Source organism: Capricornis sumatraensis, chromosome 16 (assembly GCF_032405125.1).
Source record: "Capricornis sumatraensis isolate serow.1 chromosome 16, serow.2, whole genome shotgun sequence".
In the NCBI taxonomy this organism is placed as follows: domain Eukaryota; kingdom Metazoa; phylum Chordata; class Mammalia; order Artiodactyla; family Bovidae; genus Capricornis; species Capricornis sumatraensis.
In genome coordinates, this window is record NC_091084.1 from 52147855 (window position 1) to 52419377 (window position 271523).

The window sequence follows — 271523 nt, forward strand, 5'->3', positions numbered from 1 at the left end:
ATAAAAGAAATCCCACAGAGCTCCCTAGCAGCTTCCACCTGTGAGAACCCAAATGGGAAGGTGTTGGCTATGAACCAGGGAAAGTGCCCTCATGTGACCAGATGTGACACAGATCTGAGACTTAAGCCTCCTGAACTGTTGGAAGTAAATGTCTGTTGCTGATAAGTTATCTAATGTGTGGTATTTTGCTATAGCACCCTGAACAGATTCAGATGAAAAGCTCCCTGAAACTTTTCCAATGATTTCTATGACTCTACCATTAACACCCCAAACCATGAGACCAGTGGATCTGGTCTTGTGTTGTGTCCCTGCAGGCCTAGCTGTCCAGACAGTAAGTATCTTCTGTTCCAGCAACTGTCAGTGTTCAGGACCTTCTAGGGAGAGAGGCATCAGCATATGTAGGTGAGATGCTGTTTTTCACAATAATGGAGAACAGCAGAGTGACTTCTGATTTCTACTCTTGGAGTGCTTTGGGAGGCCAGTCTCACTGGAAGAGGACAAAAGAACTTGTCTTGGTTTGCTCTGTTTGCCTGACTAGCAATTTGAATTTTTTAGAATGCAACTCTTTTTCTTCTTTTTTTTTTTCTCGGCCATGCTCTATTGTATGTGGCATTTAGTTCCCCAGAGGGATTAAACCTGGGCGTTGGCTGACTTTATTTTTCTGGGCTCCCAAATCACTGCAGATGGTGATTGCAATTAAAAGACGCTTACTCCTTGGAAGAAAAGTTATGACCAACCTAGAGAGCATATTCAAAAGCAGAGACATTAATTTGTCAACAAAGGTCCATCTAGTCAAGGCTATGGTTTTTCCAGTGGTTATGTATGGATGTGAGAGTTGGATCATAAAGAAAGCTGAGCCCCGAAGAATTGATGCTTTTGAACTGTGGTGTTGGAGAAGACTCTTGAGAGTCCCTGCAAGGAGATCCAATCAGTCCATCCTAAAGGAGATCAGTCCTGGGTGTTCATTGGTAGGACTGATATTGAAGCTGAAACTCCAATACTTTGGACACCTAATGCGAAGAGCTGACTCATTGGAAAAGACTCTGATGCTGGGAAAGATTGAGGGCAGGAGGAGAAGGGGACGACAGAGGATGAGATGGTTGGATGGCATCACCGACTCAATGGACATGGGTTTGGGTGGACGCTGGGAGTTAGTGATGGACAGGGAGGCCTGCCGCACTGTGGTTCATGGAGTCGCAGAGTTGGACATAATTGTGTGACTGAACTGAACTGAACTGAACTTGGCATTAAAAGCACAAAACCCTAACTACTAGGCCACCAGAGAACTCTCTGGGATACCCCTGATTTCATCTCCCAGCCACTGCCCTTCTGTCCTTCCTTCATCCTGCTCAGGACACTCCTCTTTTCAGTTTCCCCTCATCCAGGCCTGTGATGAACATTTCATACTGGGGATGTGGCTCCAAATACTACCCTAGAAATCCCCAAATTTCCCAATGGCCTGAAACCTTCCTAAGTAACCCAAACCTCTCCATATAATGTGAAATAGTCTCCCCAACATTCATATGCTGGAACTCTAATGCCTGGTATCATGGTATTAGAAGGTGGGGCCTCTGGGAGATTATTAGTTCATAAACCCTCATGATTGGGATTGCTATTCTTATAAAAGAGACCCCACAGGGCTCCCCAGCAGCTTCCAAAACCTGTGAGGACCCAGTGGGGAGTTGCTGGCTATGAACCAGGAAAAGGCCCTCATGTGACCAGGCTAGCACTCAGGTCTCAAACTTTCAGCCTCCAGAACTGTTAAAAAGAAGTGCTTGTTGTTGATAATTTACCCAGTCTGTGGTATTTTGTTATAGTGTCCTGATAAGGCAGATAAAAGGTTTCCTGAAACTTTTCCTAATGATTGCTATGACTCTACCATTAACACCCCAAACTTTCCATTTCAGAAACTGTTTTCCATGCCCAGTGCCCAGGAGGAGGTTTGTGTGTCCCTTACCTCGACTTTCTCTGGGGCAGGAAAGCTGGTCTCTAATGACAACCACCAGGAGAGAAGGAGGGCGGGTTTCTCTTTTATACCATCAAATCCCACACCCCTTGTGCCTCTCCCACACAGCTGCTCAAAAATGTGACACTTCCCCATCTATATAGTAACCTCAGATACGCAGATGACACCACTCTTATGGTAGAAAGTGAAGAGGAACTAAAGAGCCTCTTGATGAAAGTGAAAGAGGAGAGTGAAAAAGCTGCCTTAAAACTCAACATTCAGAAAACTAAGATCATGGCATCCGATCCCATCACTTCATGGCAAATAGGTGGGGAAACAATGGAAACAGTGACAGACTTTATTTTCTTGGGCTCCAGAATCACTGCAGATAGAAACTGCAGCTATGAAATTCAAAAACTCTTGCTTCTTAGAGGAAAAGCTATGACCAACCTAGACAGCATATTAAAAAGCAGAGACATTACTTTACTGACAAAGGTCCGTGTAGTCAAAGCTATGGTTTTTCCAGTAGTCATGTATGGATGTGAGAGATGGACCATAAGGAAAGCTGAGTGCCGAAGAATTTATGCTTTTGAACTGTGGTACTGGAGAAGACTCTTGAGAGTCCCTTGAACTGCAAAGAGATCAAACCAGTCAATCCTAAAGGTAATCAATCCTGAATATTCATTGGAAGGACTGATGCTGAAGCTAAAGTTCCAATACTTTGGCTACCTGATTCAAACAACTAACTCATTGGAAAAGACCCTGATGCTGGGAAAGATTGAAGGTAGGAGGAGAAGGGGACAACAGAGGGTGAGATTGCATCACCGACTTGATGGACATGAGTTTGAGAAAGTTCTGGGAGTTGGTAATGGACAGAGAGCTGGCGTGCTGCAGTCCATGCGGTCACAAAGAGTTAGACACGACTGAGTGACTGAATTGAACTCCCCATCTATTTCTGGATGTCTCCTCTAGGCTCAGAACACTAACCTCTGCCCAGGGTACTTGGGCCAGAGCTCTTCTCATGAAAAAGGGAATCCCTGAATCCAGAGAGAAATCAAGGATCCAGGCTGGAACAACTGCTTCCCCACTGGGTTTGGTCCTGCATTCAAAATCCCTAGCCTCAGGGAGTATCTCCTTATTGATCTGTTCAAGTGAGCATGGAGACTCACCTGAGGAGCAAGAAGAGATTCCCAGAGTAGAGAGTCTAGTTCCCAACTCCAGCATTAATTGGCCATGTGATCTTGGAGGACTGTCTGCTTCACTACAGACCACTGCTCAATTACTAGATTTGACTCCATCTCTTGAAGCCTTTCTTGAAGCTAAGTCTCGCAATGGGAGAAGCAATTCCCCAAACCAGAGGATAGAGAGAGGACAAAATACTGATACCAGCAGATCTTGTCACAGAGAGTATCCCTTCATGCCTAGTTGTCCCAGACGGTATAGTATCTTCAGTTCCAGCAACTGTCAGTGCTCAGGACCCTCTAGGGGGAGAGGCATCAGGATATGTAGCTGAGATGCTGTTTTTCACAATAATGTAAAACAGCAGAGTGACTCCTGATTGCTAATCTTGGAGAGCTTAGGGAACCCGTCTCATTGGAAGGGGCTGAAAGCACTTGTCTTGATTTGCTGTGTTTGCTGACAAGCAGTCTGGTTTTTGGACTTTCTGTCTTCTTTTTCATTTATGTTCTGGTTTGTGGGATCTCAGTTCCCTAACCAGGGATTGAACCAGGGCCACCACCGTGAATGCCTAAATCATAACCCCTAGGCCAACAGGGAACTCCTTGGGATGCCCCTCTTTTCACCTCCCTCCCTCAACCTTGGACACAGTTTGTCTTCCTTTTTGGTCTTCAGAAAGGATTTCTGGAGGAAGCAGTATTCTAGGCGAAGGAAATTCTTTATTTGGCTGGCAACCTGAGTAGATGAGGGAACAAAGATTGGACTGAATTAATCAGCCAGACCAGGTGTAGGCCCTGGGATAAATCTAACCTTTTACACTTATCAGACACAGTAGGTAGCAGGCACATCTCTTTAATCCTGGTTTCTGGACTCCTAGGTCCTCTGGGCACTCTGGGGGAGGAACCCTGCCACCCCCAGAGGTTCATGCTGCCAGAAAGCTCTTTCCAGAGCTGCTGACTGATTCCTCACTGGTCCCTTCGCCCATTACCTCCCAGGGGACATCGAAAACACAAAGTTGGGTATTTATAGGCAAGCCAGGGAAATGAGGGGAAAGGTTAGTTTTTATAAACATGGGGTCACCTGAGTCTGAGAGGTCAGGGGACAGAGGGAGGGGCGGGACTGGCCCCTGAGGATGTCAGGGAGACAGCCCTGCATCTGGGCAAGGCTTACCGAAGGGAAGGGGTGTAAAAAGAAAGGAGAGGGGTGGAGAGCGCTCAGATGCTGGACTACACATCACCCAACAGTTGGCCATATGCAAATTGTATGCACATCAACGAGTGCACAAGTGGTGACCTCTCAGCGGGCGGAACCCTTTTGGTCCCCTCCACCTACTGGTCTGGAGGCCCGGCCATAGCGGTGAGGGCCCTCCCGAAGAAGAGACCACGTCTCAAAATTCCCCGTCTCTAGCTCTGGTCTTGCTAGAAGACAAAGAAGGTCCTCGAGAAAGACCGCGCAGTCACTGGGAAGGGGAGTTACAGCCCTCAGTCCCGCTCCCCCAACCCTGGTGTCTGTTGTGGAAGAGAGGTGTCGGGTTACCGCCACCGGTACTATACATAGCCGCGGACTTTGTTGATCTGCGGGACTCCGGGGACAGAGGACATCGTGGCGCCCGCATAGACTTCAGCCCCGACTGCCCAGAAACTTAAGTGCTTTTCTTCTCTGGGTCTTCGCCACCTCCAGGTGGGTCCTTGGCTCCCATCTCCTCTTTCCAAGCGGAGCCAAGTTACCCATCCGCCTATATCACCCCCGGGGCAAAAGTTGCTGAGCACTCAGGCAGGGCGGCCGGGAGGAGGGGAGCAAAGACTGAGGTGCAGGGGTGAAGGCGGCGGATGCTAAAACCCAAGCCCCGCCCACTCACTTAGACCCGCCCTTGGCCCCGCCCAGGCCCTGCCGGGCCAAATCTCTGTCCCCCAGCCCATCGAAGCCAAGCCTGGACCATCGCTGGTCCCACCCTCAGCCGGATCTCACTCTCCAAGTGTCTCTGAGGAATAATGTTGGTACCTCTGCTGATCGCCCTCAGCTGCCTCAGCCTCCACACCCTCGGCAGCGGTGTCCGCCCGTCTGTCCCCTGGCAGGTAACAGGGGGGAACTATCTGCTGCCACGTAAGGAACACTTTGGGGGGCACCCAGGGCCTGACTCCTCAAAGATCCCTCCCAGAGATGCTTCTCTAGGATGTCATCCTCTGAACCCTCTTCCTCTCAGGATCACTGCAGGGAGCCCCAAGTTCCCACTCCATCTCCCAGAACCCCACCTCCACCCACTGGTCCTCCTGTGACCCTCCTGCCTTCATACCCTCCTCCCTCGGGACAGCCTCCAGCTTTCTCCTCTCACTTCCGATCTCCCGGCCCAGCCTGCACGCTTTCCTTAGGGTTACCTGTGTACCACCCTCCTGCAGCCCCTCCCAGACCAGGGCTTGACCTCCTCCCCACTCCCACCCCAGGGTGGAGGATGCAGGCTTCTAGAGCAGGAGAGGACTGAGTCTCCGAGCTGACAGGGCCCTGGTGTGGTGTCTGCATGCCTGTGTGGGAGAGGGAAGGAGTCTGAGGCTGGGCATGGGGTCAGGTCATTGGAGATTGAGTGCACATTTATATGTCATCTGCACAGTGAGTCTCAGAGCCAGAAAGGTGCTTGGAGGTCATCCAGCCCCACGTCCCACCACGTGCAGGAACCTCTCTAATGATAGATGACTCCTCTTAGTTAGTACACAGTGAGGATCTATACGCAGTCCTGACAATAACCCTATGAGGTTGGAGGTATCCTCAGTGCATAGGGGGAGAACCTGAGCCCAGAAAAGTTGAGACTTGACCAAGATCCCACAAGCAGTAAGTGGTGAATTCAGGAATTAACCGTATTTGACTGACTCCAGCAGACTGCAGTCCATGGGGTCGCTGAGGGTCAGACACGACTGAGCGACTTCACTTTCACTTTTCACTTTCATGCATTGGAGAAGGAAATGGCAACCCACTTCAGTGTTCTTGCCTGGAGAATCCCAGGGACGAGAGAGCCTGGTGGGCTGCCGTCTATGGGGTCGCACAGAGTCGGACACAACTGAAGCGACTTAGCAGCAACAGCAGCAGTGCCTGTTATTTAAATTTTGGAGCTCTTGCCAAATTTCACACTATTTTGGGCATAGAAATGAGATTTGGGGACATTTGGGGGGTGGGAGTACTTTTTGGTCCCAGAGTGCAGCCAATCTTAGTTCCCTGACCAGGGACTGAACCTTTGCCTCTTGCATAGAGAGCTCAGAGTTTTAAGCACTAGACTGCCAGGGAAGTCCCAGACTGAGATTCTGTGCTTCTAAACTGATCTTCCACCAGGACCTCTCTCCAGTACCCTGAACTTATATGTTTTCCTGTGAGGCTCCTCTCTTCCTTTTCTCCATTATTGCAGAATATTTCCATCCAGAACCTGAGCCTGGCTCCAGACACATTTGATGATGCCTATGTGGGCTGCTCGGAGGAGATGGAGGAGAAAGCAGTGCTTCTGTTAGAGAAGGAGATGGCCAACCATCCCCTGCTGCGAGAGTCCTGGAAGACAGCCCAGAAGGCCTGGGAGCAAAAACGTCCAGGGCTCATTCTGCCTCCTGGCTTCAGAAGCCAGCACGGAATCGCCATCATGGTCTACACCAACTCATCCAACACTTTGTACCGGGAGCTGAACCAGGCTGTGAGGACTGGTGGTGGCTCCTGGGAGTCCTACAAGAACCACTTCCCTTTCAAGGCCCTGCATTTCTACCTGACCCGGGCCCTGCAGCTGCTGCGGGGTGGTGGGGGCTGCAGCAGGCAACCTGGGCAGGCGGTGTTCCGTGGCGTGGGCACCATTCACTTTGAACCCAAGAGTGTGGGGGACTCTATCCGCTTGGGCCAGTTTACCTCCGGTTCCCTGGATGAGACAGTGGCCCGCGGATTTGGTAATGCCACTTTCTTCTCTCTAAGGACTTGCTTTGGGGCCCCAATCCAGGCCCTGTCTGTCTTTCCTAAAGAGCATGAGGTGCTGATCCCCCCGCATGAAGTCTTCGTGGTGACGGGTTTCTCTAAGGATGGAAACAGAAGCCTGGTGACTCTCTCCAGCAGTGATCAGATGTGCAGCCACTTTAACTGCGCCTATCTGGGTGGTGAGCCATGCATGAGGGAAGCAGGACTGCCAGGAGGTCCCCAGTTGATTTCAGTCCCCAGGGCCTTCAAGAGACCCACGTGATTAATGAGGACGTTGAAGGCCAGAAGCTAGTTGGAGATATTTTTCTCTGTGACTCAGGTTCTGCCAGCTCAGAGATAGTCAGATAAGTGTTTTCTGCACATGTGATATTTTCAGATGATTCTCTAAATGTTCTCAAAATTTTCCTTCTGCTACACAGTCTAATAGACCAAAAGAACCTGGTTAAGGAGGGCAATAAGCAGAGGAAAGTGGCAGGAGCATGTCTTCAGATCTCAGGAGGCCATGGGCTTAGTGGGTTGATGGGACCCATACGTGCTATTCCCCAGAGCTGAGGCAGGACAGAGTGACTGAGCAAAGATGGGGCAGGGATGGAAAGGCAAACGGGGAAGATTTCTTGCAGAAGGAGGAGGAAGGGAAGTCAGACGTGTATTTGGGAAAAGGGAAAGGTGAATTGTGATGAGGAGTGGACTTGCCAGGGCCTGATGGGAAGGAAATTTGCAGTGTGAGGGTCTGTCTACCTGGAGACCTCACTGTGGTGTCTTTTGCAGAGAAGAAGAGGCCGAGCTGTGACTCTGTGCCAAGTGAGTCACCCTCGGGTCCCTCCCTTGGCTGTTTGACTCCCCACTGTCCCTGCTGACCATTCACTGTCTTTTCTTCTCTCTCCAGCAGGCGGGCAGGCAGACTCACTCTCCAAGGGGCCTTTTCTCTGCTCTCCTGGAAGACCCTGCTCTTGGCCTCTTGGGGGTTCCAGCTCTTAGGAGCTGGGCTCTGAACGTTCAATGCCTGCCACTTAGGAGTCCTGGGAACATGTGACCTCCAGATGAAGAATGGAGGCTTTGAAGAGCCTGGAGAAGCAACAAGATGGTTTCAGACCCAGACCTAGCAGCCATGTCTTCAACCAGGATGTCGGGGGATCTGAGGCCATGGTAGGGTGGAGGGAACCCTGCTCTGTGGTGGGGACTCCTCGGAACAAGCAAGGATACTGCTGTGATGGCCACTCCATTAAACAGTGCTGCAGTGTGATGACATCAAATTTCATGACTACTTTGTTTCATGAGACTGGACTATCTGCCCTGCTTTGGTCTTATGGGACTCAGGGACTAAAATGAATGACTTCTTGATCACTTTTAGACATGGTCCAGGTAAAGACCCTTGTCACATACGATAGCCTGCAACCCCAGATGCTTTAATAGACAGAGAGTTTCCTCACAACAGCTTGGAAGGCAGGAAGGGGGACAGATGGCTTCCTTGGCCGTTTGTCTGACGAGGAATGCAGAGCCAAGGAAGGAAGCAACTTGCTGAAGGTCAGAGAGGTTGTTTTCAAACCAGGACCCTTGCCCCCCAGTTTCAGTTCCATCAAAAGTTTGAAGGAGCTCAAAGTAGGATCCTAAGCCCAAGATATCGGGTCCCCAGAGCAAGCCATTTTTCTGTGTTCTGGCTCCCACCAGGGCTCATTTCAGCGTTGGTGATTTCAAAACATTATAAGACAGAGATTCTCACACTTTCTGGAGACATCTGAGCTCCAGAGCAGAGGCTTTATTGAGGCAAGAAAAGCAGCAGGGGCTCCCACAAAGTGACCCCCGCCCTCGGCTATCTAGGCTGCTCTGCTGCTGCTGCTGCTAAGTCGCTTCAGTCGTGTCCGACTCTGTGCAACCCCATAGACGGCAGCCCACTAGGCTCCTCTGTCTCTGGGATTCTCCAGGCAAGAATGCTGGAATGGGTTGCCATTTCCTTCTCCAATGCATGAAAGTGAAAAGCAAAAGTGAAGTCGCTCAGTCGTGCCCGACTCTTAGCGACCCCATGGACTGCAGCCCACCAGGCTCCTCCGTCCATGGGATTTTCCAGGCAAGAGTGCTGGAGTGGGGGGCCATCGCCTTCTCCGAGGCTGCTCTAGTCAGCAACAGAAGAAGGGACCCTCCCCAGCATCAGGTCCTCTCCTTGGCTCCCAGGTCTGTCTCCTGGGGCAGGTCCCCAGCCCACTCTGATTCTTGCTCCCTGTGCACTAATACGTGAGCTGGGGAGGAGGGGCCAGATTCCCCAGAGGCTGGAGCCTGAGCCCCTCCAGCATCTGGAAGCCCTGTTTCTGATGACTTCTGGGTCCCCACTGTCACTGGCACTGTCAGCTCTGGGGTCTCAGGGATGGGGGGCCCCAGGTTCTGGAAGCTGTTGCGCACTCGGGTGATGTAGCGACTGAGGATGCTGGCTCCTCCGGGCGGCCGCCGTGGCCCTGCCTCCACCACAGCCCGCTGCACACCTGCTACCTCACTCTGCAGTCGAGACACCGTCTTGGTCAGCTCTGTCAGTCTGTTGCCCAGGTCTGGGGGGTGGGAGTAGAGATGGGGGTGTCTCTCAGAAGGTGAGTCTGCCCTGGTCCATTTCTACCCTCAGCAGGGGAGGGCATGCTGGAGCATCCGGAAGCAGGAGAACTGGAGGAAGTGAGGGACTGGCCCTGGGTTGTGGGCCAGGTAAGCAGGCTGCGTCAGGGTGGATGCATCAGCAGAGCTCGGGTGGGGAGAGTTTAGAAGATAGCAAAATGAAGGTCTTATGGACCGGAGAGGGGTCAGGAGCCGTAGGGATGAGAATTGTCTATGGGTAGATATATGTATATCTGCCCCATTTACATCTGTCCTGCTCACACCCACCCTCAGGGCCGAGTGCAGACCCAACCCTCTCTCTCTCTCCAGCTTCTGGTACTCTAGCCTTCTGCCTTCCCACGATAGGCTCTTCCTCTCCTTTGAGCTCTCACTGCAATTTGTTTCTCTCCTGACTAGGGAGATGGTTTCTCTTCCTCACCAAACTGAAAGCTTCCCATGTCTCCCTGCTGGGAACAAGGGGGCATAGCAATGAACTCTGACTGAATGAATGATGAATAAAGTGAAAGAGTGAATGCATAAGGGAATGGTTGAGAGAATAAGTGAACACATAAATGAAGGTAGGAATGAAGGGATAAATGAAGGGAGTGGGATAAATGTCTGAATGGGGGGTGGGGCCAGGGGTTATTGAGTGCAAGGGCACACACTCTCTCTGCAAGTTGTGGCTTCCGAGGGTGGGTCAGAGGGGGCCACAGAGAGAACTGCAGGCTGGACAAGGGGTGTGAGGCTGGGTGTTCCAGATGAGCAAGGGACAGGAATGCAAAAGGCTTGGAAGTAAGCAACTAACCTTTCCGACGAGTCTCCTCAAACTCCCGCTGGGCAGTCTCTATGTAGCGTTGCACCAGGGCCTTGATGACCCGAAGCCGGTAGGATCCACGCTCTCCCTCCCTAGGCCCTGCCCCTGCCCCAGGATTGGCCTGGGATGGGAAGACAGGAGAGTAAGAGGGATTCCTCAGCCCCTAGCCTTTTTCCCCTCACTGCAACCTCCCCCAGGCAATGAAGGATGGAGGCACGGTCTGTGCAGAGTTGTGTGTCCCCGAAGGCCGCACATCCAGACCTTCATGTAGGTCTGGCAGGTGGTCTGGATGGAGGTCACACATTGTGGAATGGCTGAGTGCAAGGGAACCAGGGAGGGAGGTGGGTGAGGGTTAGGAGAGGAAGAGGAGGAAGAGGGGAGTGGGCAAGAAGAAATGCTGAGCAGGACAGAGTTGACCTCTCTCATGCCACCAACCCATCCTTGAGCTGAGTTAGGGCAGGTTAACCTTGTCCTTCCGATTCCTCAGAGGGGAGACTAGAGGATATGGGGATGCATCTGCATGGACTAGCTCATGCAAAGGAAATGGAAACCATCGTGCAAGTTAGAGTGATTGGTTCTAGGTCCAGTTTCAGACCTCAGGACAGAACCAGGAAGGCAAGTCAGGCCTTTGGGGCAGATAATAGAGAGAGGGAGCAGAGGTGAAGATGGCAAAGTGCTGGGCTTGGAAAACAGGCTGAAATCTCAGCTTGGTCACTTTGCCTCTGTGAGCCTTGAGCCAAGCTGCTCAGCTTCTTCAGGCTGAATGTCTCCAGACTGAATATGGAGATGGTGGGTTTCCCTGATGGTCCAGTGCAATGCAGGGGATGCTGGTACGATCCCTGGTCAGGAAAGAGCCTACATGCCGTTTCTTTCTGCTGCTCTAGACTGTCAGTACTTCAAGGGTCCACCATTCTGCATATCTTTATTTCCAGCATAGGTGTGCTTAAGTAAGTATTTATTAAACAAACTATTGACCAATCAGATAAGGGAAGGCCTACCTCATCAGGGGATCCAGGGGCCTCTGAGCCTCAGCGCTGGCCTATGGCTTCACAGAGCTGACCTTAGAGAGACCCTGCCTTAGAGAGACCCTCAGGTAACCTGTTTTAAGGGGAAAACATGAGACCCCCTGCAATAATGCTATCTGAATTACGAGGGGTCTCATGCCAAGCCAGACTGAGTTAGGGAGCAGAGAAGCAGAGGTAAGTTAGTCCCCTGGAGGCCTGCCCTCCTCTCTCAGGCCTCAGTCATCTTCGAATTTCCCAGTGTGTGGGGCATTCTTCCCTTAGCTTCTAAATGTTTTACTGTGGAAAACATTCAATAGTTTCTTGGTTCGGTTCAGGGTAAAAAGTTTTGCCTGGAGATTACGGGGTATTGGTGGCTTGAGAGGAGAGTGGCATGGACTTCATTTTAAACTGGATGATATAGGATTGGAGATTTAGGGAATGGCCAGAGCCAGGCAGAGGGAAAGGCCACAGGAGAGAGTAGGAACTGGGAGACTGTCTGCAAACATACCTGGGAAGACAGATGAGCCAGGGGTGTTCAGCCAAATGGATGGTACAGAGAGTGCAGCTAAAGCCTGTGGTGAGGAAGACTCACAACAAGCACATGAGATACTCACAAAGGTGGGGATTGGGGGATAGCCTGGCTTCTTGGTTTTGCAGCAGAAGTGGCAACAGCAAATGAAGCGGAAAACTCTCCTGAGACATTGAGATGTGGGAAGGGGTTAGTCAGGGGAAAGGATCCAGGGAGATGGGGCAGGAGTGAGGTGGGAGTGCTGAGTGCTGGGGGCTTGGGAGTGAGGGCTCTGAGGTCCTCACCTGAGCAGGTAGAAGATGGCCTTGGGGGAGGGCAGGATATTGAAGGGCACAGGCAATGTCAGGCCCTCTCGGAAGTAGGATAGGTAGAGTTTTGAGCGAGCAAACTTCCACTCCACGTCAGCAGCGTCCTGAGGGCCAGGAAGCAGGGGCTCAGGAAGAACCACTTTGGTGCCTAGCCCTCCTGCCCACTCAGTCTGCCCCGTTTCCCCCAGTCCTCTGGTCTCTTATCTCCTGTGTGCCCACCACTTTCTTCTCCCCACTCTTGTCTCCATCCTCACCTATCATCCACATCTCCTGTTTGCACCCCCCTTCCCACTTCCTCCCCATCATCTTGCCTCCTTCTGACATTCAATTCCTGCCAGCCTGTTCTCCAGCCCACAAACTCTAACTCATCCATCTCCTTCCCTCTCACTTCTCATGTTTCCACCTACTCTTCCACAACACACACTTTCTCCCAGCCCTAATGTGGAATGAGCGCTAGACTTGTGTCTGATAAAAACAATAACATCATCAAGACCCTCAATCTACAGACAAGGAAATTGAGGGCTTGAGAGGAAAACTTGTCCCCAGTTTCAAAACAAGGCAGTAGTGTTGACAGAGCAATCTCTTGACTCCTTGCATCCTGTTCCTTTCCTTCCCTTTCTCTCTTCTTCCCTCTGGCCCGAGCTGTCCTCAGTTCACGTACCTCAATCTTCTGGAATGAGTTGGTGATCATGGCAATGAGCATGTTGAGCAGCACAATCACCATGACGATGGTAAAGATGCCATAGAGGGCCCGGCCCATGAATTCTGGCACCAGGAACTGAGGCATGTCCACCACACTGTGCTCCTCCATGCCAAACATCGTCCAGAACAGAAACTGGAAGGTCTCATTGAAACTGGCACAGTGGGCCAAAAAGTAGGATGTCAGGGGTGGGAGATGAGCCTGGGGGCCACCCAGACTCACTCCTCCTCACCCTGGGGACCCAGCCAAAGGCGCTCTGCTTCCACGAAGCCTTTTGGACTGCTTGCTGTTTCTGAGCCAGAATTTACTGAGCACACAGCAGTGCCAGGAACAGGCGCTAAGGATGCAGCTATGAACAAGACAAGCACAGTCCCTGTCTTCAGGGACTTTATGTTCTGGATGGAGATGGGGGTAAGATGGACACTTAACTATACCTCTTCCATCCTCCACACTGCATTCAGTGTGTTCTTTCTCAATGCTGAGCTGATGTGCTGGAGTTCTGTTTGTCAAACTTTAAATGCTCCTAACTACTCTCAGTCCAGATGCCTATTATGCAACCTACCTGAGGTTTTTAGCAAAGATACTTTTACTTAGCTGTCACCCATCAAAGAGCAGGAGGGCTCAGCCTGTTCATGCTACTGTGGAGTGACTGATCCCACCAGGGTCCTTGAAGGAGGCTGGAAAGAGTAGTTCCTGTCCCTACCACTAAGATTCATGCTTTAAACCGTGTCAGCAGAGTTTTTCAACATCCAGAAGCCAGAACATGAACAAGGATTCTTGGAAAAAAGGATTGGTCTGAATAAAGCCTCCATTTACTTTGAGAAAGCTTTGACAAACATCCACAGATCCAACCTCAAGTCCTTCAGCATCATTAATAAAACCATCATGTAGTTGCACTCATGAATTCATGATTGAATGATTGCTTGGGAGGCCACTTGGAGCTCTCTGGCCTGGGAAAGGCAGGGTAAGGCAGGTTGGGTAAGGTTGGTTAAGGCAGGTTTCTTGGCAGGTTCTTCAGGAGCTCCATGACCTGGCCCCTCTACCCTCTCCTGCCTCCTCTCTCAAAATCCCCTCCATGTGCCAGCCATGGAGGAAGTCTTGCTAGTCTCCAAACATACCCCCTTGCTTTGGTACATGTGCCCCTTTTGCCCAGAATGCCCAGACTTCCGCCTGCCTGGCCTGCCTCTGCCCTGGCATACTTGCCCAGCCGCTCGGTCTCCTGGTAGGGCACGTAGATGTTGTTGAGGCCACAGAGGAAGGCGGTCAGGATGATCATGAGGATGAACATGAACCTGGCAGGAGGCGGGATGGGGAAGGCTCAGGGCAGGGCTCTACCCTGGGAGAAGGCAGGCTCTAGGAAAAGGGATGGGGGTGATGGCTCCTAGGCTCAGCCTCTACTTGACAAGCATTCAGTCTGGTTATTATTAAGAAGAGAGAAATTAGGGGGTGGGAAATGAGAAGGGATTGAAAGGGTGTTGAAGCAGAAACTCTCCCTCCAGAATAAAGGGTTCTGGGTTGAAACAGTCAAAGTTGAGGATGGTCCAGGCTCCAAGGGAGGGACTGAGATGCTGAGATATGGTACAGGGATGGGGGAGAATCAAGAGTCCTATTGGACAGGATTTCTCACCAGCAGAATTAAAGCCTTGTGTGTGAGTTGAGTTGGCTTGCTGCAGGGAGGGATGGAAGCTGAGCTGAGCTGAAGATGTTCACATATGTAACCAAGGTTTTTTCCCACCAAGGGCACCCACTCCCATCCTACCTCAGGCAGGGGATTTCCAGGGAAGCAGGCATTAACTATGGGCTCTGACTAGGGAGAAAGGCCAGGTAGGCTGTAAATGATTAGATGATAATTATCAAGAAGACCAGATAATTCCATGAGTTCCAAGAGCAGTTGTACAGGGGGAACCATCCAAAGGGACCTCTGAGTCCAGTGTCTCACCTCAAATATGGGAAAGTGGAGCCCCAGGTTGCCATGGAGACAGCAACAGAACTGGCATGCCAACCAAGGGCTTTTTCTGCATTTGGTGGTTCTTGATCTTTGGAGTCATAGGTCTCTTTGAGAATTAGATGAAAGTTATAGATCCTCTCTGGCTTCCCAGGCGGCTCTTGTGGTAAAGAGCCTGCTTGCCAATGCAGACTTAAGAGACACAGGTTCAATCCCTGGGTCGGGAAGATCTCTTGGAGAAGGACATGGCAACCCACTCCAGTATTCTTGCCTGGAGAACCCCATGGACAGAGGAGCCTGGTGGGCTACTGTCCACAGAGTGGCAAAGAGTTGGACAGCTGAAGCAACTTAGCATGCATGCAGCATGTATAGACCCTCTCTGCAGAGAAATGTATCTTGACATTTACATTCCCAAATTTTCCTATAGTTCCAGGGTTTCCAAGGTCTTTGGAGCCTGTACAAGGAACCCAGGTTAAGAACCCCTGTGCTAACTAGAGCTGGGGAACTTCAGAAGGAGGTCAGATGGGGTCCATCGGAGGGGAGGATGCTCGGAGCAGAGGCGGTACGCACCGGATCATGTCGTCAATCATCCTGCCCATGGAAATCTGCAGGGTGCCCAGCGACTCATGGGCCGGCAGGATGGAGGCCAGGCGGGTGAAGCTGAGCATGCTGGTGACAGCAAAGAGCACCTCAGCCAGGAACTGGGGGTCCTCCGTGCGCCACTCACTCCGCTCTGTGCCGGGGGGAATAGGGTGAGGCTGAGAGCCAAGGAAGAGAGGGGACCAGGGGAGTCAGGGCTGGGCTGAGGGGCACTCACCAGCCGAGGTGAAGTAGTGGCAGGCAGCCCCATCAGGGGCATCCTGGCAGTGCTTGTGTGCAAGCCCGGCCAGGAGGAGGCGCAGCGTGAAGGCCGCCAGGTACAGGGAGAGGATGACCATATCCAGGAAGTTCCACCAGTCCAGGAGGTAACTGCGCAGGCCCTCGATCCACACCTCCTTACACTCAAACCACAGGAAGCCTGAAGGAGGCGGCAGGGCGCCAGGACCGGGTGAGGCACCCCCTGCATCCAGGTCAGAGCTGGGTGTGTGGGTGTGGTTGGGGGGGAACATCTTCACCGGGAGAGGGGGAACTAAAATATCCCAGGCTTGAAAGTGACAAAATGTAGGCATTTAGTCTGCTTCAATGTCACAAAGATCTTACACGGAAATAAAAAGGACTCCTGGCTGATGCAGACTCGGTGGCTGTAGGGCCAGTTTCAGTGATCCAATCAGCTGATAAACTCAGAAAGTAACACCTGGAGAGGCTGGTTATTGGGAAGGGATGATCTAAATCTGGGTCTCCCTGCCCTCCACCAAATACACACTGGACAAATATTTAGAGAATATTGATTTAAAGCGGCTCCAAATTATCAACCTGCTCATGATCAGCCCAGGGCCCAAGGCCAGGCCTGGGGAGGGAGGGTCTTGGGAGCTGGACCCCATTAGCTAGGTGACCCTGCCACGTCGTGCCCTTCTCTGCTCCCTGGATACAAGCATGTGCTTTTTCACTCATGGTTGTATCCACAGCTAGAAAGCCCTTCCACACCCTTTAGAAGGTGGGCTCACCTTTGCGACCCAGGACAAATCTCACCTCCTCTCCGAAGCCTTCTCTAACCGGGGCAGTGAATTTCACAGCTCTCTTAAGACCTCTGTGATGCCGTCACCATGGAGCACTGCAAGATATCTCTTCCTGGGTCTGTCCCCCTCCCCTCCCTTAACTTGGAACCCCTCAAGGCAGGGACTGTGGTCGATTCACCTCCTTGTCCGCAGTGCCCAGAACAAGGCCCAGCAATCACTACTGGATAAACACCGATTAAGCTCCTATCATGTGCCAGTGGGATCCTGTGGTGAAGAAGACATACAGGCCTCCCCGGGCTCGTATTCTAGTGAGGGAGATGGGCAAGTAGCCAAGTTGTTACAGCCCAGAGTGGTCAGTGCTAAGGTGAAGGAGAGCAGGGGAACAGAGGCTGTCTTTGGAGTGTTCAGGAACTGATCCTCACCCTGATTTGGGAACCAGGGAAAGCTTCACTTCTCACGGAGAGTGATGTTTGAGCTGAGACTGGATGGAGGAGGGGAAGCTGGGGCAGCATGGAAGGGGTGGGGATTGTGGGCCTGGAGACAAGCAGGGCGTGGTGGGAACTGAGTCCATTTCCATGGCAACTGAGCACCTTGTGAAGGTGGGATGGCTGTCAGTGGTGTATGTTGAATGGGTGGATGGAACACTATTTATTTAAAATATCTTTATTTGGCTGTGCAGGGTCATACTTGCAGCATGCCAGATCTTCAATCTTTGTTGAGCATGTGGGATCTGTAACTGTGGCATGCAGAATCTTTTTTAAATATGGTGTGTGGGATCTAGTTCCCTAACCAGGGATTGAACCCGGGCCCCCTGCATTGAGAGTGTGGAGTCTTAACCACCAGATCACAGGAGAAGTTCCTGGATAGAATCCTAATTAATTTATCCATGTGTTCTCAGGGCTTTGCTCACAATAGACCAGCAGCAGGTGTCCACTACATGAAGAAATGAGGAATGTTGTTTCTTAAGACTTCTTCCCCTGCAGGCAGGAATGATACTGGTTTCACCTCCACCCAATACAGGTCAATAATGATTAGTAAACAGTTGGATGGGACACTTTTCCTCTTGGATCACTCTTATTTTCTTCTCCAGAGTTTCTTGGCCAAATTTCCTTTTGTGCCTCACTGACTGACTTGCTACAGGGTGGAGGAGCAGACTTAGTCTGCTGGTGGTTTGGGAGTTGCCAACTAAGCTAGAGGTAAGTCAAGAGAAGACAGATGAGGAAGGTGCCCAACCTAGCTGCTGAGCTGACTAACCAAATGCTCGGCAGAGCTCTGGGGATTCTTGTCAACTGCATTTGCTGAACTGTTTGAGAAAATGCAGTTTTGCTATAGAAGGAAAGAACACCAATAGAATGGATGAAACGTACGCCTTAAGCATATGTAAGTTAGTTATCCAGGTGACATGTTGGACAAATAAAGCAAGTAGAACACACGTGTTGGGCTTCCCAAGTGATGCAGTGGCCAAGAAACTGCCGGCCAATGTAGGAGATGGAAGAGACGCAGGTTCAATCCCTGGGCCAGGAATATCCCTTGGGGTAGGAAATGGCAACTCACTTCAGTATTCTTGCCTGGAAAATTGCATGGACAGAAGAGCCTGGTGGCCTATTGTCCATGGGGTCACAATGAGTGAGACATGACGGAGTGACTGAGTGCACACACACACACACACACACACACACACACACACACACACACACACAGCATATGTGTGTGAACACATGTAGAATATTCAGGGTTGACACTCAATATTAGTGACACACTGAATATACACGAGACAGTTGAGGCCCTTAGGATTCATCTGATCTTAAATTAGTTCCCCACTGGTAATACCTAGTGGCCTCACAAGTCCTCTGCAACAAAATTGCAAAGAAAAGTCATAGCTGCTCACCAGGATGATTAGTAAGCCACAGCTATACATATGTGCCCCTGTGTTTCTCCTGCTGATCAAGTGCTGGGCCCAGGCAGCTTCTGGCTACTGTATCCTCTGCTCAAACCTCACATCTGGTCCTTAAAACAGCACCGTCATAAGTACACCATTTATATGTACTTATGTAATAAACTGTATGATTCAAGCATCTTAATTTGGTCTATGAGTTGTTCTGCTCCATGACCTTTGGGATAGATTGCCTGGTGCTGTACTTGCTGGCTACCGTTAGACCAAGGTGATCTGCCACCTGACACCCCAGTGTCTTATTTGCAAGAGGATATGAATATCCAGAATGGGCAGCGACTAATGCCAGGGTAGGGGAAGAACGGGGTCCATACTCAGAGATCTATCACAGGGTGCGATCCCCTGATTAGAGGTGAACGGGAAACCCATGGTGAACTAGAGCCCGGAGAGGTCTGGTTACATATTCAGGGAGCATCCATAGGGGCCGCCCCGTATAGGGGTGCTCACTGTGAAGAAAAGTGAGGGGGTCCCCAGGAGGGAGTCTACCACAAATAAAAGGCCTCACCCATGTACCTGCAACCCAAACCATGTGTAGTGAAGTCTCCCAGACGCTCTGGCTGCGGCCTCGGAAGGTACTCAGCTGCGTCTCCATGACCAGGGACTCTCCCAGCAGGAAGATGAGGAACCACAGGTAGGAGGCCGAGTGCAGCAGGAACTTCAGCACCGGGATCTTCAGCAGGCGGCCAAGCTGCAGGGAAGGAAGGAGAGCAGGCTTCTCAGAGTCCTGCTCACACCTCTCCCCTCCCAGGAGAACTTCTGGAGTGCTCAGCCCCCACGTGTCTCCTTTCATTCACTCACTCATTCAGACGTTTATCAAGAATGTACTGTATATTAGGCTTTCCCCTTTCATATTGATGTTTTCCTTCACAACTGTAGGAGGTAGGTATCATTATTTCCATTTGTAAGCTAGGAACTGAGGATCACAGAAGTAACTTTCCCTGGGGTGGGGGTCCCCCAGGCTCTTCGATCACAGCCATGTTAAAAAGTAAGTTTATCATCTTTGGATCCCAAACGTCTTCCTCTTCTTCCCGTGTCCCCATCCTAGAAAACGTCCCGACCACCCAGACCAGGAAGCTTGAAGGCATCCCTGAATCCTTTTCCTTTCTCTCACACACTCTGACAGTCTCTTGGACTCCCACCCCTCCCCCAATCCATCCTTCATATCCCTAGGAGAGAGAGCTTTCTAAAACACAAAACTAATAGGATCTCTCACCTCATTACAATCCTCCAGCGGCTCCCAACATTGCATAAGGTTCTGTGGAACCTGGGCCCCTGCTTGCTTCCCGCCATTTGCTAACTGCTATTTGCACTTATGCTTTAGCTGCACAGAATTCCTTTCAGTCTCTCTAATGCTTTGCATTCTCCTTCCCTGGGATGTTGAATGGATGCCCTTTTCCTGCCTCCTGGAGCACTGCTTACCCTATTCCTCACCTGGTTTACAGGGTCTTGATTTTTTTTATATCCGCAGTGCCAGGCATGATGTCTGGCTCATAGTAAGGAACAGAAATATCTGAGTCCAAAAGGGCCCCCAAAGAATTTGAGGTTGGGGTGGGGGTCTCATTAGGAGAGACTGCATATAGGACTCAGGCTTTGGAGGCAGAGAGACCTCAGTTTCAATCCCAGCTCTGCTGTTTCCTGCGGACAAAAGAGAATTTCTGTTCCCTGTGTCTTCACTGTAAAATCCAGGTGCAATGCCTACCTTCTGGAACCACCTCAAACTACCTAAAAGGAACATTAAGGGCCCAGCTCAGGGCTTGGCATAAAACAAGTGCTCAATAAATTACAATTATCATTATTTCTATTCTTGTACCCGGGACTTGGGCGCCAGCCAGTAGCCAAGGCAGAGGAAGGGCATGGTGAGGAAGATGAGGAAGGCGATGAAGAGCTTCCAGATGGTGGTGCTCCCACGCCAGCCAGCCAGGTTCCCACACCAGATGGAGGACAGGACTTGCTGGCAGATGGGGTGTGCTACAAACTAAACAGAGGAGGGTGTGAGCGGAGGGAGTGGCCACGGCCAGCGAGGAAGAAGAGGAGTCAGTCAGGCGCCCTGACTTCCTTGTATAGAAAGTGAACCATGTTTCTTTTCTCCCCAGGGCAGCCAGCTAAGAAGAGAGGCAACCCACTTGCCAAGTGACCTTGGGCAGACTCCACCCCTCTTTGGGACTTAGTTTTCTAGTCTATGAAGGAGAAACTGAGCTCAAAGAATTTTCTGGACTCTCCAGATCCCACATTGTTGAATCTAAGCCAGGCAGTGGTGGGTGCAACTGGATATGGGTCCCAGAATCCTGAGGGTTCTTTGTCTTCTTAGGGATGTGGGGCCCCAGGCAGCAAGGAAAGGGAGGAGGAAGGGAGGAGCAGGGAAGGTAGAATTTGCTGACTTGGGCAGTCATTGGAAAGGAAGGTTTCCAGTTAAGCTCCTGCTGGGCTAGGATATCTGAGGGTGGGTGAGAGGGAGGAGTAATAGGCTGGGGGAGGCTAGAAAGGGCACATGTCTTTGGCGTAGGGGTGGGCATCTAATGAAATGGGGAATAATGGAATCACTTGATATTTCAGCCCTGAGAGATCTAGTCTAATCTTGCTGGATAGAGTGAGATATTGAAGTATAACCACAGAAAAAGCCCAGACCAAACCTACTCAGCAGGCCAACAAGTAAAACTCAGAAGTCTGGTCTGGTTGGGTCATGGGACTTCCAAGGATGGGCAGAGGTTAGGGACTTAGACTGACGGTAAGAAGGGAGGGTGGGGGACCCTTAGGATCAAGGGCCTGGAGAGAAGGGTGCTCAGAATCAAGATCTAAGAGGGGTCCTGGGACTTCCCCAGTGGTCCAGTGGCTAAGACTCTGTACTCCCAATGCAGGTGACCTGGGTTTGATCCCTGGATGGGGAATTAGATCCCACGTGCCACAACTAAATCTTGGCACAAAGAAATCTAAATATTAAAAAAAAAAAATAAAGAGATGGTCCTGAGGGCAGAGAAATGACTTGCTTAGGGTGGGAGAGGGGCCATCTAGAGGGGGCAGGGCAGGGCAGGGGAGGCGGGCAGGGCCCAGCTGACCCGCTTCTGGTTGTAGTTGACGGCCAGTCGCAGCCTCGCCAGGTTGGGGATGCCTTCCTCAAAGGCCTGGCCCAGACCCTCGGCCTCGGGCTCAGTCTCGCTGTCCTCGCCCAGGTCATTGAGCACCGCGGTGACCTCACTCTGGTTCCGGCACATGCCCAGCAGTTCAAAGCCGTAGTCCTGGCTCAGCGACTCCAGGGCAATGTACTCGGGCTGTAGGGAGAAAGTCCAGGTGGGCTGGCCATCCTGCGGGCCCAGCCCGGTTGGGTCAGCCCACCCTCCTGACACTGGGCCTGGGCCACCCTGTCCTGCCCTCAGCTGCCACTTCCCCACAGCTGATGTCACCCTAAACCATCTATTCCTTTCTTCTCTGCCACCCCACTTGTCCTCCTGGCTATAACGAGGCACCTGCTGTGTCAACATTGCTTCTCTGGTACCACATCTATCTCATTGCTGAGTCATTTCAACACAGACCCCCATCACCTCTGCTCACCCCTTGTCCTTTCCTTTCCCTCTGCCTATTTCAATTTTGCTCCTACTCTTCATGCCTTCTTGGGTTCATTACTTTTGCTACCTTATATAACACATACTGGCAGTTTTGGAAGCTGCAGAGTGGGCAGCTCTTGCCTCCACTTTCCCCTACCTAGCTTCAATCTTACTTGGGGCCCTAACACCAGAGAGAATCCAGGCTAGGATTCCAGGAGGCCCAGCACGGTCCCTCAGGTGGCAGCACCCTTGGTTAGGCGTGTCCCCTTTCCAAGTCTCTGTCCCTTGCCGGGAAGGTGGGGATGGTCATTCCTGTGTCTCCTTCTGCGGGCTGCTGTGTGGGTGGAGGGAAAGGCCCTGGGAGAGGGCTGCTCTTCCTGCTACCTGGAAGTGGGGGCCCTCATTCTCTGATCCTTTGACTCTAGAGAAGCAGCACGCTCCTCCCCCGGCTCACCTGGCACAGGTTACATCCAGCCCTAGGCCTCTGTTTTAATATCACTGTCTGTTTCCTCGCCTAATGGTAGTTGTCACCATGGGGATCAAGCTGGGCTGGCACCGAGAGGATGTCAGTGGATGAGTGATGGATGGAACTAGACTGTGAATTCAAGGCCCCTGATCAGTCCTGGCCTCCAGGCCTTCCCTTCAGGTGTTCTGTCTGCACAGAGCCCCTGCTCTCATCCCATGTCTTCTTTTGCTAGCTCAGAGTCTTTGCTTGTCCTGAACCCCTACATCAAATATCCTCCCTACTCCTCACTTGTGTTAAACCACCTGGTCGTGTAGCCAAGGTTAATCCCGCTTCCTCTAAGGAGTCTGCCCTGCACATGCTGTAGCCCCCTATTTTCTGGCCCTTGGAAGCCCTGTAGCACCATCCACAGAGTCCCCGAATGAAGCTGAGCCTCTGGGGAGTCTTGTCTGCCTCACTCTGCCCTCTTCCACCTTGCTGTGATCATGAGCTCAAGGCCCCAAAATAGGATGCTCTAGGTGGGACCACACAGTAGGCATTCAGAAAGGACAGGTTTCTACTGAATGTTATCTAAGTCTGTCCAGCTGTTTTTTTATCTGTGTTCTCCCTCCTCCATCAGACAGACCCAGGACACCCCTAGGGTGGGGTATGTGTTGCCCCCATGAGACTAGGAGCTCCTGGAGTGACAGCTGTCTGCCATTAGAATGAATCCCCTTCAGGGCAGTATTCTGGCACTCTCCATCAGAATGGAGGTTTCCTGAGAACATCTTTCTGTTTTTCCTCTCTTCCCAGAACACCCACCAGAGACCCGACCATGCCCCAGTGGAAGGACAGATACAGGGCACTGAGGGCAGGAGGACGGAGCAGAAACCAACCTTAAACTCAGGCTCCTTGCGGGCAAGGTGCCGGAGCTCGCGGCTGAGCTGGAAGGCAGCGAGCATGGCGTCCTCGCTGGCCAGTGAGAGATGGGCGCGGCTGGCGATGCCGCGGTAGGTGTTGATGCGAGACAGGGAGAACTTGAGCAGGTCGTAGCGGCGCGCGTTGCTGCACTCGAGGCAGGTGCAGGAGACGGGGTGTGGCCGTGCGATGGTGTGACCCTGGCCCATGAGCAGCTGGGCGACCTCATATAGGTCCTTCTGGCAGGCCAGGGTGAGGGGCGTGACCCCGGGGGCGAAGCGGGAGCCGTCAATCGACGAGTCAAAGAAAGCCAGTGAGGAAGACCTGGTGTCCACCTTGCGGCCCTTCTCGCGTTCCAGCCGGGCCAGCAGGTGACGCACCACTGCGGGTTGGTTTGTGTCCACAGCCACCAGCAGGGCCTCATGGATCTGGCGGAAGTCGAACTTGACGTTGGCCAGCAGCACATCAGTGATGGCCTCGTGGCCCAGGCGGATGGCCAGATTGAGGGCCTCCCTCCAGGAGCGGTCCTCGGCCTCCTCCACATTCCGGGGGGGCCCACCTGGCCCGCCGCCCAGGGCCTCAACCCCCACCTCCAGCAGCTGCTGCACCAGGCCTATATGTCCTTCCTGGATGGCACCCAGCAGTGGAGCGGGGAACTTCAGCTTTCTGTTCATGATCTCTGTCCAGTTAGGCTGAGGCTGGATGAAGGAGCAGACAGGGTGAGACCTCGAGCCCCCAACCTTCTTTACTGGGGGCCTCCCTCACCCTTCCATTTTCAAGCCCTTAACCCTCTGTACCTAGCCACCATTATAGTCTTCCTGGTGGCTCAGATGGTAAAGAGTCTGCCTGCCATGTGGGAGACCTGAGTTCAGTCCCTGGGTGGGGAATATCCCCTGGAGAAGGAAATGGAAACCCACTCCAATATTCCTGCCTGGAAAATCCCATGGACAGAGAAGCCTGGGGGACTACAGTCCATGGGGTCACAAAGAGTTGGACATGACTGAGCGACTTCACTTTCACTTTCATCCCAAACACAAGTTTTTGTTTTAAGGTACACTTAATGTTTGGGCTTTCCAGGTGGTGCTAGTGGTCAAGAACTTGTCTGCCAACACAGGAGTCAGAAGAGACGTGGGTTCCATCCCTGGGTCAGGAAGATCCTCTGGAAAAGGACATCACAACCCACTCCAGTATTCTTGCCTGGAGAATCCCACGGACATGGGAGCCTGGTGGGCTACAGTTCACAGGGTCACAAAGAGCTGGACATGACTGAAGCAACTTAGCATATAGTATTTAAGTACAGGTAGTTTTTTAAACCCTCAGAAGTATGCAACTCATTCAATTCTTAAATAACCCTATAAGGCAGGAGCTATCACTTCACCCTGTCCCCAATTTAACAGAAGAGGAAACCAAGACTTGCCAAGCCACTGAGACAGGGTGGTCACCCAGGCAGTTTGGTTGAGAAGCTGGTGTTCCTAACTATTCTTCCGTAGTACTTCTCAACTCAAATAAAAATTAGTAGTAGTAGGTAGCGTTTGGATTTCCGGTATCTCTACTTCAAAACCTCCCAAATGTGGTAGGTAGGTAAACACTTTCCCTCCTTTAAGAAGGAAAATAATGATGCTACCACTTTTATCTGTTTTACTCTGAAACTAAATTCGACATTAAATGATATATACTCTAGTATGTATAGTTTATATAATGGGATCATCTTGTATAATGACAATATGAAAGTCCTCCCCTGCCCAGTTATGTCTGCGTAGGGAATACACTTCATGTCCATATTTTCCAGGAACTAATCATTTTAGAAATACCCTTTCATACCGTAATAGCTTCTTGTATATTTTTGTTTAGCTGTTAGTCAACAATATCTCATTGACTGGTATGAAATGCTGATAATATTTAGAAAATTGGTCTTGGTTGAAAAATGCATTTTTTAAAGTTGAGTGGCTTAAAACCACACACATTTATTCTCTTACAGTTCACGCAGTCAGAACTAAATCATATCATGAGGCTAAAGTCAAGGTGCTAGCGGGGCAGGGTGGCTCTAGGGTAGAATCCTTTTCCAATGTAACTGCCTGGCAGCTACGTTCCAGAGTCACATCCCTTGCATTCCTTAGTTTATGGCCACTTCCTTCAGCTTTAAAAGCCAGTGGCATAGACTCTCAGTCTCCTGAAGATGTAAAGATTAAAAACATGTTCTTAGTCACTATTTTATTGTGTGGATTCAGGTTAGGAAAGAGTTCTTCACTCTTCATCCAAGTTATTCATCCAGTTCTGACGGGGGCCGCCTCCCTCAGCACAACTCCCACCTCACAGGAAGCCATACACAGTTGGGCCTCTGTGGGCAGCCTGGGAAGGAGCAGATTGAAGCAGGACAGGGCTGCCCTGGGAGTGGGACTCCCAGGTGGGCACACAGATCTCTCCAGGACCTGCTCCCATCTTGTTGATATCCTCTTCCAGCTGCTCCTCCCTGGCGAAGTCCCAGAGCTTCTGAAGGACAGGTCCAGACACGTCCACACAGGAGGGTCTTCGAACTGGGTTTTTCCCAAGCCCCTGAGCGCTGACCAGGCTTCGCGGCAGGATCCCACCAGGCTCTCCTCCACCAACTCGCCAGCTCTGCCCTCTCCTGTTCTGGGCAGCACTCCCTCCAACCCCCTGGTGCTGCCTTGCCCCTCTTTCCCACCAGGCCCAGCCCTTCCTCACCGCTCTTCTTTCTGTGCCCAGGTTTGGGCCTCCGACTGCTCTCCTCCCACCCGCAGGGTGGTGTCCCCCACCTGCCTGGCAGCTACGTTGTCCCCGCCACTCCTCTGAGTCAATCTATTGTCTTAATCACAGCCAGAAACGGGACAAGGATAGGGGAAGGCAGGGAGCAGAGGCCTCTTACCGTGAGGGGGTCCATGACTGCACCCACCTGTGCTGGCGGGGACAGCAGGAGAGAACACCGGCTCTTCTGTCTGCTCCCCTAGCTGTGCCCAGCTTTCTCTTTCCTACTCCTTCCAAACCCTGCCCTCCCTCTACCAGGCCCAGCTGCTCCCCTTCTGCCCTGTACCCTGGAGACCAGGGGAACTGGTGTTAGTGCCACACAACGAAACCTTCTGGGAAAGGAGAGAGGACACAGATGCTCAAAAGGTAGGAATATATTTTAGAAAACCACAGGTGGAAGGGACCTTAGTGACCTTCTGGTCCAACAGCCCGTGTGCTGATGTGGCCTGGGATCCGCCCAGGGTTCCACAGCCAGCCACTCCTTAGTGTTTAGTCTGTCTGATTCCCATAAAACTCAAGAGAAGGATGGGATTTTTTTTGTTGTTACTCAGGGTTAACTCTGGACCCAAGATAAATAATTTGCTTAAAGACACATAGCAACACTATTACCTGATTATCCTAGGGAGGAAAGTCCCAAAGGATACTGAGAGTACAGTTCATGGGGTGCTGAAGGTCATGCTCATACTCAAAAATCACTCTCACTTTTCCCAGGACACCACAGGATCTTATCTGTAGGGTAGTGCTCTTTTTTTTTCCACTGGGCCTCAATTTTCCTCTCAAGAAAATGGGCACGAGGATACACACCACTCACTGAGGGGAAGATGTTCTGGATTGTGTCCTGAAGCCCTTGAGAGCTCACCAATTCTATCCCAGAAGTCCCAAAGAAGAGACACATGGAGCTGTCCTTGGGAGACAGGGTGCCATGGCGACAGAAGCCTTGACAACCGGGAGTGAGGAGCAGGCTGGGCCCGGAGGTGCCCTCAGGCAGAGAGTCCTAAGGGAACGAGAGGCGGGGGGGACAGGGGGCGGCCTGGCCTCGTCAGCCCCTCCCAGCTGCCAAGAGAGCCCCTTGTCCGTTTCTGTCACAGAGGGCAGAGGGGGGCCAAGGCCGCAGGACTTCATGGCTCAGGCCTGAAGGACCTCCCCGCACGTGCTGGCATGTTCCTCTATTTCTCCTGCTAAGAACGGCAACTCGCAGATAGGACACTGGACCCAGGAAATGGGCGGCGAGCTCTCCGGGGAGGAAACCCACAGTACGTGTGGAGACGAAGATGGTGATGAGGCGGGAGAGGCTGGGGGAGGCGGGGAGGCCCCTCCACAAGTGGCAGCGTGCTGGGGAAGCATGTCAATGCTGAACGAGCCTGAGGGGGAGAGGAAAGAAGGCGGTAAGAACCCTGGGCCCACTCCTGGGCGGGAGGTCACCCCACGCAGCCTGAAGGGAACATCTGCTGGCAAAATGCAGCTGTTTTCACAAGAAAATTTTACTAGGGTTGAATATTTGACACCTGATGACATCCAGTCACAAACATTTTTTGAGTACGTCCTATGTGCCTGACACTGTGTGAGGTGCTGAGGGATGTAAGCCCAGGCTTGTCCTCATGGACTATGGCGTCTAGGTGTAAAGATAACTTGTGACCACAAATAACTGTCACAAAGCACAGGGTGAGAAGTGCTAAGCCCAGGAGAATCAGAGAACGCGGCAGGAGCTCAGTGGGAGAGAGTATCTGAGGTCAGAGAAGACCTGGCAAATAAGAACCACCTGAACGGAGACTTAAGGGGAAGCAGAATTTGGTCACGGAGGCAGAAGTTTTGAACGAATTTCTAGGTCCTCGCTGATAGCGTTGTAGTTTGCTTTGTTTCACGTTTCTCCAGAGGACAGAGCCGAGGTCCCTTCCTCAGCTTGGTGAACACAACGTGAGGAGGAGCTCAATACAGACTTGTACGGAACTGCAGATGACAGAGGCCAGAGGCCCAAGTTCACCTGGTTCCTGGCAGCTCTCCCAGATCTCCTATTCCTCCCTCAAGGGACGCCCAGTACCCCCTCAACCACCCCTGTGCCCGAGCAGCTCACCTGCACAAATGGGGCACCACCCACTCTCCTGGGCTCTGCTGCTTCGGGCCTGGGGCCGCAGGTGTTCTCTCTGGCCTGCCTTTAATGGCCTCCGCTGGTTTGGCCGAGAGTTTGAGTTGGATACAGGCCTGTGAGAAAGAATGGTTAAAGACCAGCTGTTAGCAAGAGGCCCTCAGGGCTGAAGGACCCTCAAACCAGGGTGAAAGGGTGCAGACGTGCTGCTGTGGAGCCAGAAGCCCTGGGCTGGGGTCCTGGTTTGCTCACTTGACGTATCAGACTTGAGGGAAGTCATTTAATCTTTGAATATCTGAGAACAGAGCTTCTATCACTGCCTTCTGGTTTATTATTTTTTTACAGACATAATACACATCTCATAAAATTCACCCTTTTAGAATATATTATTCAGCAGTTTTAGGATATTCACGAGGTCATGTAACCATTACAGCTTACTCCAGAATATTTTTATCACCCCCAAAAAGAAACCCTGAGCCCATTCGTAGTCACTCCCTACTCCTCTATTCCCACACACTCTGACATACTTTTTGTCCATTTAAAAAATGAGGTTATCTTTTGTTACTGAATTGTAAGGGTTCCTTACAACTTTTGAACTGTGGTGTTGGAGAAGACTCTTGAGAATCCCTTGGACTGCAAGGAGATCAAACCAGTCAATCCTAAAGGAAATCACTCCTGAATATTCACTGGGAGGGTTGATGCTGAAGCTGAAACTCCAATACTCTGGTCACCTGTTGTGAAGAATTGACTCACTGGAAAAGACCCTGATGCTGGGAAACATTGAAGGCAGGAGGAGAGGGGGATGACAGAGGATGAGATGGTTGGATGGCATCACCGACTCAATGGACATGAGGTTGAGCAAGCTCTGGGAGCTGGTGATGGACAGGGAAGCCTGGCGTGCTGCAGTCCATGGGGTCACAAAGAGTCAGACACAACTGAACCACTGAACTTAACTGAACTGAAGGCTTCCTTTATTTCTAGATACGAACCCCTTATTGAATACATGATATGCAAATTAACTGCCTTTTTCTGAGGGCTGTCTTTTAATTTTCTTGACGGTGTCCTTTGAAGCAGAAAACAAGTTAAATTTTAAAGAAGCCCATGAGAGATAGCGCACTTGTCTTCATTTCTGGTTCACTTCCAGGGCCACCTCCTTGCCCAGCTCCATGCCTGACACCATGCAGACAAGGACATCTTTTCTCTTGCTACCTTGCAAGTCCAGACCATGAGAGCAAGACCAGACACGAGGGTGCTCTCTAGCATAACTGAAACATGAGTGGGGGGTGGGCAGGTGCTGAAGGACAGGAGGTTTGGGGAGGTGATTTGGGGCTTTCAGGTTGACCTACTTACCTGCGGGCTACCACTTTCCTCCTCTTCGTCCTGCCCACGTCCTTCTCTGCGTTCTGCTCCTCTGATCTGGGCTCTGTGTTAGAAACACTCATTAAATCTATCTCATTAATAAAAGGCCCTTCACATACAAAATTCCTTATTTTGAGAATATTCTATTCCCCTTCCCTGGTCAATTCCTTCTTGCTCTTCAAGTCTTAGATGAAATGCTAATTTCTGTGAGGCAGGATTCTCTCATCTAAGTCTGGTCATCCTATTATGCTTTGCCTTTGAAGTACTTATCACAGTTTTAAGTTTTAGATTTCCTTGTGTGACATGGATGCGTATCTCTCCATCAGGGTAGAAGCACTGCTATTTTATTTATTGTGGTGTCCCTGGCGCCTAGCCCAGAGCCCTGCACATACAGATGTGCAACTAACATCTGTCAAATGAACAGTAACAAAAGCTACCAACAACGATCTGTCTAGTTATTCAGAACTTATGGAGCACTACATACAGCATTTACTATATATAATATTTTAAAATTTTTATTTATTTTTATTTTTGGGTGTGCTGGGTCTTTGTTGCCTCATGTGCTCCTTTCCTAATTGTGGTGAGTGAGGTCTATTTGTCATTGTGACGCGAGGGCTTCTCATAGCGATCACTCCTCTTGTTGCAGAGCACAACTCCAGGCATGCGGGCTCAGTAGTTGTGGTACATGGGCTTAGTTGCCTTGCTGCATGTGGAATCTTCCCTGACCAGGGATCAAACCGGTGCCCCCTGCGTTGGCAGGTGGATTCTTAACAACTGGACCACCAGGGAAGTCCAGCATTTACTATATTTTAAGTGTTTTCATAGCTCTAACACCCAGTCTGTAGGGTGCCCCCCAAAGATGAGCTCCTTCCCTGTTCTCCCGATTTTAAAATGATAACAAACATCCTTCCTCATGTGGTAGGCAGCTTCTGGAATGACTCCCACTGGTTCCTGCTTCCTGATATACATGTCTCCCCTTAAGTGTGGGAAGGACTTAGGAACTTGCTTCTAATGAATAGAATATGGTTAGACGCCACACTCCCAATGCAGGGAGTCTAGGTTTGATCCCTGGTTAGCGAACTAGATCCCACATGCTGCAGCTGAGAGTTCACGTGCTGCAACTTAAAGAGCCTGTTCCAGTTTGTTGGGGGATCAAAGATCCCACGTGCTGCAACTAAGACTGTGAAGCCAAAAAACAAAAAGCGTCTAGTGCAGATGTTTTTTTTTTTTAAAAAAAAGAATATGGCAAAAGTGATGGGATGGCACTTCTGTGATGAGGTTACCAGACACTGACTCCTTTCTTGCCCTGTGTCTCTTGCCCTCTGGGTGGCTCACCCTAAGGGAGTAAGCTGCCACAGTGTGAAATGCTCTGTGGACAGGCTCTCATGGCAGAACTGAGGGGAGCCTCAATCCAACAGCTCTCGAGGAGCTGAATCCTACCACAATTATGTGGAGGGGCGAGGGTGCAGATCCTTTCCAGCTGAGCCTTGAAACGACGGCAGCCTGTGACGGATCCAGAGCCTGAGACCCAGTTAAGCCACACCTGGATTCCTACCCACGAGAAATCGTGAGACAGTAAATACTGTTTCCAGCCACTAAACTTTGGGGTAATTTATTATACAGCTGATAACCAGTGTACCCTGTTTCTGCTGCTGGACTCACTCTCTACGATGGCCCACACTCTGTCTGTGGAGTGTGTTTCTCTCTAAATAAATCCACTTCTTACCTATCAAAAAAAAAAATGTACCCTATTTCTGCAATGAAATAATATACTCATGATTTCACTAATTCGTTCAGTTCTTTGAAATGACAAACCATTCCTTTAAAAAAACTTTTCCTAATGAAGCAACGAGTGGAATCAAGGGTTTACAGTGAGAATGCTACTTGTTTCTGCTCTCTGGCTGTTTAGAATAGTGAGAAGGACAAGAACTCTGGGGTCCAAATCCTGGCTCTGCCACTTATTAGCTGTGTAACTTAGAATATGTAGCCTCAGATTCTTTTGTAAAATGAGTTTGTGGTGAATATTAGCCAGTAAAAGTGCCTAGCAGTATCTGGTGCAAAACAGGAACTCCAAAATGTTTAATCCTTTCTCTCTCTGTGGTGAAACCACATTACTCCCCTACTTCGTGTCTCTAAGAAGCTCCATAAACTGCCACCTCGACTTAATTGTCCTCCCTTGCTCACTCACAGAACATTAAAACTGCAAGAGACCTAAATACTATTTGGTTTAATTCCTTCACTTTGAAGGGAAAAGATCTGAAGCCCAAAGAGATAAGGACTTTCGGTTCCTGGGCCAGAGCTCTTTCAATTATATACACTATTTGATTTTTCTTCTGGGAACAGGACACTGACCACCATCTTTTCTTCCATTTGAAGTCCTGTTTGTGAGCCATGCTTGTGTAGCAACGATGCATTCAGGGAGGAAGGGGGGTGCTGGAAGTAAGGAAGGAAGTAAGGAGCCGAAGGTAGGTCATGGGGCCTCACCTGCGCTGTGCTGATGAGTGGGACCTGGCTCTGCATGGTGGGTTTCAGGGTTTGCCACACGGGCTGGAGGTGCCCTGTGGGCAGCTGAAAGCACCATGCAGGCTGAACGCCCCAGAGTCCCCGGCTGCAGTTGGTTTAGGATATTCCTGAGCTCTGAGATTTCCCTGGTGGTCCTGTGGGGAAACAGGGAGCACTTGGTTTCATTCAGAACAGAAATTGCATTTTGCTCACCCAGGTCAGCAGCATCTAACCAAGAAAGCCAGGTATGGTATATATATATATGGGGTGAGGCCTAGAGTGTGCTGAGAGAACCCAGACAGGTCCTGTGTGTCTATGAGTGATCTGGTAGTCTCCTCCAGGAGAAAGAACTGAGAAGTGGTCAAGAGACCTCACTCTGGCAGTTACGTACGTTTGGGGATCCGGGAAGAATGTCCTCCGGATGGAAGGATTAGCCAGCCAGGGGCTGGGACCAGACTCCTGAGCATCAGAAGAGCCCTGAAGAGAAGAAAATGGAGAAATATGAAGTACATATATTCACCACCAGGGGGCACTGTCACATAATGCCAGGGACACTACCAAACTCAGGGCTTCAGTGAGGGAGTGTATTTGCTATAACTTGTACATGGCACTTTGGCTTGTCTCTATACACACTTTTCCAGCTCTAAGATGTGAGATTTGGTGATTTTGTGTAGTTAGATCCCCAGTATTAAGGATTTTGTTATGATCCTGAAAGACCCCAAGATAAAAGAACACAAACTATTGGGAAAACCAGGTCTATGGGACGTATATTATATGCAAATTTGTATACATGTATATACATACATGGGCTTCCCTGGTAGCTCAGCTGGTAAAGAATCTGCGTGCAATGCGGGAGACCTGGGTTCGATCCCTGGGTTGGAAAGATCCCCTGGAGGAGGACATGGTAACCCACTCTAGTATTCTTGCCTGGAGAATTGCCATGGACAGAGGAGCCTGGAGGGCTACAGTCCATAGGACTGCAAAGAGCACGACACGACTGAAGCAACTTAGCACACACACACGCATATACATAAATATACAACTCAGTGGACATGAGTTTGAGCAAACTCCAGGAGCTGATGAAGGACAGTGAGGCCTGGCATGCTATATATAGTTCATGGGGTTGCAAAGAGTCAGACACAACTTAGTGACTGAACAAAAACACATATTTTAAAAAATTTCTACATATATGAATAGAACACATATAAAATTGATTCACGTAGGTACAAAACTCAAATCACTCATCTCTATATACCCATGTGAGAGAAACAAATTATACATACATAGGTATTTCTTTAAATTTAAAAATAGTTCTATTTTGAACTATTTGGGGATATTTCAGTCATTTTTCTCTTTTAAATGTTTAAATTCCAATAGGATTTATTTTGTGAACAACTTTGCTCACTTGCAACTAAAAACCTACCAGTTTTAGCTACCACCTCTAGCTATCTATAAAAAGATGTATATATAGATATCCCATGTCTCTTTCTAGCATCAGACACTATAACTATCAACAGGTATCGTATAAACCTTTTGGCTTCTAAATTCAGAAATGTCTATAAGCAATAATCAAGTACTGGATAATTTCTACATAGATTTTATTCATGTGGTATGCTACAGATTCTTAATTTATCAAAATTCAATTTATCTGTGTCAATTCATCTGTGGCTTTTTCCTTTTTATCTTTTTTCAAATTTCCTTTTTTCCCTTAAATTAAAAAAAAATCCTTTAATTTTAAGCTCTCCTTCTTCTATCATAGATTATTTTATTTATTATTATTTTTGGCCTCACTGCATAGCATGTGGAATCTTAGTTCTCCAACCAGGGACTGAAATGGACCCTTGGCAGTGAAAGCTCCACATTCTAACCACTAGACTGCTGGGGAATTCCCTCACAAATTCTTTTAAAGGTAAAATGTCTTTCTTTCTTGTAGGGAATTATACATATATATGTCTTTCATGTAAAGTATGACTTTGGCCTCATTCTACAAGTTTGAGAAGTAGCATTTTTATTCACATTCACAATTTTCTAATATACCATTACAATCTCATCTTGGACTTAACATTAATTTTTAAATATTTAATTTTCCAGGTTTTTTTTCTTTTCTTTTTTATCTTGTCTCATAAATTTCAGAATGAATACTAATAGAAAGGGTTACTAGAAGGGTATGTAGAGATGGTTTTCTAATTTTAACTATATAAACGAGACTAAGTATCAGGAATTGAAGGCTTTCCAGGTGGCGCTAGTGGTAAAGCACCCACCCGGCCAATGCAGGAGACATAAAGAGACGTGGGTTCGATCCCTGGGTCAGGAAGATCCCCTGGAGGAGGGCATGGCAACCCTCTCCAGTATTCTTGCCTGAAGAATCCCATGGACAGAGGAGCCTGGCAGGCTACAGTCTACAGAGTTGCAGAGAGTTGGGACAGGACTGCACTGACTGAGCACGCATGCGTGTTATCAGAAACTAAGCTTCGAAGCACAGGCTAAGTGGAGTCTAGTGGCCTGGGTTCCAATCCAGTCCAGGACTTGTTTGGCAGTGACCTGGGACACCCATTACATTTCTCTGTGCTTCTGTTTCCTAACTGGAAAATCAATGATCATGAAAGACCTTACCTCACAGGGTAATAAGCCTTTATATAGTGCTTTCACAATAATATACCATTAGAATGACATATTAGAAAAAAGTCTGTGGCATTTGAGACATCTTAAATTATAAAACTGAGTGCCATCCATTTGTTTCCATGTATGAGCCCTCTCTTTTAGAAATATTTCCGGATCTCCTCTCCCTGTGGTATCAGAGAGGGCCTGCAATGTGTGTCATCTGCTCTTGCTGTTCAATGTCTGACATCAGTCCGAGTTGCTAACTGCCTCCTGCTTGATCCCACCATGGCCCTAAAGGTGCGGAGTAATTTAGATATCTGGCCAGAATGGAAAAGACTCTAGGAAGCATTTATTTAGCCTATCATTAAGGACACCAAATGTCCTAGTTCGCCCGGGACACCCTGCTTTATGTCTGTCGTCTTAAGTATAATTACTAATAGCATTCTTTTTGGCTCTTGAAGTATCTCAGATTGGATGATAAATTTTATGGTGACCCTACGTACCACTCCCCTCTGAAAGGTTATTATATAATCAATATTTATACTAGAAAGTCTGCTTTGCTCTAGGCACCGTCCTAGCTGCCAGGAATGCCTGGTGGAACAAGACAAACAGGTCCCAATCTCCCAGAGCTCCCACTTTATTGACTAGCCAGGCCACAGAGTTCCGGAACCCACAGGGACACCGCTGGCACCTGGCAGAGCACAGAGAACTGCTTCCATTGATCCTCCTGCATTTTCAGCCCTTCCCACAGGGGAAGAGTAAAGCTCAGGCTTTACCTTGCCTCAGCACTCTGGGCCTCTCCCAAGGCTGTGTGACAAAAGCCTCTCTCCCACTCTGTCCGCTCCAACTCCATCTTCTCTTCCCAAAGTGTGGTCTCTTGTTTGTTTTTTTTCCAGTAACCTCAACGGGAGCGATACCTGTGAGGTTCACTCCTGGGAATCAAAATTCTAAAAAATATACTGCGTGCACAGGAAGCACTGTGATGTAACGGCAGGAGACCTGGCTTCCTTCCGGTCCCTACTCTGCTCTGTGTGAATTAAAATACATACATTTCCCTATCTGAGATATAAAATGATGGGGTTGTGGCTTGATGATCTCTAAGTATTTTTTTTTTTAATCTCTACAATTCTCTGGCTCTAGCCTTGTGTGATTACATCTTCATATTTGTGAGTGAATTATGGTGGAGGGTATTGGCTTGGAAAGATAAATGGAGACATGAGTGGTAAGAAACCAGGAGGAGTCAGATCAGCCTTAGAAGAAATAGATAACTAGAAAACTTTTCTCAGTAGTCATGTATGGATGCGAGAATTGGACCATTAAGAAGGCTGAGTGCCAAAGAATTGATGCTTTTGAATTGCGGTGTTGGAGAAGACTCTTGAGAATCCCTTGGACTGCAAGGAGATCCAACCAGTCAATTCTAAAGGAAATCGACACTGAATATTCATTGGAGGACTGATGCTGAAGCTCCAATACTTTGGCCACCTGATGCTAAGAGCTGACTCACTGGAAAAGACCCTGATGTTGGGAAAGATTGAGGGCAGGAGGGAGAAGGAAATGACAGAGGATGAGATGGTTGGATGGCATCACCAACGGAATGGGACATGAGTGTGAGCAAGCTCTAGAAGATAGTGAAGGACAAGGAAGCCTGGTGTGTTGTGGTCCTTGGGGTCGCAAGGAGTCAGACATGACTCAGTGACTGAATAACAACAGAACAAATGGTCCAACAGCTTTGTGCACACTGTACCGAAGGCTCACTCGCTTGGCTCATGTGTGTCTGAGACTGAAGGAAAGGTGTTCATGCCTATTTGTGAGAAAGGGCCACAAGCCCCTTTATGTTAGCATTTGGTTTCTTAAATAATTATTTCTTATTTATTTGGCTGTGCTGAGTCTTCATTGCTATGAGCGTTTTTCTCTAGCTGCAGAGAGCAGGGGCTACTCTTGAGCTGCAGTGTGCGGGCTTCTCATTGCAGTGGCTTCTCTGGCTGTGGAGCATGGGCTCTAGGGTGTGTGGGCTTCAGTAGTCACGACATGCAGGCTCAGTAGGTGCACCTTCCAAGCTCTAGAGGCTCAGCAGTTGTTGTGCATGGGCTTAGTTGCCCTGTGGGCATGTGGAAATCTTCCCAGACCAGTGATCAGACCTGTGTCTTCTGCACTGGCAGGTGGATTCTTTACCAGTGAGCCACTGGGATGCCCTGGTTTTTTTTTTTTAATTAATTAATTTCTTTTCTTTTTGGTTGTGCTGGGTCTTCATTGCAGTGCACAGGCTTAGTTGCTCTGTAGCATGTAGGATCTTAGTTCTCCATGAGGGATCAAACCGGCATGCCCTGCACTGGAAGGCAGATTCTTAACCACTGGACCATCAGGGAAGATCGTATATTCATATTTGAATGTATATGTGTGTATGTATCCATCCCTCAATCAGCACCAGCTTCCTAACTAGAAACAGAAAAGGCTGGGACCTGCTAAGTCCCCCATGGTACATACCTGGCTCAGCCCCGAGCTCACAGGGACAGAGGGACCCTCCGCAGGGTCGTCTAAGGAGTCCAGAGAGGAACACACCCGCAGGAAGGCCAGGCCAAAGGGCTGATGACGTGTGAAGGGTTGGGAGCAGCTCAGGCGAAGTCGATCCCACGACTCACCAGAGGCTGGGGCCAGGAAATCAGCTTAAGGAGAAAACAAGAAGGAAATGAGGGAGAAATGAAATGCATGAATGGTTGGGTGAAAGGGAGAGAAGGTCAGTATTGTGGAGAGGAAAGAAAGGACTGGGACTACAGAGTGAAATCCACCCTAAGTGAGATTGGAGGCTTTTCCTCCCCCAGGCTCGGGTGCTCAGGGTCGGGCAGCACCACGCAGGCCAGTCAGGGCCCTCTCAGACCCAGCGCCTTGCCTTCCCACCGTCGCTCCTCTGTCCCGGTGCCACGCTGTTCCCAGCGCGACTACATCCTCGGTCCATACCTTTCCACAGACCTTATCGCTGTCTCGTTTTAACAGGGGGTATCTGGAGGGTTGGAGTCTGGGGTGACCACTTGCCCAGTGGATCAGCTGAGCTACATCCCCCCTTCCTGGACCATGAGACCCCAATCTCCCGCAAGGCACTACCTGCTCTACATACTTGCTCGCTGGCTCACAGACCAGTACTCCCAACCCTTCTCATCTTCCATTCCCAGATCTAAGAGTACCTCATCTCGTATCCCACCTTGTATCCCAGGTCACTTCTCCTTCACAGCGTTACAAATGCCTCCAATTCAGACACAGACGAATGAGTCCTTCCTAGACTGCAAGTCCCTGGAGGCTAGGAATCAGGCCATGCATTTCTGTGCAGTACGCAGTGAACACAGAGATGTGCAGTGACGAGGACTCGGGCAACACTGCACACAACAGGACCACAACCACCACACAGCCTTCCTGCACTTACAGGAGTATTTTTCCTACACTCACACATGTGTATTTGTTGTTGTCGTTTGGTCACTAAGTTGTATCCAACTCTTTGGTGACCCCATGGACTATATAGCCTGCCAGGCTCCTCTGTCCATGGGGCTTCCAAGGCTAGAAGAATACTAGAGTGGGTTGCCATTTCCTCCTCCAGGGGAATCTTCCCAACCCAGGGATCCAACCTGCATCTCCTGCTTGGCAGGCGGATTCTTTACCACTGAGCCACTGGGGAAGCCCTATACACATTTATACAAACACGCTAATCACAAATGTGGGTTCTATATCTGGCTTCACTGAATCACATGTTATGTGTAAATATAAATCAGAGTTCATAAGTATCTTTATCAGGTATCAGGTATGACAGAGATATCAGTCCCTCTATCAGGTATTGTCATCACAGAGAATACACACACAAGCACACCACGCAGTGGTTCACTCATTACCCTATTCCCCACAGATGTAAGTGAGCCCCTGCTTAAGCTCCCTCCCACAGTACACACCTTCCAGCTGATACAGCCCTCTAGAGTCCAGCATCTCTCTTTTTCATTACCACTGTCTCTCTCAGTCTCTCATTTCTGCTTTTGCCCTCCTCGCCATCTTTTTTTTTTTTAATATTTATTTATTTGGCTCACAGAATCTTTTAGTTACAGCATGGATCTAGTTCCCTGACTAGGGAATCGAACCTAGGCTTCCTGCATTGGGAGCACCAGACCACCAGGGAACTCCCTCTCCTTACCATCTTTAAACATGCGGACCCCTGAGCGGTTTTTCCCCTGCTTTGAATCAGCCAGGGACATCAGCATGGTTGCAGGGAGCAGGGTGACAAAAGGTCTGTCCAGGGACCAGGAGGAACGACCCACGTCAATTTGCAGGAAAGCACAACCACAGTTACCTGGGGACAGAAGGTTGCGACAAAGTGAAGGTGGGATGATGGGCTCCCCTGACTGCCCACAAGGGGATCGGTGGGCAGAGGACATTCCTCCATTCTAAAGCTCAGGGGAGGCCCAGAGAGGTCGAGCAACACAGAGAGCCAGTAACTGAAGTGGGACAGGACCTCAGCCCGCTAAATGAAGGCTCACCATGTTCCTCCCAGCCAGAAACTTTCCCCTGACCCAAGAGACTCACAGTTTCCCTGTGCTCTGGCTCTGGGGGGCAGTGCTAAACTCTGTCACTCTCTGAAATCCTTGCTAGGGAGACTGACGTCTCTCTGTCCTGACAGAGCTGAGACAGACGCTTTTTGTCAATTCTCTATTTCTAGAGAATTCTAAGACCAGCCTTCTCAACCCAAAACTCCTGTGGAGCCTTCTGGCATGAACCTGCACACTTCATCTCCAAGGATCCTCCTGACATGATATTTATTTTTAATTGTATTTTTAATTTTCCATTTTTAATTTTCTGACGGCACTGCACAGCACATGAGATTTTAGTTCCACTACCAGGGATAAAAACCCACGCCTCCTGCAGTGGAAGTGCGAGGCGCAGAGTCTTAACCACTGGACCGTCAGGGAAGTTCCCATATATATATATATATATACACACATTTTTTTAAATTTTAAATTAAATTTTACCTTTTTCCTGGCTGTGCTGTGCGGCTTGTAGGATCTTAGTTCCCCGACCAGGGATCAAAGCTCTTTGTGGTGGAAGTACAGCCTTCACCACTGGACCACCTCTATATACCACTAGTATTTAGAGGCATATACAAAGTTCTATCTGTTGGCACTTAGGTTTGTTAATGTCCTAAGGCTTCACCGAGACCGTTCAGATCAAAGCAAGCCAGGTATGCTGTGTAACTAAGGGAATGGCATCCATAGGGTTCAGCAATATCAAATGCCTGCCCCAGGGGCAAGGGCCACATATCCCCTTCACACCAGGCAGAGCTTGCTCCAGGAAGGCTGTTCAGCGAGACTGCATTCGAACACACTGCTGCAGCCCTGAGAGGGAATGGTACTCCTGTGCTCCCCACAGTGGTTCCCAGGCCTTGGAGAACTCACTCACCCACATCAATGTAGCCAATGGGCACTGCCCTCTCCAGCTGCAGCTCCACTTTCAGCTGCCCGCTCTTGTCCTGAGGACAGCTGAGCCACGGTCCCCTCTGATTGTCTGGGTTCAGCAAATTCTCCACTGGATATCTGGGATCCTAAGTCAGAGACAGGAGGAGAAAATAAGGAACCTCGTCAAGGGAAAAAAGGATGTCCATGAATGAGGGATCTCTATACTCTTAAACCTTTCCAGAATCCTAATGGAAGAGGCTTTAGACAGGAGTCCATCTCTCAAGTACCAAGGGATTTATTTATAGACATCGCTTATCTCTTCTTTGGTTTCCACTACCTCATTTAATTCTCCTCATAACTTTAGGTGATTACTATTATTGCTTCTTAGTTAAAAGATGAACAAATGGACGCTTAAGTTCAGAAACTTATCCAAGGCCACAAGACCAAATAACCAACCAAAGTTGGAACTCCTAGGTGTCTGAATTCAGAATTCTTAATCACCACATAATACTACAGTCTTTCCTAGGCATCCACAGGGGATTGGTTCCAGAACTCCCCTGTATATAAAAATCGGTGGATGCTCAAGTCTCTTATATAAAATGGATATGTATGTGTATCTTTCCGTGTACTTTACTCATCTCTAGATTACTTATAATACCTAATACAATGTAAATGCTATGTAAATAGTTATAAATACAATATAAACACTATGTAAATAGTTGCCAATATGTGGTAAATTCATGTTTTGCTTTCTGGAACTTTCTGGAATAATTTTTCCCCTGCATATTTTTGATCTGTGGTTGACTGAATCTGGGGATGTGGAACCCATCCATATGGAGGGATGACTGTTTCATTTCATTTATAAGGCGCTTTCACAGACATGTATCTTCAAAGTAACCCTATGAGATAAGAAACACAAAGATTTTTACTCTAAGTTTACAACTGATGGTTAGAGATAAAGTAATTTGTTCAAAGACAACAATATTAAAACTGAGATTAAAAATTTTCAGTTCTGACCCAAGTCAGGTGTTTTTTGGTGGAAAGGCCTTGAGAAAACTACTTTTTCTCCCTGGATCTAAATTTCTTCCTAAGTTAAGGAGGGGGAGACTAGACTCATGGTTTTCAATCTTATTTTTTTGTTTTAGCAATAAAACCCTTCCTTTTAACTGAAATTTTACACTAAAGGTTATTTATTTTTTCAATAATAAATATTTTCAAAAATATTTTGATACTAATTATCAATATTACTTATCATTATCACATAATTTTAAAAATTTTCAAAAATAAAAGTAAAGCTATGGTTAAAGCACTAGTTGAGGAGCCCGGAGACATACTTGTGGCTCTTCCCTTCAACTTCCAGAAGGGGGTTTCTAGGAGTACAGCTTGAAAATCACAGTATTAGAAGAGAGCTAATGTTTTCTAGCATTTCATAAGGCTGAGTCCATGAAGAAAACCATTTAGGCTGACCATGTAGGTAAGAAAGATAACGGTAATTTTTCTTTTATTTCACCTTGAAGTTGAGATAGTAGTTCTTAAAGATTCTCTAAGGGGCTTTCTGAAATGTGGGGACATTTTTGACTGTCATAGTGACTAGGAAGCATTGTTGTCACTAGGGTCTGGAGGCCATGAATACTAAACATCTTACAAGGCATAGGATATTGCTATAAAAACGAAGACTTCTCCTATGCAAAACACCAATGGCACCCCTTGAGAAAGACTGGAGTAACATAAAGGGAAGCGTGGGGAGGAGCGGGAAATGGATAGAGAGATGACAGCGGAGGACAGGGCCCAGCATCTAGCACTAACTGGGATAACTGCGATTTCCTGGAAGTGGATTCATAGGAGGGATGCTGAGATCCCCTTTGATGGCAGTGGTGTTATCCTTACAGGTCAGGGATGACCTTGAGTGCCCTAGCCTGATCTCAACAACAGTGTGACTAAATTGCCCTTCTGGGGACCCTGGTATAGGCTCTGGGCCTATAGCTTTGCCAGCTGCCTCCAGAGAAGGGTGGAATCCTGAGGTTGCTTCCTTCTTTACCTTTGAGGCCTGCTTTTATGTATCCTGCATTGCTCTGAGAGCAACCTGAAGGCAAGTGCTGCATTTCCTGCCTTTGACTCTGAACTCCTAAAGAAGGGACAATGGCTCTTCTGTTGAATTGGGAGTTTCCTGAAATGGAGCAAAGTCTCCTTTTTCTTTCACTGTTTTCAGTCACCAAGAAAAAACCATGCCTGCTAATTAACATACCTGAGAGGAAAATGACACCACGTGGCTAATCCTCACTGGAGCCATGGTGGGCCCAGCAGCTGTCCTAAGCACAAGGCAAAATGCTTTCTCCTGAGATTTCTTCTGTTACCGCTTTGGTGCCTATATTTTGGTCCCATCAGCTTCCAGAAGAGAAGGAATCGTCATGTTACTTCTGAAGAAGAGAACAAAAGGAAAATAAACAAGCCTTGAATGTTTTTCTGGTAACCGGAGTTATTTACATCAGTACATCAGTCACTATTTCTGATGACTATGATGGGGTTGGTGGGGTGGTGATCAGGGAGCAGATCTAGGGTCGATGATGAAATTCCAACAAAAGTGAAATAACTGGAATGCAATAGAGCAGCAAGTACAAAACATATATATATTATAAATAGAATTATTATACTATATATATTATATATATATAAACATGTAGATGTTGGATTTATATGAAGCTGAACCCTCAAGGCATGAACTATGCCTTAAATTATTCATCTTTACAACCCTAGATTCTACCTAGCACATAGTAAAGAGGTACAACAAACATTCAACTAAATAAGGGATACAAGATTGTTTTTTTTCCTTCCCATAAAACAAATCTTCTTAGATTAAGTTACTTCTCTACTAGAGATCTTCAAGGGCTTGCTGACATACGCAAATCCCTTGCTTTATGATAGGCCTAAATTAACTTTAATTCAGTTTGACCCCTCAAAGCATCTACAACATAGATCTGTGCATTTCCTGGTTTATCTCCTACTATTCCTTTCAGCAAGGGATGTTTTACCGTAATTACTTATTTATTTAATCTTAAAAGTTCGTGTGGGAACTTGTATTTTGTCTTTTGCTAAACTTTTTATGGAAAAATTTAAATATATGCAAACACACACACACACACATATATTAGTGTAATGAACCCTAGTGCATCACCTAACTTCAACAATTCCTTGGGCAGAGAGAGGTGTTTTAAAGTTGTCAGAATGTCTTTAGATGGGATCTCTCTTCAAATATTTACCTGCCCTTTCACTCACGTTTCTTCACTCATATGGTCCCTGAAATGAGTCCATGACCTCAATATACTCATGTCATAATGCTCTTGTGTCCTTCCCATCAACAAACCTTTTTCCCACCTCTGAGACTTTGTTCATGCCATTGTCTCTGCTTGGAACGCTCTTTACTTCTTTTGCTGACAAATCTAATGCATATTTGATGGCCAAATGTCACCTCCACTCTGCTCAGCCCTCAAAGTGATAGCTCCCTCCTCTCAATTCTATATCACAATGATGTGCATATGTCTTTTGTCCCTTGACCAATTGTAAGCTCTTGGAAGACAGGTTTCGTGTTTGATTTATTTCTGTATACTCATTAAGAGGGAGAAACACAGTTTCAGATTAACCAGTGTCCGCTGAATGAATGACCATAAATATTAGGCTCCAAATGGTCAGCCATCATGGAACGCTCAGAGTGAGGTAGCTGCTGTGACAGCAGTAACCAAAGTCTAATGAATACCGTTCTAAAGGTCACGGGTTACATTCAAGATACTACCAAGGCTTCAAAAACAGAAGAGGTCAGGGTGAGTCCTGAGTCACCTCCCAGGCCTTTAGATTAACTAAAGCTGATTATTCTCATTATAGGAACTCACTGAACATTCAACAATTTTTCTTACTCTCTGCTAGATACTGGAGACAGAAAAATAAATAAATAGATAGGGTCTCTGTTTTGGAGAAACTCCCAGTATACACCTGTGATTTGATGGAAAAACACCATCTCTCATAACTAATATACACATCTGACTGAACCAGTCCCAACACTACACTCCAGGCTTGGGGACCCTGAAGCTGTCCATCTTAGATATTTTATTTAGCTAAATATTTTGAGGAGGGGGGTGTCTAGCAGGTACCAGACATTGGACTAGGTTACACAGTAGTGAATAAGACATATACAGTATTTTTTATGAAGATCACTATCTATCAAATTGCTTGTTCTCACAGGATTAAGTGCTTTCTGACTTCACTGCCCTTGCATATGCTGTTGTTCTTGGTTTTTTGGCACCAGCTTATTTATCCTGTGTGTACGTGCATTGAGCAGTGAGCTCTTTGAGGATATGGATTTTTGTCATGCTCATCATCTCCCACACTTCAGAGAGATGCTGGAACACAGTAGGCATAAATAAATAGCCACTGAAAAGAATACTTCTTAGGTCAATATAATTCAATCAGAATTGCACAGAAGTTTCTGGCAAACACAACAAACTCATCAACCAATAATAGGCCACAAACTGCTACTGTTTTTAAATTTTAAATACTACAAATCGGCAAGAAAAGGGCAAGCAGTCCAATATAAAACTGGGGAGACAATATAAACATACAATTCACATTAAGATAAAATCCGAATGATCAATACCCCATATAAAAAAGTGCTCAGCCTCACCGATAATAAGGAAAGTGCAAATACCTGTTTCTCTAAGACTGGAAAAAATAGAAAAGCCTACAGTATGAAGGAGTGGCAATAATATGGGGAAATGGGCTCTCTCATAAACACTTCCAGCACATCTTAATTCTGACTAGCTATATTTCAAGAATAGCCACCTGTCCTGGTTTACTTAAACAGTGCAGCTCTAGCTCCTGTGCATAAAAAGATACATGTAATGTTTCTAACAGCAAAAAGCATAAAACTCTAAAGTCCACTAGTTAAGGAATGGATGAATGAAATGTTCTATATCATATGGAATACTATATAACAGTTAAAAGGAATAAATTAGACGTAAATATATGTAAACATGGATAGACTGCCTCCCCCCAAAATAGAGTGAAAGAATAAGTTATTAAAAAAAATAACTATACATAGAAAAATAGCATTTAGGTTCTTTACAAAAGGAAATGAAACAATACTTGTACTGCCCACTGAATACACACTATCTTTTTTTTTTTTTTTCAACTGACTGGGAGAATACACAGCTAATTATAGGACTTGCTGCTAGGGAGAATGAAAGGGTAATGAATCTGATAGTAAAGGACACAGATAAATTCCACTTCTGTTTCATATTGTCTTTCTTAAAAAATGAGTATGCAAATAGATTATGATGTCAATCGGTGTTTATAATATTCTTTGTACCCAGTTTCACATAATAAATATAATTCCCATTTTAAATAAATGTAGATGGTCCCAAATGAAGTTGACGGTCAATCTAATAATGTGAGCCCACAAGACATCCTAGCTCTATTTACGCTGTAGATTCAGCCGGGACCTCCGGGGGGCGGGGTGAAGTGTAAGCAGGGACCACAGACTTGAGAGGTGTAGTTGAGATGTACAATGTACAAAAAAAACAGGATACTGGAAATGAGAAGAAAACTGTAAGCTGGGGTGCAGCATAGTGAATAGGCTGTACAGGGCGGGCGTAAGGGTAGAAGCTGGGGACGCAGTGTGTGGGCACAGTAAAAAATTCGAAGATGTGCGAAGTGGATCCGGAGGCGTGAGAGCCTAAGAAGCAGTTTGGGGGCCGTGGAAGTCCCGCAAGACTCTTCAGCTCTCAGATTCCTGAGCCTAAGCCGCTACTTCTCGGAATGCGCTGTCCTGTCCACTTCCTTTATAGCCACCCTTCTTCCCTTTTGTCCTTTCTCCTCCCCATCGAAAACCCGAATGACCCTCACCCGGGATAACGGACCTCGAAGTGCCACCGCTGCCTTAGATCTTGGACCAAAAAAAAAACCCAAAAACGTTCTCCCGCCAATTTTGTCCTCTAACCTCCGCCTTCTGACCCGAAGCACCACTCTTCCGCCTCCCGAAGCCCGGGAACAGGTTCTGGGGCCTCAAGAAGCCGCTGTTCCCGGAAACTGACTCCCACCTAGGTAAGAAGACACGTGCTTAGACAGAAAAGTACTTTCGGGTAGTTTCTGTATATTTCACGCCTTGCAAATCCCCCGGAGAGAGCGGACTTTAAACTTCCGGGTCAGTTTCTAGGCATTCTGGGAGATGTAGTCCTTAGTAGTCTCCACGCTTCGCAAGAGTTGCCCATTGAGGGAGCGTCGCAAAGTAGACAGCCTTGGGGCTCTTCTCTTTGGTTCTACACAGGGAAAAATTGGTGACATATTTGTACTGAAAATAATACAAGGCTAATTTCTCGTTTGCCAAGATCCCTCCTCCGCCGCCGAAGCTTAGAAGTACACGGAATCCGCTCCTCCTTAACCTTTAATTGGGTAGCAGGCAGACGGTCTCTTAGTTGCCTTCGGGTCTCTGCCTGTCTTGGTGCCCCGCCCCCTCTGCCGAAGCTTGTACAGCCGATTTGCTAGAAGCAGTTGAGCGGCGGAAGCAGCTGGCTCGCGCGGGGCCTGCGGGGAGGGGGAGAGCTGTGAAGATGGCGGCAGTGGTGGAGGTGGAGGTTGGAGCCGGTGCTGCCGGAGAACGGGAGCTGGATGAGGTGAGAAGAGTTGAGAATTGAGGAGAAGAAAGACTCAACCTGAAACTGAAGGGAAGGGAGGGGAGGTATCGGGAGTAGGGGTCCTAGGAGAGACGAGATCCTTAGAGGGAAGGAGCCAACTGGGTAGTGGGTGCGCGGAGAGGGAAATCTGAGGTACCCAGTACTCGGGGACTCGGAGGCAGTCATGGGGTAGAAGACTTGCAGCAACCTCAAGGGTGGAGGTGGAGGACAGAGAGAGAAGCCAGAGGGATGGGGGTGTTAAGATTTAGGATTAGTTGAGGGTCTTGGGGAGGACTAAAGGGCTGCCAGGTGGTTTGAGTTAGAGGGGCGTAGACTTCTGTGAGGGAAAGCCGGGTTTTCACTGAGGGAAAGGAAAGGACTGTCTGGGTTTGGAGTCCGGGCGGGGGACGCGGACCACGGAAAAGTGTTTATTTACTAGTATTTCAGGTTTGAGTTATTTTTTATGTAAGAGCGCTTTAAGTTCTAGAACTTTGTACATAATGTGGGCTCGATAGAGTTTTGGTCAACGAATGATAGAACGAATGGGTGAATGAACTATCCTATAGCGAAATTTATCCATTCACTCACTTAAACGTTTAAGTATCACCTTTGAGCGAAGCTCAGGGGTAGGTGCTAGGGACCTTCCCATAGAAGAACCCAAGGTATGGTGGTGGGAGACGCACAAGAAGTCTTTTCATGGAGGTGTAACTGTGGCACTGAGAAGAGGGGACCAGTGCAGTTTGGGGTAGGGAAGGCTTCTCAGAGGAGTCGAGGCTTAACGAATCAGCGATTCTCTCACTTTCTCCTTTTCCCTTTTTCCTATTAGACTTATGAGTTTTTTGAGAGTGAGCTGTTGAGGGTGTATGTCTCTTTTACCTACGTAACAGGCATTTAACAACGGGTGTATTCAGTGACCAGTGGTCCTTGAAGGAAATCACTAGGAGGAAGGAGACATTGAGTTTGAAGGGAATGAAGGGACAGCGCTGAGAAGCAGAGAGAGAAGGTGAGAAAGGAAAGGGAAAAGATTCCGAGGCCAAAGGTACATTCATGGCTAGGGGTGCCTGTGGTCTTGCCCATGACAGCATATGGACAGCAGGGAGGAATAGAAGAAAGGGGTTTGATTGTTAGGGATGGAACCAGTGGGATGTCTGAGGGATCAGTTTCTTAGAGGCCTTGGCTGGGTGGGAGTGTGGGGTGGGGATTGGGGATGAGGCCCAGAGAAAGGGAGTAGAAGTGGACTTGAGAAGCAAAGCCTGTTGTTTGGTGGTGGGATGACTTGGAGGTTTTGGTTTACCTGGTTAAGAACATTAAGATGGGGAGAGGAGACTGAGAAACTGACAAGTGGTCAGAGCAGGGAGAGATTTTTAAAGAACCATTTTAGACCCGTATCTTTCAGTCACTAAAGACTACGCGTGTTTGGATACCACTTGATTGGTGAACTGGAGTAGTTGTGGAAATGACTTCCAAGCCCCTTTCAGCTTTAAGTTTTTGTGATTATGGTTGGCTGTAGTCCAGTGAGATATATTTGAAAGTGCCTTATAAAAGTAAATAATGTGTTTTGGTTATTATACATGCTTTGTTAATCATGGCCTCCTTTGAGCGGGGGGTGGGCAGGGGAGCTGATTTCAGTTACATGTACCAGGGTGCATTGAGATAAAGAGCAAACGTTTTGGCAAAGGAGAAAAGAAAGTTTTGAAATTAGATATTTTTGATTTTTGCTTATCTTCCTTACTGTTTTAAAAATCTAAGCGCTTCTAGTGTCATAATTATACTTCCAGAGTGTCATGCCTAGAAGTCAACTTTATATGAAGCACTAGCATTCGTCCCAGAAACTTCTGTTCCTTGTTTCATTTACTAAGAAATAATATAATCTGCTGTCTGGAAATTCTGTGTGGACTGGTTCTGTCCTTTTCCTTGTGTGTTTAAGAAAGTAACTCTGAGAAGCAGGAACAGTTTTCCCTTCAAGCTCAAATAAAGAGGGGGAGAGGCAGGGGTATGGTCTGGGTGACCTTAGTTTGTGAGTGAGTTTCTACTAATGCTTCCTCAGCTGTTTTTTTTTTTTTTTAGCATCCTTAACTAGTGAAACAGAAAGTGAAATCCATCCTTTAATTTGTAATTATGGGAGTCTTCCATGTATTATGCACTGGGAATTCAAAGATGAGTAAGACAGGATCTTTACCAATCTATAATGTAGAGAAAAGACAAGCAAATGGCCTGCTGCAATACTAGATACTTTTCATAATGGAAGGGTATAACAGATTCAGTGGGGTGCTAGAGACCAGCACTCAAATCTGCTGAGAGTCATTGAAGTCTTTATGATGGAGATGGGTTGGAGTTGAAAAATGAAAAGTTAGGTTTACAGAGAAGCATGTGGTATCAGAGTTGCTCTCCCTTAACAGTTTCTACTTGGTAGAGAGACTGCTGTGAAGCTCAGATTATAAAAAAGTAATGGATAATCTAGCTAAGATGCCACTTCTTTGGAAAGACTCCATGCTCTGATTTCTTTAGGATATCTGATCTGTTTTCCAGTATCAGATGTCCTTAGCATAAGTAGTCTGGAATAGCAGCCATCAGTTTATTCATATTCTTTTCCTTTCCTTTTTTCTTTTTCATTATTACTTTCTGTAGCAGTTAAGGTAGTTTAGGTTTCACTTACTGCTTCTCCTGAATAGAAAAGAGGGCTTAGGAAAAGAGCTAGTAGTAGAAAAGACCACTGTTTATTGAGCCCTTATCATAAATCAGCTCCTGTTTAAAGCCTGCATTATTTCATTTATTATTAACAGCAACCCTGTGAATTAGTTGGTGTTTATTGCATTTTGTAAATGAGGAGACTGAGGCAAGAGAGGCTAAGTGGCATTCCCAGGATTCCAACAGTTCATGATGGGGAAGTGCAGATTCCACCTGGGGTCTGCCTCTGCCGTGCAGAACTAAGTTTTACACCACCGTGCTATGCTGAGCACCTAGGTTCCATTCTCAAGCCAGGCTTATCTTACCAAAGTAAACTACCCCTTTCTTAATGTACAAAGGACCCATCACAAATATGTGAAGCAGCATTTCATTCCTGAGAGGTTCAGAGTGGGGGTTAACTAAAAGAATATTGGTTTTTCTATACAGATCCTTTAGTTTACCAATAACGTGATTCTGCTGAGCCCCTCCCTGGTCATGGGGAGTGACCAGCCCAGTGGTAGTTAGGGAGATGAGCTATGGGTCTAACCAGCTCAGGCTAGGTATTAAACAGGCTGTGATGACTGGCTAAGTTCTTTCACTTGCTAAACACCATAGGGTGCTTGAACGTGTTGGGGAGGATAAAGCATAGGTACCAGCTTGGAGGCCCGGAAGCTGACTTACTCTAGAGCCTGTGAGTTCCTTCGTGAAGGGGTAGCGGGCCAGCCATTAGAGGAATTGGAGGCACCATCTTGGCATGGAGACTTGGCTTGGGACCTAAGCTAAAAAAACACTTCTACATCCTATTGGGGCCAGCCTGCCTGCCTGGATAGTTCCTGTGAATTCTGGGTGTGTCTTCTCCCAGTAGTTGTTCATCTGCCAAAATGATGTGATATCGTGCAGATAAGTGAGTAGCTTCCAGCTCAAGTTCAAAGCAGCCTGCAGCTAACTTATTGTTGCCTTTAGTGCGTCATTTACCTCTTCTGGGCCCTGATTTATTCTTGTTAAAAGAAAAGATTGGATTAGATTGGTGGTTTAAAAACCTTAGTCATGAAACCCTTTATTAAAAAAAAAAAAAAATCTCACTTTGAAGACTCGTAGTCCTTGAAGGGACTCAGAACCCGTTGAGTGTCTCAAACCACACCTTAAAAGCCAGGGAGCTTTCTCTTACTGTCCACTGATTGGGTGACCCTGTTTTACGTTCCTTCAGCCTCCCTGTACCTCCTCTAGCCCACCTCTACCAAGCATTATTTTAACTGTCTGTGTCTTCCCCACTAGACTGTTGGCTGCCCAAGAGCAGAGTCCAGGTCCATCTTGCTCATGGTCACAGTCCCTTCACTCAGTGTGGGGCCTGGCATAAAACAGGCACCAAACAGTGTTCAACAATTATTAGTTTGGAATAGTGGTAATACACTCCTCTCCTTAGTCGTATGTGCTTTTCTTTAAATTGAATATTTACAGCATCCCTATGAGAGCTGAACTGTTGAACTAAATCGTGACTAAAGCTCTAACATCCTGTGTACCATGTTTCTGATTCCTACCAGGTCTTTGTTTGTGCTGTCCTGTCTGCCTGGAGTACCTTCCCTTTCTCCGTGTCTTTCCAAATCCTATGTGTATTTAAGGTCCAAGCCCAAGGCGCTCTTGTCGTGTAGAACTAGTCTGATCTACACTAATACCCTCTTTCCTTGTCTTTCATGATTTTTCTCTGTGTTCATTTATCAATTCATCAAACTTTTTGATTAATTGTTCTAGGTACTGTGCTATGCTTGATCATATCATGGATAATGTGTGATAACTGCCTTCAAGGAGGTCACAGACTAGCCTAGGTGGAGAGTGATAAATACAAATTTGTGTCACAGGTGCTGTGTCAGTGGAGTAGGTGCCATATGTACATCAAGGAGGAAGTGGCAATCTATATCATATCTTCTTTTCTCAGGTTGCTGCTAAGTCGCTTCAGTCGTGTCCAACTCTGTGCGACCTCATAGTCGGCAGCCCACCAGGCTCCCCTGTCCCTGGGATTCTCCAGGCCAAGAACACTGGAGTGGGCTGCCATTTCCTTCTCCAATGCATGAAGGTGAAAAGTGAAAGTGAAGTTGCTCAGTCATGTCCGACTCTTCACGACCCCATGGACTGTAGCCCACTAGGCTCCATCCATGGGATTTTTCAGGCAGGAGTACTGGAGTGGGGTGCCATCGTCTTCTCAGGCAGACTGTAGATATTCCCATCTGTTGCTTTTTCAAAGTAGTAATCTTGGACTGTTTGTTTTGTTTTTTGTTTTCCCTCCCATGGGTTTTTCCTTGTAGACATTTGATAAATGCTCCTTGTTTCCAAGGATTTTCTTCTCTAGGGAAAGTCAAGAGTTTGTTGAAGGATTGAAGCATATGTGACTGAAGTTTAATCTTGGCTATCTGACCATGTATCTTTGGATTTTTTTAAAAGACTTTTTAAAGACTAATCATTTTAAAATGAGTAGTAGCGTAATGTAGTGTGCAAAAAAAAAAAAAAAAAACCTAGTTATAAACGATAGACCTAGGTTTTAGACTAGGAATAGCAGGTACTGTTTTATCTCGGAGATAGCCAAATGATAATAGATGCTTAGAAGACTGTGTTTAGAAGGATTCTAAGGCCAGGGCTCAGCGGGAGTGCTGAAGGCAAAATGATACAGTACTTACTATGTGCCAGTTCCTGTGCCAAGTGTTTTCTATGCATTATCTAATTTCATACCACAGCTTTACAAGATAGATATTGTTATGGCTATATCCATTCTACACATGTGGAAACTGAGGCACAGAGGGATTTAAGTAACTTGGCTAATTTGGTCAGATGGTAAATGACAGAGGTAGGGTTCAAATCCAAGATGACTACAGCATCTGTGCTCTTAACCACTGTGGGCAGTATGAGTACTGTAACTTCCCATGCTGTCCTATGCTAGACATTTCTGCTGTGTAAGTGTGGGACTTCATTTACAGAGGTGATTTGACTGGGATCACATTCTTTGAGACCGAGTTCTCTTTGAAAGTGCTTTTTGTTGCTCAGTTGTGTCCGACTCTGCGATTCCATGGTCTGCAGCACTCCAGGCTTCCCCCGTTCTTCACCATCTCCTGGAGTTTGCTCAGACTCATCTCCATTGAGTTGGTGATGCCATCCAACCATCACCTCTTCTGTTGTCTGCTTCTCCTCCTGCCTTCTATCTTTCCCAGCATTAGAGTCTTTTCCAATGAGTCAGCTCTTGGCATCAGGTGGCTAAAATATTTGGAACTTCAGCATCAGTCCTTGCAATGTATATTCAGAGTTGATTTCCTTTAGGATTCACTGGTTTGATCTCCTTGCCATATAAGAGACTCAAGAGTCTTTTCCCCCACCACAGTTCGAAAGCATCAATTCTTTGGTGCCCAGCCTTCTTAATGGTCTGACTTTCACATCCATACCTGACTGCTGGAAAAACCATAGTTTTGACTATATGGACCTTTGTTGGCAAAGTGATGTCTCTGCTTTTTAGTATACTGTCTAGCTTTGTCATAGCTTTTCTTCCAAAGAGCAAGCATCCTTTGATTTCATGGCTGCAGTCACCATCTGCAGTGATTTTGAAGCCCAAGAAAATAAAGTCTGTTGCTGTTTTCCTATCCATCCTTATATCCTTGGTGCCTGGCATAGAGTATGACTCAATAGATGTTTGAAGATAAGAGCTCATGAGCGATTCCACACTTTGATTCTTCATCTTTGAAATGGTAGATTTGGACCACATGACTTCTAGAGGTCTCCTGCAGCTTTGAAAGTCTTGGATCCCTGTATTTTACTTTGCTTTGTGAGTCCTATAATTCCTGTTGGGTACTCGGTAAATGGTAGAGAATGACTGAATGAAGGTATAATTATTATTAATAATCTGTGCTAATAATCTTAGGATAAGAGTAGAAAAATGGTGATAGGAAAGTTTTAGACAAAAAGGCCTACATATAACCTCCAATACCATAACCTTTGACTTTCTGTGCAGTCAGTCTCATACTCCGGCAGACACCCTGTCGACACGCACAGTTTTTTCCATTTGATTTCCCATTACAAACTTCCCACCGCCCGCCCCCGCCACCCAGCTCACTCTTTCTTTTTGCAATTAACCTGTTGCTTAATAACTCATCTACTTCCAGAAGGAATTTGAAGTGTCCTCTGGTCAATAAAGAGCTTCCCAGGCAGCACAGTGGTAAAGAATCTGCCTGCTCATGAGGGAGATGTGGAAGACGCAAGAGATACGGATTTGATCCCTGGGTCTGGAAGATCCCCTGGAGCAGGAAATAGCAACCCACTCCAGTATTCTTGCCTGGAAAATTCCATGGACAGAGGAGCCTGGTGGGTCCATGGGTCACAAATAATCGGGCACAATGAGCACATACACAGGCTGGTCATTAAGGGAAGGTCGGAGAGAGAATAAGAGAAGATGAAGAGGAATGTTCTAATTTTTTGAATGCAGGAACTGTCTTTCTCATCTCTGTATTCCTCTGCCTTAGCCAGTGCTTGGCAATAGCAGACATTGATTATATTTGTTGAATAAATGAGAATGTTTATAGATGTGGATTCTACTCAGGTTTAAGGAAGTGTTGACTAAATTGCAAAGATTAACTGACACACTGTCTGTCCTGGCCTGGCAGTGATACAATAGCTCCTGACAGTACTATTTGCTTATAAACCGCTTTTCCAGTTTTCATGAATGCCGTCCTGCTCCTCACCAGTGAGTCATAGCACGGAATCTGAGGACCTGCTCTGTGCCTCCAGTGCCCTGTGTAGACATCGGTCAGCACTCGGCTGTGCTGTGTTGTTTGTCTCCTCCACTGAGCAGTGGACTTACTGAGGGGACAGACCATATCACCTCTGTGTTCCCAGCACCTGATCTTTCACAATAGTTACCATAGAGTAGATATTCAAATGCTTATTGCAGGATCTTAAATCTAATCCATTTACCCATGTCAAACACTCCCTGCAAGTGGTCACCTTGTCTGTGTTTAAACACAAAGAATCAACCTGCCAATGCAGGAGACCTGCCTGGAGAAGATCATCTGGAGGAAGAAATGGCTACCCACTTCAGTATTCTTGCCTAGGAAGTCCCATGGACAGAGGAGCCTGGTGGGCTATAGTCTGTGGGGTTACAAAAGAGTTGGACACAACTTAGTGCGACTAAATAACAGTGAAAGGGAGTTTATCATTCTTTGGTCAGCCTCTTCCTTCTTTGATTTCCTCCGCTGCAGTATTCTTCAGATTGGGCTGGAATTCTCATTTCTGTAGCTTCATCTTTTTAGTCCTCTCTTCCTAGATCCTACTTCTTTGCATCTTTGACCCATGATGGAGGCACATGCCCTGCCAGAGAATCCTCTGATGAATTTAGGTTCACTTCACTTGGAGTTAATTAGGTTCAGTTCACCTGGGGCTATTGGCCTAAAAGCTTACTCTGTGGAAGTCAAGCCAGGATAATCCACCCAGTGTCATTCCTCTTCTCTATTTTATTTCTTTGTGTTTTCCCTTCTTGAAGTCATTTATCTTTCTGTTCCTCAGAGGAAAATCTGTTGGTAAACATAAACTCATTAGTTCCCTCTAAAGTGCAGCTGTCCCGAGAGGATGCTGAGTTACGGCCATGGGGCTTTTGGCCCTGAGCAACTAGGGAGAACCAGTGGGGAAAGGGGAAGCTGAAGGCAGAGAGCATAGCCCTGCCATGGTCTGTTCCCTCTGCCCTCCTTCCCCATTCCCAGTAGGATGTTCTCAGTAACTGAGTGTGTCTGTTACTGAGGACGTCTCCAGTGGCATTCTACTCCCCATTTGCCCATAGGATTGAGCCCACTCTCTTGCTGAGGTGTCATTAAGCTTCCTGTCATGTAGCTCTCTTTCTAATGATAACAAACAATAGCTAACTTTTTTAGTGCATGCTGCCTGGCAGGCATTACACCAAGCATTTTACATGCATTAGCTGTTTTAATTCTCTTTTAATACTATTATTGTCATCACTTTCCAGATGAATAAAAACTGAGGCATTGCCAAGTCACTTATTCAGGGGTGGATAGCTTGTAAGTAGAACTGAGATTTGAACCCAGAGATGGGATGCCATGATCTCTATTTCTGGTATACTCTACAACATGAATTTACTGTTTTCAAAATTCACCATATATTTATTGAGCATTTAATTTTGCCAGATACTTTATTTTGTGTTGGGAATTCATAAATGATTATAGAGGGACTTCCTTGGCAGTCCAGTGGTAAAGACTCCACTCTTCCACTGCAGGGGGCACGGGTACGATCCTTGGTCAAGGAACTAAGATCCTGCATGCTGCACGTTGTGGCCAAAAAGAAAAAACAACCAAACAAAAAGAACCCTACAAATGTTTAAAGAGACTCTGTGATTCAAGAGTTCATGGTCTAGTAGGGAGAAGGACCCCCTAAATGATAATGACCAATGTAGTGTGATGAGTGAAGTCATGTACAGGTACCACAGGTACGTGGCAGAGTATGAAAGTGTATTTGGGAGAGTTAGGGAAGACTTCAGAGAGGATATGACATTGGTCTCATTCTTAAAGCAAGAATAATGTTTGTCATATGATCAAGAGACTAATTTATACCAAGGTAAAAGCACATATATGTGAAGGACTGGAGGCATATTATCTCTAAGCATACTATTAAACGTACCTTTCTCCACTAATAAAACTTTAGTGATACCTGCTTGCTTTATGCAATGCACTGTGTTAGGTACTTAAGTTGAGAAGAAATATACTAATTCATGTTTCATGCCTTCAAAGAGCTTTCATAGTTCAGTTAGAAAAGTAGCACATATAGTTCAATTGGCAAGGCTATAATTATAAAATAAGACGTTCTAAATACCTCATCAGTAGAAAGACTGCTGTTGGGAAAGTAAATCTCTTCTTATCAAAATGGTTAGGGAAGACTTCATGGAGAAGGAGATGCCTGAGCTGGACCTTAATGGATGATTTAAGTTTCACTAGAGAGAGCATTAAAACTTAATTTAATTTAATTTAATTAAAGCATTAAAGAGAGGCTTAAAGCTCAACATTCAGAAAATTAAGATCATGGCATCCAGTCCCATCACTTCATGGCAAATAGATGGGGAAACAGTGGAAACAGTGGCTGACTTTATTTTTCTGGGCTCCAAAATCACTGCCGATGGTGATTGCAGCCATGAAATTAAAAGACACTTACTCCTTGGAAGGAAAGTTATGACCAACCTAGATAGCATATTAAAAAGCAGAGACATTACTTTGCCAACAGAGGTCCGTCTGGTCAAGGCTATGGTTTTTCCAGTGTCATGTATTGATGTGAGAGTTGGACTGTAAAGAAGGTTGAGCACAGAAGAATTGGTGCTTTTGAACTGTGGTGTTGGAGAAGACTCTTGAGAGTCCCTTGGACTGCAAAGAGATCCAGCCTGTCCATCTTAAAGGAGATCAGTCCTGGGTGTTCATTGAAAGGACTGATGTTGAAGCTGAAACTCCAGTACTTTGGCCACCTGATGCAAAGAGCTGGCTCATTTGAAAAGACCCTGATGCTTGGAAAGATTGAGGGCAGGAGAAGAAGGGGACGACAGAGGATGAGATGGTTGGATGGCATCACCGACTTGATGGACATGAGTTTGAGTAAACTCCGGGAGTTGGTGATGGACAGGGAGGCCTGGCGTGCTGCGGTTCACTGGGTCACAAAGAGTTGGACACGACTGAGCAACTGAACTGAACTGAGAGAGAGCATTAGAAATAAAGGTCCCAAGTAAATATGAGAAAGTAAATGTGATTGGGGATCAGCAAGTAAGAGAGGACTAAGTACTAAATGGAGAAACATAGGTTGGAGCCAGTATGAGGTTGACTTCAAATGCCAGGTTGAGGAATTAAGACATATCCACTCATTCCTTCAGTCAGCATTTATTGAGTCCTTCAATACACCTGATACAGTGCAGGGGACACAAACATGAAGACATAACTCCTGCTTTCAGGGGGCTGATGGTCACATAGAGGAAGACAGACATGGAAACAAATGATTGCAGTGTAGTGCAAGTGTGTGTTACGTACTGTGGTGACAAAGGAGAGAGTGACTAGCTGCTTGAGGGAATCATTAAAGACTTAACAGAGGATGCTTGAGATGGTTCTTGAGGATTGAGTTCAGTACATAGTCTGTGAGAAAGGGAAGAGTGGTCCAGCAAAATGAAAAGATATGCAAAGGCTTAAAGGCGTTAGAATAGAATATTCTATTCTATTCCACGTAGAATATTCTGGGAACTATAAGAATTCCTGTATTAGTGGAATATAGATTAAATGTAGGGGGATAGCAGTGGGTGATAAAGTTGGCAAGGCCTTTTTAACAACATGCTGCTGCTGCTAAGTCGCTTCAGTCGTGTCCGACTCTATGTGACCCCATAGACGGCAGTCCATCAGGATCCCCCGTCCCTGGAATTCTCCAGGCAAGAACACTGGAGTGGGTTGCCATTTCCTTCTCCAGTGCATGAAAGTGAAAAGTGAAAGTGAAGTTGCTCAGTCGTGTCCGACTCTTTGCGACCCCATGGACTGCAGCCTACCAGGCTCCTCTGTTAACAACATGCTAAGAGGCTTGAACTTACAACACACTCAGATCTATGTCTCAGAATGATCAAATCTGGTAGAAGGCTGGAAGTTATTTTTGGAAGGATCAGCTTGGGGAAAGAAGAAATTAGTTGGGAGTATTACAGTCCAAGAGATTGTGGGGATCTGAGCAAAACCAAAAGCAGGGTGGAGAAAAGTGAGCAGCCATAAAAATATTAAATAGAGTGCACTTATTATTTTTTGCCTTTCCCATTCCATTCCTTAATTCATTCACTCACATTCACTCAAGTGTTTGTTAAATATATAATGTATATTATTTATTCATTCTGATTCAAATACTTGCAACTTCAGAATGTCAGGAATTTTTCTAGGTCGGGTCCTTGCTCTTGTGAAGTTTACTTTCTAATAGGGGAAACACAGATAATGAATAAGTAACTAGCAGGATAACTTCAAATGGTGTTAAGTACTCTGAGAAAAGGATGGAGAATGACTCAAGGAGAGATGCTACTTTCAATGGGGAGGTTTATGGAATGCCTCTGGGGAGGTGATATTTAAACTGAGACCTGAATGAAGAAGACTTAGCAGCTTGAAGATTTGGAAGCATACCGTGTCAAGTCGAGGGAGAACCAACTACGAATCGGTGGCAACGGGTTACGCATGTCTTGGGACCAAGGAAGATGACCAGTGGGGCTGAGTTACAGTGAGCAAGAGAAAAATAGTACCGTATGAAGTCGCGGAGTTTGGCAGAGTCAGATATGTAAGGCCTTGTAGATGCCGCTGAATGTGTTGAATTTTATTGAGAGTACAATGAAGACTTTGGATGGTTTTTAAAATAGTGAGGCGAGCTGATTTGCATTTTTCAAAAAGATCTTTTTGGCTGCTTTGAGGAGAATGGATTGTAGGGGAGCATTCGAGGAGGGCAGTTAAGAGGCTGTTGGCAGTAGTCTGAGTGAGAGATGATAGTTTTGGAGTTGAGGGCGAGGGGGAGTGTGAGTAGGGTGGCAGAGATGGCGAGATGAAATTAGAATGCTTTGAAGTAGAGCCTACAGGACTTGCTGGTGGATTGGATATGGGACGTAAGGGATGAAAATAATCAAGCTTGACTTGCAGGTTTTTTGAGTTTGTTTTGCTTTCACTTGAGTAGTTGGCAACACCATGGCTGATGTTGCTGTGTACTGACAGGACAGACTAGGAGAAATTTTTGTTGGGGTGAGGAGAAGGAAATACAGAAAACTTGTGTTTGTCTATGCTGAGTTTGAGATGGCTATGTAAACATCTAAGTGGTGGTGTTAATTAGGCAGTTGGAAATATGAATGTAGAGTGGGAGGAGAGTTCTGGACGTTGGTCTGAGACTCTGAAGATCTGCCTTTTTATCCTGTCTCTACCACACAGTTGTTACTGAGACAAGTCAGTGAGACACTTGAGTCACAGTGTTGTTGGCTTAAAGAAGTAATAAAGGTATTTGTTAGGCCAGCCTTGGGTGTATGGTGGGAGAATCCTGTTTATTCGTGTATCCATTCATCAAGCATGCACTGAGCGTTTATCACAGCACTGTCTTAGCTGTGAAGGATAATGAAGACCTAGGCTCTGCTCTCAGGCTGCTCGTAGTCCAGTGGAAGAGTTAGTGAAATAAGTAGTTGTAACAACTGCTGTAATACAGAGACTCACAGAGCTCTCTGTGAGCACAGAAAATGGCAAGAGATCAAGAGAGGCTCCCCAGAGAAGTGGCATTTCAGCTGGTGTGGAAAGAATGACCAGAGGTTAATCAGCCAAGAAAAGAAGGGAAAGACCCTCTGGGCAGAAGGAGCAATATGAGCAAGGTGCGAGTGAGAGGGAGGGAACAGCAGGCCGGGGCACTGAGTAAGGTTAGTGTCACCGCAGCATCTTGAGTAGAGGGTGGGCGTGGTGAGAAAGGGGGACTGGAAAGGGAGGTGGGTATGAGATCCCTGAGGAGTTTGGATTTTTATGTGTAGTGGGTGATTAACCGTGGAAGAACTTTAAGCACAGGTGAGTGGCGTGGATCAGATCTGCGTTCTAGAAAGATCACTTGGGGGACAGAAATGGAGAAGGGATTAGAGAGGCGAGGAAGACATACCTTAATCAAGGCAAGTAGTACTTCCAGATTTATCTAATTTCAAAGTGTGCTTTCTGGTGTATTATGTATAGTGCGGGGGAGCACATGTTAAATGCCAGAGGTGTGCAGGAGCAGAGGAGGGTGAAACTGGAAGGCAGTCTGGGGCAGGTCATGGCCTTGTGTGGTCATGTGAGCTCACTCTGAGTGCTTTCTGGGAGGGCACTATGTAGCCTACTGGGGAGTTCTTACTTTCTCTTACTGGCAGTACTAGGAAACCAGAAGATTTTGAACTTGAGTGCAGTGACTGGCAAGAAAGGCATGAGGTTGAAGGACCTGGATTATGTTTGTAGCTTGAATAATAGAAGGGAAGAGATGATAAGAGACATTTCCTGCCCTACTGATCTAGGCCTTCTGGTAGAACCAACCATGTTCTTCAGTTTTTCCTTTTTCCCAAAGCTTCCCTCAGTCCTATTTGTATGCTTACAAGTTTGGAAAGTATTCAGTATTTACTGTTTGCTGTTAATAATCATGAAGGATTTCATGCTAGTGCTTAAGAGGAGATGTCACTTTCTAACTTAAAACCCACAGAGGATGGAGCACCTGTGCCAGCTGTGCATCACTGATGTGATCCAGATACCAGGCTGTCTCTTTAGGCCAAGTTTGACCTCCTCAAGGAGAAGAAAGGGCATTTCAAGCAGAGCCGGCATCTCAGTTAGTGCTCTCATGTGCTTGCCATCTCTCACTGGCTAAGGGAATGGAGGGAGGGTGGCTGGTTTTCTAAGTAATGGAACGTTTTGATGACTACTTCTTAGCGTGGGCCACTGTAAGAATAGCTTATACTGAAGTTGCTTCTTACTCTCAGGGAGCAGCAGCGGTCTCAGGGGTAACTGGTAGTAGCCAATGTAAATAAGTTCTGTTGGTTTCAGGTGGCTTTCCCAGTTCCTCTGGATTCTTCTACAACATCATTCCCACTGTTTTGTTCAAGTGAGAGTTACTCAGCGTCTGTGTATTTCCAGAGCATGTGCTTTATGTCTAGTGCTAGGTGTGACATGTGAGGGAGATGCTGAACAAGTAAGGCATTATTCTTGTCTTCAAAGCAGTTAAAAGCAGTAATGCCCACCTAACATTTACTGAACATGTGCAGTGCTTTGAAATGTGAAAATGAGTAAGATTCAGATGATTATCAGACCACTTTGGATTGCTAAATGGGAGAAAATATTTGTAAACCATATTTCTGATGAGGGATTTATATTTGGGATATGTGATGAGCTCTTACCAGTTAATAAGAAAAAGGTAAATAATGCGGTAAAATATGAACAAATGATCTGACTAGACCTTTTTCAAAAAAGAAAATCACAAATGGCAATAAGCACTTGAAAAGATGTTGAACATCATTAGCCATCAGAAAAATGCAAATCAAAACCACGATACCACTTCATGCCCAATATGATGCTATAATCAAAAAGATGTAATAGCAGGTGTTGTGGATGTAGAAAAATTGGACTCCTCCTGCACTGCTAGTGGAAATGTAAAATGGTACAGTTGCTGTGGAAAACAGTTTGTCAGTACCTCAGAAGGTTAAGCATGGATTTGCCATATGACCCAGTAATTCCACTCTAGATATATACTTGAGAAATAAAAACATTTGTCTCCATAAAAACTTACACAAATGTTCATAGCAGTATTATAATAGCCAAAAAGTAGATGGCTCAAATGTCTATCACCTGGTAAATGGTTACATAAAATGTATATCCATACAGTGGAAGATTACCTGTTCAAAAAAGGCGTGAGCTACTGATACCTGCTGTATCATGATACATGGATAAGCCTTGAAAAACATGCTACCTATTATGCACCATAAAAGAAGCCAGTAAGTAAAGACAGCATATTGTGTGACTTTATTTATATGAAAGATCCAGAACAGACAAATCTATAGAGATATAAAGTAGATTAGGGGTTGCTTAGAGCCTGGTGGGCTTCCGTCTCTGGGGTCGCACAGAGTTGGACACATCTGAGGCAACTTAGCAGCAGCAGCAGCAGGTCTAGGGAAAGGAACAGGGAGGGCAGTGAGCTTTGAGCTTTCTTTATAGTGTGATGGAAATGATTTAAAATAAGATGGCTGTACAACTCTCTAAATATATGAAGAGTCAGTGAATTGTCCACCTGAGATGGATGCTATACCTCAGTAAAACCTTAAAAGTAAAAGATCCTTGACCTCAAAATGGTTAGAGTCTAGACATAAAAACAGACTCAGAAATAAGTATTATATTAAATGTAGTAAATGTGACCTTAGAGATTTGTGCAAATTGTAAATTTCTGGAGAACAGAGGAGGAAGGGAACTACTCTGCCTGAGGAGATCTGCTAGACTCTAAGCTCCTTGAGAGTGAGAGCTGTTATTTACTTATTATTGTATTCCCTGTCTAAAGCATAGCATGATCAGTTAACAGTTGTTGAATGGGTGTGTGAGTGAATAAAGTTGGAGAATATGTCACAAAAGAGGTGATATTTGAGGTGCATCTTAAGGAATAGAAATGAGCTAGAGAGTGAAGGTCAGGAAAGAATTCTAGGAAGAGAAGACCGCAGCAGCCAAAGCACCGAGGGAGGAAAGGGAGGAGCATGTTAGAGTGGTAGGTGATTGAGTGAGGCTGGAGTGAAAGGCCGTTTGTTGGAGGTGTTGAGATAAGTAGCTGGTTGTACCAGATTATGAAGTGCCTTGTGTGTCATACCAAGGAGTTTTGGACTTTAATCCAAAGGCAGTAGGAAATTGTCATAGTTTGTCAGAGTAGGGGGCTGATGCAGGCAGATGGTGTCTGATAAAGTGGCTGCTTCTGTTATGAATTGTTCTGGCAGAGAGAGCACCTCAGAAGTGACTGCACGTCTAGGAGACAGCGCCAGATAAAGTCTGGACCAACGAGGTGTAGCAGTGAAAATCTGGAGGGAGATTTCATAGGTGGGTGGATATTCCAGACACATGGGCTTTAGGAGTTTCATAGTTCAGTTCTGGAAGGGCTTCTGGACGAGGTGACGTCTGGGTTGGTCTTTAAGGATGGGTAGAAAAGTAAAGAGTGTATGGAAAGCTGGAGTGCAGGTAGGAAAGAGAGGAGGACCAGGTGGAGAGGAACCCAGTTGGAGAAATAGACATTTTATGAGGTAGGAATTGAAGAACCCAGGAAGTGAGCATTAAATGCCCCCAAATTTGATGATTGTTGAATGTGAGAGAGGTCATTAAATATTCCTTCCACTTCTGTAGAAGTTCAGCTGGCCTGGAGCATGCGCTTTTCTGGTGATAGCGGGAGGGGTAGAGTGGTGGGCAGACAGCAGCCACAACAGTTATCCCAGCCAGTGTCTGCTCTCACTCCGCTGCCCACGGTGTACTGTCCATGGCAGGCTTCACAGTTTGACTAAGCATGACCAATGTCTTCATGGTCCCCAGATGATTTATGAGGTCTGGAAAATGAGGTAATTGCACTGTAATTAATTGGCCTTGAATTCTTGCTGGGCTAAGGAGTTAGAGAAAAATGTGAACAAGAAGGAAAGTGGGAGTTACAAATATGGGTATGCCATGAAACTTTGGACTTCACATGTTATGGTATCTTCCCGCAAGAGACAGAGGCAGCTAGCATGATGGTTTTGCTGTATTCGTAACAGGTTCAGAAACTAGCTAATCTCTCCTTTCTCTGGGCTTACACAGCATTTTGTTTATGTGTCAATGGTTATCTTTATCATATTAGTTTAATAGTCTGTCTCCCCTCCTACCCCTTGGACTGTGACTACCACAGGGGCAAAGATTGGACTTCGTCATCTCCAATGTTTCGTGAAAGAGTGATGTCTCTAGCTGCACGGTTGCTCAGTCTCTGACTTGAGAGGATCAGTTGAGACCTCTGAAGTGCCAGGTTGCCCTGGTGGATGGGGTTCCAGAGTTTAGGGCCCTTTGCAGTTAACAGGTACCTGAAGCTAGGGCAAGAGGCTGTCCTCCAAGTGATGGATATTTCTGATGCTTGCATATGGTCATTGCTTGGTAAATTTTCATTGACTTAATTTGGTAGCATCCTGTTATATCACATCTCACCACAGTAGAGGCATTTGCTTTCACTTCTGTGGTAACTAAGGAAACTGTGGCAGTCTAGAAAGTCGGAGTATTATAGCTGACTCCAAAGCTTTGGAGTTAGATTTGGCATGAATTATTACAGTATTTTACCTTTAATGGGCCTTGAAAATCACTTAAACCCACCTCCTCATTGTATATTTGGGGAAACTGAGGTGTAGAGAGAAATGCCTTGTTTGTTGACATATAGCAAGTAAATAGCTATGCCAAATGAGGACTTACAACTTTTTCTCATCACTGAGGAAGGTGGTTGTTGCTCTGGAGCCATTTCTTGGGGTGAAAAGTGGGAATAATGTAAAAGCCAAGGAAATAAGGCATTCTGCATGAGCTAGTCTTACTATCCAGCCTGCCCATGTTCTCCGTTTGTTGGAAACCTGTTTGGGGAAACCAGAGTGTCTACGTGTAGCCACATGATAGCCTACTTTTTCATTCTTTCTTCTCGCACTCTGCTTTATTTTTCTTTATAACACTGCTACCAGAAATTATTTCATACTAAAAATATATATTTACTTGCATATTTATTATGTCTTCTTCCTTAGATGGTTTTATAAGGGAAGAGACTTTATGACTGTCTTGTGCTTGAATGAATGAGCAGATGAACAGATACTTTTTGGCTGTCCCCAAGATGCCAAGCACATGCTTCCTATGATTTTGCCATTTGTAGGTCTTGACGTGTCTGTTTCTTTGTTTGGGATTGATCATTCTTGAATATATCTAAACCTTCCTTAAGCACAGAATATACATTATTGGCAAATGACTGTCCAGTAACTTTACAGTGCTCATATGAGTAGAGAATGAGGTTACCTTTTTTTGTGGATTTAGTATAGTGGATATAGTATAAGATTTAGCCACTTGATCAGTTAAACCCAGTAAAGGACAGAATCTTGGAAGCAGTAGAGCAATGGGACTTGGCAGCCAGGGAGAGAATTCTTGGTGCATAGCTGTGGAGAGACAGCAGGATTCAGGGCTGACTTACCCAGTAGGCACAGTGCCCAGTGGCCCATTAAAATGTCTTAATTTCTTTTAATCAGAAGAGAAAATGGATATAATCCACCTTGGATTGTACATCTTTATATTAATGCAGTTATAAAATATATTTTTAAATACTTTAAAAGTTTTTTATTTTTCTTTATTTTTGGCTGTGCTGGGTCTTCATTTCTGCGCACGGGCTTTCTCTGTTGCAGCAAGCAGGCACTGCTCTCTAGTTGCAGTGCGTGGGCTTCTCACTGTGGTGGCTTCTTGCTGCAGAGCGTAGGCTCCGGAGAGCGGGCTTCAGTAGTTGCGGCGCACAGGCACAGTAGTTTTGATGCGTGGACTTAGGTGCCCCTCGGCATGTGTAGCCTCCACAGTGCAGGAACTGAACCTATGTCCCCTGCATTGGCAGGCAGATTCTTAGCCACCAGACCACCAGGGATGTCTCAATATATATATATTTTAATGTAGGAAGGGTTCCACAAAGGCAAAAGTAGCTAGGGCCCATGAAAGTCATAAATGTGGCCCTCGCATGACCTTGTGGCTAGTCATTGGCTTGGCCATTTGAGGCCCAAAGCTTTGACTCTGATTTCTTCCTTAAGGTCTGCGATTCTTTCCCCATCACTCCTGTCCCTGTCCCCCATAATGTCATCTTTAGTGAGTGATTTTCTTCTTTATACCTCATTTGTGTGTTCTGTAAAATGGAGAGTTGTGCTCCCTCTACTGAGTAAATGCTTTTAAAACAGCCTAATTGTTTTATTTTTTATCTGTCTTCTCAACGGCAGGAAAAAATGTCTGGTTCATCTTTGTAACTCCATGCCTAGCCCAGAACCTACACATTTAGTACAGAAGTGCCTTATATGAGAGTTGAATAAATGAATAAATGTATCAGATTTCACAGATAGCTGCAGAGGCTTTCTTTCCTTTCTCTATAGAATGCTTTCCATATATTCTTTCAGTTCAGTTGCTCAGTCATGTCTGACTTTGTGACCCCATGAACCACAGCATGCCAGGCCTCCCTGTCCGTCACCAACTCCCAGAGTTTCCCCAAACTTATGTCCATTGAGTTAGTGACGCCATCCAATCATCTCATCCTCTGTCGTCCCCTTTCAGTCTTTCCCAGCATCAGGGTCCTTTCAAATGAGTCAGCTCTTCACATCAGATGGCCAGAGTATTGGAATTTCAGCTTCAACATCAGTCCTTCCAATGAACACCCAGGACTGATCTCCTTTAGGATGGACTGGTTGGATCTCCTTGCAGTCCAAGGGACTCTCAAGAGTCTTCTCCAACACCACAGTTCAAAAGTATCAGTTCTTCGGCACTCAGCTTTCTTTTTAGTCCAACTCTCACATCCATACATGACTACTGGAAAAACCATAGCCCTTGATGAGACGGACCTTTGTTGACAAAGTAATGCCTCTGCTTTTTTTTAAATTACAAATAAGATCTTTTATTTGTCACCGTTAAGAGTCTGCATTTTAAACCGATTCTTGGACTGGTGGCTTGTATCCATCAGCTCGTTCAACTTTAGCATCTGTCTCATCCCCAGTAGCTTTGCCAGAACTACTACCTTCACCATGTAGCTCCATGATTTTCCCAATTCAAACTTGGGCTTCTTCAGCATTTTTCTGAATGTTGAGCTTTAAGCCAACTTTTCACTCTCCTCTTTCACTTTCATCAAGAGGCTTTTTAGCTCCTCTTCACTTTCTGCCATAAGGGTGGTGTCATAGCATATCTGAGGTTATTGATATTTCTCCCAGCAATCTTGATTCCAGCTTGTGTTTCTTCCAGTCCAGTGTTTCTCATGATGTACTCTGCATATGGAACCAATCTGTTGTTCCACGTCCAGTTCTAACTGTTGCTTTCTGACCTGCATATAGGTTTCTCAAGAGGCAGGTCAGGTGGTCTGGTATTCCCGTCTCTTTCAGAATTTTCCACAGTTTCTTGTGATCCACACAGTCAAAGGCTTTGGCATAGTCAATAAAGCAGAAATAGATGTTTTTCTGGAACTCTCTTGCTTTTTCCATGATCCAGCGGATGTTGGCAATTTGATCTCTGGTTCCTCTGCCTTTTCTAAAACCAGCTTGAACATCAGGGAGTTCATGGTTCACGAATTGCTGAAGCATGGCTTGGAGAATTTTGAACATTACTTTACTAGCATGTGAGATGAGTGCAATTGTGCAGTAGTTTGAGCGTTCTTTTGCATTGCCTTTCTTTGGAATCGGAATGAAAACTGACCTTTTCCAGTCCTGTGGCCACTGCTGAGTTTTCCAAATTTGCTGGCATATTGAGTGCAGCACTTTCACATCATCATCTTTCAGGATTTGAAACAGCTCCACTGGAATTCCGTCACCTCCACTAGCTTTGTTCCTAGTGATGCTTTCTAAGGCCCGCTTGACTTCGCATTCCAAGATGTCTGGCTCCAGATTAGTGATCACATCATCATGATTATCTGGGTCGTGAAGATCTCTTTTGTACAGTTCTTCTGTGTATTCTTGCCACCTCTTCTTAATATCTTCTGCTTCTGTTAGGTCCATACCATTTCTGTCCTTTATTGAGCCCATCTTTGCATGAAATGTTCCCTCGGTATCTCTAATTTTCTTGAAGAGATCTCTAGTCTTTCCCATTCTGTTGTTTTCCTCTATTTCTTTGCATTGATTGCTAAAGAAGGCTTTCTTATCTCTTCTTGCTATTCTTTGGAACTCTGCATTCAGATGCTTATATCTTTCCTTTTCCCCTCTCTTCTTTTCACAGCTATAAGTGAAAGAGGAGAGCAAAAAAGTTGGCCTAAAGCTCAACATTCAGAAAACGGAAGATCATGGCATCCGGTCCCATCACTTCATGGGAAATAGATGGGGAAACAGTAGAAACAGTGTCAGACTTTATTTTGGGGGGCTCCAAAATCACTGCAGATGGTGACTGCAGCCATGAAATGAAAAGACGCTTACTCCTTGGAAGAAAAGTTATGACCAACCTAGATAGTGTATTCAAAAGCAGAGACATTACTTTGCCGACTAAGGTCCGTCTAGTCAAGGCTATGGTTTTTCCTGTGGTCATGTATGGATGTGAGAGTTGGACTGTGAAGAAGGCTGAGCACCGAAGAATTGATGCTTTTGAACTGTGGTGTTGGAGAAGACTCTTGAGAGTCCCTTGGACTGCAAGGAGATCCAACCAGTCCATTCTGAAGGAGATCAGCCCTGGGATTTCTTTGGAAGGAATTATGCTAAAGCTGAAACTCCAGTACTTTGGCCACCTCATGCGAAGAGTTGACTCATTGGAAAAGACTCTGATGCTGGGAGGGATTGGGGGCAGGAGGAGAAGGGGACGACCGAGGATGAGATGGCTGGATGGCGTCCAGACTCCATGGACGTGAGTCTGAGTGAACTCCCGGGGATGGTGATGGACAGGGAGGCCTGGCGTGCTGCGATTCATGGGGTCGCAGAGAGTCAGACACGACTGAGCGATTAAACTGAACTGAACTCAGCATTTTTCCTTTTCTAACGAAGACATCATGGAGCGGATAAATAGATTGGCAAGCCTTTTCTGTGTCTTTTCCAATGCTATCTGGAATCAGTTTATTGACCACCTCTTTCAAGTCATTTGTCTGCACCTCTCAGGTCATGATTTCCATCATCTTGGAGATCTGGCGCACCTGCTGGTGCTGGGTGTAAGAGGTCTTCCGAATCTGATTGTTGGTGCTTTTTAGTAAAACCCACACAGAACAGATGAAGCAAGTAACCATCGGTAGTTTTGACATCAACATGAGCTTCAATCATGGTCTGCCGTTTTTTGACCATGGAGCACATTTTGTCACGGGTAAGATCCATACCATGAAAATTAGTCGGGCAGTTTTTGCCCGGAAAATCCTCAGTAATTAGCCTGAATTTTCTAAATGCTGCTTCATCATTCTAGAGATCAGCAAGACTCACTTCAAAAACACGACCTTTGAGGCTATTAGATGCAGTTTTGGTTCCTTGAGTTCTCGTGACCAGTGTTTTCCCAATATTCCTTATATTGAACATAGCTGGTGCTTTCACATCATACCAATCTTTTTTAGAAAATCAGTCAACCACTTTCTTCTTGGCTCCCTTTTTGCCTCCTTTCGTGAGGCGCTTGTTCTTGCCAACCGCCATGGTGCCCCTCAGAGAGCCAAAAACTCTCTGCTTTTTAATATGCTGTCTAGGTTGGTCATAACTTTTCTTCCAAGGGGTAAGCGTCTTTTAATTTTATGGCTGCAATCACCGTCTGTGTGATTTTGGAGCTCCCAAAAATAAAGTCTGACACTGTTTCCACTGTTTCCCCATCTATTTGCCATGAAGTGATGGGACTGGATGCCATGATCTTAGTTTTCTGGATGTTGAGCTTTAAGCCAGCTTTTTCACTCTCTTTCACTTTCAACAAGAGGCTCTTTAGTTCTTCACTTTCTGCCATAAGGGTGGTGTCATCTGTGTATCTGAGGTTATTGATATTTCTCCCGGCAATCTTGATTCCAGCTTGTGCTTCTTCCAGCCCAGTGTTTCTCATGATGTACTCTGCATAGAAGTTAAATAAGCAGGGTGACAATATACAGCCTTGGCGTACTCCTTTTCCTATTTGGAACCTGTCTGTTGTTCCATGTCCAGTTCTAACTGTTGCTTTCTGACCTGCATATAGGTTTCTCAAGAGGCAGGTCAGGTGTTCTGGTATTCCCATCTCTTTCAGAATTTTCCACAGTTGATTGTGATCCACACAGTCAAAGGCTTTGGCATAGTCAATAAAGCAGAAATAGATGTTTTTCTGGAACTCTCTTGCTTTCTCGATGATCCAGCAGATGTTGGCAATTTGATCTCTGGTTCCTCTGCCTTTTCTAAAACCAGCTTGAACATCTGGAAGTTAACGGTTCATGTACTGCTGAAACCTGGCTTGGAGAATTTTGAACATTACTTTACTAGCATGTGAGATGAGTGCAATTGTGCAGTAGTTTGAGCGTTCTTTTGCATTGCCTTTCTTTGGAATTGGAATGAAAACTGACCTTTTCCAGTCCTGTGGCCACTGCTGAGTTTTCCAAATTTGCTGGCATATTGAGTGCAGCACTTTCACATCATCATCTTTCAGGATTTGAAACAGCTCCACTGGAATTCCATCACCTCCACTAGCTTTGTTCCTAGTGATGCTTTCTAAGGCCCGCTTGACTTCGCATTCCAAGATGTCTGGCTCTAGGTGAGTGATCATACCATCATGATTATCTGGGTCATGAAGATCTTTTTTGTACAGTTCTTCTGTGTATTCTTGCCACCTCTTCTTAATATCTTCTGCTCTGTTAGGTCCATACCATTTCTGTCCTTTATTGAGCTCATCTTTGCATGAAATGTTCCCTTGGTATCTCTAATTTTCTTGAAGAGCTCTCTAGTCTTTCCCATTCTATTGTTTTCCTCTATTTCTTTGCATTGATCTCTGAGAAGGCTTTCTTATCTCTCCTTGCTATTCTTTGGAACTTTGCATTCAAATGGGTATACCTTTCCTTTTCTCCTTTCCTTTTCGCTTCTCTTCTTTTCACAGCTATTTGTAAGGCCTCCCCAGACAGCCATTTTGCTTTTTTGCATTTCTTTTTCTTGGGGATGGTCTTGATCTCTGTCTCCTGTGCAATATCATGAACCTCTGTCCATAGTTCTTCGGGCACTCTATCAGATCTAGTCCCTTAAATCTATTTCTCACTTCCACTGTATAGTCATAAGGGATTTGATTTAGGTCATACCTGAATGGTCTAGTGGTTTTCCCCACTTTCTTCAATTTAAGTCTGAATTTGGCAATAAGGAGTTCATGATCTGAGCCACAGTCAGCTCCTGGTCTTGTTTTTGCTGACCGTATAGAGCTTCTCCATCTTTGGCTGCAAAGGATATAATCAGTCTGATTTCGGTGTTGGCCATCTGGTGTTGTCCATGTGTAGAGTCTTCTCTTGTGTTGTTGGAAATGGGTGTTTGCTATGACCGGTGCATTCTCTTGGCAAAACTGTATTAGGCTTTGCCCTGCTTTATTCCGTACTCCAAGGCCAAATTTGCCTGTTACTCCAGGTGTTTCTTCACTTCCTACTTTTGCATTCCAGTCCCCTGTAATGAAAAGGAATCTTTTTTGGGTGTTAGTTCTAAAAGGTCTTGTAGGTCTGGTATTGTATATATGGTATTATGTATTTACAGCTATCTTTTCAGAGGTTCTGTCAGCAAAATACATAGAGCTATGTGGACACTTAAGAAAATAATGTGGGAAACAAGGGTGTTGCATCATCTTAGAGAGTTAAGAGCCAATGGGAACAGTCAGGTCCACAGGGGAAATGAATAGTCTTTTTAACAAATCATGCTGAGACAGCTAGATAGCCACAGGCAAAAGAATGAAGTTGGACCCCCTCCATAGTGCCATATAAAATAATTGACTCAAAACAGGCCAGTGGGTGAGGGGGGACAGACCAATGACCTAAATGTAATAACTAAAAATAGAAAACTCATAGAAGAAAAGATAGTCATAAATCACTATCAAATTAGACAGTAGTTTCTTGAATATGACACCAAAAGCAAAAGCAGTAAAAGAAAAAGGCAATTATACTTCATCAAAATGAAAACCTTTTGTATTGCAAAGGACATCACCAAAGAAATGGCAGAAGGGGACTTACCTGGTGGCTCAGATGGTAAAGAATCCACCTGCAATGCGGGAGACCTGGGTTTGATCCCTGGGTTGGGAAGATCCCCTGGAGGAGGGCATGGCAACCCATTCCAGTATTCTTGCCTGGAAAATCCCATGGACAGAGGAGCCTGGTGGGCTACAGTCCATGGGGTCGCAAAGAGTCGGACATGATTGAGTAACTAAGCGTGCCACAGAATGGGAGAAAATACTTGCAGGTCATATATCAGATAAGAGACTTTATATCCAGAATATAAAAAAAAAAAACTTTTATAACTCAACAATAAAAATATAAATAACCCACTTTGAAAAAATGGACAGAAGGGTTTCAGTATGGCATGTAAGAAGCTTGGAAATCACTATTCTGTCCTAAGAATGAGCAAAAACCTGAAAAAACCGAAAAATCAACAATTCTTAGATCTTTAAAAAAGTGAGGTCATAGGACAAAGGCAGACTGCTGGCCTGAATCACAACTTACAGAAACAGAAACCTCTGTGGGAACCAGTATTGGAGCAGGGAAACCTGGATTGTAATAAATTGCTGGAGGCTCAGTGTGGACAACTCAAAATTAAAAACTCTGCAGGTACTTATAGTTATTCAGGGCCCCCACAATAACCTTCCAGGTATCTGGCAGGTTCTTACATTGAGTATTGAGAAAAATCCCTTTGTGCTTTTGTGGGTGGCAGGGCGGGGAAAGAACCTTTTAAAAATACTACAGAGCATTCTGTTCTTAAGATCTGCCATCAGGGGAAACTGTTTAACTATAGTCTAACCTTTTGGGGGTTTTATCAGAGCCTGACTGATCTAGGGGAAAGAAAATACCCATCTCTAACCAGTTCTAGCTTTTCGTGTTGGATAAGGGAAATCCCCAGCTCCAGTCCTCTTAAGCCATTGTGCCCCACCTAAGAGGGGTGGATGAGGCACTGAGAAGCACTTGTGAAGTTCACATTCCACAGGCACAGACTCACTAAAAGACTGAAACCCAGTCATGGAACTGTGGGAGGCTGCTCCTCCCCAGCATCCTACCACTACAGTCAGTTCAGTTCAGTTACTCAGTCATGTCCGACTCTTTGCGACCCCATGAATCGCAGCACGCCAGGCCTCCCTGTCCATCACCAACTCCCGGAGTTCACTCATACTCAGGCCCATCAAGTCAGTGATGCCATCCAGCCATCTCATCCTCTGTCATCCCCTTCTCCTCCTGCCCTCAATCCCTCCCAGCATCAGTCTTTTCCAATGAGTCAACTCTTCACATGAGGTGGCCAAAGTACTGGAGTTTCAGCTTTAGCATCATTCCTTCCAAAGAAATCCCAGGGCTGATTTCAGAATGGACTGGTTGGATCTCCTTGCAGTCCAAGGGACTCTCAAGAGTCTTCTCCAACACCACAGTTCAAAAGCATCTACACTACTAAAGCCCTATTTATAGAAATTCCTTTTACCTCGTATATCAATCATATCGAGCTGTCAAAAAATTGCAAGATATACTAAAAGGCAAAACACACACTTTGAAGAGACAGGCCAAGTATCATAATTTGACCCATCTCTGGCAGGGATGTAGGAATTACTAGACCAGGATTTTAAAATAACTCTTGATTACTATGTTATGCTCAAGTGGATAAACTAGACAACATGCAAGAACAACTGAGCATTATACGCAGATAAATTTACATTCTAAGAAGGAATCAAAAAGAAATGTTTAGAGATCAAAAACACCGTGACAGAAATGAAAAATGCCTTTGATGGGCTAATCAATAGAATAGATAAAGCTGAAGAAGGAATCTCCGAGCTTGAGAATATTTCAGTAGAAACCTATTAAAAAAAAAAAAAGACTTGAAAGAAACAGAATATCCAAGAACTGTGGGACAACTACAAAAGGTGTGCTGTTATGGTCTGAATGTTCGTGTTCCCCATAAATTCATATGTTGCAATCCTAATCCTAAAGGTATTGGTGTTAGGAGATGGGGCTTTTAGGAAGTGATTAGGTCCTGAGGGCAGAACCCTCATAATTGGAATCTTGTGCTCTTACAATAGGGGCCCCACAGAGTTTCCTAATCCCTTCCAGCTTGTGCTTGATCCTGGATTTCCACCCTCCAGAAATGTGAGAAGTAAATGTTTGTTGTTTATAAGCCACCTAGTCAATGGTACTTTGTTATAGCAACCTGCATAGACAGAGACAGATGCATCATGGGAATACCAGAAGGAGGAGGAGAGAAACAAATATTTTAAACAATAATGACTGGGAATCTCCCCAAGTTAATGTCAGACACCAAACCACTGATCCAGGAAGTTCAGAAAACACCAAGCAGGATAAATGCCAACACTGCGCCTCCCCTCCCCCCACTACATCTAGACATATCATTTTTCAAATCATAGACAGTCAGAGACAAAAAAAATTCTGAAAGAAGCCAGCAGAGAAAACACTTTACCTATAGAAGAGCATAGATAAACCCCCATCAGCCTAGATTTCTGGATCCTGAAAATCAGCCTTCAAAAGAGGAGAAATAGGGTCTCCCTGATGGTCCAGTGGTTAAGAATCCACCTGCCAATGCAGGGGACACAGGTTCAATCCCTGGTCTGGGAGGATTCCACGTGCTGCGGAACAGCTAAGCCGGTGCACCACGACTTCCAAGCCCATGCTTCACAAGAGAAGCGTGCACGTTAAGAAGCCTGTGCACCGGAACTAGAGGAGCCCCAGCCCACTGGAACTAGAGAAAGCCTGTGTGCAGCAACAAAGACCCAAATAGAAAATTAAATTAAAAAAGACAGACAAAAATAGAGCAGATTTGTCGCTAGTAGGCTGTCTTGCTTCCAGTGGCACTAGTGGTAAAGAATCCACCTGCCAGTGTGAGATTCAAGAGACTCGGGCTTGATTCCTGCATCAAGAAGGTAGCCGGAGAAGGAAATGGCAACCCACTCCAGTATTCTTGCCTGGAAAGTCCCATGGGCAGAGGAGCCTGGCGGGCTACAGTCCACAGTGTGGCAAAGGGTCAGACATGACTGAGCACACGCAGAGGCTTGTCTTGTAAGAAATATTAAAAGTTGTTTAGAGAGAGAGAAATAAGAGGGGTCAGAGCCTCAGGTCTACCTAAACAAAGGAAAAGCGTTGGAATGGGAGTAAGTGAAAGTAGACTGAAAAAACGTTTACTTTACTAATTCTTTTTTTAATTGTAAATTTTATTGTATCTTAAATGTCATTTTCCACATGTTCTTTGCTAATATAGAAATATAACTTCTGTGTGTATGTTTGTATTCTGCCACCTTGCTGAACACTGTTATAGAATTTTGTTTTCATAGATGTTTTGGGATTTTCTTTGTAGGCCATTATGTCATCTGCAAATAAGGGACAGTTTTATTTCTTTCTAATCTGTACCTTTTATCACTTTATTTTGCTGGCCAGAAACTTCAGTATATTTTGAATAGTAATGGTGAGGGTGGACATCCTGACATTATTTCTGATCTTAGGGGAAAAGCATTCAGTCTTTCACCATTAAATATATAAGCTATAGGAATTTTGTAGTTGTTCTTTTAATTCACAAGTTGTTGATTGATACAACAGTGAATAGTTTTTTTGAAAGTTGTAATACCGACACTATATTTGACTGCATATGTTTGTGTATGTATGTGTATGTGTATTTATGGATAAGTGAAATGAATGAAAGCAATGATACAAGGGATGAGAGGAGGAATTAAGATTATTTTGTTGTTATAAGGTACTCACACTATCTGTGATGTGATACAGTATTATTTGAAAGTGGATTTTACTATTTATGTATACTTCAAATTCTAGAGCAACCTCTAAAAGAAGTAAAAATAAAAGTATAGGGAATTCCATGGTGGTCCAGTGGTTACAACTCTGTGCTTTCACTGCTAATGGCCCAGGTTCAATCCCTGGTTGGGGAACTAAGATCCCACAAACTGCACAGCATAGCCAAAAAGAAAAAAAGTATAACTGATAAGTTAAGAAAGGAAAGGAAATGTAATCATATAATATTCTCAGTTAAAACTACAAAAGGCAGAAAAAGAAGACAAAAATAGGAACAGGTAAGGGCAACACATAGAAAGCAGTAACAAATATATAGTAGATATTAATCCAACTGTATCAATAATCACTGAACATTAGTTGTTTAAATGCATCAATTAAAAGAGATTGTCAGGAAAAAAGATTGTCAGGGACTTCCCTGGTGGTTCAGTGGTTAAGAATCCATCCTCCAGTGCATAGGGTGCAGGTTAAATCTCTGGTTGGGGAACTAAGATGCCACATGTGTGTGTGTGTTTTCAGTTGTGTCCGATTCTTTATGACCCCGTGGACTGTGGCCCACCAGGCTGCTCTGTCCGTGGAATTTTCCAGGCAAGAAATACTCAAATGGTTGTCATTTACTCTTCCAGGGATCTTCCCAACCTAGGGATTGAACCCATGTCTCTTGCGTCTCCTGCATTGGCAGGCAGATTCTTTACCACTGAGCCACCTGGGAAGCCCAAGATCCCACATGCCACAACTAAGACCTGACACAGCCATAAATAAATACACAATAAAGAAATAAAGGACTGTTATCCAAAATACAGTCCATGGGGTTGCAAAGAGTTGGACACGACTGAGCGACTTCACTGTATCACTATATATCACTATCCAAAATATACAAAGAGCACTTTCAACTCAGTAATAAGAAAACCTGTTTAAAAAGTAGGCTAGAGACTTTAACATACTTCCCACCAAAGAAGATATATAGATAGAAAATAAGTGTATGAAAGATGTCCCGCCTCATGTAGTCAGTGAAATTCAAATTAAAACAACAATGAGATACCACTACACACCTATTAGAATAATCAGAATCTGAGACACTGACACCACCAAATACTGGGAGGATGTGGAGCAACAGGAACTGTCATTCCTTTCTGGTGGGAATGCAAGATAATATCTTCCATCAAACTTTGGAAGACAGTTTGGCGGTTTCTTGCAAAACTAAACTTACTATTACCATACCATATCCAGAAGTTGTGCTCCTTAATATATCCCCAAAGCAGCTGAAAATGTATGTCCATACAGAAACCTGTACACAGATCTTTATAGCAGCGTAATAATTGCTAAAATTTGGAAGCAACCAAGATGTCTTTTCCTTCCCAGGTGGCCCAGTGGTAAAGAATCTGCCTGACAGTGCAGGAGACAAAGAGACACATGTTCAATCCCTACATTGGGAAGATCCCCTAGAGTAGGAAATGGCAATCCATTCCAGTATTCTTGCCTGGAAAATTCCATGGACAGAGGAGCATGGCAAGCTGTAGTTCCGGGGGTTGCAGAGTCTGGCATGACTGAGTGACTAAGCACACCCAGAGTGTCTTAGTAGGTAAATGGATAAATAAGCTGTGGTACTTCCAGACAGTGGAATTTTATTCAGTATTAGAACAGAAATGAGCTATTAAACCATGCAGATACATGGAGGAATATTAAATGCATGTTACTAAGTGAAAGAAGCCAATGTGGAAAGGCTGTGTACTACATGATTTCAACTATATGGAAAAGGTGATACTATGGAGACTGTAAAAAGAGCAGTGCTGGCCAGGGATTAGGGAGGATGGAGGGATGAATAAGAGGAGCACAGAAAATTTTTAGGTCGGTAAGACTACTCTGTATGATACTCTGTTTATGGATATGTGTCCATAAGAATGTTGTTTGTCCTAGTCCATAGAGTGTACATCAGTAGTGAACTCTGAGGTAAACTATGGACTTTGGGTGATGATACGTCAATGTAGGTTCCTTAGTTGGCACAAAGGTACTTCTCTGATGAGAGATGTTGATGAGGGAGGCTATGCATATTGAGGACCAGGGAGCATATGGAAAATTCTGCTTTCCACTCCGTTTTCTTGTGAACCTAAAAGTGAAGTCGCTCAGTTGTGTCCGACTCTGCGACCCCATGGACCGTAGCCTACCAGACTCCTCCATCCATGGGATTTTCCAGGCAGGAATACTGGAGTAGGTTGCCATTTCCTTCTCCAGGAGACCTTCCTGACCCGATTGAACCTGGGTCTCCTGCACTGTGGGCAGACGCTTTTCTGTCTGAGCCACCAGGAAAGTTTGTGAACCTGAAACTGCTGGGAAAAGTCTATTTTAAGAAGTGGACGAAGGATCTGGATAAATTTTTCTCCAAAGAAGATATGTGAATGTCTGATAGTCATACAGAAAGGTGCTCAACATCGTTATACATCAGAGGAATGCAAAATCAAAATCACATTAATCTACCATTTCACACCCAGTGCGATGCTTCTTACCAAAAAGATAATACCCAGTGTTGTCAACGATGTGGAGGAATTGGGACTCTCATGCACTGCTGGTGGGCATGTGAAATGGTCCAACCGCTGTGGAAAACAAGGTGGCAGTTCTTCCAGAGGTTAGGCATAGAGTTACCGAATAACCAGACCATTCCACTACTAGATATATGCTCAGGCGAAATGAGGTCACATCTGTACGAAAACTCGTAACTGAATGTGCATAACAGCATTATTTATAATAACACAAAGCTGCAAACAGTGCAGATGCCCATCAGCTGATGAATAGGCAAAGAAAATATTGTATATCCATATAATATAGTATTATTTGGCAGTGGAAAGGAATGACTATAGTACCTGCAGCAACACTGAAAATATGCTCAGTGAAAGAAGCCATTCTCTAAAGACCACATATTGTCAAATCTCATTCATATGAAACATCTAGAATAGGCAAATGTGTAGATAGAGATCGAAATTAAATTAGTGGTTTCTTGGGCTGAGGGATGTTGCACAGTGATGGCTGACTGGTACATGGTTTCATTTTGAGAGTGGTAAAAAACCGTTCTAAATTTAAATAGCAGTGATGGTAGCACAACTCTGCATATACTAAAAACATTGAATAGCACATTTTAAACGGGTGAATTTTATGCTGTGTGAAGTAGATCTCAGAAAAGCAGTTAACAAAAGCAGATCAGGTGTGTGGAGGTGTGTGACTATAGGACAGACTGACTTGAGTGCTGGAATGCGATAGCAGTGTGTTCATGTGCATGTGAATTACCTGGGTATCTTATGAAATGCAGCTTCTGAGGCAGGAGGTCTGGGATGGATTCTGAAGCCTCTGTTTTTAAGCTCTCAGGGTTCTGATGCTTCTGGACTGTGGATCATGCTCAAAGCAGTAGAGGATTTTTTTTTTTTTTTCCCTTCAGTGAGTGGGGTCAGTCTGATGGGCCTTTCTGGATCCAGGAGGATTTGGCTAGCATTTTGCAGGAAGGCAGAATGTGGTTTGGTGGAAGAGAAAGGCTGAAGGGACAAACTAGTCAGTCTGTGTAGACTCAAGAGACCCCAGAGTATCAGTATTTGTAGGGGACAGAGGCCTGCTTGTGGGATTACACTGGTGGATCCATCTGTGTTTTGCACCTGAGAAAATATATCAGTCAACCGCAGATCATTTTCCATTTTTGTGAAATTTTATCTTGCCCTGTGCCTGACATTTTTGGTTTAACTTCTTTCAAATCTGGACTTTGGTAGATTTACGTGACTAGAAGCTTTGTGAAATCCTAGGAGAGGAGTGATTGGTTGTCAAAAAGACATTCTGTGTATGAGTCTTAGGAGTGGAATATAGGCCTATCAATCCTGCCCTGAGAGCCTGCATAATTAGCTACCTGAGCCTGGACAGGGGACCTGAACAACTTACTGCTTGGCCCCAGATGAATAAACTCATTAGTGAGGGAGAAAATACAGATGTATTTCTAGGGTACAGCTTACTTACAGAATAGCTTATAGCTCTCCTTGTTTTTCCACTTGAGCTAGATGACTGGTTTGGATGTAATTTTTAAAAGCTTTTGGTTCAGGATGGAAATATTAAAGCCACATCATTTCTTGACTCAGCATTACCCCACTCCAGTACTCGTGCTACTCCACGAAATGCTAAATGGCCTTCTAAGGACCAGGTCTAGTCTCAGTGTAAGAGCTTGCCCTTCTGAGCTTTCCCTGAGGCTCTGAAAGCATCACTTCCCTGTGCTTCACCAACATTCAGTTCCCTGGCCTCTCTAAGTATTTTGTAAAATACACTCAGGAGATTGAGGTTCGAACCCTAGGTTGGGAAGATTCCCTGGAGGAGGGCATGGCAACCCACTTCTGTATTCTTGGCTGGAAAATTCCGTGGACAGAGGACTGTGATGGGCTAGTCCATGGGGTTGCAATGAGTTGGACATGACTTAGCAACTGAGCACGTACGCTCCTAGGAGGAAAGGCAGTGAAATCACTTGCGATATAATACTAGTATATTCTCACAGCCCCACAATGAAGTCAGAAGACAATCTCTATTTTCCAGTGAGAGAAACTTTAAGGCACAAACAGTAGCACGCTTGGGCACTATCTCACAGAGAGGTGTCCCCATGCCTGGCCCAGTTCTCTGGATCTTCCTTGTTTTCCATTCAACAGACTTGTCTTGCTTTTTTGAACATGTAGTTGTGTTGTGTTGTGTTGTGTTGTGTTGTGTTGTTTTGACATGCAGTTTTTTTAAGCATGATTTTCTAGGTGCCTCCAGAAAATGAATACTTATTTCCCAGATGCTCATTAGGTATTTTTCAAGTGTTTGTTTACAGCCTCATTTAAGCATCTCCAGGTAGGATGCTGGTTTGTCAGCATACTTACTTATTACCCTATTGGAAGGAATTCTGTCCAATTCCATAAGTACTCATTGAGTGTTTAATATATGCTCAGCTCTGCTATTCTTGAAAGACACAAAAGCAGTGTATTCTCCTTAGCTCTGTGAGATTCTCTAGGATGGGAGCAAGATAAACATAAGCAGGACTTGGACTAGGGTGACACGTGCAACGTGCAGGGCACAGACATGAAGGAGGCACTCACTGCTGAGGTCATGCAGGTGCAGGGTCAGTACCTGAAAATGTGTGCCTCTGTAAATTTTGAGTCCTCCATGCCTTGCTTATATCACCCTGGCCCTGGCCCTGGATTTAAGCAGCAGTTAAATCACTTAGAAAGCATATCTAAGATAATGTAAAACTGTGGTTCTGAATTGTCTGCTCAGGTACCACCCAGCTGGGCCTTTCCATTTCCTGCATCTACTTGTCCTCTCTTGGAGAGGACCTCTGTCCTTCCAGGGAGATGAAGGACTGAGTCAGGTCACTTGAATAAATTCCGTGAGACAGTGTAAAGTAGGACAAAGAGGTGGTTGATCTCATTACCTTGGTTGGCTGGGGAAAGCCTTGGGATATTGTTTCTCCCCTCCTCTCTCTCTTCTCCTCTTCTCCCTTCCCTTCTGTCCCTCCCCTCTTTCTTTTTCTCCCTTTCCTAGATGGGGTATGTAGAAACCAGAAACCCCTCCCTAAGCAATGGTGAACCTATTTACCATGCATAAAAGATGCATGGTAAATAGGTACCAGTTTACTTAGTAGTAGAGTGGTGTTCTGCCCATTTTACTTCAAACATTCCACTTAAGGTACTTTTCTGAAGTTATTAGAGGAACAGTGGGAAACTGGGTCTTGAACTTCATAGGTACTAAAGGAATATTTGTTGATTGATTCCTTGGAGTGTTTATCAGGGCTTTTCTTCTCTACATCAAAAAGCATTTTCAGCTCAGTTCAGTGTAAGAATGTATTGAGTGACTTATGTCCTGAGGTTTGGGTATTCTTCCATATGGCTACAAGGGACTAGAAGACTCAAGCTCTGAACTTAAAGAATTTAGTTTTATTCTGTTGTTGTTCGTTTGCTCCGTCGTGTCTGATTCTTTGTGACCCCATGGACTGCAGCACGCCGCTTCCCTGTCCTTCACCATCTCCTGGAGTTTGTTCAAACTCATATCCGTTGAGTCAGTGATGCAGTCCCACCACTGCTCTAATTCTAGAGCAGTGGTTTTCACCTGGGGGCAATTTTTCATCCCCCAAGGGACGTTTGATAATATTTGTAGACTTTTTTGGTTGTTGTATCTGTGAAGATGTTACTCGCAGTGGTTAGAGGACAGGGATGCTGCTATACATTATGCAATCTACAGAATCCCCCCTTCCCAAACAACCCAGAGAATTAACCAGTCCCAGATAATCACTAGTGTCCAGGTTTAAGAAATCCTGCTATAAAAGGATAAGACTAACAAATAGAACTGGAGCTTTGTGGTTGGAAGGTCATACCACTAGCTGATAGCAGAGCAAGGACTGATGCTTAGTCTAATGAGGCCAATTAGAGTCAAATGGTATTATATGACAGAGTATTTTATCTAGCTTCATATCCCACAAATCCTGATTTATACTTTTAGCTCTAGCAAATGTGTGATCCCTGTATGTTGGGCAGGAACAGTTCTAAGACAGTAATGGATGTTTATGGTGGTGTCTTTCTACAGGTGGATATGTCAGAACTCTCTCCAGAGGAGCAATGGAAGTAAGTGTGACAGAACGGGCCCCTCATGGTGGGAACCATAGATTAATCCTACTGATAGAGTTGTACACCTACCCTTTTTGCTTCCTTGTCTATGGGAGATAGTGACCTGTGACGAGGAGGACAAGTCATTTGAGATCTTTCCCAGTATTTGAGTCACTCCTGGGTAGCTCCCTCAATCTTTGGGAGTAAATAGATAATTGTACCAAACCATCCATCTGGGTTTGAATACTACTTCAGCTATTTCCTAGTGATGTGATCTTGGGCAAGTTACTTCATACTATATTAGTTTTTCCAATTTTTAAAATCAGGAAAACTACATTACCCATAATAGAGTTGAAGATTAATAATTATGAAATTCTTAGAACACTGCCTGGCATGTGGTAAGCTTCCAGTAAGTGTTACCTGTTTTGAGGATGGTTATCATCATTAGCATCATCATTATCTGGGAACCAGGGCAGAGAGCTCTGTTTGAGAAAATGGGAGGTATATTTTCTGATCTCACATCTGCTATTAACTTGCTTTGTAACCAAAGTGAGTCAACAAATATCTTATTGTCATTATTTCTCCTCAGTAAATGAGTTTCAACTTCACAACGTAGCTGACCAATGAGCTGAAATCAACCCAGTGTAGTTTTAATAGTGAGAAAAAAGCACTTCATTTAGAGGAAAACTATTGATGATAAAAATATAGAATGGCAAAGATAGTGACTCATATGACAAGATTTTAGGTGACTTTAAGTGTAATACGCACCAGTTGTATACCTGAGCTGCCAAAATATTCCACATTTTGGAAGGTGTTCATTGAAAGTATTCTATCTGCCTTAAGGGAAGTAACAGTACTACTGTGTTCTGTTTTGCTGAGTCCACACTGACTGTATTGTAAATACTGCATATTAAAAGATCTTTAGCTAAATACATCTAGAAGGCATTCAAAATTAATGGTCTTCACATTATGTTATATGCATCATGTTTAAACGATCTAGAACTGTTAGCCTAAAAGGGCCCAGGAAAATGGTGGTAGGAACAGGATTTTTTTTATGTATTTGTATTTGGTTGTGCTGGGTCTTCGTTGCAGCAAGCAGGAGCTACTCTGTAGTTGTAGTGGGTGGGCTTCTCACTGCAGTGGCTTCACTTGTTGCGAAGCATGGCTCTAGGCCATGGACTTCGTAGTTGCAGCTCCAGGACTCTAGAGTGCAGGCTTAGTAGTTGAGGTAGACAGGCTTAGTTGCTTCGTGGCATCAGGATCTTCCCAGATCAGAGACTGAACCTGTGTCTCCTGCGTTGGCAGGTGGATTCTTTACCACTGAGCCACCAGGGAAGCCTGGTTTTGTTTTGTTTTTAAATACTATTATGATAACTATTTGAAGGGCAGCATTGGGAAAGAGAGAGTGGATATGTTCCAGAGCATGGGGTTAGGTCTGAAGGATTGATGCTGTAGTAAGATAGATTTATATCATTATCAGAAACATCATTAAAATAATTGTGGTATATTGGGACTTCCCTGGTAGTCCATTGACTAAGGCTCCGTGCTCCCAATGTGGGGGACCTGGGTTCAATCCCTGATCAGAGAACTAGTTCCCACATGCCACAACTAAGATCTGGGGCAGGTAAATAAATACTAAAAAAAAAAAAATCATGGTATATTGTGAGATACTGAGCTTCCTGCTTCTTAAAGCATTAGAATTTTATTCCTTCATAGGCACACTACTAAGAATGTATCAGACACTGCTGGTTCTAAATAGGTTACTTTAAGAGGCATATATTCTCAGCCAGTGGAGGTATTCAAACACAGGATTGCAAACTTGAGCTAGATGACTTCTATTTTTTCCTCAATCCTTTCTTTGATTTCTTGTACACATTCAATCAGTTATATACTGTCTGAGAACAGGAAACTTACCTTTTATTGTCTTTATAGCTCCCCACAGTCCTTAGGTTTTTAAATATCCATTGCCCTTTTATTTTGGGCAACAAATAAACAATCCTTTGAGGGAGGCAGAAAAGATACAGATTCCTTTTGATAGATGAAGAAATTGTGGTGAAGAGATGTACATTTTCTTGGCTAAGACCACATAGGTGTTTCTGAACCTAAGTTTCTGACTCCTCCCCATATTAATATATTTTGTCAGATTCTCCTACCTAGGATAAAAATTTATGTAAATGAACCCTTAGGTACTGTGGCTGCCTGGCTGGCTGACATTTGGCTGCCTACTAAATCTTCCAACTTAACATTTTATTATATGATGAAAAATCTCATATACAGAAAAGTTGAAAGAATTGTACACTGAACACCTTGTACCTACCACCTAGAATCTACAGCTAACTTTTTACTGTATTTCTTTATGATTTATCTGTCTATAATGCATCCCACTGGTTCTTCTTGTTTAGTCTCTCATTGCCCTTGGGGAATTCCATGAAGATACATACCATTTATGTTGTCCTTTCCCTTTCTCCCTGATACCCTCGGGTATGGAGAACTTGCTGGAGATGGAAATGGCAACCCACTCCAGTGTCCTTGCCAGGAGAATCCTATGGACAGAGAAGCCTGGCAGGCTACAGTCCATGGGATCGCAAAGAGTTGGACACAACAGAGCGACTAAACCCCCACCGTCACCACCACCAAGAATTGTACCAAAGCTTCTGACCACAGGTTATATTTGTATTCAGTTTTCTAATTCCTTTATTCCTCTCCCTTAGCTGACTCTGACCCAGAATGGTAGGATTGACTTTTCTGTTCTCAGAGGAAGCGTTTTGCCTGTATTGGCCAAGGGAGTCACTTTCTGCCAATCCTCAAGACAAGAGAATGCCAGCCTTGGATTAAATAGGAGTTTCTAGCTTTTCTCTCCTGAGCCCTTGAAGAGACTATTTACCTCTGGATACTGATAGTGAAGTCACTGTTGGAGTGGTATAAAGCTGAAGCAGTTCAGTTTTCAGGCTTTAGTCTTAAGGATCTCTGATCCTGACAGAGAGGGTAGGACAGATAAAGCAAGACTTTAACCCTGAAATTAGCACACATTTGCAATCTTATTCCTTTATTGGTGTCATAAATATCATTGAATAAGAGTGTGAGCCTTTATGGCTGTGACCTTCTCTCTGGGTTACTTTTCTCCTTCCAGTGACAGGTTGAAATAGGACCAAAATGGAAAGGAATCCACTGTACCTTCCATTTGGGGTAGGGAGCAGGCCACCAACCTTTAACCCCATACCTAACCTTGGTGACTGGAGTCCCTAGAACCCCTGTTCTATCTCAGAATTCCTGTCTTCTAAGGCATGTGTCTTTCTAGCACCTAATTTGTACAGTTTAAGAGTATGTTCTGGACTTCCTTCATGGTCCAGTGGTTAGGAATCTGCCTGCCAATGCAGGAGACGCAGGTTTGATCCCTCGTCTGAGAAGATTCCTCATGCCTTGGAATAACTAAGCCTGTGTGCCACAGCTCCTGAAGCCTGCACATTGCAGCTGGAGAGTAGCCCCCACTCACCACAACTAAGGAAAGCCCGCATGCAGCAACAAAGACCATGTGCAGCCAAAAATAAAAAAATTTATTATTTTTTAAAACAGTGTGTTCTGAGCTATAGACCAGTGGATATCCCTGGAGAGCACTGCCCCTTTATCACCATACCATCTCTGACCTAGCTCACTGCATCTGTTTGGCTTTCAGGATCGAGCACGCACGCATGCATGCCAAGCATCGCGGCCACGAAGCCATGCATGCTGAAATGGTCCTCATCCTTATTGCTACTTTGGTGGTGGCCCAGCTGCTCCTGGTGCAGTGGAAACAGAGACATCCCCGCTCCTACAATGTAAGCCACTTTGCTCATTTCTTTGGTTGCCAGTCATCAAGAGACTCTTCTTAAGTATTCGAGAGTCCAGCCTAACCCAGGTCTCGTGTAGGCAAGGAATCAATAATAATAATAAACTGTGTGTGAATAGTGTGTGGTGAATGTGCCTTTAAGGGACAAGTGATTCAGATGGTGAAAACTGGGCTAGAACCTGAACCTGCTTTCTTGGCCAGAAAAGGTAGGTCCTTCCTTTTAACATTGTGGGATAAATTCATGAAGGAACTGTTCATCAGGAGCTATTCAAATAGATTAGAAAGACCAGGCCTCCAGTGAATCTTTAGATTAATATTTTAAAAAGGCACTGACAGTGGGGAGGCAATGAGGCAGGTGATGAGAAGGCAGGGTCAGAGTTAGAGAGACCTGTAAAGGTACTAATAGAGGAAATGAGGAACAAAAAAACATACAAAATCTATAGCTAAATGGCAGAAATAAATCCTTGCTTATTAGTAATTACTTTAAACGTAAGTGAATTAAATTCTCCTTTAAAAAGGCTGGTTGTCAGATTGATTTAAGATAACACATTATCCATCCATATACTGTCTGTAAGATACTCTAGATACAAAGAAACGAGATAAAAGTAAAAGGATGGAATAAGATATTTCATGCAAATGATAACCGAGAAAAAGCTGGTGACTCTTGAATATCAGACAAAATAGAATTTTAAACCAAAAAAGGTACACGAGATAAAAAAGGACGTTGTTGTTCAGTCACTAAATCATGTCCGACTCTTTGTGATTCCATGGACTGCAGCATGTACCAGGCTTCCCTGTCCTTCACTGTCTCCTGGAGTTTGCTCAGATTCATGTCCATTGAGTTGGTGATGCTATCTAAACAATTTTATCCTCTGCTGCCCCCTTCTTTTGCCTTCAGTCTTTCCTAGCATCAGAGTCTTTTCCAGTGACTCAGCTCTTTGCATCAGGTGGCCAAAGTATTGGAGCTTCAGTTTCAGCATCAGTCCTTCCAATGAATATTGAGGGTTAATTTCCTTTAGGATTGACTGGTTTGATCTCCTTGCTGTACAAGGGACTCTCAAGAGTCTTCTCCAGAACCACAGTTCAAAGACATCAATTCTTTGGCACTTAGCTTTTTTATGATCCAACTCTCATGTCCATGCATGACTACTGGAAAAACCATAGCTTTGACTATACAGACCTTTGTTGGCAAAGCAATGTCTCTGCTTTTTAATACACTTTCTAGGTTTGTCATAGCTTTCCTTCCAAGGAACAAGCATCTTTTAATTTCATGGCTGCGGTCCACAGTGATCTTGGAGCCCAAGAAAATAAAATCTGTTACTGCTTCCACTTTTTCCCATCTATTTGCTGTGATTACATATTGATAAAAGGTTCACTGCAGCCAGAAGATACAACAATTATAAACATATATGCAGCCTAACAAAGGAGTTCCCAGATCCGTGAAGCAAGAATTAACAGAATTGAAGGGAGAAACAGATGCTTCTGTAGTAATAGTTGTAGAGCTCAGCACCCCACTTCCATAATGGATAGAATAACCAGATAGAAGACTAACAGATAACAGAGGACTTGAACAATATTATAAACCAATTAGACCCAATAGACATACATAGCACACTGTACCCAACAACAGCAGAATACATGTTCTTCTTAAGTGCACATAGCCCATTCTCCAGGATAGACCATATGTTAGGCCACAAAGTAAATCTCAGTAAATTAAAAAACATTGAAATCACAAATGCAGCTACTCTGGACAAGGACATGGCAGGTAGTACACTGAATTCTTTTATAAATATTATTGTAGAAGTATTTAACCTTTTCAAGTATAACAACCCTTCTTTAACATAAAAAACTTGGCAAGCATCCACATGATGATAATTATACTTTGAAAGAATATGTAAACACATATATTAGGAATCAGTTCAGTTTAGTCACTCAGTTGTGTCCGACTCTTTGCAACCCCATGGACTGCAGCATACCAGGCCTCCCTGTCCTTCACCAACTCCAGGAGTTTACTCAAACTCATGTCCATTGAGTCGGTGATATCATCCAACCATCTCACCCTCTGTCATCCCCTTCTCCTCCTGTTCCACTGTTTCCACTGTTTCTCCATTTGCCATGAAGAGATGGGGCCAGATACCACGATCTTAGTTTTTTGAATGTTGAGCTTTAAGCCAACTTCTTCACTCTCCTCTTACTTTCATCAAGAGGCTCTTTAGTTCTTCTTTGCTTTCTGCCATAAGGGTGGTGTCATCTGCATAACTAAGGTTATTGATATTTCTCCTTGCAATCTTGATTCCCGCTTGTGCTTCATCCAGCCCAGCATTTCTCATGATGTACTCTGCATCTAAGTTGAATAAGCAGGGTGATGATTATTTATGTCAAGGAGCCTTGACGTACTCCTTTCCTATTTGGAACCAGTCTGTTGTTCCATGTCTAGTTCTAACTGTTGCTTCCTGACCTGTGTACAGATTTCTCAAGAGGCAGATCAGGTGGTCTGGTATTTCCATCTCTTTCAGGTAATAGCGATTACTAATTCAGTAAATGTCAGTAATAGCTAACATTTATTGAATTCTTACTATGCCAGCCACTGTTCTAAGCATTTTACATATATACCCCATTTAATCCTCACAATAATCCAATGAATACTGTTGCCTCCAGTTACAGATAAGGAACTGAGACAGAATGGCTAAGTAACCTGCTCTAGTGGTAAAACCATTATTTGAACCCAGACAGTTTTACTCCAGAGCTTTTAGTTTTAAACCCCAAATAATTCTTTTTCTCTAGTATGTGCTTTTTCAGACCTCTTATAATGTGGCCAGAGATGTCCAGGGGTCTGTAACCCACAGGATGGGAACTGCTAAACTATCTCATTTAACCCTCCTAATAGCCCTTGAGGTAAGTGCTGTGAACAAACTGAGGTCCAGAGAGTTCAGGCATGCAGGAGAAACTAATTGATAAAGACATGATTTGAATCCAGATCTTCTGTTTCATGTTTCATAGTTTTGACTGTGCTTCTGGAAAGGACTTTCTGTCGGGGGAACCAAAGGATAATCTAAAGCATAGGAGGAAGAGAGACTAATTTTGCCTTTGAGCTGGCACATGTTCCAGACATTACTGGCACATAGCCACCTCAGGTATTGTCATGTAGCTCAAGTAGAGATGTCTGTATTTTCAGGTCAGTGCGTGGAATGACCACGTGACACCAAGCCTTTTTGAACTAGGCACCATCCAACAGACAAAGCCGTCTGGGTGGAGCTTGATGTCTAGACCCTGTTAGGCTTCACCCTGCCATGTGAGATAAGTCACTTGTTTCTCCTTGTGTGCTTACAATACCTATTCTATAAAATGGGGATTATCAGGATAGTTTAATTGAACCTAGAAACTAAGAAAAATCTTAAGTCAAATGTCAAGTGAACCCACTTTGCCTTTCTGTGCTTGTATTTAGAAATGATTATATAATGTTAGCTTATCTGCAGAGATTTTTGAAAATCTCTGAAGAATTGAAGATGCATATATATACTGCAGTATCTTTTCATATGTATTTTTTAAAAAAGCAATGACGTCCTTACTTAAAACAGTATCTTAAGAAAAAAACCTGATGCAGAAAGTGAGAGGATGCTCTGCCTGGGCTGGTAACCCTCACCCCTCCGCTTTCTCAAGAACATATATAGGACTCATCAGAGTATTAGAAAACCACTAATGTGCCATTCACTAGTTACTCCTTAATAGGCATGTGATTGTAAATTAATGAGGCCAGTTGTATAAGGAAATGCACAGTCATCTCATTACTTATTGCCATGCCCTGTAAACATTATGCTGAAGTGTGTTGGTGAGAGAACATGCTAGCATTATAGCATGTCTTGCACCGAGAAACTTAAACTGTTATCTTTAGAAAATTGGAAGAGGAAATCTGTATGTCCTGCTTTATGCTGCTCTTATGCAATAATTATCTATATTGGTTTTGTTAAAACTTTGATTAACTTGGATACAGTGAATATTTTTACTGCTTTAAAATACTAACTTTGGAAGAAGAAAAATTCCAAGATGTATGTACACAATGGCATCTCCTGTCCTTTTTCAAGCTTATCAGAAGTTGGAGCTGTTTGCCTTGCAACAGTAAATACGCTAAGTCAGACTGTCTGACTTGATTAGCCAACGCTCCTGCTTCCTGGCTATCTGACTTTGTACTTCTCTGAGACTCAGTTCTTCTTGTCTTTAAATTGGGGTCATAATGTCTATCTCATGTGTTGTAGAAATTATATAAGATCACATGGCAAAGTATTTTGTAAACTCCAAAGCTAATGTTAGGGACTTTTTTGCTCCTATTCTTAAGAGGAAAAAAAGCTCAAGGCATAAAAATATCTTCAGGTACTGTTTTATGTGGAAATGGAATAGAATTTTATTTTTGTTAAGGACAATTTCACATAACAGAATTCACTATTTTACCTGTTTTAAAGTGTATAATTCAGTGTCCTTTAGCATATCCACATTGTTGTGCAACCACTGTCACTGTTTAGTTCTAGAACATTTTCGTTACCCCAAAAAGAAGCTCCATGCCCATTAAGCAATCACTTCCCATTTCCCCCCTCCCAGCACACCCTGGCAACCACTAAGCTGCTTTCTCTGTATTTGCCTATTCTAGATAGAAATGGAATCGTACAGTGTGTGGCCTTTTGTGCCTGACTTCTTTCACTTAACAGTGTTTGCAAAGTTCATTCACACTGCAGTATCTACCAGTACTTTGTTCCTTCTGTGGTTGTATAATATTCTATTGTGTGGATATACTGCATTTTGTTTATCCATTCATCAGTTGGTGGACACTTGAGTTGTTTCCACCTTTGGGCTGTTTTGAACAGTGTGGCTATGAACATTCACTGTAAGTTTTTATTTGAACACCTATTTTCAGTTCTTGGATATATCCTATAGTGGAATTGCTGAGTCATATATAACTTTATGTTTAACTTTTTGAGGAACTGCCAAATGGTTTTCTACAGCAGCTGTGCCATTTTACATTCTAACTCACATTCTATTGGGTTCCAGTTTTTCCACGTTCTCACTGATACTTATTTTCCAATTTTTTTTTTTTTGTATTATAGCCACATTATTTTGCATAAAAGTGGGATTTCATTGTGCTTTGATTTGTATTTCCCTAATGGTATTTATTTGGGGGGGTCTCCAAAATCACTGTAGATGGTGATTGCAGCCATGAAATTAAAAGACACTTACTCCTTGGAAGAAAAGTTATGACCAACCTAGACAGCATATTCAAAAGCAGAGACATTACTTTGCCAACAAAGGTCCATCTAGTCAAGGCTGTGGTTTTTCCAGTAGTCATGTATGGATGTGAGAGTTGGATCATAAAGAAAGCTGGGTGCTGAAGAACTGATGCTTTTGAACTGTGGTATTGGAGAAGACTCTTGAGAGTCCCTTGGACTGCAAGGAGATCCAAGCAGTCCATTCTAAAGTCCTGGATGTTCTTTGGAAGGACTGATGCTGAAGCTGAAACTCCAGTACTTTGGCCACCTCATGCAAAGAATTGACTCATTGGAAAAGACTCTGATGCTGGGAGGGATTGGGGGCAGGATGAGAAGGGGACAACAGAGGATGAGATGGCTGGATGGCATCACTGGCTCAATGGATGTGAGTTTGAGTGAACTCTGGGAGTCGGTGATGGACAGGGAGGCCTGGCGTGCTGCGATTCATGGAGTCGCAAAGAGTCAGACACGACTGACTGAACTGAACTAAATGGTGCTGAGCATCTTTTGATGTTTTTATTGGCTGGCTGTATATGTTTCTAGGAGAAACATCTCTTCAAGTTCTTTGCCCATTTTTTAATTGGATTTTTGTCCTTTTGTTTTTTGTTTTTTTGACTGCACCATGTGGCTTACAGGATGTTAGTCTCCTGACTAACTGAGGCCATGGCAGTGAAAGCCAGGTTCTAACCACTGGAGCACCAGGGATTGTCCTTGGTTGTGTTTTTGTTCTTATTGAGTTATAGAAGTTCTTTATATAGTTTGGATACTACACCATCATTAGATATATAATTCACAAGTATTTCTTCCCATTCTGTGGGTTCGGTCCAGTTCAGTCACTCAGTCGTGTCCAACTCTTTGCAACCCCATGGTCCATAGCACGCCAAGCCTCCCTGTCCATCACTAACTCCTAGAGTATACCCAGACTGAGTTGGTGATGCCATCCAGCCATCTCATCCTCTGTCGTCCCCTTTTCCTCCTGCCTTCATTCTTTCCCATCATCAGAGTCTTTTCAAATGAGTCAGCTCTTCGCATTAGGTAGCCAAAGTATTGGAGTTTCAGCTTCAACGTCAGTCCTTCCAAAGAACACTCAGGACTGATCTTCTTTAGAATGGACTTGTTGGATCTCCTTGCAGTCCAAGGGACCCTCTGAAGAGTCTTCTCCAACACCACAGTTCAAAAGCATCAATTCTTAAACACTCAACTTTCTTTATAGTCCATCTCTCACATCCATACATGACTACTGGAAAAACCACAGCTTTGACTAGACAGACCTTTGTTGGCAAAGCAATGTCTCTGCTTTTTAATATGCTGTCTAGGTTGGTCATAGCTTTTATTCCAAGGAACCAGCATCTTTTAATTTCATGGCTGCAGTCACCGTCTGCAGTGATTTTGGAGCTCCAAAATAAAGTCTGTCACTGTTTCCATTGTTTCCCCGTCTATTTGCCATGAACTGATGGGACCAGATGCCATGATCTACCCCATGAATGGTATGAAAATATCCAGTAAACCATGTTGTAAACTCACAGGCTGTCATTGAAGCTTTGTTGTTCCATTTATAGATCTCAGGCAGAGGAGATTTAGCATAATTCTTAGGGGCCCTAGGATTTTTGAAATGGTAAATGAACATTGACTTCAACGTAAAGTCACCAGATGGGTTATCCTCTAAAGAAGAGAGTCAGTCACTCTGTCCTTTGAAGCTTTGAAGCCAGGCATTTTCTCCTCCTCTCTGTGAAAGTCATAGATGGCATCTGTTTGAAAATCTGTCGTTTAGTGTAGCTACTTTCATTCATCATCTTAGTTAGATCTTCTGGATAACTTGCTGCCACTTCTCCATCAGCGTTTGCTGCTTCACCTTGCACTTTTATGTTGTGGAGATGGCTTCTTTCCTTAAATCTTATGAACCAGCCACTGCTAACTTTAAACTTTCCTTCTGCAACTTCCCCACCTCTCTCAGCCTTCAGAGAGTTGATCTGGATTAGGCTCTGGCTTAGGGGAAAGGTGTGGCTGGCTTGATCTTTTATCCAACCACTGAAACTTTCTTTATGTCAAAGGTAATATGGCTGTTTTGCTTTCTTATCATTCCTGTGTTCACTGGAGTAGCACTTTTAATTTCCTTCAAGAACTTTTCCTTTGCATTCACCACGTGGGTTAACTGGCACCAAGAGGCCTAACTTGTCTCCACTTTTAACATGTCAGTGAGATTAAGCTTTCACTGAGCTTAGTCATTTCTAGCTTTTGGTTTAAAATGAGAGATGTGTGACTCTTCCTTTCACTTGAACACTCAAGGGTCATTGTAGGGTTATTAATTGGCTTAATTTCAATATTGTGTCTCAGGGAATAGGGAGACCCAGGGAGAGGTGGGGGCTTCCCTGGTGGCTCAAAGAATAAAGAATCTGCCTGCAATGCAGGAGACCTGGGTTTGATTCCTGGGTTGGAAAGATCCCCTGGAGAAGGAAATAACAACCCACTCCAGTATTCTTGCCTGGAGAATTCCATGGACAGAGGACCCTGGCAGGCTACAGTCCATGGGGTCGCAAAGAATTAGACACAACTGAGCCACTAACACTTTCACTTTTTCAAGGCGAGGGAGAGATGAGAAATGGGTGGTTAGTGGAGCACTCAGAACATAGACAGTGTTTGTTGATTGTTTGTTATCGCATATGAGCATAGTTTGTGGTGCTCCAAAACAGATACAGTAGTGACATCAAAGATCACTGATCACCATAACAAATATAATAATGATGAAATATTGTGAAAACTACCAAAATGTGACACAGAGACTCACATGAACTCAGTAAATGCTATTGGAAAAATGGCACCAATATACTTGTTCAATGTGATGTTTATCTTAGTTACAGCAGTGATTCAGTAAACTTTTTACAGAAATAATTTGCATAGCTGGGCCAGCATTCTTATAGAATTAAAAATGGAATTTCTTGGTCAAGTGGAATTGCCATTTAATTATTAATAGATCTTGTCAAGTTGCCCTTCACAAAAGTTATAGCAGTTTACAATCCCACCAACAGAAGTTAAACAGTGCTGTTACCCAGTGTTAAAGAGAATATAGAGAATCCTCAGTATTTTTAATCTTTGTCAAATCTAATATGGTGAAAATATCTAATTTAAAAATCAGGTAGTTCTGTAATGTTTAGAAACCAACAATCCTCTACCTATCTCTATTCATCCTTGATATATATATATAATATATATATAAATAAATTATATATATATATATATATATGAAATTTTACTTTTGAACGTTTATTGACTTTCTGCCATGGAAAGTGGTGATTATCTTATACCACTACATCTATACCCATCACATACACACTTTTGCTCCTCCCAGTTTTTAGTAAATAACTTTTCCCTATTTGCATTATTGTGACATGCAAATGTTATTCACAGCTGAACCATGTGGTATGTTCAGTCACATTTCTTTCCGTGCTTAGGATTATTTTAGAATGTTTCTTACTGATTTATAAGAGCTTTTTGTATATTAGGAATAAGCATTTTGACATATGTGTTGCAATCTGTTTCCCCAGATTGCTCTGATTTTATTTTGAGGATTTGTACTTTATAGATTAGATTTTTGAACCATCCTGTGGACTGAGGATTCTATTCCTTGCTGTTCTGTTTGGATATCCCATCTTGTTAGTCCTTGTTTCTATCCTGGGGCATCTGAAGTTCTCCCTGTCTAAACAGATTTTAGGTACTTGCTATAGCTGTGAGTTTACAGTTCAAACTGTGGTGATTAATAATGGTTAAAACTGATACAACATTGTAGAGCAACTATACTCAAAAAAAAAAATTAAAAAATTCTTTTGCTACTCAGATGTATGTAAAAAGTAAATGTTATTGTTATTTCAAAAAAAACCCAACATACACATATTAAACACATTAAAATGTCTGTGGAATAAAGAATGGGAATAAACAAGAATCAAAACAACTCCTTTGAGAATGTTGTGTAAAGGAGAAGCTCTCGGATTGTTGTTGAGTAGTAGAAACATGAGCTGTTTGAGGTTAGCTGTCAGAGCTTCACAGGGCATGCCAAGAAATGATAGAATTAATTGATAAGGCTCTGTTTCTCTTCAACTGAGTGAAATTTTCTCTTCTTTACTAGTGCTGGTTGGTGGTCCAGCCTTCCATCAGGCACCCATGACCACTAAGTAGAAAAACACTAGCTCTGTTCTCCTAGACCACATTTCTCAGTAGGGAGCATATTAACATTTTGGCCAGATGATTCTTTATTTTTTTCTGGGGCTATGAGGTGCATCGTAGGATGTTTAGCACCAGCCCTGATTTCTACCTACCGTCTCCTCCCTCTGATTGTGACAGCCGAAACTATCTCCAGACATTGTCAAGTGTCCCCTGGGGAGAAAATTCATCCATAATGAGAAATACTGTGCTAGACTTTAGAACCTAGAGCGGCACGGATGTTGCCAGCCATGAGGTTGATTATGAGCGAGTATGCCAATCTACTGGTTTCACTGTGAAGATTATCAAGCTTCTTTCTGTAATTTAGGAGTTCAAAGAAAGGAAATTTTAGGTTAAAAGAAGAGTCTAAATTAACTGCTCTTGGGAACAAGCAATCCTACTGTTTTCTGTATTTAAATTTCAGGTATTGTTCTTTTCAGTAGCAGCAACAACTGTAATAATACCTTACACTGCTTTATAGTTTTGAATTTGTTGATTAAAAACAAAATACTTTTCTCATGTGTTATTGCTTTGGAACCTCAAATAGCTTTATAAGATAGGATAGGGGTTTGTCTCCATTTTTCAGATTAAGAAAATGAAGTGCAAAATCCAGATGTGATTTGCCAGGAGCACATGACCATCGTATTGGAGTGCCGGATGTAAAATCTGGTTCTTGGTTAAGTGATCTTTCCATAGAGTACTCAACCATTTTTTGAGGTTTCCAAAAGTTTCAGGAGATTGTTGACAGTTCTGCCATAGTCATTTCTGTTTTTAACCCCTCCCCGCCCCGGATTTTCCTTTAATGACTTTTGCCCACGTCCTCTTCTTGGATTTCAGTATTTTCGCAACCATCCCCACTTTGGTCTATGTTGTTTTGCCTCCTCCGGGTCCCCCCTAACTTGATGACCAGTGCTGGGAGGCAGCACTCGGGAGACAAGATCTGGGTTGGAAGCCTAGCCCAGGACTTGATGTTTGGTTTCTCTGTAGCTCAGTTTTCATCATCTATTCAGAGTCTAATCTTACTTGCTCCTTAGCTCCCTCAGGGATGTTAGGGGAAGGAGTAAGCCTATGCCTGGAAAAGTATCTATCCTATTTTTAAAGATCTCCAAGGAGAAGCTTTCATCATCCCTGTCTGTTACCAAATATAGTATCTTTTCAGACTCCTGTCTCCTGAATTGCTGTTCCCTCCTGGAATGGATGAGTGGCAAAATCTCCTACCTGGAAATCTTTAAAGTACTATAGATTTTTCTCAGACCGAGACAATAAGAGGGTCACTAGAATGTGGCTAGAGAATGCTGATTAAGATGGTAAAGGGTTGTAATCCACTTTCTGTGAGAAAAACTTTTCTCCCCGGAATATAATTAAAAACTCCTAAGTGTGATCAGCCTTCTCTGAGCCTTGCCTACCTCTTTAGGCTCATTTCTCACACCTCCCTCAGGTACCTGTGTACTCTCTCAAGGATACCTTGTTCCCGCATCATGATGCCTTTCTCCATCTGCACCTGTTGGACCGCCCAGGACAGAGATGATGGTTCCTCCACCTCGGGTGGGGCACTTCTGCTCTGCTTTCTTGGCCACCAGGACCTGCTCCATTATAGCACTTCTTACACTGCATTGTGGTTGTTTCTCCTCAGTAGACTTCTCCTTGAGAAGCTTTTGTTTATCAACTCTGAATTCCCCAGTCCTTAGCCTGGTGTCCAGTAAATGCCCAACAAGTATTGTTAAATGACTGCTTGAGTGACTTTTACCTGAGGAGGAGAAGACTTGAGGGAAAAAGACATAATTTGGGGTATTAGGAGAGTAGGCATAAGAAACAGGAAGTAAATATACTTTGCACTTCTCTGAGGGACGAGAATTTGACCCAGAGGCAGAAGGTAGACAAAGGCAGGTTTTTTCAGGTCAGCAATAGGAAAGAACTGTCTAGCACATCTTTTATCACTGGAATATCTGCTTCTTATGATAAGGTTGACCATTTTCCAGGGGTGTGGTAGGAGGTAATTGCCAACCAAGTTTTTGCCCTTTGGAATATTCTAGCTATACTTTGGGTCTTGCTGCTGCTAAGTCGCTTCAGTCGTGTCTGACTCTGTGCAACCCCATAGACGGCAGCCCACCAGGCTCCTCCATCCCTGGGATTCTCCAGGCAAGAACACTGGAGTGGGTTGCCATTTCCTTCTCCAATGCATGAAAGTGAAAAGTGAAAGTGAAGTTGCTCAGTCGTGTCCGACTCTTCGCGACCCCATAAACTGCAGCCTACCGGGCTTCTCATGGGATTTTCCAGGCAAGAGTACTGGAGTGGGGTGCCATTGCCTTCTCCACTTGGGGTCTTACCAGGTCACAGAAACCATCCTGACTATATTTGCTTGCTGGGCTTCTGAATGATCTTCAGATAATGGTCACACCTCCCTTTAGTTTTGTCCAGGCCTGTTATCCCAGCGTCCTCAGCTGTTTGTTATGTGATTTGGTTTCCAGACCCTTTGTAATCCTGGCTACTCTCTTCATCAGTGTTCTTTGTACATTGTGGACCTAAACCAGATCTCAGGGCCGAAGGATTCTTTGACAGAGCAGAGAACGGTAGAGCTACTTGCTCCTTCATTCAGGGTTTATTCTTAGTTAAGTAGCATAGTGTTGCCTTGGCTTTTGGATAATGACCCTGTTGGCATATATTCCCTGGCAGTTTGTAGTCAGGTGAAACCCCTAGATCTCTTTCATGTGAGCAGCTCCTTCCCCATCCTATACTTGGGTAGTTGGTGAAGTTTCAGCCTGAGGTTTTGGTTCTTCCTTTCAGCTTACCAGATCGCAGAATGGTAGAGCTAGAAGAACTGTAGGAAAGAGCTTCATTCATTTTGGATCTTGTTTCTATTTTCCATGTTCACTGCCTTGCTCCTCTCTCGTCTCCCAAGTTTTGTGCTGCTCACAGTTTGATAAGCGATCCTTTGTATTTTCATCTGAATCATTCATGACAGTATTGATCAGAGCTATGGAGCATATCCCAGACCTTCTTCTGGTTGACCTCTGTCCATTTTTCAGCATTTTTTTTTTCAAGCTGATTCAAGCTGTGAGTCTCTTATTTTGTTGTGCTACCTGGACTTGTAGTTTTCATTTCATCCTTGGTATTCCTCTGCAGTCAAGCATAGTAGGTGATCTCTGTGCCCACAACACAGGCAAATAAGAAGTGATGGGAATCATGAAAGTCAGACGTGCCTCTGGCAAGGGAGCTAGTGTCCAGAGAAGGATGTAATCTGGAAGCTCTTTTTTGTTTTCATGAATTACAGTTTCTGAGATAAAAAAATATAAACAAAGTCCATTTAAATAAGAGCTAGCTAACTCTTACTGTAGCATCTAACATAATCATGTCAACTGTGTAGTCTTGTGGAAAGGTAAGTGGGTTGTTGCTATTCTTGCCTTCCAGATCAGAGAAGCTGGGATTATTCCTCATTAAATGTTTGCTGAAAGAATCAGTAAGGTACAGTCAGTCAGTTTCAGGCTGGTCTTCACTTCAGCTTCATATTTGCAGATTCAGGGAAAGAGGATGAATGGCTTTCATACACACATGTGCGCTTGCATACACACACCCACACATGCACAAACACCATAATGAAACCTCCTTCAGAACCAGCTTCGCTTGTGGCTTCCCTTGTGACTCAGCTGGTAAACAATCCCCCTGCAATGTGGGAGACCTGGGTTCGATCCCTGGGCTGGGAAGATCGCCTGGTGAAGGGAAAGGCTACCCACTCCAGTATTCTGGCCTGGAGAATTCCATGGACTGTATAGTCCATGGGGTAGTAAAGAGTTGGACACAACTGAGGGACTTTCACTCTTCAGAGCCAGCCAGCGCACTGCCATTCCTGGCCAGTCTCCCCTTGACAGCTTCTGCCAGCACCGCTGCATCTCTCCTCTGAACTCCCATATCAGTGCTTGATGCTTTTCCCATATCAGTGCTTGATGCTTTGCATGACTGCCCAGTTCCTGCATTTATGTCTCATTACCCCAGATTCTGGAGAAGTTAGGGCCACGGCTTCCCTTTGTTTTGTGCCTCTCAAGGCATCAGGTATAAAAAAAAGTGAAGTCTCTCAGTCGAGTCCAACTCTTTGCGACCCCATGGACACCAGGCTCCTCCGTCCATGGGATTTTCTAGGCAAGAGTACTGGAGTGGGTTGCCGTTTCCTTCTCCAGGGAACTTCCCGACCCAGGGATCGAACCCAGGTCTCCCACATTGTAGACAGACGCTTTCCGTCTAAGCCACCACTTGATCTTATTTGGTTAAACAAACTGTTGAACCAGAATGTTGCCACCAGATGGCACCAGAGTCCCTGCCATTAGTCTTGAGAATTTTGAGTAAGTTTGAGCCATTTATTGCCAAGCTAGACATTAAAAATGCCTTCAACTTAATTTATTAAGCAGAATGCCCTACAGTAGACACAAATAAATTAACCAGGCAGAATTGTAACTTACCATTTTCCCTGTGGTAAATTGTTGTGTTCACCCAGCCCCTCTGCCTGCCCTTTGTGACCTGGGCTCTCACCCCAGCAGCTGCTTTCAAGGCCCTGAACAGAATCTGGCTTTCAGACTTCCCTGGCAGAGTGTCTTAATACCTCACCACTTTAAATATGTTGATTATTTTAGTTCTCACTGCAATCTTTGCTCCCTTATATATGTGACTTTAGGAATTTTCAATCATGTGAAGCCATAGTAAGAGTTCTCATTTATTTAAGCAACTGTGCTTACTATGCAGCTGTGCTTATGGTTTTATACACATTGTTGCCATTGAAATAATTTTTTTTAGTCACTCAGTCATGGCTGACTCTGAAACTTCGTGGATTCTGCAACTTCCAGACTCCTCTACCTATGGGATTTTCCAGGCAAGAATACTGGAGTGGGTTGCTGTTTCCTTCTCCAGGGGGTCTTGCTGACTCAGGAATTTAACCCATGTCTTCTGCATTGCAGGCTGATTCTTTACCATTGAGCCACCTGGAAAGCTGCCATTGAAATAAAAGAGCTATCATATTGAATCCTTACATTATATTTATTACATTACTTGTATTGAATGCTTGCCTTGTTGGGTACTGTTCTGAAAGTTTTCCATGCATTAACACATAATCTGTATAGCCTAATGGAGTAGATACTGTTAACTTCATTTATACTTTAAAAAACTAAGGCTCTCAGAGCTGAGTGACTTGCCTAGGTAACAGAAAGTAGCTATATTGGGATACATATCTAGATATCTTTAATTCTAAAGTCACTAGTCATTTCACTATATTATATCATTCTACTATGTCCACTTGATCTTTAATGATCTTTTCTTCTTTAGAAAGGGTCTAAAGTTTTATTGAGTCATTAAATAAGGATTTGATCTTTGTTATTAGCCTGCTGCTAGACTGTTAGCTCCTTGAAGAAAGGAACTAGAAGTCATGTTTATTTCTCTTCCCATTAAATGTACAGTAAATACTTGATGGATGAGTGAGAGTGAACACTGCCTTCACTCTCCCAGGGAGTCTGGGATACAAGGCTCAGATAAGGTCTCACAGAACCTTAGTGTGCTAGAACTTTAAAGGGCTTTGAAAATCAAGTCAAACCCTCCTTGGGGTGACCTAATGATTTGGAGGCAGATCAGAACTAGAATCCAGGTTTGCAGGGCTTCTACCGGGACATCTGTTTCGAAGAACCTAAAGTGAAAGTCACTCAGTCGTGTCCGACTCTCTGCGACCCCATGGACTGTGGCCTGCCAGGCTCCTCTAATCATGGAATTCTCCAGGCAAGAATACTGGAGTGGGTTGCCATTTCCTTCTCCAGGGTATCTTCTTGACCCAGGAATCGAACGCAGGTCTCCTGCATTGCGGGCAGATTCTTTACCAACTGAGCTACGAGGGAAGCCCAGACTTACTCCTAACTATGTCTTTGTTCCACCATGAATAAAATCCAGTTTCTAACCCAAAATATGCATAGCTACAGCTCATATCTTAACTTGCTTCCCACCCACCCCCTCCCCACCAGAACATGCTATTGGTGATGGGGAGTGAGAAAGAGGCTGTGAGGGCGGGCTGGTTGTTGTTATGTAAAAAGCCAAATTTTTGGAAAAAGCTGGAAGTAGACAAGAATTCCTGTTCTTTCTCAGAGAAAACATATGTGACTGGACCATGTGATTGATTTCTTCTCAAGTCTCTGGGCCTACTGCTTTATAAACACCCCCATGAGCCTGTCAGAGTAAATGATATGAAGGCTGACGACCATGCAGCCCTTCTTTCCACACCCACCTTCATCTACCCACTTTCAGTGTCACGACTCTAGTTGCCTTATCCCCTAGTTTAAATAATCTGCAGTTGTTTGTTGTGATGCACTTTTCTGGTCTCCTCCATGTATCTCCTAGAATGTCACGTAGAGCATTATTTGGGGAGCCATTTGTTAGTACGTCCTGGTGCTTCCACACTTTTTTTTGTAAGGCCAGAATTTTTTTTTTCCATCTAATTTTTATTTTTTAATTACTTTTTATTTAGTATTGAAATATAGCCCATTAACAATGTGTGATAGTTTCAGGTGGACAACAAAGGGACTCAGCCATACATATACCTATGTGTTCGTTCTCCCCCAAACTCCCCTCCCTTTCAGGCTGCCACATAACACTGAGCAGCATTCCATGTACTACACAGTAGGTCCTTCTTGGTCATCCATTTTAAGCATAGCAGCGTGTACGTGTCCATCCCAAACTCCTTAATTATCCTTTTCCCCTATCCTTCCCTCCTTATAAGGCTAGGATATTTTAGAATGCTTCATTCAGGGCGTCAGCTGCATCTTCCTGTACAGTGAACTGGTCCTGAGGCTGCATTGTTCACTGAGCAGTGGGCAGACAGCACTAGAAGCTCGAAGGCAATGTGGCTGGTCACCATTCTCTTCCTCTGTCTCTCTCTCTTAAAATATATAAAATAACACTAAAAAACTAAAGCTTTTTCTTGCCACAGAGCAGTCTATAAAAGAGCAGTAGCTAAACACTAAAAAGATGGTTTAAGCTGCACTATCCAGTCTGATGTAGCAGTAGAACTCCTGAAATGTGGCTGGTCTCTTTTGAGATATATTGTAAATATAAAACATCGGATTTTAAAACCGTATTACAAAAAAAAAGAGTAAAATGTTTCATGGGTACTTTATATTGAGTACGTGTCAAAAGGGTAATATTTTAGACGCATTGGGTTAAATAAAATATATTAAAATTAAGATCATCTGCATCTCTTTACTTTTTTAAAGCATAGCTATTATAAAACTTAAAATTACACATATGACTCATGTTATATTTGGACTAGGCAGCACTAGTCTAGAAATCCTCAAGAGTAAATATTTTCTCAAAAGTTTTCTCTTCTGTGGAACTTTAGGATGCTAGCTGCTATTGTCCTCTCTATAGCCACCCCCCTTTTTAAAAAATATACTTTTTCATTTCATTTAATACCAGGAAGAAAGCCTCTAAGTGCCAGTTATCTTTTTTATACCTGCTACTCACCTGAGAAGAGTGCCATCTAGTGACAGTTGGGTGGTTGAGGAAGGAGAAGACTGGTGTTGGTCCCAACTTCTGACTTAGAATCATTTTATACATTTGGAACACCTTAGCTAACAAGTCTGAGGTGGAAGGAGGGAAAGTAAAATAGATACTCTTATAACAGAAATGTGCCTCTCTCTTAAGGCTGTAGTCTTGCTTTCCCCTCAGTTATCTAAATTCATTGAGGATCTATCATGGGCCAGAGTATGGCCTTGTTGCTGCTCTCAAGGAGCTTACAGTAAGGTAGAGAATGAATTCGAACCTAACCTCATACTCTAGATAAGCACTGTAATGATGGTAGAAAGGAAAATGCTTTTGGAGCACTGGGAAATCATGACTTATTCTGCCTAGCAGAATAAGACTGTGTCTCTCATGAGGTGCTCTCAGGCTGAAAGGCAGGTGGGAAGGATGTTTTAATCTCAGAGCAGGACACCTTGACTGCAGTTATGGGGAATGGTAGAAAATGGTCCTGAAACAGTAGTTTGGAGCTCCATTGTGGGAGATATGACTGCCTAAGGATGTTGGGCCTAAGGATGTCAGATCTTATCTATAGAACGGGGGACCTCATAGGGTTCTAAGCAGTGGAGTGACGTGTTCACGACTGAGTATGCTCCTGGGAAGGATAGATTGGAGCAGAGACATTGAATTCAGGGAGACTTAATTAAAGAGGTCATGGTCAGCCAGGTAAGAGACAGCAGGGGCTCAAATGGAAAGGAAAGAGCAGGTACAATGAACAGTTGGGTGTCAAGCATGGTCCCAGGGTTTCTAACTTGGGTCACTAGGAGATGCTTTTATCCAAAACTGGAAGTGCACAGAGGATCAGGCTAAAATGGAACACAAAAGATATGCTCTGGATTTGTGGTTGGAGCTACAGAGGAAGCTGGCTAGAGCTGAAGTGCTTATGTTTGTGTTTCAGATGGTGACCCTCTTTCAGATGTGGGTTGTTCCCCTCTATTTCACAGTGAAGCTGCACTGGTGGAGGTTCCTAGTGATCTGGATCTTGTTCTCCACTGTCACAGCCTTTGTCACCTTCCGAGCCACCCGAAAACCACTAGTCCAGACAACCCCAAGGTGAGAATTTAGCTAGTGGGTAGTGGGAAGGAGCCAAGTTTCCTGAAACTAATGGATTGGGATGCATGGGAGGTGGGTGGGCTTAAACTGAAAAAAAATTTGCAGTTTTTATCTGCCAAGATTACTTGGCACACAGCCCCACCAAAACAAGCTGATTGGGAGATCTCCTGCCCCATTCACAGAATAAAATCACCCAAATATTTCCCTATAGCTTACCTTACGGTTTACATCAAGGTCTGTTTATATTAAAAGCTAACAATATAAGTAAGCAAATCCTGGTCCTCATGTTCTCATTTTAAGTGTTGTTTTCTTCTGTGAACTCTTCTCTGATCTCTAAGTAGATTTTCTGTCACATTCTCTTCCTAGTTTCCTGTAGCTTTCCTTCATAGAACTTATCACAGTTTATGACTGAATATTATTTTAAGTGTCTGTCTCCCCCACTAACTAACTGTGAGATCAGGAGCCACATCCATGTTGTTTGTCACTGTATATCCAGGCTCTGCCAAAGGGCCTGGCACATAGTAGCCTACTCTGAATTTTTGTTGAATGAATGAATCTCAGCAAGTTTAAACTGGAGAATTATAACAAACAATACTTCCTTCTTTGGTCACAAAGCAGCCCCTTCCTGTATAATTCTTTGTATTTCCAAATGCATTTCTCATCTGATCCTCCCAACCAGCTTGTGAGGTCATTTATATCTATGCTTGACAGAAAAAAAAAAGAGAGATTTTCTCATTCATTCATTCAACAAGCACCTGCTCTGTGTCAGGCCCTGTGCTGAGTGCTGGGGATACAGAGCTGAATAAGACATGGTCCCTGCCCTCAAGGAGTACTCGTTTTAATGGAGGAGATGGACAAGAAAGCAGCTGTTTCAGTGCAGTTGGTAAGTGCTGTAAGACACGTGTGCAGGTCCAGGAGAGCCTAATAGAGGAACTGGCCAGTCTCAGAGCTGTGACTACATGATCCAGAGACCTCCAACTTGAAACTTACTCGTTTTCCCATGCTTCTTATGTTCTACTTTACTGCCAGCCTTTTCTTGGCCTTCTATTCTTCTACATGTTTGTTTTAATTCTGCAAAGTAAAGGTTACTTACAAGGTGAAGTCAGTGATCCAGAAGCTCCTCTCTGGCTATGGTAGTTTGTTGTTATGGAGAAGGAAATGGCAACCCACTCCAGTACTCTTGCCTGAAAAATCCCATGGACAGAGGAGCCTGGTAGACTGCAGTCCATGGGGTCGCTAAGAGTCAGCACGACTGAGCGACTTCACTTTCACTTTTCACTTTCATGCATTGGAGAAGGAAATGGCAGCTCACTCCAGTGTTCTTGCCTGGAGAATCCCAGGGACGGGGGAGCCTGGTAGGCTGCCGTCTATGGAGGTGCACGGAGTCGGACACAACTGAAGCGACTTAGCAGCAGCAGCAGTTTGTTGTTACTGTTGTTTAGTTGCTAAGTTGTGTCTGACTCTTTCGTGAGCCCATGGACTTCAGCCCGCCAGGCCCCTCTGTCCATGGGATTTTCCAGTCAAAAATACTGGAGTGGGTTTCAGTTTCCTTCTTCTAGGGATCTTCCCTACACAGGGATCAAACCTGCATCTCCTGCTTGGCAGGAAGGTTCTTTACCACTGAGCCACCTGGAAAGTCTCCTACATTAAAAGCCATCATAAAATATACAGGCTCTGGAGCCAGATAGCTGTGGATTGGAAATCCCCAGCCCTGCCGTTTGTTAATTATATGACCCATATGACTGCATGTTTCTCAGCCTTGAATTCTTTATCCCTAAAAAATGTGATAATAATTGCTATCTCATATAGGGTAATATGAAGAAAGAGTGTAATAAAGCATGTTAAGCCTCATCAGATAATTTAAATATCTTAGCTAAATGACTGAAAATACGTTTATAACATGAGAAGTTTTCAGTGATGGTTAACAACTAGCATTCAGTATTGCTTTACAGTTTCAAAGCACTTTCATAAACATCCACATTTATTTATGCAGCATTTATTGATCATATATTTTATACACTAGGAAATGGGCTATGTACAATCCAGTGAGAAAGGTAGTAAGGGGTTCCTGTTTTAGGACTTAATAAACTTGTCTCAAGTTAATAAGACTCATCTGGGGTTACTTAATCCACGTTCCTCCTAAAATGCCATATCCTTTCCACTGTATCTCACTCCCAGCTGATCATTGCAAACTCTGGATGGTGGAGCTTCTGTGGTCTTTGAAGGTGGACACTGCAAGGTGTTTGGGTCCCTTTGCTTACCTGAGAAGTCATTACACCCTTGCTTAGCCACAGCAGGGAGGCCCAAGCAGGGACCTTGAGCATCTTCCCTGAGGCCCAGCAGAGTGACAGTAACCTCGTTGGCTCTCAATAGCTAGACAAACTTGCTGAGTTGATCTTTAGCTCTCCTTGCCGGTAGAACAGTGGCCCATGATAAAAGGGACCTATGTCCACAGCATTTAAAAGGCTCTGGTACATTCTGGGAGCTGTCTTTCCTCTCCGAACCTACTTGCAGTCAACCAACCAGATTCCATACTTCTTTTCATTGGATCCTAGGGAGCGTGGCTCCTCTTTGAGGAGAATCTCATACCCCCATCCAACCCCCACTCCCCAACCCACACTACTATCACACACACACATCCAAATGTATTCTTTGAGTGCCTCCTTCATTATCCCTTCTCTTCCAAGGGAGAAAAAAAATTCAGAAGCAAACTCATTAGACATCATTCATTTTGTTATTGTTCTATGGGTTAGAACAAAGCAGTATTCAGATTAACCATGCCCAGTTACAAAAGCCTGTAGCTAATTCTACCTCTTATTCATCTTTCCTTGAATCCTCTTTCCTGACAAGAATACCTGTTTCCTTCTGAGCATAGCTGTAGTTACTGATTTTCACTTCCTTATCCAGCTAACCTAAATTTGAGATGACATAGTTGTCTGAGGTTAGGCAGGCATTCTTTGTTTGATGTTGAAACCTCGTCTTTAAAAAAGAAAAATTGAAGGATAATTGCTTTACAGAATTTTGTTTTCTGTCAGACATCAACATGAATCAGCCATAGGCATACATTTATCTCCTCTCTCTTGAACCTCCCTCCCATCTCCCTCCCCATCCCACCTCTCTAGGTTGATACAGAACCCCTGTTTGGGTTTTCTGAGACATATAGCAAATTCCCGTTGGCTATCTATTTTACATATGTTGAAACCTCCTTTTAATGCTCCCTTTTCTTCCCTTGGTTTGAGACCAGGAAAATATAAATACCAAAATACAAATACAAAATACCTCCCGGGTATGTGGAGGTGTTTTGCAATTGAGGGAGTAACCAGCCATGTATAGTAACTGAAGTTGCTCAATATGAGTCCTGAGCAAAGAGCCTGTGTCCCCACTAATGGGAGAGAGAGGGACTCTGGTGATGCAGGGGCTCTAGGCCGGTGTCTCTGGGTCGCGTTACACTAACTTTCTCTCCTTCTCCAGGCTGGTCTATAAGTGGTTCCTGCTGATCTATAAACTCAGCTACGCCACTGGCATTGCTGGCTACCTGGCTGTCATGTTCACCCTCTTTGGTCTTAACTTACTATTCAAGTGAGTACCCTTTGCTTTTGTTTTTGCTAGTGTTTGGGGAGAAGGGACTGGTGAGATGTACCTTTGCTCCTGGGACAAGTCCTGAGTATTAGCAAAAGGAACATGGCACTTAGGATAGGCGACTGGGGCTGTGGAGGATGGGAGGATGTCTGTCCCCTCTATGATTTTTGTGCTGGCAAAGAGAAAGGAGTGTCTGGATAATACAGAGTTAAGAGTCTCAAATCATTGGTTGTACTTTCTAAGAATTTATTTTAATGGAAAACTATAATAGCAGAAATAAGCATAATAATGATTATAACCAATTACCCATAACTCCATCACCCCAGCAGAGCCATTTTCCTTTTCCATGTGTGTATTGTTTCTTACAACATCCACTCTACCTTAGCGGTCTTATGTTCAAGAAGAGTAGGAGTTGGCAAACGACGTCCTATGGGCCAAATTGACCTGCCTTCAATTTTTAGAAAATAAAACACTTCCGCTGAAACACTCATTTGTTTACACATTGCCTGTTACTGTTTTTGCAGTAACACAGCAGAGTTGAATAATTGTGGCAGAGACTTTTAGGGCCATAAACCTAAAATACTTACAATCTGGACCTTTACAGACAAAGTTTGCTGACCCCAGGCTAGACAGTTGAACTCATGGAACGGTTGGTTGCACCTGGCAGCAGATCCACCTAGAAAGATACAAGACCGGAAATAATAAGGCAATGCCTGCTGGAGTCCTTACAGTAGTCCCAGGGCTGAGATGTGAGGGAATGAGACCACAAAGATGAGTGTGGGAGCCACCCAGGCCCAGAAGCCGCACTTCTCCAAGGAACACATCAGGTTAAAACTCCCTGGATCCAGATACTGTGTTCTAATCGCAGATCAGGTTCAACATAAGCATTGTTGCTTTGTAACACAGCTGACTTTCTGCCTTTAAGAGATTTCTCAGGAGACAGAATTAACCTGTGAACTTTTAAGTCATGCTCTACTGTTGGGCATGTAGGTTGTTTTTCAGTGTACTGCTGCTGCAGATAACATTGCCGAGTTGCTTCCTAAGGATACACGACTAGGAGTGGGATTCTGGCTGTTACTTCCTATTGTTGTAAGCTTTCCAGAAGATCTGATTCAGTATACAGGTCCCCTCCCACCCCCCTGCTCATTAGAACAAAAGCCAGATAATCCTGTCCTGGACTCTGGGACAATGACTATGACAATGATAATGACCCTGGGACTGGAGAGTACAATAAGTAGGGCAGAAAAGGGTAGAAATGTGGTTTTCTGGCTGAGGGAATGGGCGCTGTGGGTCGTGAGGAATTCTAAGCCTGGGACAGTGTGTTGAAGCTGGAGATTTAGGATTAAAATTTAAATTCATGACCACTGACCTCTTCCCCAAACTGAGTACACTGTACTGAAAGATGTCAGTCCTACTTTATATAGTGAGAGGACAACCACGGAATTCTTCCTTCCAGGTGTAGTACAGGCTGAAAGAATAAACAGGTGCCACAGATATTTATAGGAATATATCAGTGAAAAGTCGTCAGGTCTCATCAAAGAAAACCCAGGTATTTCCAGATAGCTTCCTAACCTTTGTGATTAAAAATAGTAAAAACCAAGATTCTCCATGTTTTATGTTATGTCTTTAAAGGTATTTATTCTAGAATTGTAATTTCTACTTTGATGAACTACATAAGGAGGAAAATATACTTGAGAATCTTGACCATTTTTATGATGCTAATTAGTTAATTGGTATAAGACCATGATATCAAATTAGTAGGTTACATATTACAAGATTGGTGGGCAAATTCAACTTTCTGAGATAAATGTAATTTACAGTCTTAAGTGAACACATTCAGTTCTTCATACAAATGTTTTAACAAAGATAGTTTTCTTTAATAAACATTTACAGACTCAAGTTTGCAAATTATTGGTCCATGAAATCACTAAAACAAGCTTCCTAATATTAGAGGCATATTGTCCTTAGTGAGAAGACTTGAACCAAAATTTAACTTTGGTGATATGATACAGAATATGTGTAGTTGCAACTTAAAATTGTATGTAACAGGTATATTTACTAACTGTATCTTTCTTTTCTAAAGCTGTGGTTAGAAAGCTTTTTTTTTTTTTTGTAAAAGACCAAATAAATATTTTAGGTTTCATGGGACAAAAGGCAAGATCTAGGATGCTTTATAGGTATTCACATAACAAGAGAGAAAACGCCTCCCTGCCCCATGTATTTGCCTGGGTGAACTGTCTCAGATGGTGGGCGTTCTTTGTGTCCACTTGCCATCAGGTGAAACATTCTCTAAAGGAGGGGCCTGATGGGGGTGGGTGAGCATTGGGATCAGTTTCAGTTTGCTCCAGTGACACCCAGAACCTGCTGTGCTCTTCCCTCCTTTTGGAGGGCTTAGCCATTTCAACTTAGGCAACTTGCTGGAGGTGAGGCAATTCATTAGTGAGTTGCGGACTTCCAGACTGAAAATCCCACTGTTTGGTGTGTAGTGGTTGCCAGTGGTGGAGTCCCCAATGTGTAAGTGTGAACCAGAACAGAGCCTAGGCCGCTGCAGGGCATGGTCATCAGTCACCGGAGGCAGGCACTGGAGACCCCGTGAGGAAATGGGCAGAAGGGATACTCTGACTTGGTCTTCACAGCTTCCAGTCCTAGCCTGTCAAGGAGGTGCCCACAGACCGTATGCAAACAGGCTGGACTTGGTTTTAGTTTGCCAATACTTGACCTACTCTTGAGGCTTCCAATTTTAGGCGCTGCCTTATGTGTCCCAGAGTAGTAATGCAAAGCAAGTGCATCTCAGGGCAAGTCTTACAGGCCATGCTGCTTCCCTTACAGGATCAAACCTGAAGATGCTATGGACTTTGGCATTTCTCTCCTCTTCTATGGCCTCTACTATGGTGTTCTTGAGCGGGACTTTGCAGAAATGTGTGCAGACTATATGGCATCGACCATAGGGGTGAGTTCACCTGGGCTTTTATTACTGTCTCCTGCCACCTTCAAAGAGTTCAGGATAGCATCACTTGTTTGATGGAAGAGTTAAGCCGTACAAAATCCTTCAAGATGTGAGTGATTATATATGGAAATTCCCTCTTTAAAATTTGGAAAGCTAGATCTCAGAGGTACCCTGGAATTTTTAACTCTAAGCCATAAGGTAAAAGTCACTTTACCCTACAGGAAGTTGAGAGTCACTCAACAGATACTTATTTAATGTCTCCTGTGTCCCTAAGCACATCTAATGTGCTTAGATTAGAAAGGTGTACAAAAATAAACATTATTGCCCAAATGGAGTTTACTGTCAAGAGAGATGGGTATTAAAGTAATTTAAAACACCAATAAATTATATATGATACATTATATTATCATAATAATATATTACAAAATTATATTATTAGAAATTATAACTAATAAATATCAAGGGAGGTTCATGATACTATGAACAAATACAGTTACAGCGTCTGACCTAGTCTTGGGGCTCACCGGTGGCTTCCCTGGTGTGACTTTTGAGCTGACCTGAACAATGAGTGGGAGTTAACCAGATGAAGTGAAAAGTGAAGTGTGTACCAGGTAGAGGAAATAGCATGTTTAAGAGGCCTGTAGTGGGAGAAAAGGTGAGAATTTTGAGGAACTAAGGCTAACGTGGTTGTGGGGCTGAATTATAGTAGAAGTCTCTAGAGAAATAAAGGCTAGACTAGAAAAACCCATATAGGCCAAATGAAAGATTGTGATTTTTATACTAAAAATACTAAGGGTCTAAGAAAATGGTATCATCAGATTTGCACTTGGAAAAGATCATTCTGGCTGCTTGGATAGAGAATAGATCAGAGAAGGGTCCACAGATCAGCGTGACCCACTATGACTATTTAAAGAGACAGTTGCAGTAGTTTGTGCAAGGTGAAGGCAGCTTGGATTAGTGTAGAGACGGTGAGAAGGGAGAGAAGTAGATGAGAGGTATCTTGGAGGTAAGTTTGACCTCCAAGGCCAATCTTGGATAAAGATTGGTTCTGGGGACTGAAGGAAAAAACAGGAAGAAAAGAAAGGTAGGTACCGAAGCTGACGTTTCTGACTCAGGCAACTCCTCGGATCCTTCACTGAGATAGGAAATGCTGCGAGAGGACCAGGTGGAGACCATGCAAAGATTCTTCAAGCTTAAAATGTAGGTAAAGTAACAGTCAGTCTAAGAAACCCAACTCAGTATCCTTACTCCTTTTTTTCTGCAATGGAAATATGTTTGCTGTTTGTAAAAATAATGTGTTCTTTTGTAATTGTGTGAACAACACAGAAGTGCTCCCCATCTTGGTATCATTAGATACCATACCATTAGACCCCACCCCAAGAAGAAATATTTCCAAGTTTAATAGACATTTCTCCAGTTTCTGTGCTGAAATAATTGTGACTCTGGTGTGTGGGGACTGAAGGGCATTCCAGAGTTCTTTCTAGGTCGAAGTTTGGCAAGTTGGAGAGAAGCCCTAGAACATCAGGGAAGTGGGTTCTCCTAGTTCCTCCACATACAAGTCCTGGCTTTTAGGCAGGAGATATCAATGGAGACCAATTGAAAAGAACAAGAAAGGCTTGGCACTGGCTTCTTGTGAGGCACTTCAGGACCTCTTGCTGAGCTTGTGGCAGTTTTGCAGGTGGGGACCTCTTGGCTGTGCTAATTTGTATGTCACAGTTAGGTGATCTCATTTGTGCCTTGGGCTGGTAGGCTTAGGGCAATTCAGGTTAAACAGAAGATTCAGCTATCACCTTGGGTGTGTGTGCTAGTCACTCAGTCATATCCAATTCTTTGTGATCCCATGGACCGTATTCTGCCAGGATCCTCTGTCCGTGGAATTTTCCAGGCAAGAATACTGAAGTGAGTTGCCATTCCTACTCAAAGGGTTCTTCCCGACCCAGGGATTGAATCTGCGTCTCTTGTGTCTCCTGCATTGTCAGGCAGATTCTTTACCACTGTATCACCTGGGAAGCCCTATCACCTTGTGTAATGTCAGCCAAGTACAGTTTGGGGTCTGGGACTTCGTGTCTCAGTATCATGGGACTCTTTATTTTTCCTGTAATGGATTAAATAGAAAACAAAGTATATTGGGTCACTTTATAGACAGCCTATTAGATTCTTTTCTGAACAGCTGTCTCATGTTTTAAGCAGCATCTCATTTTCTCTTATTTAGTTGTGTCTTTAGCTGTTCATTCAACTAGTTCACTCCCTGAAGAGATTTTCAGACCCTAGATTGTCTAATTACTCACTTCACTTTCAGCAGCAGCTGTTCACTAAAACTGTTTCCTTCGGTGGCACAGCCAGCTTTTCAGAGTGTCTCTTACTGGAATCCTGTCCTTTACCCTCTAGTGATTTCTTCTTCTTTTTCTATTTTTACAGGACCAATTCTCTGATTTTCCCAAGTAGTTGCCAACTTTATCTCAAGGTTATTATCAGCTGCCAATTTAAATATAGCCTTTATTCCCTCCCAGGTGGGTCCCTAATGGCTAATCTGCAGAATCCCTTTTCTGTCCAGGTGGAGCTAAGCTCAGAATTGAACACTGAGTTAGCATCACTCCAGTACTCTTGTCTGGAAAATGCCATGGACAGAGGAGCCTGGTCGGCTACAGTCCATAGGGTCGCTAAGAGTTGGACGCGACTGAGCGACTTCACTTTCACTTTTCACTTTCATGCATTGGAGAAGGAAATGGCAACCCACTCTAGTGTTCTTGCTTGGAGAATCCCAGGGACGGGGGAGCTTGGTGGGCTGCTGTCTATGGGGTTGCACAGAGTCGGACATGACTGAAGTGATTTAGCAGCAGCGGCAGCTGGGAGATGGAGTTATTACATTGGCCTCTGCAAGATGGGATTTGACCTGGGCCTCTTCCCATGTTCTTGGGAAGAATTATTGGGTACTCCAGTGGTTGTAAATGATAATCCCTCATAAGATAATTCCCTAATAATGATAAATTCCAGCTTCACCAGGAAACCTGGTGGGAGAATTTCGTGTTAGGGTGGAGAGTGCCTCAAACACTGACTCTTGACCCCCTGTATTCTCCTTCCTTTCATGGGATGTCACTAGTTACCTCCACCACTCCATGATAACAGTCTGTCCCCAGGGTAAACCACATACCTCACTGTACCTCTTAGCACAGAATGTAAGAATCAAACAATCACATTGGACTTTATTAAAGAGTTGAGGATAAGAGCAGGAAAATAAAGTGTGAGCATCTTTACCAGGCAGCCTGCTCTCCAGGGCTTTTAGACCCTGCCTCATCCAACTCAGCCTATGTCAGTGTCCTGGGTGTCATCTTAGCACCCACAACCTGGAACCCACACCTGGACAGCTACTGTCCTCCAGATGCCAACACCCAGAGCCTGTGTTCTTGACAAAAATAGTGCTGCCCCTCCTTTATACCACAGACTAGTCTTCTGAATCCTAGTATCTTACCTGATAGCTACCTCTCCCCTAAGTAATTGGCATTGAGAATGGCTTTCCTTTTCAGAGAAGCCACTGTAACCAGCTGTCTCTTTCAGAGGAGCCACTCTATCCAACTATCTCTTTCAGAGGAGTCACTCTATCCAACTGTCTCTTTCAGAGGAGTCACTCTGAAAACTCCCATCCAACAGAATGTGACCTTGCTGATCCTAACTATAGACAAGCAGTTTGCTGTTTCCCCAGGGTCCCATCCTGGGGGTCATAGGAATACTAGGATGGCCTGTGATAGTACCGGGTGAGTCACCAGGAGTTAATTCATTCGTGTTTTCCAATTCTCTTCATGAATATTGCTGAGATTTCGTAACAGGTCTTCTGCTAGGGCTCAGGATGCCAGCAGATTAGATCAGATAGTAATGTGGGAGAAGAGACTCCAACATGAGATTAAAGGGATCTATCTTAGAGTTCTTTCCAATCCTGAAAATTTCAAGACTGTTGTTATTTCTGCCCACTTTGGTCAGATGGGCCTTGGTCTGCTCAGGAACACATAGGCCCCTGAACCATGACAGCCTGAATTTCAAGAATATTCTTGGGGCTTCCCTGGTGGTGCAGTGGTTAAAAATCCATCTGGCTTTGCAGAGGATACAGATTTGGTCTCTGGCCCAGGAAGATTCCACATTCCACAGGGCAGCTAAGCCCCTGTGCAACAACCACTGAGCCCATGCACGCCTAGAGCCTGTGCTCTGCAAGAAGATAAGCCAGCAACGAGATGAGAAGTCCAAGTGCTGCCAGTATAGAGTAGCCCCCACTCACCGCAACTGGAGAAAGCCCATGTGCAGCGACAAAGATCCAGCACAGCCAAAAAATTTAAAACATGAAGAAAGAAGTTAAAAAAAGAGAATGTCTGTGGTCTCGAAGCCAGAATCTAATCAGTGCTTTGGGGAGGGTAATTTGAGGAAGTCAAGAGATAGCAGCTTTCCACTCATTCATTAGCCAACTCATTCATTTATTTATTCAAGCAGCAGTTATTTATCAGTAGTCTACAGTGCACAGAATGTGATCAAGTACAGCCTTTACTAGCTTCATTGCTCACTTTCAGTAGCACCCCGTTTTTTTTTTTTAAAACTGCTAAAAATACACATACCATCTTAACCATTTTGCAGTGTACAGTTGAGTGGCGTTAATACCTTTACATTGTTCTTCAGCTGTCACCATCATCCATCTATAGAACTCTTCATTTTGCAAAACTGAATCTTTGTACTCAGTAAACAATAATTCCCTAATTCCCACTCTCCCCAGCCCCTGGCAGCACTCATTCTGTCTCTATGAATTTGACCACTTTAGATCCCTCACATAAGTGAACTCATATGCAATATTTGTCTTTTGTGACTGGGTTATTTCAGTTAGTGTAATATCCTCAAGGTTTGCCTTTGTTGTGGCATGTCAGAATTTCCTTCCTTTTTAAGGCTACATAATATTTCACTTTGTATATATATACCACATTTTCAGTTCTATTTATTTCTTCCTAGTCTTTTGTATATTCGGTGATCACAGCTTCTATCCCAAAGAGTCATAGTTGATTTTGGAGCTGTACCAGTCAGGAACTAGGTCTGATTCATCTCTTGGTCACCCTCTGGGAGTGGTTTGACCTAAAAAAAAAAAATCTGTGATTAATTAATTTCACAATTCCTAGAAATAAAACTATGATGTTTTATAGTTGTGTTAAGCATTCTTAACTCCTTTTACAGTACTCTGTGCTACTCTTTTTAGTTAGTGTAGAGTCGAGTCGGACACAACTGAGCAACTTTACTTTCACTTTTCACTTGCATGCATTGGAGTAGGAAGTGGCAACCCACTCCTTGCTTGGAGTGTTCTTGCTTGGAGAATCCCAGGGACGGGGGAGCCTGGTGGGCTGCCGTCTCTGGGGTCGCACAGAGTCGGACATGACCGAAGCGACTTAGCAGCAGCAGCAGCAACAGCTCTTTGTTTTGCCTCACTTGGAGAAGTTAGTAACTGTTTTGTTGAGTCAGTTGATTCAAGGGAATCTTGGATGAAGTCTGTGTTTTCCAGCTGGTTACTGTGAGGTCATAAGCTTGTGACAGCCAGTCAGTTTAGTTTCTATTCACACCCAAAAGTCATGGAGGGGTAGGGCAGTGGAGCATTGAGAAATAGGCTTATTTCTGGGACTTCCTCCTCTGTGGGATTGATTGGCAGGCAGGGTAGCAACATATTGTGCTGCATTGGGCCTGGTGTCCTAGCTCACATTTTCTGTCTCCTGAGCAAATTGCTGTGCCTCAGACTTCCTACTTCCTGGAGCCTCAGCAGCCCTGGATAATATGAGGACAGGGCTGGCTACCCATTCATCTGACTTGAAATAGTAGTGTAAAGAGCTGAGGGGTCAGAGTCAGACAGATCTGGTTTCAGATTCTCCTCCACTTTTAATTATCTGTATACTCTTGAGCAAGTTGCTTTACCTTTCTGATCTTTTCTTACCTGTAATAATATTGTCAGCCTTATAGAATTGCAGTAAGGAACAGATGGGTTAATGTCAAGCACTTTGCAGAGTAGCCTGGCCCATGGCAGACACTCAGATGGTGATGATGATAGCAACTACTGTTACCTGCTGTACTGTCCGGCTGCGCTACCTATTTTATATCTAATCACCTGGAGCACAGGGCCCTTGTAGCCTTTGTATCTTCATCGTACTCAACACATAAAGCAAGACAGACAGATCGTTAGCCATGCATGCCAGTTCTCTCTTGATGCTATCTTTTGTCTGAAATCACCTTCAACCACTCTGTGCTATGGAATCTCCTCCACTATAATCCTGGAAATGGGTATTTTATTCACTTTTTCAGCAAGTATTTCTGAAGCCATCTTGAACTGACAGGGAGCCAGCTGAGCCCTGCCACCAACTGTCTGGCCTCGAGCGAGGCTCTGCTCCCTGGCCATTAGTCTCCTCACTAGTTGAGGGGAGGGACCAGAAGAGACCTCGAGGCTGTTGTGGCACACATTCCCTGTGATGGTCGATGGTGTGGATTGGAACTCCTGTATCCTGAGGCCCTGCTACAGACAAGCTCCTGTGCAAAAGGAGAAATCTGACTGTTCATCAGGAGCACACCCTCTCCCGCTTTGAATCTCTGTTTCAAACCTCTCTTAAACCTCTAACACCCCTTCCCTCTGCCCTTCATTCTCAGCAGATGATCTTGCCTCCTATTTTCCTGAGAAACTAGAAACCAAACAGGAATCCCCCAAGTCCTGACACCGTACCTATAGACCCGCTTCTGTTTGCACCTGTCTCCTCCTCCTCCCCTCCAGGAACAGTGGAGTAAGTGTCCTTTCCCCCATCAGAGGCCAGCTCTACCTGAGCTCTAGATTCCGCACCTCCTGCCTCCCCAGGGACCTGGTGTACCATTGACTTCCTTTCTCACCTAGGACTTCAACTTCTCCCTCTACTGGGTTCTTGCCTATTAATCATTTAAATATTCTGTTTGAAAAAATGTCCTTTCTTTGGCACACCTTCTCTAGCTACTGGACCATTTCCTGTCATTGACAGCTAAATTTGTGGAAAGTTTCTGTTTCCTTTTTGATCACCTTTCACCCACTTCCTGGGCCATTCTAATTGACCTCAAGTCATACTCTTCTTATGAAGTGACTCTTACTCAGATCACCAGGGACTCTATGTCACTTACTCTGGGGGATTGATTATGATCTCAGCAGTCAACAGCACAGTTGACTCAGCACTTCTTTCTTCTTAAAAAGGGTTCCCCCCACCACTTCTGCCTCCTCACGGTGGCTTTTGTGACATTACCTTGTCCTGGTTTTCTTTCTCTCTGATATTTTCTGTCTTCTCTGCTAATTTTCCTTCCCCTTAAATGTTATTATGAGCTCAAGGTGAAACCATCTTCTCTATTCTTCACTAGTTATTTCCTTTCTTTTTCCATGACTTCCAGATCTGTAATCCAGAACTCTATTCTGAACTCCAGGCCTTTCCTAGTTAGCTGTCTCTTTGGTATCAACAATCGGTCCACTTCTCCCAGTTTTTATTGCCATCAAATTAGCCCAAGTTATCACCTGAGCATGGGAGAAGGAAATGGCAACCCACTCCAGTATTCTTGCCTAGAGAATCCTGTGGACAGAGGAGCCTTGGTGGGCTTGCTGTCCATGGGGTCACACAGAGTCGGACACGACTAAAGCGACTTAGCATAGCATAGCATATCACCTGAGCATAGGCCCCCATTATCTGTTGCATTTCAAATATTGTAACTGTCTCTTAGCTGGTCTCACTGAATCCATTTTGGCCTCATCTCCAATCCATTTTTCACATGGAAGATTGAGTGATTTTTTAAACAATATGAGTGTAAAATAAAGCCTTTAGATGACTTCTCATTTAAAGTCCACAATTCTCCATTTTGGCCTTAAGGACTTACTGTTTTCCTCTTTCTTCCAGATGGCTTCCAGTTTCTCAAGTGCATCAGGCTCTTCCTGCCGCTGGCTGCCTCTTGTCACTCCTGCTTCTCCATCTCTCTAACTTCTGTTCATGCTTCACCTCTCAACCTAAAGTGCCACTCCTCTCAGGAAGGCTCCTCAGATGACCTAGGCTTAGTTAGGAGACTCCTTCACTGCAGTGTTCTTTGATAGCCCTTTGAATGCCTTTTAAATAACTAATTCTTATTTTAGCCTTCTAAGTAATTAGTTCTCATTTTATGTACATTTAAAAAAAATTTTATTGGAGTATGCGTTAATTTCTTCTGTACAATGCAGTGACTCAGTTATATGTGTGTGTGTGTGTGTGTGTGTGTGTGTGTGTGTGTGTGTATTCTTTTTCATATTTTTTCCATTGTGGTTTGTCACAAGATGTTGAATGTAGTCCCCTGTGCTATATAGTAGGGCTTTATTGTTTAGTCATCCAATATCTAATAGCTTGACTCTGATACTACCAAAGTCCCATTCCTTCCCTCCTCTATCCTCCCTACCCCTTGGCAACCACAAGTCTGTTCTCTCTGTCTGTGAGTCTGTTTTTGTTTTGTAGATACATTGATTTGTATCGTATTTTAGATTCCATATATAAGTGTTATTATATGGTATTTGTCTTTCTTTTTCTGCCTTACTTCACTTAGTATGGTATCCGTCCTAGAGATTGCTGTAAATGGCATTGTTTAGTTCTTTTTGATTACTGAGTAATATTCCATTGTGTGTATATACCATATCTTCTTTATGTCTTGGCTATTGTAAATAGTGCTGCTATCGACATAGGGTTGCATGTATCTTTTTGAATTGTAGTTTTATCTGGTATATGCCCTGGAGTGGGATTGCTGGATCACATGGCAACTCTATTTTTATTTTTTGAGGAGCCTCCATACTGTTTTCCTTAGTGGTTGCATCAATTTATATTCTCACCAACGGTGTAAGAGGGTTCCCTTCTCTCCGCACTCTGTCCAGCTGTTTGTAGATTTTTTTGATGGCCATTCTGACTGATATGAGGTGATAACCTCATTATAGTTTTGATTTGCATTTCCCTATTAATTAGCAGTGTTGAGTACCTTTTCATGTGCCTATTGGTCATTTGTATATCTTCTTTGGAGAAATATCTATTAAGGTCTTCTGCCCATTTTTCCATTGGACTGTTTGGTTTTTTGTTCTTGAGTTGTATGAGCTGTTTGTATTTTTTGGAAATCAAGCCCTGTTGGTCGCATCATTTGCAAATATTTTTTCCCATTCCATAGGTTGTCTTTTTTTTTTTTAATGGTTTCCTTTGCTATGCAAAAGCTTATAAGTTTAAGTCACATTTTTTTTGTTTGCTTTTATTTCTGTTGCCTTGGGAGAGTGACCTAAGAAAACATTGTTATGATTTATGTGAGAGAATATTTGCCTATGATCTCTGCTAGGAGTTTTATGGTGTTGTATCTTATGTTTAACTCTGTAAGCTGTTTTGAGTTTATTTTTGTGCATGGTGTGCGGGTGTGTTCTGACTTCATTGATTTACATACAGCTGTCCAGGTTTCCCAGCACCACTTGCTGAAGAGACTGTCTTTTTTCCATTTTATATTATTGGCTCCTTTGTTGAAGACTAATTGACCATTGGTATGTGGGTTTTTTCTGGGCGCCCTATTCTGTTCCGTTGATCTATATATGTCTGTTTTTGTGGTAATGGCACACTGTTTTGATTATTATAGCTTTATAGTATTGCCTGAAGTCTAAGAGTGTTATGTCTCCTGCTTTGTTATTTTTCCTCAGGATTGCTCTGGCAATTCTGGGTCTTTTATGGTTCCATATAAATATTAGGATCATTTGTTCTAGTTCTGTGAAAAATGTCATGGGTAATTTGATAGGGATCTCATTATATCTGTAGATTGCTTTGAGTAGTATGGCCATTAAATGCCAGTCTCCCCTTGCTGTAGGTTTCCTGAAGACAGAGGCCAGGTCTGTGTTTTTCCAACATAGCCCAAGACCTAGTCCAGTGACTGGTACCTAGTAGGTACCAGTGTATCTGACAGAAGGAAAGAAGAGTTTGAGTGGCTTGCTCAAGATCATCAAGAGAGTAAGGGACAGAGGACGGAAATGCAGTCTGTCCTGACAAACTGTGAGGCCCCTTGAGCCCTTTCCACCCTGAGGCATCAAGCTCTTGAGGTTAAACTGGAATCTTCCTCCCTGTACTTTACTTCACTCAGCCTGAGGGCCTCCTTACGCAGTCTCAGTGGGCTCTGCGAACTGTTGGTTGCTGGGACCTTCCTGACTTGACAGACTCATCTGATAACTTTGTTGAAACATTGTGGGATTTGACCCTGCTGGCCTGTCGCTGCATTAGCTCACAGGGAGAATGGAGAAGCTAGAGGCGTAATAGAACTTTGCCTTGGTGTCCTCCTACTCTCATCACCTCACGCAGGTTCTCTCTGATGCTCTATCCCTGCCCCAGTATCCTGGGGCAGAACTTGGAGTGGTTTGAGGTTAAGTTCTTCCTCAGAGCTCTCCTGTCCTGAGTTGGAGGGTTCCCCTTTGTCACTGCCGATGCCATGGGCCAGAGTGAGTGGTGGTGTTCCTGTGCTGCACAAATGTGCAAGGATTTGGTGTCAGAGCTGGCCTCAGACTTCTTGGTCTCTCTTCTTGCTGTTCAGAAATACTCAGGGAGGCACATTCAGAGCCGTCAGCCTCTTGAACTCTGGTGGAGTCTCTCTCAGAGGTCGCCTCAGCACAAACATTCAGATTCCTGCTTTGGAGAATTGCAGCTTGTGGGCTTCCACGGGTTTGGCTTCACCCTAACTCTTACTTTTCCTTTTGCGCTGTCGATACACAATCAGAACCTTTTGAATTATTGGCCCTCACTGAGCTAAGTAGCTGCATTTCTGCAGTGTTCAGATGTCAATGAACGTCTTGGTCAAGGGGTCTGGGTTCTCATCACAGCTAGTTTCTTTCCTTTCTGGGCTTTGGTTTCCCCAGCGACGGGGCTGCTCTGGTGTTCTGTGACAGTAACAAGCTCCCCTTTAATCACTTCAGACATTCTTGCAAGACGGGGAGGGAGGATTAAAGGCTGGAAACTCTATGTTCATGGATTCTTGGGGCAGCTCTGCCCTCTACCCGGAGGACTTTTGGAGTCAGGAGAGGCCATTTCTCAGAAGGGCTGCTTGGAGTCAGAGAAGCTGCATGTGGAGTGGAGGTCATGGCAGACGTAGCTGTGTCCTCCCTACTCCTTGTCCCAGCTTCTTCACGCCCGCCCTTCTTCCACTGTTGTCCCTCCTAACCAGCTAACAGTCTGTGAAGTTTTCAGAAGACGGTTGCTTGGAAACAAAAAACAAAGCAAACTCAAGTTAGGAAAATAACAATACAAAAAAGGCTAAGTATAATCTATTTCCCTTTATAGGTACACCCAGAAGCCTTTCAAAGAATTAATTTTACAGTTTTGCAAGATGTGAAAGTTCTGGAGATGAGCTGCAGATCAATGTGAATATACTTACTGACATTACCAAACTATATACTTAAAAGTAGTTAAGATGGTAAATTCTATATTATGTGGGTTTTACCATCATTTTTAAGACAATGAAAAGGAAAAAAAATAGGTTCAACAAAATTCAAGTCTTTTATTCTTGGGATCAAGGGGAAATGCTATGTAGCTATTGAACAATAAACCACAAGGAAAGTATGCAAAAATTTGAATTTCTTTTTGGAGCATGGAATTGCTCATTCACTGTGATTAACCATGGGTAATAAATAATCTTTTAAGGTGTGGGCATATCTCTTTTTATCATGCTTTGCTTTATTGCACTTCACATATAGGTTTTTGTTTTGCTTTTTGCAAATTGAGGGTTTATGACACCCCCGCATCAAGCAAGTCTGTCAGCACCATTTTCCAACAGCCTTTGCTCACTTTGTGTCTCTGTGTCACATTTTGGTGCTTCTGGCAATATTTTGAATTTTTTCATTATTGTTTGTTATGGTGATCTGTGGTTTTGGATGTTGCTGTCACAGTTGGTTTTTTAGGCATAATGCTATTGCACACCTAGTAGTAAGTAGAAACAGAACTTTTAAATGCACTGGGAAACCAAAGAATTTGTGTGACTCACTTTCTTGTGGTGTTCTGGAATGGAACCCACAATATCGCTGAAGTTTGCCTGTTATATATGTTCATTAAGGAAAATTTGAGTACAGAAAAGTAGGCAAAATAAAAAACACCCATTTATAATCCTACTACCAAGACATCACTGGTGTAAATATTCTCATACATTTCCTTCTGACCTTTTAATTGATCTGCTTGCTTGTCTTTACATATGGTGCCAACAATACTGTGCCTCCAATTTTGTGCCCTGCTTTTGACACTTAATGTATCTCAAGCTTCAGTTGGCTCACTGCCTGTCTAGCCCCTTGAGTAGGTGCCACAGTTTATTGAGGCGTCCTTCTATTGTTGGCCACTTATGGTTCTTTCCATTTTTTTGCTTTTGTTTGCTTCTTTTTTTCTTTTTGCTTTTTTTTGGGAAAATATATGTAGCATAAAATTCACCATTTTAGCCATTGTTAAGTGTCCTATTTCCAAAATTTTTGATCATCCCAAACAGAAGCAATAACCCATTTCCTCCTCCTCACCACTGGTTACCTCTGTTCTATTTTCTGTCTATGAATTTGGCTATTCTAGATATTTTATAGAAAGACTCATATACCAGTGCAACGTTTATCTTTTTCTGTCTGACTTGTTTTACTTAGCATGTTTCCAAAGTGCCTGCGTGTTTTGGCATGTATCAGAACTTTATTATTCTTGGGACTGAATAGCGTTTCATTGGAAGGATAGACCCCATTTTGTCTGTCCATTCTTCTCTTGATGGACACTTGGGCTGTTTCCACCTTTTGGCTATTTGTGATTAATGCTGCTAATGAGCATTGGTGTACAAGTGTGTGGTTAGGCCTGGTTTTTATTCTTTAGGAGTATTATCTAAGAATTGAATTGCTGTGTCATATGGTATTGCTGTGTTTAACTTTTTGAGAGGTTGCCAGACGACTCTTCACTTCTTTAGTTATAAATAACACTTAAATGAGTATCTGTATGCGTGAAGCTTCTTTGATATTTTTTTAAAGAAATTTCTTTAAATTTCTTAAGATGAAGTTAATGGGTTAAATGGTGTGGCAGTTTGAGACATCATGCCAAATGCTGTCCAAGTGGGTTGAAGCTGTTTTACTGCTGCAGCAAGTGCCTGAAAATGTCCTTGTCACCCAGCCACCGTTGCACCAGGTGTCTCACTGGCGTTTCTCTTGGAGAAGAGCTGTTGCCCGTCTGAGGGAACCATGGTGTGGCCACAGAGTGGCTTAGCTGACACAGTTCCCTGTCAGCAGCCCTGAACCCTTCTCCCTGCCTGCCTCCTTGCCCTGATGCTGACCAGCCCCGTCTTCAGGTTCTGTCTGATCTGACTTCCCAGCCCATCTCTGGTCTAGTCCTTCCACCCTGTCTGCCCCACAGAGATGAGGATGATTGACGGTGAGATATTCTCCAGCTCGGGATCCTCCACCTGCCATGTCACGTTCTCTCCAGAAGACCCCAGGCCTCCCTGGTATCGTCCCACTTTGGTTGATTCTCACATCTTTTCTGTCTTTTCCTCCTGCTCTTCTCTCCCAGTTCTACAGCGAGTCGGGCATGCCCACCAAGCACCTCTCGGACAGTGTGTGTGCCGTGTGTGGGCAGCAGATCTTTGTGGATGTCAGTGAAGAAGGCATCATCGAGAACACGTATAGACTGTCTTGCAATCACGTGTATCCTTCCTGGAGCTCCTGGGCTGCCTCTCTCACCACCTGCACACTTCAATCAGGGAGGGAGGGGTCTGTTATGACCCTGGCCATGCCAGCCAGACCTTTGAGGGGAGGAGAGTCACAAGAGGCATACATCTGGGTGATGTCCTCTGATAGGGAAGCCAGTCCCAGGGAGTGGACATGGTTGCCTCCTTTGGTCTTCCTCATAGATGGGAGCCACTCATGTGTAAGCAGTGTGTATAGCCTGGCCAGGTCAGAAGGGAGCCTCAGCTACACTAGCTGCTGCAAGATGGGTCAGTCTCCAGGGAGGAACATCCTTTAACTGGCTCCCTCAGTGCTGGAATCAAGTGCCCCTGAGTGGCGCCTCTGGCGCTCACCACATCCTTACTCGGCTCCCGTTCTGTGCTGGGTGCTCTCCATTGTGTCCAGAGCAGCCCTGTAAGGCAGAGTTCATTAACCTCACTTCATGTATGAGGAAGAAGGGCTGGAGGTGTACTATCAGCTTGCCCAAGATGATATAGCCAGTAAGAGGTGAAGCCAGGGTTTGAACCTCCCTCCAGAGCTAGGGCCTGGACGCCATGAAGCCCGTCATGGGGCTGGAGTGCCATCCTGGCTCCCCACCATTTCCCTTGACCACTGGTGCTCAGATTCCACGAGTTCTGCATCCGTGGCTGGTGCATTGTGGGAAAGAAGCAGACATGTCCCTACTGCAAAGAGAAGGTAGACCTCAAGAGGATGTTCAGCAACCCGTATCCTTTGTGGGCTCTTGCTGGGAGTGGGCAGTGGTAAGAAAGTACTGGCCTGCATCAGGCGGGTCTTGGGGTGCCCCTCCTGCCTCCTGTCTGGCTTGTCTAGGGAGGTGGGTGGGATGTGGGGCAGGACCAACAGCTCAGCTTCTCCTCACCGCTCAGGATCCCTCGAGGGTGAATCGGTAGTGATAGCGACTTCCTTTGCCCGCCTGCTCACTGAGCACCTGGCGGCACTGTGACAAGCGCTTTCCTTCTGTGAGCTCACTCTGTTCTCTAGAGCCTTGTGACCTGGGTAATAGTATCCTCATTTTACCAGTGAAACGGTTTCAAGGTTGACCAGCATTCTCAAGGTGCTGTAACTAACGTGTGGTGCCTCGCCTCTGGCAGGCGGGGCTGGAGACCAGCCTTGTCCCCTCCGCTTTGAACACAGGACCTGTGCTGCTCTCAGCTGCCCTGCATCCAGGGGCCTCTCCCAGTTGCCCTTTCTCTCTATGTGGGGGTTTCCTGGCCCCTGGATACTAGCTGGGCTGTGGAGGGCCATGGTGTCCCCCGTTATGGTTCCTTGCTTGGTTCTCTTGGGGTCTAGTTCAGTAACTCTGTGGTCAAGCCGAGTGTCGGGGCTTCTCTTGGTTCTCAGTACTGGGCCAGACTGTGGTTCCTGATGCCCTCAGAGGGACTCCCCACAGTCTTGTGAGGTCTGTGCTTCCCCGGAGCTGGATTCCCAGGCTCCCTCTCCAGTGTCTTTCCCAGCAGTGGATTGTAAAGTAGAGGGAAGGGACTCCTCTCCAGGGCCTCTTGGCCTCAGCAGGGCCCACATGTTCAGTGCCCTTGGATGGGGCTCTTTGGAGCCTCTCTACCAGGAGTTATCCCTTGTGACCAGCCTCTTGCTCTGCCCCAATATGCCTCTGTCCTCACACTCAACCCCTCTGTTGACCTAGAAATCTTCCCATTTTGGACAAGAACCTTCGGGTTACCTTATCTCTTTCCTCATCTTCCCGAAGCCATTGTCATGAGAAACTTACAGCAGTCTCAGGCTCACTGGCAGTCCCAGCTTACAGAGAGGGTCACGCAGAGCCCTCTGTGTGTATCGGCCATGGAGAGCTTCATTTCACCACTCCACCCTCTGCCTTGTCTGTCCGATCCTCTGCATTGATCCCCTCTGTTCCACTTCTCTCATTCTCTGGGTTCAGCCCTGTGTTCCAACACAGAGAGGCTGCGGGTGGTGGGGGCGGTGGGGGGGGGGTGGTCTTTCTAGAAAGCACCTTTCTTTGTAGGCTGATTTCTGTGATGCGTCAGGAACATGTAGACAGACCCTTTCACCCATCCCCTAGGCCAGCCTCAGCAGCTCGAACATGTAGCCTCTTTTCTTTAACTCACTAACAGCTGGGAGAGGCCTCATGTCATGTACGGGCAACTGCTGGACTGGCTTCGGTACTTGGTAGCATGGCAGCCTGTCATCATTGGCCTGGTGCAAGGCATCAACTATATCCTGGGCCTGGAATAGTCAGGAAGAAGAACATCCACCCACCATGGACCTCAGGGCACTCTCCTCTCTGCCCTCTAAGACCTCCTGGGTGGGAAAGACTCAGAGGGGCACTGGGCCACTCGGGACTTCTCCGGCTGTGTCCGGGCTGGGGAGGGAGGTGATGGAGAGCCAGCTGGTGGGGCTGTCAGCAGTGGGGGCTTTTTAAAAGAAAACTATTTTGATGAATATATTTAAAAACCTTTTTTATTGTGGAGCTTAGGAATTGCCCCAGTTCTTCCAGGCCTCACCTCCCTGCTTGAGCAGGGCAGGAGCAGAGCCACAACATTTTTGATGTAAAGGAGCCATCTTACCTCTGGCTGTGAGCCGCAGGCCCTGCCCCCCTCTTCCTTCCGTGCATGGGGCTCGAGCCTGGTACACTCGGTGCGGAAGGGTCAGAGAACTGTGGCCGGTGCCACTGAAGCACGCTGGGGGGTGAAGTGTCCTTCCTCCTGGTTAAGGCCACAGGCAGGCCTTCCCTGTGGGGGTGGCCATAGGCTGGTTGAGGCAAGTGGAACCTTGTCATGGCTTTTCCAATAAGGGAAGCCCTGGGACCTCAGAATTCCCTGAGAATTTGTTGAGGAACCTTCCCCTAAGCAGGGCTTACTCAGTCAAGAACAGAGACCATCTGTACAGAGCAGTGATTGAGGGCCGCTTGTGCAAGCTGACGCTCTGCCCAGAAGTGGTGACATGTGCCGAACGCCACGGCCACATCACTTCCTTCCCTGCAAGCCCCAGTGAGCGTGTGTGTCTGTGTGTCTGCGGTGGAGGGGCTGATAGACGTGACACTTCTTCCTGTAGTCACACATTGTTCCCTTGAAGCTGCCAGGGGATTCCCAGCTCAAGGAATATCCTCATGTCAGCCCCGTCATCCCTGGGTTCTGCCTGGGCCCAGCAGCATGAGTGCTGAGGTGGCTGGGAAGAGGTCAGGGCCGGGTGGGTATGAGGTCTGAAAGGGGGTTTCAGGTAAGCCCCAGGTCTGGTCCTAGGGGTTTTGAAGGAAGTAGGAGGGCAAATATGGACTTTCCACGCCGGGTTCCTAGGGAATATGGCCCTTCAGGTGCAGCAGGAACCAAGCAGGATCTTGTCATCTGTTCTTAATAAAGCTCTGTGAGCTGGGTTGGAAAGCTGAACATCCATCTTGCTTTTCTTCTTCCCACCTCTTTCCCTGTGGTCCCTGGGGCTGCCTGGCCTCTGCTGCCTTTTTGCTCTTCCCATTTGAGAGCTGGGTCCTGCGAGTGGTGGGTCCCATTCAACATCCCTGAGTGAGATGGCCTGTTGGGCTTCTGTCCTGTCACAGAAGGAGCCCTGGGTCATCACAGGGTGACTGTCCTCACGACCTGAGGTCAGTGCCCTGCTGCAACCACCCCTCTCCCCAGTCACACTCTTACCCAACTGTGGCTTACCCAACATGCCGCTCATGCCCATGGGCCCGTCCTCAGTGGATTGGGGCCTGGGGTCATCCTTTTACTTTCGTCCCTCCTTCGCCCACATGTGGCTCAGCAGTAAAGAATTCACCTGCAATGCGGGAAATGCAGGTTCGATCCCCGGGTTGGAAAGATCCCCTAGAGAAGGAAATGGCAACCCATTCCAGTTTTCTTGCCTGGAGAATTCCATGGTCAGAGGAACCTGGTGGGCTACATTTCAGAGGGTCATAGAGTCAGACACAACTTCATGAATAAACCACGTCCCCCCACCCCCACATCAGGTCATGTGAGAAGCCAAGGCCAGTCTCTCCACAGCGTGCACTCCATCCTTCAACAGTCCTGAGTACCATGACCTCCCAGCAGCCCAACTCTGGCCTTATTTACACTCACAGGTAGAGTCCTGTCTCCTGTCCCTCGCATCCCCACCCCCTTCCCCGGAGAACTGGGTCTCAGAAGCTCCGACAGTCTTGCCTCCTGACCTCCCTGCTGGAGACACTGGTGCTCCTAGGGAGGAGCTTCTCTGCGTCTTGCAGCCCAGAAGCTCCTGGGCAGGCGGTGAGTGGGGGGTCTGAGATGTGAGTGAGAGCCCTGGAGAAGAGGAGTTGACTTTTAGTCTCCCACATCTAAATTGGAAATGTATGGTTTTTACACACACACAACACACTCACCCCTTGAGATTGCAGCCATGTTCCTGACGCATCTTCCAAACCGTATTCCATCTCTTGGCCTCCCTGGCTCTGTCTCCAGGACCCCATCCTCCTGATCCCAGAAACTCAGGTCTGGTCCTTCACCGCTGCTCCGTGGGTCACCAGCCCTGGTCTCTCTGCCCCTTGAGGCCGCATGCGTGACCCTACTTCTGTAGCTCTGCTGTTACTCCAGCCAGTGCTGGGTGTACCCACTTTCCCCTGGAAAGCACCCTCTCCTCCCTGTAGGGCCAGTGTTCCAGCCTGTGCTCCAGGCGTGTCTGAGAGGTTCCTGTGGAGGCCAGGAAATAAAGCTCCCATGATGGGGCTCATGTGGGGCCAGACACAGCCAAACTGAGCTGGGGAGCTCCGAAAGGGGCAGCTTCCAAAAAAGAGGGCTCTTCAGGGTTTCTTGGGAGCCAGGCAAGGGGAAACTAGACTTCCTGGTGAGCTTAGATCTGTCGCTCTGGCCAAGGAGCTGGGATGACAGAAGTGAGAAGGATTCATGGGGGTGAGGGGTGTGTGTTGGGTTGGTTGGAGGGAGTGGGGAGCCTGAGAAAGGCCAGGATGTGGATGGGCTGGTGTGTCTGAAATGTTCCACTTGATCCAACTTCGGGTCCCCAGTGCCTAGGACAGTTGTCCCCTTGAATACAGTGTGACTGAGGAAGAAGCAGGAGGCCTTTTCTGTTCACACAGAAGAGCAGAGTCTTGGGATGGAGAGACTGTCATTAGTTCATGGCCCTGTGCACCCCTTGGACGGTGAGGCTGAGGATGGTTGAAGACCCCAGGCTGATACCACCTGCAGAGCAGGGGGCCTGGGAGTGAGTGAGAAGGTTCATGGCCTCAGTGAGCTCCAGCTCAGCAGAAGGCACGGTGTGCAGGGACCTTCGGGACCGGGTCCAGACTGCTGTGGAGTACATGTGTCTGCTGGTGGCCAGAGCCTACTCTAGATCCCCTGCTTAAATAAAACTGAAAGTAAAATAGCGGGGGGCAGTGCTTTCCCAGAAGGATTTCACTGTCTATCCTGCCCTTCCCAGAACAGCTTTGGCAGCGGAATTTTCCCTCCCTTTGTGACTAGGTAAGTCCCTGGTCCTCTTTGGGCCTCAGTTTCCATCCTGTAATGAAGCGTTTGATTGGACTAGTGAGTATAATGTTGACAGTAGGAAGAGCTAGGGTGGGGATCCGCCAGCTTTGTTTCTAGGGGCTGGAAGAGCTCCAGCCTGTGCTCAATGCCAGTCCTCCAGGAGTTGTCAGTTGAGACAGGTGGACGGGGCAGAGTGGACAGTGTCTGGCAGCCCCCTGAAAAGTCAGACGTAGGAAGGGGCTGTGGAGACCACAGGAAGGCCGTACTAGTGTGCCTGGAATCTGTAGGAGAAGCCGTTTGTCACGGTCGCCTCCCCCGCCTCCCCAGAGAGGAAGTTGTCACAGATATATAGAGCAAGGCCCTGCAGCTCCTGACACAGATCATCCTGGCCATGAGACAGAACTGGATCCCAGGTGGGCCCTGGGGCCGCGCATGTGCGGGAGGGGGTGGGGTGTGGCCTGAGGCCAGCGAGGAGCCTGACCCCAGGCGGTCCCTTCAGCTGCTGTGCTGTGGCTTTCAGCCTCTGGATGCTGCGCTCTGGCTCCATTCCAAGGTCTCCCTGTGCCCCATTCAGAGAGCCAAGAGCCAGGGCTGGAGGGGTTCTTCGGTCCCACCCATTCCTAGCAGAGCCAGGAGTCTGCCAGACCTGATCCTGACAGCAGCTGCCTCTCCAAGCAAGAGCAGAGCCAGGATGCCGAGCAGTCCTGGGAGGCCAGACAGCTGCTGACCTCTGTGACTGTCCTCTCCTCAGACCCCAGCCCTCTTTGGGCCCTGCTCCTCTGTGCCCACATCATCTCCCACCTGGCTAGAGCCACACCTGTGCCTCAGGCCACCACAGCTGCCTCACCTGGGATGGCAAAGGCCCCCTGCTCCTCGCGGCCCCCAGCGCTCCCAGCAGCTAAGCAGTGCCCAGCGCTGACAGTGACCTGGCCAGCGGTGGAAGTCTCACTGAGTAAGGAGCTCTTCCAGTAGGATGGGAGGGCGCGGTGGTCCGAGGGTGGGCTGAGGGAACAGTGGCGCCAAGGGTGGGTTGGCCTCTGAGCACGCACCCCCAGCCTTCCGCCATGTAGCCTGTCACCAACCGAGCAGCTCGGTTGAGCAGTGGGCATTCTCCCTCTCCCAGCCAGCATCTCGAGCTGGTGCAGGGCTCAGCTTACAGCTCCCAAGATGCTGTCAGGTGGGATGGAGGGGACTCAGGAATAGTCAGAGGACTCCCAGAGTCCTGACCGAGGTGGCTCCAAGCCCAGCCCTTCCTCCCAGGGCCCACTTGCCCGCTGGCCTTCTCAGTTGAGCGACTGCCTACTGTGCTGCCTCCTTGGCCAGAGCTCCTAGTCACTGAAGCTGGGTGCTAGAAAAGCCCAGGGCATTCTGGAGAAACCACTCAGGAGTCAAGGACCCACATGAGGGACCCATCCCCAGATTCCTCTTGCGCAGCCTTCCCCTTGGGCTTTCCATTCGAGATTCCTGGATTGTGGGGCAGGGCGGGCAGACCATGGCGGAGGCGGGAGGGTCTGCTCTACAGAAGGACTAACAGCCACATGTGCCCCTTAGATGGAACGCTGACCTTGTCCTGTACTGCCTGCAGCCGCTTCCCCCACTACAGCATCCTCTACTGGCTGGGCAACGGCTCCTTCATCGAGCACCTCCCAGGCCGGCTGTGGGAGGGCAGCACCAGGTGAGGGCGTGGTGGTGAGGCTGGCTGGAGGCAGGCCGCCTGCTGCGGTCCTCTCAGCCTTTCCCCCTCCTCTGCTCCAGGCGGGAGTACAGGGACAAGTGGACCCAGCTGTGGAGGCCCTTGGTGCTGGAGGAGCTGAGCCCTACCCTGCGAGATACCAACTTCTCCTGTGTTTTCACGGATCCTGGGCAGACTGTCCAGCGTCACCTTGTCCTGGCCCAGCTCTGGGTGAGGAACCCAAGGGAAGGCCTCCGGGACATAAGGAGCCCTGCTTCAGTGTGGGAAGCAAAGGGTGGGCTCTGCCCACAGCAGCCTCCAGCTGATGCCCACTGACTGCCCGAGCCTGAGGTGGAAACTAAAAGGAACGGGACTCGGGCAGGAGAGACATGGCGTAGAGGGAAGTTCTTCCCACTTTGGCCCTGATCCTTGTTTGCTTCACGCCCCCAGGCTGGGCAGAAGACAAGTGTGCCCCTGCCACAGGAAGCCCCGCCCTCCAGCCAGGCCCCTCTGCCGCACCATCCTGATGGTGAGCCTGAGCTCCACCGCCACCTGGTTGAAACACCACCTCTTTACTGAGGTCCAGGCCACAGTCTGCATCGATTTAATGTATTTGTTTCCTCTGTGGGCTCCTGGGATGCGGGCAGAGGCTGCTTCTGACCCACCTCTGTATCTCTGTCAGCCAAGCAAGGCCCATGGGGGGCATTCATAAACCATCTTCAACAGCAGCATCTGACGTGTGTCCAGTCACTTTTCCTTTAGGCTGTCGTTCCAGCACAGAATACGGCTAGTGTGAGGAACGAGTATGGAGTGAGAGAGGATGCCACTCTGAAGCTGAAGACAAAGCCAGATTCAGGGACACAGGCCCTCACATCACAAGATGCCGGCCCGCAATGGCACCCCACTCCAGTACTCTTGCCTGGAAAATCCCATGGATGGGGGACCTGGTGGGCTACAGTCCATGGGGGTTGCTAAGTCAGACACGACTGAGTGACTTCACTTTCACTTCTCACTTTCATGCATTGGAGAAGGAAATGGCAACCAGTGTTCTTGCCTGGAGAGTCCCAGGGACGGGGGAGCCTGGTGGGCTGCCGTCTATGGGGTCGCACAGAGTCGGACACGACTGAAGCAACTTAGCTAACGCTCCTCAGGAGCAGAGGCCAGAAACAGTGGAAGATCCTGTGGCCCCAGAGAGGCCGGGAGGAGGGGTTTGAGAGAAGGTAGGTGGTCTGGAGTCTCCCTGCTTCCCCAACACAGACCAAAGCATCTTGGCATTCAAGGGAGAAAAAATAGACTTTATTTACAAGTAATAACATTTAGAAAAGATCCATCTCTGGCCCTTAAAAACCTTCCCATCACTCCAAATCCCACCCCAGCGCAAATCTGGGGAGGGTGGGCAATGGGAGCTGCCACTGAGGGCTGCCCCCCACCCCCCCAAGGTGCAGGGCCCTTCTCCTGGAAAAGAGCATCCTTTGGGCAACTGGGTCCTTGGGTAGATGGATGCACCTGGGGGTGGGGTGCTCCCACTAGGTCAGTGCCCAGTCCTGGACTTCAAGAGCAAGGGCCCTTGCGAGGCCCAGCGGCCAGGAGCAGCAGGGGCCAGGGCCTGCTCCTCCAATGGTCCCTTCTAGATCCAGAGGCCGGGAGGACTGGCTAGGCCCAAGGACCCAGCCACACAAAGCCAGCCTCAAATCTGGTTACGATGGAGAAGTGACTACTCTAGGAAAACATCAGGAGGCGAGGCAGGGAGAGGACCCAGACTGCCCAGGCTCTGGGCCACTCTGGAGGACACAGCTGTTCACCTGGGGATGGTCCGGGTCCCGGCCAGGGTGTGGGCAGGCATCACTGTCTCGAGGATTTGGGCCACTGTTGGCCTGGGAGCTGAGAGAAGGCACTGAAAGGGACAGAAGGAGAAGGGCCAGGCGAGGGCAGCATCGGGAACACGGCGGGGCCGCTCACTGGCACTGGCTCTTCAGTGCTTCGCCTGGGAGAGAGACAGCTGCTCAGCGCCAGCCTGCACCCCCTCCTGCTCCCACATGCCTGGACTAGGGGGGTCTCTTTGCTGCAGCCCTGGACCCATCTACCGCAGGCTTGCAGGGGCTGGTTTCACCCGAGCAGCTCTGGGTGTTTTATCCTCTGCTTTCCTTGAGGAGAAGCAGCTAACCAGAGGGGAGGGGAGCACCTGCTCTCAGCCCTCGCCCTCCAGGGGCCTAATCAGAGCCCTGGGGTGGCTGGGTGGGGGTCACCCATGCTCCTTACTGGGTTTCTAGGAGCCGAACCCTCCCGTCAGTGCCCGCACCTTGCCCTTTGCCCGGGGGGTGGCGGTGGCGCTGGCTGTGGTGGTGGCGATGCGCGGAGAGCGGCGGGTCCCGCTGCGAGGATTGGGTGAGGCTTTGGAGGGGGCTTTCTTTGAGGCTGCCTTCCGCAGAAGGCTGTTCCCAAGCTTCTTGGGCGTGTTGAGGATGCTGAAGGCCATTGACTGGCGGCGGTCAGCCTGTTGGAAAGGGCTGTCAGCCTGGGGGCACCACTGGCCACACAGTTGCTCTAGGGCTCAGCTGGCTGGGCCCCTCCAGGTTCTCCCTTCAACCCCCGGCTAACCTGTTTAACAGCTGGAACTGCCTTCTGGGCCTCGGTAGTGCTGTGTCTGCGCCCTTCATGTCGGTCCCGGGGGGTCATGGGGCGCGGGAAACATGTGGTGGCCTTCTTTGACTATGGGGAAGAGGACGGTTAGGTCCAGAACACGAGAGACAAATGGACCGTGTCCAGCCAGCACCTGCCTCCCTCCTGCACCAGGAGACTCCCCGCTAATAGACTCGCAGATGTGGCGGCCACTAGAGAAGACCAAAGTCCAAGCCACCCACCTCGGGTGTGCCGGGACCCTGGTGGGTCTCTGAGGAAACCCGCTTGCGCTGCTGCCGTGTGGTGATGCCGGCGCCCTCAGCTATCTGGGTTGGCTGCATGCTGGCTCGGCGCAGGGTCTCCCGGGGGTCGCCAGTTTTTATCTCCTCATCTGTGATGGCAGGCAGACTCAGGGAAGGCTGTGTGGGGTAAAAGAAGTGGTCGGTGGACCTGACTGAGCTGTTTGGAGATGGAGCAGGACCGCCCTAGAACTCCTCACTGGCCAGGCATCTGGAGCCTTCCTATTGCAAACGGCTCCCCCGCTGTTGTCTTGCTGCCTACACCCTGCACCAGAGCCGCAGGAGCCATCCCAAGAGACCTCTGCAAACTCCAGCCCTCCACAGAACCTCCTCCTGAGTTCCTCCCTGCCTGATAGTTGACCAGAAGCAGGTCCCCCTCCTTGGCAGGCTGGGAAACTGGGGAGGGAGGTCCAGGAGAAAGAGGGAAGCCGGCAGGGGTGGGTCCCTGGCAGGGAACCCGAGAGCTCACCCTGGACTCCAGGGGGTAGCAGGTCTTCAGGTGCGGTGGGCATACTCGGTTGCGCTGCTGCAGCTCTGCAATGCGGTTCCAGTCATCCAGCTGTTCAGGCTCGTCCTGGCAGGTGCCCACATAGAAGCTGTTCCTGCCTGTGCGGGGGCAGGGAGACAGCAACAAGCAGGGCTGCAAGGCCAGCACGAGAGGGTGGAGGCAGCACCCCACCGGCCTTGGTGCCACCACTCCTGTCCTAGCTCTTGAACTCCAGCACCCCAGGGTCCTGCTCTGCTCCATGCTGCAGCTATGGGCACGAGGCTCACAACCATCTCTTCCCTGGGGACTGGCTCCCTGCCTCCTCCCTGGGGTCCCATGCAGAGGTTGTGACACTAAAAGAAACTATTGGAGGGCCAGGAATCCATACCCAGAACGCTCCCTGAAGGCAAGAGCCTCAGAAAGGAATCTGAGGATAGATCCCTGGCAGTCTGGCCCCCCTGGCAGCCCCTCTCCACCTGAGAAGGGGCCTGGGGCACTCTCGTGCAGGGAATCACCGGCCCCTCATGAAGCCTTTGGCTGAGAATGACATCAGCCTTACTGCCTAGCACAGGCCCTGGGTGAACAACAGGTAGGGAGGAGAGGGGTGAGGTGCTGGATCGCGGCTTGTCCTTTGGCTGTGTCAGGATCTGTCTCCAGTTTCATGTTTGGGTGTCAGGCCCCCACAGTCCCCTCACCTGGAGGGGCCCCACTGGACATCCCGGCCTGGGAACGGCGAGCAGAGCTCCGAGTGGTGGGCCGGTAGCCAGGCAGGCTGAGCAGAGTGGAGTTGCCGTCGTCGGGAGAGCCCAGGCGGGCTAGAGACTGGGTGGAGGAGGCAGCTCTCGGGCCTGCCTGGGAAGCCGGGGCTGACTGTGTGCTGTAGAAGGAGGCGTTGGCACTGTCTGGATCCTCCACGTCCAGCTTCTGGAAGAGAGGATGCACCTGCTGCAGCGGGGCTGGGCCCTGACATCCTGGGACATCCCTGGCGGCCCACCAGCTGAGACTGAACCCAATGCAGGGGTGTTTGATCCCTGGTCAGGGAACTAGATCCCACATGCTGCAACTAAGACCCCCCACCAAGCATATCAACGTTTTTTGAAAAAGCCTCCCATTTCCTTTCCCAGAGCGCCTCAGATCCCATGGCTGCCCATGTCCACACTGCTTTGCATGGGGTCCTCAGCTGCCCATCTGCAAGAAATGAGCCTTGTTAATCCCACACAAGGTGCTGAGGCTGTCGGGACTCCCGTCCATTGTTCCGTTGAGCCTGTTAACAATGCTCTGAGGGAGGGTGGGCCAAGAGTCTCAGGCTGTCTTAGAAGTGAGGTACACGGGCATCAAAGGACTGGCCTGAGGGTCACAGCAGGGGACAGAGCTGGAGCTGGACCCCACGTCTCCTGAGAGCATCAGGCTTGTCCCACATGTCCCTCTGACCAAGCACACCAAGGGACCATCTTTTAGAACTTCAGTTTCTTGGTAGCTGAAGTGTTCCCCTCCTCTCTTCCCCAACTTCCTTGGGATGTGGAAACAAGACCAGAGCCCCATGCAGGCAGAAAGGCAGGCAGGCAGCCCCCTGAGCAGCACAATGTATCTGTCACCCAGGGTGCGTGCTGGGAGGCTTCTCTGCGTTGTCCCCTTGAGCCTGCACAGGGTTGCTACTGTACACAGCATGGCACCCTGTCAGTGGACAGGCAGCCGAGGCCAGCCCCGCCCCTTTCTACAGGAGCCCAAAGCAAGGCACCGCTCTGTAGCTCTCATCTGGGTATGAACCAGTCAGCCCTGCCCGCTCTGGAGGCGGTTTTGGAGACCTGATGGAGAGACGCCCTGGAGAGGAAGCGAGCGGTGCTGTCCTACAGCCCCATCCCCAGCAGCCTGACCTTGCTGACCTTGGTCATGGTGATGTTGATGATCTGCGTGGTGCGCCTACGAGCAGAGCGGGTCTTCCGGCTTGAGTCCAGGGAGATGTCCCCCAGGGAGTCCAGGCTGCTCTCCAGGGGGGCCTGACCCCGAGTGGGGATGGGCGTGAAGTAGAGGCTCTCCAGAGACTCCACTTTGGGGGGCAGACGCTGGGAGATGGGGGAGGCTGGCTCTCCAGGGATGCTGGTGCCGTCTGGCTGGGTGCGAGGCAACTTGCTATAGGGAAAAAGCTGCTGAGATGCCATTCCTGGGGCTACACCACATTTTGTCCATCCCTTTGTTCCAGTGACATTTATTACAAGACCACCAGGTCAAGCACCCCACCCTCTGATTTTTCGGAGGTACCAAGAAGAGTCCTTGACTGGGACCCTGCCTTCCATCTGCTCCGTCGTTGGTGAGCCCACCCACCCCATGGTGCCCTGAGCTCCTCAACACAGGCAACCCTGCTCTCCAGACCCTCCCAGACACGGCCCCACACTGCCCCTCTGGAGTCCACAACGACATGTCCCAAACTAAGTCCACTGTCTGTTCCTCCTCTATTTCCTATTACAGCCAACATGAAGCTGGGGGGAGCAACCTCCAGCCAGCCTCCATCTCTTCCCTTTCCTGCAAGCCCAAGAGCCCCCTAACCACACCCCACTCCTCTCCTTCCCTGTCTACCTTGTCCCCTCTCACCTCGACTACAACAGCCTCTGAGAGACCCATGGTGGTGACAAGCTAGGACTCAAGCCAGGCTGCCTGGGGTCAAGCCTAGCCCTGCTACTGTGGGACCCCAAGCTGCCCCAGTTTCCTCCGTGAAAGCAGATAATCATAGACTCTACCTCAGAGTTGTTATGAGATAAATACACCTGAGAAATATGAATTCATTTAACAGTATCTCTGGCACATACAAAGTGTTTAACATAAAAATACATTTATTGTTCTCATTAAAGTCTCAGTTTTCCCTATCAGGATAGGTAGGCTAAGATGCAAAACTGACCATGTGGTCAACTGCAAACCCTTTTGAGGCCCCTCAGTGCCTTTAGGATCAGGTCTAAACGCCAGCCTCCTTCAGTGGGGGTCCAGCCTGGGCCCAAGCCCTCCCCACTTCAGTGTCCAGCCAGGCTCCTCCTCAGCCTTTGCTGTTATCACTCTTCTTGGTCCATGGGACACACACCTACAGTTTCTTTCAAGACTCAAGAGCAGGAGTGACAGCCTCCATGAAGCCTCTTCTGACCACTCATTTCTTCTCATTCCCGCTATGCTACATACAAGCATCTGGCCCAATACCTCTAATATGTCATCTTCCTCTAACAGGCTTCCAGAGGGCAAAGGGTTCCCATCTTCCTCTCTCATAGCCCCAGTGCCCAGGAGGCTGCCTGAGCACAGTGGGCGGACAACAGGGAGGAAGGGTGCCCCCTGACCTGGTGACAGAGAGAGGGGTCCCCTCCTCGCAGCTCAGATCCAGGCTGTCAATACTCAAATCCAGCTGAGGCTTCGCCTGGGGCTCCCGGCTCTTCAAGGCGTCAGTCGCCACCTGGAACTTGCCCAGGTCCCGAAGCTGCTGGTCGGCATGGGCAACCTGGGAACAGGGGCGGGGAGAGAGTGAAGGCAGGCCTCAGCAGGGTGGCTGCAGAGAGCAAGGCACCGGAGGCCAGTGTGCAGGAGCGGCCAGAGCCTCACCTGTGCCTCCAGGCTGCGCACCTGGGCCGTGAGGTGGCGGCAGGCCTGCTCGGCCTCCTTGGTCTTCAGCCCAGCCTGCTGCAGCTCCCGGCCCAGCCGATCCGCTTCTGCCCGCAGCTCCTTGTTCTCCGTCTGCAGCTGCTCCAGGCCCCGCAGCTGCTCCTGCAGCTCTTGGTTCTGCTGCTTCTTGGCATCATAATGAGTCTTGGCCTTCTCCATCTGGGTGGGTGGAAGGGCAAGTGGGTGGTGGGGTCGGAGAAGTGGGGGGCACAGGGGCTGGGGCTGGGGCCGGGCTCCTCACCTGTAACTTGTAGTGCTCAGCCGCCTGCTCCTTCTGGCTCAGCTGGGCCTGCAGCTCGCTCAGCTGGGCCTGGAGGCGCTGGACCTCCTGCAGGCTCTCACCGCCCTGGGCCTGGAAAGAGGAAAGGAGCTGATGGCCGCTGGTCTCTCTCTGCCTCACCCAAATCCACCGACCCCCTAGCCTCCTGGGCTCCACGGTATTTACAGATCCCTGCATGTCCTCTGAGGACACACAACAGGCCTTTGGGCCCCTCCTAGCTGCAGCCTAAGCACCACACACCTCTCCGAGTCCAGATGCTATAGGAGCTTTTCCTATCCAGACAGTGCCCTTTCTGGAAGAGTTCTGGCAGCCTGCCTTTGCCTTGACACCAGGCACAAGCTACCTCACCCTCCCTCCGTGAGGACAGTCTCCCAGGAGGAAAGGCACTGACCCCCAGGAACACCAGGGGTCTAGGCACAGCCTGTGTGCTGAGGACACAAGAACTCGTTTCTCCTCAAAACCACTCTGGGAACTAACTTTAGCTCCACTTCACAGATGAAGAAACTGAGTTCAGAGACTGAAAGCACAGGTCATGGGGACTAAACAGCAGAGTAAGATTGGAGCCTCTGCCCACCTGACTCTGAAGCCGGTGGGCTCATTTATGCTGCAGGCACCGCCTCCCAGACAGACCACAGACTCCTTGGGCACAGGATCTGTCCTTGGCGGCTTCTCTGTCCACCCACAATCTGTGCCAGCAAGTGCTAAGTCTGTAGCAGGCACTGGCCAGGGCCAACCAGCCTTACCTCCTCATCCCCCCCGGCACCAGGAAGGGCCCCAAGAGGAGTGTACTCCGCCTGTTTGTCAGCGTGACCGTGACATGGTGTGGAAGCACAGGGCAGTGAGCTGGGCAAACAGCTCTGAGCTCCACCCACTCCTGTGACCCTCCTGGGGCCACTGGGAACAAGTTCCTTTGCCCTTAACTAAAAGCTGTGAAGCCTGGAGTTGCAAAAAAGCAAATATTAAACCAAAGAAGGTGATACCACGGAAAGCATTAAGAACATTCAGCTGCACTGTAGTACTAAATGTCACTAACACTCATTCCCTGAGATTAAACAGCACAACCCAACTGAAGCCTCTGCAGTGCTGTAGATGTTCTGATTTGTCCTGTCCAGTATGGTAGCCACTAGCCACACATGGCTACTGAGCTATGGAAACGTGGCTAGCGTGACTGAGAAACTGAATTTTTTATTTAAATAACCACACATGGCTAGTGGCTACTGCAGCAGACAGTGAAGGTCTGCAGCTTGCGAGCCACTCTGGTCTCTCAGGAGCTCGCAGACGCACAGGCAGGGCTCCTGAGGCTGCCAGGCCCCAGGGTGGCCCAGCCAGGGCTCAGCGCTTCCCTCCCTGCTCCCTTGAGCTGATGAGGGCAGGCCTATCCCCTGCTGTCCCACCTTCAGCTTCTGCTGCTGCGCCTTGCTGGCTTGCTCATGGTCAGCTAGCTTCTTGCTCAGTTCTTCCACCTGGGGCAGGGAGGCAAGAGGAGAGAGACTCAGAGGGCCTTCTGCTGAAGGTCCAGACAAATTATGGGGTTTCCCCAGGCCAGTCCCCAGTGTCCCCATAAGAAACTCAGGGCCACCCTGGCTGGTGGGCAGGACCTGAGTGACATGACCCAACGCAAGTGCTGTCAGAGCCACCTGCCCACGCTTGCCTCCAGCCCCTGCTTCAGAGACAGACGCAGCGGGGCCACTCGGGAGCTGACACCCCACCACGACTTACCGCCGCCATTCCCAGCCCCAACCGTCCCACGGCGGGACAGGAACAGGGGACCCCATCTATAACGCCAGCAGACACACTCAATGACTACCCCACCCCCTCGCCCCGCAAGAAACTGCCAGAGCAAAATCCCAACTGCTCGGACCTCTCCTCGACATGCACAGGCCATTAGGGCTGGCGCTAGTGGTGTGGTGGCTGTGATTAGCACCGGGGTCAGGCAGCTAGAAGACGAGAGCAGGGTAGCACACGTATTCCACGCCCACCCCACCCCCACAGACAGGAAGGGCTCAGGGAGGAAGGGGACGAGAGGGCGCATGGCAGCCACAGATGCTCCTGGCTCCCCCGGGCTTTCTGGGAGCTCAAGCATGATCAGTGAAGGCAAAAGGCGGGAGCTCCATTGCTAACTGTTTGCTCTTCCATCTGACCTTCCCCATCATCTCAGGCTCCCTGGAGGAGGGGATGAGAGGAGAGGAGGGCCCAGCTCCTCAGCAGGCCCGATGATGGGGTAGGAAAGGGGGTAGAGGAAGGGGGCGCCCACTAAATGCCAGTTTGATAGCTTTGATGTCTAGGGAAGCACCCTGGTGAGGGCGAGGCAGTCAGACCTCACCTCCTCTCAACCTTGGCCTTCCTGCTCCCAGACATCTCTATCTTATGCTGGAGGTTAAAAACCCCAGAGGGTGATGGGCAAGCATCCTGAGCTCAAGGCCCTGGTAATCTGTGGGGGCCGCCTGGCACATCACCTTTCTGGCTTCCGCAGGAAAGAAGGGAGCTGTGCTACACCAGGCCTGTGGCCAAACTGTAAGTCCCCACAGCTGAGTACCCAAACTGGGAGCAGGACTTGGAGGTCTGGGAGTCCCAAGGGCAGGCTGTCTCTGGACCTGGTACAGGAAAGACAAAGCCTGCCCTACCCCTCATCCCTGACAGACGATTAGAGTACAGACGGGTGGAGAGGCCGACCTGGGATGGGTGGGGCGGGGCCTGAGAGGGCCCAGCACACCGCACTCTGGGACGGCCTGGGTTCCACGGCGTGACCCTGCCCCTTCACAAACAGTTCACAACAGGAGCCCATGGAGGCAAGCTGCAGCCGGGGTCATGCACCGAGACCAGTCACCGCTTAAGCAGCCAGCATTTATCGAGGACCTCAGGTATTACCTGCTTAGTCTGCTCTCTCTGAAATAACTCTAGCTGCTCCACCTGCACATGGGGGAGCAACGGAGACAGCATGAGATGGGGGCCCAAAAGGCACCTGCCCTGCTGCCAGGCTGACCGCACCAAGGCTCTGATCTGCCCCCAAGGAACTAGATGTCTAGCAGCCTCTTTAAATGCCATCTTGGCTCACTGGAGGCCCTGGTGACTCTTGGGGCCTCCACTGTAAGTGTGCCTCCTCATGACAGAGTGCCTCAAGGGGCTGGCTGATGGCTCTCACAGCCTGCCTCACCAGAGACAGAGCCTTCGGGGAAGGGGAGGCTACTGAGAGTTTCTGTAGGCCAGCAGGGGCCACAGACACCCTGTACTAGCAGCCACCTCTCCTCCTGCCACCCAGACACTCTGGCATCACACGGGGATCAGAGGCCGGGGAATGTAGAGGGACAATGTCTCCGCCTCTCAGGTCTGCTCTCCAGGGGTGTGGCTGAGCCAGGGCCTCACCTGGGCAGTGAGTTTCTGCCTCTCCTCCTGGAAACGCTGCCTCTCCTCCAGGACCTTGGCCTTGGCACCCTCATACTTGGCAGTCATCACCTCCAGCTCCCGGGCAGTGCTCTGCGCTTCCCGCTGCATCTCAGTCAGACGGGTCTCGGCGTCAGCACGCACAGCTGCCAGCTCCTGGCTGTACTTCTCGCGGGCCTGGTCCAGCTCCACTTCCAGAAACTGCCGGCCGAGGCTGGCCCGCTCGCCCAGCCCGCGGTTCTCCTCTGCCAGCAGGCCGTGCGCCTTCTTCAGCATGCTCAGCTGCTCCACGTAGCTGGCCTTCTCCGCTCGCAGCTGCTGAGCCACGCGCTCCTGCTCTGCCACCTTCTGCCGCAGAGGCAGCAGCTCCCCAAGCTCGCGCTGGGCCCGCAGCAGCTCTGCCCGCAACCCGCCGGCCGCCTGCTTGCTCTGCTCCAGCTCCTCCCTGTGGCGCTTCTCGGCAGCAGCCTGCTCAGCCTGCAGCTGCTGGCATAGGTGCTTGACAGGCAGCAGCTCGCTCACCAGGGCCTGTGTGCTGGTGTGCTCCAGCTGCAGGGCCGAGAGGGCCTGCTCCTTCTGGAAGAACTTTTCCTGCCAGGCCTTTAACTCTTGGCCCAGCTCCTCTGCTCGCTCCGCCTGTGAGGCCAGCTCCTGCCGCAGGCTCTCAGAAGCCACCCGCTGCTTCTCAGCCTCCTCCCGGAGGGTCTGGACCTCCTCGCGCAGCGCGGAGCTGCGTTCTGCGGCCCTAGCGCTGCTACTGGCGGTCTCCGCCTGGAGCAGGCGCAGCCGCTCTTCCAGCTTCTGACTCTTCTCTGACTCGGCAACCACAAGCCGCTTCAGCTCCTTACTCTCGCCCTCCTTCTCCAGCACCTGGCGGTTCAGGATGGACACCTCCTCCTCCAAGCTGCTGATGAGGCTGTTTTTCCTCTCGGCCTCCTGCTGACCCCGGGCCACCTGGGCCTTCCACTCGTCCTCAGCCTTGCCGTGCTCCTGGGCCTTGGCGCGAAGCGTGGCCAACTCTCTCTGGGTTGAGGCTAAGGCCTCCTGACTGCTCCCCAGCTCCTGGGCCTTCTGCTCTAACTGGCCCCGCAGAGTCTTCAGAGTACTGGCCTGCTCCGCATGGGCGGTACGCTCAGACTCAAGGCTGTGCTCCAGGCTGGAGGCCTTCTCCTGGTACTCATGGGCCTGCTGTTCCAGCCGGCTCACCTCTGCCTGCAGAGCCTGCAGTTCAGAGCCTTCTGGCTCAGTCTTCCCAGTAGCCTTGGACTGGGTTCGCAATCCAGAAGCGTCTTCTCGGCTGGCTGTCCCAAGAGACTGCGGGCGCCCCTCCTCTTTCTTGGCCAGCTGTTCTTTCAGTCGCTCCACGGTTTGCTGAAGCTCTTTCAGTGCTGCCCCTTGGGCTGCCTCCTGCCCACGAAGCTTGGCCAGTTCCTGGTCCATCCCCTCCTTTTCCCTCAGGGCCTGGGCCAGTGCCTCCTGCAGGGCAGCAAACTCCACACGCTGCTCATTGAGTGCATTCTGCAGCCGCATCTCCAGTTCTGCCTTGGCGGCCTTCTCCAGGGCAAGGTCAGCTTGGGCCCGGCCCCGCTCCTGGGTCAGCCGCGCCACCTCCCTCTCCTGTTGCCCACGCTCCTCCTGCTGCTGCCCCTGGCTCTCCATCAGTGCGGCCCGCAGCCTCTCCAGCTCACTACCCATCTGCTCAGCCTCGCGCTCCATAGCCTGCAGCGCGGCCTGCGTGCTGCAGAACGGGCGTCCCTGCTGCTCTTCCAGCCACTCTGACTCTCTATCTCCTGCCCTGGGCGGCTCCTTGAGCAGCTCCGGGGAGGCCGTCTCCGGCTGCTCACCTGCCTTGCGAACCAAGGCCTCCAGGCGGGCCACCTCCTTGCTGGTGGCCGCCATCTTCTCCTGCAGGGTGGCAAGGTCGGTGGCGAGCTGCTGGGCTCTGCCCTCCTTCTCTTGGACCTGCTGCAGGGCCCTGGCCAGGCTGGCATGAAGCTGAGCCAGCTCATCCTGCTGTCGGCTGATCTGGAGCTCGCTGTGGGCCTCGATCCCCACCACCTTCTCCTTGGCCTCCTGTAGCTCCTGGCGGGCCTTCTCACATTCCTCCTTCAGGGTCATCAGCTGTTCCTGGAACATGGCGCCGTACTGCGCCTCCTCCTGCTGGCTGTCCTCATACCGCTCACGCCAGGTGGCCACCTCCTTGGCCAGCTGCTCACACTCACTCTCGGCCTCACGCTGGGAGGCTACAGCCTCGGCCAGCTCCTGCCGCAGGGCTTCCGTCTGGGCCTGATGGGCCTCCCCGAGCTGCTGTAACCGGGCCTCCAGCCCCTTACGCCCAGCTCTCTCTTCTTCCAGCTCCTTCTGCCCCTGCTCGTGCTGCTCCACTAGGCTCTGCGTCTCCGCCTCCAACCTGCAGATGCACCGCTGCTGCTCTGCCAGGGTGTCTGCAGTCCTGCGCTTCTCCTCTTCCAGGCTGCCTGTGGTGGCCTTCAGGGACTCCTCCAGGGCCTGGACCTGCTCCTGGAGCTGGGCCTTCTCCTGGGCCACGCTTTCCCACTTGGTTGCTTTCTGCTGCTCAGACCTCAACTGGGCCTTCAGCTCTGCTGCCTGGGCCTGTGCCTCACTCTGCCCCTGGCGGGCTGCCTCAACATGGGCACGGAGTTCCTCCACCTTCTGGCTCAGCTCCGCCTTCTCCTCCTGGGCCTGTGTCAGCGAGGTCTGGGCACCCTCCTGGGCTTCATGGGCAGTCTGCAGCTGCTCTTGAAGGACCTCCAACTTGGCAGCCTTCTCCTTCTCCACAGCCCCCAGCTGCTGGAGGGCTGCGTCTCTCTCCCGGAGAGCAGCCTCCCGCTCCTCAGCTGCAGCAGCCAGTTGCTGGGCCTGGTCTCGCCGCGTGGCCTCCTTCTCCATGGCAGCCTCTTCCAGCTGCTGCTCCTTACGCTCCAGGTTGCTGCTCAGCTGCTCCACCTGCTGGCGGAGGCCCTGGACAGCCTCTTCCTGCTGCCGGAGGGTCTGTGTGAGCTGCTCCTGCTTCGTTTGGGCCTGCTGCTTCAGGCCAGCCAGTTCCCCATCCCGCTGCTGCACAGCAGTGTTGAGGGTATCCAGCTCAGAGGTCAGTGTGGCCACCTGGGTGGACAGCCGGGCCACCTGAGCCTGAGAAGCCTGCTCCAGCTCCTCCTTGGCCTGGGTGAGGTTGGACAGGGAGCCCTGCAGCTCGGCAATCAGGCCGGCCAGCTGCTGCTTTTCTTCTTCGAAGTGGCTCCGCTCAGCGAGCAGCTTGGCTTCCCGCTGGCCCCGCTCGGTCTCCAGTGCTGCCACCCTGGCTTGAAGCTGGGTGTTGTCTGCGGCGAGAGTGGCTGTCTCTTGCTTGAGGGTTTCCAGCTGGTAAAAGAGACAAACGGGGATCAGCACAACTCCTCAGTGCCCTCTACCCCTCTGGGGATTGAGGACCACCAGGAACCTGAACATGGAGAGCACGGGTCAGCAGCCACCCCAGCCCACAGGTGTCACCGCTGCCCGAGTTCCTACCTGCAAGACATCGCCCAGCACCTCACCCTTCTCCTGGGGTGGGTTCTCCCGCAGCTGGGTCAAGTGTTCTTCCAGCTGTGAAAGCTTTCCCTGAAGGATTTCGTTCTTCTCTTCAAGGCATTTCTGGGAGTAAATGAGAGCCCCAGGTTAACAGAAATGAAACAGGCACCAGCTTGCCACACAAGCCCTCGTGAGCATTAACAAAACATTATTATCCCATTACCTTGTTACCAAGATCTCCTCTGGCCCCGACCTAGGGGAAAACTAGCAGAAACCAATGGAGACCTGACTTACCAGCCCCAGTCCCAGGGCTGAATTAAGTTGGGTGACCTGCTCATTTCTTCTCCAAGGCTGAATTTACTTAAGATTTCCTCACTGTATACCCTTCCTTGGTCATGTCTTGGCTCTCAGAGTATCCAAACACTCATCAGCTTAAAAATATCCTGTCTGAACAGCAGTAGCCACAGCTCCCCAGGTCCCCTGCCCCTCTTCACCACACTGTTCACTAAGCAACTACAATGGGCCAGGGCCTGTCTGAATCTACCCAACAGATAGGGAGGTAGCAACTACCATCCGTATTGTTTTTACAGAGGAAGAGCCCAAAGCTGACGAGTTAAGTGCCTTGTCCAGGGGCTACATGGTTACTAATAACATAGCAGAGCTGTGTTCTTAACAGCAAAATAATCTCAGTAACTTCACTTCATACCAGACAATGTGTGTTCAGTGCTCTACCTGCATTATCTTACAACAGATGACAGGGCAGCTACTAATTCTTTTTCCCATTTTAGGGAAAAGACACTTAGAAAGAAGTCAAGTAACTTGTCCAAGAGCCACACCTGTAAACAGCAGAGACAGGATATACAGGTGTACTGAACCGAAGCCCACTACAGCACACTATTAAGCCTTGAAGAGCAGTCAGCATAATTCCCAAAGATCCCATAGTGAAAAGTGAAGTCGCTCAGTCGTGTCCAACTCTTTGCGACCCCATGGACTATAGCCTACCAGGCTCCTCCGTCCATGGGATTTTCCAGGCAAGAATACTGGAGTGGGTTGCCATTTCCTTCTCCGGGAGATCTTCCCAACCCAGGGATTGAACCCGGGTCTCCTGCATTGGAGGCACACATTTTACCATCTGAGCCACCAGGGAAGTCCAAAGGTCCCATAGAGGTAAATGGCATTCAGCTTTGGGCACGTGGTCAAGACCATGGCCCTGACTTCCCGAAGCAGAGGGCTACCTTGTCCTGCAGAGCTGTGCCGAGCTCCTTCTCCAGATGCGCCTGCTTCTCCCTCCACTCCTGAGTGGCCCTGCTGTGTTCTTCTGTCAGTTCATTGAGCGCCCCCTGGAGTTGCTGCAGGTGACTGGCAAACTCCCGCAGCTGAGACAGACAAAAGGGAACCCCCGTTACCCAGGGTCAAAACTGCCAGAACCACTGCTGTCTGCCTGCTGAACTCCAGGGTCTGGACAGCTCCTGTTATCGTTCCAGCCCTCCTCAAGCCAAATGCAACTACTCACATCTCTAACGCAGGACTACTAATCAAAATTTACAGCCACCAGCCGGTCCCTGGCAGTAGCCAATGAAGGAATGAGGACATTCTCCTCAACCCTCTGGGGGAACTATCCAGACCAACTCAGCTGCACCTTCCAGGTGAGGACCAGAAACCCCAACTCTCACCTTAAAGGAAAGGTCCCCATTCTCCTCAGAAAGCTGGCTAATTCTGCGGTCCATCTGGCTCTTCTCTGTCTTCAGGTCCTGGCACTGCTTCAGAGCTTCGTGCAGCCGCACAGTGAGGCTGCGAGGGAGGGGGCAGTGAGGAAAGAGCACATGGCCGCTGCACTGGGCGCGAAGGGCAGCAGGAGAACCGTACCTCTCGTTCTTGCCACGCAGTTCCTCCAGCTCCCTGGGCTCCAGCGGACTGGCCGCCTGCTTCTCGTTGAGCTGAGCGAGGCGGTCAATGCGCTGCTGCAGCACGGCTATCTGCGCATCTGCCCGGAGGAGAGGAGAGGACTCAGCCCAAGACGAGGGGAGGAGCGAGGAGGGAGGGGGGAGGAGCCGCTGGTCCAGGGGAAGAAGGGGTGGGGGCACGGATAGCACCAGCTTCCAGGGGTCAGCCAGTGGGCCCAGGGATGAGCTCAGCTCCCGGGCCAGCAGGGGAGACAACACAGGAGGCAGAAGGGCCACACCTCAGACAGGCCCAGCACCTTCCTAGAAAATCCCAAATGCCGCCCATCCACACATGTCCGCCAGTGAGCCAGGTACCTACCCTTCTCGGTGAGGAGCTTGCGGTTCTCAGCCAACTCCAGCTCCAGCTCGTCTCGATTGCTTCTCTCATCTGCAAGCTGCTTCTTTAGCCGCCTCATCTGGAACTGTGGGGTCTGCAAGATGTCACCCATGGGGGAGGCTGGAGAACCTGAGAGGAAGCTGAGGAAGGAGATGGCCCAGATGCCATGGTCAGAGCCCAAGACGTGAGGGTGGAAGCAACCAACAGGCGCGGCGGAGGGTGGGGGCACAGATCTGTGGGTGCGCGCATGGGGTGAGGCCCAAATGCCTGGGTTCTGCCTGCAGTGCTACCTCGTGCTTTATGACGTGACTTAAGAGAAAGCTGCTCTTCTTTCTTCAAGTCTTAATTTCTCTATGCCTCCCCACCCACCACAGCTGCAAAAGGAGGGCATTCTCTTTGCCTTTACAGAACTGCACTAAGGGACTTTAGCCTAGTCTTCAAGATAGCAAGAAATCCCATAAACAGGGACCAGTCTTTGACAAGCCTTTTGCCCAGGACAGATTCCAACCAAGTCCCCCACTGATCCTGACATAGGGGAGGACGTCACAGGTCTGTAAGATACTCCAAGGTCTCTGATGACTCAGGGGCTGGTCAAGAGTTTGGCCTCTTGGAGGCAGGGATCCGAGCGCTGGGTGTTGAGGGCCTCCCATCCTGAGAGAAGAGCCCCAGCACATACTTGTTCCCGCTGGAAGAGGCAACTTTCTGTAGCTCTAAGAAGTGAACCTCCCTCTTGGCCTGGTGGCTGGGTGGGGAGAGCTCTTCAGAGATGGTGCTGGAACGGGGGGAAGGGACAGGAGCTGGAGCAGAAGGAGCAGACAAGCCACAGAGAGATCAGTGAGAGGTGGACAGATTTGCATCTCTTTGCTATTTGAGAACTTGCCTTAGTGGGGATGAATCCAGACACTTATATGTCAGCTGCTGAGGAAGGCTGGGCGGAGCTTGAAGCCTGGGGTCTGGGTTATCCAGCAGTCAGTGTCCTAAGCCAAAGCACAGGGCTTCCCTGCCCAGACTCTGTATTCAGAGACCGGACCAAGCGCTCACGCTTTTCCCCTCAAGCCGACCCTGAGTGGACTCCTCTCAGTCCCAGTGGCCTCTCAAGTCAGAGCCAGCAGCCTCCTCACTGAAACCCTCATTCTGAAATCGTGCACCGCCAGCATGACTTCGTTCTCAAAACCTCCTCCTCCCTTGGCTCTCACGGTGACCTTCACAAGGCCCTCCTGCCTCTAACACCCGGGCTCCCTCTCCCGCACCCGCTCCTTCCTCTCCCACCCGCCTGCCTGCCAAGCCCCAGAGTTCTGATGGGGCCTGTGTGCTCTGCCCACAGTGCCCAAGGCCCCAGCGGCCATCCATATACCAACGTGCAAGCCCATAGCCTGGCCCAGAGCCCTCTCCTGCATTCTACACTCACATCTGCAACATCTCCACCTGAAGTTGCTCACGGGGAACCTGAACACAAGGAACACCAAACTCAGCGGCTGGGTGAACGTGCTGAGACCCACCACCAGACACCTGTCATTGTTAGATGGCTCCTCCCAACAGGCAGCACTCTCACTCTACTGTACTTCCAGCAAGATGCCTGGTAGGTTCAATACCTCCCTGTTCTAGCACTTTTTCCTCATCATACATTCTGGTTTATGTATCTGCCTTCCCACCTAGAACACGAGCAATATGTAAGGAACAACAGTTTTCTAAAACTGTGTACTTCCAGCTTGTAAGTCAAGAGTAATGACTGTTTAAACAATAAAAAATGAAACAACATGTATGCGTGGGTGGTGGGGTAAACCAGGAGATCTGACAGCAGACATGATCACTTACAAATGTCCTGCGAGGGGCGAGGAGGAGCTCTGTGGGAACTGGGATGAGGGCAACATGGCCAGAAGTCATGTGGCTCCACGTTCCACATGTTTCCTAAGCACCTACACTGTGCCCTGTGTTGGGGTAAACCCCCAGAACTTCCTGACAACTCAGGATCCTAGCAGTCCCCAGCTCAGAAAAGACAGGATCATCAGACATGGCCCCTACTTACCTTTCTGCAAGAAGCTCTCCAAGTCTTTATTCAGGTTTAGCCCATCCTCATGGTCCAGCACAAATTTAAGAATGACGGCTAACTCAGCCTGGGCCACAGACAGAGAAAGAGCATCACTGAGGTGTTCGGGAGGCCTGCAGGGATGGAGGGCACCATCCTGGAGGTGCCCTAAGGGTCTGCTGGAACCCATCCCTGCCCTCAGAGCCCCATGGTCCAGTCCAGAATGTTCCACCAGAGACGTTCCACTCTATTTGTCCCCAGCCCCTCATTTCCCCCAAAGATGCACCCAGGGTCAGACAGAGGTTCAAACTGACTTCACTCCTGACCATGAGATGAGAATAGGTAAACAAAGCAACCCAGTTAGAAAGCTTTTACACACAACTCTGTTGGCCCCTCCCAGCTGGCCCTTAATGCTGTTCTCTAAGTGAAAACACCTTCGGGGCTCATGCAGGGCTTAACCACCAGCTCAGCTGTAAAATCTTGCCTTCGCTGTCTGAATTCCAAAGCTACAGAGCTGATCTGACTTCTCTGGCCATTTTCCTTATTTCTTTAGAATTTCTTTCTACCTGATCTATGATCAGCTTAGAGCAGAGAAAACGCTAAAGGAAGGAAGGAGCCACTTGTTCCTCCCACAGCATTACAACCCCAACCTGTGACAAGCCATGAGCTAAGTGAGTACAAAATGGGGTGAACTCAACGCTTCTACCACTACGTGAAAGGCCACAGCTCTCCGGACACTGCCCTGCCAGTCACTGACATGACCCTCTCTGGCATCCCAGCTGCTGCTGCTCTGGGGAAAAAAGCACAGCTGCTCATGCAGAAAGCAAAGACAACATCAGGACCCGCATGGCAGGTAGTTCCTTCTCTAATGAAGCAGATGCACCAACTCTGCTTCTCTTAGGGACCATGCAGAGGGCAGGAGAGGGGCAACTGCTCTGAGCTAGACTGTCATGATAGACAGAGACACCCTCACTGATCCGTCCTACTAGAGGAAAGGAGGGTGAAATGGAGTGACAGTGTGTAAAACACCCACTTAAATATACAGAAGCACATACACGAAGGAAAAATAATTTCTATGTATTATCCAAACACAGTTCAGGTACAGGTACAGTTAAACGTATGTACGTGAAAAGGGCCTTTTTGTCAGCAGTTACTGCTGAGAATGCGATTACTAGCAACTGTTATTTTCTTCTTTGTGCCTCTCGGTATTTTCCAGACTTTCTATAATGAATGGCTGTAACTACTACAACATAATTTTTAAAAACTATGCATGTTGTTTAGAGAAAAACAACTGGCATGGGGTGAAACATGGGCAAGCCTACTAGGTGGGATGGAGGCACAGGGCTTACCTGAATCTTGTATTCAAACTGCTCCCAGTCCCTGAGGCTCCTGGAGCTCATGGAGGAGTGGTACAGCAGCAGCATGGCCACCTAGAAGCAACAGGAGCGGCCACTGAACGGGGCTGCCTCTCTGCTCAGTCCCCAACCCCTGCCCTGATCTGGGGACTCCGAGCTCTCCCAGAATTCAGCAGCCCCAGGCTGCTGCCCTTAACTGTATCAGGAAACACTTTTTTCTTTTTTAAAAAAATCATTTAATTGGGGGCTAACTACTTTACAATACTGTGGTGGTTTTTGCCATACACTGACATGAATCAGCCATGGGCGTACATGTGTCGCCCGTCCTGAACCCCCCTCCCACCTCTCTCCCCACCCCATCCCTCCTGATTGAGGAATCAGTGCTCACTGTGCAAAAAGCCAGGAGCCAGAATCCCTGCACTCATGGAACCCAGGGTATGACACCTAAGGTATCCTTCATACGCCAGCACCCAGAAACAGAAGGGGGACTGAACTGGACTGAGCTAAAAAGAAAAATACGACGACAGCCAGCTAAGGCCTGACCCTTGCCAGCTGTCCACAGAGGCCACAGTAATGGTCCAGTAAATCTATTTGTCATTAGGATGGGCTAAAATCCTTGGCTGAATCAAGCCTCAGCTAGGTGGCTGCCTCAACCTACCACCAACCTCCACAAGGCTCAGAAATAAAGCACCCACCACTTCTGGGTTGAGAGCAGGCCCCTCCGCAGGCCCCTCTGGTGCCACCCTCTCACCCCCACCAGTTTCGTTTTCCACGGGTTACCTTCGCTAGCTCCAGCTCTGAGCCCTCCATCACCTTCTGCACTGACACCAGGCATTCTGCAGAAGAGGGATGTTTTCGGTTTTCTGTAATGATAATAATATAGAAAACAAGGTGAATTTCCTGGGAACCATCCCTGAGATAGTCAGAACACCTCTCAGTCAGAGGAGCAGAACAGCTGGTGGGACCAGGAGATGACACGCACATTTCCACCTGAAGTTAGTTCTATCCTGGGCTAGTCCAAGGACTACAGGGACAGTTCAAGGAGAAAACAGACTGGGAATTCACAGCAGATCTGGGGCCTGACACAGCACTCACCCACCCACACACCAACTCCCCCTCAGTACCACAGAGGAGGAGCCCAGAGATTCCAGGTCACTGCAGAGTCTCCTTCCAACTGAGGGTGCAGAAGTGTGCCTGCAGCTGAGTCAGACCAGGGTTTGGGGGATACCTGCTTCTTATGCTGCCAGTGGGGCTGGGCTCAATTACTAGTACCCTGCTTTAATCCATCATCACTTTTCTTATAAGCCTCTTGAGGTGGGGATGGCAGATAGCTCCTGAATCAAAGATGAGAACTCTGTGTCCATAACTATATGGGGGAGGGGACTGACAAGCACTGTGCTAGAAGCTCTGAGTGCCTGTGTGCTCAGCTTTTCAGTTGCACCCGACTTTTTGACCCTATGGACTGTAGCCCACCAGGTTCTTCTGTACATGGGATTCTCTAGGCAAGAATACTGGAGTGGTTGCTATGCATTCCTCTGGGGGAATCTTCCCAATGCAGGGATCAAACCTGCATCTCTTATGTCTCACTGCACTGGCAGGGAGATTCTTTCAAGCTAGCACCACCTGGGAAGCCCACTGGAAGCTTTGCATGAGTCCTTATTTACTCTGCACGTCAATCTTAAGAGCAATTAATCATCTTCATTTTACAGACAGGGAACCCCTGTCTAGGAAGGTCACACAAACAGTAGAGTAGAAGGGCTGTGCCCTTCTTACCCTGCCTGTGCCCCTATACCTATCACTTAAGCAATTAATTTAGGGTTACCACGGGAAACTGTTCTCCCAACAAGGGGAAGAAGGTAACATGGATCTTTCTGTCTCCTTGCAGTAGAAGGAATGGGAACCCAAGGTGATGAGTCCCCAAAATCAACCCCCTGCTCTCCCTGGATCTGAGACTCATACTCTGGGACTCGGGATACTCTCCTCCAACTGGTGCAGGCCAGACCCAGAGAAGGCACCCTGGCCATACTCATCTTGGTGGCACACAGTGGGCGGCCTCAAGCCTCTGCCCCTCCTGACACCTGAGACCTGGTTCTTCTGGCCACCCGAGCCCCAGGAAGCAGCTCCTTCCCAGCCAGAAAGAAAGGTGCTTACTCTGCAGAAAACTGCACACAAACTCCAGTCTCTCCGGCACTGGCCGCTGCAGGATTTGCTGCCCCTCATCAGTGCCAAGGCTAGAAAAAGAACAAGTGTTAGAACCAGAGTACTTGGCCAGCCTTCCCTCCTGGCTACTGTATTACCTGCCACCTTCCCATCCCTTCAGGATGGGTCTCTGTTGGATCTGATGGAGAACCAGGCCAGGCGCTGGAAGCAGGGGAGAAGACACCATTTACCCAGAAGGAACTGTGTGGTGGCTGAGAAGTGGGGACTTGAGGCCTGAGGCCCTCCTGGAAAAGACGGCACTCTGCCACCCCATTTGTGAATATGGAAAAGCTCTGTGGGAAGCGGGCTGAGAAGTGATGGAGGCAGCACAGATGGATGGGAAGTTGGGGTCAATAGTCCGGAATGGCTCAAGTGTAAAAGGTCAGGACGCCTGGGAACACGTAACAAGAGGACAAGTGCGTGAGGACTATGTACGCAGCTAGAGTTAAGAGAGGACTATGGAAACGGGAAATCAGATCCAAGAACTGAAAGAGCAGGTGGGAACAAGGCTCTGAAGTGGCATGGCAAAGGTCAACACTCACTAGGCTGAAGGCTGAGGTGGCCTCTGAGGGGCCAGGCCAAGGGACAATCACTCTTGATCTGTGACCTTCCTGGTGCTGGTTTAAGTGGAAATGTGAGCAAAGTGTGAAAAGCAAGGATGGCAGGGAGCAGCAGGGGGCGCTCTCATACAGGCCTGGCCCTAGCCCCTTTCGCTAAATGCAGTTTCATTTTCAGAAGTGACTACCCTCATTTAAAAGTTAGAAAGTTGACTTTTCTATCCAGGCTACAGCTGAAGATACTGATTAAAAGGCCTCCTGTTATTCAGATCCCACAGCTCCAGGTTTCAATCCACTTTCCAGAGGGCAGGGCAGACTTGAGAATCCCCCTGCAAAGCACAGAAGCATCCCAGCCAAGACTGGGAGTTACTCTATCCAGCTCTGGAGTGATTACAAAGGCTTCTTCCAAGGGAAGCCCCACAAGCAGCACTCTGGGTACCTGGTCTGTGATTAGGGACACCTACAAATTCCTTCAGAGATGCTAATCTCCTCACAGACTCCTGAAAGAGCCATCCTCCCTACCCACCCACAATCTGGAATGTTGTGACTCTTTCTCTGCCTCATCACAGAGTAGTAATTTACCTAGGTGTATTCCATTTGACAAAAAAAAATAAACATGGTACTTTGGTTAAATGTTTGAGAAATACTGGGTTAAACCCAACTGAACATTTTCTAAAGAAGAAGGCATAACAGGCATTATTTCCTAAACATATCTGACCACAAAACACATTTTTTTCCCCACTGAGCCCCTGAGATAGTATAGTCACATGGAACATGCTTTGGAAAACACTGGTCCTGGGGAAACACAGTCCATCCTTTAAGAAGACAGCATTCAAGTCTCATCTCTGGCAGGAAGCCAAGCAGAACCACTGCTAGTCATGTCTCCCCCTCCTTCTCAGGCATTCCTACAACACTCCACAGACCCATGCACATCATTTATAAGTGACCACTCTGTGTGAGCTGAAAGATAGGAATACAGCAGGTGCTGAATACGTATGGGCTGACTGACCAATGAGGAACGCTTTTAACTGGGATGAGCAGAGGTCAACACCAGTAAGGCAAGTATCAGGGCTTTAAGTTTTCTGGGAAAATGCCTCCACTGAACTTTGATTTGCAAGCCTCACAGATTTCAAAGAGATGGGATAGCTATTCACACACAGAAAAATGGAGAAACTTGTCAGAGGGGTTGACTCTAATGAATTTTCCGAGAGAGAAAGCCAAGTGGCCAAGGAACAAGCATTTGTTCGATTCCCACAGATTCTATCTGCTGCCAACCCAGCCCTCCTTCATTGTCTTTCCCTGAGAACCAGGTGTCTGATTTCTGTTAGCAACAGTAGGGGCATCACAAACGAATCAGCCAGAACACATTCACCAATAACATTTTCCCAAAGAAAGTTGGTCAGCATCACCCTGTATCTGCGGTGAAGATCAGGGTTAACCTGGGATTTCAATAGCACTTCCAGCCAACACACACACACTCTCTCTCTCCCCACTGCTACTCTTCTCCCCACCTGTCTCTTCTAATCTAAAGCTCAGGCAGCACCTTAGAAAATAACTTGGAAAATGGGCATCTTGAAATTTTGACCTGCCTTATGCAAATTTCCCACTGAGTTATAAACCAAGGATATACATCCTTACCCCTGAACACATCTACTGCTTTTGTCATCAGGCAAGGAAATTTATCTCCTCAAAAGCAAAAGCTTGATCCTTCCATGCTGCACACTATTATCTGTTACAATGAGGGAAGTCATACCTGGCTGTCTCTCCTTCGGTGATGTTAAAATTAAATCGTAGGTTAGGTATTGCCAGCCTAATGGTTTTACTGGCCATTGATGTTAGTTGCCTAGATCGACTACTTTCATTAGGGTTTGCAAAATAGTTACTAGTTACATTATGAGTTACAAAATGCTGACTTACAGGTGGTATACAACTCCACTATGAAGTATCCTTGAAAAAAAAAATCTTAAGCTAATTAAATTTAGACCTAATTACCAGTTTATAGGCAACAAGGGGAAGAACAAGTTAAGGAGTACCATGATGATGCAATTAACAAAGGTCAGAATTTAGGAAAGTCTACAAGATCCAAAAAAAAAACAGAGAGTGGGGTGTAGAGGTAGAAATGAGTAGGAAACAAGACTGGAGGGAAGAAAAATGGGCCCCTGATGAAAGCTCTGAATACCCAAACTGAAGTTTTCAGATTTCAACCTCTTGGCAATGAAGAGTTGCTGAGGTCCATGAGCTGCTGAGCACACAGTTTTGAGAGCAGGATGGAGGAAGGTCTTGAGATCATACTACAAGGATACCCAGGACTAAGGACAGGTTAGAGAAGAATGAAGCCATGAGAGTCTGGTATCCAGAGGCAGAGGAAGGGATGTGAGAAATCTCCTGAAAGGACAAACTGAGAAGATGGTGACATTAGAAATCAGTGCCCAGGTGAGGGGAGAATTCAAACTGATGTTGAAATGTCCTGTGTCTGGGTAACCGGGAAAAAAAATGGTGTTGTCCAGGAATTCCCTGGCAGTCCAGTGGTTAGAGCTCAGCACTTTTACTACCAGGGCCCGGATGCTATGCCTGATCAGGGAACGAAGATCCCACAATCCATGTGGTGTGACAAAAGAAAAGAAAATGGCACTGTCTGTACCAAAATAAGAAATACAGTGGCTTTCTTCCCTAAGGCATGTGGGCCAGTCAGAGCCACAGGGACCTTTAAGAAATCATATTAGACATCTCATTATCAATATAAATCTCAAAAGATTAAAAAAACAAAAAAACCCACTCTAGCAAACACATCTGTCGTGGGGGCACTCAGCCCCACTAGAATATCAACTATATGTTCATTCACTCATTTTCACCTAACAAACATTAATTAAAGTCTAATCACTGCAAAGTCCTAAGTCAGGTGCAGAGGACCTAAAGATGGATTAGACCCACACCCTGCCTTTGACAAGTTCGGTTCTACCTTGTTTCCCTGTCAATGAGCTGCTGCCTATAAACGCAGCCAAGCTGCTTCAGAGATGCTGAATTCCACTTCCCACATGCTGTGTGTGGATACAACGCGTACAGGTGCGTGCGTGCTCAGTCGTGTCTGACTCTCTGCGACCCCATGGACTATAGTCCGCCAGGCTCCTCTCTCCATGGCATTTCCCAGGCAAGAATACTGGAGTGGGTTGCCATTTCCTCCTCCAGGATATCTTCCTGGCCCAGGGATCGAACCTGTGTTTCCTGCACTGCAGATTATCACTGAGCCACATAGGATGCCTCAACACTTCAGATCTTGGTCTGGGGGACTCAGCACCTATTGTGCTTTCCTTTAAACTGGGAGTCGGTCCTCTCCACTGTCCTCCCAATTCCTTACATCATGGTTTGCCTATACTTTTGCCCATGGCACAAAGAAGTAAAAGTCAGTCAGTCTGCCCTTCATAATAATTCCTTAAAGTTGAGGGTACAGGAGACAAGATGAACCATAAGAGCTTTAGAAAGATAAATATAGGTTATGGCTTGGCCCATCTTTGCTGGGTTCCAGAAAGGTGAGACAAGAGGAGGAGACCCCACTCCACTCATTTCTCAGATAACTGTGAAGTTCAAAGGAAATGTGCTAAAGACACAGATATAAAATGAAGGGCCTAAACCGAGATCCTGGCTACATGACAAGCGGCTTATCAAATGCTAACTGACCTCAGAGAATAAGTTAAGTGAGGTAGGTGAAAACCCCAGAAATGCTCTAATGGGTTAGAAAGGCATAAATCTGTGCAGTGCTAACAAGTGAAAAGATTTTTAGGTGCTGCTTCTTTCTCTCAAGGTTATGAACTTCCCCTTTCTTCTTCCTGGCCCCACAGGTTGCAAAGAGGGTTTGTGAGGTAACGATGATCTTGTGAGATAAGCAGGAGGGCTGCAGAAGAGTCCTGTTGAGACAGGAGGACAGGGAACGCCAGGGCAGACTCCCAGAGGTGAGAACACAGAGGCCTGGCAGCTCTCCTACGAAAGAGCGAGGCAGCCTCAAGACGGGACCAGTGAAGCCTCTCTCGTAGAGACACACAGGGACTGGAGGACGTTCCAATCCTGCGGCGCTTTCTGGCCAGCCAGGAAAGGAATCAAATGCAGTTCCCACGCCAGCCTACAGCTGCACTAGAGGCTGCAGGGAAGGCAGTGCAGACTCACATGCCGTCAATGATCCTGATGAAGACACCGCAGTCCTGGAGCTGCAGCACAGCCTCCACCGGGTCAGCCAGGCGCAGACTGTTCACCTGCAAGGCAAAGGGAAGCACTTGGTGAAACCTTCTAGTGCAAGAAGGCCTGGGGCTTGCTCCTTTCCCCAGGTGCTGGCAATTCTGCTTGTTCTGAGTGCCTATGTGCGTCCTAAGTTGCGTCAGTCGTATCTGACGCTCTGCGAACTCCTGGACTGTACCCTCCAAGGCTTCTCTGTCTATGGAATTCTCCAGGCAAGAATACTGGAGTGGGTTACTATTCCCTTCTCCAGGGGATCTTCCCAACTCAGGGATCGAACCCGCATCTCTTATGTCTCACTGCATTGGCAGGCAGGTTCTTTACCGCTAGTGCCACTTGGGAAGCCCCTTCTGAGTGCCTATAGTTGCAGCTAAAGGAATGCAGAGACAGGCGATTCTAGGACTTTTAATTTCAGCAAAGGAATGTTGCTACACCAACTCATCCACTAAAGGCCACCTGAAAGCTGCTCTCAGAGTCCTTCCTTTGAGTTCTTATCCTTTGAATAAGAGCTTAAGTTCTCCTAGAATGTTCCAGCACTCGGGTGTATTTTGAATGTAATTGGGCATAAAATGGTTCTAGAAAGAAACTTGTACCCCAAGAGAGGAACCTGAGGCTGGGAGTGAGGAATAGTTAAAGAAAGGCTTTTTTTATATAGCCCTTTGTGTTTCTTGAATGCTTATAGCTCAGATGTTATATTTACAGCCCTTTGTATCTCTTGATTTTATAGCTCTTGAAATCTGAATTTTGTGTCTACTCAAAGTTAATATTAAATATCAGGTATATTTTATATACTCCCACACAGATATAAAATCTCGTAATTGATGCATTTTTAAATTCTTTCCAGACATGAAACTTTGGCTGAGGCAGGGAGAAATGATGGGAACACACGATAACAAAGAAAAAAGGATGGAGGAAGGAAACGAAGTGCTACAAACCCCAAAGAAAAACGTGTCAATTCAGATTCAATCACCTTTCCCATTCCTGGCCTTCACCAGGCGTTCATCTAACTCAGCCTTTGCCACTAGAAAGTTCACCAGCAGTCACACACAGATGAACCAGGTACACAGGTTATTCAACAAGCATGCATGGTTGACTACTACAGGAAAACCTCATAAATTCCACTGGTACCAAGTGCAGAAGTCTGGGCTAAAGTTTACCTTTGCGGTACCTTATTAGGAAGGAAGAGTTTGCTAAGTCAATCACATATGCAAGACTGAGGGAGAAGGGAGACATATCCCGATTTACAAGGTATTTTTAAAAACTTCAGAGTAGTGGTTATGCACAAATGAGTAGATTCTATTAACTGTACTCTTTATTTTTTTTAATTGAAGTAGTTGATTTACAAAATTGTTAGTTTCATAGTGATTCAGTATTTTTGCAGATTATCCTCCATGATAGGTTATTACAAAACACCGCAAATAATTCCTTGTGCTATGCAGTATATCCTTGGTGCGTATCTATTTACTGTAGCAGTTAATCCCACATCCCTAATTTGTCCCGCCCCCTCAAATGTGCTCTTCAACAGGCACTAGAAGAGGCTCCCAGACAAGGATTTTGAACCCAGCTCCTCCATACACTAACTTGCCAGGTACATTTGTTACCAATTTTGTTTCTTTCTGCGCCTATTTTCTCACTTGTCAAACTTACCTACCTTAGAGGGCCAGTGTGTGTTCATTCAAATGAGATTGTGGATGAAAGAACACATTACCAAATAAGAGGACTAAATGCAAGGCACTATTATAGTTAATCAAAATTAAAAGAGTGAAATAGATCCAGCAATACTTCTACTTCTTAATTAAATTAGCTGACTGCACTGGAGAATCATGAGGATGAAAAAAAAAAAATCAGTCATCAGTTACAGAAATGATAGTACTTATTTCCATTAAATAATTTTATATTAAGAACTTCTAAATGAATCTAAATTAAAGTGGATTGAAAGTAAAAAAGAATTTAAGTGTGGAATATAAAATAGAACCTTTCATTGGACTCTTAAAGATAATTTATACCATCTTTGGGGGCACATGTGTGTGTGCATGCATACACATGCTCTTAAAAATAATAATTTATATTATCTTTAGGGGCACAGGTGTGTGTGTGTGTGTGTGTGTGTGTGTGTGTGTGCTTAATCTAATTAGAAAAGGCCAGTGTGAATTTTTAAAGAAGATTCTGAATATTCCAAGCCACGGTCCCTTTCTATCTGCTGAAAATGAAGAGACTGCAACGACTTAAGCATCCAAAACATCTTCTTTTAATATCTGAACCTACGTAAAACATTCAAGGGCTGTGAATGCTCATTCACTAACAAGACTGGAAAAAAATCATACCAGTTAGCTGGTTTAACTTGAGGAACCAGGATTCATCTCCTATCAATTAAGCAATAACTCAGCAACAGTTTCTTTCATGGATATAAAAATATATTTCCTTCCTGTGCATTATTTTGCTCTCAAATGAGAAATCATTTGAAAGCTGAGGAAGTAGACAAGCTCCTTCATCTCTAGTCAGGATATAAAACGTGAGAGCGGGCCAAGCTCACTGAAGAATCTAGGATGAGGCTTCCAGGGTCATTTACGGTTGCTGAATCTTAAAAAGTTCCTTATATTCCTTACAACAATTTACTCACTATAACTGCTGGGTACAGGATAATTTCAAGCCATACTTCAATTTAAATAAAATATAGGTTATTCTTTACATTAGAAAATAAATTACTGAAAACTTGGAAACAAAAAACTCCACTCACTCTAGTATTTTAATATCTGTACTTCTAACATTTTGATTTATTTCTTTCTAATCTTTTTTCCTAGGTCATTAAAAAAGAAATCACCACTGTGACTGTCACATGCATGTGTCTGTGTGGATGCCACTCTTCTCACTAACAAGCACTATTCCATGTTGCTACAGTGTTATAAAATCCACTTTAGCTGCCTAAGGTATTTAAATTGAAAAACTATATCTAACTATATTTTAATATATTAATGCATTTTCACTGTGATCTTTCAGAAAAGTATACACGTATCTGCTGTTAAATAAAACCAGTCTTTTTTGTGTCTTCTCGGAAACGTAGTAGTCACTATAAAACCAAGCCTAAAACCGATATAAATAAACGGATAAAACAATGTAGCTGAAGTACTCCTAACGATCACTTAGTCAACTGAACTAGGCACACAGCCACTACTCAACCAGTCTTTTCCTGGGGAAGAGGAGAAAGAGCTAACACTTCTAATATAGACATAAAACACTGAAATGTAAATAAAAAAAATATAATATAAAACATCCATCTTAAACTATACAACTAAAATTTGCATCTATTTCAGAAGCTGAAGACTAAGAATGCACGTTTTGTACACTAAACACATTATTTCCTGACTACAGATTTGACAGTGATTATAAAGACAGTTTTAGTAAATCCACCCTACTTGGAAATTAAACATTCATTTCCCAATTCGGTAATTTTCTCTTAAAGTTGGTTCTTTAATTAGTCCTTTTTGATCAGCACTTAGGGTGACTACTAAAATACCCCCTACAAATAGCATGCCCAGGCAGTATATTTACTTACTCATTTTATTCATTTATTTATCAGCCACTCTGTGGAGCATGTTTATTTACTGGTCACTCTGCAGCATGCAGGACCTTAGTTCCCCACCCACAGATCAAATCCATGCCCCTGCAGTGGAAGCATGGAGTCTTAACCACCGGACTGCCAGGGAACTCTCCCAGGCAATATTTTAATATTTAAGTGTTTTTTACAGACATTATCTCATATTCTCATAATAACTCCATGAGGTATTATTATTATTTCCATTTTTAAAATGAGGTGCTGCGAGGCTAAGTAACTTGTGCTGGGTCACACAGATAAGCCAGAGCAATGATTCTAAGCTGGGCTGTCTGCCTCTAAGATCCTCGCGTGTCATCATTACCCTGTGTGGCTTCTTCTGTTTCTCTGTAGCTTTAAGTTCCCAATGCTCAGCATTATTTTTTCATTTGCCATTGTCTTAGGCAGAAGTATATGAAAAGAACTACCAGAAGAATTTTGGTGAAGTAATCAGAAGGCACTAGGAGGACAATGGAAGCTGACAGAAACACAGTAAAGAAAGCAAGGAGAACCTTGCCCTGAGATTAAAGGCCTTTCAAGACCAAAGTCCCTACACGTCACAAAATTCAGCATCAATCCTTTTTCAGAAACATGAAAGAAAAAAAAAAAAGGAAGAAACATGCACAAGGAGAGGGCAAACATGGGTTCCCATGCTGCTGTGCAGCCACCCTTCCCATCCTGAAAGGGAATATATACCTCAGAGAAGCCTTTTCTAAGCTATACAAGTAAAGCCATGGATCACTTGTCAGCAGCAACATCATCAGCAATAATCAAAGTTAAATACCAAGGGGAGGGCTTCCCTGGTGGCTCAGTGGTAAAGAAGCCACCTGCCAATGCGGGAGACATGGGTTTGATACTCGGTCCCAGAAGATCCCACATGTCTCGGAGTAACTAAGCCCTTCCCACAGCTACTGAGCCCAGGAACTGCAACCACTGAGCCCACACACTGCAACAAGAGAGGCCACCACAACGAGAAGCCCAGCACCACAGCTGCAGAGTAGCCGCCTCTCGTCACAACTAGAGAAAAAGCGCTTGAAGCAATGAAGGCCCAGCACAGCCAACAGATAAACAAATTTTAAAAAACCGAGGGGAACTCAGCCATAAAAAGAACAAAATAATGCCATCTGCAGCAACAAGGATGAACCTAGAGGTTCTCTTACTAAATGAAGTCAGTCAGGCAGTGAAAGACAGATACCACATGATACCATTTATATGTGGAACCTAAAAAGAGGCCACAAACGAACTTATCTACAAAACCAAAATAGAGTTACAAATGTAGAAAATAAACTTATGGTTACAAGGGGGTAAGGAATCAACTCGAAGATTAGGACTGACAAACACACACTACTATACAGAAAATAGATAATTAATAAGGACCTACTGCACAACACAGGGAGCTCAACTCAATACTCTGTAATGGACTATATGGGGGGGAAATCTTACAAAGAGTGGACATATGTATTCGTATAACAGATTCACTTTGCTGTACGCCGAAAGTAACACAACATCGTAAATCAATTATACCCCAATTTAAAAAAAGCTACGGGGAAAGGCAAAAGAAAACTGTGTTTTCTTTATCTGGAGAGGAGAAGACTCTACATACCCCTGACTCCTAAAGAACTCCTCTCTCACCTCTCCCAAGCTTCCTGGAAAACTGTGGCACACAAAGGAGAGGAAGACCACTCACCCAAGTGAGGAGTGCAGCCGCCCGGGTGGCATGGAGCGTCATCTTGGTGAAACCAGACAGTCAGCCCGATGCACCTGGAACCCAAGAGAAGAGGCAGGATGGTTAATTACATCAGATATCCACGATGAAGGAAGAAGGGGAGCTTCTCCATAAGGAGCTCACTGTCTAACAGGGGAAAGAGATACATAAATCTGATAATCCACTACCCATCATCTCTTAGGCCTCCCTCTGCAAGTGTACTCTGCTTAATCTACCAAGGCACCATGGGAGTTTTTAGAGAGCTCAGAGCATACATCAAAATTATTCTATAAAACATATGGTGTCATAGCTGACAATAAAGAACTCTGCATTTAATTTAATGTCCACAAGCTCTACACACACTCTTTCTGTCCCTTAGAAAATACAACACTCAAAGCTGGACTTCAACCCTACTCTTTGGGACGTGGTGCCCTTAAAACGTGAAACAAACATGGTTTTTCAGACACACCTAGGTCTGAATGCTGATTCCATGTGACCAAGCTCTTGTGACCTTGGACAAGTAGCATTAACTTCTTTTAGTCTCAGTTTCCTCACCTGCAAAAAGGGATCTGCAGAAACCTCTCTGGGTTATTTACTGTGATGCTTCAAGACGAAACAGATAAAGCAAATAGCATAGTGCCTGGCACACAGTAGGTATTCAATAAATGATCACTGTCCTTAAGCAAAAAGATTGATTTCTGGCTCTTTCTGTCGGTACCCAAAGTCTGCCTAATTAACAATAACCAAGTCTTTGGGGAAAACCATCAAATTCTGGACTTTTGTATCCCCCACAGCAATGTCAAAGACATGGCTCCAATGGGAGGCTGGATGAAGCCAAACCCAATTCTGGCAGAGACCCCAGGGGACAGTTAATGAAAGATTAGGTACTCGTCCTGGCATTTTTACTCCCAATTTTCCTTTCCAGGGGGAATCTTCCATCTGTCTGCCAACCTGCTCAAGGGACCACACACCTGGTGACTAAATATTCCCCAACATCTCTTAGCAGCTCCCATAATTCCTACAAATTTTCATGAGTAATCAGCCCCACCCCCCACCTCTTACTGCCATGGGTGCCAAGTCTGTCACTACTCTAGTAGGAGGAACAAGAGTGGCAAGAGTCACATCACCTGTAACTTTCCCATATATCAGCATCTCCAAGGTGTGGGTTCTGTGGGACCAACACATGCTGAGTACTATCTGAATACAAGGTGCTGGGGATAAGACAGCATGCTTGTCCATAAGGAGCTCATTGTCTAACAGGGGAAAGAGATACATAAATCTGATAATCCACTACCCATCATCTCTTAGGCCTTCCTCTGCAAGTGTACTCTGCTTAATAAAACCAACCAAAAAGGTTATTTTCTTAGTCTTTACATATGCTCATCCTGTGCTGTAAGCTACATGGGAAATGGGAGACAATGACATGGTCCCTGCTTTGAAGGGCTTACAGAGGAAGTAAAATTAAACATAGAAGACGCACTAAATAATAGAATAATTAAATGCCAAATATAACTAAATGCTAATCATAATTAATTGCTTCCTGACCCTGCAAAACCCAATGTGATTCCACCTGCCATACAAACATCACAGTTCTGGAAATGAGCCAATTCACACAGGTTTTGGCAAAAGCAAGTGTAGTAGTTAAGAAGGAGTTCTCAGGAGGGCAGAGAAGCTAAGGGGCCTATGTATTCCTCGGTTTTGGATGATGTTCACCCACTGTGGCCCATCTATGAGCACTGACTGTCTTGCTCCCTCGACAGGATGAAGGCAGATGGCCTCAACTACTGAACTGCACAAAGGCTTTTCTGGTGGCTGGTCAAAGTTATCACAAGGACCACGCTTGGCCCTTGGAGTAAAGGCAGCAACGTCCAAGTGCAAAAAAAATAAAAGCTCAGAGCTATTCAGGAACAAGGGCAATGAAGCCCTGATCACTTCCCCATCAACCCCCTGCTGCCTCTCCAGACTCGCTGTCCTTTTGATGAGGCCCAAAACTGCAGTCAGAAATTGCATTTGTACCGGAGGTGGATCTTGCCGCCTCTGAGAGATTCCACAGCTGTGTTGCTAAAAATGACCTGACCCACCTCTTCCCTTCATCTCAGAGGCAAAACACACAACCCTTACGTTCTCCCAGGGGAGCCTGTCTAATACTGGTGTCAAGGCCAAATGCCTTCTGTGCTCCCCAGGCACACAAACAGGCAGAATTCAATAGTCAACATACGGAAAGACCTTATCAGGTCAAATCCCACAGAGGGGCACTTTCTCAGAGACAGGACACTGGGCTGAGAGCCTTTACGCAGCTTAGTCGTTCACTCACCTTGGGTAATGAATGACTGAAGCCAGTGGCACAGCTAGACCTCGGCAACGGGACTACAACTTTAAGCAGACCTTGGCTTGGAACCCTAGGGCTCCCAGCCAGAGCACCATCCTCCACACCCTCCCCCTGAAATCTGAGGCAGGCCCCACCCAAAAGACTGGGTGATGGTGATGGAAAAACAGATCCCCGCGATTGCAGCCTGGAACCATTTCACAGAAAGGTCTGCTAAGATTCACCCCCAATTCAATCAGGCAACTCACCCCCAACCCACCCCCCCAAACCCTCAAGCAACAAACTAACAAATAAAAATCTTGAGATGCAGGCCCTCTGTGGACACCTTCAGAATTCCAACCTATCCCTTTCTTTGAAAAGAAGTACCCTCACCACAGAAGGCACTCTCTCTTTGCCCTGGGCTCAAGAAGGAACCAAGAGACAAAAGCAGCTGCCTTATAAACCAGAGGTCTTGTATCCTCTTGACATTTTCACAACTGACATAATGTAACTCCCTCGTGTCAGGATCAACCCCCACATTTAAGGTAACCCCTCTGTCTCCAGAGAAGATAAATAAGGACAAGAACTTGACACTCAAGAGATACGCAGGGACCTGGCCTGTACCCTCTCTGGGTCTTAAAGAGTTAAAACCTAGTCCTGTTTCCTACCAGGGCTGAAGCTAATGCAAACCACCTGCTCGGATGGAAGGACCAGGACTGGAGGGTCAGGTTGCTGAGCTCTGGGGTCTGTTCTGGAAAAGCTTCAGTTTTAAGCACTGACCAAGTACAGGCCAAAGGCCAGAGTTTTGAGTTGTGGCCGCACTACTCTCCTCACCCCGCCCCCCAAATTGGGTGCCAGCTCCTTCTGAGACCACTTCTTAGCCACTGAGTGCCCTCATGAACACCATGATAACACCAAAGTGCCCTGTGGTCTCAGAAAGCTGCAGAACTGTACTGATCACTCAGAACAGGGGCCCTTGCCTCTGCTGAATCTTCATTCTTTTAGGTGCTAACTCCCATTCCCAGACTTTTGGGACCCAAAGCCCACACAAACCCTAACCTCAAAGGCTCCAGCTGCGTGACCCACTGCTTTTCTACCGTGGGTTCCAAAGGCCCACAACTCATGAGAGAATTGGCTGTCCCAACTCTGTGCCCATGCTCAATGGCAAGATTTACCACTACTTACCTAGACAGCCTGCCTGCTTGTGACCTCCATATGTCTTTCTAAAAGGATACCCCCACATCCAGAGTGAACACCCTAATTTTGAGGGTATTCCTCTCCTCTAACAGGAGAGGAGGCACACTCAGGCAAGCACCCAGACCTCATCTGCTGGGTTACTCCAGAGTGGCCCAGCAAAGGCCAATTCATGTCACCACTGGCTCACGGGTCATAAAGAACAGGATAGGAAATATCCTGCTGGTGCAGCCCTGGCTAGGAGGAGGTAAAAGGCCCAAGAACCAGCAGCTCTAAGAGAAGTCAATGAGGGGAAAACAGTCCTCTTCAGCCCCTGAGGAGTTCTGAGCAGGAGGTCTTATCCAAGTCCAAAGAGTTTCTCTGCACTCCTGAGGTCAGAGCAAACCAGTGGTGCTGGCTGTACTCCCAAGCCGTCGAAGGGGCTCACTCTGGACTCAGGCCTCCCTCTCTGCACACAGACCAGCCCTTCTGTGTAGCCTAGAATTTGGCCCAGTGTCCTGGTGAGGAACACCTGAAGGACTGCAAGGGAAAGCAAGGTTTCCCTGGTTTCTTCAAAGTGGCTTACTAGTATCTGCCCTTTCCCCTATGCTCCGTAGGGTCCAGATCAGAAAGATGTGGGCACAAGGGCTGCAATCAAGAACAAGATCTGGGGCCTACAGCCCGACACTACATACACACACCCACTCCAGCAGCTTATCAGCACCTGCCCCCTCTGCTGTATCAACAACCCCTGGTCCCTACCAGCGGACAAAATGAACCTTTTTCACTCCCCACCGCTGTGTACACACCCAGGCCTCACTCGGGAATAGAGACGCTCTCCCGAGCTGTCTACAGCTCAACGTGCAGGCGCACACGCTTTCTCCCTCAGAACAAAAACACTCTGACATCTACGCGAGGGGGAAAGAAAGCGACCCTTTGCTCTAAAAGGCGCCAACTCCCGGATGTTGGCAAGCTCTGTTCCCAGCGCCTGTTTCTGAGTGTTTATTTGCTCTCCCTCTCCTCTCCCTCCCCTTCAAGGATGGCGCAGGAAAGGGAGGTGAGGGGGGAGAGTCCACCGCACCCCCTCCTCCATGTTTGAACAAACACAAAACCCCAGAGAAACAGTGAGGGAGAAAAAGTCTCAGTGCAGGGGGGGGAAGAGGAGGGGGGCCTTACCAGACTCCCAAAGCCACACGGATCTAGAGGTTTTAATCCACCATTAGCATTTAAATCTTGAAAGGAGAGGAGGAAGGGGGGGGTCTAGTGGAAAGTAACCCCCCACACACAAAAGAAAAGTTGTTGGTTTTCTTCTCAGTCAGCCTGGCAGGAGCGATCTTCCTGGCTGACAGCCAGAAGTGCGTCACAGCCAGGAGTCTGCTTTCTTTAAAGGCGCAGCGAGCTTCCGCGAGCGGGAGCAGGGCACTCTCCGCAAGGGGGGAGGGGCGGCGGTCGGGGGCCGGGAGGAGCGGGCCCCTGCGCGCCCGAGAGGGAGAGCTGCCGAAGCCCGGCCGCAAACAAGAGCCCAGGACGCGCGGCATGGGGGCGGCGGGGGGAGGAGCCGGCAGACAAAAGTACTGAACTGCGACAGTGGCGAGCGCCAAAGCAAACTGTGGCATAAACACACGAAACGCATCTCACAGAGGCCTGCCTGACAAACCTGATAGCCCCGGACACTCCCCCTCCGCGCTCTTAAGACGGCAGTGACAGCCGGTCCATCTCCGGCCAGCCGCTGCAGGGTAGGCCGCGGGCTGCCCCGCGGCTTAGATCAGCCCTGCCTGGAGGAGAGCAGGGCAAGGAGGAAGACCCAGAGGCTTCAGAGAGCGCACGGGACGCAGGCCCTCGGAAACAAAGGGGCGGCTTCCTGCCGGCTCCGGGGCGGGCCGCGTCCCTAAGCACACACGCCGCTCGCTCGCACACAAAGCGCCGGCCTCCGTCCGCAGGCGCCGCCTGCCCTGGGACATGGCCGCCCCGTTCCCCGAGGGAACCTCTCCAGCCCGTACCTTCTGCGTGGCTAGGCCGGGCTGCCGCGCCGCGCCCGCTCCTCCCCCTCGGCCACCCAAACCAGGTGCCCGGGCCCACGGCGGCCCTGGAGCGCGGGGCCTGCGCTGTCCTGTCCGGGTGACTGCGCGTTATTGTCGGCTGCGGAATGGCCGCCAAAACCCCAGCTGTGCTGCCAGAACCTAATCCCCTGTTCCGCCGAGCACTGGTGGGGAGGGGCTGAGGGGCCGAGTCTCGGGACCTCGGGAGGCAGGCAGGAGCCCCTCAGCAGACACAGGCACTGGGACCCGTCGGCAGAGTCTGCTCCCGCCTCCCCCTCCAGGGCCGAAAAGAAAAGATGTCTGACGCTCATAAAACAAAACCAGTGTTTCCACCCCCCAAACAATGACCCTCACCGATCACGAGAGAAACCCACCGGCCATCGGGAAGCCCCTCGTCTTACCTGCACTTACACCACAAACATTTATTAAGCAGCTACTATGCAAAGGTACTGCCAGAGGACACTCTAGACAGCATAGTCGTGTCCGACTCTTTGCGACCCCATGGACTGTGTAGCCTACCAGGCTTCTCTGTCCATGGGATTTTCCAGGCAAGAATACTGGAATGGGTTGCCATTCTCTTCTCCACAAGATCTTCCCAACCCAGAGATCAAACCTGAGTCTCCTGCATTGCAGGCAGGTTTTTTACCCTCCGAGCCACTAGTGAAGCCCAGAGAGCACACAAACAAGAATCACACCAAGCATCTGTACTAAGGTAGGTTATAATTCCACAGATAAGCAATATGACTTGAAATTATATTTCAAGACAGCATGTGCTAATTTTCACAAAAAAAAGACAAAAATTCTAACCAGTCGAGAGTAGGGAAGGACTAAAAACTAACTGATATTTTAATCTGGATCTTAAAACACACAGGTAGAACTTGCCCACATAGAAATGGAGAAAAGGAAGAAGGAAAGCAGAAAGGTGTGGACACAGTGGAGGAACAGACTTGAAGGGAGAACTGGGGTAAGATTTGGAAAATTCTGAACTTCAAGAAATGGAACAAAGATTTAGATATTTATTTGTATTGTTTGTTTCTAGCACAGAGATGTGGTGTGATGAGAAGTGTCCTTTGAGAAATTATTCTGGTATATAAATGAATGAGACTAGCAGCAGGGAAGCAGGTCAGAAGGCTGCCATCACAGACAGGAGACAGGCAATGGTGGGGGAGGAGGGGGGCTGTTGAAGGGAAGAGAGTGGAAAAAAGGGGAATGACAGACACAGTGGGGACAGGATGAAGGGAAGGGAATGACTGAAAGCTGAGGGAGGAATTGTAAAGAAGAAAGTGTGAGGGGTGGGAGGGAGGACAGAGAAGCCATATACAGAATTAAAATAAGTGTAGAAATGCTAGGGATCACATTATTAATAGAACAAGGAAGAAAGCAAGGTGCAATAATAGCAGCTAATGCTTACTGTGTGCATACTATATGCCAAGCGCTGTTCTGCCGGTCTTGTCTGCGTTGTGTTAAACTCATTAATCTGAAAAACTCCCCTCAAAGAGTAGACACTATTATCACTCATCTTTACAGTGAGTAAAGTAAGCCACAGAGATAAAATAATTTGCCCCAGATCACACAGCTTGTGAATGGCAGGACACTGACACCACCTGCTGCTCTGTGACCCCTGGCAAGTAACCTCTGAGTCTCAGCTCTCCTATTTGTAAAACAAGGATAGATACTTATTTTGTAAGATTGTGATGAGGATTCAATAACATCTATAAAATGCCCAACACACTTCTTGTGCTTAGTCGCTCAGTAGTGTCCGACTCTTTGCAACTGAAAAGAAAAGATGTCTGATGCTCATAGAACAAAACCAGTTTCCACCCACCCACCAGTGACCCTCACCAAGTCCATGAGAGAAACCCATGGGTCACTGGGAAGCCCCTCATCTTACTTCCACTTACACCACACACATTTATTAAGCATCTACTATGCAAAAGGTACCGCCAGAGGACACTCCAGAGAGCACACATGCTCAGTTGTGTCCAACTCTTTGCAACCCCATGGACTCTAGCCCACCAGGCTCCTCCATCCATGGGGATTCTCCAGGCAAGTGGGTTACCATGCCCTCCGCCAGGGGATCTTCCCAACTCAGGGATCAAACCCAGGTCTCCTGCTTTGCGGATTCTTTACCATCTGAGGCACCAGGGAAGCCCAAGAATACTAGAGTGGGTAGCCTATCCCTTCTCCAGGGGATCTTCTCGACTCAGGAATCGAACCGGGGTCTCCTGCATTGCAGGCGGATTCTTTACCAGCTGAGCTACCAGGGAACCCAGCACACTGACTAGCAAATAAGGCACAGGGTGTACTTAAAGGTCAATTCCTACTTACGGATTTTTGGCCTCTTGTCACCAGGGTGTCCAAGCAGAAGTTCGCTCACCATTTGTCAGGGAAGCTAGTGGGGTGCTTCTCCCTGAAAGAGATTAGGTCCCCAGCCAGGATGCTTGCTTTCCCTCCATCAGTATGCCTCTATGGATTTTACTTTATCAACGCCTCACCTACTGTTATCTTGTGATGGGGTTAGATTGTAGGGGACTTTCTACACTCGGTTTCTTTTTATGTTTGAGTTTATTTTTAATAACCATGTATTACACTGGTGATCAGAAAAATGTCTCTACATACTGCATTTGTCATTTGTATTGCCTTGACTGTATATGCAGGGAAGTCTTGTTTTCACATCTAGAATGTAAATTCCTCAAGGGCATAACCATCTATGATACCCCATAGTACCACTGAACTACATCTGGATGGAAGGCTTCTGGCCTTTTCAACCTTCTGGCCAAATTCAACCTTCTGGCCACCAGAGAAGGACTGTGCTGAGTAGTGGGAGTGTTCTGGAAGGGGTCAGAACGAGGCCCATTGCTGCAGAGACCTCCATGGTCCCACTTCTTCTCCTGGGCAGACCCTATATCCTATTCCCATGGTATCACTTGCAGTCTGTGGCTGGCAATCACTCTTGGTATTCAAAGATGCACCAGGAAAGTAAAGGCAAAGCAAAAACCAAAGCTTTTATAGAAAAGCAAAGAGGCAAACATAATTTAATGACTGGCATGATCAATACTCCAGAAAAGATCTGAGGTGAAAATAGGAGGCAGGCCTCCTAAAATCACCATTGCCACATCTGGCACTGTGTCAGCTCTGAAGCTCCCTAGCACACGAAAGGATTGATACTGAGTCTCAAAAGAATACAAGAAGTCCTCCTCCCGCCCTCCCTTGGCTTTAAACTCAAGACAACAGCTTCCAGCTGTGCAGCCTCAGAGGCGCTGAACTCTCCTCTGGAACCGCTCCACCGCAGCTGCCAAGCTTCTGGGCCTGCTCCTCAGGACAGCCCAAGGAGCTGGGCCAGTTTTCCCGGCCTCTCCCTCCCCCACCATCCCCCACCACAGAGCGCCACTCCCCTCCCTTCCCCTGCCCTCCCCTCCCCTCCCAGGGCAGCCGGCCAGAAGAACCTCCCCACCCCTCCTCCCAGCCTAGCCAGGGAGTCAGCAGGCCATGGCTCCTGCTGGATTCCACAGCCCCTGCTCACGGTCCCCAAAAGATTGCGATAAGAGTGGTAAAACCATTTTTAAAAGAAAGAGAAGGAGAGGAGGAAAACGACACCTAACACAGAATCTGAAATAGGCTTCAGGTAGAGGCTGGAGGCATTGGGGATGGCTGCAGAATGCACAAGGTTTTCAAGGCATCTGGTATAGCTCCTGAAGTGAGTGGTATATAGTATATGGGTATTTATTATTCTTGTTTAAGATATAAACATTATGATTTTTAAAAGTGTATTATTTTTACAAGTTTAAACTGAAGAAAGGAAGGGAGCTATTCCCCTGAGATGGTTCAGGAATGAGTGGTTCTTAATACGAATCATTTGCCTGGCATTCACAGCCCTATGGGACCTGGCCCAGGTCTTACCTTCCACAGTCACTGCCCTTACCCAAACCCTCCACCCTTCCAGTCTTCGCACCGTCTTCTGAGGTCCCTCTGAACCTCACACCTCAGCCTACCAGCCTGGGAGGGAAGCGTTCACCACAGGAAGCTATAGGCTAAAACCTAATGAGAGCCTCTCTCTCAGTCCCTACAGGCCCTCCCACAAGGAATGTTGGCAGGAGAAATGCTTATGGATCCACTACCCTATGCAATGCCTTCTAAGTCCTTCCTCTGCCACTTGATGTCCTAGCATAATAAATATCTAAAGACTATCATTACTGTTGTTGCTGTTACTGTTGTAATTAATAGCTAACATTTAATGAGCACTTGGTATGTGCCAGACACTATGCTAAACACTTCTTAGCTTTACTTTGTTTAATTCTCACAATAACCCAGTGACACAATAACCCAAAATACTATGATTATGCCTATTTTACCGAAGTGGAAAACTGAGAATGGCTACATAACTTGCTGAAGGTCACAAAGAATAAATGTTGGAGGTAAAATCTGAGCCCAATTTGAACCCAGATGCCATCCTCTTATATGGTCATTTTATCTAATTCTCAGGGAAGTCTTAAGGTAGGTTTTATTTCTAAAGATGACAAAATCTGAGGCTCAGAAATTAAGTGACTTGGTCACCTGAATAGTGAGTTATCTGTCTGGTCTCTAGACCATTCTCTGCTGCTCTCAAATAAGCAATCATTGAATTAAAAAAAAAAAAGGCAGCAGCACATCCTCAGTGGCTCAAAGAAGCCTCGCACCTCTACCTCCTCCCCAAAATCAACTGTTTAATCAAAAACATTCAACGGTTCCAATTTCCAAGATAACCCCTAAAGGTGGTCCAGTAGCTAAGACTCCACACTCCCAATGCAGGGGACCCAGGTTAAATCCCTGTCAGGGAACTAGATCCCCCATGCTGCAACTAAGAGTTTTCATGCCACAACAAAGATCGAAGATCCCGTGTGCCACAGCTAACACCTGGTGCAGCCAAATAAATAAAATTTAAGTAATCACTAAAGTTTTTTTTCTGAAGATGCAAGAGCTTTATATTAAAGGCCAAAACTCTTCTGAATCAGCAAGCACAGAAGAGAAGTCTTCTCCTAGAAGGGATGTTGGACATATCTAAAGGGTGAGAACCCATGGAGAAAGAAGGATGGAGGAAATACCACTGGCTGGAGGGAAGGACAATATTTCAGAACCCTGACCTGGAGCTTATTTACCAGGCCTCATTCTCCCTCTCCAGAGGGTAGTGGCTAAGTAATGAGGCAGTGTTGGCAAGCCTGAGCTTCCTGGGGAGAAAAGCAGAGGGCATATCAAAACCCAGAGAGGATTCATTATGACATCCAAGAGGCTCTATTCACTTCTCCCTCAAGGAGGTCTTTCTACAAAACACCTAAGAACCTGTTCACCCTGTTTCTTTGTCACAGAGGAGCAAACGGCTCTGTTCCTAAAGGCAACATATCTAGCAGTGTTTGTTCACAAGCACAGAACTGATGCTGAGAAAGGCCAAAGAAACAAAAGAACAGTTTTAATGTGAAGATTTATAACTCCTGGAGACAGCCTTGCCAGTAACAGAAAACACACTAGGTTTGGTGTTGGAAGTGACTGGAGGGAAATTCTGCATCAGCCACAGACTGTACTTGTGGCTTTCAAGCAAGGCACTTGCCCTAACTTGGGCCTCAGGAAAAGGTGAGGGTCAGATCATATCTAAAGGTATCTCCAAAAATTTCCCATGATTCTTTCTCCAGGACACCATTCTCAACAACAAGAATCTTGCAATAAAATGAATTTCCTCAGTACCTGGTCAAAAACCTCACCAGTTAGGGCTTCCTTCTCCCCCAAATAGCAAGTCCACTAGAAACAGGCACTTTGTCTGTCACCCTACTGGGTCCCATGCCCAAAGCGAGGCACTCAAAGGTGTTTCATTAATCCTGATGAGAGGAGGAGGTCCTCAAAAACTGGTAGTTCCAACCATGGGGTACAATGAAAAGTAATAGGAGCCATACTTGGCATTTACAAGGTTTCATAAATAAAAGCCACAGAGAAAGTGCAATTTATGATTCCATTGATCTCAACACCCAGAAGAAAAGCAGCTTTCTATACCTGGCCAACAAATCACAGACTCTCAAGGATGAAAGAGCCCTTAATGATCTTCTAGTCCCCCTTAGATCAACACTGGAATACACTGACAGCTCTGCTGAAGATTTCCTATCTTCTGCCCAAGAGAAATTTTACAGCTTATTTGTAAAAGCTTATTTGCTTATGCCTGAGCAAGGACTGCTAATTCGAGACAACTTGTGATTTCAGAACAAGAGCTGGGAGAGCAGGATCCTGCCCAGGATCCCATAAAACTCAGAGGACATCTCTCTCTTTTCTCTTCTCTCCCTCTCTCCCATCCTCTCTCTGTCTTCCTCTTCCTCTCTCTCTTTCGTATCTCCGCCTCTCACTCAGCACTGAAACCTCTGTCTGTCTGGTTCAAATCCACTTCTTCTACCACACCAGGATGATTTTAACCACTGACAGAAATGAACAAAAACATATTAATAGGGATTAGATTTCTGAATGAGGTGCTAGATAACTCAAGAACCAAATCTGTCAATATGTTATTAATAAGTAAAATAAATGGATCTGGTGTCTAACATGGTCATGATAAAAAATTTTAAAATTTAAACAATTAAAAAACCCTAACATTTTAACAGGTCTCAAGGATTAAAAGAAGGCTATGTCTCACGTCTCTCAGTTAACCCCCCTAAACTTAGAACCCTAAAAGGCAAGCATGTTGTTTATTAACAATTTTATAACTAGGACCCTAGGCTTCAAAAAAAGAAGGCAATACCTGCCCTCAGGGTCAACCACCAAGGCTGCAGAACCAGAACTCATCTTCTAAATCCCCGACTCTCTCCAGTCCAGCCGAGCTACATCCTATATACCTTTCCCATCAGCACAGCTTTTTATTCATTCAAAGCACTTTTGAATTTCTTGTTCAAACTGTTTCTACTACAGCTTGTGAAGTGGGCAGAGCTGGAATCATTTTCTCCATCTTTAAAGACACTAAACACCATTCGACAAAATAACATTCCATATATCTGGCATCACTGAGAAGTACAGAATCCCCAACAAGCAGTTTTTCTAAAAACTGAAATCTCCCTTTAGGATCAAACCCCTTTTGAAAAAAAACTATTCACGATACAAAGTCCTCAAAATGTCTAAGATATGTCACTCTTAGAGTTAATGAAATTTAATCAGAGACATTCAACTATAAACATGAAACAAACAACCTAGAATACTGTGCTCAGATGAATGAGATGGGCTCAGAATCCTGTGAAGAGACATACCTATAACTCACCTAAACATGAGCCCAAAGAACAAGGCCTTGGGTAGTGCTGAACGGAAGGTGAGAGAACACTGGAAAGCGCAGTAGACCAGGAGTGACTCATTGAAGGAGCAGTGTGAGGCACTGAAGGATTCTGAGCAGGAGAATGGTACATGTGTTACGTGCTGTGGAAAGGATGGATCTGGCAGGATGCTGAGTCCAGAGGCAGAATACAGCAGAAGTAAAACTGCTGCTGTCAGGCAAGGGCAGTAGGAACTTTAAAAAAGGTATATTTAAAAGGCACTGTGGAATAGGCTCCAAGATCTTAGGAAACAGGAGTATGAGAAAGGTGCTGCTGCTGCTAAGTCGCTTCAGTCGTGTCCGACTCTGTGCGACCCCATAGACAGCAGCCCACCAGGCTCCCTCGTCCCTGGGATTCTCCAGGCAAGAACACTGGAGTGGGCTGCGAGCTGTAAAGACCTCTAGGATTCTCAATTTGGTGAAAGACTTCAGAAGAGGAACACAGGAGGAACTGCTGTTTTACAAGCCCTGTGAGGGATGGATTAACTCAGGAAGGCATGATGAGGAAAGATTTACTGAGGAAGTAGTATTGAAGCTGGGTACTTAAAGTATGAGTAGGATGAGTAAGGTTTCACCAAAAGAGAAGTTAAAAAAAAAAGCATTCTAGCAGGGAGAACAGCATGTGCAAAGACAGAGAGCTTATCACATCCGAGCCATGGCGTGCAGTTTTGGGAAGGTGTAGCAGATGGTGAGGCTGAGCAGCACTAACTCGTGAGGCACTGACATCACACTAAGGAATGCAGATGTCATCCTGGAGGTGATGGGGAACAATCAAGGTTTCGAAGGGAAGAAGTAAAGGGGAGTAACACAGATCAGACCTATGTTCCTGGCCGTATAACGTACAGGCTAGAATGGTGAGAAACAAAAGGCAGGCAATATAGCATGATGGTTAAGAGCATGGAGTCTGGAGTTAGACAGACTAATTTCAACTTTGGCTCTAGGGACGTCCCTGGTGGTACAATAGATGAAAAAGTCCACCTACCAATGCAGGGAACACTGGTTCAATTCCTGGTCAGGGAAGATTCCACATGCCATGGAGTAACTGAGCCCATGCACCACCACTACTGAGCCCAAGCTCTAGAACCTTCGAGCCGCAACCACTGAAACCCTCGTGCTCTAGGGCCTGTGCTCTGCAACAAGAGAAGCCACCACAATGAGAAGCCCATGCAACAAAGAGTAACCCTCGATCACTGCAACTAGAGAGCCCCCACATGTAACAACAAATACCCAGCACAGCCAAAAAAGCTGGAGCCATATGTAAAAAAAAAAAATCCTGGCTCTAGGACTTTAATAACTGTGCAAGCTTCCCCATCTGTAAAATGGGAGTAAGAATACTTTCTCAGAGGGTGATATAGGGAATTTACAAGATAGTATGTATGAAGAAAGTGCTTAGGACAGTACCCAGTACAGAGGTTGAAAGTTCATTAGTAAAAAGTTACTTCTGTGTGTGGTCTAGTGTTGTGCATGCTCTTCCTCCTACCCAAAGCTTTCTCTTCCTGTTCACATGATTAATTCTAACTTATCCTTCATGCATGATTGCATGCTAAGTTGCTTCAGTCATGTCCCACTCTGTGGGACCCTATGGACTAGAGCCTGCAGGCTCCTCTGTCCACGGATTCCCCAGGCAAGAATACTGGAGTGGGCTGCCATGCCCTCCTCCAGGGGATCTTCCCCACCCAGGGACCGAAGCCAAGTCTCTTAAGTCTCCTGTGTCAGCAGGCGGGTACTTTACCACTAGCGCCACCTGGGAAGCCCCATCTTATCCTTCATATCTTTGCTCAAATGCCACTTCTCCATGTAAAGTCTCCCTAACCACCTGGATTAGGTCAGGCATAGCATCATATTCTTTTCCTTTATAGCTCTCATAGTCTCTAGTTACATCTTTCTATATTTCATTCTGTTTTTTCTACTACTGTAAGTTCCATGAAGTCACATACCATGTGCTCACCACTGAATTCCCGGAACCGAGTAAAGTGCATGGCACCTGATAGGCATTTATAGAATTAATCAAAGGTTTCAAATTACATTTTTAAAATGAACTTATAAGATGCAATATTTATATAGGTTAGAGATAGCAATTTGGGTCACATTTGGAACACTGTGACTATAATCAGAAGTGGGTCTGTGGTGGGATCATGCTTGCCCTGTTGGGCCTGTAAAGGAGTGGTATATTCATTTGCTATTGAAACCAGCTAATCTTAGGCCAAAGCCTCTGCCTTACACAACTCTAGGAGGCACCAGCATTAAGAGAGGAAATGAGAGAAAAATGGAAGAAATTCCAAATCTTTGGGAATTCTATTTAGGTCCTCTACTCCTCTATATTATTTCCATTTTGCAGCATTTAACAGAAACTGGTGACTATACCAAATGTCAACAACAAAAAAAGGAGATAACACTGGTAGATAAGAGAATGGATTTGGGATCAAACAAACGTCTTCATTTCTCTTCTTACTTGAGGTTCACATCATCTCCTGCTTGGATACCTCCCTCACCAAAACCAAGTAGCAGTTGTGTTTGGCTTTTCACCACTGATGGTATTTTCCATCTACAAAATATTTCACGTGATCTCACAACAGTTCTGTGAGGTAGACGTTATTGTTTTCATTTTATCAAAAAGAAATGAGGTTCAGAAAAGTATCTCCCCTAAGGTTACACAACGAAAGAGCAATAGGACCATGATGCAACTCTGACGTTCTGGCTCCAGACCTGGAGCCCTTTCCAGCCCTTTCCACCCGAGACAACCATGAGCTATCCTGCCATATACTTTCACTCCTTTTAAAAAGAAAACCGCATGGGACAATGACTGGAAGGGTGGGCGTACCGGGCGCTGCTAGTGTTCTTGATGCAGCACTAGTTACACAGGCGTGCTCACTTTCTGTAAATTTCAGGAATCATATACTTTACAAGCTGTTCTACATGTGTTATACTGTAAAAAGTAAATACCAGGCAGAACTACGACAGACTACTCAAAATTCGGAAGCATTAAGTTGCATACCTCAGAACTACATGTATATTTACCTACATGTAGCTTCTCAAGCAGCAGCTACATATAGGACACCTACCAGTTAATTAAGTACAAAATCCTTGCACACTCAAATACCATATCCACCCACCTGCTTCTCCCTACCCAGAACGACCAGATGATATGAGTGAATCTGTTGGGATTAGGAGCAAGGGAAGCCCAGAAAGGGGCCAAGAATATACAGTTAATGAAAAAAAAAGGCACTGAAAAGTAGAACTATCCTGTACCTTCAATGATAAGATATCTCAATTTTAGAGATAATAAAAATGTGAAAAAATAGCCAGTGCCAATTATAAAATGCATTTTAATTTCAGACTGTTAAAATGTAACAAAAACAAAAGGCATTTAAAAGCAAATGAAATACAACATTCTAAAATCTCAAGAGGCATAGCAATTGTAGAACTGTAGGACCGTAAACCTGTGGAATGACAGGCCTAGAGAGGACCTGGAGACCAATGTCTCCCGGTACAAGCTTTCCATTTTACAGATGAGAAGACTGAGGCCCTTGTTTAGCAGTTGCTAAATGACCTCATTAAATTAAAGCTCACATATTAGAAAGTTTAGAACTACACCTACAAAGTTGGTTCCCTTACTCCTGCGTTCTCTTTCCACTACGCAGATACTAAACCCATTTTTACTTTCATAATTCTTTACTTCATTAACTCACTAAAAAATTTAAAGCACCTCTTAGAAATCAATTAAGATGAAAAACTATTTAGGAAACTTCATTTTTTACTCAGGAAGTTTATCTTCCTTGTTCTGTAAAACTAATGAAGCAATACAAAGTTAGATAAAAACAAAATTAGCCTCCCATAATCTCTCAGCCTCCAAGTCCTCCCATAAGATAAGAAACATTAGGGACTTCCATGGCGGTCCAATAGTTAGGACTCCATGCTTCCACTTCAGGGGGTGGGGGAGGTGGGTTCCACCTCCAATTAGGGAACTAAGATCCCACATGCTGTGCAGTGTGGCCAAAAATTAAGTTAAATGTACAACTTGCGGGCTTTCAGTTCCTATGCTTGTGTATACATCACCATAATTTTTAAAAAAGAAATGTTATCAGATTTTTCCATGCCCCCAAAATCAAAAGCACAAGTATATTTTTTATATTTTAAGAGGATTTTTTTAAATGTTCTCTATTTTTCAAAAACTAGGTTTACATATTAACATTGCTCTACAACTTATTTTTCTCACTTAATAATTGATTACGAACATTCCAAGTGTCAGTAAATTTAATTCTAACTCATACTTTTAAAAAACTGTATAATAACAGTGCTTATAAAAGATATACCATAATGTGTTCACATATTTTCCTATTGATGGACGTGGACATTTCCAGTGTCAGATTTCAAACAGTGCTATAATGAATATCCCTGTACATATTTCTTTTCACACACGTTCCTTGTTGTCCCAAACATGACTGCTTTTTTTCCTATCAATATCCTTGCTTTGCACGCTCACTGAATTCCTCTCTGGGCCCCGTGTGATAACTGAAAATAAAGCAACTTGGAGAATGTCAAGACAAGACATGTGATAGTTACTGTTGGCGAATCAGAACTGGCCTGTCTGGCTGCCTTTCCCAGCCACCTGCGCACATGCCTCCCATGCCCTCGCACATGCGCTCCTTGCTCTCGGCCCAGTAGCTGCTTCCAACTCAACTGACATGGGCAGAGCTGGCTTGGCAAATTAATTCTACTGTGTCACACTCCCGGCCCACCAGCTATCCAAACAAGAGGGAAGGAGGGAGAATACATTATCACCATGAAATAATATAATAAAGAAGTACACAGAGTAAAAAGCAAAACACCCCATTTGTCAAACTTTTAACCTATGTTTGCCAACAGCACTCCATTCCTCAGAAGTACCACTGTTGGAAGTTTGTTGTATCACCTTTCAGACTTTTCCTAGCATGCACACACATGCACATATGTATGGATACACAATGTGTGTGTATTTAGACAAAGTGTGTGTGTGTTTGGTCTACCTACCTACAGTCATACTGTAATAATTTGTATTATGAAAGAATGCTACAGCGATAAATAGTGAACCTTTTTACATACAAGCTAATATTTCTCTAGGATACATACCAATAATTGGAACTGATGAAGTCTGTGCATGTTAGACGGAGAAGGCAATGGCATCCAACTCCAGTACTCTTGCCTGGAAAATCCCATGGACGGAGGAGCCTGGAAGGCTGCAGTCCACGGGGTCGCTAAGAGTCAGGCACGACTGAGCGACTTCACTTTGACTTTTCACTTTCATGCATTGGAGAAGGAAATGGCAACCCACTCCAGTGTTCCTGCCTGGAGAATCCCAGGGACGGGGGAGCCTGGTGGGCTGCCATCTATGGGGTCGCACAGAGTCGGACACGACTGAAGCGACTTAGCAGCAGCAGCAGCAACAGTGCATGTTAGATGTTGATAAGTACTCCCAAATTAGCATCCAAAAAAGTGTACCAATTTATAGTTCCATTAACAGAACATAAAATTCCCTTTTCAACACCCTTCCAACAATAGATGTTATTTTTTAATTTTTTTTAAATTTTACCAATATAAAGGATAAAATGGAGAAGGAAATGGCAACCCACTCCAGTACTCTTGCCTGGAGAATGCCATGGAGGGAGAAGGAAATGGCAACCCACTCCAGTACTCTTGCTTGGATAATCCCATGGAGGGGGGAGCCTGGAAGTCTGCAGTCCATGGGGTCGCTAAGAGTCAGCACAACTGAGCGACTTCACTTTCACTTTCATAAAGGATAAAAAGCAATATACTCTTGTTTTAATTTACATTTTCCTGATTTCCAGAAAAGTTAAATATCCTTATGTGTAATCAGTCATTCTTATTTTTAATAGAAAGAATTACCTTTTTGAATTTAAACATGAGAACTCAGAGATATTAAGGTGACATAGCTAGTAAGTAGCAGACCTCAAAGCTAAACTTTTCAACAACTTCTCATCAAAGCTAGGCCTTCTGACAATCTAAAGTAGTCTCCATGACCCAGAGGTCACCAACCTATGCCTGATGGCCAGCTGCCCCTAATTTGTAAATCAAGTTTTACTGGAATATAGCTATGCCCATTCGTTTATGTATTGTCTATGGCTACACTTCACTTCACCAATGCCAAAGGTGAATAGTTGGAACTACATGGCCTGCAGAACAAAAAAGATTTATACCCGGATCTAAACAAAACAATTTAACACCTAAAGAAAAGTTTCATTATGAGATTAACTGTTGTCCAATTGACTGGAGTGTGGCTATGTTAGAGAGTATGGCTCATTTTAAAATAAATTTATATGCAGTATCAGTCTGGAATATTATATTGAAGAAAAGAATCCAAAACACTCAAAAGAAGTCAAAAGACGTTCTTCTACTTCTTGGTTGGAACACTACTCTAAAGGGTTTTCTATGTGCTATTCTTCATCCTCCTTGTCTCTTTAATTCCATCTGATAAGAAACAGATCCAGTTCCTAAGGTCCTTCAGTGATGAGGATAAGCAATATAGCTCCCACTCATACACAGGATAATAATATGAAACCAAAGGGAGCCCCACTCTCTCTGCTGGTAACTATCCCTTCCCCTCAACTACCACCACATTAGAGATCTCTCTCCTTCCCTTTTGCTCAGAGAGAGAAGATTCACTAGGAAGCAGCTAACATTTCCAGTATGTCTAGCTAACGGCTAACAGCTAGGGTCCTGGGACTTCCCTGGTGATCCAGTGGCTAAAACTCTGAGCTCCCAAAGCAGGGAGCCCTGGTTGAGGAACTAGATACCACATGCCAGGAGTTCACATGCGGCAACTCAAGATCCTGTATGCCACAACTAAGACTGGGCAGAGCCAAACAGAGAAACAACAACAACAAGTTACGACCCTGATTTTTGTGAGAAAGGGAAGCTGATTCTCGCTTTCTAGACCCTACCCCTCTGAAGATCCTGGCCATAAAAGTAAGTAATTTCAACTGGGAATTTTAGGCCATTCAGTTCCTGTAGGGCAGATGAGGAAAGCGCCATTATCCTCATTTTATAAATGGGGAATTGAGGATAACTTATCCTTTCATTTCCAAAGGTCATTATAGCAAATAGGACCTTCACACAATGACACCTCCACCCACTTTCTCCTTCTATCCTCTCCCAAATGTTGATCTTATATAACAATGGCAAAGAAGCTGACTTTATATAATAATATACTGTCCGGGAAGCCCATTAATATGTATAAAATTATATAATTTAATATAATAATGGAAAGATAACAATCTAGGATTTTTATTGAGAAACTAATGATTAAAAAAGGAACAGTGCATTTTCTTATGCAAGTAATCAGGCATTCTTTAAATGATTCTCTGGAAAGAAATTTGGCAATACATATCAAGAACCTAAAAAATGTTCATATTCAAACATACTAAGTGAAATAAACTAAACAAAAAGGGACAAAAATGGTATGATCCCATTTATGAGGTACCTAGAATGGGCAAGTTCATAGAGATAGAAAGTAGAACAGAGGTTACCAGGGAGTTGGGGAGGAAGGAATGGGAACTATTGTTCAATGGATACAGAGAATCTGTCTGGGATGATAAAATGTCCTGGAAATGAATAGCAGTGATGATTGCACAACACTGTAAATACACTTAATGCCACTAAATTGTACACCTAATTATGAATTTAACATGTCAAAATGTAAATTTTGTTATGTATATTTTACCAAAAAATGTTAAAGTGAGGCTGCTAAGAAAAAAAGTTTGGTGTTCTTTGATCAAATAATTCCATTCACAGCAATAAAAGTTTAGAAAATTATCTAAAATATAAACACATATATAGGTACTAATATAATTATTTAACATTATGAAAAACTGGAGAAAAACTAAATATCTAACAATAACTCAAGTAAATTAAGATACATCATACGAGCCTTATGCAGTCATTAAAAATATTTTAAATAATTTTAATGACATGAGGAATGTTGAATTTTAAAAGCAACATATGTAGTGTTAGTGGGTATGACCATTTATCTTTTAAACTACATATACAGATGTGTATGTAATACATATACACACATCTGCACACTTGTGAGTATGAACATGCATGTGTATATTTATAAGGAAACAGGTCAAATAATGTTTATTTCTGATTTGTGGAATTATGGCTCACTCTTACTTTCTCCCTTAAAAACCTTATTTTTCAAGTTTTCTAAACTGTACCATGACATACAATCAGGAAAATTTAATTTCACGTCATTTGACCCAGTAATTCACTTGCAGACATAAATCATAACAACAAAAAATACTGACCAAAACTTATGCATAATAATGTTCATGCAAAGATACAACAGAAATTACTAATAAATTATAAAGTAATAAAAACTATTAATAAGTCATTGTTACCTCTGTAGAGTAAGATTAGGATAAAGGGTGAAGTGCAAGGGATTTACTTATTATATATATTACTTTTATAATTTGTATCAAAGTATTAGAGTATTGTTTAAAATAGAAAAAACTGAAAGCACTATAAAAATCCTATATGATTAATGAATAAAGAAGACGTGATACATATATACAATGGAATACTACTTAGCCATAAAAAGGTTGGGAAAAACTGGGTTCTTTTTGGAGATGTGGATGGACCTAGAGTTTGTCATACAGAGTGTTAAGTCAGAAAGAGAAAAGCAATTATTGTATATTAAGGATACACGTAGAATCTAGAAAAAATGGTGCACATGAACCAATTTACAGGGCAGGAACAGAGACAGAGACATAGAGAGTGAACATGTGGACGTGGAGGGCGAAGGGGAAGGTGGGGCAAATTAGGAGATCAGGACTGAAATATATACATGACCATGTGTGAAATAGCTAGCTAGTGGGGAGCTGCTGTATGGCACTGGACCTGCAGTGCAGGAAACCTGAGTTCGATCCCTGGGTCAGGAAGATCCCCTGGAGAAGGGAATGACTACTCACTCTGGTATTCTTGCCCAGAGAATTCCACAGGCAGAGGGGCCTTGCGGGGTACAGTCCATGAGGTCTGAAAGGGTGAGACACAACCGAGCAACTAACACACACACACATATAATGAAAACCAATGGGAAACAGAGAAAAAGCAGAAGACAAAACTGTAGGTACTCTATGACCTGGACTATTCCAGAGAAATATGCGTAGGTACAAAATACTAAAATCAAAACAGGTGGTTTTCTCCAGATGGTACAGTTATAGATGATTTTAGCTTTTTCTTTATATATTTTTCTGTATTTTTTTCTGTACTTTTCATATTTCCTACAATGATTATATACTATTTTTCAACCAGTTCAAAAAAATGTCATTGCTTTCCACTATATAATCAGAAGTGGACCCCTTATGATGGGTTTTATCCTCAAAGAATAAGCAGTAGTAAGCAACCAATGAAACAAGACTGCATGATATATATGTTTAAGAAAACCTTCATCTTTGAGGGGTAAGGAAAGCTCAGTCTAAAGGGACACTGCTGACTACTTCCTGTCTTCTTGCTTTTGGAGGAAATGGCAACCCACTCCGGTACTCTTGCCTGGAAAATCCCATGGATGCAGGAGCCTGGTAGGCTACAGTCCATAGGGTCACAAAGAGTTGGACACGACTAAGTGACTTCACTTTCTTTTCTTTCTTAGAAAATACAACTAAAGAATAAAGTACCTAAACATTAGATGCCTGACAAACTTTGTACTTTAAGAACCAAGATGACCACCTCAACCCTGAAATTGAAGACCTTACACCTGAAAAACACATCAAAACCTAAATCACATGGCTGGGATCGTGTCACTCCTTATCCAAAACATTCATGAGCTAACTTCATGCAGAATAAAATCCAAATCTCTTAGTATGACGCTTACTGTTCTTTAAGATCCAACCAAACATCTTTTCCGGCCTCATTTCCAGCTCATTCCTCCAAAATATCTTCTATCTCAGGAGCACTTTCCCAAATATGCCAAACATTTCCCCAGGCTCTGTGCTGCTGCCATTCTATAACCTCCTCCAAAATGCCCTTCTAAACTTAAGGAATTCTAGGATTTCCCTGGTGGCTCAGGGTAAAGAATCTGCTTGCCAATGCAGGAGACACAGCTTCAATCCCTGATCCAGGAAGATCCCAGGTGCCACAGAGCAACTAAGACCACACGCTACAACTATTTCTCTAGAGCCTGGGAACCTTAACTACTGAGGCGGCACCCTAGAGCCAGCGCTCTGCAACCAGAAGCCACCGAAATGACGAGCCCGTGCAGAGCAACTAGAGAGCAGCCCCCACTCTCCAGAACTAGAGAAAACCCTTGGAGCAAGGAGAACCCAGCACAGCCAGAAATAAACAAACAAATACAACTGTAAACTTAAGGAATTCTAAGTCGCCCTTTACCACCTGGCTCAAATGCCTTCTCCCTTCAGAGGCTCTCTCTCCTTGTTCCCCCCAATTCAGGAACAACTCTGTTGTCTCCTCTATATGCTCCCATATTGCTTGTTCCTCTACACACTTCATTTCATTCCTCCTTGGGTCGACACTAGCTGCATATATGTTTCACTTGACTAAGCTCCTGAAGAGCAGAAACCATCTTATTCACCTATCAGCTCCATTCCAGCACAATGCTTGCATGCCGCAGGTGCTATATAATGCTGCCCGACTGAATGACAGCCAACTGGCCCTCTTCTAATGGATTCTTTCAGTGAGGCAGCCAGTGAAGCTGAACTGTCAGAGAGGACAAGCCCTCTAATTTAAAGCCACATACCTAGATAAGAGTGACCAGCAAAAAGCTGTCATGAGCCTGCCACTTTAAGGGGACTGGCAAGCTGCCTGTGTTTACACAATCCTAATTAAAACTAAAGGGCACTGAGGGAAAGAAGAGAAACAGAGAGATTAAGAGGTGTGGATACTACAGGTCACCTCTTCCTCTGTTGGGAGCCCAAATCTCCCAGCCTAGCACCCAGAGAGCTCATCAAGCAGCCTATTCTCTGGCTGCTGTCGCCCTAGGACCTGAGAATTGAAAAGCAACTGATTAGGCCACTTCAGTCTCTCCAGCAACTGGCTCTGCTTTTAGGCATTTAATTTCTAATTGTGGTTATGCGGGGCCTTTTCTCTAAATGAATCCCACACTGCTCCAGTCATTAAGAGAATCTCTTTAAAGAGAGGCTTGAAATTAACAACAGCAGGAAACAAAGTCTCTAAACCATCTAAATCACAATATCCACACTGTCCATTTTGATGACATTCACCCCCAGCTCCTTCAAACAATAGGTCCTTACCAGGGAACGACTACTTCTCTCAGGACCAGCAAGTCCTGTGATTGTTTGTCAGGAGAAGGCTCCCAGGGCCTGCTTCTCTTTAAATAGCTGCTTCACGTTTGATCACTCAGCTGTGACTCTGAGTAGAGAGTATAGTTGCTATAATTCAAGTTCTAAAAAGGAATTCCACTTCTACACCTTGTCCAATAGTCAAGCAGCTTAGAACAAACAGATCCTTCCCCACCTCAAACCTCCTTTGGCCTACCTGGTTTCAGATCTGGACCTCTTAGTATCTAAAATTTTCAATATATAAATTGAAGAAAACATGGCTTTAAGAAACAGAATTAATTGCGAATGATCACAGAGTGTCTTGGTGACAGAATCTTTTGACTAGGATGCCTAACACCTTATTTTTCTGACTAGTTATCAACAAGACCACCACTGCCTGGCACAGATTCAAGGGTACTATAGAGAGCCTAACTGAAATGCACTGGAGAGCCCCTCTGCTTTGACCACCCCCTTCCCAACAACCCCCACCGTCTCTCAAACTGCTGACCAAACCTAGTAAGTAAACAACGACAAAAAAATCAAGTAACTTGGTACATCACTTCTCCTGCAAAAGCACGGAGCTACCAAATCATCTGCTTCAGCACGCCACCTGGGAAGCACCCCGGTGGACCACAGCGTGCTGGTGAGCAGTGGCTGCGGTAGCCTGCAGAACTTGTGGCTGTGGGTCTCCTGGAGCCGGGACCGCAGTGGCTCCTCAGTTGAAGTGTTCCACAGCAACATGTTCCAATACTTTTTGGCCCTTTACACATTTGTGATTTGGGAGGACTTCCACTAGAAAGGCTAATTTTCTCCACTATCTAGTCACCTTGATCTAGAAGTAAGCAAACGCACAGTGAGTATAAAGGAAGTGACACCCTTTTAAACAAACCTTTCCGATCTTGTTAAATCAAATGAAGATGGTAATCAAAATAGTCTCCTAAAGTTTACAAATACTCCTTTGGGAACTGCCTTTTAAACTATTATACTGATTTATAATCACACATTATATAATCATAGATTTTGGCCCTGGAAGAAATCCTCCAGATCATATAAACTGCTCATTTTTACATGAGAAAACTCCAGTCCACTGGGGTTAGACAGTTGGTCCCTGATCACACAGCTGGTGAGGAGTAATCAGGACTAGAAACCTAGTCACCCTAACTCCTAGCATAAGCCACAAGCATATCCTAATCCAGGCACCTCCCCCTTCCTGTTCCTCACTGTTGTCTTTAATTCAGGACACTAAAGCATACCAAGAATGGTTTTGAAACCCAGTTGCTAAGAAATGATAGCTTAAGACCAGAACTTCTCTGCAGTCGCTCCCTATGAGTTTGAGCCTTCATTCGATATCTAGTTTACAAGAATTCTGGGTAAACTACCTTACAACAGGGGTCAGTGAGACCCCAGAGACACTCCCCTGACAGCTAGAAGAATATATTTATCAAACATCTCTGCCCACCTCCTGCAGTAACCTGTTTACTTCAAGTAAGTGAAAGAGGTTACTTAGAAGGACCTAGATAAAGGAAAAAGAAAGTAGTAGAAATCCTGTTTGAGGAAAGCTGACCTATGAAAAAGCAGAGAGGGCAGGAACCATCTTAACTTACCTCCTGGTGAACAGCTTTCTAAGGCTGGGACAAAGCGATCCCTGGCAATCTGGCTTATAACTAGCCTCAACCCAGGGAAGGGGCAAAGGGACAGGAATGCTGTTCATTCCCCCATCTCACCGAAGAGCTGTGGGTCAGCTCGGCTTCACCTCACCCTGGGCAGCCCCAGAGCTCTGTAGATCAGCCAGCCACCGGAAGGAAAGCCACCCAGCCTAGGTCAATGGGGTGAGTCAGTGACAGAGCAGGAAGAGTCACTGGGGCAGAAAGTCTGGCCTCCTGTGGCAAGACAGCCCAAACCACACCCCAACATGGTCAGCACAGGGAAGACTCTGCCCTACTAGAATTCCAGTCTCCAAAGCAGGAAAGGTCCTTCCTCAAGAGACTGTACTATTCACATTTCCAAGCGTTGCCCACCTAGCTCAAAAACCTTCCATGGTTTTCTTCCTTAAGCACCATATTCAAATTCTTTGGCTTACCTTCCCAGGCCCTCCATTACATGGCCTCAAGTCATTTATTCAACCTTATTTCTCACTATTCCACAGTGCACACTCTGAACTAATCAAGCCAGTCTTCCCACTTGTCTCATGAGCCAAGCCCTTTCTCATTTCCATGACTTTAGCTATCCAGCAGTGGTAAATTCAAGCCCCTTCCAAGGTTTGGCAGGTAATAGAAATGAATGTTGCAGTGAGGCAGCCGGAAAAACTAGGAAGTGTGGCCCCCACCTAATGGCATTCAAATATTTTCATTCAAGTTATTTATGCAGTATTGCACTATGAGCATCACAGTAACATTTTAAAGAGTTACCAATACTCTTTCAAGTTTTCGTGTAAGAAAACTTCCCTAAGGTTAGGCAGGTGGAAAAATGCTGAGCACGCTTTCCAGGCCTATCTGAAACCAAAGCAGGAACTCTAAACTATTAGGCTTCCCAGCAGTACAAAAACCATGGAAGATACAGAGCTCTAAACTCTGAAGAGGAAACTCACTTTTCACTTTTCATGATATATATATAACTTCAGTAGCAGGATGAGAAGTCCTAAGAGCAGTTTGTCTAACCATACTCCAACTGCCCCAAAATTCTGTCATCTTCCAGCTAAAGTCTTTCCTGGTTCCTTCAGGTCCTACTGAACTCCATACTCAATTCCCGTGGGGCTTACAGATCAGAAAACATAATCAGGTGCTAAATTATACACTGTCATGCAAAACTGAACACTGCTTCCCTGTCTAGCTTCACTATCAAACTACTGTACTAACCTATACCTAGTTCTACCAAAAACATGTTGATCCTGAATCTAATCAAGAGGAAATACAAATCACAAATACTCAAGAGGAAATACAAATCCAAATTAAGAGACTTTCTGCAAACAACTAACTTGAATTCTAAAGAATGTCAATGATATGATCGACAAAAAGGCATTCAGTATTAAGAGATTTAAAAACTGTTCAAAGTTGAGACTTCCCTGGTGATCCAGTAGTTAAGAATCTGCATTGCAATGCAGGGGATGCAGGTTAGATCCCTGGTCGTCAGGGAACTAAGATCCCACATGCTGTGGAGCAACTAAGCCCTTGCACCGCAAATACTGAGCCCGTGCGCAAGAACTAGAGAGTCCATGAGACACAACAAAAGATCTTGCACGACACAAGTAAGATCCAATGCAGCAAATAAAGAAGTAGAAATTTTTTTAACTGTTCAAAGTTAAAGCATACTAAGGGCATGACAAAGTCATGACAACTAACACAGGCATGATCTTTCAATGGATCCTGGAACAACAAAAAAAAATCTATGAAAGGTATCACTGGAAAAACCAGAGCAACCTGAACAAGGATTGTACTGAACGTACTGAATTTCTGAGTGTAATTTTACTGTGGTTAGCATATGAAGATGGAGAAGGCAATGGCACCCCACTCCAGTATTCTTGCCCGGAGAATCCCAGGGACGGGGGAGCCTGGCAGGCTGCCGTCTATGGGGTCGCACAGAGTCGGACACGACTGAAGCGACTTAGCAGCAGCAGTAGCAGCAGCAGCAGCAGCATAAGAAGATATTCTGATTTTTTTCAGCAAATACTTGCTAAGCTATTTAAGGGATGAAGTAACATGAAGTTCACATCTAACAGTCAAAAGGTTCCTAAAATGAAGGACAGAGGCCAAAACAGCAAAATGTTAACAATCAGTGAGCCTAGGTGAAAAATATAGAAACATTTGTTACATTATTCCTATAAAGTATCTGTAGGTTTGAAGAGCTTGGGGAATAGGTAACTCCTGTATTTTATATATATTATATATATATATATGTATGTGTGTGTGTGTGTGTATATCTTTAAATACTCAGCTCTGTGAGAGGTGAAATTGACACACATTATGCCATTTGCTCACTGCACAAGGAAACTGGGCTTTGGGGGGTCAGCAAACCAGACAGAGTCCACTTGGCAGCAGTGCATGAGGGGTACAGCAGCAAACTCCAAGTGAACCAGAAGCTTCCCTCAAACTCACATTGTCATGCCATAAGCAAGCCAGAAAAGTAGGCAATCAAAGCTCTTATTACCTCATCCCTCACTGACACCATCCAGAAGTCAGACACTCACCAAATGCCCCCTTATAGGGCATAATGCAGTCGTTACCCACACATAAGACAAAGGCCTCTGTATCCACCTACCACAGAATACCTCAAACTTGACAGCCTGCAAAGTGTCTCTGGCCCGTCACATGAAGGCGCTCAAGTGGTCAAATAAATATGCCGGAAATATATGCAAGGTCTTTACTCCTCACCAGGCAAACCAGTCCTTAGCTGCAGTAAGGCAGAAGAAATCTGCAAGGCTGAATCACTGGCACTTCCTGAACTGACTTCAAAGAAACTGGTCCTTAAAGAGGACAGAAAGGGCAGCTGACACAGCTGCCAACAGAGGCCTCAGCAGCAGCATGCTGTGCAACATGCTCCCTCTCCTCTCCTCAGACATCAGATCATTTTACTTCTGCCAAGTGGTCCCTTATTAGGGTGACTGACTGCCTAATGGCCAGCCTTTAACCTTGACTCTCTCCTCCCCTCACTGACAGCCAAGATTCTGTCCCTTCCGGATAGCTCCTCCTGCAATTTAGCAGAAAGTCTAGTCAAAACTATTCCCCCCAAACTTCCATCAATTGAAGTAACATCTCTAGTGAAAGAAAGTGAAAGTGAAGTTGCTCAGTCGTGTCCGACTCTTCGTGACTCCATGGACTGTAGCCCACCAGGCTTCTCCATCCATGAGGTTTTCCAGGCAAGAATACTGGAGTGGGTTGCCATTTCCTTCTCCAGGGGATCTTCCCCACTCAGGGATCGAACCCAGGTCTCCTGCACTGAAGGCAGACGCTTTATCCTCTGAGCCACCAGGGAAGTCCTCAAGATCTCTAGGGATATAACATTCAGCTTGCTTCTCAAACCTACCATATTTAGCATGTTTTACCAAAGACAGAATGTAACATGTAAGGTTGGTTTGTTAAATTCTGGAATTGTAAACTGTGAAGAAAAGAAAATACAATGTTTTTAGATTTGATATGGCAAAAAGATCTTAACAGGTTTGATGTACCAAAAATAGCAAATGTATAATTTAATAGGACTAAATACAAAGCCCTGCATTTAGAATAAAAGAAATCAACCAAACTAATACAGGATGGTAGAGACCTGGTACATAGTTCATACTGAAAAGCTTGCCGTTTGGCTGGGGGTGGCAGGGAAGGCTGCCTATGGTGGGAGGAGAGGCCATACACTCTCACAGGAAGCGTGAATCTGACAGAGCCACCCAAAATATCAATCCAGCTCAGGTCATGTTAGTAGAAGACTAATCTATGTCCCACCTCTGAAAAGCAGAGGGTACATGCAGAGGAAGAATGATAACCACCCTGGTGAAGTGTCTGAAATTCATGGCATGAAACATGAAAACTTTTTCAAATATATGCATGCTTGTCATGCAGATGAGAAGAAAGACTCATATGACCCCTTGCAAGAAGACAAAACCAGAACTAGTGAGTGGAAGTCAGAGGAGGATAGACTCTGGTTTGATGTAGGGGAGGAACCCTCAGCACAACAGAGAAGTTAAGAATGTATGTTACGGAACCCAGAATGCTTGGATCAGAACACCAACTCCACCTCTTACAAACTGTAGGCCTTTGGGTAAACTACATTAGCAACAGCAACAGTACAATAGAGTTTTGGGAAGCAGTTCATGTAAAGTGCTTAAAACAGTGCCTGGGTCACATTATATGCTGAAAAAAAAAACAAAGTCAGCTATCGCTGTTACTGACTGTTGATATAATGGACCAGGTAACCTGAAAAATCTTCCTACTAAATGTGCCTGAAAATGCCCAGAAAAACAGAATAAAAATCCTTTTTGACTTGCTAGTTAAATTGCTGTCTCTTAGAACCACACCTACCCTGTGATTATGGTCTGCTCTGTGTTGCCAGGGCTTGGACTCTTCTAGTACCACTTCACCTTTGCCAGCTGGCTCCCAGTTAGGGTCTGTTAACGGGGTGCAAACAGGAAAAATCGAAGGCAGGAGGAGGCTGCCAGGGACTTCCTTCTTCCTGTGGCTCTCTGCTCCTGACAATTGCAGTTGGTTTCTCCCTGCTTCCTTCTAAACCCCCTCTTCGAGGCACCAGAGCAGGGCTCAACCAAACCTGGCTCCCCCAGGTCCCTCCTGCGGGCTCCTGAGACACCAGCAACACCAGGCAACGCCTTCTCCTCAGAGAATCCAGGCGCAGTCCCACCAGATCCCTCCAGAATTCTAAGTTCTGCCAACCCCAAACTTCTCCCTTTGTTTTTCAGTCCTGGATGAAGCAGCCGCTTAACGCAGTTATAATATAAGTTACTTGAAGAGTCCCCTTTTCACTCTTTCAGCCCTCCAACAAAGGTTTAAACGAAACCCCTTTACTGAATTCACTCTCTTAAAATACCTGTGTGTGGTTTCTATTTTCCTGATAGGATTCTGACACTAGATAAACTGAACTCACAAGAAAGTAAAAGAAATCCCAGGAAATAGAAACAAAAGAAGCTGAAAACTGGATTAGTGAGGCATAGCTGTCCTAGCAATGTAAGGAATCTGTGACCTCCTCATACTTCAGATCTTGAGCCCATAAAAAGCAACTGAGATCTCTGTATAAAGGCTGCATGTGTGTGCTAAGTTGCTTCAGTCCCATCTGACTCTTTGTGACCCTGAGACCCTCAGTAAAAAGAGACTAGGAAAAAAAAAAAAAAAAACCTGTCCACAGGAAAATAAGGAAGGTTGCTTTACAAATGTAATAAAGTGGGAGGAAAAAAAACTTTCTAGGAATTAATAACCTGGGTGCACAGAAGAGGTGGATTTGGAATTTAAAAATTTATACTAAATCTGTGGCCTAGAAACCTAAAAGAAAAATTACAGACATTTTAGCCCCAGGTTGGGAACAGCCTTGAGTTCCCAAAGACGCAAGTTGTAGCAGGAGACACACAAATGGCCAATAAAAACATGAAAAGATGTTCAACATCATCAGGAAAATGCAAATTAAAACCACAATAACACTACATCTCCATGAGAATGACTAAAATTAAAAAGATTTACTATACCAAATGTTGGTAAGAAAATAAAGAAACCAAAGCTCTCAGATACTGCAATGGAAACATAAAACAGTACAACCCTTTTGGAAAACTGGTAATTTCTTAAAAATTAAAAATACCTTGCCATATGACCCAGCCATTTCACGCCAAAGAGTCAGGAAACTGTATGTTCACTCAAAGATTTGTACATGAATGCTCACAGCAATTTTGTTCACAACAGCCAAAAACTGCCAACAGCCCAAGTGTCCATCAACAGTAAATGATAAACCAGTCAGAATGACCATCATCAAAAAATCTACAAATAATAAATGCTAGCGAGGGATGTGGAGAAAAGGGAACCCTCTTGCATAGTTGATGAGAATGTGAATTGATACAGCCAACCACAGAGAACAGTATGGAGATTTCTTTAAAAACTAAGAATAATACCACCATATGACACAGCAGATTCACTACTGGGCATTTACCCTGAGAAAACCACAATTCTAAAAGATACATGTACCCCAGTGTTCATAGCAGTACTATTTACAAAGGCCACTACTTACAAAGGACAAGGAAGCAACCTAAATGTCCATCAACAGATGAATAGATAAAGAAGGTGTAGTACATGATTACAATGAAATACTACTCAGCCATAAAAAGGAACAAATCTGAGTCACCTGTAGTGAGGCGGATGAACCCAGAGCCTGTTATACAGAGTGAAGTAAGTTAGAAAGAGGAAAACAAGTATATATTAACGCATATATATGGAATCTAGAAAAATGGTACTGATGAACCAATTCGCAAGGCAGCAGCAGAGACACAGACATAAGAGACTAGACTTGTGGGCACAGTGGGAGAAGAAGGTAGCACTGAAACATATATGTTACTATATGTAAAACAGACAGCCAGTGGGGAAATGCTATATGATGCAGGGAGCTCAACCCAGTGCTCTATGACAACCTAAAGGGGTGGGAAGGGGTGAGAGGTGGAAGGGAGGTTCAAGAGAGCAAGGACATATGTATACCTATGGCTGATTCATGTTGATGTATGGCAGAAACCAACAAAATATTGTAAATATTACAATAAAAATAAATTTTAAAAAGTAAATGATAAACAAAACTGTACGATATAGTCATACAAAAGAAGACTACTTAGCAACAGTTCCAGTTCAGTCACTCAGTTGTGTCCGACTCTTTGCGACCCCATGAACTGCAGGACACCAGGCCTCCCTGTCCATCACCAACTCCTGGAGTCTGCCCAAGCCCATGTCCATTGAGTCCATTGCCATCCAACCATCTCATCTTCCGTCGTTCCCTCCTCCTGCTGCCCTCAATCTTTCCCAGCATCAGGTTCTTTTCAAATGAGTCAGCTCTTCACATCAGGTGGCCAAAGTATTGGAGTTTCAGCTTCAACATCAGTCCTTCCAAAGAACACCCAGGACTGATCTCCTTTAGGACGGACTGGTTGGATCTCCTTGCAGTCCAAGGGACTCTCAAGAGTCTTCTCCAACACCACAGTTCAAAAGCATCAATTCTTTGGCGCTCAGCTTTCTCTATAGTCCAACTCTCACATCCATAAATGACTACTGGAAAAACCATAGCCTTGACTAGATGGACCTTTGTTGACAAATTAATGTCTCTGCTTTTTAATATGCTGTCTAGGTTGGTCATAACTTTTCTTCCAAGGAGTAAGTGTCTTTTAATTTCATGGCTGCAATCACCATCTGCAGTGATTTTGGAGCCCAGAAAAAATAAAGTCTGACACTGTTCCCACTGTTTCCCCATCTATTTCCCATGAAGTGATGGGACCGGATACCATGATCTTCATTTTCTGAATGTTGAGCTTTAAGCCAACTTTTTCACTCTCCTCTTTCACCCTCATCAAGACGCTTTTTAGTTCTTCTTCGCTTTGTGCCATAAGGGTGGTGTCATCTGCATATCTGAGGTGATTGATATTTCTCCTGGCAATCTTGATTCCAGCTTGTGCTTCCTCCAGCCCAGCGTTTCTCATGATGTACTCTGCATAGAAGTTAAATAAGCAGGGTGACCATATACAGCCTTGACGTACTCCTTTTCCTATTTGGAACCAGTCTGTTGGTCCATGTTCAGTTCTAACTGTTGCTTCCTGATCTGCATACAGATTTCTCAAGAGGCAGGTCAGGTGGTCTGGTGTTCCCATCTCTTTCAGAATTTTCCACAGTTTATTGTGATCCACACAGTCAAAGGCTTTGGCATAGTCAATAAAGCAGAAATAGATGTTTTTCTGGAACTCTCTTGCTTTTTCGATGATCCAGCGGATGTTGGCAATTTGATCTCTGGTTCCTCTGCCTTTTCTAAAGCCAGCTTGAACATCTGGAAGTTCACGGTTCACATATTCCTGAAGCCTGGCTTGGAGAACTTTGAGCATTAATTTACTAGCGTGTGAGATGAGTGCAATTCTGTGGTAGTTTGAGCATTCTTTGGCAACAGCAACAGAAAGTAACAAATTACTGATATATGCACTAAATACATAAATATCAAATGCATTACACTGCCTGAAAGAAAGCAAACACAAACACATACTCTGTATATATTTTCTAGATAAAATTCTAGAAAACACAAACTAACCTTCAGTAATTAGATTACTTGGTGCTTTGGGGCCAATGATGAACTGTAAAGAGGCAGAAGGAAACTTTTGGGAGTTATGGGAATGCTCTGTATCATGACTGGGGCAGCTTTTTCTAAGTGTATAACTCTGTCAAAACTTTTTACTTTAAATAAATTTTATTGTACATAAATTATAATTAAGCAAAGTTTATTTGAAAGCTTTTCTTGAGAGAACTGACCTCAACTCAAGCTACACAAGACTACCATAGGACTTCCCTGGTGGTCTAGTGGTTAGAATCTGCCTGCCAACACGGAGGACATGGGTTCCAGCCCTGCTCTGGAAACATTCTACATGCTGCAGGCAACTAACCCGAGTGCTGCAACTACTGAAGCCCGAGCACCTAGAGCCCATGCTCCACAACAAGAGAAGCCAGCGCAACGAGAAGCCTGCGGACTGCAGAGAGGCGCCCACTCGCCGCAACTAGAGAAAGCCCGAGAGCAGCAGTGAAGACCCAGTGCAGCCAAAAATAAATAAATAAAAATGCTTTTTAAAAAGACCACCATAGATGATACTCCTTTGAATGAGCTCACAATCCAAAATTATAAAATACTTGAGGAAACAATCCATCATGACCAGAGTCATTAAAGCAAATGGCAGGATTATATCCCCAAAACATCAGAAAACAGGAAACATTAAACTTATTTGAAGTTATTATAGAAGAATTGGAAATACAAAAGCAAGACACCAAGAAACAGACAGCCAGATTTGAAAATGAACCACAGTACTTGCAGAAATGAAAAACTTGGCAAATGAAAATAAGAATTCAAAAAATAAACTAATTCTAGCTTAAAGGAAATTATCCAGAGGTAACATAGAAAGATAGAGATGGAAATGATAAAGAATAGGAGATGTGGAGGACAAAATTAGAAGGCTCTGCTGCTGCCACCACCACTAAGTCACTTGAGTCATGTCTGACACTTCGCAACCCTATGGGCTGCAGCCCACCAGACTCCTCTGTCTGTGGGATTCTCCAGGCAATACTGGAGTGGGCTGCCATACCCTCCCTTCAGGGGATCTTTCCAACCCAAGGATTGAACCCCAATCTCCTGTGTCTCCTGCACTGCAGCCAGAATCTTTACCGCTGAGCCACCAGGGAAGCCACTAGAAGGCTCAAAATAAGTTAAATATGACATCAGGGAGAGGCACTATTTAAAGAGGCATATGCCAAAAAATGGACAAACTGAGAGAAATGGACAAATTCCCAGAAATATACAACCTCCTAAGACTGAATCAGGAAGAAACAGAAAATATGAACAGACCACTTATCAGTAATAAAATCAAATTGGCAATTTTAAAAACTCCCAATAAACAAAAGTCCAGGACCAGATGACTTCATAGGTGAAATTCTACCAAATATTTAAAGAAGAGTTAACATGTATCCTTCTCAAATTATTCCAACAAATTACAGAAAGCAACACGTCCAAATTCACTTTCAAGGCCAGTGTCACCCAAACACCAAAATCAGACAAAGATATCACACACAAAAAAAGAAAATTATAGGCCAGTATCACTTTATAGTTGTAAAAATTCTCAACAAAATATTTGCAAACCACATTCAACAACACATTAAAAAGATCATACACCATGATCACATGGGATTTATTCTAGGGATTCAAGGAGGGTTCAACATCCACAAATCAATTAATGTAAAACACAGTATTAACAAACTAAAGAATAAAAATCATCTAAATGAATGCAGGAACAAAGTTCAACATCTATATATGATTAAAAAAAAAAAAATACCATCAAAGTGAGTCCATAGAGAACATACCTCAACAAAATAAAGACCAGATATGACAAGCCCACAGTTGACAGCATCTCAACAGTAAAAAGCTGAAAGCATTTCCTCTAAGGTCAAGAACAAGACAAGGATACCCACTGTCACCACTTTTACTCAACATACTCTTTGAAGTCCTAGCCACAGCTATCAGGCAAGAAAAAGAAAAAGAAACCAAATTGGGAAGGAAGAAGTAAAACTGTCACTGTTTGCAGATGACATGGTATTACTGAAAATCCTAAAGGTGCCACAAAAAACCATTAGAACCAATTAATAAATTCAGTAAAATTACAGAATATAAAATTAATATACAGAAATCTATTGTTTCTATACACTAACAAAGAACTATCAGAAAGAGAAATTAAGAAAACAATTTTATTTACGACTGCATCAAAAATAATAAAATACCTAGTAGTAAATCTAAGGAGGTAAAAAGTCTGTACTAAAAGAAGACAGAGGATGAGATGGTTAGATGGCATCACCAACTTGACAGACATGAGTTTGAGTAAGCTCCAGGAGTTGGCGATGGACAGGGAAGCCTGGCATGCTGCAGTCCATGGGTTTGCAAAGAGTCGGATACAACTGAGCAACTGAACTTAAGACAGGACATTGGTGAAAGAAATTAAAGATGTCACTAACAAATGGGAAGATACACCATGCTAATGGTTTGGAAGAATGAATACTATTAAAATGAGCATACTAGCCTAAGGCATTCTACAAATTTGATGCAATCTCTATCAAAATACCAAGGTAATTTTTCATAGAACTAAGACAAATACTGTAATTCTAAAATTTGTATGGAAACACAAAAGACCTTGAATAGCCAAAACAATCCTGAAGAACAAAACTGTCCTCATGCACTGTTGAGGGGAATGTATATTGGTGCAGCCGCTATGGAAGATAGTATGGAAGTTCTTAAAAAAGTTAAAAATAGAACTATTATATGATTCAGCAATTCCACTCCTGGGTGTATATCCAAAGAAAATGAAAACACTAATTGGAAAAGATATATATGAACATCCCTATGTTCACTGCAGCATTACTGACAACAGCCAAGATATAGAAGCAACCTAAATGCACATGGGTAGATGAATGGATAAAGAAGGTGTGGCATATAATCTAATGGAATATTACTGTGCCACAAAACAGAATGAAACTTCGCCATTTGTGACAACATGGATGGTGACTACATGTGATAACATGTACTAGGTGAGTGAAATAAGTTAGACATAGAGAGACAAATATTGTACAATTTCACTTACATGTGGAATCTAAAAATCAAATAAAAAAACCTAACAAAACAGGAAGACTCACAGATACAGAGAACAAACAGGTGGTTGCTGAGGGAGCAGGATGAGGGGATTAAAAAAATAGGTGAGGAAGACTGAGAGGTGCAAATTGCCAGTAACAAAATAAGTGAGTCACAGGTTATGAACCGTACACTGTGGGGAAAAGAGTCTATAACGTAGCATCTTTGTATGGTGACAGATGGAACAACATTTTTTTAAAATAAAGAGATAATGACTGGGAATCTTTAGAAAACTGAAAGGTATGAAACCTCAGATTGAGGCATCACTATAAGCTCAAGTAGAACAAAATTAAATCCACACATGTAATGAAATTGCAAAACACAAATGACAAAAAAAAAGAGGATCTTAAAAACAACCAGAGAAAAAGACAGGTTACATACAACAAAATAATAGTTATATTGTGGACACAGTTCTCAAGAGTTAACAACAAAAAGCCATAATTTCAGTAAAATGATACTTCCAAAGTGCTGGGGGTAAAACAACTGGAAGCTTAGTATACCCAGCTAAACTATCAATCAAGATTGATAAGGAAGTAAAGATATTTTCCAACAGAGTATTTACCATTAACAGACTCTCACTAAGAAAACATCTGAAGGGGGAATTCTGTGGCAGTCCAGAATTAGGGCACCATACTTCCACTGCAGGGAGCATGGGTTTGATCCCTGGTGGGAGAACTAAGATCTGACATGCTGCATAATATGGTCCAAAAAAAAAAAAAATCAGAAGTATGTATTCCTCTATTTGATGAAAAAGAAGGAATAAAATGCAAGAAAGGATGAAAAAAACAGTAAACATATATGGGTAAAATGAAATAACCACTGAAAGCACAAAACTATGCTATTTATTAGAATTGTTCTAACATTTGGGGATGGTATCATTCTTGGAAATGCTCATTTTGAGTCTGTTTAACATACACTGTGCTGAAATAAATGGCCTCCAACATACCTACTGACCGTAGGGTTTTATCAATTAGACAAAGCTGCCAAAACATTTCCTGATCAGCTCTGTTTAGCCATCTGTGGCAGGGCTTTCCCTCATCCTAACAGTTCTAGAACTCGAGTCTCAGTTCAAGGCATTCTTTCCACTTCCATATTCCACAAATTAAAAAAAAGAACATTCTAAATAGAAATGTCCCTTATATGAGCTTTTGGTTAAGATCTTCTAGTTTGGGGGAGTATAATTTTTGGCTATGGATTTAGGATTCAGGCTTTATAATTAGTCATCATTTGCTTGAACTTGGGCCAAGAAGAGAGTACTTTGGCAGCTTTCACAAAGAAGTATGCGCTTCTTCCTCTGAAGGAGAAAATACCACACAGGATCAGAAGGGAGAGAACACATTCAACCCCGCAGGCTGAAGGCTGCCTTACCTGATCTGAACATTCCCTCTAGCTTCTCATATATTCACAGTAGTCACATCACTTATACTCAAAAACGTGTACTCGCCAAGATCCTTGCAAGAAACAGCTCACCTGATTTGACCCTCATAACGGCAGGAAAGTAGATAAGGCAGGTAAATTCATTGTTTATATATGAAAAAAGTGAGACTCAAAAGAAACTGACTCGCCGCAGACGACCCGCACGGCCAACACAATCCCTCCCCTTCACTTAGACCCAACCCACAAAAACCCCCAGTATAGCCAACCAAGCACGAGCTATGTAACCGAGGCCAAGCTGAACATAAACCTCAGGCGGCCCATCTGTAATAAACTATAATAAAGCTGTTAGGAATATTAAAAAGATGATCCATATAAAGGGTGTGGCACGGTGTCTGAAACGTAGTTGGTCCTCAGAAAATGTTTATTATTACTACTACCACTATTGTTAACAATAATAGGCGAAGACTTCTCACTACAGGAACCCTTGGCGACACTCCTTTCAGGAACCTGCGTTACCCACACCCGCCTCGCCCCCCGACACAATTCCACGGACACGCCCCCAAACAGACCCTCCCCCTAAGCACGCCCCGCACCTCCCTCTCGGACAAGGCCCTTTCCTCACAAACCTTACCCTCGAAAGACTCTCCCCAGTCAGCCTCGCCTATGAAGTAGGCCTTCCGCCCGCACCCGCCTCTTCAGCACCTCTTTTAGACTCGGGCATCCCTGCAGGCGCCCCAGACGCACGCTAGTAGCGGGCCCGCGCCATTACCTGGCGGCGCGCTCCCGCTCCGACTCTCACTTCCCCAGGATCGCCTTCTTCTCGGGCCCGCGCCAGCGCTATGAGCGCACAATTAGTTTAAACTATGGCCCCGCCCCCTCGCGTCGCCCTGCGATTGGCCCCTGTCGGCTGGCGTCGCACGCAGAAGCAGCCTGAAGGACCGGGGAAAGGAAGTGTGAGGGCCACTGGAAAGGGGATGCCACAACTTCCGGACCCTGGCCCGGCGGCCTGAGTGCAAAGACAACTACAAGTCCCAGCACCACCCGCGGCTTTGGAGCCCTTCCCTTGGGGAACTAAAGTTCCCAGTAGGCATCGCGACAGCGCCTACGGCTCTTAGAGGGGACGTGGTGACGTAAATAGTTACCATGGAGTTGCGCTGAGTAACCGTGAGGTAGTGGACTCGGAGGCTGGAGGGGAAGCAACTGCGGGTGAGTTGGGCGGGAAAACAGGAAGCCTGCTCTAGGGTACAAGAACTCTATGAGAGGGGAGGGGCACACTGTTAAGAGCTTTCTTTCTTGGGAACCTGGGATCTCCCCGCCCCCTTTGCCGCTAACTCCTTTTCACAGTGAACAAGACACAAACCCTTGTGGGATAGATGGGCGAGGGGAGGGAAGGGAATTCTGAGAAATATACCCAGACAGATATGGGGGCCTTAAGAACCTCCCCCGTCACAAAGATAGGATCCCTCTCCTAGTACTACTGTCTCAAATCCCTGACATATCCTGGGAGATCTGAAACGCCGTCAAACGTGGAGTTGGTTTTCCTCTGGTCGACTAACTCTTCAAAACCTGGGAGTAGGATTAGAGTAAATCACAGTCCCTAATTCTGGAGATGTAGGAAACTTTCTGGGGCTTGAACTGCCCCTTTCCTTCCAAGCAGGAAGACCCCAGGGTAGAGCCTCCTTTTCAGAGAGTCAGCAGGATCTTCCCTCACATATTTATTAGGGGTTCTATCCTTAAATTATATTTTATCCCTACACTACTCTGTGGTCTGCTTCTCCAAGTTCTGCAGTTAAAGCTTCATTCCTTTTAACAGTATTCATGACAGGTTTCTTATATTTAGCGACTTACCTAGTGTTTTCACATCCAGTCTTTTTTTGAGCTTAGTGAGTCCAAGGATATTTATTCCCATATCACAGATTGGAAAACTGAAACCTATAGAGGAGAAGTGACTTGCCGGAGGCCACACACCAAGTCAGTGACAACTAGGACTAGACCCCAGTTTGCCGTCAGCCAAGCTTGAGCCTACAGCCTCTCTAGCTTAAGGACTTATTCAAAGTAGTTTAACTGCCCTGGGGCAAAAGACTCTTTTATAGCCTACATTGGGATATTGACATTTCACCCTGAATGAGTTTCAAATCTTTCCTTGAAAGTTTAAATGGGGAAAGGGAACTAGAGAGACTGAAGGCAGTGGAAATTAAACAGATTTAACTAAACAAGAAGTAAACAATCTAACACGACACCTGTGTCTGGGCCTGCCATGATTAGCTAGCTTCTGGTTGACTCCTAACTGACTCTAATTGATTCACTTACTATCTTAAAGCTCCCTCATGCTTTGTCCTAGGCTAACTTCCCACCTCACTCTAGATTCTCCTCTTGAATTGTCTTATCCACATCTTTGTTTACCGCCTATATGCATCAATACCCAAGTGTGTATCTCCAACCCTGCTCAACCTCCTCCCCAAGCTCCAGATTTGTAGAACCAATTGCATCTTTTTTTTCTTTTTCCAATTGCATCTTTAACAGCTCCTTCAGATATCTCAAAGACATCCAAACATGTCTTCAGCTGACCTCATAATCTCTATGTACTCCAAGCCAGGATCTCTTCCAATGTCTCACCTGTATCCACCATTACAGAAGTCAAAAAAACGAGAGTTATCTTTAATACCTCTTCCATTCCCATGCATTATAAAATCTTGTCAACTTTACTTCTAAATATCTTTTTTTTCTAGTCCTAGCTCCCACTACATCCTTCCTGCCTTCCCTCCCAGCCATTTTGCATACTGCAACCAGACTAATCCTTCAAAATGCAAATCTGATATTGTTCACTTCCCCCACAACATTCCCAATTAAAAATATACCTTGGGCTTCCTACTGCTCTTAGCATTAGGCAACATCTCAACTTGGCTCCGGGAGAAGGAAATGGCAACCCACTCCAATAATCTTGCCTAGAGAATTGCATGGACAGAGGAGCCTGGTGGGCTCCTGTCCATGGGGTCGCACAGAGTCGAACACGACTGAAGCGACTTAGCAGCAGCAGCAGCAACTTGGCTCCTGCCCATCTCTCCAACCTCCAGTCTAACCATATATTTCCTTCCCATTCTCCCTCCAGTTATATGGCCTTCTTTAAGGTCTTCAAAATTTCCAAGAAACCACTCACCACAGAGCCTTTGCACATGCTATTATCTTTTCCTGAAATGTTCATCTTTTTCCTATGCCATAGTTATTTGCATTTATCTTTCAGATTTCTTGCAGTCACTTCTTCAGGAATAGCTCCCCTGACTGTGCCCAGACCAGCTCGGAGCCCTCAATTATAGCAACTTTGTGTCCCTCTCCTTTATAGTATTATTCACTGATACAGTGTTTAACATATTGTTAAGTACTTACTACTTGCAACCACTGGCTTCCCTGGTGGCTCAGTAGTCAAAGAATCTGCCTGCAGTGCAGGAGATGCAGGTTTGATCCTTGGGTCAGGAAGATCCCCTGGAAAAGGAAATGGTAACCCACTCCAGTATTCTTACCTGGGAAATCCCATGGACAGAAGTGCCTGGTGGGCTACAGTCCATAGAATCACAAAGGGTCAGACATGATTAAACAACTAAATAACTCTTGCCACCACTGTAGGGATACAGCCATGAGAAAAACATGGCTTCTGCCCCAGTGGAGTTTATGTAAACACAGGTAGTAAGGAGATACTCTTCGTGTTATGAGTGCTACCAAGGGTAAATAAAGGGTGCGATGGGAGGCCAGAAGAAAAGTTGCACACCCAGACTTGGATATGAGGGTGGGCTTCTTAGGGGAAAAAAAGGGAAACCAGAGCTGAGTCATTAAAAATTAGCACAGCAGAAAGAAGAAACTATACACCAAGCAGAGAAACTTGGATGTGCAGAAGCCCAGAGGCAGGCACAGGAAACTTACTCTGAGTAGTTGAAATTTGGCTGGACTGCGAAATTGGAGGTGAGGCTAAGAAATGGAAGTATGTTGGGGGAGGAAGAGCAAGAACCAGGTTGAATTTGGGGCCTCCCTTTGGTACCTGGAGATATATCTTCCCAGAATACATTAGATTATGTGGCAGACTTTTCATGACATTCTTCGATTTTCCTTCCACCTGTAGCCCATAAATAGCTCTTACTGGGGCCAGGCTGTTGAATCTCCTATCAGATCTCTTCATCTGAATATTTCTCAAAGCTTCCTGGGCCATCATGTTGCTACTTACCTGAGAGGGAAGGGATTGCAATTGTTAGCAGTTTCCCCAAACTGAAAACAAATTTCCATCACCAACTTGGGATTGCTTAAATGAAGTTAAATTAAGTAAAGCAGGTTACACACAAACTCTGTGGAAAACTCTGCAGCTATTAAAAAGGGTAAAAGAATCTACAATAATTTGAAAAGGAAAAAAAATAGGTTTACAAAGGAATAGACAGAATGTGTTCATATAAAAATATATATTTTTGTTATGTATGTCTTAGAGGAGTTTGTATTCCCAAATTGTAAATCATGAGCATTCTTGGAGAGTGAGATGGGGAGTCACACTTTTAGTTGCTATTCTGTGTACCTCTCTATGCTGTTTGACTCTGTTCAGCTATCATGTTAACTTTCTTTTTTTTTTTCACTTATTTATTTTTTTTATTTTTTTTTTTTAATTTTAAATTCTTTAATTCTTACATGTGTTCCCAAACATGAACCCCCCTCCCCTCCCTCCCCATAACATCTCAGTGGGTCATCCCCATGCACCAACCCCAAGTAAGCTGTATCCTGCGTCAGACATGGACTGGCGATTCAATTCTTACATGATAGTATACATGATCGAATGCCATTCTCCAAAATCATCCCAGCCTCTCCCTCTCCCTCTGAGTCCAAAAGTCCGTTATACACAGCTGTGTCTTTTTTCCTGTCTTGCATACAGGGTCATCATTGCCATCTTTCTAAATTCCATATATATGTGTTAGTATACTGTATTGGTGTTTTTCTTTCTGGCTTACTTCACTCTGTATAATCGGCTCCAGTTTCATCCATCTCATCAGAACTGATTCAAATGAATTCTTTTTAATGGCTGAGTAATACTCCATTGTGTATATGTATCATGTTAACTTTCAAAATTGAAAAAGAAAAACAGTAAATGATATTTCCAGTTGCAAGAAGAAAAACTTCAAAACAGAGTAGGTATGCCCCTAACCCTGTCATTCATTCATCAAGTCAATCAGTGTAGGCAAATGAGAAAGGCACTAGGGTCTGACTAGCTCTTGGTCATGAGGCTGAATAGCGGCTTTGGAGAAAGACTCCAAAAACAGCCACTGGGAGTGAATAAGGCAACCTTACAGCTTGACACTTCTCCTCACATATGTCACTTCAAGGCTCACTATGTGGCACCTTGAAGATACCATTCATATATTCTTTCATTCATTTTTCTATTTATCCATTTGTCCATCAAGCCTTTAGTGAATACTCAGGCTTAGTGCTTCCCTGGTGGCTCAGAGGTTAAAGCGTCTGCCCGCAATGCGGGAGACCTAGGTTCGATCCCTGGCTTGGGAAGATCCCCTGGAGAAGGAAATGGCAACCCACTCCAGTATTCTTGCCTGGAGAATCCCATGGACGGAGGAGCCTGGTGGGCTACAGTCCACAGGGTCACAAAGAGTCGGACTTCACTTCAGGCTCAGTGCAGGTTAGGTGGGAAGGTGGGAAGAGAGAAAGAAATCTGCTTTCTGTCTCTGTCCTCAAGCTTACAAGTACAGAGAGAACAACCGGTTTTATTTATTGAACATCTGTTACTGGACATACAACAGCTTTCAAGACAGGGTTTGTCTCCATTTTACAGATGAGGAAACAGGCTGTGATGACCTTTTTTTCAAAGTACAGTGGGAGCATGTATCTGGTAGCTACTGCTACATAACAAACCATCTAAAAACATGGTGGCTCAAAACAATAAACATTTATTATTGTTCGCAGGTCTCTGAGTCAGCCATGTGTTTCATCTGGTCTTGGCTGGACTCATTCATGTGTTTGCAGTCACATGTGGGTTGGGTAATTTCCCTGGTGGCTCAGACAGTAAAGCATCTGCCTACAATTCAGGAGACCCGGGTTCAGTCCCTGGGTTGGGAAGATCTCCTGGAGAAGGAAATGGCAACCCACTGCGGTATTCTGGCCTGGAAAATCCCATAGATGGAGGAGCCTGGCAGGCTACAGTCCTTGAGTTGGGTGGGTTGGGTGACTCTCCTGATCTTGACTTGGGGTAGGCTGGCTATAGGCTAGTCTAGGATGGCCTCACCTGGGATCGCTGGCACTTTTTATCATGTATCTCACCTACGTGTGTTTCTCGTATCCCTCCAGCAGGCTAGCAGTGTTCTCTTGGCACTGACAAAAGAGCACGAGGGCAAGTCCTCTCTTTAAGCTTCTGTTTGCTTCATGTTTACCAGCATCCTTTTGGCCAAAGCAAGTCACATGGCTGAACCAAGCATCAGAGTGGATGGAACTATTAAAAGTCAGAGGGCAAAAGAGATGGATACGGGGAGACCATGATAAGGTTCATCCAGGGAATTAACACAGGACACAATGATCAATTTTATTTGGAAAGAAAGTCTTCAAAGAGGGTACACTAGAGCTGAGTATTGAAATACAACAGTATTCACTAAGTATGCAGCTGTTTCTTAGAACTGGATGCAGGCTGGTTTTGTACAACCAATAGCAACCCAGCAGGCCTTCTTGTACTCATGACAGACAGGGTTCTATTATTTGTATCTTGGCTTCATTCCTTATGGTCAGGCATAGAACAGCAGGCACTCAACAAATGTTTGAAGAATTGAATTAAATATCTTACTGTGAATGAGGTGTGGACTCAAACAGCTGAATCTTGAAGCCAATTGTTAGAAAGAGCAGTTTAGCATCAACACTCCCAAAACAGAAATCCTTGTATTTGGCAGTGTCTCAATTTATCCCTCCCACAAACATTTCCGTAAGCCAGGTCCTATATTAGATGATGAAGAAGACACAATACTAGTTCACAGCCTGAGCTGTTGTTTAAATGGAGAAGACTAATAACCCTTTCCAATGGGCTGATTTATCCAACTATTGGGGCTCCATTTTTTAATACTAACTCTTCCAGAAAAATGCACCAGGAGCTGGTGCTACACAAATTCAGAAGCCCTTTGGAACGCCACTGAGGTTCTCTGATGGTCGAGGAGACTAATGATTAAAAAAATCTGCCCTTAAATACTGTAAGCTAAAATCCATGTCCTGTAGGGCTGAACTCTGGGGTCCTAACACAGGACTCACTTTGAGAAAATATCCAGTCTTAGAGGCATCAAACTTGTGGGTCCTCAAGTCTAGGTGAGAACACAAGCCACCTTCCTCTATTTCTACAAAATAATAAAGTGTTTTTTGTTATGTCTGTAGATTTGATATCCAAAGATGCAGAACTCCCGACAACCCATGCCCACCAGGTCCATCCCACACTTGACAATTCAGCTGTCAAGTGACTCAAGCCAGCACTTTCCCAAAACTCAGTTGAGAATGCTTTTTTTCCTAACCTGTAAGTGTGCTGACAGATCTCTCTTTTTTATATATATTTTATTTTTTGACTGCACTGCACGGCTTGTGGGATCTTAGTTCCCCAACCAGAGATCAAACCTGCACCTTCAGCAGTGAAACCACTGGACCACCAGGGAATTCCTGAGGCTGCTGCTTTTTGAGAGGAAGAAATTCACTTTCCATTCCTCTAAACCTGTTCACCTCTATCCTTGCATATGTTAAGTCACCAAAAAACGAATTTACCTGGACTGTATTAAGCTTAAGCTTAATTACAAGCTACCAGGTCTGTGGTTTTTAAGAGAAATTCCATTTTAATAACATTTGAGAATTTCATTGTCTCTCCATACAAATGATTTGTTTCTTTGAATCAAATGATGTGAACCACATATGCTAAGTTTTCCCCTTTTGCTTCAGCTTCCAGGAATTTTGGGGATAAGCAGTTTTCTAATTCCCTGGTACATCTCTCTCACTTCCTTTATTCTGGCTTCTAATCTTTCTCTTCCGTGTTTTCATTTTCTGCATCCATACTGTCCAGTATGGCAGCCTGTATTCACATGCGGCTACTGCGCACTTGACAGGTAGCTTGTTCCAGCTGGGATGTGCTATAAGTGTAAAGTATCTCAATTTTTAATATTGATTATATGTTGAATGACATTTTGGACATAATGGGTTAAATAAATTACTAAACCTAATTTCACCTGTTTCTTTTGACTTTTCTTTATACAGCTATAGGAAAATTCAAATTATGTATGTGGGAAAAAAACTACACACATGGCCAGCATTTGTGATATTCATTATATTTCTGTCAGGACAGCTCTTTTCTACAAATCATCCTTTTCCATGAGCGTGTTATTACCATAAAATACCTCAAGTCCTTTGGGAAAACAAGTAGTAACTGCCACAGTGACAGCAGTGGACGGCGTGAGAAGGGGAGGCTGATTGGGACACATGCTTGTCAGTCTATTTACCTTGTGTTTGTGCCACATACAAACCCCCTCTGGCAAAGTATGCCAGCTCTCCCTCCCCAGGCGAGTGGTGGTCTCATGGCTCTGCCCAGTCTGAGAAAATTCTCAGCTTTATTTGAGCCAACAAATTGGAAAGGATCTGGTAAGACAATTCACACATTGTAAATGACGGTAACACTGTTCACCCCTCTCAGGGGGTATTTCCATTTTAACAGGGGACAATCCCTGAACCCAAAGGAGTGAATCCCTAATGGTGGAGTTTCATGCATCAGTGACAGGTGAGAGTGAGGCAGACTCTGGTTTTATGTGTACGTGTGTTTATATATGTACTACTACATTCAGGATGTAGCTGAAAGTAAGGTCTTTTGATGGAAAGATGACGGGGGATGGGGGTGGGGGCCGACAGACAAGCAGAGAAGGTAGCAAATCCCCATCTGTGTCAGGCTGTAAAGGGCTGGCAGACACCAAATCCACTACAGGCCCTCAGGGGTTTGTTAAGCAACAGAATAGCCCAGTTGATGTCACCAGAGGATAGGTATCAAGACAGCCTCTGTGGTAGCTACTGTAGAGTAGACCAGGAAGGGTCTCAGAGTAGGATTCAGGAGACTATGATGGCAGTCCTCAGCTGACTCACTGGCTTAACTTTGGGCAAGTGCTTCCACCCTGGGGTCTGTTTCTTCGTCTGGAAAGTAGAAGGTGTTTTAACTGTCAGTGAACTCTCGGGGATATGAAGGTGCTCGGAGAAGTAGGAAGTGCCCTACAAATGCAAGGAATCATGATTGGGATCTTCAAGTAGAAATGCAGCCACACAAACCTGGGGTGGAGGGCTCTGGGGAAAACCCGAGGGCCGAACACCAGTCCTTCTCTGTCCTCCCAGGCTGAACCCGGATTCCCAGGGCCCATGCTTACACCTGACAAATGATGGCCTGAGCTATGAACAAACGGAACTATATGAACACTTCGGTGGAAGAGCCCCCTCTTGACTACTCCTTCCGAAGCATCCACGTGACCCAAGGTCAGCAACCAGAGCACGGCACTCTACTCACCATGGCAGCAGGCTGGGTGTGGTCCCTAGGGAGAAACCAGCCTTTTCTTTAAAAGCCTAAAGAGATTCTTCCCATAAGCCTATGGGATTTTTGTCATCATTTTGGGGAGAAGTAGTGGGTAGGGAGGTGGGAGTAGAAGAATCTGGCATTTAAAAAAATCAGCACATCTGAAAGGAACCAAGGGAGCTTTTAGGGTAACTGATGCTCTTCAAAAGAATCCAGGCTAAAGCAGTTAAGTCAGGTGGAAGAAAACTGGGGAGCCAGTCTATCAGCTGATAGTTTTATTCTCCGTTTCTTACTTGGAGAGAAGAGACTAATGAAAGAAAAATACAGCATCCCAGTCAACAGGCAGAACCTACTCTCCTGTCTCAGGACACAAGCCTGTCCTGATCACCGGTAGAAACATGCACGGTCTTGTTACTAACAAACTGGCATGTTTCCAGTCGAAATAGTTATTGACAAATTTTATATTCATTCCGGTCATATCCAAGTTTATTCCATTATCACCCACATTTATTGCATGTTCCAGCACTGCCCACGCTCATTTTATCTTTCAGTGTGTTTGTAAGGGGGTAGTTAGTACTTCTCAGGAGGGGACAGAGGAAGGCTTCAGCAAGATCATATTCTCAAGGTAATATGCTTCTTCCCAGGGAAGTTCTTCTGTCTTTGTTATGTGCTCTCATAAACACATCAGTACGTCTGCCCTCACAGAACATAGGCTGGCCTATCCTAGACGCATTACCTGGCTTTGGTTGTCTCTCTTAGGTAATCAGAGAAAGTTCAAGAAGCAGATGAATAGTTATCAAGGATACTAGATACTACTGGGGTTTGGGTTTAGGGTACTTACAGCTTGGGTTGACATCAGTCACAACAATGTGTGCTTGTTCTCTCACACATCCACTGGCTGTGACCTTCCTTTCTTATGCACACCATCAGTTCTGACTGATGGGAGTCCATGTTCCACAGAGTTTTAGCTGAAATAATGGCTATGCACAAGATAGCTGAGGTGACAGAGGAAGAAGGAAGTATGACTCCTACCCACCCTGGGAATTCCCAGCTCTGAGTGGGGAGATGTAGTTCTGCCCTCCATTGTGTCCTCAGAATGAGGAGAGAGAGAAGTTACTATGACGAAGTATAACTCCACAGCACCAAACATAATCTGTACAGATGCCCTGTCTTTCATTCAGTACTTAAATATTGAGCACCTGACTATGATTAAGCACTTCTACATATCTGTGTGCAGGTCTGTACACATATGCCAGGCATGGTGCTTCTTGCTGAGAGGAAGGGAGAAGCAGAGAGGTCCATCTCGCCTCAGGTTCTCCACAGCACTTGGTGTATTTACTTAGAATTGGGGTTAGAGGACAGGGTGGTTTGGGGGAACTTGGTACACAATTTCCTGAATTAGTATACGGAGCACAGAATCCGAAATGACAGTGACTTTAGAAGGCAAACAGCCTACCACCTCCAACGAACAGTCCTCTAACTACTCCCACAGTTTAGGAGTCCCACACCACACACTTCCCAACCCTTCCATTCCAGGGTGAGCAATGACATACAGAAGTTCTTCACATCAGACTAACTCCTGCCCTCTGGGGACACATGGGGAAAGTTGCACGGCCCTTCAGGAGATATGAAGACAGATTATGTTTTCCTCAGATCATCCTGGAGCTAGACAATCCCGTTTTTTGAATGTTGGCATTTTGGTTCACTTTCCAGCCCTGTCTTGGCCTACTCTGAACAGGGCAGCTTTGACTGATCCTGGGGCAATGCAGTGCTGTGATGGAGTCTGAGTCTCAGTAACCATAGCAACCTGGACTCCCTCCTCCACCTGTGATAACAGCAACCCCAGGCAGCCTCGTTTTAGGAAATGCCATCCCCAGGGGCTCCTCCTGAGCTAGGGATCAGCCCCATGCTTGGTGGTATTGCCAAGCCACTGCCTCATCAGACTGGAGACTAGTCCATATGCAGGTTTATTTTGATCTTAACTTTTACTCCTCTTTCATCTCAGGGTTTGAAGTCAGGAGATGTGAGGCAGGGGGTCAGGATTAGTTTATTCATGAGCTAGGGTACTCTCCTCCAGGACAGGACCCTCCTGCCACCTCCCCCGACCCTCAGGCCCCACCTGTGGGTTGTGCTCATTCCAGGACTAAGACAGAGAGCCATCTGGTGGATGCTGCCTGACCTGCAGCTGAGTTCAAGTTGGGTAGGGGTGGAAAAGAAATGTGTTCACTCAGAGCTGAGGGGAGGCTGAAGACAAGCTGACCAGTTCAGAAAATACTAAATATTTCCTTTCTGGGAGGCAGCTTTAGACAAGTAACTAAAGGCATAATAGGAACAACAGCAAACATCTAATCACCTCAGCTGAGCTGATGAGTGGTTCTGGCTCTGCCACTGACAAGTCTCTGAGCTCGGGCAGAGCCCATTCTCTCCCTGGACCTTATTTGTTGAAGAAAAAAAAAAAAAAGAAGGGAAAGGGTCCATACAGATGGGTTCTAAGATCGCTCTTAAAAAAAAAAAAAGATTGCTCTATTTCCAACTCTACTCAGCCAAACTTTCTGAGGTGTTTATACCACCTGTTTATATTTCCTTACCTTTCATTTGCTCCTGAACTTACTACAACCTAGCTTGCCACCAGGCCCTTGTCATTTCATTGAGACAACCCTCAACAATTTTGACTTGCCAAAATTACTTTTCAGTTTATTTCCCTGAAACTCCTACAGACTATGGATTCCCTGAGCATCTTTAAAACTATCCTGTCCTGGTTCTCCCTGCCCTGCCCTGGTGACTGACTGACTTCTTTAAATGGAACCTCCCCCTGCTCTTCCTCTCTCCTTCCCCCTCTCCCCTCACTCTGCTTGAACACTCTCATCTATTTTACTAACCTGTATACAGTCTATGCTAATGATTCTCAAGTCTGTGTCTCCTGAGCTTTAGACTTTTGTATCCAACTGCTTCCTTGGCTGCTCCTCTTTCCTGTACTAGAGGAACCTCAGACATGCCAAGGCCAAGCCCGAACTTTCACCTTCCCAACCATGCTTCTTTTCCTCCCACATCGGCCCATAGGACTGACATTTCCCCAAATACCAAGAAACTGAATGACACCCTTGAATATTATTCTACCCTTACATCTAGTCAACCGTCAAGTCATGCTGTGTGTCCCCTCATCCTTGCTTGGATGACTGAAAGAGCCCAAATGGAAGGTTCAGAACGATCTCTCATTTCTGAAAGATGTGAATCATCTCCTTTGCTTTCAACCCCCCAGTGGCTTCCCACCTCCTACAGGATAAAGTCTAAGACACTCAACCTGGTCTTCAAGGCTCCTTGCCTCCTCTCCCCTCCTTGCCCCCTTGCACAGCACATACGTGTGTGCCCATGCTATCCCATACCTCTGTGCCTTTGCTAGTGCTCTTCTCACCTTTTCCACTCTTCTTTGACTGATTAATGTCTCCTAACCCACTGAGATATCCAGCTCAGTCTCGGCCTTCCCTGGGAAACTTCCCTGAGCTCTCAGACTGGGTTAGGAGCCCCTCTCCTGTGCTTCCACAATTTAAAGAGCATTTATCATATTATATTGACTGTTTTGCTTTCATTCTGCCCACGTGACCGCCTCCAAGACACAAACATCTGCTTTACCCCTGCTCTATTACCATACAGAGCCTCTCACTCATTTTGTTCACCATTGTATGTCCAGTATGACGCAGTTACTATTAACAGAAGGGGGAGGACATCCAGAGTGTGTTAACACTGAAGTGAAACTCTATAGGGTCTGTTGGTGGCTAATTCTGGATTTTGTGCTCTAGCATCTTGGCTCAGGTCCAACATCTCTTGTTCTTGGTTTCCTCATCTATAAACTGTGCCTCCCTCCAATTCCCACACAGGAGTGGTATACAGAGAACCTAATGACAGTCGACATGGGCATGTGACCCAAACCAAGAGCCTGGGATGGGAAGTCTTGGGCTCTTAATCCAAGCTCCCTCTAACTGCCTGTGGGACAGTGCATGCAATTGCACAAGACACAAGCATGGGGGTATGGCCCTGCCAGCTCCTCTAGCTACAAATCCTCCCAGCTGTCCCTTCCTACCCCCACAGCCAGAAAAGCAAACATAACATACCCAAAGTTCACTCTGTGCCCACAGATCTGCTAAGCGAGGAGCCCCGGACAGGGCTACGACCAGTAAGGCACGCGAAGTCGGGGAAGTCAATGACCCAGTCCCTGTGGTTAAACAACAATGTCCTCACTGACTTGAGAGACTTCAACCATGCGGTTTCACAGCTCCTGGAGCATCCAGAGAACCTGGCCTGGATCGACCTGTCCTTCAATGACCTGACTTCCATTGATCCTGTGAGTCCAGTCAGGGCAGGCCTGAAGCCACCTTGCCCAGCCCCCAGTCTCCCCACCTCCCACGTTGTCAAGGAGGTAGTGACGCCGCATGGTGCTGTGCAAAGCATACGGCTGTGGGCTTACACAGTTATAGGTTCAAATCTTAGATTTGCCTCTTACTGACTTTATGACCTTGGGTAAGCTCCTAACCTTTGAAAACCTCAACCTCCCTGTCTGAAAAATGAGGATAAATAGGCCAGCATTATAAACATTTGTGAGGATTAAATGAAAACATATGAAAAGCAACCAGCACACAGCAAGCCTTCGCATAGGAGGCTAAAGTAAAATTGTAGCTTACTGGGCACCCACTGTGCTTTGTGCCAAATTCTTCAATAGAGGTAGTCACTCGAAGAACAGCAGTTACTTTCCATGAACTCAGGCTAAATGCTAAGGAACAAACAAAACTGGCCCCTTTTCATCCAAGTTGTTAGGAAAGACAAGAGCTATCGTAGGATTTGGAAACTATTCCCCAGGTGCAGAGATCTCAATTTAACTGTTCTTTTAAAAGCTCTGATGTACCTAGCAAGGTGCTGTCCCCTGTTGTGACAGAATCTTAGAATACTAAAGCTGGAATGGTCTTCAGTGAAAGGACAGCTAAGGCTCCAGGAAAGCACACAGGCACCTGGCAAGTCAGTGGCAGTGGTGGGACCCAGGGCCGTACTTCCTGCCCCTTGGATCACAGTGCTGTCAGTGTGGTGCCCCTGAACCCCTTCAAAGGTAAATGAAATGCTAAAGTCAATCTCAATCCAGCATGGCTTGAGGGTGACAAGTTTTTCCCCAAACTCTTCCTTTTTGGCCACCCGTCAGTCCTGAGCACAGATACAGGGCTTTCTCCAGTCTAGCTTCCAGTCTCCTCTCCCAACAGGTCCTGACAACTTTCTTCAACCTGAGTGTCCTCTATCTCCATGGCAACAGCATCCAGCACCTTGGAGAAGTGAACAAGCTGGCTGCCCTCCCTCGGCTCCGGAGCCTGACCCTGCACGGGAATCCCATTGAGGAGGAGAAGGGGTATAGGTGAGTCCCTCGCCCTGGACGTGGGCTCTGGATGGGCCCCCATGAGGGAAACGAGAGCAGGGGTTAGAAACCCAACACCATCCTTCTGCTCTGCTTGGACCGGGGAAGGGAGAAGGCTTTAGGCATTTCTTGCTTGCAAATCAGGATAAATCCAGTGTCCTCCATACTCTACTCAAGGCCCTCCATTCCTTGCAGTCAGGGGAGACAGGAGTGACTGGTGGAGGGGGAAAGGGGTCCTACAAGGCGGGCTGGCCCCCAGCCCGAGTCTTCCCCACAGGCATTATGTGCTGTGTACCCTGCCCCATATCACCACATTCGACTTCAGTGGGGTCACCAAAGCAGACCGCACAACGGCTGAAGTGTGGAAACGCATGAACATCAAACCGAAGAAGGTCCGGATCAAGCACAATGCACCCTGAGGTTCCCAGGACCCCAGCAGTCTTAAAGGCCTGAGGGTGGTCCGTTTGGTTTGACAATAAATGATTTGAACTGTTCAGCAGATCACCTTGTGCCATGCAAAGACGCCCCCCAAATCAGGTAACCAGCATCATGTTCTGGTCTTACGTCACTGAAACAAGGAGGAAATGGAAAGAAAGGCCCGCTGGCCTCAGCTGATGGCGTAGCCCTGGGAAATGTATCTAACCTGTCTGGGACCTTTGGCGCTCTTTAGTTCAGATATCCTGAGGTTAGAGTTGCTTCACAGAGCACCAAGGTTCTGTGGAGACGCCCCAGAGGCCTCCGTGACAGGAGGCCAGGAAGATGGGCTGTGACCTCTGGACGCCCCACTTCAATCAGATCAGAGTAGCTCTTCGCTCATGTTTTGCGTGTTATGATTCTGCTTAAGATTTCACTTGATAAAAACAATCTTCTGCTTGAAACTGTGTGTCTGCTGACTCCGTATCAGGTGCTCTTGGTCTGCGTGCAGACCTCCACCCCCTCACTGGGCTTCCTGGGAATTCCACTGAGCCTGAGGCAATGCCCACAAGGATGATGGCTGCCTCAGAGTCCAGCCTGTTCAGCTTTGATAGTGTTCCCATCGCTGGAAAAGGGACAAGCACAGTCTTATCCAATCTGAGGTTAGCACTGGTCGAGTCTCAGCTAAGACCTGGGAATCTCCTGGATTCCATTTAGTGCCCCCAGAAGATACCCCCTCCCCCTCGTCCATCATGCCACTCACAGACTGGAGTAGCCATGAGGAGGGTGGTGGGCAGGACAGACGGGCGGGAACCAACACACAGATGGATACATGTCCTTTATCGAGGATGACAAACCAAAACCAAAAAACCCCAAACGTAAAAACCCAGGGTGCTAAAAATACAAACTCAACTCGTTCAAATTCAAGACCTCCAGACCCTGGTCACAAGCCCTCGTGAGGTGCACATGAGCACCAAGTCAGGGACGGGGGACAGGGGTGAGGCCAAGGAAGGGTGGGCAGGGGGCCCTAACAGGCCCCCTAGTGACCACCCCCACACTGGCACCTCCACCTTCCCAGTGACGGGGAAGAGCTACCAGGCCTTGTCCCTGTGACCCCTACCCCACCCCTGGCCAGAGCTTCGAAGGCCAGTCCCAAATGGTTCTACCCTCCCTTGCTGCATCCTCACTTGCTCAGGCTTCTCGCCTCACTCTTCTCCTCCTCCTCCACTTTCTTCTGTGATTAGTAGCAGGTTAGGATACTGTATAAGCCGCAGTGTGGCTGGGGGCCAGGGGAGGCAGGGTGGAGACGGAGCGAAGAGAGGAGAAGAAGAGCTGTCCAGGGACCCCCTCTCTTCACGGGATCCCAAACTGTACAACCAGCTCCTCCTTTGCGTCCACACGGATCTGAGAAAGTGCACTGTAGGCATAAGCAGCTATCCTGGAGACCTGGGACAGGGGGACGGGGAGAGAGAGAGAGAAACAGAGGCGTGAGGAAGGAGATCCGGAGTGGGGGAGGGGGACTGGATGGTCAGGGAGGAGGGAACGATGGGGGACAGGGAGCCAAAGAGAACGGCACGGGTGGGAATAGCAGTCCTAGGGGCCCTGAAAAGATGGACAGAGGCACAACGCAGGTAGTCAGTCATGGCCTTGCAGCTTCAGGAAATAGCGCAGCACCTGGTAGAGAAAGGCGGAAAGAACAAAGGGTAGAAAAAGAATAAAGGTTGAAGAGAGGGCATGGGGAGGACAGAAAGAGTGAGGTGGGAGAGAGCAGGGCGCACAGGTTACCAGGTTCCCTCCCTCCACTTCTCCAGCTCCTCAGAGGTGGAGAGGGTGGGGCGAGGGGTGGCTCACCTGCTGCAAGTCAGAGAAGGGGACGGGCTCGCTGGCCAGCACTTGATGGGGCTGGCTGGTGAGAGACGGCAGCGGCGGCAGCTTCTTCCAATGGGTCAGGCTGCTGCTCAGCACAGCCAAACGGGTGCTGGCGGAGGGGAGGGGAGGGTGGGGACAGGCAGTCAGGCCACAGTAGTAGGCCCAACCAGCCCAGGCAGGCCTCATCCCTCAGACCAGAGAAGCAGGTGACGAGGCCTTAGCTCGCTGCAAAGCCTCTCCAGCCTCCTTTGCTCTCCACACCCTTGGAGGTCATGGGGCAAGCTGGGTCAACATGAACATCGACTGAGGCACCCGAGTGATTTGTGGCCACCCTCCTGGGCCGCACCCAGACCAGGAGCCTGGACCAGGGCCAGGGCTCCACAGCTGGAGCAGAGGGAGGAGGAGGGAGGGCCCAGCAGCCTTAGGCTGCAAGCGGCCGGGAGCGCACCTGTACTGCCGCGCCCGGTCCATGTACTCGTGCTGCTCCATGCCCTGGGAGTCTGCAGCAGACACGTCGATGATGTTGCTTTGGGGAAAGAAGAGAAAGGACGTGAACGGTGCTTCCGAGAGGGCCGAATAGACTCCCTGCCAGGTGACAACTCCAGGGCTATCTGACAATCATGTCCTTGTCTGCCCACGGGAGGACAACTGGGCCCAGGAGTGCCTCTTCCCACTGACCTGTCCCCTGCACCCTGGGTCTGGCCCCCCATCCCAGTCCTTAACATGCATGGAGGAGCGCTGTCCCAGGCCCGGTCCTGTGATGCCCACCTGGCTGTCTTGGCGAGGATGGAGGAGAGCAGTGCCTGCTCATCAGTGCGAGCAGAGGGCAGGCTGTGATAGTTGGGCTCGGCTCCATTGAGGGCTTTGGTGGGTGGGCTGCTAGGGTCCAGCAGCAGCTTCCGCTCCTCTCGGTCCTAGGAAAGACCACAGGGGAGACATCAGCCTCTCCTCTTAGCCCAGCTCTGACCTTTAACCACCAAAAATATTTCTATTAGGAACATCCCAAGTGCCCAACTGTACGGAAGCGTCCACTCCAGGACCGAGATCCTGCTTGCCTTTGGGAGCTAGGCTGGTGGTGGTCTAGGATGAGCTAAAGTGGAACCAAGCAGTCCTAGGGGCCCTGAAAAGATGGACAGAGGCACAACGCAGGTATTTAGTCATGGCCTTGCAACTTCAGGAAATAGCCCAGCACCTGGTAGAGAAAGGATACTGGAGGCTGGAAACCAGAGGAGGTGGAAAATACCAAAGCAGTGGGGTCTAGATGGGACACTGATACAAGTCAGGAGCCCGAGTATGGCCCTTCTGATCCCCCAGACCAGATCCTCCCTGGTCAGACTGTCTGCTCCCAGAGGCCCTGTGAGGCCAGACAAGGCCTTGGGCCCCAAGGGAAAGCAAGCTCAACCTCTTGATGGCCATTTCTCATATTATCTCAGGAGTCCCAGCTGCAGGCTCTGGGTCCTGCCATCCAAGAGTCCCTTCTTGAGGGTAGGCCCCTTCTACTCTCAGGCGTTCACTCTCCTTTCCTCTTTGCGTGGGATTCCCAGAACCTAAATCGGTGCTCCCAGAGTGCCTTTACGGAGCTGCTCCTGCCCTCGCCAAGCCGCCACACCTTTGTGAACGTGGCTTCCTTCGTGTCAGCAGTCCTGTTTCTGCCGGCCCGTGCCAATCACCACAACCTCTGAACTGACCTGAGACCAAACCAAGTCTCCCGGGTCCTATATAACGCTACGTATTATTTCTCCTCAGCTTCTTTTAGTCCCTTGATCTAATCTACCGCAATCTTTTTGAATACAACCCTGCCTTGAGCCCATCAGCTGTAAATCCCTGCTGGCTTTATGTCAGCTGCAAAATGGATAAGCCATCATGCTGTGTATCCAAAGTATAAAGAACAAGGGTACCCAGGATGATGCCAGGGACAAGGGGCCACCCTGGCTAAAGCTGACTCATCAGCCTTCAGTGCCAGACCACCAGACTCCTTAGTGCTCCATTCCAGGCCCATCTCAGTTCCTATTACAGTCTTTCACATTTGCAAGCTCCCAGCTCCCCTGCCAACAGCTCCTCAACTCTCCTTACAGAACACACTTCCTCCTGCCCCACCCTAGGCAAGGTCAGTCCTTTCACATTACTCTTCTTTCTCAAGCCTAGGCTGCCCATGTCCTTTGTTCCCAACAGCGTGAGACAGAAGCTCTAGGCTCCTGCCTCATCAGCTCCCAACTCCTTTAAACACCCCCGGACCCACCTAAAACACAGGCTAAGTATTAAAGAACTTGAAAGACAAACTGTGTGCCAAAGATTAAACTATCTCTAAGGAAAGTTGCCTCCATAATAAAGCCTGAGTTGCTTTCTATATGTCCATCTTTTCCCCAGCCCCAGTTCAGACAGATGCTCCTGCAGGACAAGGCCACTTCTCCCCTATCCGGGGTCCTTCAAGAACAAGGCTGTTATGGGTTTCAGGGGTAAAGAATCCACCTATCAATGCAGGAGAGACAGGTTCGACTCCTGATCTGGGAAGATCCCACTTGCCACAGAGCAACTAAGCCTGTGCGCCACAACTACTGAGCCTGTGCTCTAGAGCCCAGGAGGGCTCCGTGCAACTACTGAGCCCAAGTGCTGTAACTACTGAAGCTGGCATGCCCTAGGGCCAGTGCTCTCCAGCAAGAGAAGCCACCACAACGAAAAGCCCGCACACCGCAACTTAGATGCTGCTCGCCACAACTAGAGAAGCCCTCACGGCAGTGAAGACCCAGCACAGCCAAACAAAAGGAAAAGAACTAGATTCTCTTCCTGAGCCCTGAACTCATTGAAGAGGCCATGCTACTACCGTTAGAGTGGACAAATAACATCGCCCCCACCCCCAAAAGGGTGAATGTAACACGGGAGGGTTTTTCACACCAAGATTTGTCCTAAAGTCAGTGTCAACCTGGGAGGAGTTTCACCATCTTCTCTTCACAGACATGTATGTGGTCTTCCTATGACTAGCCACCTGGTCTGTGGGCACAGCCAGAAGACACTGCTTAGCACAATGGATAAAGACAGGCCTTGGCAGCAGAACACCTTGCTTGTAGCACTTCCCAGTTTTGTGTGTGCATGTGTGTGTCTCCTCAATCGTTCAGTTGTGTTTGACTCTTGAGACCCCATGGACTGTAGCCCACCAGGCTCCTCTGTCCATGGAATTTTCCAGGCAAGAATACTGGAGTGGGTTGCCATTTCCTACTCCAGGGGATCTCCCTGACCCAGGGACTGAACCTGCATTTCTCACATCTCCTGCAACGGCAGGTGGATTCTTTACCACTGTGCCACCTGGGAAGCCCTCTGTTTTATAAGCTTGGCTAAATCACAGCCTCTCTCAACTTTTTCTTCACCTTTAAATAGACATAACTAGAACCTATATGACAGATGTTGGACAAGAGTTAAGCAAGATAACTGTAAAAGATCTTTGAAAACTAACATAATGTACATTTCTTTTTTATTATTATAACAAAGAGTCCAATATGAGAATGGGAGAGAGGCCTGCCCAAGACCTGAGAGAGCAGACAGTGAATGGTTATGGCTTATAGACTAGGTAAGCAGACCTTCTCCACCTGAGGCCTCAAATCACCCAGGACAGGGATTTTCCTGGCAGTCCAGTGTTAAGACTTTGCCTTCTGGGGAAGGAGGTTCAATCCCTGGTCAGGGAGCTAAAATCTCACATGCCTTTTGGCCAAAAAGCCAAAACATAAAACAGAAGCAATACAGTAACAAGTTCAATAAAGAATTTAAAAAATGGTCCACGGTCAAAAAAAAAAAAAAATCACCCAGGACTGATCAAGCACCATCTCTGGGAGCTAGGACCAGAATTGAAACCCATCAAGGGGAAGGTGTAGATTCAGGAAAGTAGAAATTCCAAAAGCTGGTATCCTTTCTCACAAAAAGTTAATCTTTGACTCATTCTGTGCAAGAATCCATTATTATACTTTATGCGACAATTTCCCATTAGGCCATAGCTTTCCTAGTAGAAACGAGTATTGTCTTCAATTTCTTACCAGAGGTGAAGTATGAAGTACTGCCTGCATGGCATCCCTAAGATAAGGCATATATGTTCACTGGGTGTTTGGAGACTTAGTGAGATCCAGGGGCCACCCGTGCCTCCCATACAAATGACTTTTTCCCAAGCTTAAGTCTTTGACCCAAAATAGATTCATGTGAGTCACTGGGGAAAGACCTACTTCCCCTATACCAGTGACATAATCCATTTCTGTGACCATCTACTTCTCTAGACTGTGAACTACTTGTTGAAATCTTTCTACAGTTTTCCTGTCAATATGTTTTGAAATGTAGAATCCAGGCTCAGTGGCAACCAAGACAGCAAGTGAGACTTAGGACTTCAAGCAAACTTGGGACTTCTTGAAAAGGTCTTGCTCTCCTCAAAAAGGTTAGGCAGGCAGGGCAGGGATTAAAGTGTAGCAAGAAGTGAGACTACACCAAAGGGAAGAGGCAGAATTTAAAACTGTACAGGCCGCCCCAACCTAACCCTTTCTGCCAAGGAATCAGATCTACAGCTGAATACCCAGAACACCCCTCTAGGTACAGGAGCCCGCAGGCCCCAGGTAGGGACTGCATTGAGGCACGCCAAAGTGAGCTCCCATCCCACCTCTCTTTCCCCGCAATCTAGCCAAAGCTAAACCCGTTTCGTTGCCTTCCAAATTCCCACCGTCTCAATGCCCTGTGTCTATTAAATCCTTCACTGATCAGCTCAAATGACACCAACTTCCAGAGGCCTTCCCTGACTCCAAACCAGCAGTGACCTTCCTTCTTCAACCCCAAGGATTCAGAGTATACAAAGATTTCTGATTCATATCGGGGCAATATAATTCAAGAGCCTCAGCTTACCCACCTCTACAATGGGTTCACAAAGCCCATTAATACAAGCATAGAGAAGGCACAAGAAGCTGGGAAGGGAGTTTTTCCCAGAGACGGAGGCTGAGGACCCTTTAAGTTGTAAACGTCTGAAAGTAGGGGAAGGGGCAGGAGCGAGCGGGACAGGCGGCTGCCTGCACATCTTAACGTGGGGGGGTGTGCAGAAAGAACTCGGGCTTTAAAAGGAACAGGAGCCCGGCTGGCGTCTCCTCTGTAATCTGTCCCCTCCGGGCCTCCGTACTCGGCAAGCCCTGCAGTCCAGGTGACCCTCTTCTGCACGCTTTTCTCTGGGCCCCATGCCCCAGGATCTCAGCCCTCATTCCCGAGCCCCGCCCGCGGCGGCCGCACCTGGTCCGAGTCCTCGTTCTCGCTGCTATAGCAGCACCCCATGGCGGGGGTCGGGCCGGGCGCTCAGGCCGCGCCGAGGAGGGACGGCGTCCGTCACGAGCCCTTCCGGTCACATGACCGGCACCAGGATCCAGCAAGTAACCACCGCCCCCGTGCCTACCCCTTCCAGGAGCGGCTTCGCAGCCGTGGCTGCCGCCAGAACCCAAGCTTCCGGCCCCGCCCCTACCGCGTGATCATAGCCAACCAATGGGAAGGCACACCCTGCGTGACAGGCCGTCAGACACGTGACGCAAAGAAAGGGAGGGGTGGGTCACATGACTTCAGCTTTTACAGGTCTCAGCTGGAGACGTCCACGGCAGGGTGTAAAAGTCCTTGTGTGAAATGTATGAGTTCCCGAGGCCACCAGGCTATATTTGTGGGCTAGTGAGTGAATTTATACCAGTTGCGGTTATGAAATACTCTCCTGAATGACATTAGAAGGGCAAGTGGAGTCCAGGCCCTACGCTCCAAGAGCGCAGTGTGGGTACACACCCATAGGGCCTAGTTGGCTGGCGCCAGGCCCGGGCGCACACAGCGGGTGTGGCACCCAACCTTGAGTAGGGCTGTGAGACTTACTGGAAGAAGGGACTTTATACCTTCACAAACTGAAGCAGAGTGGAGCTCAATCCTGGTGGCGGAGGTAGAGGCCACCTCACTGATTTCTTTGGCCAGAGGCATTTCTTTTCAGTCCTGCCTTTTTGCATCAGAGCAATCTAACACACTTCACTTTCACTCTTCACTTTACTGCATTGGAGAAGGAAATGGCAACCCACTCCAGTGTTCTTCCCTGGAGAATCCCAGGGACGGGGGAGCCTGGTGGGCTGCCGTCTGTGGGGTCCCACAGAGTCGGACACGACTGAAGTGACTTAGCAGCAGCAATCTAACACACAAAGCTCATAGTCAGTGCTGTTAGAACCGTTACACATCTTCCCTTGGACTCTGAACACAAGTCCAAGACTGTCGTGCAAGATCTTGCAGATCCTGCCTTTCCAACCACAGGGAAATACTTAGGAAGCTTGACCAGATTGACTTTCTGGTCTTTTCACCAGATTGACTTTCTGGTCTTTTCACCCATGGGCTGACACACTGTCTCCCCAACCTGGTCTGCTTGCCAAAAGTCCCGGTGTTCATGGAGCACGCATTCTAGGGATCATGTTGTATTGTATTCTCTGTCCCTGTATCAGTCTCTTCTACCAAAGGTGAAGTTCCTGGGGACAGGGACAGGATCTGACTTTTTTCTGTGACTCGATCCTTAGCACTGGCTTAGAATTTGGAATTAATAAATTACAAGCTCCCAATCACCTTGGCTCACACCATAACCCATGTCTTGAATCAAGGGGTTGGAGGAAATGTCACCAAACCAAGTAGTTCTGTTATTCCCTCAAATCAAGGTCCTGGAGTAGTTCTGTTATCCCTCAAATCAAGGTCCTGGAGTTCTGTAAGTTCTTTGAGGGATCCTGAAGGGTTGGAGGCAACTCCAGCACTTTCTGGGGCTGGTAACTTGAACCACAGGTCTCGGGTAACAACAGCAGCCTCAGCATCAATAATTGAGAGCAAGTCCAGCCTGCCTTAGGGTTCTTCCTCACCCCAAGGACTCCCCCTCCTGTCCTATGCTCTGATCTTCCCAAGCAGGAGCCTGCAGCCCAGGTAAGCAGGGCCCTGGAATGTGGGTTCCCAAGCACACCAGTTCAGATTCACCATCACCCACCTACTTATGGGCTTCCCTTGTGGCTCAGCTGGTAAAGAATCTGCCTGCAATGCAGGAGACCTGGGTTCGATCCCTGGGTTGGGAAGATTCCCCTGGAGAAGGGAAAGGCTACCCACTCCAGTATTCTGGCCTGGAGAATTCCATTGACTGTATGGTCCATGGGGCCGCAGAGTCGGACACAACTGAGCAACTTTCACTTCACTTCAACTATCTATTAACCCCATTCATACATGCTTTTTAGTCACCCCTCTCCCTCAACTACCACCAGTGGCCTCAAAAGGGTAAAATGGTCCAGGGCACGGGAGAAGACAGGGTCCATGGGGATAGAGGGGTGGGTGTCTCGAGATGAGGGAGAGAAAAGAGGCTGAGTTACGGGAAAGTCTGTGCTGTGTATCTATGTGACTGTGAAGGGAATTCTGAGAGAGGACAGAGGAGGGGAGTGCAGGAGAGGGGAGACAGAACTGGAGAATAAATATGCCAATCAAGGACCATTCTCACCTTCCAGGGAAATGCTGACAGAGGGAGAGTTCTGTGGTGGTAAGGATATCTCATCCTAACACACTATGGAGTATTTTGATGGCCTTTTACTGATGCAGAGCAGTGACAGTGAAGGAGTTCCTGACTACAAAGATGTGCTATTTTGCTACGCAGTAATGGGTCAGAGACCAAGCAGGCGCTGGGTAAGGTGGGAGGAGAACTCAGACAGGAACTGGTGAAAGGGGTCCTGAAAAGGGAGACTACAGAGATGATACAAAACTGATGAAGGGAGCAAGGTGAAGATGAACCAGGGTCCAGAAGTGGGAAGAGATGGTTTGGGATTGGGTGCTGAACTTAGGTGGCATGCAATCCTTGAAAGTCTATGGGCCTGGAATCAGACCAGCTTGGATTCAAATCCTAGTTCTTCTGTGTGATTCTGGGCAATGAACTTAGCCTTTCTGAGCCATGGTGTGTAAAATACGGGGATAATTGCCACTGGTAAGGGCTACATAAATGACAGGCAAATGACGTGTGGGTTTTGCTCCCTTCCTCCACCCCAGGGCCCAGGTAGGGACCATGTCCCCTGCCATCGCGCTGGCCTTCCTACCCCTGGTAGTGACATTGTTGGTGAGGTACCGGCATTACTTCCGACTCCTGGTTCGCACAGTCTTGCTCCGGAGCCTCCGAGATTGCCTGTCAGGGCTGCGGATGGAGGAGCGGGCCTTCAGCTATGTGCTCACCCATGCCCTGCCTGGGGACCCTGGTCACATCCTTACCACTCTGGACCACTGGAGCAGCCACTGCGAGTACCTGAGCCACATGGGGCCTGCCAAAGGTCAGTGTTTCCTAGCCTTCTGCTCCAGGAAGCACCTCCAAGATGGTGAAGGAAGATCCACAATGTGCCATTGTCTTACTGGGTGACTTGAGCAGATTCTTGATCTTCAGTGGGTCTCTTTTTTTCTCCTCTGGAAAGGAGGGAGCTGGGTAAAATTACTCATTCATCCAGTAAAATTTACCACCTGTTTTGTATCAGGCATGTGTTAAGTGCTGGGGAAGAAAAAGGTAGAAGCCACAGGGATGAATCAGCCACAAAGGCTGGCCTCAAAGGGGGCATAATACAGGGGAATAAACATCTCAGCACATAATCCATAACCTTGTAATTATGGGTCTGTAATTCTCCCCCACCTTGGAGGCTCCCCCGTCCCATTCAGGGTAGCTGTCTGCTTGGATCTGTCTGAATCCCATCTCCCAGCACGTGTGTTTCAGAGTCTTATTTAAGAGATTCATCCAGTTCAATGGTGAGAAAGATATTTCAATGAACAAAACAAGGGAGAATGAAACTGGAAGGTCTAACAAAGATCTCTTAGGATTTTGGTGGTGCTTTTCCACCTGGGCCCTCCCAGAGAAAGCAACATTTGAACTGAGCCTAGAGTGATTGCTTTCGAGTTGGCCAGGTAGTTGAGGATAGAGGTGGAGCAGGACAAAACCAGCCGTGTATCTGAATGTGGCATGAAGGACTGAGCCAGCATGCTTGACTCTGGGCGCAGTTGTTCAGGATTGTTGTGGTGGGAAGAACTGAGAGCTGAAACCGGAAAGGAAGGACAGGATCAGGTCTAAGAAAGTTCTGAATGTCAGGCTGAGGATCCCATGTTCGATCCCATGTTCAATCCCAAAGACCTTTAGGATCATAGGAAACAACAGGAAGCAATAGGGTCAGATTTGTTAGATTCCTAGTGGCTGGTGTGAAGGAGGCAAGCTTGGAGGGGCAGGGAGACCAATGGGGCTACTAGGACTATAACCCAAAAAAGAAATGAGATTCTAGCCAGTTGGGGGCTGCAGTGAGGCAAGTGGGCATTTAAGACCCCTTTCTATGAGGCCCCCTGCATCATCTCCCATGTCTGCTGCAATAGCCACTTCCTCCCACAGGTCAGATCCTGATGCGGCTGGTGCAGGAGAAGGCCCCTGCCAGTGCACTGGAGCTGGGCACCTACTGTGGGTACTCCACACTGCTTATTGCCCGTGCTTTGCCCCCTGGGGGTCGCCTTCTCACCGTGGAGCGGGATCCACGCACGGCAGCAGTGGCTGAAAAACTCATCCGCCTGGCTGGCTTTGACGAACACACGGTCAGGCCCCACCTCTCCAGTCCTGATCTTTCCTACCACCCTTGGCCTTACACTAGTCAGCCTTCCCTGTCTCCCATCTAGGAGAAATAAACAGCTCCTCTTAGGAACTATGACCTTGGCGAGTGTATGAGTTCTTATCTTCCTCTTCCAAGTCACTGGCACATATTTGCTGCTGGATGACAAAGAAGCAGTTAAGAGGAAAGTCTCTGGAACCCATCTAGGTCCAAACCTTAGTCTGCCTCTTGTTAGTTATGTGAAGCACTTATCCTTTGAACCTCAGCTTCTTCAGTGGTAAAATGGAAATCACAATTCTGGTTCTGGTTTCTTGTTCTGAAGCCAGAGGAAATAGGAGAACACACATGGGGACCTTGGCCAGGGCCTGGCACAAAATATGCCAAATGCTAGTGGGGTCTGGTGTGGGAGAACAGTCGTCCCTCCCAATCTCACCTCGTGTCTCCCCTGACAGGTGGAGCTCATCGTGGGGCGATCAGAGGAGGTGATCCCACGCCTAAGAACCCAGTACCAGCTGAGTCGGGCTGACCTGGTGCTCCTGGCGCACCGGCCCCGATGTTACCTGCGGGACCTGCAGCTTCTGGAAGGCCATGCCCTGCTGCCAGCTGGTGCCACTGTGTTAGCTGACCATGTGCTCTTCCCTGGTGCACCCCGCTTCCTGCAGTATGCCAAGAGTTGTGGCCGCTACCGTTGCCGCCTCCACCACACTGGCCTCCCTGACTTCCCTGCCATCAGGGATGGCATAGCCCAGCTCACCTACGCAGGGCCTGGCTGAGTCCAGGTGCAGGGGTACTTACTGCTGCCTCCCCCTCCCCAAGCACAGACCTCAAGAATATCCCCTCCCCTCCATTCCCTGCTTGTGGATTGACATATGCTGGGCTCAGGGCTAGAGGGGCTCTCCGTCCACCTCTGTCCCACTCTGGCTCCACGCTAACCTGAGGCCTCAAGTTCTGTCAGGCTGTGTGATTCCATTGGTTCCTCTCCTTCCAGTCTAGAGTCATGGACTGACAGGTAAGAAGCTTGAGCGTCCAACCCAGAGCCCTGTCACTGATTTGCTGAGTTACTCCCTGGGAGTCTCTGCCCTGTTTTGAGATTTAATCTGTTCTAACACCAAGGAGGTTGACTAGTAGAGTTCCAGGGGCCTGTCAGTTCTGGGCCTCAGAGAACCTGCCCCCGACTCTCCCCAACCCCATGCTATTTCGGGTGGAATCAAAGGAAAACAGTAAACACTAAGTTAGAGGCCTCGCAGGAATGACTGGGTGCAAGCTGGGCCAGAGGAAATGGCAGTGGAGCCTCAGATGACAGCCAGGGCTACTATGGCCTTCCCTAGCCCCAACCCACATGGCCAGGTAGATCTGCCTGAAGTCCCTTGAAAACCCTTTCCCCAAAGCTCAAGAGAAGATGCTGGACTCCTCCTCTAGGTTCCACCAAGAAATAGGGAATAGACATGGGAAAAAAAAAAATCAGTCCTGTATCTTTATTAAAGAAAGTTAGAAAGAGACTAGATCTGACAAACAAGGGGTGAGATCCTGGCTAGAAGGGAGTGGGCTGGGCTTAGGCCCTGGGGATTCAAGGGCAGACTGATGGCCTGGGAGGGACCAAGAAGATCAGGTCCTGGCAGCAGCTGAGGAAGTGCCTGAGGATGAGCATTCAGGCACTGGGGTGGGCCATGGGGGTGGGTGATCAGCTGGTTCTGCAGGGAGTCCAGGGCCGTCCTCGGACCCCTTTTCTTGAGACCACCTTTTCTTGTCTACCTAGATCATCCACTGGTCCTGATCCTGTTCGTTGCCTTCCATGTCCACCTGCAGAGGAGGCTGGGTGTGGGTGGGGAAGGGCCTCAGCCACCCAGCCAGCCCCAGTCCCAGGTCCTGCCCCTGGCAGGATCCAGGGTTTCCGTTCCCTTGGCTACACCCCTGCCTACCTCATTGACCTCTCCGTCATCAGGTGACTCATTGTAGTCATTCATCTCATCCATGTCCTGCATGTCCTCGTCATCCTCTGAGTCCTCTTCACTGTCCTCGTCGTCGTCTTCATCTTCCTCTTCCTCGTCGTCATAGTGCTGGTGAGGCAGGGAAGAGCCTGGAGGTTCTATAGGTCTGCCTGGGCCACTTCAAGGACTGGCCCACTTGGAGCTTCTCTCTGGGGCCAATGAATGACCTCCACTCCCTGATCCTGTCCCACTCGAGTCTAGCTGGTTGGTGTACTACCTTAGTGCTGGGCCCACTACCCACCCTCTTACCCCTTTCTGGCCTCCACCAGAGTTGAGGACCTACTCTGGAGTCAGAGGTCAGACTTTCAGAATTAGAGCAGAGCTTCCATCCACCTGAGCCCCACATAGGCCCCACCTGCTGGGGCCACTCACCTCTGAGGCCGGCTTGCCAATAGGTACCAGGTTGTTGTCTTTCTCTGCAATGCTCTGGAGCTGTGGCCAAACAGGGAGGAGAGCAAGGCTGGGGCCCAAGCAGGGCAGTCAAAGGCATGGCACTCACCTGCCCTGCCCCCAAGAAGACCTCCCAAGTGTGGAGGAGAAGCTTCCTTACGACTCTCAAGAAGATTCAGTCTCTTTCCTGTCATCTGCCACTTACTTAATGAATTTGATCTAGCTATGTAAACTCTCTGGTCTTTGGTTTCCTTATAAGATTATGGTGAGGATGAAGTGACACTACCAGCCTAGAACATGACATCTGCAAGGTCCTTGATAGACAGTCAAAAAATACTTCCTGTGTTGTAGGGAAAAGAGCCTGGGCTCTGATCTGGCCTAGAGGTCCCAGAGTCTTCAGCAAATTAGGGTAACACAAAGGTGAGAACCTAGGTCCCCGCTCAGGACAAAAACCTCCCCCAGGGCAGATCTGCAGAGTAGGGCCAGGTTAAGGCCAGAGAAGGGGGATGGGGAGCCTGACTGAAGCGCCCCTGCTGTGCTAGGTTCTCACTCACCCAGGCCTGATGCTGCTGTTCTTGCTGCTGCAGCTCTGTCTCCTCCACACAGGGTCGATCCAAATTAAACCACAGTGTCTCAGTCACACGGGGGAAGAGTGAGGGGAACAAGGTGGACATGGCTCCTAGACTGAGGGAAAGGGTCAGGTGAAGCCAGCTCTCTCAGATGTGTGTGGTTTTAGATTTTATTTGCTGACATTTTGACTTGGGGATTGGATGGAGTGGACAGTAGCAGAGACGCACTCCTACCCTGTGGGAATCAGACAGACCTGGGTTTGAGTCCTGGCTCCACCACTTACTAGCTATTTGACCTCCGCCAAGTCACTTAACCTCTGAGCCTCAGCTTCCTCATCTGTAAAATGGGACAATAACAATTATACCACCCTCATCATTATTCTTGGAGAAGGAAATAGCAACCCACTCCAGTATTCATGCCTGGAAAAACCCACGGACCGAGGAGCCTGCAGGGCTACAGTCCATGCGGTCGCAATGAGTCAGACACGACTGAGCGACTTCACTTCACCATTATTCTAACAATTAGTAATTTACTTTATGGATAAGTAAAACTGTTTGTAAGCTGTTCAAGAAAGGAAGAGAATGGAAGCCAAATGTAGAGAGAGGAAACCAAAATGCAGACTGGCATTACAAAATTCAAAATTAAAGATGGCAGGACTCTACTGAAACTACCTCTACCCCCTCCAAACACCAGACCTACTTTTTGCTCCTCCATGCTGACCCAGCCCACACCTACCCAGTGTCAGAAATTTAGGACACGAACCACCTCTATAATGAACCACAGCCAAATTGGGGGGCAGGGAAGGGAGGTGTTACCACGTGTCAGTAAGACATTCTAAAGGCATGAGTAAATAAGTAGATGAAAGACTGAACAGATGAGCTAACGTGAGAGAATACATAAACTCAGCTCGGCTTAAGCGGCTGAAGGAGCTGACAAGGAAGGTCCCAGAGAATCTGAATTAAAACTTTTCAGCTCACAGGAAAACTGAGGCCCAGCACAGGCAACGACTGGCTCTAGGTCACACGGTAAACTGGGGGGAACGCTTGCGGGGAGTAGATCCAGGCCAGGCACGAGAGATGAAGAGAAAAGGATCTATGTCTAATTCTGTTCTTGCCCTAATTTATTTGACCAATCCGGGGCTAGCTGCTGCCCTTCCGTGTACCGCAGCTTCCCGGTGCTTCTAACAGGATCCATGACACCCCTCCCCCTCCCCCCGAAGTACTGAACGGCCGAAGAACGCGGCTCCGAAAGACCAACCCATCGTCGTAAAACCACCACCCATTCTCTGCTTATTATTATAATAACCGTGGAATTGACCAACAAGAAGGCAGGGGCGGGATTCGGACAGGCATTTGCCCTTATAGGGTCGCTAATCGCGAAAGGAGGGTAAGGCCAATTAACTGGAAGAAATGCTGAGTGACTGGAAGTGGTACCAATGAGTGACGGGTCTTGTGTAACGGGGTGGGGCTTACTCTCGAGGAAGCGGCCAATGAGTTGGCGCGCTTTAATGTTAAGGGGAGTGTGAGCAGGCAGCTCCAGAGGAGTCGGATCAGGAGAATAGGGTTTCTCTGGGGTAGGGAGGGAAGGAGGGACGAGGAGTCAGGAGCCGCAGCCTAGCTTCTGTACTTACCGCGCCGGGAGGCGGCAGCCGGCGACGACCCGGAAGCACTTATTTCTGCCTGACCGGAAGAGCCCGCCAGAACCGGGGACGCACCAAACGCATGCGTGTTTGCTCTTCTTTTGTTTCCCGCTCCCGCCCCGCCAGAGTGGAAGTGACGTTCCATACGTCGGTCACGTGCTGGGTGCAAATTTGGCGCGCCAGCTCTGTACCCGTGTAGCCCCGCCTCTCTCTCCCCAGGCAGTATTTGCTGGCCAATCCCTGCTGAAAAATAACTGGCAGCGACCAGCGTTAGTACTAGGGCTATTTGTTGTGCTGCGTACCAGGGAAATTAGTCTATCTCAGAATCGCTGGGTGATTTTACCCCTCGCCGTTCCTGTCTGTCCTTTCTGTCCTTCAGTTTCCCGTTTTGGTGCATACATTCATTTATGTATACCTTCAACGAAAATATTTGGGTCCCTATTATATTCTGTATTCCAGGCCCTGCTAGAAGCGGGAGCTAAATCTAGGAACATGGTCCCTGCTCTCAAAGACCTCAGAGTCAAGTAGGGAAGCCAGACTCTGCTAACCTGCAGTGGACTCCCTGGTCTTTTTGGGGGGGTGGGGGTGGGGGTGGGGGGCGGGCGGAACGGGCAGCCCCAAGGAATGTGGGATCTTGTTCCCTGGCCAGGGATCCAACCAGCGCTCTCTGCATTGGAAGCGCTGACCGCCAGGGAAGTCCTTTCACTGGTCTCAAAATTGCCTTTCCAGGTCTGCATTCCAGATTTGGTAAGGGCTGGAGTGTTTACTCAAGTCTCAGGCGCAGCATTCTGCTACTGGGGAATTGAGCTGCCCTCTCCAGGTCTGGGCTAAATCCGCTTAGGGGTCAGCCTTGTCACATCTCTCCCACTCCTTTGCTGATGCCTTCATTCTAACCTGTCTGACTCAGCTTCCCCTTCAGAAATCATAATACATTCTGGCAACGGAAGTCCTTCAAACCCAGTGCCCATTAAGCTCCATCACGCACCAGCCCATTTCAAGGCCAGCAATCATCCATCATTTCACTACTGCCTTGACCCAATGTGTGCCTTTTAACAAATCCTTTTTCCATGTCTGGACTCCGTTTCCTCTTCTGCCCAGGCTTCTTCCTACCTTGGACTGATGTGAGAATTTGATGAGATAACATATTTAAGAGTTAGTGTACTGTGCATACGGACTTACATTGTTTCCAAGCAGTTCTGGTTGTTATAGTTTTTCATTAAAGAGTAAAATTTGCCCCTTGGAAATGTCCACCTTTTTTTTTTTTTTTGCATTCATTCAACCAGTATCTACCGAGTACCTTATTATATGCCTGTCATTATTCTAAGTAAAGAATATACAATAGTGAACAAAACAGAACAATAACAAAATCATGAAGAGACTCACGGTTCTTTCATTTTAATGAGAGATAAAAAGATATAGTTTTAAGATTGCAGTAAATACTAAGGAGAAAAAATAAATCAGAGAAGTGGGAATAAAATGTTGATAGAGGAGATGTTTTATCTTAGACGGTCAAGGAAAACCTTACTGGGAAGGTGACGAGTAAAAGTTCTGAAGAAAAAAAGACGGGCACTATTCTGATATTTACGGAAGAGCATCAAGGCAAGAGCAAGTGCAAAGAGCCTCCAATGGCTGGGGCGTAGTGTTTTATGGAGAGAAGGGGAGAAGATGAGGATAGGGATAGGAGCCAGAGAGGACAGCTTCATAGATCACAATAGCACTTTGGCTTTTACCCCATGTTCAGGATCCCTTGAAGGGTTATGAGCAGAGGATCCACACAACCTGATTACATTTTAATAGAGTTACTCTGGCAATTTTATAAAGAGAAATTCAGTTGGGGATAGTGGCAGAAGCAGGAAAAGACATGAGAGGTGCTGGTTTTGGGGAAAACATCTGGAGTCATTTTTGAGTTTGAGATGTCCTTTAGGGATGTTGAGGGAGTGGGAGAGGAAATAGTTCTGAAGGTGGAGGGAGACACCAAGACTGGAAATAGCAGTTTTAAGAGTCATCAGCACATGATTGGTGTTTAAAGCCACCAAAGGAGTGAGTATAGATGAAAGAACATTTCCTTCAAAATTCATAATTTTGAGGAAACTAGGAAAAGCAGAAAACTAGACTGAGAAGGGCCAAAACGATAAGCAGAAACCCAGGTAAGTTGGGTGGCATCCTGGAAGCCAAGTAAAGAAAGGGGTATCGGGAGGAGGTAGTGCTGCACTGTACTGGGGTTCTGTATAAAATTATTTGTTTCCTCAGCAGACCATGAGCTTCTTGAGGGCAGACACTGAGTGGTTTCTAAATCCTCAGAACCCAATCTGACCTCTCCCTTCTTTTCGAGCCCTTATCTCTCCTTCAGTGTTCCCATCAGTTGCTCCTTCTGCTTCTTAATTTAGTTACAAGGTCCCCATGCCTGGCACTTGTTACCTCCATCCTTCCTGATGGCTCTGGTCTGATGGAAATTCTCCACTAACAGACAGTTTCTTACCTAGATCCTCAGCCAGGTTCAATAAGCCATGGTGGCTAGGGGAAGGGGGAAAAGGAGAAGTGGAAATTTGATGTGATACCTTATTTTCGGCTCAGGAAACTGAGTCAACAATGGTGCCATTTGCTTTACATTCATTATCCACTATTTATCCTTGCCAAGTGTTTGACTTTTTTTCCTTTCATTTCAAGGATGATAAACTAAGACTCTAAGGGAATTTCCTGATGGTCCGGTGCTTAGAACTCCATGCTTTAACTGCCAAGGGCTCAATCCCTGGTTGAGGAACTGCGGGATCCTGCAAGCCTCGAGGTACAGATAAATAAATAGAGACTCTGAGAGGTTAAAAATTCGCCTCCTGGTCCTTCACTTGTTCCACTGTTTGATCAATATTGCTTGAGTGCCAGCTGAGTTCTAGACACCTTGATAGACCCTGAGGACAAAGAGATGAAGTAGAAATAATCCGTGTTCTAGAGAAAAATACAGTCTAGTGAAAACTAAGATAGTTATAGACAATTATAGGAGACAGTAGTCAACATTAAAATTAGTTATCAGGAGTGTGTTATAGGAGCGCAGAGGACGGAGAGATGAATGGGTTCTGGATAAAATGAGTTTAGATTTTGTTTGAGGAAAGGAAACATTTGAATGGGCCTTAAGGGATGAATAGGAGTTTACCTGCTAGACAAGTTGGAGAAGGGGATGCACAAAAAGGCATATTGCATGCTAATGCATGGAGTTAAAATCAGATGATGTATTGGAGAATAATGAGAAAATTTTTACAGTGAACTAGGTGTCTAGGGATAGAAAGAGATGAGAAAGAATGTTAGGGGGACTCTGATGGCATAGGGCTTTGGTGGCCATTAGATAGAGTGGATGGGATGAGAGTCAGGCATCCTGGGATTTATCTTGGCTCTATGACTGACTTCTGGAGACCCCAGGCAAGTCCTTCCCCATCCCCCCACTTTCATTTTCTCTAGCGTAATATCCAAGCCATGTCTCCAGCTCTGGTGTGAGTCCCTGGAAGGCGCTAACCTGAGCAGACCCTTTCTCTCTCTCTCTCTTTTCTTTTTTTTTTTTTGGCTGTGTCGTAGGGCATGTGAGATCTTAGTTCCCAGATCAGGGATCACACCCACGTCCCCTGCATTGAAAGGTGGATTCTTAACCACTGGATTTTCAGGGAAGCCCCCAACCTGGCCCTTTCTGTCTTCAGATGTTACCTGCTCCTTCATTGGGTTTTACACAAACCAGGGCCTGGGCTGAAAGCAGAAGGCAGGATGGAGATAGGTATTTCCCAACAGTCAGAAATAAATCCAAAGCCGCAGGCTGGAGTGATAAGTCCATGGCTCTATGCAGAGAATTCTCCAGGATCCAGGATGGTTTATAGCTGAGTGATGTGAATTCAGTGCTAGTGAGAGCTGCTTCCATGGTCCTTGAGGAGTATGACTGGCCCTAGTAGAGGACAGAGGAAAATACCACAATCACCATCTTTTATGTTTTCCAAGGGATAGTTGGTCTCTAAAGAGCTTTCACACCTGTCCTTTCCTCTTATTCTCACCCCAGTCCTGGAAATCGTGCTCCCAGTTAGCTAGCATATGAGGAATATGAGGTTCCGAAAAGTGAAGTGGCTTTTCCAAACTGAAGCCACAACTCAAGAAGGTCAATCTTGCATTCGCTCTACAAAGCTTTCTTATTAGCCAGTCTGTGCTTAGTGATGGGGACTCACAGAGGAGTCATATCTCAGTCCTCATCCCCTGGAAGTCCCCAGTCTAATTTGGAGGCATAAAGCAAATCATTAGGCCCTTGAAGGCCATATTTTACAAACTTTACAGCATTACATAGTTACTGTAGTTAACAATACTGTACTGTATATTTGAAAGTTACTTAAAAAGTAGCTCTTAAATGTTATCATAAGAAAAAGAATGTTTGGTGACAAATGTTGACTGAACTTACTGTGATGATGATTTTGCAGTACATACAAACATTGCATCATTATGTTGTACATCTTGTATGAATATGTTATATGTCAAATATATCTCAATTTTTTAAAAAAGCAAAGAATGTTGTCTACAGCCTGAAATCTACAGAATAGCCCAATCTCAAGGCTCTGGCCTTTAAGAGTATATATAACACTTTCCCCTTCATATGGAGATAAAAATTTGCAGAACAGAGAATAACATTTGTCTTGTTGGAGGTTTACAGGGACATGGTGACCTGACTTAAGGGGCCAGCCTAAAGAAAATACCATTCCTACACCAAGAAGTTGGCAACAACCCACCATGCCTCTGCCTCATGTTGCCTTTAAAAATGCCTTGCTGAAAACCTTCGGGGAGTTCAGGGCTTTTGCGGGCATGAGCCACCCATTGAGCCACTCTCCTTGCATGGCCCTGAACTAAACATTTCTCTGCTCCAAACTCCAACATTTCAGGGCTGTTTGGCCTCACTGTGCATTGGGCACAGGAACTTGCACTCAGCAGCAATTCTGACAAGAAGTCAGCCCTAGGAGTCTGCACCTGTGGCAGGCCGATCCCGGCCAGACAGCCCCTTGCCTGAATTCCCAGCAGCTGCCAGAGCTCACTTCCCTCCAGGAATCCTGGAGGCACTTTCTCTGATAAGCACACAGAAACTTGCTCAGTAATAGTGCTCCAGCTAGGCCCCTACTTGCATGGAGGATTTGCACATATTTGCTTACTATAACTAAGGCTTCCTCACTCTGATCAAAGCAAAAACAAAAAGTGGGAAGAGAGGCCCTCTGTATGAGACGGCAAGGCTGAGGGGACACAAACATGCACATACAGTCACCAGTGCACACTCCCAGCATACACAAGGGTGCTAGGCAGAATAAAGGCTCCCCAAAGATGTTCATATGCTAGTCCCAGAACCTGTGAACATGTCTTACAGGGCAAAGGGGACTTTGCAGATGTGATTAAGTTTAAAGACCTTAAAATGGTGAGCATAGCCCAGATTACCCAGGTGGGCCCAGTCTATTTATACAAGTTCTTAAAATTGAAGAATCTTTCCCAAGAGCTTTGGTCAGAAAACAAAACAATATGAGAAAGGAAAAAGAAACAGGGAGATGCTATACTGCTGACTTTGAAGATAGGAAAAGGGACCACGAGCCAAGGAGTGCAGGCAGCCTCTAGCAGCTGGAAAAGGCAAGGGAACTAATTCTCAGTCTAGAGCCTCCAGAAAGAAATGCTCTAGGGAAGAACAAATTTGAGTGCACATTGAATCTGTTTCTTTTACTTTAACCCAAGAAGTTTGCAACAACCAGCCATAACCCCTCCCCTTTGAGTATAAAAGAAGCTTGAATACTAATTCAGGTAATGTGGTTCTTTGGGAAATGAGTCCACCATCTTCTCAATCTTCTGGCTTTCCAAATAAAGTTGCTATTCCTTGCTCAACAACTCGTCTCTCCTTTTATTGGCCTGTTGTGCAAGGAGCAATATAAGCTCAGACTTGGTAACAGGAATATAGCCCTGCTGACACCTTGTGGTAGCTCAGCAAGACCCAAGTTGGACTTTAAGTTACAGAACTGTAAGATATTACACATGTGCTGTTTTAAGCCACAAAATGTGTGGTAATTTGTTACGGCATCAATAGGAAAAACCACAGGCAATGCCTATGTCCTCACGCCTAGATAGACACTAAATCACGTTGTCATACACACTTGAACAGCCCCGGGCAGAGAGACCCAGAGACGTGAGCAGGCTTTCAGTGGAGGCTGGGGAGCAGTGAGCCTGCAGGGGTACTCTGTGGGGTTAGGATGCAGTCCTAGGGCTGCTTCTTTGTTGTGAGAAAGCACAGAGCAAAACCCTCACCTGCTGGGCAAATTCTCACAGCCTTGCCTTCACTCTGCTCCCTCAGTCCTTACATCCTAGTTTTAACAATCTCTACACCAGTTTTTACCTTAAACGCTGATGAGAACAGAACATGAATGAACCCTGAGGACATTATACCAAGTGATAAGCCAGTCACTAAAGGACAAAAGCGGTATGGTTCCACTTATATGAGGTCCCTAGAAAAGTCAAATTCATAGAGAATAGGGGAATAGTGGTTGCGGGCATAACAGAGAACAAATCTGACTCCACATTAGATCTGTTTCATTTAACTTTTGTATTCTACAGTTTTTGCTTCAAGTTAAGAATGCTGTCTATGCTTATAATTTGGGAGATTGGGATTGATATATACACGTTGTATGTGTGTTGTGTGTGTGTGTGTGTATGTGTGAAGTCGCTTCAGTCATGTCCAACTCTTTGTGACCCTATGAACCATAGCCTGCCAGGCTCCTCTATCCATGGGGATTCTCTAGGCAAGAACACTGGAGTGGACTCCCATGACCTCCTCCAGGGGATCTTCCTGACCCAGAGATCAAAGACGCATCTCTTATGTCTCCTGCATTTGCAGGTGGGTTCTTTACCATTAGCGCCACCTGGAAAGCCCCATATACACACTACTATATATATAGTAGTAGTTTGTCGCTCAGTCGTGTCCGACTCTTTGGACCCCATGGACTGTAGCCTACCAGGCTCCTCCCTCCATGGGATTCTCCAGGCAAGAGTACTGGAGTGGGGTGCCATTGCCTTCTCCAGGGGATCTTCCCGACCCAGGGATCGAACCCAGATATCCCGCATTGCAGGCAGACGCTTTAACCTCTGAGCCACGAGGGAAGTGATTACATATATATACATATATATATATATATATGTATATATATATATATATATATATTCAGTTCAGTTCAGTTCATTTCAGTCACTCAGTCGTGTCCGACTCTTTGCGACCCCATGAACTGCAGCACACCTGGCCTCCCTGTCCATCACCAACTCCCGGAGTTCACTCAAACTCATGTCCATCGAGTTGATGATGCCGTCCAACCATCTCATCCTCTGTCATTCCCTTCTCCTCCTGACCCCAATCCCTCCCAGCATCAGAGTCCTTTCCAATGAGTCGACTGTTCACATGAGGTGGCCAAAGTATTGGAGTTTCAGCTTCAGCATCAGTCCTTCCAAAGAACACCCAGGACTGACCTCCTTCAGGGTGGACTGGTTGGATCTCCTTGCAGTCCAAGGGACTCTCAAGAGTCTTCTCCAACACCACAGTTCAAAAGCATCAATTCTTTGATGCTCAGCCTTCTTCACAGTCCAACTCTCACATCCATACATGACTACTGGAAAAACCATAGCCTTGACTAGACGGACCTTTGTAGGCAAAGTAATGTCTCTGCTTTTGAATATGCTATCTAGGTTGGTCATAACTTTCCTTCCAAGGAGTAAGTGTCTTTTAATTTCATGGCTTCAATCACCATCTGCAGTGATTTTGGAGCTCCCAGAAATAAAGTCTGACATTGTTTCCATTGTTTCCCCATCTATTTCCCATGAAGTGATGGGGCCGGATGCCATGATCTTCCGTTTTCTGAATGTTGAGCTTTAAGCCAACTTTTTCACTCTCCTCTTTCACTTTCATCAAGAGGCTTCTTAGTTTCTCTTCACTTTCTGCCATAAGGGTGGTGTCATCTGCATATCTGAGGTTATTGATATTTCTCCCAGCAATCTGGATTCCAGCTTGTGCTTCTTCCAGCCCAGCGTTTCTCATGATGTACTCTGCATAGAAGTTAAATAAGCAGGGTGACAATATACAGCCTTGATGTACTCCTTTTCATATTTGGAACCAGTCCGTTGTTCCATGTCCAGTTCTAACTGTTGCTTCCTGACCTGCACACAGGTTTCTCAAGAGGCAGGTCAGGTAGTCTGGTATTCCCATCTCTTTCAGAATTTTCCACAGTTTGTTGTGATCCACAGAATCAAAGGCTTTGGTATAGTCAATAAAGTAGAAGTAGATGTTTTTCTGGAACTCTCTTGCTTTTTTGATGATCCAGTGGATGTTGGCAATTTGATCTCTGGTTCCTCTGCCTTTTCTAAAGCCAGCTTGAAGCCATCTGGAAGTTCATGGTTCATGCTGAAGCCTGGCTTGGAGAATTTTGAGCATTACTTTACTAGCATGTGTAAAAGTAAATGTTGTTCAGTCGTGTCCAACTCTTTGTGACCCCATGGACTGTAGCCTACCAGGTTCCTCCATCCATGGGATTTTCCAGGCAAGAATACTGGAGTGGGTTGCCATTTCCTTCTCTAGGAGATCTTCCCAACCCAGGGATCGAACCCAGGTCTCCCGCACTGTGGGCAGACACTTTACCATCTGAGCCACCAGGGAAGTCCGTGAGATGAGTGCAATTGTGCGGTAGTTTGAGCATTCTTTGGCATTGCCTTTCTTTGGGATTGGAATGAAAACTGACCTTTTCCAGTCCTGTGACCACTGCTGAGTTTTCCAAATTTGCTGGCATATTGAGTGTAGCACTTTCACAACATCATCTTTCAGGATTTGAAATAGCTCAACTGGAATTCCATCACCTCCACTAGCTTTGTACCTAGTGATGCTTTCTAAGGCCCACTTGACTTCACATTCCAGGATGTCTGGCTCTAGATTAGTGATCACACCATCATGATTATCTGGGTCGTGAAGATCTTTTTTGTACAGTTCTTCTGTGTATTCTTGCCACCTCTTCTTAATATCTTCTGCTTCTGTTAGGTCCATACCATTTCTGTCCTTTATTGAGCCCATCTTTGCATGAAATGTTCCCTTGGTATCTCTAATTTTCTTGAAGAGGTCTCTAGTTTTTCTCATTCTGTTGTTTTCTTCTATTTCTTTGCATTGATCACTGAGGAAGACTTTCTTATTTCTCCTTGCTATTCTTTGGAACTCTGCATTCAGATGCTTGTATCTTTCCTTTTCTCCTTTGCTTTTCGCTTCTCTTCTTGTCACAGCTATTTGTAAGGCCTCCCCAGACAGCCATTTTGCTTTTTTGCATTTCTTTTCCATGGGGATGGTCTTGATCCCTGTATATATAAAATAAGTAACTAATAACAACCTACTCTAGAGCGCAGGGAAGTGACTCAATACTTTGTAATGACTTATATGGGAAAAGAATCCAAAAAAGAGTGGATGTACATAGATGTATAACAGATTCACTTTGCTGTACAGCAGAAACTAGCACAACATTGTAAATCAGCTATAAGCCAATAAAAATTAATTTAAAAAGGAATGTTGCCTATAGTCTGAAATATACATGACAGCCCATTCTCCAAATCTCCAGCCCATTTAAAGGTATTAATATAACACTTTCCCCTTCATATAGAGATAAAAAGTTGCAGAACAGAGAATAATATTTGTATTGTTGGAGGTTTACAGGAACATTGTGACTTGACCTGTGTGGACACTGCAAGAACAAAGGATTCCTACTCCCCAAATGTCATCATTGTTTATTACTGGATCCGCAGCACTGAGCACAGTGACCAGCAATCAGCTGATGCCCAATATTTGCTGAATGAATGAATGAGAGACCGAAAGATATATACTGGACATATGCAGCATCTGAACTGTTCGGGGAAAGGCAGAGGACTTGGGTTTGGGAACTAGTCCATTGATTCCTCATTGTGTGCTCTGACCTTGACCAAGACACTTCACCCCTGAACCTCAGTTTCTCTATGTGTAAAGTAGGGGCACCGTCTGCCCCACAGGGCTCTTGTCAAGGTCAAGTGAAATACATATGATGAGGGTGCAGTCATTGCCCCCGGGAGCTGCACGTTGACCTAGAAACCTCAGCTGAAGCATGGAGGGAGCAAGGAGGCTTAAACTGAGAGAGTTAGGCTAACAGGATTCTAATTCTGTTCAAGTCCACCATCAATCCCCAGGTGACCTTGGGTCTGTATTCATTTCTTATGGCTGCTATAACAAACTACTAAAAACTCTGTGGCTTAAAACAACATGGATTGGGACTTCCCTGGTGGTTCAGTGCCTAAGACTCCACACCCCGGTGCAGGAGACCTGGGTTTGATCCTTGGTCTGGGAACGAGATCCCATATGCCACAACTAAGTATTCACATGCTGAAACTAGAGAGCTCGTGTGCTGCAGTTAAGACCCAATGCAGCCAAATAAATAAGGAAATAAAAGAAACATGCTATAAAAGCAAATATGTTTTAAAGGGTGAACTTTCTTATAGATTTTTAAAATAAAATATTTATTTATCTATTTGGCTGCACTAGATCTTAGTTGCACCACATGGGACCTTCTTTGCGTCGTGAGGGATGTTTCATCACAGCACACAGACTCTCTAGCTGTGGCGCTGTGACGCTGTGGCACACAGGCTCCAGACAGCATGGGCTCAGTAGTTGTGGTGTGAGGGCTTAGTTGCCTCGAAGCATGTGGGATCTTAGTTCCCCGTGCACGCTAAGTTGCTATAGTCGTGTCTGACTCTGTGTAACCCTATGGACTGTAGCCTGCCAGGCTCCTCTGTCCATGGGATTCTCCAGGCAAGAATACTGGAGTGTATTGCCATGCCCTTCTCCAAGGATTCTTCCCAACCTAGGGATTGACCTCGCATCTCTTATATCTCCTGCATTGGCAGGCAGGTTCTTTACCATTAGTGCCACCTGGGAAGCACGATGAGGGGTCTAACCCATGTCTGCTGCGTTTCAAGGTGGATTCTTAACCACTGGACCATTAGGAAAGTCCCAAGGGTTAACAACAGCAACAACAAAACATGGATTTATTCACTTACTGTTCTGGAGGTCAGAAGTCTAAAATCAAGGTTTCAACAGGACTGCATTCTTTCAGGAAGCTTTAGGAAAAATCCGTTTCCTTGCTTTTCCAGCCTCCAGAGACCACATGCAAGGCTGCGCTGGTGGCCTTTTCTTCATGTCACTCCAACCTCTTGTTTCCATCTTTATATCTTCTATGGCACTCTCTGACCTCCTGCCTTCCTCTTATAAGGATTCTTGTGATATCAGCCCACCCAGATAATTCGGGATAATCTATCTCAAGAGCTGTCCCTTAATCACATCTGCAAAGTCCTTTTTGCCATACAAAGTAACAAATCCAGGCTCTGGGGTTTAGGACAGGGGTATTAGTACCATCCTAAATGGGAACCCACTCCAGTTACTCTTGCCTGGAGAATCCCATGGACAGAGAAGCCTGGTAGGCTACAGTCCGTGGGGTCGCAGGGAGTTGGACACTGAGCGACTTCACTTTCACTTTCACTCTCTCACTTGGGCCTCAGTCTCTTTTTCTGGAAAATAATAGCCTCAGTCCTGCTCTGACCCCTTCCCTGCCTCTGACAATCTCTCCCAGAGGAGTGCACTCATGGAGCCAGAAATGTTGGATAGAGACCAGGGACTGAATTCCTGACTGCCTGGTCACTCCAGCTCACAAATCTTATCAGCCCCAATCTTATCAGAGGTAGTTACAGCCCCAGGACCCAACTGTCCCCAAAGCTGTGTTCTGCCCTTTCCTTCCATTTCCTGGACTTTCCCAAGCAGGCGAGCCTCCTCCCACCCCAGTGACAACCCACACAAGAACACCTTTTATTACTAAATAGCAAACATTTACTGTCTCACACTATCCTTACCTGTATCCCCTACCCTGCACTTCAGGAAACGATCCAAGGATTTCTCCCACATCCAATCCTCACACACAGCCCCTTAGGGAACTCATATTTCATTTTACATTTCTCTGTGCTTTACAGATAGGGAAATGGAGGCTCTGGGCTTACCAGGCAGCACAGTGGTAAAGAATCCACCTGGCAATGCAGGAGATGCAGGAGACACAGGTTCGATCCCTGGGTCGAGAAGATTCCCCTGGAGAAGGGTATGGCTATCCACTCCAGGATTCTTGCCTGGAGAATCCCCATGGACAGAGGAGCCTGTCAGGCTACAGCCCATGGAGTCACAAAGAGTCGGACTGAGTAACTGAGCACACAGATCACATACAGAATTGAGGGTCTACTTGTTCCTCCTCACTCCAGCTCCCTGCTTTCCTCTGCCACTGTCCCTTCTGCTCTCAGCCTCCAGAGCTGGGACAGTTTCATCAAGAATCACTGAGTCCAAACTCAGGACAGTCTGAAGCCAGAATCAGAGGGACCCATTACAGTCCCTACTGGGCATTCACCTTTCATTCATTCATTCAGACTTCCCATATTTCCAGAGTGCTGACTGGATACCTGGTACTGTTCTAAGTTGGGAACAAAATGGACACAATTCCTTGCTCTCATCAGACTCACTTTGTAGTGGTGGGAGAAAAGTGAAAGTGAAGTCGCTCAGTGGTGTCCAACTCTTTGGGACCCCATGGACTATAGCCTACCAGGCTTCTCAGTCCATGGGATTTTCCAGGCAAGAGTACTGGAGTGGGTTGCCATTCCCTTCTCAAGGGGATCTTCCCTACCCAGGGATTGAACCCGGGTCTCCTGCATTGTAGGCAGACACTTTACCCTCTAAGCCACCAGAGAAGCCCCAATAAGTGGCAATATCAGATGGTGATAAATGTGGTTAAAAAAAAAAAAAAAGAATATAGCCAGAGAAGGCAATGGAGTACACAGGGGTGAGGATGACACCATATTCCAGAGAAGGTGGACAAGAAAATCTTCGCTGATATGCAGACATTTAAATAGATTCCCAAAGAGAGGAGGGAGCCAGCAAGCTGGAAGTGGGGGAATATTCCAGGCTGGAATCAGCATCACTTCCAGCAGCTGCTACCCAGATTTCCTATTGCAGTACCAATCAGCACCTTCCACATCTTCTCAGGTTCTCAGTCTCCAAAAATGACGCCAACATCTCCTCAATCCATAAAGCCAGTAACCTGACAGTCATTTTTGTCCCTGATCTCTCCCTCTTTCCCCATGTTCCCAAAGCCCCCAGGCCCTACAGATTTTTTAAAAACATTGATTTATTTGGCTTCACCAAGTTGCAGCTCACAGGATCTTTGAGATCTTTGATTTTTGTTGCAGTGGGATCTTCAGTTGCAGCATTCGAACTCTTAAGTTGCATCATGTGGGATCTAGTTCCCTGACTGGAAGGTTAAACCCGGGCCCCCTACTTTGGGAATGCGGAGTCTTAGCCACTGGATCACCAAGAAGTCCCAGCCCTAGGGATTTTATTCACTAAGCATCTCATATATTCACTACTTCCCTCAGTTCCAAAATTCTTTTTTTCCCCTTATCATCCTCCAGCTCAATTCCATTCACAGCCTTCCTCACCTCAGCAAATGGCCACATACTCTTCCAATGGCTCAGCCCAAAAGTCCTTGGAATTATCCAAATTCCTTCCTTTCTCCCACAGTCAATATCTAATCCACCAGCAAATCTCATTAACAGATTCCCACCCTTTCACCGCCCTCTCTGTCACCACTTACCCCTGCTTCAAGTCATGATTACCTTGAGCTTGTGCTGTTCAAAATGGACCTTCATGTCCTTTCCTTGCTTTCTCTTGTCCCTAGAGTCTGTTCCTAGATCAGATGCTCAATTTTTAAAAAAAGTTTCCATTACATTCAGAGTAAAATTCCAAATCCTTACCCCGTCTGACTAGTGGGGCCTTCTAGGTTCTGGTTTGGACCGTACACTCGAGCCATGAGCCCTGTTCCCGGCTCACCAGTCCCACTGGCCTCCTTGCTGTTTGTTCCTGGAATACACTGAGTATATTCCTGCCTCAGGGACTTTGAATTTACTGTTTCCTCTGCCTGGAACACTTCCCCATTGTATATTTGCTGACTGTTACCTTCTTTTCTTTTTCGTAATGAAAGTGTCTGACTTAAGCTTTGGTTACTGAGGCAGCCACATCAAAGGATATCTTGAATAAACAAATTGCTAGGTAAATAATCAGGCCATCTCCTGGAACTGAGGCTCCTTTGTTTTGGTGGTATTGGTTTATCTCAATAACTGACTATTGGGGACACTTTTTATTTCTCTTCCTATACTTTAAATTCCTGCTCATATGTGTTAAATTCATCAGTGAAGAGTGAGACTGTGAAACCCTAGATTCCCACCTTCTTCCCCAATAAAAACAGAACCCCAACCCCACGCATTCTTTTTTCCTCTCTCTACTCACAACCTGGCTATATGGCCCCATGTACACTGTGTAATTTCCGGGTCGGGTGAACAAATCTTTATTTTTTCAGTTTCCTGATGCTTATTGCTGCAGGATGTCTTGCAATCATACTAAGAATCTTAAGGGCCAGTCCAGCCATAACACTGCTTATTAACAGACTGAGGCAGGCATAAAACAATCAGCGTAGTATGCAGGATTGCATGATTGCCCTTGCAATTAACCAAGGGAAATGTCCCTTTTACCTGCAACTTGCTTACTAACTCAGGTGGGTAACACCATCTGAGCTCTGCTTTCTGGGGGTCTGTTGTACTCCTGTGTGCTTTTGTGTGTTTCTCAGTAGTGTGTTGCCTGTGGTATCCAACCCAAAAGCCCACAGCAGCCATAATAATCCAAGGACCTTCCCAGAGTGGTGTGATAAAGGCTAAATGGTCTAGGACTTCCTTGGTGGTACAAGAATCTGCCCGCCAATGTAGGAGACACAGGTTTAACCCCTCATCTGGGAAGATTCCACATGCCTCGGAGCAGCTAAGCCCACCCTCTAGAGACTGAGAGCCACAACTACTGAGTTTCGTGCACTGCAGCTACTAAAGTCCATGAACCTAGAGCCTGTGCTCCAGAACAAAGGAAGCCACCACAATGAGAAGCCCACGCACCAAAACGAAGAGTGACCCCTGCTCACTGCAGCTAGAGAAAGCCCCAGCACAGCAATGAAAACCCAGCTCAACCAAAATAAATAATTAGCCACGCCCCCCAAAAGGCTAAGTGGCCTAATGAGATAGATGATTAGACCACTAATTATAAAGGCCCTTGGACTTCCCTGGCAGTCCAGTGGCTAAGACTCCACACCTCCAATGCAGGGGCATGGGTTCAATTCCTGATCAGGAAAGATCCCACATGCCATGCAGTGTGGCCAGGGTAAAAAAAAAAAGCCTTAATTAACTATTAATGTAATAGGGAAGAACAAAATCTAACTCCATGTTGGATCTGTTTCTTTCATTTTAACCTTTGCTTTCCGTTGCTTTTGTTACTAAGCATACATGATAGCTGACTTGAGGAAGCCTGCCCCTCTGCCTGAATGTTAGAGTGCCTTTGTTCAGCTCACAGGGAAACACCTTGACCCTGATCACCTGGGAATGGCTGCAGGAAAGAAGAAATTGACACATCTCGTCTCTCAGGCTGACCAAATCAGGAGATATTTTGCAAGACTTACGGCCTTTTTACTTTACTTCCTCACTTCCTCCCCTTCTCTGTTCTACAAAAGAAAGTAGTGTCCAGACCCCAATAAGTCCCAACAGGACTCTAGTTCACCATCTTCTCAGATGTCTGACTTTCTGAATCAAGTCGATATTCATTGCCTCAACACCTCATCTTCTGTAGTGTGGGGTGAGCAGGCTGAGCTTGGACTTAGCAACATTGTGTTTAGTCTCTTCAGTCGTGTCCAACCATTTGCAACCCCATAGATCCTGCCAGGCTCCTCTGTTCATGGCGGTTCTCCAGGCAAAAATACTGGAGTGGGTTGCCATGACCTCCTCCAGGGGATCTTCCCAACCCAGGTCTCTCACATTGTGGATTCATGTTAGCTGCCTTGAGGAAGACTACCATCTGAGCCACTTGCCTAAAGGGTCGTTTACCATCTGAGCCACTTGCCTAAAGGGTCCTCTGTGCCTCAAGGCCAAAGACAGCTAAGGTAAGTTGCAAAGCTATTGTCACTACCCGAGGAGAAGCTATCACTAAAGGCATGAGAAAAACATTCCCTTTGGGGAGGATGGGAGGAGACCTCTTCCTGCTACCACTGAGTCAGTAGGCTGTGCTATGTAGGACTATGTGTCCTAACCCAGAAGAATAAAATAGTCTGGCAACCAGAAACCAGTGGCACCACCAGAAGGAAAATATGACAGTGGCTGATTCTCTGAAGGAGGGAATGGCAAATCTCCCCAGGATGCTTGCCATGACAATCTCATGAACTGTATAAATGGCCAAAAAGATATGACACCAAAAGACGAGTCCCCCAGATCTGAAGGTATCCAATATGCTACTGGGGAAGAATGGAGGAGAATGATCAATAGTCCCAGAATCAATGAAGCGGCTGGGCCGAAACAGATACAACACTCAGTTGTATATTATGGGTCTGATTCCTGCTGTGTTGTTGAAATTGAGCAGGACCCTGTGGGCTCCTGGGGATAGAAGTCTTTCTGTCCCCTGTTCCTGGTTTGTTGGGAACAAACTTCAACCTTCATGACCTTCCCCGAGTTCCAGAGGACAGAGTTCACAGTTGTGAATCAAGGGGTTTCCCAGGTGGCCTCAGTGGTAAAGAGCACACCTGCCAAAGCAGACTCAGGATACACGGGTTCAATCCCTGGGTTGGGAAGACCCCCTGGAGTAGGAAACTGCAACCTGCCCCAGTATTCTTGCCTGGAAAATTCCACAGGAGGAGTCTAGCGCTACAGTCTATGGGGCCACAGAGTCTGAGCCTGTGCATACACACACACTCAAAGGAGAAGCAGTCAAGAAACACCTGAGGCAAGATTAAAGGAACCAGAGAAGCTCACCAAGATTAGGAAACCACCTGAGATGAGGTTAAAGGTGCAGGCCTCGCACACACCCTAATCTTATCAGGGACCCCACCCTTGAACTGTTATTCATCAAATCCTGTTGTTGTTCAGTCACTCAGTCTTGTCTGACTCTTTGCAACCCCATGGACTGCAACATGCCAGGCTTCCCTGAAGTTTGCTCAAACTCACATCCGTTGAGTTGGTGATGCCATCCAACCATCTCGTCCTCTGTCATCCCCTTATCCTCCTGCTTTCAATCTTTCCCAGCATCAGGGTCTTTTCTAATGAGTCATCTCTTGGCATCAGCTGGCCAAAGTATTGGAGCTTCAGCTTCAACATCAGTCCTTTCAGTGAATATTCAAGACTGATTTTCATTAGGATTGACTAGTTTGATCTCCTTTCTGTCTAAGAAAGAAAGAAAGTGAAGTTGCTTAGTTGTGTGACTCTTTGTGACCCCATTGACTGTAGCCCACCATGTTCCTCCATCCATGGAATTTTCCAGGCAAGAGTACTAGAGTGGGTTGCCATTTCCTTCTCCAGGGGATCTTCCCGACCCAGGGATCAAACCTGGGTCTCCCGCATTGCAGGCAGACACTTTACCATCTGAGCCACCAGGAAAGCCCTTCTGTCTAAGAGACTCTCAAGTGTTCTTCACCACACAGTTCAGTGGCATCAATTCTTCAGCGCTCAGCCTTTAGTTGTTCAGCTCTCACATCCATATGTGACTACTGGAAAAACTATAGCTTTGACTAAATGGACCTTTAATACACTGTCTAGGGTTGTCATTGGAGAAGGAAATGGCAACCCACTCCAGTATTCTTGCCTGGAAAATCCCATGGACGGAGGAGCCTGGTTGGGTACTGTCCATGGGGTTGCAAAGAGTCGGACACGACTGAGTGGCTTCACTTCACTTCACTTCAGGTTTGTCATAGCTTTTCTTCTAAGGAGTAAGCATTTTTTAATTTCATGGCTGCCTTCACTGCCGTCCACAGTGATTTTGGAGCCCAAGAAAATAAAGTCTGTCACTGTTTCCATTCTTTACTCCATCTATTTGCCATGAACTGATGGGACTGAATGCCATGATCTTCATTTTTGTGAAGTTGAGTTTTAAGTCTGTTAGGGACAGCTTTTCAGCACAGGTGCCCACTGTGACCCGCTTGGCCTGGCAAAGCAATAAAGCTATTCTTTTCTACTTCACTCAAAACTTTGTCTCTGAGATTCAATTTGGCATGGGTGCACAGAGGCCAAGTTTTTTACATCAATGTTACTAAAAAATTTAATAAATGAGTATAAACGTCCTAAACATCAGATGCCAAAGTCTCCTAAACAATGAAGGGGAATACCAGCTCCTTGATAAGTGCACAACCCACAGATGCTTCCTGGGTGTTATTTAATGCCATACATACCAACATGCCAAAACCTTGGAATCACACTCCAGAGGCCTGGGGGCTTTACCCAAAGACTATGTGTATGTCACAGTAGTGGAGATAGATCCCAGTCCTGGTGAGGCCTCTTGGGATACTCCATGGAAAGGGGACCCACCACTGACAAGAAACAAAGATGATGCTGGTAAAGTGTTGCATTCAATATGCCAGAAAATTTGGAAAGCTCAGCAGTGGTCACAGGACTGGAAAAGGTCAATTTTCATTCCAAACTCAAAGAAAGTAAAACAAAGGCTAACAGAATTTTGCTAAGAGAACGCACTGGTTATAGCAAGCACCCTCTTCAAACAACACAGGAGACGACTCTACACATGGACATCACCAGATACCAAAATCAGATTGATTATATTCTTTGCAGCAGAAGATGGAGAAGCTCTATACAGTCAGCAAAAATAAGATTGGGAGCTGACTATGGCTCAGATCATGAACTCCTTACTGCAAAATTCAGGCAAATTGAAGAAAGTTGGGAAAACCACTAGACCATTTAGGTATGATCTAAATCAAATCCCTTACAAATATACAGTGGAAGTGACAAATAGATTCAAGGGATTAGATATGATAGACAGAGTGTCTGAAGAACTATGAACGGAAGTTCGTGACACTGTACAGGAGGTGGTGAACAAAACCATCCCCCAAAAAAAGAAATGCAAAAAGGCAAAGTGGTTGTCTGAGGAGGCCTTACAAATAGCCGAGAAAAGAAGGGAAGCAAAAGGCAAAGGAAAAAAGGAAAGATATATTTATCTGAATGCAGAGTTCCAAAGAATAACAAGGAGAAATAAGAAAGCCTTCCTCAGTGATCAATGCAAAGAAATAGAGGAAAACAACAGAATGAGAAAGACTAGAGACTATGCTTACTCCTTGGAAGAAAAGTTATGACCAACCTAGATAGCATATTCAAAAGCAGAGACATTACTTTGCTGACTAAGGTCCATCTAGTCAAGGCTATGGTTTTTCCAGTAGTCATGTATGGATGTGAGAGTTGGACTGGGAAGAAGGCTGAGCGCCGAAGAATTGATGCTTTTGAACTGTGGTGTTGGAGAAGACTCTTGAGAGTCCCTTGGACTGCAAGGAGATCCAACCAGTCCATTCTAAAGGAGATCAGCCCGGGATTTCTTTGGAAGGAAAGATGCTAAAGCTGAAGTTCCAGCACTTTGGCCACCTCATGCGAAGAGTTGACTCATTGGAAAAGACTCTGATGCTGGGAGAGATTGGGGGCAGGAGGAGAAGGGGACAACCGAGGATGAGATGGCTGGATGGCATCACTGACTTGATGGACATGAATCTGAGTGAACTCCGGGAGTTGGTGATGGACAGGGAGGCCTTGAGTGCTGCGATTCATGGGGTCGCAAAGAGTCAGACACGACTGAGCGACTGAACTGAACTGAACTGAACTGAAGGGAACCTAACAGAAGCAGAAGATATTAAGAGGAGGTGGCAAGAATACACAGAAGAGCTATACAAAAAATATCTTCATGACCCAGATAATCACTATGGTGTGATCACTCATCTAGAACCAGACATTCTGGAATGTGAAGTCAAGTGGGCCTTAGGAAGCATCACTACAAGCAAAGCTAATGGAGGTGATGGAATTCCAGTTGAACTATTCCAAATCCTAAAAGATGATGCTGTGAAAGTGCGGCATTCAAAATGCCAGTAAATTTGGAAAACTCAGCAGTGGCCACAGGACTGGAAAAGGTCAGTTTTCATTCCAACCACAAAGAAAAGAAACGTCAAAGAATGTTCAAACTACTGCACAATCCCACTCATTTCACACGCTAGCAAAGTAATGCTCAAAATTCTGCAAGCGAGTCTTCAACAATACATGAACCATGAACTTCCAGATGTTCAAGCTGAATTTAGAAAAGGCAGAGGAACCAGAGATCAAATTGCCAACATCTGTTGGATCATAGAAAAAGTAAGAGAGTTCCAGAAAAACATCTACTCCTGCTTTATTGACTACGCCAAAGCTTTTCACTGTGTGGATCACAGCAAACTGTGGACAATTTTCAAAGAAGTGGAAATACCAGATCACCTTACCTGCCACCTGAGCAATGTATCCTGGTAAAGAAGCAACTGTTAGAACTGGACATGGAACAACAGACTGGTTCCAACAGAACTGGTTCCAAATTGGGAAAGGAGTACATCAAGCCTGTATATTGTCACCCTGCTTATTTAATTTCTATGCAGAGTACATCATGTGAAATGCTGGGCTGAATAAAGCACAAGCTGGAATCACGATTGGTGGGAAAATAATCAATAACCTTAGTTATGCAAATGACACTACCCTTATGGCAGAAAGCAAAGAAGAAATAGCCTCTTTGATGAGGGTGAAAGAGGAGAGTGAAAAAAACTGGCTTAAAACTCAGCATTCAAAAAATGAAGACTATGGCATCCAGTCCCATCACTTTATGGCAAATAAGTGGGGAAACAATGGAAACAGTGACAGACTTTATTTTCTTGGGCTCCAAAATCACTGCAGATGGTGACTGCAGCCATGAAAAAAAAAAAAAAAAAACTCTTGCTCCTTCGAAGCAAAGCTATAACAAACTTAGACAGCATATTAAAAAGCAGAGATATTACTTTGCCGACAAAGGTCCATCTAGTCAGAGCTATGGTTTTTCCAGTAGTCATGTATGGATGTGATTGTTGGACCGTATAGAAGGCTGAGCACCGAAGAATTGATGCTTCTGAACTGTGGTGTTGAAGAAGATTCTTGAGTCTCTTGGACTGCAAGGTGATCAAACCAGTCAATTCTAAAGGAAATTAGTCCTGAATATTCATTGGAAGGACTGATCCTGAAGCTGAAACTCCAATACTTTGGCTACCTGGTATGAAAAACTGACTTGTTGGAAAAAACCCTGATCCTGGGAACGATTAAAGGCAGAAGGATAAGGGGACGACAGAGGATGAGATGGTTGGATGGCATCACTGACTCGATGGACATGAGTTTGAGCAAGCTTCGGGAGTCAGTGATAGACAGGGAAGCCTGGCATGTTGCAGTCCATGAAGTTGCAAAGAGTCAGACACGACTGAGGGACTGAATTGAACTGAACAAAGAGGGCTCACAGTGACGTCACCCAAAAATTTCCAGTAAAGCAGATTAAGATTAAGGTAACAAGATAAAAACAAGAAGTAGTAACTGAGATCAAAAGCTATGCCTGAACTGAAATTAAAATCTTTCTTAAAGATTTTATGCAGTGGGAAAGAGAAAGGGAAGCTTATTGTCTATTGTGGATTTCTTGAATTTTCTTGTTTGTTTGGGATGAGACAACAGTCTCATTTATTTGTTCATTTGTTTTGGCTGTGGTAGTTCTTGGTTGTTACACAGGTACTTTCTCTAGTTGCAGCGAGTGGGGGCTACTCTTCATTTCTGTGCACGGGCTTCTCATTGTGGTAGCTTCTCTTGTGGTGGAGCAGTGGGCTCCAGAGGGCAAGGGCTTCAGTAGTTGCAGCTCGAAGGTTCTAGAGTGTGGGCTCAGTAGTTGTGGAGCACGGGCCTAGTAACCTTTCCCTCAGCATTTGAGATCTTCCTGGATCAGGGATCGAACCAATGTCCCCTGAATCAGCAGGTTGATTCTCAACCATTGGACCACCAGGGAAGTCCGACAACTGTTTCTGAATTGATATTCACAGCTGCCAAAATGTGTTAACTGGCTGGTATCTTTAAAGACACTGAAATCCATAACTTCTTCAAGATCCTTTTGAGCTATTTGCTTATTTACTCTGAGATATTATGGATCCCAAGGCCCCTGGGCTTTCCCCCGAATGGGGCAGAATTAGAAGCATGAGTTACAGGTTCCCTCCCACCAAGGAAAAGGCTAACAGGGCTGCCAAGATCTCTGGTGAGGAGGAAGAGGAAAATGGGAAGGCAAATCCCCTTGTTGTTGTTCAGTTGCCCAGTTGTGTTCGAGTCTTTGAGACCCCATGGATTGCAGCACACCTGGCCTCCTCCATCTCTCACTGTCTCCTAGAACTTGCCCAAGTTCATGTTCATTGCATTGGTGATGCCATCCAGCCATCTTATCCTCTAATGCCCTCTTCTCCTTCTGCCCTCTATCTCCCAGAATCAGGAACTTTTCCAGTGAGTCGTCTGTTCACATCAAATGATCAAAACACTGGAGCTTCAGCTTCAGCATCAGTCCTTCCAGTGAGTATTCAGGGTTGATCTCCCTTAAGATTGACTGGTTTGATCTCCTTGCTGTCCAAGGGACTTTCAGAAGTCTTCTCCAGCACCACAGTTCAAAGGCCTCAATATTTTGTCTTTCTGCCTTCTTCATGGTCCAGCTCTCACAACTGTATGTGACCACTGGGAAGACCATAACCTTGACTATATGGACCTTTGTTGGCAAAGTAATGCCTCTGCTTTTCAACACACTATCTAGGTTTGCATCACTTTCCTGCCAAGAAGCAACTGTCTTCTGATTTCATGGCTGCAGTCACTGTCCACAGTGATTTTGGAGCCCAAGAAGAGGAAAGAAGAGGAAATCTGTTCCTGCTTCCACCCTTTCTCTATTTGCCATGCAGTAACGGGGCCAGATACCATGATCTTGGTATTTTTAATATGTAGTCTTAAGCTGGGGCTTTCACTCTCCTCCTTCATTCTCATCAAGAGGCTCTTTAGTTCCTCTTCACTTTCTGCTATCAGAGTGGTATCATCTGCATATCTGAAGTTGTTCATGTTTCTCCCGCCTATCTTGATTCCAGCTGTAACACATCCAGCCTGGCATTTCCAGGATGTGCTCAGCGTGTACGTTAAACAAACAGGGTGACAACAGACAGCCCTGTTGTACTCCTTTCTCAATCCTTGAACCAGTCAGTTGTTCCCTACAGGGTTCTAACTGTTGCTTCTTGACCAACATACTGGTTTCTCAGGAGACAGGTAAGATGGTCTGGTATTCCCATCTCTCTAAGAGCTTTCCACAGCTTGTCATGATCCACACAGTCAAAGGCTTTAGTGTAGTCAATGAAACAGAGACAGATGTTTTTCTGAAATTCCCTTGCTTTCTCTATAATCCAGAGAATGCTGGCACTTTGATTGATCTCTAGTTCCTCTTCCTTTTTTAAACCTAGCTTGGACATCTGGAAGTTCTTGGTTCATATAACGCTGAAGCCTAGCATGCAAGATTTTAAGCATGACCTTATTAGTGTGGGAGATGTGTGCAACTGTCTGCTGTTTAGCACATTCTTTGGTACTACCCTTCTTGGGAATTGGGATGAGGATTGACCTTTTCTAGTCCTGTGGCCACTGCTGGATCTTCCAGATTTGCTGACATAATGAATGTAAAACCTTGATGGCATCCTCTTTTAGGGGCTTGAATAGATCTGCTGAAATTCCATCACATCCACTAGCTTTATTAACAGCAGTGCTTCTTAAGGCCCACTTGACTTCACACTCCAGAATGTCTGGCTCTTGGTGACTAGCCACACCATCAGAGTAATCCGGTTTATTAAGATCTTGTTTATACAGTTCTTCCATGTATTTCCATCTCTTCTTGATCTCTTCAGCATCTACTAGGTCTCTGACAAAGCATGATCCACTGGAGGAGGGAATGGCAAACCACCCCAGTATACTTGCCATGAGAACCTCACGAACTGTATAAGAGGCCAAACACCTCTTGCTGCTAAGTCGCTTCAGTCGTGTCCGATTCTGTGCAACCCCATAGACGGAAGCCCACTAGGCTCCCCCATCCCTGGGATTCTCCAGGCAAGAACACTGGAGTGGGTTGCCATTTCCTTCTCCAATGCATGAAAGTGAAAAGTGAAAGGGAAGTCGCTCAGTCGTTTCCGACTCTTAGTGACCCTGTGGACTGTAACCCACCAGGCTCCTCCATCCATGGGATTTTCCAGGCAAGAGTACTGGAGTGGGGTGCCATTGCCTTCTCCGAAACACCCCTTAGAGCCACTGATACTTGCACCAGGGGACTTCCTCTCCTCACTTGGATATCTAGTGCCTGGCACCCTGACCATCCTTCCGTCGCAGTAACCACTGGTGAATGGAAAACATTAAGATGAATTCCATCTCCTGCTGTGTGAAATTGGCATGGTTCAATGGGCTTATCATTTCTGTCACCATAAGTGATCCAAAAATCACGCTTCTTCATTTCCAACTCTGGAAAGGCCTACTTTGACCTGGAACCCAGAAATTATTTTTTGAGGGTACTCCTCTAATTACATTTTACTGGGACTGCCAAAACCATCCAAAATGTACTAAAACTCCTAGGAGAAAACTTGCATTCTTTTTCTGTCCCTTAAAGATACGTATCTTACCATGTCTTTGAAATATAGCCTGCCAGGAGACTATTTGTCAAGAATAAATACAAATCTTAAAAGTCTTCTCCACAAATATTAATGAGAAGCTTTAGCCATTGGAGCAGTTAAATTTAAATAGTCCTATCTGCCAACTGGGATTCAACTGTTATTATAAACAAATGTTTTATATTGTATATGATTCATAGCTAAAATTTGGAACAGAAGTTACAGTGTGTCTGTGTCTGTCTACACATTTATGTACATGTATGGATGTATGTTATATATGTGTGATTTTTTTTCTTTGCCTACCTCTGGATGGAAATGCCAAAATTAATTTGTAATGGAGATCTATTTAACTGGTTTAAAAATAAGTAGTTATGAATGAAGCATTCCTAAAACTCAGAAATACATTAAGTAACTCAACTGTTTTTCATGTTCACATAATCCAGGATAATCTCTGGTAAATAAAAACTGGTTACGTTTTTTAAAGTGTGACTTCAGAGTTACCAGCATTAAATAAAACATAGATTGGAACTTTCCTGGCAGTCCAGTGGCTAAGACTCCACGCTTCTACTCGGGGGAGTACAGGTTTGATCCCTTTAGGGAACTAAGATCCACATGCCCAAAAATAAATAAATACTTAAATGTAGGTGAACCACTTCTATTCTCCCTGCTCACTAGTCAAATACATTCACATTATCTCCATTACAAAATTTGTCAACAAGAAAAGTAGCTTTGGATGATGGCCAACTTTAATGTCTAATGAAGTTTTGTGGGTAGCCTAAACATAATTTTTGGGAGATAGATCGATGTAAGAGTTTTTAGGTGAACTTTACAGGAATAATTATGTGTTACAGTATGTCTACTTAGAAACAGTTTCTCAAATCTTTGGTAACTTCCACCTTTAAATTTTTGCTAAGTTAAATATCGGGAATTATTGGATGTCTAGATCATTTCCATATATGATATAATGCTGAAGCAGCAATTGCTAAAGTCTAAGTTTACCAAATCTTGACTTATTATAGAGGAAATGATATTTTGTCTATCAGTAAGCATGTTCTGTGCTAGATTGAAAATGTGCACTATGAGGAAATGTATATTTATAGAAATTACAAAATGTATTCTTAATTTTGCCAATCTAAAGAATGCTGATTTAACAGACAGTTCAGTTTGCAAGTGCTTACTTCTTCTTCTTTGTTTCTTTCTATTGCATTTTTGGCTGCACCCCAAGGCTTGAGGGATCACAGTTCCCCAACCAAGGATTCAGCTCAGACCACAGCATAGTGCCAAATCCTAACCACTAGACCACCAGGGAACTCCCCACACATGTGCTTACTCAGTGTTCACCAGAAATTAAAGTTTCTCAAGGTTAAGAATTCTAATTAATATACATAATTAACCTACTAGAAATAATAAGGTAAATAACTCTGAATGCAAGGAAAGTAGGGTGCATTTTTGGCTTTGAGAAGGCATGAGGTGTGGAGATGCATTTTTAAGAGAAAAGAAAGTAAAATTTTTTTCTAAAGTAAAACCGATTATTTTAGCACGGGAAAGAGGAAAATAAAGGATGAAATGGTGTAGAAAGTCGGGCAGAAAAAGAAAGGAAGAGAGATTTTTACCTTATGCAGTCAAGTTAGATAAAATAAAATTGTTATTATAAGGGTTTTCTTAAAACACAGGCTTTACTCTCAACAGTATGCTTACGTACTTTCTTTCATCTGCTAAAAGGATAAAGTTACCTTGGGGTATTAATCTACTCCTGATAAGAGAAGTTTTTCTTTGCCTTTTAAGTAATCTGGTTAGAAAGCAAAGCTGTGCTTTACCAAAATAATTTTCTCTGCTTTATGTTGTCTTAATCAGAATTACTTAAGAAAACTGAGTGCTTTCAATATTAAAACAGCTAAGTTTTCCTCAGATCTATGGGACCTTCTATATTTGCCTTTAGAATCTTTTGTCACTTGGGTTAAGTAGATAATTACATATTGTTTCATAATGAATTATGATCCGACTTAGTGTAAGTGTCCAAAACTTTATTATTTTGGGCAAGCTTCCCCAAATCAAATTTTAAGTGAAGTGTTTTGGAGCTGGGACTAACTTTGGGATTTTCCAGAGGTCTAAAGAAAAACTAGATTCATAAAACTGCTAGGAAAAGATCAAGATTAAGAATTAATTGCATAGGATTGGACTTCCCTAGTGGTACAGTGGATAGGAATCTGCCTGCCAATGCTGGGGACACAGGTTCGATCCCCGGTCCAGGAAGATTCCACATACTTGGGGACCACTAAACCTGTGTGCCACAACTGGTGAGCTCATGAGCTGCAACTGCTTCATGACAATATAGTTATTTGCAGAAGTGCAGCAAGAATCTGTTCTTCTTGTAACAGAACAAAATGGAAAGTATTGATTGTATCATCAACACTTTGACAGGAATGTCATATTTGCAAGAGACAGACTCATATGACCAGACAACTTTAAGGAACTTTATAGAGCCAATAAAGCCCCTTGGAAAAAATCACCCTGGTCCCTTGCTTACAATGTTTCAGCAGCATTACAAGGTCACTTCTGGAGTCCAGGAACCTCAGGCTATTATGGGGACCTCAAGAAGAAAGAGAGGAATTCACCTAAATCTCTAAGTACTTCAGGCAAAGTGTGATGATAAATTCTAGGCTTGGCTTCCTAGGCTAGAGAGGCATTTAAAAGTTCAGTCTGGAGATTCCTTATGAAAAGTTCCAGCAAAGCAGACATAAAAGAGCCTATATGATCAATCACTATTCTTGCTGCATCTATATAATCAGGCCAGGTCTAATGAGATAAGACTTATTTTGCAAACAAATTAGTCTTATTTTGATTATCTGTGAGAGAAATGAGAGTGACTATAGAGAGAAAAAAATATGTTTTAATGGAACTCTTAGTGGACATCAGCTTCCAATCCTATTGTCTTTGATGTTTTGTTTTGTACCTGCCAACTGGATTGGATGCTGAATTCTTGTTTCCTCCAGTATCTGGCTACAACTCTCCAAAGGAATGTTTTCATTTTTTCTCCCACCCTCTGACTCAGGATCATTAAAAACAAAAACTACCCTTTCCGAGAGCCGTGCAGGGAGACTTGAAGTGGGAAAACCTGATGTAAACTTCAAAGAGCACTCCGTGACAGCTCATGTATGAACAGTCTTCATGGCTATTGCTGTGTGGACCACTAAGAAGAATCAGCAGAAACATTCAAATTGCAAACCAGGAAAAATATCAGATTGCCACTGTCTGCCCTCACTCTGGCTGAAAATGCCTTGAGCCTGACATCTACAAATCTTCTTCACTGCTGCCTTCAGAACTCAGAAACTGGGATTATATTATACTCCAGTCATGAACTTTTGTATTTTTCTTTTCTTTTGTTTCCATGTTAGTGTTAGCTGCTCAGTCATGTCTGACTCTTTGTGATCCCGCAGACTGTAGCCTGCCAGGCTCCTCTGTCCATGGAATTCTCCAGGCAAGGATACTGGAGTGGGTTGCCATTCCCTTCTCCAGGGGATCTTCCCGACCTAGTGATTGAACCTGGATCTTCCGCAGATGAAGCAGGTTCTTTACTATTTGAGCCACCAGGGAAACCTATTTATCTCCACAGAAATGCCTTTTATTAAATAACTGATCTAACAGTTTGGTAAAGAGTCTGCCTGCAATGCAAGAGACCCGGCTTTGATTCCTGAGTTGGGAAGATCCCCTGGAGAAGGAAATGGCAACCCAATCCAGTATTCTTGCCTGGAGAATCGCATAGACAGAGGAAACTGGCAGGCTACAGTCTATGGGGTCCCAAGGGTTGGTCAATGACTGAGCAACTAAGCACACAAGGGAATTCCCTGGCAGTCCAGTGGTTAGGACTTGGAGCTTTCACCACAGAGGGTCTGGGTTCAATCCCTGGTCAGAGAACTAAGATCTCAGAAGCCACGGAGCCAAACAAAAATTTTAAAAATTAAATAAATAACTTTGTTGTTGTTGAGTTGCTAAGTTGTGTTCAACTCTTTTGTGACCCCATGGACTGTAGCCCATCAGGCTCCTCTGTCCACAGGATTGCCCAGACAAGGATACTGGAGTGGGTTGCTATTTCCTTCTCCAGGGGGTCTTCCTGACCCAGCCATTGGATTGAACCTGTGTCTCCTGCTTTGGCAGGTGGATTCTTTACCTCTGAGCCACCTAGGAAGCCAAATAAATAAATACCTTATCTAAATACCTGCATCATTTGTAGGCCTAATTTGTGGAACTCACCTGTATCGCCGCTTCCTAAAATGGGATACAACCCTTTAACCGACACATTCTTAGGACTAAAAGACAAGTTCAATGACATATAGAGCAATATACCAATTCAGGACAGGTTCAATCCTACTTATACCAGATGACCCAAGATGGTAAATTATTCCACAGTCTTACCTAATCTTTGAACAGATTACCAGGACCCTTGAGACAACTGATCTACTTTCACAACTGGACCTTTCAAGTTTGATACAACTGCTATGAACTGAATTTCAAACCATAGCTTGTAAAATTATAGGATTTGCTACTGTAACTGTATTTAGATGTGCAATTTCTGGCTACTATGTACCCTCCCGCAACTTTCAGTGAATCGGTTACCCAGCCAGTTAATGTCTTCACCATTGATTCTGATGCCTCTGCATCACAGAGGAGATTGTATTACAAATCTGATAGGTTGTTGGGGTTTTGGTTTTTTTCATGTAAGTGCCTGCTTGATTGCCTATACATCTACTTCAAAGATGGCTATCTTTTTTGGGGGGTGGGAAGAAGGGAGCAAATAATTTTAAATTTTCTTTCTTTTTTTTATGACTACACCAAAGAATCGTGCACAGCTGCCAGCACTGGAGGCAATCCTGCGTCTGTCCTGTAAAGGCTGAACCTTTCCTCTCACCTTTGCTGTTTACTATGATCCCAGTGTTGTTTAGTCGCTCAGTCATGTCCAACTCTGCAAACTCATGGACTGTAGCCTGCCAGGCTCCTCTGTCCATGGGATTCTCCAGGCAAGAGTACTGGAGTAGGTTGCCATTTCTTTCAGTGTTAGCTTCAAAATAAAGAAACCAGCCATCTTTTCTCTGTTACAATTTTTGTTGTCAAATCATGGCTGCTGGATGTACCTTCTTTCTGAGTTCTGGTTTGTCTTCTTTTTTTAAAATTTTGGCTGCACTTGGTCTTCATTGCGGCACATGGGCTCTTCATTGCAGGCTTTCTCTAGTTGTGGGTGAAGTGGGCTTAGTTGCTCCACAGTATGTGAGATCTTAGACCAGGAATCGAACCCACTCCCTCTGCATGGAAGTATGGAGTCTTAACCACTGGACTGCCAGGGAAATCCCTTGGTTTGCCTTTCTATAAAGTGGCCATCACCGTGTCATCCATACCAGCAGCAGGAAGTCTATTCAGTTGTCCCCTTCACAGAAAAGATAAAAAGATTTTTGGCTCCTGCATTCAAAGACGGTTATCTAGAATAAACACATTGCTAGATAAAAAGCCAAGCCGCCTCCCTGCACTGAGGTTCCTTTGTTTTAGGGATGTTGGGTGAATTTGATAACTGTTTGGGTCACTTGTTTTTTCTCTTTCCATGCTTTAAATTTCTGTTCTTATGTTTTAAATTCACCAATAAACAGTAAGCCCGCGAAAACCTAGGTCCCCACCCTCGACCCCAATAAAAGCAGAACCCCATGCTCATACATGCTTCTGTCTCTCTGCACATGACCTTGCTGTGTTGCCCCCGGTGCTGTGTGATTTCCGAGTCCTGTAAGTAACAAACCTTTATTTTTTTCAAAGTTCCCCAATGGTTATTGCTGAAGGGTGTCTTGCAATCATAATAAGAACCACAAGGGTTGGTCCAACGACAGCATTGCTTGATAGGCTGAGACCAACACAAAATGCCCCTCCGTATCCTCAGGGCTCTCCTTTCCTCAATGCACTGTGGTAGCTGATCAAATATCACCTCCCCTTACACCGTTTTAATTTTTCAGAGCAACATCACCAACCATCTCTTTTCTCTTTCCTCCTCTCCTCCTATTAGAATGTCAGCTTCATGAGAGCAGGGACTTTGGTTCGATATTTTAACTCCGACACCTAGAACGGCCCAGCACGTGGTAGACAGCCACTCAATTAACCTTGAATTGCTTTGTTGAATGAATCCCCACTGCCACCCTCCTGGTCTCAGATGCCATCACCCCATCCCTGGACTCCTGAAGCAGCTCCCTAACTAGTCCTCCTGGTTCACCCCCTGCCCACACCCAACCTCTTCTGTACACACCAGCCAAGGGAATCTTTCAAAACTGCCAATTGAATTCCCTCCCCAGCTTAAAACTCTGCAATGATGAAATAATTTGATAATTCCTTATCTGATAAGATTTTGTGGATATAGTCACTCTTGCAGGTATGAGTGCACATTGGAGGGCAATGTGATCTCTCTCAAGGTAACTAATGTATGTACCTTTTGTCCCCACAATTTCAAATCCAGGAATTTATCCTCTAGATAGATTCTTCTTTTCCCCCATTGTTTTATAGTGTTTTATACATTTTTGAACTTCTGGTAAAATATACATAACAAAAAGCTTACCATTCCAACCATATTCGTGTATACAGTTCAGCTGCATTAAGTGCATTCATATTGCTGTGAAATGATCACCACCACCCATCTACAGAACCTTCTATAAAAATGTCATCTGCTTGTTTGGGGCTATGTTGGGTTTTCATTGCTGCGCAGGCTTTTCTCTAGTCATGGGGAGTGGGGTCTCTTCTCTAGTTGTGGTGCTCGGGCTGCTTCTCATTGTGGTGGTTTCTCTTGTTGCAGAACACAGGCTCTAGGACACTCGGGCTTCAGGAGTTGTGGCTCCTGGGCTCTAGAGCACAGGCTCAGTAGTTGTGGTACATGGGTTTAGTTGCTCTGTGGCATGGGAGTGCTTCTTGGATCAGAGATCAAACCCATGTCCCCTGAATTGGCAGGTGGATTCTTTACTACTGTGGTTCAGACAGTAAAGAGTCTGTCTACAATGTGGGAGACTTGGGTTCAATCCCTGGGTCTGGAAGACTCCCTGGAGAAGGAAATGGCAACCCACTCCAATACTCTTGCCTAGAAAATCCCATGGTTGGAGGAGCCTGGTGCAGGCTACTGTCCATGGGGTTGAAAAGAGTCAGACACAACTGAGCGACTTCACTTTCTTTACTACTGAGCCATCAGGGAAGCCCTATAAAAACTTTTCATGAAAACTCCATACCCATTCACCTCTCCCCAAGCTTCTACTGACTACCATTCTACTTCTTATCTCTAACAGTTTGACTACTCCATTTATCTCATGTAAGTGGAGCCATGCAGTGTATGTTCTTTTAATGACTGGCTTATTTCACTTAGCATGTTTTCAAGTTATTTCCATGTTGTAGTATGTACCAGAGTTTTCTTCTTTTTTAAGGCTGAACTCCATTTTTTAATTCCATTGTATGTATAGACCATATTTTATTTATCTATTCATTTGTTGATAGACCCCTGGGTTGTTTCCACCTTCTGGCTATTGTGGAGTAGTGCTGCTATGAAAATGAATATACAAATATCTGTTTCAATTCTTTTCCTGCTTCCAATTCTTTTGGGTATATGCCCAGAAGGAGAATTACTGGATCATATGGTAATTCTATATTTAAATTTTTAAGGAACCACCATACTGTTTTAATCATTTTTATTTATTTATTTTTGGCTTGCTGAGTTTTTGTTGCTGTGCAAAGGCTTTCTCTAGCTGCGGCAAGTGGGGACTACTTGCACTGGGGGCGAGTTGCACCTTGAGGACTTTTCTTGTCAGGGAATACAGACTCTAGGGCATGTGGACTTGAACAGTTGCGGTGCCTGGGCTCAGTAGTTGAGCTTCCCTGGCTCAAGAAGAGCACAGACTCAGTAGCTATGTGCACGGGCTGAGTTGCCCTGTGCAACGGCATATGGAATCTCCCCAGACCAGGATCGAGTCTATGTCTCCTGCATTGGCAGGCAGATTCTTCACCACTGAGCCACCAGGGAAGCCCCACCTTGCTGCACCATTTTGAATTCCCACTCCTCTACATAGATTCTTACATACAAAGATGGATAGATACGCAAGGACACTCACTACAGCACTGTCTCTAATAGTGAAACAGTAGAAATCACTTAAAGTTGATAAAGTTATTTAATATAATCACATAGCTCTATATATGCTGGAAAGGAATCATCTCTAGCATCTCTTGTTAAATGAGCAAAGTCAAGCACAAGAAAATTGAGGGTAACATTTTACTCCTGGGGAATGCCACCATACGATCCTATTGCAAGACTGACCCATCCACTCTCCACAGTAGTCTGGTCTCCCCAGGGGCTGAGTGCACCTGGATGGTCAACTCAGAGCTGACCATCTGTTCATAGATGTGATGAGCAGGCATTTTGTTCCTGCCATAACCTTCGATCACCTACAGTAGAAAGCCTTTGAGAAAAGTCATGCATAATATGGGCTCCAGGTCAAAGCACACAAAAACCAGTAGCTATAGCCAGAGGTGTCCAAGTCATCACGCCTTTCATCTAGAGGGTGCTGAGCACCAAGGACATTGATTAAAGACATTCAGGAGAACTGGATGAAGGTTGGTCTTGGCACTTACCAGGGACTACAGGAGACTATTTAGCATCACTGGCAAATCATCCAGCCCTGGCCTTGGCCATGACCTTGGAAGCTGGGATTGGAGGATGTAGGTTTCAAAGATTCTACAAGTTCACTGGTGTTTGGACCCTGTGGGTGGGGTGGGGCAGGTCTTAACACTATCTGTAAATGTGCAGATGGGAATAACATGACTTTGGCTACTGGTATAATTATGGGGGGAGGTGAAGACCCCAATTCTGTGGTCAGCCGCCATGGAAATATTTGTCCAGAAACATTGTCAGGATTGAAGCAGCATTGAGGAGCCAGTATTGTCTATGAAATTTCCTATTCACTGCCTCACAAGGACACATCAGAAAGTAATTGAGGCAGTGCTGATTTCTTCAATAATTCTTCAGTCCACCCTCTTAAAAGCATTGTGCAAAATATTCAAAGAAGATAAATAAAAATGTGAATATGTAACTACTATGATTTGTAAACAGATTGGATTTAAAGATTAGTGTGATTATTTGTTTTTCCTCAATATCTTATTTTAGTAAAATAGATAGGCAAAGGGAATTTGCTGTAAGACTCAGGGAACTCAAACAGGGGCTCTGTGACAATCTAGAAAGGTGGGATGGGAAGGGAGATGGAATGGAGGGAGGGGACATGGGCTTACCTATGGACAAAAAACAGAATAGCTGAGGAATTCCCTGGTGGTCCAGTGGTTAGGACTCTGTGCTTCCACTGCAGGGTGCATGAGTTAGATTCTGCAATTTGCATGATGTGGCAAAAAAAAAAAAAAAGAAGAATTGCTATGTGACTGTGAGTGTTATAAGCTTAATAATTTGAGACCTTAAAAAGGGCAATGCTATCATTGTGTTGCCATTTATCTATTGCTGCATAACAAACCATCTCATAACTATGTGGTTTATCATTGCAGTCAAAACTGAATGTTAAAATAAGTGGATGAGAGTATTATGAGGATATTTACATTATGTCAAAGTATCTTCCCACCAAATACTGATTGTTCTCCAAGGGAAACTAATAATTATATGGTAGAAAAACCACCTTAACCAAATGATTAATAGCATTGTATACATCATGTGTCCCTTGATATGATGCACTGAAAAAGGGGTATTACTCCTCTGATTTTCTTGCCAAAATACATAATCTCAACCTAAACTATGAGAAAATATTAAGCAAGCCTAAATTGAGGGACATTCTACAAAATAATTGAGCAGTATTCTTCAAAAGTGTTAGTCATAAAAGACAAAATAGTTTGAGAAACTGTCACAGATTGTAGGAGGATATAGGAGATACAACAATTAAATGCAATCTGGACCAGAGAAGGGACATTGATGGAAAAACAGGCAAATGAAACAAAGTTTGTAAATTAATTAACAGCATTGCATTAATGCCAGTTTCCTGACTTATTATGATTGTACTTGGGTTATGTGTCAGGTTATGTGTTAACATTTGAGGAAACAATTAAAAAGAGTACGGGAACTGTACTATTTTGCAATTTTTCTGTAACTCAACGATTATTACAAAATAACAAGTTTACAAAATAAAATAAGCTTAGTGGCTTACAATAATAGCTATTTTATAATATTTCAAGATTTTGTGAGTCAGCAATTTTGGCAAGATTCAGCAGAAGAATCCTCTTCTCCACATGGCAGTGACTGAGATGGCTTGGTGGTATTCAGCTTGAGTCTGGGTTGCTCCTGAGCATCCAATGTGGTTTTATTCATGTGCTTGGCACTTGGGCAGGGATTGCTGGGAGGCTGGCCTCAACTGGGGCCCCCTCCTCTCTATGCAGTTCCTGGGCTTTGAAATGTGTCCTCTTCCTGCAGAGTAGTCCATCTTCTTACATGGTATCTCAGGGAACTAAGAGCTAGTATTCCAAAATGCAGAAAGTAGAAGGTGCCAATCCCTGTCTTGGTCAGTTCAGGTTGCTGTAACAGAATACCATATACTGCGGGGGCTTAAACAACCAAAATTAATTTCTCACAGTTCTTATTACAGAGAACAAACCTGACTCCATGCTGGAATCTCTTCCTTCTGCTTGGACCCTTGTACTCTGTTGCCTGTTCTTAGTTATGCTGGCCCTGCATCTTTGTAAAGAATATTGCCTATAAGCTGAAATACATATGACAGCCCCTTCTTAAGGCTCTGACCTTTAAAGGTTTAACATTTTAGAGATTAAAAAGTTGCAGAACAGAAAATAGTTGCTGGGACTTTCCTGATGTCCAGTGGTTAAGACTTCACTCTTTCACTACCAAGCCTTAGGTTCAGTCTCTGCTCAGTGAACTGAGATCCTACAAGCTGTGAGGTACAGCAAAAAATAATTAATTTTTTAAAATTGCCTTATTGGAAGTTTATAGGAACATTATGAACAGACTTTGGATAGCTGCAAAAACTAAGGATTCCTCAATCAAGAAGTTGCAACAACCAGCCATACTTCCCACCATCCCTTTTAGTACAAAAGAAGTTTGAGTTCAAACTCAAGTAAGATGGTTCCTTGGGACACTAGTAAACCATCTTTGTCTGCTGATTTTTCATATAAAGTCTCTATTCCTTGCCCCCCAAACTCGTCTTTCAATTTATTGTCTTATCATGCAGCAACCAGTACGAGCTTGGACTTAGAAACATTTTGAAGGTTAGGAGTCCAGGATCAGGATGGCAGCACTGTCCAGTTCTGGTGAGGGCCATCTTCTGGGTTGCAGACTGCTGACTTAATGTATCCAGGCACAGTACAGAGCTGAATGAGGCAAGTTCTCTCATGATTCTCAGGACACTAATCCCATATAATCCTAATCACCTCCTCTAACCTCTCAAAGGCCCCACCTCTAAAACCATCACATGGGAGGTAGAAGGTTTCAACATAGGAATTATGTTGTTGTTGGTCCATTGCAAAGTCCTGTATGACTCTTTGTGACCCCATGGACTGCAGCATGCCAGGCTCCTCTGTCCTGCACTATCTCCCAGCGTCTGCTCAAACTCATGTCCACTGAGTTGGTAATACCATCCAACCATCTCATCCTCTGTCGTCCCCTTCTCTTCCTGCCCTCAATCTTTCCCAGCATCAGGGTCTTTTACAATGGGTCAGTTCTTCGTATCAGATAGCCAAAGTATTGGAGCTTCAACAACAATCCTGCCAATGAGTATTCAGGGTTGATTTCCTTCAGGATTGACTGGTTTGATCTCCTTGCAGTCCCTGGAGAGATACAAACATTCGATCCATAATAGTCTCTTAAGGCCTGGAACTAGAAACTGGTAGAGTGTCACTTTCACTAAAATATTGGTCAGAGCAGTCATAGAGGCTATCTACATTCAAGTGAGGGGGACAGATAGACCTCACTTCTCAATGGTCAAAGAACTGGTTCCTTTTTTTCAACCTATCACACACGGGAAAGAGATTAGATTAGTTATAACTCTTGGTTCTTGGCATTCTTTTCTTTTTGGGCCACGCCATACTGCTTATGGGATCTTAGTTCCCCAACCAGGACTTGAGCCCACGCCCTTGGCAGTGAAAGCACCGAGTCCTAACCACTGGACAGCAGGGAGTTCCCCTGGCATACTTTCATCACTGATCTGGGCATGGACTAAATTTATGTATTTGTTTCTTTCTGTATATGCTTAGATTTTCTCAGAAAGGCAAACAAAAGCTTAGGTCATTCCTTTTTGTGTCATTTAGGATTTGCATACCTGCTTGATAACATAATTAGGGAGAACTGGTTGGATCAGGGTGACATGATACTCATTTCTGAAGTATCACATTTGCTTTATTTGTATTATTTGCCAAAACTTAGCAGAACTAATTCTGTAAAATTCTTAAAGAGATGGGAATACCAGACTACCTAACCTGCCTCCTGAGAAATCTGTATACAGGTTAAGGAGCAACTGTTAAAACTGGATGTGGAACAACAGACTGGTTCCAAATAGGGAAAGGAGTACGTCAAGGTTGTATATTGTCTTTTAACTTTTATGCGGAGTATATCATGTGAAATGCCGGGCTGGACAAAGCACAAGCTGCAATCAAGATTGCCGGGAGAAATATCAATAATCTCAGATATGCAGATGACACCACCCTTATGGCGGAAAGTGAAGAAGAACTAAAGGGCTGCTTGATGAAAGTGAAAGAGGAGGGTGAAAAAGCTGGCTTAAAACTCAACATTCAAAAAGCTACGATCATGGCATCTGTTCCTATCACTTCATGTCAAATAGATGGGGAAACAATGGAAACAGTGACGGACGTTATTTTGGGGGGCTCCAAAATCACCGTAGATGGTGATTGCAGCCATGAAATGAAAAGACACTTATTCCTTGGAAGAAAAGCTATGACCAACCTACACAGCATATTCAAAAGAAGAGACATTACTTTGCCAACAAAGGTCCATTGAGTCAAAGCTTTGGTTTTTCCAGTAGTCATATATGGATGTGAGAGATGAACTATAAAGAAAGCTGAGTTCCGAAGAATTGATGCTTTTGAACTGTGGTGTTGGAGAAGACTCTTGGACTGAAAAGAGATCCAACCAGTCAATTCTAAAGGAAATCAGTCCTGAATATTCATTGGAAGGACTGATCCTGAAGCTGAAACTCCAATACTTTGACAACCTGATGCAAAGAACTGGCTCCTTGGAAAAGACCCTGATGGTGGGAAAGATTGAAGGCAGGAGAAGGAGAAGATAGAGGATGAGATGGTTGGATGGCATCACTGACGCCATGGACATGAGTTTGAGCAAGCTTAGGGAGTTGGTGATGGACAGAGAAGCCTGGTGTGCTGCAGTCCATGGGGTCACAAAGAGTCAGACACGACTGAGTGACTGAACTGAACTGAGCAGAGCTAAAAAAATAATTGTACAGTCAAAGAGGTTTTTGGAGAGAGAGGCTCAGACTTTCCTGGCTGTCCAGTGGTTAAGACTCCAAGCTTCTACTGCAGGGGGCCCAG

The 271523-nt window shown here is 46.0% G+C and overlaps 10 protein-coding genes and 1 pseudogene across 19 annotated transcripts; 5 read left to right on the forward strand and 6 right to left on the reverse strand.

Annotated features, from left to right (window-relative positions):
• Positions 1-5112: 5112 nt before the first annotated feature.
• On the forward strand, positions 5113-8035 carry LOC138092865 (ecto-ADP-ribosyltransferase 5-like). Its single transcript, XM_068988920.1, has 4 exons — positions 5113-5184; positions 6513-7032; positions 7826-7858; positions 7944-8035. Exons 1-4 carry the CDS (start codon positions 5113-5115, stop codon positions 8033-8035), a joined length of 717 nt encoding a protein of 238 aa, XP_068845021.1.
• Positions 8036-9202: 1167 nt separating this feature from the next.
• Positions 9203-26296, reverse strand: LOC138092675 (short transient receptor potential channel 2). The gene is made up of 13 exons (XM_068988746.1): positions 26282-26296; positions 23376-24095; positions 21552-21764; positions 20309-20473; positions 19012-19186; positions 15749-15949; positions 15502-15664; positions 14186-14278; positions 12948-13140; positions 12263-12390; positions 12064-12142; positions 10437-10566; positions 9203-9594 (listed from the first exon to the last, which is right to left on the reverse strand). Exons 1-13 carry the CDS (start codon positions 26294-26296, stop codon positions 9203-9205), a joined length of 2667 nt encoding a protein of 888 aa, XP_068844847.1.
• Positions 26297-27285: 989 nt separating this feature from the next.
• XNDC1N (XRCC1 N-terminal domain containing 1, N-terminal like) lies at positions 27286-42418 on the reverse strand. The gene is made up of 9 exons (XM_068988747.1): positions 42374-42418; positions 40133-40274; positions 38874-39029; positions 37190-37368; positions 32496-32581; positions 32087-32259; positions 29594-29666; positions 28232-28359; positions 27286-27521 (listed from the first exon to the last, which is right to left on the reverse strand). The coding sequence occupies exons 1-9, from the start codon at positions 42416-42418 to the stop codon at positions 27286-27288; spliced, it is 1218 nt and encodes a 405-aa protein (XP_068844848.1).
• Positions 42419-46723: 4305 nt separating this feature from the next.
• Positions 46724-127633, forward strand: RNF121 (ring finger protein 121). Its single transcript, XM_068988269.1, has 9 exons — positions 46724-46787; positions 82143-82180; positions 85836-85977; positions 103875-104029; positions 107501-107608; positions 110438-110558; positions 124106-124239; positions 124884-124985; positions 126369-127633. Exons 1-9 carry the CDS (start codon positions 46725-46727, stop codon positions 126487-126489), a joined length of 984 nt encoding a protein of 327 aa, XP_068844370.1. The 5' UTR covers position 46724; the 3' UTR covers positions 126490-127633.
• On the reverse strand, positions 66634-69288 carry LOC138092896 (small ribosomal subunit protein eS1-like; annotated as a pseudogene).
• Positions 127634-129188: 1555 nt separating the features above from the next.
• On the forward strand, positions 129189-132070 carry IL18BP (interleukin 18 binding protein). Its single transcript, XM_068988270.1, has 5 exons — positions 129189-130114; positions 130453-130653; positions 131253-131376; positions 131457-131604; positions 131824-132070. Exons 1-5 carry the CDS (start codon positions 130093-130095, stop codon positions 131950-131952), a joined length of 624 nt encoding a protein of 207 aa, XP_068844371.1. The 5' UTR covers positions 129189-130092; the 3' UTR covers positions 131953-132070.
• A 643-nt stretch (positions 132071-132713) lies between these two features.
• Positions 132714-202705, reverse strand: NUMA1 (nuclear mitotic apparatus protein 1). 7 transcript variants are annotated; one of them, XM_068988140.1, is made up of 27 exons: positions 202540-202637; positions 163521-163594; positions 158179-158264; positions 153416-153495; positions 152045-152127; positions 151259-151339; positions 149910-149997; positions 148560-148680; positions 147866-148023; positions 147470-147587; positions 147277-147394; positions 146839-146979; positions 145604-145726; positions 143398-145456; positions 142058-143364; positions 141563-141604; positions 140089-140157; positions 138656-138784; positions 138355-138573; positions 138096-138253; positions 136662-136908; positions 135474-135702; positions 134761-134897; positions 134235-134411; positions 133972-134082; positions 133673-133867; positions 132714-133357 (listed from the first exon to the last, which is right to left on the reverse strand). In XM_068988140.1, the coding sequence occupies exons 2-27, from the start codon at positions 163560-163562 to the stop codon at positions 133346-133348; spliced, it is 6330 nt and encodes a 2109-aa protein (XP_068844241.1). In that variant the 5' UTR covers positions 163563-163594; positions 202540-202637; the 3' UTR covers positions 132714-133345. The 7 variants fall into 7 exon arrangements, with proteins under 7 accessions (XP_068844241.1, XP_068844236.1, XP_068844238.1 ...); XM_068988135.1 differs by lacking the exon at positions 202540-202637 and adding an exon at positions 202678-202705 and having other exon boundaries at positions 138656-138766; positions 142058-145456; XM_068988137.1 differs by having other exon boundaries at positions 138376-138573; positions 138656-138766; positions 142058-145456.
• Positions 202706-203073: 368 nt separating this feature from the next.
• LRRC51 (leucine rich repeat containing 51) lies at positions 203074-217628 on the forward strand. Of its 2 annotated transcripts, XM_068988957.1 has the most exons (6): positions 203074-203114; positions 210589-210672; positions 211272-211409; positions 215580-215785; positions 216690-216838; positions 217116-217628. In XM_068988957.1, exons 3-6 carry the CDS (start codon positions 211328-211330, stop codon positions 217255-217257), a joined length of 579 nt encoding a protein of 192 aa, XP_068845058.1. In that variant the 5' UTR covers positions 203074-203114; positions 210589-210672; positions 211272-211327; the 3' UTR covers positions 217258-217628. The 2 variants fall into 2 exon arrangements, with proteins under 2 accessions (XP_068845058.1, XP_068845059.1); XM_068988958.1 differs by lacking the exons at positions 203074-203114; positions 211272-211409 and having other exon boundaries at positions 210645-210672.
• Positions 217629-218110: 482 nt separating this feature from the next.
• Positions 218111-224511, reverse strand: LAMTOR1 (late endosomal/lysosomal adaptor, MAPK and MTOR activator 1). Its single transcript, XM_068988959.1, has 5 exons — positions 224366-224511; positions 219890-220035; positions 219570-219647; positions 219104-219230; positions 218111-218698 (listed from the first exon to the last, which is right to left on the reverse strand). The coding sequence occupies exons 1-5, from the start codon at positions 224405-224407 to the stop codon at positions 218606-218608; spliced, it is 486 nt and encodes a 161-aa protein (XP_068845060.1). The 5' UTR covers positions 224408-224511; the 3' UTR covers positions 218111-218605.
• A 2654-nt stretch (positions 224512-227165) lies between these two features.
• LOC138092901 (transmembrane O-methyltransferase) lies at positions 227166-229499 on the forward strand. Its single transcript, XM_068988956.1, has 3 exons — positions 227166-227424; positions 228516-228712; positions 229179-229499. Exons 1-3 carry the CDS (start codon positions 227166-227168, stop codon positions 229497-229499), a joined length of 777 nt encoding a protein of 258 aa, XP_068845057.1.
• A 706-nt stretch (positions 229500-230205) lies between these two features.
• Positions 230206-233404, reverse strand: ANAPC15 (anaphase promoting complex subunit 15). Of its 3 annotated transcripts, none has more exons than XM_068988960.1 (5): positions 233305-233404; positions 231659-231788; positions 231087-231146; positions 230646-230783; positions 230206-230526 (listed from the first exon to the last, which is right to left on the reverse strand). In XM_068988960.1, exons 2-5 carry the CDS (start codon positions 231776-231778, stop codon positions 230479-230481), a joined length of 366 nt encoding a protein of 121 aa, XP_068845061.1. In that variant the 5' UTR covers positions 231779-231788; positions 233305-233404; the 3' UTR covers positions 230206-230478. The 3 variants fall into 3 exon arrangements, with proteins under 3 accessions (XP_068845061.1, XP_068845064.1, XP_068845063.1); XM_068988963.1 differs by having other exon boundaries at positions 230206-230538; XM_068988962.1 differs by lacking the exon at positions 233305-233404 and adding an exon at positions 231928-231944.
• Positions 233405-271523: the final 38119 nt, after the last annotated feature.

Excerpts from the sequence above, each read along its gene's own strand:
- NUMA1 (XM_068988135.1), bottom strand. The coding sequence starts at position 163,562 with ATGACGCTCCATGCCACCCGGGCGGCTGCACTCCTCACTTGG. Across the intron at positions 151,340-152,044 it reads CAGAGCTGGAGCTAGCGAAG|GTGGCCATGCTGCTGCTGTA; the intron begins GTAACCCGTGGA and ends TGTTGCTTCTAG. Across the intron at positions 145,457-145,603 it reads TGCTGGGCGATGTCTTGCAG|CTGGAAACCCTCAAGCAAGA; the intron begins GTAGGAACTCGG and ends CTCTTTTACCAG.
- LRRC51 (XM_068988957.1), top strand. The coding sequence starts at position 211,328 with ATGAACAAACGGAACTATATGAACACTTCGGTGGAAGAGCCCCCTCTT. Across the intron at positions 211,410-215,579 it reads AAGCATCCACGTGACCCAAG|ATCTGCTAAGCGAGGAGCCC; the intron begins GTCAGCAACCAG and ends CTGTGCCCACAG. Across the intron at positions 215,786-216,689 it reads ACCTGACTTCCATTGATCCT|GTCCTGACAACTTTCTTCAA; the intron begins GTGAGTCCAGTC and ends CTCTCCCAACAG.
- LOC138092901 (XM_068988956.1), top strand. The coding sequence starts at position 227,166 with ATGTCCCCTGCCATCGCGCTGGCCTTCCTACCCCTGGTAGTGACATTG. Across the intron at positions 227,425-228,515 it reads CCACATGGGGCCTGCCAAAG|GTCAGATCCTGATGCGGCTG; the intron begins GTCAGTGTTTCC and ends TTCCTCCCACAG. Across the intron at positions 228,713-229,178 it reads CTGGCTTTGACGAACACACG|GTGGAGCTCATCGTGGGGCG; the intron begins GTCAGGCCCCAC and ends CTCCCCTGACAG.
- IL18BP (XM_068988270.1), top strand. The coding sequence starts at position 130,093 with ATGAGACAGAACTGGATCCCAG. Across the intron at positions 130,115-130,452 it reads GAGACAGAACTGGATCCCAG|ACCCCAGCCCTCTTTGGGCC; the intron begins GTGGGCCCTGGG and ends TCCTCTCCTCAG. Across the intron at positions 131,605-131,823 it reads TTGTCCTGGCCCAGCTCTGG|GCTGGGCAGAAGACAAGTGT; the intron begins GTGAGGAACCCA and ends TCACGCCCCCAG.
- XNDC1N (XM_068988747.1), bottom strand. The coding sequence starts at position 42,418 with ATGGCTCCAGTGAGGATTAGCCACGTGGTGTCATTTTCCTCTCAG. Across the intron at positions 37,369-38,873 it reads GGTCCGCATGTTTAAAGATG|CTGATTTCCTGGCCCCAGCC; the intron begins GTAAGGAGAGGG and ends TTTCTCCTTAAG. Across the intron at positions 32,260-32,495 it reads TTCTTCCCGGATCCCCAAAC|GACCACCAGGGAAATCTCAG; the intron begins GTACGTAACTGC and ends GTTTCCCCACAG.
- LAMTOR1 (XM_068988959.1), bottom strand. The coding sequence starts at position 224,407 with ATGGGGTGCTGCTATAGCAGCGAGAACGAGGACTCGGACCAG. Across the intron at positions 219,231-219,569 it reads GACCGGGCGCGGCAGTACAG|CACCCGTTTGGCTGTGCTGA; the intron begins GTGCGCTCCCGG and ends CCCCTCCGCCAG. Across the intron at positions 218,699-219,103 it reads CCTTCTCTGACTTGCAGCAG|GTCTCCAGGATAGCTGCTTA; the intron begins GTGAGCCACCCC and ends CCCCTGTCCCAG.
- RNF121 (XM_068988269.1), top strand. The coding sequence starts at position 46,725 with ATGGCGGCAGTGGTGGAGGTGGAGGTTGGAGCCGGTGCTGCCGGAGAA. Across the intron at positions 104,030-107,500 it reads CTAGTCCAGACAACCCCAAG|GCTGGTCTATAAGTGGTTCC; the intron begins GTGAGAATTTAG and ends CTCCTTCTCCAG. Across the intron at positions 110,559-124,105 it reads ATATGGCATCGACCATAGGG|TTCTACAGCGAGTCGGGCAT; the intron begins GTGAGTTCACCT and ends CTTCTCTCCCAG.
- LOC138092675 (XM_068988746.1), bottom strand. Across the intron at positions 20,474-21,551 it reads TCAACTACAACCAGAAGCGG|TTTGTAGCACACCCCATCTG; the intron begins GTCAGCTGGGCC and ends TCCTCTGTTTAG. Across the intron at positions 14,279-15,501 it reads ATGATTGACGACATGATCCG|GTTCATGTTCATCCTCATGA; the intron begins GTGCGTACCGCC and ends GCCTCCTGCCAG.
- ANAPC15 (XM_068988963.1), bottom strand. The coding sequence starts at position 231,778 with ATGTCCACCTTGTTCCCCTCACTCTTCCCCCGTGTGACTGAGACACTG. Across the intron at positions 231,147-231,658 it reads AACAGCAGCATCAGGCCTGG|CTCCAGAGCATTGCAGAGAA; the intron begins GTGAGTGAGAAC and ends GTTTGGCCACAG. Across the intron at positions 230,784-231,086 it reads TTGGCAAGCCGGCCTCAGAG|CACTATGACGACGAGGAAGA; the intron begins GTGAGTGGCCCC and ends CTGCCTCACCAG.
- LOC138092865 (XM_068988920.1), top strand. The coding sequence starts at position 5,113 with ATGTTGGTACCTCTGCTGATCGCCCTCAGCTGCCTCAGCCTCCACACC. Across the intron at positions 5,185-6,512 it reads GCAGCGGTGTCCGCCCGTCT|AATATTTCCATCCAGAACCT; the intron begins GTCCCCTGGCAG and ends CCATTATTGCAG. Across the intron at positions 7,859-7,943 it reads GAGCTGTGACTCTGTGCCAA|CAGGCGGGCAGGCAGACTCA; the intron begins GTGAGTCACCCT and ends TTCTCTCTCCAG.